Source organism: Pongo pygmaeus, chromosome 4, assembly GCF_028885625.2.
Source record: "Pongo pygmaeus isolate AG05252 chromosome 4, NHGRI_mPonPyg2-v2.0_pri, whole genome shotgun sequence".
Taxonomy (NCBI): Eukaryota; Metazoa; Chordata; class Mammalia; order Primates; family Hominidae; genus Pongo; species Pongo pygmaeus.
In genome coordinates, this window is record NC_072377.2 from 78,302,002 (window position 1) to 78,590,359 (window position 288,358).

Genomic DNA, 288,358 nt, shown 5'->3' on the forward strand with positions numbered 1-288,358 from the left:
CAAAGATGACCTCTTTCTTTTTCCTTTTTTTTGGGGGGGTGGGGAGGTGCGGAGTTTCGCCCTTGTTGCCCATGCTGGAATGCAATGGTGCGATCTCAGCTCACTGCAACCTCCGCCTCCCAAGCTCAAATGATTCTCCTGCCTCAGCCTCCTGAGTAGCTGGGAGTACAGGCACCCGCCACCACATCTGGCTAATTTTTGTATTTTTAGTAGAGACAGGGTTTTGCCATGTTGGTCAGGCTGGTCTCTATGTCCTAACCTCAGGTGATCCGCCCGCCTCGGCCTCCCAAAGTGCTGGGATTACAGGCATGAGCCACCGTGCCTGGCAAAAGATGACCTCTTTCTAATCACGTGCTGCCTGACTGCTCTTAGGCTTAAGACTTTAGATGCTTGCACAGTGGAGATTCATACCATGTTGAAATACAGTGGGCAAGCTAGGAGCAAAATGGAAAAGAATTAGTTTCTAAACAGAACCGTTGGGAGTCAAGGGTTTCAAAGTCAGGCAGAATTATGATTTGCAATCAGCAAAAATAGATCAATCTTATCCATTACATATAGATCAAGGGGAAAGAAATTAGTGAATTATCTGTGAAAGTAAATACATTTAAGAAAGACCCAGATAGAGAAATAACCTACACTTCTAACGTTTAAAAGATGGATTACTTAAAAATGGAATACTGGGTCCGGGCGTGGGGGCTCACGCCTGTAATTCCAACATCTTGGGAGGCTGAGACAGGAGGATTGCTTGAGCCCAGGATTTCAAGACCAGCCTGGGCAACATAGTGAGATCCTGTATCTACAAAAAACTTTAGGCCAGGTGTGGTGGCACACACCTCTTATCCCAGCACTTTGGGAGGCTGAGGCAGGTGGGTCACCTGAGGTCAGGAGTTTGTGACCAGGCTGACTAACATGGAGAAATCCCGTCTCTACTAAATAAAAAAAAAAAATTAGCTGGGTGTGGTGGCACATGCCTGTAATCCGAGCTACTTGGGAGGCTGAGACAGGAGAATGGCTTGTACCTGGGAGGCGGAGGTTGCAGTGAGCCAAGATTGTGCCATTGCATTCCAGCCTGGGCAACAAGAGTGAAACTCCATCTCAAAAAAAAAAAAAAATTTAAAAACTAGCCAGGTGTGGTGGTGCACCCCTGTAGTCCCAGCTGCTCAGTACACAGTCTGAGGTGGGAGGATCACTCGAGCCCAGGAGATGAAGGTCGAAGCAGCTATGATCGTGCCATTGCACTCCAGCCTGGGCAATAGAGCAAGATTCTATCTCTAAAAAAAAAAAAAAAAAAGAGAGAGAGAGGAAGAGAATACTGAATAAATGGTGCTGTTAACCATTTAAAAAAGAATAAATTACATTCTCCCATTTCACGTAGTATGCCAAAATCAGTTCTGGAGAGATTTACGTTAAATATAAAAATGAACTATAAAAAAACAAATTTAAGAAAAGTGGAAATCGATAAGCTGAGAAAGCTTAAAAACTGAAAAGGACTCCATAAAGGAAAGGGTTGCAGAGAGAAGTTTAAGACTTCTGAAGAGTGTCAGAAGGAGAGAGGGAAAAAAATCTGGCAAAACAAATAAAATTTTCCAGCTCATCGTCCAAGTTAAGAGGCAAGTATCAAGCTAAGGAGACAATGGCAATTAATAGGGCAGGAAGAGGATGAATATCTTTACTATGGAACTGTTCCTAATGAGAGGACCTAGCACCTGCAGGAAAACAGGATGCTCACACTCTCGTTGTGGGAGGGCACGACATATCCCATTACACTCTCGGAGAAGCACATTTGGGACAGTGCATACTAAAACAGACTCAAAAATAAGAGATCATGCCCTTTGATCCAGTAATTCTACTTTTAAGAATAAATCAGAGGTCTACAAAAAGATTTTCACATAAAGGTATTTATCACAGACTATGGTAGTGAAAATGTCTGAAAATTTTAAATGTCCCCAAATAAGAAAGTGGTTCAATAAAAATTAATCCATCCAGATTCATACCTTAAGGGAATATTTTATAAAAGGAAAAAGGTTTCTGGTATTTGAAGTGATAAAAGCAAGTGACAAAGCAATATAGGAAGCATGGCTAAAATTCTATAAAATGAAAAGTACATAAGTAAACAGTGGTTATAACTGAATAGAATTCCATAGGATTTTTAAAATTTTCTTTTTTGTACTTTTTTCCTAACTTTCTAAAAATATATATGGATATCTATATATGTCCTCATGCCCACGCACAATTTTCTCTCTCTCTCTCTGTGTGTGTGTGTGTGTGTGTGTGTGTGTGTGTGTGTAGGAGGAGGAGAGTTGTGCAATAGTAGCCCCATGGACAGTGTTCTAGGCATCTCCCATGCCCCTGCTTTCCTACACACACATGTTAAAAACATCTTGTTGGAAACCTACAAAGGACTATAAAAATAGAGACTACACAGGTGGGTTACCAGCTAAGCTTTCTTAATGAGAAACTGGGAAGAAGTGAATAGCAAGTTTGATTAAATCATATCTTCAGAAAGCTATAAATATTACAGAAGACAGATAAGAACATAAACAACGGCAAGATCAAAGACTCTGTGGAATAAATTCACTAGGAGAGAAGGGAAAATTTATATAACGAATTCTTTTTTTTTAAGCCAGTTCCCTGTGAGTGTCCAGTTTAATGACTGTTTAAATTATATCTGCAATTTTCTGAGTGGTTCCCTTACTTTTCAAGTTTATAAACCAACACATCAACAATTCTCAGTCAATGGAAGAGTGTTTCTCTGGGGAGCTATGAAAATATACCTTGCATTTTAAATGCAATAAAAAGCATGGCTAAACATGCCTCTGTTCTTTATAACACAGAAGTACCACATCTGGTCATTAAAAAAATGCATTATACAGAGTTGTACGGATGCCAGATACTTATTACAGAGAACTGTTTTATCCATTTAGCCCAATTTTCCAGATGTTTTATTACTTGGAGACAGGAGAATTGTTGAAACTGATGATTGAAGCCCATGTATTTCAAGGGGCTCGACTGCAAACCATAGAAAGCATTTGAGGAACAAGTAATTTATGACAGGCCACAAGGCAATGCTTGAGGAAGGCTGTCATCTTCAATGGGTCACAAATAATACCAACAAAGGACAAAACACCCTATTTTAGTAACCCCAGGCTTCATTTACAAAAATTGCCTCTTAGGCAAGCACTTAGTTGTCATTTCACATGCAAATGTGTATGCACGTAATTGGAACAATTTTCATAATAGTAGGTCAAGTTGGCAGTGACATTGAAAATGGCCCAGGTTGGCTCTGATTGGAGGCCTGGTTGTCATTGTCTGCAAGCTGGCAAAATTCTCACCTGGATCAGTTGGAAGTCTTGTCCTCATAAAGCAACAGGATCAGGTTCAGCAGGGGCAGGTGCCGCTTCCCCACCCCTTCCCAAACTCCCGCACTCCCTGCTACCCCCAAAGTCACAGCCCTAAGGGGCCCTGCCTGCACTGCAGAGCAGCAGCCTTGGGGCATTAGCAGAGCTGGCCTTGGCAGCCACAGTCATTGCTGCTAATTAGAAGGCACCTCACCATGGTCAATTCTCTCCCTCTGTCAGTCAACCTGCTCAGAGCAGAAATAGGGACTAGAAAGGGGAGCAGAATCTTTTTTAGCTTCACTCGTCTGAAGTTAGCATCTCTGTGTTTGCTTCATACACACACACACACACATATATATATAGGGAAAAGCTCTCAGGACATAATGGAGACGTGTTCTTAGGCCACACTGAAAACTCATCTAAGTCAATGTGTCTAGCAGCAAGTGTTGGGGAATTTAGTTTTTCTATGTTGTTATTTTTGTAAATGCTGGTAGCCCCTGGCATTAGAGACAGTAGGGTCTATAGATCCTCTCCCTGACAACCTTGCTACCAGGTTGCGTATATTACAGTGAAAGGGAATCTGACACCACATTCTGCCAATATTTATTAACAAGCAGGTATTAATTTAAAAATTATCGGCCGGGCACGGTGGCTCACGTCTGTAATCCCAGCACTTTGGGAGGCTGAGGCAGGCAGATCACCTGAGGTCGGGAGTTCGAGACCAGCCTGACCAACATGGAGAAACCCTGCTCTACTGAAATTACAAAAAAAAATTATCCAGGCATGGTGGTACATGCCTGTAACCCCAGCTATTCAGGAGGCTGAGGCAGGAGAATCACTTGAACCCGGGAGGCAGAGGTTGTGGTAAGCCGAAATCACGCCATTGCACTCCAGCCTGGATGAGAAGAGCAAAACTCTCCCCCCAAAAAAAAAAAAAAAAAAAAAATACCATGCCGTCCATTCTTGTGAGTTTGGGAAAGGTCTCATCTCTCTTCAGGCATTACAACAATTCTTTGCCTGAGAGCTTCACTCCAAGGAGGAACAAAATACTCTAATCACAGTATTAGTCAGTTTTCAAGTTCAGTCAGGAGACAGAGTCCGCAGGGAAGTGGGAGAAGACAGGGTCAAGTGAGTGTCCAGAAGTCAAGTGCTGCTGCAAAGGTTCGGGCTGGACTTGCTGGGTTTGCTTGTGTGAGGGCAGCAGGGCTGGTACAGTCTTTGTAGTCAGCCACAGATTTCAACTTGCATTTCACTAACTGATCCAATCATTCCCTAACCCCGTGTCGTTAGATTTCAACAACAGTATTCAAATCTGTACTTCTGGAGTGCGTCTTCTTGATTAGGGCACTTCAGAGTCACTAATCATCCCTAAGTGTGGATTCCTGATTAAGGGGTCCTCAAATACTAGCCGCCGTCGCCCCATCACACTGTCTATAATAGATTAGTATTAACATAAATTACCACACAGGTTATATAACATCCACTGTCCACAAGGGGTAAGACTGGGAAGAGATAAATCGTTCTCAGGGGACAGACAACCTGTCCTATTGCTCCATAAAGTGGTAGAGCCTGGCTCTTCAATATCCAGCCATAAAATGCCTTAATTGTGATCCATTTGGAGACTGGATTATCTGATGGGGACAAGAAGCATTTACCTGGGAGAGGGCTTCAGGAGAGTTGCAGCCATACGCCTCTTCCAGCAGCTAGGTTTTTTATTTTGTTTTGTTTTTTTGTTTTTGTTTTGTTTTTTGTGTGTGTGTGTGTGTGCATGTGTGTGTGTTTCTCAGCACCTTTGTTCTTTGATTTTGAATTCTGCTTTTCTCTTTTCAGTTCTGTTTTTTTATAACTTGTTCATATATCTTCAGGACTGACAGTGGAGGGGGAAAGAGCAGTGCAGATTCAGGCTGCAACAGCAGAAGCTAACTTTTTCTTTGCTATGTAAGAGAATTTCAGAGAGGTAGCCTGGCCCCCATGGCAAGAGAATAGGATGTGTAGTTAGGCCAAGTGGAGTTCAAATCCTGACTCTCAGACTTCTAGTAGTGCCTCTCTGAGCCTCATGTTCCTCATGTGTGAAACAAGACCAGTCCTATGTACCCTGCAGGGTTGTTATAAGGGTTTGAGATACTGTGTGTAAAGAATCTGCTATATAGCAAGGCTGTAAAAATAGTGGCTTTTATTAGCCCCCAGGGACCTCCTGCTATAAGCAGAGGACACATCAAGATACAAAGAAACACAAGTCATGATCAAGAATAGGTAACTATAGTGTAATTCATTAAATGTTCTGATGGTCTCCAATCTTGAGTGATTTAGTCTATGAAGGATTGTGTCTCCTTTTTTAAACTGTACGCATATTCAAGTGCAGAAACTGAGACTAAACATTCATCTCTATGTTCATTAAACAATTGCATTTCCTTATTTGGATGCAAGTCCTCTGTCCATTTTTCTACAGAATGTTTATTGGTTTGTGCGGGCATTTTTTTTTTCTTTTCCTTTTTCTGAGACAGAGTTTCGCTCTTGTTGCCCAGGCTGGAGTGCAATGGCGCAATCTCGGCTCACCACAATCTCTGCCTCCCAGGTTCAAGCAAGTCTCCTCCCTAGTAGCTGGGATTACAGGAGTGCACCACCACGCCCTATTAATTTTTTGTATTTTTAGTAGAAATGGGATTTCACCATGTTAGCCAGGCTGGTTCCAAAGTGTGAGCACTTTATATGGTAAATATACTGTGCCATTACTAGCTGTGTTTGCCATGGTATTTTTTAAAGTTCAAAGAGTACCTTTAAATTTAGGTTACTTTTTTGACATACAAAATTTAATTTAACTATTGATTTTTTTCAGTTATAAGCATTATTCAAATCTAAGCTAAAAGGGAGAGAGTCCTCCTTCTACCACAGATTTGATAAATATGCACTTTCAATTTCTTCTAGGTTTTAAGTAACTTACCTCATCAATAAATCTGGAATTAATTTTGGGAGGACTGAGATAATTATCTAAATTGATTTTTCCCTAAGGAACTCATCAATTCTTCCTTTGCTATTTATTGAAAATCCTTCTCTTTCTCCCTGATCTGTCATGTCTCCTCCAGCATAAATTAAATTTTTACACGGAATAGGATCTATATCAGGATATCAATCCTACATCATCGATCTGTTTGCCTCTACAGTCAGCACCATGCTGACTATAGAATGTTGATAAGCAGAGCTGGGGATACAGGGTGCCAAGTGGCTGGCAGAGGAGAGAGGGAGGATTTCCAGGGAAGACAGTGTGGTCTTGGCATAAAGACAGCAAAGGGGAAGTTCAGGGCCTCATAAGACAGTGAAAAGTCATATCTCAATTTGGCTGAACACTGGGGGAAATAAGTAAGAGACTGGGGAGAAAAAGAACTGGAAGGTAGTGGGCGATGCAGGGACAGGCCAGGAGCCCCAGGTTAACAAGAACTTCCGGAGGAGCCAAGATGGCTGAATAGGAACAGCTCCCGTCTACAGCTCCCAGCGCGAGCGACGCAGAAGATGGGTGATTTCTGCATTTCCATCTGAGGTACCGTGTTCATCTCACTAGGGAGTGCCAGACAGTGGGCGCAGGTCAGTGGGTGAGTGCACCGTGCGCCAACCGAAGCAGGGGCGAGGCATTGCCTCACTCGGGAAGTGCAAGGGGTCAGGGAGTTCCCTTTCCAGGGGTGACAGACGGCACCTGGAAAATCGGGCTACTCCCACCCGAATACTGTGCTTTTCCGACGGGCTTAGGAAACGGTGCCCCAGGAGAGTATAGCCCGCACCTGGCTCAGAGGGTCCTACGCCCACGGAGTCTCACTGATTGCTAGCACAGCAGTCTGAGATCAAACAGCAAGTCGGCAGCGAGGCTGGGGGAGGGGCGCCCGCCATTGCCCAGGCTCCCTTAGGTAAACAAAGCAGCCTGGAAGCTTGAACTGGGTGGAGCCCACCACAGCTCAAGGAGGCCTGCCTGCCTCTGTAGGCTCTACCTCTGGGGGCAGGGCACAGACAAACAAAAAGACAGCAGTAACCTCTGCAGACTTAAATGTCCCTGTCTGACAGCTTTGAGGAGAGCAGTGGTTCTCCCAGCACGCAGCTGGAGATCTGAGAACGGGCTGACTGCCTCCTCAAGTGGGTCCCTGACCCCTGACCCCCAAGCAGCCTAACTGGGAGGCACCCCCCAGCAGGGGCAGACTGACACCTCACACGGCCGGCCAGGTACTCCAACAGACCTGCAGCTGAGGGTCCTGTCTGTTAGAAGGAAAACTAACAGAAAGGACATCCACACCAAAAACCCATCTGTACATCACCATCATCAAAGACCAAAAGTAGATAAAACCACAAAGATGGGGAAAAAACAGAGCAGAAAAACTGGAAACTCTAAAAAGCAGAGTACCTCTCCTCCTCCAAAGGAACGCAGTTCCTCACCAGCAACGGAACAAAGCTGGACGGAGAATGACTTTGACGAGCTAAGAGAAGAAGGCTTCAGACGATCAAATTACTCCGAGCTATGGGAGGATATTCAAACCAAAGGCAAAGAAGTTGAAAACTTTGAAAAAAATTTAGAAGAATGTATAACTAGAATAACCAATACAGAGAAGTGCTTAAAGGAGCTGATGGAGCTGAAAACCAAGGCTCGAGAATTACGTGAAGAATGCAGAAGCCTCAGGAGCCGATGCGATCAAATGGAAGAAAGGATATCAGCCCTGGAAGATGAAATGAATGAAATGAAGCGAGAAGGGAAGTTTAGAGAAAAAAGAATAAAAAGAAACGAGCAAAGCCTCCAAGAAATGTGGGACTATGTGAAAAGACCAAATCTACGTCTGATTGGTGTACCTGAAAGTGACGGGGAGAATGGAACCAAGTTGGAAAACACTCTGCAGGATATTATCCAGGAGAACTTCCCCAATCTAGCAAGGCAGGCCAACATTCAGATTCAGGAAATACAGAGAACGCCACAAAGATACTCCTCGAGAAGAGCAACTCCAAGACACATAATTGTCAGATTCACCAAAGTTGAAATGAAGGAAAAAATGTTAAGGGCAGCCAGAGAGAAAGGTCGGGTTACCATCAAAGGGAAGCCCATCAGACTAACAGCGGATCTCTCGGCAGAAACCCTACAAGCCAGAAGAGAGTGGGGGCCAATATTCAACATTCTTAAAGAAAAGAATTTTCAACCCAGAATTTCATATCCTGCCAAACTAAGCTTCATAAGTGAAGGAGAAATAAAATACTTTACAGACAAGCAAATGCTGAGATTTTGTCACCACCAGGCCTGCCCTAAAAGAGCTCCTGAAGGAAGCGCTAAACATGGAAAGGCACAACCGGTACCAGCCACTGCAAAATCATACCGAAATGTAAAGACCATCGAGACTAGGAAGAGACTGCATCAACTAACGAGCAAAATAACCAGCTAACATCATAATGACAGGATCAGATTCACACATAACAATATTAACTTTAAATGTAAATGGACTAAATGCTCCAATTAAAAGACACAGACTGGCAAATTGGATAAAGACTCAAGACCCATCAGTGTGCTGTATTCAGGAAACCCATCTCATGTGCAGAGACACACATAGGCTCAGAATAAAAGGATGGAGGAAGATCTACCAAGCAAATGGAAAACAAAAAAAGGCAGGGGTTGCAATCCTAGTCTCTGATAAAACAGACTTTAAACCAACAAAGATCAAAAGAGACAAAGAAGGCCATTACATAATGGTAAAGAGATTAATTCAACAAGAAGAGCTAACTATCCTAAGTATATATGCACCCAATACAGGAGCACCCAGATTCATAAAGCAAGTCCTGAGTGACCTACAAAGAGACTTAGACTCCCACACATTAATAATGGGAGACTTTAACACCCCACTGTCAACATTAGACAGATCAACGAGACAGAAAGTCAACAAGGATACCCAGGAATTGAACTCAGCTCTGCACCAAGCAGACCTAATAGACATCTACAGAACTCTCCACCCCAAATCAACAGAATATACATTTTTTTCAGCACCACACCACACCTATTCCAAAATTGACCATATACTTGGAAGTAAAGCTCTCCTCAATAAATGTAAAAGAACAGAAATTATAACAAACTATCTCTCAGATCACAGTGCAATCAAGTTGGAACTCAGGATTAAGAATCTCACTCAAAACCGCTCAACTACGTGGAAACTGAACAACCTGCTCCTGAATGACTACTGGGTACATCACGAAATGAAGGCAGAAATAAAGATGTTCTTTGAAACCAACGAGAACCAAGACACAACATACCAGAATCTCTGGGATGCATTCAAAGCAGTGTGTAGAGGGAAATTTATAGCACTAAATGCCCACAAGAGAAAGCAGGAAAGATCCAAAATTGACACCCTAACATCACAATTAAAAGAACTAGAAAAGCAAGAGCAAACACATTCAAAAGCTAGCAGAAGGCAAGAAATAACTAAAATCAGAGCAGAACTGAAGGAAATAGAGACACAAAAAACCCTTCAAAAAATAAATGAATCCAGGAGCTGGTTTTTTGAAAGGATCAACAAAATTGATAGACCGCTAGCAAGATTAATAAAGAAAAAAAGAGAGAAGAATCAAATAGATGCAATAAAAAATGATAAAGGGGATATCACCACCAATCCTACAGAAATACAAACTACCATCAGAGAATATTACAAACACCTCTACGCAAATAAACTAGAAAATCTAGAAGAAATGGATAAATTCCTCAACACATACACCCTCCCAAGACTAAACCAGGAAGAAGTTGAATCTCTGAATAGACCAATAACAGGAGCTGAAATTGTGGCAATAATCAATAGCTTACCAACCAAAAAAAGTCCAGGACCAGATGGGTTCACAGCCGAATTCTACCAGAGGTACAAGGAGGAGCTGGTACCATTCCTTCTGAAACTATTCCAATCAATAGAAAAAGAGGGAGTCCTCCCTAACTCATTTTATGAGGCCAGCATCATCCTGATACCAAAGCCTGGCAGAGACACAACAAAAAAAGAGAATTTTAGACCAATATCCTTGATGAACATTGATGCAAAAATCCTCAATAAAATACTGGCAAACAGAATCCAGCAGCACATCAAAAAGCTTATCCACCATGATCAAGTGGGCTTCATCCCTGGGATGCAAGGCTGGTTCAATATACGCAAATCAATAAATGTAATCCAGCATATAAACAGAACCAAAGACAAAAACCACATGATTATCTCAATAGATGCAGAAAAGGCCTTTGACAAAATTCAACAACCCATCATGCTAAAAACTCTCAATAAATTAGGTATTGATGGGACGTATCTCAAAATAATACGAGCTATTTATGACAAACCCACAGCCAATATCATACTGAATGGGCAAAAACTGGAAGCATTCCCTTTGAAAACTGGCACAAGACAGGGATGCCCTCTCTCACCACTTCTATTCAACATAGTGTTGGAAGTTCTGGCCAGGGCAATTAGGCAAGAGAAGGAAATCAAGGGTATTCAGTTAGGAAAAGAGGAAGTCAAATTGTCCCTGTTTGCAGATGACATGATAGTATATCTAGAAAACCCCATTGTCTCAGCCCAAAATCTCCTTAAGCTGATAAGCAACTTCAGCAAAGTCTCAGGATACAAAATCAATGTACAAAAATCACAAGCATTCTTATACATCAATAACAGACAAACAGAGAGCCAAATCATGAGTGAACTCCCATTCACAATTGCTTCAAAGAGAATAAAATACCTAGGAATCCAACTTACTAGGGATGTGAAGGACCTCTTCAAGGAGAACTACAAACCACTGCTCAAGGAAATAAAAGAGGATACAAACAAATGGAAGAACATTCCATGCTCATGGGTAGGAAGAATCAATATCATGAAAATGGCCATCCTTCCCAAGGTAATTTACAGATTCAATGCCATCCCCATCAAGTTACCAATGACTTTCTTCACAGAATTGGAAAAAACTACTTTAAAGTTCATATGGAACCAAAAAAGAGCCCGCATCGCCAAGTCAATCCTAAGCCAAAAGAACAAAGCTGGAGGCATCACGCTACCTGACTTCAAACTATACTACAAGGCTACAGTAACCAAAACAGCATGGTACTGGTACCAAAACAGAGATACAGATCAATGGAACAGAACAGAGCCCTCAGAAATAATGCCACATATCTACAACTATCTGATCTTTGACAAACCTGACAAAAACAAGAAATGGGGAAAGGATTCCCTATTTAATAAATGGTGCTGGGAAAACTGGCTAGCCATATGTAGAAAGCTGAAACTGGATCCCTTCCTTACACCTTATACAAAAATCAATTCACGATGGATTAAGGACTTAAATGTTAGACCTAAAACCATAAAAACCCTAGAAGAAAACCTAGGCATTACCATTCAGGACATAGGCATGGGCAAGGACTTCATGTCGAAAACACCAAAAGCAATGGCAACAAAAGCCAAAATTGACAAATGGGATCTAATTAAACTAAAGAGCTTCTGCACAGCAAAGGAAACTACCATCAGAGTGAACAGGCAACCTACAAAATGGGAGAACATTTTTGCAACCTACTCATCTGACAAAGGGCTAATATCCAGAATCTACAATGAACTCCAACAAATCTACAAGAAAAAAACAAACAACCCCATCAAAAAGTGGGCAAAGGACATGAACAGACACTTCTCAAAAGAAGACATTTATGCAGCCAAAAAACACATGAAAAAATGCTCACCATCACTGGCCATCAGAGAAATGCAAATCAAAACCACAATGAGATACCATCTCACACCAGTTAGAATGGCAATCATTAAAAAGTCAGGAAACAACAGGTGCTGGAGAGGATGTGGAGAAATAGGAACACTTTTACACTGTTGGTGGGACTGTAAACTAGTTCAACCCTTGTGGAAGTCAGTGTGGCGATTCCTCAGGGATCTAGAACTAGAAATTCCATTTGACCCAGCCATCCCATTACTGGGTATATACCCAAAGGACTATAAATCATGCTGCTATAAAGACACATGCACACGTATGTTTATTGCAGCATTATTCACAATAGCAAAGACTTGGAACCAACCCAAATGTCCAACAATGATAGACTGGATTAAGAAAATGTGGCACATATACACCATGGAATACTATGCAGCCATAAAAAATGATGAGTTCATGTCCTTTGTAGGGACATGGATGAAATTGGAAATCATCATTCTCAGTAAACTATCGCAAGAACAAAAAACCAAACACCGCATATTCTCACTCATAGGTGGGAATTGAACAATGAGAACACATGGACACAGGAAGGGGAACATCACACTTCGGGGACTGTTGTGGGGTGGGGGGAGGGGGGAGGGATAGCATTGGGAGATATACCTAATGCTAGATGACAAGTTGGTGGGTGCAGCGCACCAGCATGGCACATGTATACATATGTAACTTACCTGCACATTGCGCACATGTACCATAGAGCCTAAAGTATAATAATAATAATAATAATAATAATAATAATAAAGAAAAAAAAAAAAACCAAGAACTTCCCATGTGCAATATCATAAGTGATATAAAACTGTGGAATACATGTTGATAGCAGCAGGAGGCAGACCAATCCTAGGCAGACAGGGGCGGGTCCCCAATGAAACCCGACCTTCAAACCAAAGAGAGTTTGAAGCCTGAAAGCCAAGCTACTAGTCTTGGATAAATCCACAGACTGATTGAGAACCTCTCTTCCTGTTTGGTGCACTTTCCTTTGATTGATCCCCACCCTTCACCTATTTTACATATACCTACCCTTCCCTAATTGGTTTTTCTTTTACACTCTCATGCCCACCTGTGAGTGGTGCCTTTGTTTTAGCCTCTATTTTTTTTTTTCTTTTGCCTACTCACAAACCAGTCAGTACACACTCCTTATTCTGAGCCCATAAAAGCCCTGGACTCAGCCATGCTGAGAGAAACCATCAACTTCAGGTGGGGGACCACCTTCACGTCCCCTCTCCGCTGAGAGCTGTTTTATTGCTCAATAAAATTATTCTCCACCCTCCTCACCCTTCAATTGTCAGCCCAATTTCATTCTTCTCAGAGGCAGAACAAGAACTCAAGACCCACCAAATGCGAATACACAGAAGGCTGCACTACCGTGGCCCTCTGCCCTCTGCTAGTGAAGGGCAGCTGCCTCATGCAACAGGAAGCAGCAGCAGGGCCAAGCCAGCCCCTAGAGCTGCCAGCCAGGGTGGGGCAAGATGCTAGCAGAACTGTTAACATGCTGTCAGTCAGGCTGTGGATGGCAAGACTAAAAGAGCTAATTAGCACTCTGTAACACCCCCTCTGGGACTTTGGGGTCATGGGTGCACCTGCCTGGGTGCCACTGCGTTCCTCTTGTTTAGATGCTGGAGTCCACTGTGGGAGTGGCTTGCAACACGCCTGGTCCAGCCACAAGACCCACACAGAGCCTGCTCCTGTGCTGCTTGGAACAATTGGCTGGACCCCGCACTTGCTCGCTCACACACCCCCTCCAACCAGGGGCCAAGCACATAGTCATGGTGGCTGCAGGATCTGAGCTGGAGTACAGGTCAGGTGCAGCACAGGGGGCCAAGTGGACAGAGCATCTCTGTAGCAATCCCAGGTCCCAGCAAGGCTGGCAGGAAGTCTCCTGACAGGAAGTCTCCAGCCAGCAAAGTGACCGAGAAAATCCTATATCAATATTATTGTTATCCTCAAGGGATAGGGTGGTACACAGAAAGACTGACGGTAAAAAAAACAACTACAGTAAGGGACAACAATGCCACAAGAGTACTAGCAACAAAGTGTTCCAAGACCCATAAAAATAATAATCGTCTCCTCATTAATCTTATATATTCATCAGACCTTACGTCCACTGAACCCTGGAGTACTGGAAACAACCCAAATGTCCATCAGCTAGTAAATGGATAAACAAATTCCACACGCTGAGTACTACTCAGCAATAATAGGAATAAACTGTGGATACACACTACAACCTGGATGAATCTCAAAATAATTATGCTGAGTAAAAGAAACCAGACAAAAAAAAAAGCCATATGATACATTTGTATACAATTCTAGAAAACGCAAACTAACCTGTAGTGACAGAAAGCAGATCAGTACTTGTCTGGATAGAAGCTAGGGCTGGGGGCAGGAAGGGGAGAGAAGGGTGAAGCAGAGAGATTGCAAAAGGGCCTGAAGAAACAATGGGAGTGATGGGTATGTCCAACATCTGACTGTGGCAATGGTTCCACTGCCATGTATCTAAAACTTACCAAATTGTATACTTTAAATATATGCAATTTATTGTATGTCAATCACACTCAATAAAACTGTAAAAATAAATTTTATCTTGTACTTGCTGATTCTTTTCTAATAGATCTGGGCCAGAACTCAAGCACTGATATTTTTTCAAAGCTCTCAAGATGAGCCTGATGCACAGTGAGGTTAAAAATCCCAGGTCCCATGATACCTGAGATGCTTCCTGGGTGTCCGATTCTGTCTGACTGCAATGGGAGGACTCCTTGGTGAGTGCTAGGAAGGTATTCTCCTCAAATGGAGACTGGCGCCTTGGTGAGAATAGGCGGTGGCCACTCCTTTGCTGTTGGTTATTCCTGCTTCTGTGCCTCACACTGGAATTTGGGCTGATGAGGTTTGTGTGGTTTTTTCCTGCAAAGCTTGCAGTCTGATCCAGGCTTCTGCTATCCCAATATATGTGATGCTTGTTCTCAGGCAATATCCCCCACCCTGACCCCTCTCTAGCATCATGACATTGTGAACTGTCCAAGTGGTCACCACATGCCCCTCATCCATCTCCCTGCCTGTGGTACACATGGTGAGCCCTTCAGGGAATGTACTCCTTGCTCCGACAGGGCAGCCCTCCAGGGAAGCCCACTGTCCCCTCAGCTAACCAGTATATCTTCAACAAAAAAGCAGTTATTTTTCCACTTGCTTCTGGAGGCTTCCAGCTGAGCTTTCTGGTCCTTTGCACACTGCACAGCTCTTCATGCCAATGTTGCCCAGAGCACTTCCACCAGTGCCAGCTGCCTGCCTGTAAGTCCTGGTGAGAAGTGAGCCCTCACTCCATGCCCCAGAGTCAGGTCCACAGCCTCTGAAGCTATAGACCACACTGAATGCCTCTAACAGAGAGCAGAACCAAATTCCAATCCCTAGCCCCCAAGAACATTCTCTCTCACAAAGACAAACTCCCCACGTCTCTCTAGACTTCTTTAAAAGGGAGGAGAGGGCAGGCTGACATGCCAACTGATAGCAATGCTCTCTTAGCAAACCCTGCACTGGGTAGCTAGTGCCATTTCTGCTTCCCTGAGAGATGTCCTGTCACACCTGCTCGTTCATATCCACACGTCAAATTAAGTCCCTTGTTTATTACATTTCCCAGTCCCCTCCTGGTTCAGCTTCCTCCATCATCTCATACACAAGACAAATTGTGGAGGGTGAAAGGAAGGTTAAGAAGGAATATTTTTAAGAGGGGTAGGAGACATGCAGTTGCCAACATGAACTTTGCCCCCAATCTGGAGACTTTGGATTTAGAAACCTTAGAAGGTTCGCTTCTTGTGGCATCAGAGCAGCCTTTGGTCACCAAAATGTTTCCAGATGGATTCAGATTTTTTTTCTTAGCATCTTGGTACTTGGTCTGCATTAACAGATCAAATGAATACCCAAATTATATAAATAGTATTCATTAATAGAAAAGATAGAGAATTAGGGAACAAGATAGAGTGTGGATTCCCACCAGATGGCACTGTTTAATAGATAAGGAAGAGAAAGTTGTTTTTGTGGCTAATTTTAGCAAAGCAGGAAGAAATGCTTGCCAGTTGCCAGAGCAGATTTAACTGCAAGCCCTCTTCTTGCCCTTCTGGACAGGCCAGTTTAGCTCCCCCTTGCCAAATGGCACTCAACCTCAGTTTTCATAATTGCAGTGACAGAATTCACAAATATTTCGGGTTGCTTATGGATATGTCATGAGAGTAGAAAAATGTGATCATCTAATTTCAGGAGCTCCGTCCCTGCCACAGAATGTTCCCACTTCTTCAGGAGTTAGGCAGCTTTGCTTGCTTGTCTGCCCAGGTCCTAGGCTGTCCACCCACCTCAACAAATTGTATCACTGTCCATGGGGATGCTGAAGTGGCTCACTAGGCATCCATCCATCTCCCCTCCTCCCAGTGTGTCCTCCTGAAGAACAGAGGCTGGCAACTACACTTCCCAGACTCCCTTGCTGCTGGGGTTCCATGTTCTTTAGTTTCTGCTCATTAGATGTGATTGCATGAGCCTTGAACTCAGAAGTGAGTTAGGTGGAGACTGAGACAGGGCATGAGGTATCCCTTTGCTGTGTAGACTGGAGCTGAAATGGTGTAATTCTAGAGTTAGCACCTATAGCAGAGGCTTCTCCATCCGGCATGCAGCTTCCTGGTCATGACAAGAGCAGTTACTTGAGGAATTTCAGCCAAGAGCCAAGTTCTTCAGCTCTCACAAGGATTCTGTGAGCCACTTGATACTCTGTAGTTAGTTAATTCCTCCGAAAGCTAGCTGGAGTGGATTCTGTTCTGTCAATCTAAAATAATCAAAAGGGTCAGAATTTAGTTACACTCAAAGTGTGAGGATGAACCACCCAGAAACACCAACTCCAAAGGAATGGAGTTGGCATTCAGAAGTAGGGAAGTAAATATTTCATTTGTGTGGGTGGGAACAGAGGAATTTTTAGCAGAATTACAACATTATTATTCATATGAGTCTGGCACATTCTTATAGCAATTTAATTGGCTACAGGCCATGTTTCTTTTTGAGAAGGGTACATTTGACATTTTTTAACAGAGGGTGTAATCATCATTGGTTGTTTGTCATTTGGTCTAAACAAACTAGAACAAAGGGGAAGTTAAATCTATAACAAGAGTCCAAGGTCATCAATTAAGAAGAAAGGAGGTTTTCATCCAGGCGTGGTGGCTCAAGCCTGTAATCCCAGCACTTTGGGAGGCCGAGGCAGGCAGATCACGAGGTCAGGAGATCGAGACCATCCTGGCTAACATGGGGAAACCCCGTCTCTACTAAAAATACGAAAAAAATTAGCCAGGTGTGGTGGTGGGCGCCTGTAGTCCCAGCTGCTCAGGAGGCTGAGGCAGGAGAATGGCGTGAACCAGGGAGTCAGAGCTTGCAGTGAGCCGAGATCATGCCACTGCACTCCAGTCTGGGAGACAGAGCAAGACTCCATCTCAGAAAAAAAAAAAAAAAAAAAAAAAAGAAGAAGAAGAAAGGAGGTTTTTATCTCAGATGCCATTTATTTATCTCTAGTCATTATACAGAATGAGAAAAATAAGAAAGCAAGCTAATCTATAATCTGAGAAAAGAAGTTGTAAGCATATGTGATGCAGATCACAGTCACATCTCTGTCAAGGCTTAAGGCATTTTTGGAGGTTCCAAAAACTTCTAAATTTTATTTATTTTCTCAGTTCTCTGTAACTAAGCATTGAATGACTGATAGATTATCTACCTATAAGTCTGAACTAGAAATCTGATAAATTTCCTAAATTCCTCTTTTCCTCATTTCCCATAGCTAGCTGATCCACAGATATTGTGAGGCTATTATCTAAATAAGTTGTATTAAAGAAAAAATCATTTGGACACTTGTTAAAATGATAAGGAAGCCTTTATTCAGGACTATTCCAATAGGTGTCAAGAGTATTGCAACATGGGAGTCAGATCAGGCTGAACTCTGAATATTGCAAAGACAGCTGGAGATTTATAAGCAACCAGCAGAGTGAGGGGGTCAGTGGATGGAAATTTGTTAAAAGGAACCATCAAAGGTAAGAGGATTCTTGCTGAAGGCAGGCCGGGGTGATCAGACATCAAGGATGGGGATGAGAAATTTAATCAGGTTTTGAGAGCAATTAAATATCAAGGGTGGGGGATTCTTACTAAACTAATTATCTGGATTCTTGCTATAACTGGACTATGGAGGCCCAGGGAGAATGGGGGCCAAAGTCGAAGTCTAGTCCAGAAGAGGCTTAGTCAGGTCTCAGAGCCTGACTAAAGTTTGGTCAAGAGAGGGTCTTTGTCAGTTGATATATAAAAAAGTGCTCAGCACAGAGCAACAACAGGCTCCGCTAGTTCTCTTTCTCCTCCTCATTTTGCTATTATGTGAGGCCATTCTGTGAGGGAGGAGAAAGCTCAGTGGATTTAAGTAAATGAAGGTCACTGCCCCTGGAGCACACAATTAAGGGTGCAAGTGATGTGGTCAGAGAGGTGGCAGATGCCAAATTCTGCCACACTGTGCAGGCCATATTAAGGATCCCGTATTTTATTCTAAAGACAATGGGGAACGAGCCATTGAAATGTTTTAAGCAAGGAAGTGATATGACTGACTTTACATTTTACAAAGATGATTTTGTTAGCTGTGTTTCCACAGCTGACTGGGGTCAGGGAGTGAGGTGGTGGTATAAGCAGAAAGATCTCTCCAGGCCAACACCTAAAGTTCTACTTCATTCTTGTATAATATCTCGGAGGAAATTGAGTGGGGAGGGAATCTTATGAATAGCAGCAACAAAAAGAATGAAGCATGCCTAACAGGAAATGTGAAAGACCTATGTAGAATATAAGACTTTGGTGACAAGCATAAAATAACTTTATAAATTAACAGAAAGTATTTCTAAGTGGAAAGCCCCAATATGGCAAAGATGTCAGTTTTCTCTGAATTGATCTATAATGTGAATGCAATTCCTACCAATAGCAGTTTTTGTTTTTTGTTTTGGATCTTGTCAATCAAGTCTTTAATTTCATATGTAAGGAAAAAATTATTATTGTTATTATTATTATTAATACAAGTAGAGGAGTTTATTTGGGCCCAGCTTGAGGAGTGCAACCCAGGAGCATAGATTCAAATTGCCCTGAATATACACTCTGATTACCAACAGTTACAAGTGCACTTATTTTTTGTAAAGACAGTGTCTCACTATGTTGCCCAGGCTGGTCTCAAACTCCTGGCCTCAAGCAATTGATCTTCCCACCTCAGCCTCTGGACTGAAGTCTCAGTCCAAAGTGCTGGGACTTTAGGCATGAGCCACCATGCCCACGTGCGAATTTTTAAAGGGCAAGAAGGGGCTGAGTGCAGTGGCTCACTCCTGTAATCCCAGCACTTTGGGAGCTAAAGTGGGCGGATCACTTCAGCCAGGAGTTCAAGACCAGCCTGGCCAACATTGTGAAACCCTGACTGTAGTAAAAATACAAAAATTAGCTGGGTGTGGTGGCACACGCCTGTGATTTCAGCTACTCGGGAGGCTGAGGCAGGGGTAGTGCCTGAACCTGGGAGGCGGAGGTTGCAGTGAGCTGAGATTGCATCACTGCACTCCAGCCTTCATGACAGATGAGATTCTCTCAAAAAAAAAGGGGAGCAGTGCAGGAAGGTGGAAGAAGGGGCAGTTCCTAGTTGTTTATCCAGAATTTACATTAAAATAACATAAGCTATTGATTGGCTATACATTGTTCTCTGGTTTTTTGTGTTTTGTTTTGTTTGAGACAGAGTCTCACTCTCTTGCCCAGGCTGGAGTGCAGTGGCGGGATCTTGGCTCACTGCAAGCTCCACCTCCTGGGTTCATGCCATTCTCCTGCCTCAGCCTCCCGAGTAACTGGGATTACAGGTGCCTGCGACCACACTCGGTTAATTTTTGTATTTTTAGTAGAGACGGGGTTTCACCATGTTGGCCAGGATGGTCTTGATCTCCTGACCTCGTGATGTACCCGCCTCAGCCTCCCAAAGTGCTGGGATTACGTGAGCCACTGCGCCCGGCATACGTTGTTCTTTGCACCACAAATTCCAGAAACGTGAAGACAATGAAAGAAGCAGCTAGAAAAAAACAAAATAACTTTAAACAATTGCCCCCAAGCGTAAAGGGAGGCCAGTTACACATTTGCATGACTAAGTTCCAAACTCTTGCCTCTCTGGGCCTGCAGATTTCACATAGGTCAGACTGCTCTGAGATATTTTCATTTTCTTTGGTGGTAAAGGAGAGATATGGTAAATATCAATTTTACTTTCAGATTCTATTGGGGCAGGACAGCTGTATTGCATTCTATTAAACTGTTTGCATTTATTTTTTTCTTTTTTTTTTTTTTTTTTGGTACTACTCTCAGAGGTCCCTGCCAAATTCAGCTCTCTTTGCCAACACCAGCAATTCAACAGTGCACCTTCATAACAGGTCTTTATTTAATCTTCTTCCTTTCCTGTCTCGCTCTCCCCACTGTCACTGCTTCTTTTTGGAATTATTTTCCAAAGAAAATACCTCAAATTAAGTCTTTTTTTAATTATTATTTTTTATGCTTTATTCCAGTAGCTTTTGGGGTACACGTGGTTTTTTTGTTAAAAGGATTAATTATATAGCAGTGAATTCTGAGATTTTAGTGCACTGGTCACCTGAGTAGTGCACAATGTACCTAATGTGTAGTTTTTTTAGTTCCTTTCCCACCCTCCCCTTTCTGAGTCTCCACAGTCCATTATATTGCTCTGTATGTGGAAGGAAAAATTATTTAAAATAGGAAGAAATTTTAGAAATAAAACAATGTTTGTGCATGCTCTTCAAGATATCAAAGCATAACTCAAAATTATAATGATTTAAATAGTGCAGCCAGGAACATGGCTCACACCTGTAATCCCAGCACTTTGGGAGGCGAAGGCGGGTGGATCACCTGAGGTCAGGAGTTTGAGACCAGCCTGGCCAACACGGTGAAACCCCATCTCTACTAAAAATACAAAAAATTAGCTGGGCATGGTGGCAGACACCTGTAATCCCAGCTCCTTGGGAGGCTGAGGGCAGGAGAATCACTTGAACCTGGAAGGCGGACGTTGCAGGGAGCTGAGATCGCGCCATTGCACTCCAGCCTGGGCAACAAGAGTGAAACTCCATCTCATAAATAAATAAGTAAATAAATAAATAAATACCATGCAATATTGACTGCATAGCAAGTGGCCCAGAAAGAAATATGCAGACCAACAGAACAGAATAAAGAGCCTCATCAGAACTATACAGCTTTATGAAAATTTAGAAGAAACTATACAACATGTTTTAAATCAGTGAGGAATAACCTATTCAATATATGACATTTTCATGATTGGCTAGCCATTGGGAAAAAAAAGTTAGAGCCTTACCTTAACTATGTACAAAAATAAACATCAGCTAGAGTAAAGCATACAATTCAAAAAAAAAAAAAACTATAAAAGCCTTGGGGGAAAAAAGGGAATTTTTATCATCGTTGAATGATCATGAATCCTAATCAGGACAAATCCCAAAACCATAAAAGGAAGATTGACAAACTTGATCTAAAAAAAGTTAAAAGCTACCATAAGACAACATACCACATAAATAAAGGTAAAAGAAAATTAAAAGAAAGGGAGAAAATATTTGTAATATACAGCACAGATTGATACTCAATTTAAAAATCACCCATACAAATCACTAGAGAAAAGAAAACAACACAAAGGACATAAAAAGGTTCTTAGTAGAAGTTATAAAATGGTTATTTTATGCAATTTCACAAGTAATCAAAGAAGTGCAAATTAAAACAACTTACAAAATTGAAAAAGATTAACAATGTGGAATGAAGTTGTAGAGAAATGGATACTCATACACTGTTACCGGTTTTGGAGGAAAATTTGGCACTATCTATTAACATCGAATTGTACATATCTTAAGCTTTGGTAATTTGCTACACAGCAATAGATAAATAAGCCTTGGGATATATAAACTGATACTTGGAAGTAGGATGATGCAGCCATAACAAGCACCTAAAATATGGGAGTGATTTTGGAATCAGGCAGCGGACAGAAACTGGAATGATATTGAAGATAGGGTTAGTGAAAGCATGAGGTACCTTGAAAAGACTTTTAGTAGAGGTATAGGCTTGAAGAGACTCACTTTAAAGGAGTGAGGACAATATTATTGGAAACTGGAGAAATAGATCCTTGTGATGCCATGGCAGAAAGATTAGCAACACAGTAGCCAGCAGTAATGTGGAAAGTAGATGTGTCCACCTAAGCGAATTTGTTATCTAATTAAGGAGATTGCCAGCTAGAGTTCAGAGTGACTTCTAGCATGTGAGCGGTGCAAAATAAGCTAAAGGGAGGACTGTTGGACAGGCGCAGTGGCTCATGCCTATAATTCCAGCACTTCGGGAGGCCGAGGTGGTGGATCACTTGGTGTCAGGAGTTTGAGACCAGCCTGGCCAACATGGTGAAGCCCTGTCTCTACTAAAAGTACAAAAATTAGCCGGGAGTGGTGTCCCACACCTGTAATCCTAGCTATCTGGGAGGCTGAGGCAGAAGAATCACTTGAACCTGGGAGGCGGAGGTTGCAGTGAGCTGAGATTGCACTACTGCACTCCAGCCTGGCAACAGCGCGAGACTCCGTCTCAAAAAAAAAAAAAAAAAGTATGGCTTTCAGGCAGAAATCAAGTCCAGGCAACCCCAGGAAAACATGGTCTAAATAGGAAACCCAAGTTGTAATTATAAAATCCCTTAAGACCTCAGAAAGATCTATTGTGGTGTCTTAGAGTACCTTTCAATCAGGCAAAAGGTCCTCTAAATATTTTAACAGCATGACTGACAAATCCTCTCAAACAATGGAGCGTATCTTGAAGAGATGTGTGGATGTGGCTTTTGTCTAATGGCATGAACTTCAGTAAGATTCACAGGGAACCGACGTAGTCTTTAACAGCAGAAACACTGCCAGCATGAACTGAAAGGGATACTATCTTTCATGAAAAAGGAAGGATGACTCGCAAATCAGAACTGCTCACAAGGTGACATCAAGAGCCATAGGGAATTATTTTCAGTCTTTGAATCCGGCCGGATCAAGGAACTTCAACATTTGCCTGGCTGGATTTTGGAATTGCTACAGACTCGTTGTTGCCTCTCATTTTTCCCTTTTTGAACAGGCATGTTTACAGTGGTTATTTTATGTCTGTCCACCACTGTAATTTTGTGTCGGGGAGGAGTGGGACGCAGATAACTTGCCTTTAGTTCACAGGTCTTCACACTGAGAGGAACTGTACTTGAAGAACTTTAAGGAACCGCATCCAAGGAATCTCATCCACACCTGGATGTAATTTATATGCTAACATTCTGGATTTCAAGCTGCTTTTCTAAAGGGATGAGACTTTTGGGGTTCTTGGGAGAAAGGGAATGTGTTTTGCATAGAAGAAATAGAAATAATTTGTGTTCAGAAAGTATACTCCTCCCTTCAAAAGGTGGAAGCTAATTCCCCTCCCCTTGAATGTGGGAAAAATAAAAGCAAGGGAAAAATAACAGCAGGTACACATGTTAGGATTCCATTTTGGGGATATTTAGCACACAGTGCACCCAGGTGGAGAAACTTGATTCAGATTCTGATTAGACTAGTAGGTTGATGGTCTTTAATTAAAGGTTTGATTTTACCCTATAGAAAGTAAAAATCCAGTGATGCATTTTAAGCAATGGTGTTACATGTTTAGAAAGGTCCTCAGGGAAACCAGATACCATACAGATGAATTCAGTGGTAACACATTTGCCGTAAATCCATAGTGGTCCACTTTTTCATATTTCAGTCATCTGGGGAAACTTCGTTTCGGCTCCATGTTGTTTCAATTCCTTGTGTTAGCTTTAATTAGCTGTGGTATCGTGAGCGAATCGTTTAGTTCTTCGGGGCCCTGGAGCCTCAACATAGTCCTCTAAAATGGGGACAATAAAACCTATCTCTTAAGTTGTTTGGGGATAAAATAAGAGGATGATAATAATATGTCTGGCACCTTGTTGATGAATAAGTTGTAGTGATTATTGCTTAGACTAATGGTGCTCAACAAGGTGATATTTGGCAGTATCTGGAGACATTTATGTTTTTTACCACTGAGGCTCGGGGGCTGGGGGTGGTGCTACTGATGACTACTGAGTAGAGCCCAGATGCTACTAAACATCATATAATGCACAGGACAGCTCCCCAGAACAAAAAACTATCTAGCCAAAAATGTCACTAGTGCTGAGGTTGAGGAACCCTGATTTAAAATACAACCCAAGCTGGGTGTAGTGGTATAGGCCTGTAGTCCTAACTATTCGGGAGGCCGAGACATGATTGCTTGAGCCCAAGCCCAAGTCCACCCTGAGTAACATAGTGAGACCCCATTTCTAAAAAATAAAATATAACCCAACCATGAGTATGTTAATATTGTTCCCGTGTTATAGCACCCTTTTAAATAATGAGTCAGAGTTAATAATGGGGTGCAATAAAAAAGAGATCTGATACTTTCACAAGATCTCAGGGCTTGGTGAATATAACTCCAAATCTTCCTGAAACCACCCTCCATCACCCTAATTCCTAAATGCCCACAGTCATTCCCACCGATAATTTATCTCTTCCTAGTCTTCTAGCCTTCAATTTCCTTGCATCTGAGATCCACTCTTAAACTCTTCGGTGACTTACTTCTAAGGAATATAATGTGGTGGCAGTGATGCATGTCACTTACAAGATTACACTATATAAAGGCATTGTGGCTTCCTCTTCGCTGTCTTTCTCAGATCATTTGGTCGGGAGAAGCCAGCTGCTATACTGTGGGTATGGCAAGTAACTCAGGCTTTCAGCCAGTAGCCAGCAAGAAACTGAGATCTGTTGCCAACAGCCATGTAAGTTAACTTAGTAGATCCTCCGGGGCCGGGTGTGGTGGCTCACACCTGTAATCCTAGCACTTTGGGAGGCCGAGACGGGCAGATCACGAGGTCAGGAGATCGAGACCATCCTGGCTAACACGGTGAAACCCCGTCTCTACTAAAAATACAAAAAAATTAGCCGGGCATGGTGGCGGGCGCCTGTAGTCCGAGCTACTCCGGAGGCTGAGGCAGGAGAATGGCGTGAACCCGGGAGGTGGAGCTTGCAGTGAGCCGAGATGGCGCCACTGCACTCCAGCCTGGGCGATAGAGCGAGACTCTGTCTCAAAAAAAACAAAACAAAACAAAAAAAAGAAGTAGATCCTCCGGCACTAGCCAAGCCTAAAGAAAAAAACCTTCAGACAACTGCAACTTCATGAGATAATCTAACCCAGAATCACCCAGCTAAGACTCCTAAATTCCTGAACCACAAGAACTGTGAGATATTTATCTTATTAGTTATCTGTTGTTGTTTTAAGCTCCTAAATCTTGGAGTAATTTGTGACACAGCAATAGATAGCTGGTATGCAATGTGAAGTTGTAATTAAGTATATAGTAATTGCAACAACATAAATTGAAGATTGAATCTTGGAAACATTATGCCGTGCTTCCATTGACAGTAAAAAGTGGCAGTAAAGATGGATACTGCAAATTATATTTGTCTTAATTATAAAAATAGGGGAGAATAGTGTGCCACTGAAGTTTTCTTTTATGGAAGAATTTTAAACATGCACCATGTAGGGGTGGAAAGGTGTGATACCTTTCCTCATCCATCATGAGTTATGGCTGACACTCTTATAACAAAAGAGCAGATTAACACAAGGAAAGCATAACAGATTTATTTAATCAGTTTTACATGACATGGGAGCCTTCAGAATGAAGGCTCAAAGACCCAGGAAAAGCTGCCTATTTTGATGTTTAGGTTTGATGCAGAGCAGACAGCCAGGCAGAAATGCGATTGGGCAAAAAGGATATGACCACCCTAATGGTAATAGAGAGGAGAAACCTGGCAAGACGTGTCTGTTCAAATTCTTCTTGGCCTCTCTGCGTGGTATTCCTTCCTCCAGGATATGGTGCAGGGCCACTCCGGAACAAAAGTCTTGAGAGCCACTATCCGACAAGGTAGGTCAGAGAACCTCTTTATGGCCGGCTCCTACAGAAAGGCACTGCAAGATTAGAGTAATATTTCTAGATTTTATGACTGGCTTTGGGGGGAAAAGGGGCTCTGGTTTCTTTTTTCTTTCTTTTTTTTTTCCTTTCTGAGACAGAGTCTTGCTCTGTGGCTCAGGCTGGAGTGCAGTGGTGTGATCTCAGCTCACTGCAACCTCTGCCTCCCAGGTTCAAGTGATTCTTGTGCCTCAGCCACCCAAGTAGCTGGGATTGCGGGCATGTGCCACCACATCCAGCTAATTTTTGTATTTTTAGTAGAGATGAGGTTTCACCATGTTGGCCAGGCTGGTCTCGAACTCCTGGCCTTAAGTGATCCACCTGTCTTGGCCTCCCAAAGTGCTGGGATTACAGGCGTGAGACACAGTGCCCAGCAGTGGCTCTAGTTTCTCTGACCCATTTTGAAAAAGAGGAATTCTAGTTTCTATGGCTTGTTTTGGGGAAGAAAGGGGAACAGGAGAAAGAAAGGCAGGAGAAGGTCAGAAAGATCTTCTGACCCTCTTTTCTTCAGTTCCAAGTATTCAACATGCCAAAGTGCCACACTTTGGGGTCTCATTTTCTGGGGCCCAATAATCATTACTTTTTTTTTTTTTTTTTTAGATGGAGTCTTCCTCTTGTCGCCCAGGCTGGAGTGCAGTGGCTTGATCTCGGCTCACTGAAACCTCCAGCTTCCGGTTTCAAGCGATTCTCCTGCCTCAGGCTCCTGAATAGCTGGGATTACAGGCGCCCGCCACCACGCCCGGCTAATTTTTGTATTTTTAATAGAGACGGGGTTTCACCATGTTGGCCAGGCTGGTCTCGAACTCCTGAACTTGTGATCCACCCGCCTTCGCCTCCCAAAGTGCTGGGATTTCAGGCGTGAGCCGCCGCGCCCCGCCTAATCATTACATTACTTTGAAGTCTTTCCTTGAAGCTCTTCCACCCTCATTTTCAGAATACTCACTATAGCAGATCTGTGGTTTTGGTCTGCCTTGCTGTTTTTCCTTCTGGTAAGAGAACACCTCTTCTCCATTTGGCATCTCCAGTCCGTGTTGGTCCACTCGTGTTGGCCTCCCAGGTTCAAGAGATTATCCTGCCTCAGCCTCCAGAGTAGCTGGGACTATAGGCACCCGCCATCATGCTCGGCTAATTTTTGTATTTTTGTAGAGTCAGGGTTTCACCATGTTGGCCAGGCTGGTCTTGAACTCCTGACCTCAGGTGATCCGCCCGCCTCGGCCTCCCAAAGTGCTGGGGCTACAGGCGTGAGCTACCACGTATGGCCAGCACCGGGCATTTTCACTGGCTCTTCCTTAGGGATGGGTTATGAAATCAAACTTGTCAGTTGGGATCCTTTATCGGAACCGACACAGATGAGCCAAGACGTTCTCGCTCAGGATTTCTTGGGCAGGCTCTGCCCCAGGGAGTTCTGATAGGAAGGCTTTATTGACTGCAGCTGAAGTGCCGTTACAGAAAAGCCTGGACTTAGGAGCAAATAAACTCAGCTCTCGTCTCGCTTATCTGGTGGGTGGGCTGAGAGGAGAAAGGTGCTCCCCAAGCTTGGCTTCTCCAGCTTCCCCGAAGCCAGGGACCCAAAGGAGAGCGCCAGCGTTGCCAGCGTGAGCGGCGACCCGGTGCCGGCCTGGCGTCCCAAGCCTGTGCACTGGGCTCTTTTCTTTTTTTTTTTTTTTGAGACGGAGTCTTGCTCTGTCACCCAGGCTGGAGTGCAGTGGCGCGATCTCGGCTCACTGCAACCTCCGCCTCCCGGGTTCAAGAGATTATCCTGCCTCAGCCTCCAGAGTAGCTGGGACTACAGGCACCCGCCATCATGCTCGGCTAATTTTTGTATTTTTGTAGAGTCGGGGTTTCACCATGTTGGCCAGGCTGGTCTTGAACTCCTGACCTCAGGTGATCCGCCCGCCTCGGCCTCCCAAAGTGCTGGGGCTACAGGCGTGAGCCACCACGTACGGCCAGCACCGGGCATTTTTCTTACTTTAGCCATCCCGTGATTGAGGTTGCTGTCTGGGCTCTGCTCCTACCCTAGGGCACCCCTGGAGGAAATTCTCGAGGTGGCCTGGACAGGGCGGGCTGGGCGAGGGCGCGCCCGGGGCCTGGAGGCGGAGTCTGGGGCGGGGCGCGCAGTCATCTGACTCGGTGACTCACTCGCCGCCGCTCTTCCTCCGACCCGGGCCGGGCGGGAAGTCGGGTCCCGAGGCTCCGGCTCGGCAGACCGGGCGCTGCTGTTGGCGACACTGCTGGCGGCGATGTTGGCGCTGCTGACTCAGGTGGCTCTGGTGGTGCAGGTGGCGGAGGCGGCTCGGGCCCCGGGCGTCTGGGCCAAGCCGAGGCCGGCGCTGTGGCCCCAGCCGCTCTCGGTGAAGATGACCCCGAACCTGCTGCATCTCTCCCCGGAGAACTTCTACATCAGCCACAGCCCCAATTCCACGGCGGGCCCCTCCTGCACCCTGCTGGAGGAAGCGTTTCGGAGGTGAGCGCTCCGGGCTCGGCCGGGAGGTGTCCTGGGGGAGGGGAGAGGCGGACCACCCCGGGGAGCTGTGCAGACGAGGAAACCGCCCCGGAGCGGGCAGGCGATCTGCCCAGCGCCACATGGACTGAACCCAGGTTCTTGCCCCCACCCTCCTACTGCTTCTTAAGGGACACCTTGGGTGCTCAGGAGCCCTGATTTGAGAGCCGGATACTAAGTGGAAGAGGGAGTTTGCTCTGAGGCCTTGTTGGGCAAATGACATGGATGGAGGGAACACCGGTTCCCCAGCTCCAGAGCTGGGGAGGAAAGTGACAGCTCCTTATTTGAAGGACGTTCAAATGGGATAAGTTACCCGAAGGGCTTAGACAAGCTCTCTTGAGGGACCAGGAATTCCCCAAAGCTGACTGTCATTTATAGGCCAGTTTCGCCCCCTTACCTCTCCTCACATCTCCTGGTAACAGCTCAAATGGCAGAAGTCCTCAGTTTCGAGCACTGCCTAAAACTCCCCTCTCTCCTAAAATCTCTTCCATATAAAATGTGACATGTTTGCATCTAACTACGTTTCTGCGGTCAGTGGTTAGGCAGTATCCAACTTTGTTTCTCAACACCAATCATGTGCCTGCTCTCCCTGCTTCCTCTTTTACAGACCCCTAGATAGCGCCTCTGTCTCTGTCACCCTTTGGCTGCAGACAGGGTGAGTTTTGTCATGGGAGTCAGCCAATCACACCATAGACAAGGCAGGTTCTCCTGGGGAGATGTTTGAAGAAGCCACACACTGTCCCCTCAGTATGAGACCTGTGTAGGTGGGACTGTCCTGAAGGCATATCGTGCCCTGCAGAATTGTAATTTGGTGCTGACTGTACTGCCTCCGGGCATTCCCCAAGCCTGTCGCTGTACCCAGCGGGTACTATAGAGCTTAAGTGTGTTTACAGGACACTGAACAGGTGGGGAGGGAATGCAAAACTAACTGAATAATGTGTTCTGACCCCAGATAGGACAGGTGCCTAGGCTCAAGCTGCAGAGGCCCAAGATGCTGATGGCAGAAATGGTTCATTCTCTACAATCAGAAGGCTCATGGTTTCCTTCTGTTTTGTACAACTAAATGGGTATTGTCAGTCTCTATTTTAGACACACACACTAAAGAGACTTTGGTATCCAGTCTGCTAAGGCCAGAGTGGGGTTAAGATGTAGAACCAAAGTGTTTGGTTGCATTGGGATATTCAGAAAGATTGCATGGAAAGTACATGAAGGTTGTCTCAGAAGATCATGACTAGGGTTGGAAATCTTTTAAAAACAAACACCCTTATTATGTTTGCCTTGGAGTTCAGCTTGTAGAATTGGATTTTCCTTCTGTGTCATACTGCTAAGTAAAACAAGGACTTGGTAATATGCTGAACTGACTGTGACAAGAAAGCATGGGTGATGTAAGTTAACAATAGGTAGATAACCAGGACTTGAATCAGCTGAGATGGTTTGAAGGCAGGGCTTGGTATTTCAAGGCAGGTGCAGGTGATTACCTGAAGAGTTTGTCTAATTCATGGCCTCTGAGTGAAGCAGCCATTAATTATGCCTGGCATTATTGGGAAGCAGGTCATAAAATGTGTTGGCCCTTATGGCTAAGACTTGAAGGCATGCATGCGAGCATTCTAGGAACTCAGGAGGGGCAGCAGGTATCTCAGAGTAAAAGCACAGTGGAGTTGGAAAGATTTGGAAATATCGGAGTGTTCAGAAAGTGCGACATGGTCAGGAACACACAGTCTAGGCCCCAGATTGTTCAGAATCACATAGCCCCTGTCTCTGAAGAGCCCAGGTTGTATCACAAACCGTGCTTTGAAACAGTATGCTTTTTGCAGGCAGAGTTTGGCTGTTAGATGCATAGCTGCTTCTTTAGCTTCTAGAACAGCGTTCATCACATGCTAGTCACTCATTTTTAAAAATAAACAAATAGCTTCACTCCTTCATTTCCTGGAAGGCTAAACTAACCCACATACCTTTGACATACTGCCTCACAGCCCTTTGAGTTTTCTGTTAGAATTTTACTACCTAGGGTCAAGGTTCTAAGCCAGCTTCCAACTCTGATCTCAAAGCTGCCGGCAGCTTTAATTTCTTTTTTAAAAAAATTTTAATTATGGAAAAAATACACATAACATAAAATTTACCATCTTAACCTTTTGTAAGTATGTATTTCGGTGGTCTTAATTTCCTTTCTAATCTGTCAAGGTTTTCCTATGAGAAGGGCCCTCAACACCTACATCCATTCCATTCTCTCATTGGTTAACTTCCATACACTTCCAAACATGTCAGAATTTTCCGACCTCTTCTGCGAAAAAGCATAAAACGTTCTTACACATAAGTAGCATGTATAACCTTCTGGCTTACCAAAATCTGTAAAATATTATTTAAACAATTGCCCTGAAGCCTATCTGATCTTTTTTATTAAGTGCCTTTACATTTTTATTTAATATTCTGATTTTTGGATACCAAAAACAGTTGCTCTGAAGCCTATCTGATCTTTTTTATTTAATGCCTTTACATTTTTATTTAATATTCTCTGATTTTTGGATACCAACAAAAGGTACTTTTTTTTTTTTTTTTTTTTTTTGAGATGGAGTCTCATTCTGTCACCCAGGCTGGAGTGCAGTGGTGTGATCTTGGCTCACTGCTGCAACCTCCGCCTCCTGGGTTCAAGCGATTCTCCTGCCTCAGCCTCCTGAGTAGCTGGGATTACAGGTGCCTGCCACCATACCCAGCTGATTGTTTGTATTTTTAGTAGAGACTGTGTATTTTTAGTTTCACTATGTTGGCTGGGCTGGTCTTGAACTCCTGACCTCATGATCCTCCCGCCTCGGCCTCCCAAAGTGCTGGGATTACAGGCATGAGCCACTGCGCCTGGCCAACAAAAAGTAAATTTTAAAGGCTCTGGTGAGAATTCTGGACCTTCTTTTGGGGCTTTATATGTAAGCTAGGATACTTTTGTAGGAAGGTAACAGGAACCCTGACTCGATCTGGCTCAAACAATAGGAAAACTTATTTCACATATTAGGATGTCCAAAAGTAGGGATGAATTTAGGGCAAGTTGACTAAGTGGCTCAACAGTGTTACCAGGGATCCATATTCTTTCCGTCTCTGCTCTGTCCACTTTAGTGTAGTGGCAACTAGTCCAGCTCTCACATACAGAGAAACAAAGTTTTCTTGTGATTTGCTCAGAACTCCCCCTAACCCCCACATCCTGTCACTGGTCAGAATTGGTTTTTCATTCCCAAGAGTGATGGATTACCATGATGGTTTCATTATTGGTTCTTAACAGGGGCTTCATATGTCACGTCAGAGTGTGGGGAAGCCTTTAAAATTCCCGTGCCTGAATCCCATTCTCATAGATTCTGATTCTGAAGACATGGACGTTGGGATTTTCAAAAAAACTTCCCAAGTGATTCTAATGTACAGCTTGGGGTGAGAATCTCTAGTTGGACTTACAATGGGCAGCATGGATTTGAGGAGTTAACTACAATGTTACTAGCACATCTGTTTTAAAAATTTGGCTAAAATACTTTTAAAATGTGTTTATATTTATTTGTCAAACAGATATCATGGCTATATTTTTGGTTTCTACAAGTGGCATCATGAACCTGCTGAATTCCAGGCTAGAACCCAGCTTCAGCAACTTCTTGTCTCAATCACCCTTCAGTCAGAGTGTGATGCTTTCCCCAACATATCTTCAGATGAGTCTTGTAAGTACCTATGCAATGTGAGTGTATTATATCCCGGGTGCTCGCTGACGGACTTAAGTGCCAAAAACTGCCTCCATGCTAGGAACCACTGTGAGTTCTCAACCAGTGAGTTTATGATTCCTATTTTTAAAATAACCTTTAAAGTCTGATTATAAAAGTAGTACATAGTCTTTGTGGAAAATTTGTAAGTACAGTAAGTGCAGAAGAAGAAATAAATCACTCACAATCCCAGCAGACAGAATTAATCACTGTCATTTTAGGTGTATTTTTTTGCAGAGTAAAACATGTAAACATTTTACATAGACATAAATACAAACATGATAAGTATTGACATGAAAATAGCAGTAATTCTGTACATGTGCTTCTTGTATTTTTGTTGTATTTTTATATCATGCTTTTTTGCAAAATACATTATAAATTAAACATGAATTTCACTAGTTTTCTGTGATATCATTTTCAATGGCTGAATAATGTTCTGTCACTATATGGATGAGCTGACTTGGCTAATCTCTTTTGGACATCTAGGTAATTTCTTAACTTTTGTGTTTGAAAACATCTGGATCCATGATCTCTATTTATAATCTAATTTTACACAAAGATAATGCAGAGCTGGGGGAGAGGGTGGGTACAGCAGTTCATTTGATTGACAATATAATCAACATTTAACTGTATGATTTTGTCCTCGTTGTTGCCTAAAATGTTATTCTCTAGGGCTTTTCCCAAATTGTTTTAGAACAAATAAGTGGACATGCCTTTTGTATAGGGTATACTGCCTGAGAATAATGTGGAATTGCACCAAGGAATCAAAGAAGGGCAGTATAAGGACATGTGTAATATAAGATTCGTGCAAGAAAGAGCAGACAGGGGAACTGAGTGTAAAGATAGAGGCTGGATGCTGTAGCTCACACCTGTAATCCCAGCACTTTGGGAGGCCGAGGTGGGTGGATCACTTGAGGCCAGGAGTTCAAGACCAGCCTGGCCAATATGGTGAAACGGCATCTCTACTAAAAAATACAAAAAGTTAGCCAAGCGCGTTGGTGCGTACCTGTAATCCCAGCTACTCGGGAGGCTGAGGCAGGAGAATCAGTTGAACCCAGGAGGCAGAGGTTGCAGTGAGCTGGGATCATGCCGCTGCACTCCAGCCTGGGGGACAGAGTAAGACTGTCTCAAAAAAAAAAAAAAAAAGATGCCACAAATTTAGAGAAAAGAGCAACTCCATTACCCCCAGACTGCCTCACAGTTAAGTACATGTCTTCATCCTGCTGGTTTAGATGAGATTTCTCAATAATACATCTCTTTGAAAGAAAACTTGCTTTCTCTTCAATTCTGTAGCTGTTCTTAGAAGAGAAATAGGAAAATTCACCAACACCAGGTATCATTTCAATTGATACTCAGCACTCAGACACCATGTGAAGCAGGTTTTGCAACCTGAATTGAGTTGGAAATGGTCATTACGTTGCCAAGGAATCTTTGCTGTCCATTGGCAATACAGATAACAGATTGTAAATTCCGCAAAATGAAATGTATCGAGACTAGAGAGTCATAGCTTATCTTTCAGTCAGTTCTACAAACCCTTTTTATTCTGAAAGGGAAGTTTCTTGAGACAAGGTGATTGTGAAATTTTCAGCTGAAGAATAAACTAGTTTTTAGTCTTTAAACTAGATGATGATGATGATAAAAATGACACATATGAATGGAAATAACAAGATATCAAATGTCCAGAGTGGGAGGACATGTTGAAAGAGGTGACACATGTTAAAGCATTACTATTTATTAAAAATAAAAATACGCATGCCCTGAGAAGTGGACTAGTTTTTACTGCAGATAAATGGACACATAAATCAAGGATGTTTGATGCAATTTGCCTGTAATGTGAAGAATTGTCAATAAAACTCAATGTCCATCAATAAAGGAATGGCTAAATACATCTTGTCAATCTATACTAAACAGTATGATCACAACAGTTAAGAATAAAGAAGCAGTATTACTGAGAACACACATGGAGAACTGACAAGATAAACTGCTGAGTTGAACAAAGGAAGCTCTATAATTATGTGTAGAGGTGGACCCTGTTTATATGTCAACACACATGCAGGAACACACGCGTAAAGCAATACTGTATTTTCTCCTTCCATGTACATCTATGTTAAGCCTAAGAAAATGCCCGATAAGTGTTTCCTCTGAGGAAGGTAGAGGGAGTTGGGTGAGTATCTCAAAGGAGATTTTAGCCTTATCTATATTGTACTGCTTTTAAACAGAATATATAGATATGTCATTTGTATATTCACCCTCCAAAAGTATTTATGGTGCAAAAAGATACAGAATGGGCTAACTGAAAAGTCAATGATATAATTCCTTTCACACTTCAGGGAAGTGATCATTGTTAACACTAATAACTTGGTTGTGAAGTAAAAATGGAAATTCTGTAGCTATGTGTCCATATATTTAGAAAACCAAATTTCTAATTGTTATATGTATTTTCCACTGAGTTGAATTACAGTCCTTTTTAATATCAGCCAGTTGTCAGCTATTAGAAAATAATTGGTATCAAGTAGATGCAATATATTAATGTTTTTTAGGTGACTCTGTGCTATTTCTGGAAGATCTCAAAACTAGAATGTGGCAAAAAAAATGTTTTTAAACAGTGACCAATGGAGCAGTGAGCTCTAGGTAGCTGATTAAGAATTTGATACAGGCTGGGTACAGTAGCTGACACCTGTAATCCCAACACTTTGGGAGGCTGAGGCCGGTAGATGGCTTGAGCCCAGGAGTTCAAGACCAGCCTGGGCAACATGGCAACACCCTGTCTCTACAAAAAAAAAAAAAAAGGAAAGAAAAATTAGCCAGGCGTGGTGGCACATGCCTATAGTCCCAGCTACTTGGGAGCTCGAGGCTGCAGTGAACCATGATCATGCCACTCCACTCCAGCCTGGGCAGCACAGTGAGACTCTGTCTCAACAACAACACAAGAATTTGCTATAGATGTAGAGGAAACATAATTAGACTATGCTCATAAATAGCAATATGGTTCTTAGCCTGGCATTGGCTAACTCATCTAATGGAATGTGGTTATCTAATGGAAAAGGCTATCTTGTCAGAAGACTATCACCTGAGATGCTCACACTACTGATAGAGCACTTTTGCCTACCTGCAGCTAACTATTCTGTGAGCACCTGAATTGTGGTGGTGGTAGAAGGTGATAAATCACCCAGAGGACACAGTATTAAACCATTAACCTCCAGCCCGTCAGTGTCTTTGCTGTGGCAAAGTCCAAAGCTGTTACACCCTTTAGCTTTCAATCTCTTTACCATCTGTGGGTTTACTATGTGGTTGATTCCACTCCAGACCTCTCTAAAAGACTAAATGACTATTGGGCCAACCTTAGAGTATGCTTCAAAGATTCAAAGATTAGTCTCTCACCAGAAGCAGCTAACTGGAGTCTCATTCTGGATAATGTGAACTTTTAATTGAGTGGGACAAAGCTGAATTATTTTTATTGAGTGGGACAAAGCTGAACTAAGCTAAAGGGATTTGGAGAGTAAGTCTTAAGGCAGATTTGGATGATACTGAAGAAAGGTGGGTACAGGGCAAGTAGAAAATTCTGAAGGCAAAAGAGTGTAGATACTCGCTGGCCTTAAGGGGAATAGATTTGACTGACACCTAGGGCGTTACCAAGGATTAGTAGGAACTGAGGAATGTTTGCACTTTCAACTAAACTCTTAGCTTAACTAGGACCCTACTTTGTTGAGGAGAAGTTGGAGAGACTAACTCTTGGGCAAATGAGGAAACATGGAGATGACACCCAAATTCCCGTTCTGAGTGACTCAAGTGACTGGATGGTGGTGCTGTGACTCACTGAAATGAGGAACACAGAAGACCAGCAGGTTGAGGTGTGCAGAGGAGGGAGGGAAGAGTTCTGTTGGGGCATGTGGAGTCGAAGGAATCTGCAGGACATCCAAATGGAGATGTAGAGGAGGCAGTTAGAGAAATAGGTCATGTGCTTAGGAGAAAATAATAGTCCAGAAATATCAATGACATGTTTAGGAAACTTATTGTGTGTCATTGAGGGATTAACAAAAGTATGTGTGTGATTTTAAATCCTCAATACAGATACTTTACTTGTGAAAGAACCAGTGGCTGTCCTTAAGGCCAACAGAGTTTGGGGAGCATTACGAGGTAAGTTCCATGCAGTTTCATTGTTACTTTCCAGTAAAGGAAAATTTTCAGTTGGTGCTTTGTGACATCAAGCACAGCAAAACTTTGCCGCCTTGGATCCTTTACAGAATGCTTTGTTATGTAGTTCCAAAATTATTTCCATTGAACATGTACTACATAAAGCATGGGAGAGGTCAGCACAGTGGCTCATGCCTGTAATCCCAGCACTTCGAGAGGCTGAGGTAGGTGATGATTGCCTGAGCTCAGAAGTCTGAGACCAGCCTGGGCAACATGATGCAACTCCATCTCTACAAAAAGTACACAGATTAGCCAGGCATAGTGGCATGGACCTATAGTCCCAGCTACTCTGAAGGCTGAGGTGGGAGGATTGCTTGAGTCCAGGACGTTGAGGCTGCAGGGAGCCTAGATCACACCACTGCATTCCAGGCTGGGCAACAGAGCAAGACCCCTGTCTCAAAAAAATACAAATAAATAAATACAGCATGGGAGAAAACTCATTTGACCTCTCAAAAAATGTTTGAAGGTTATTACATTCCTACAGTGCTGTAATTCATTGATGCTCTTGGGTCTGTAATGTTTATAGCACGACACATGGCCACAACCTGTCCTGATTAGGGAATTTTGTTTCAGCTATCGCTTCTGTTCACTTCAGAAGCAAACATCTCTCTTCCCTAATTTTAAATTCCTGTGGATTTAGAAACATAACTAAGTTTGTATAAGGAACAGTATCAAAAGGCAAATATGCTATAGAGTTGGTTAGAGGCAGTGGGCAGGGAGTAACTTGAAAAGCTTTTCCTGAGAATTTCAGGGTTTGAACTTCAACGTTTGACATCAGGACATTTGCTGTTCAAAAGTTTCTTTTACCTTTCTTTCTAGGCAGATAAGATACTGTACTGACTTCCAAACAGCAGAGTTTTTAGAAAGGGAATTTAAAAAAATACGAACTAACCAAATTTAGTCATTAAAATAAAGGCTTGGGGTTGGTCATAGTCACTCACACCTGTAATCCCACCACTTTGGGAGGTCGAGGCAGGCAGATCACTTGAGGTCAGGAGTTAGAGACCAGACTGGCCAACATGGTGAAACCCCATCTCTACTAAAAATACAAAAAAAAAAAAAAAAAAAAAAATTAGCCAGGCATGGTGGTGCATGCCTGTAATCCCAACTACTTGGGAGGGTGAGGCAGGAGAATTGCTTGAACCTTGGAGAGGGAGGTTGCAGTGAGCTGAGCTGGCACCACTGCATTCCAGCCTGGGCGACAGAGCAAGACTCCATCCCAAAAAACAAAATAAATAAAGATTTGGAATTTGTCTCAGATAGAGTGTTACCTAAAATAATTATTGTTATGCTATATATTTTTATACCATAAGATTATAATGTTATTCAAAATAGAATATGAAAATATCTAGATATTGACTACAAATGTAATTTTATTTATGTATAATATTAGTGATTTTAAGCTTTTATTAGTCCAATCTGCCTGTCTCGTCTGCGTCTGCTAAGGAGAAGAGACGCTATTTTATTTTTATTTTTTTTTTGAGACAGAGTCTTGCTGTGTTGCCCAGGCTGGAGTGCAGTGGTGAAATCTCAGCTCACTGCAAGCTCCGCCTCCCGGGTTCATGCCATTTTCCTGCCTCAGCCTCCCGAGTAGCTGGTACTACAGGCGCCTGCCACCACGCTTGGCTGATTTTTTGTACTTTTAGTAGAGACAGGGTTTCACCGTGTTAGCCAGGATGGTCTCAATCTCATGACCTCGTGATCCGCCTGCCTCAGCCTCCCAAAGTGCTGGGATTACAGGCGTGAGCCACCGCACCCAGCCAAGAGATGCTTATTGATGTTTGTTCTGATCCATACCAAAATAAAGAACTCTAGCAAGGCTGGGCACGGTGGCTCACGCCTCTAATCCCAGCACTTTGGGAGGCTGAGGCGGGTGGATCACTTGAGGTCAGGAGTTGGAGACCAGCCTGGTCAACACAGTGAAACCCCATCTCTACTAAAAATACAAAAATTAGCCAGGCATGGTGGTGCATGCTTGTAGTCCCAGCTACTTGGGAGGCTGAGGCAGGAGAAGTACTTGAACCCGGGAGGCGGAGGTTACAATGAGCCGAGATCACGCCACTGCACTCCATCCTGGGTGACAGAGCAAGACTCAGTCTCAAAAAAAAAAAAAGAAAGAAAAAAGAAAAAAGCCACTCTTGCAAGTATGCGGTGACTAGATTTCTAGTCCAAGAAGTCCGTATTTTCTGTTTACCATCAGACTTTCAGAGTAATGTACTCTAAACTGATCATTATTGAATGTAATGTCACTTAACAGAAACTTTCAGTTATTCTTCCCAGCATGAACCTGTACTTGACGAGGTTGGGGAGAGAGGAAGGTGTAGCAAAGATGACTGAACTGTTCTTAGGTTAAAAATTCCCTGGCTATATAGCTGTCAGCTAGAATGAGGAATCTGAATAAAGTCAAGGCCGATTGGAAGAATTAGCCTGTCAACTAGTATATTAAGGGAATAATCCACTTGAGTAAAAAAGTCAGAAGGTAGTCTTTGCAGCTATAAGTAAAATGCTGTATATTGTAAATTGGCCTTTATTTATAGTTTCATGGTTTTTCCAGCCATTTTTCTCTGTTACGTTTAGGTACCTTCTAAAAGTGACTGTATTTGATTATGAAAATTCTTTCTCATGATGCTATAAATTTATTAAGGAACTGGTATTTTATTAAATTACTATTCTTCTTTTGTGTATATTGAAACAACCCCCAGGGTATGGGCACAATGAAGTAAAGCACTTTTATTAGATGAGTAGAGATGTGCAATGGATTTTTTTTTTTATTTGGCTTTGATTTTAGAAATTATGGTAGAGGGTGTAGGTATAACAATATATTTTAGAGGATAGAGGTATAACACTATATTCAATTATATTTGCCTTACCTGGTTATGAGTCCGTTTGAATAATATAACTTTTATCATCTCAATTTGTTGATTTATAAATTAATGCAATAAATTTTACTTTCCTCAGGTTTAGAGACCTTTAGCCAGTTAGTTTATCAAGATTCTTATGGAACTGTAAGTATGATTATTATATGTTACTAACAATTGTTAGACAAATTACTAATAGAAAAAAATGTAACCTGTTTAGCTATTGCTTCCTGAAGGTTTCATTTCCCCAGATATTTATCTTAGCCGGTAAATGTAAATTTCATACATTTTTGTTGTTCTAAATTAATATTTTATGAAATGCTTGTATAAATAGATGTAGTCTTCATTGAGTTCAAGACAACAGAAAATTCTAAAACTAAATCAAAATTTTATTTTGTCGTAGTTCACCATCAATGAATCCACCATTATTGATTCTCCAAGGTTTCCTCACAGAGGAATTTTGATTGATACATCCAGACATTATCTGCCAGTTAAGATTATTCTTAAAACTCTGGTAAGTAATTACTTCATTCTAATCCATTGTCTATTCTGAAGATGTCTCCTTTATGTTGTAACTTTATGTTGGTTACTATTGTGTAGGTTGGAACAGGGGAATCTGTATAAGCACTGGGCATTCTTTCCTCAGTCCCTAGAGAAGTGTATTTCCTCAGCTGTGACGTGGAGGTCCCCTTGAGAATCACCCTCCTGTTTTCAGTGCGAGAGCCACGTATAACATGTATATAGCCAAGACTGTTAAGAGAAGGACAGTTTAAACACTGCCCATTGGCCCTTTACATACACTCCCATTTGTCAAATCATGTGTCTAGACTTTTGGTTAGGAATAATACATGGCCACCCGGGTGCGGTGGCTTACACTTGTAATCCCAACACTTTGGGAGGCCGAGGCAGGTGGATCACCTGAGGTCAGGAGTTCGAGACCAGCCTGGCCAACATGGCCAAACCCCGTCTCTACTAAAAATACAAAAATTAGCCAGGCGTGGTAGCGTGCGCCTGTAATCCCAGCTACTAGAGAGGCTGAGACAGGAGAATTGCTTGAAACCTCTCCGGGTGGAGGTTGCAGTGAGCTGAGTTCGCACCGCTGCACTCCAGCCTGGGCGACAGAGCAAGACTCCGTCTCAAAAATAAAACAAAACAAGACAAAACAAAACGAATACATGGCCACCACACCATACTTCTAGTTAGTGCCCTTTAAATTTTGTGACCTCCTCTTACTTTTTTTATAAGTGGCATTAGAAAGGAGTCCGGGAGCTCCTTTATACCCAGGGAACTATTCCAAAGGAATATGGAACCTCAGGGGTGGTATGGGTTAGGAAGAAGGTTGACAATAACTGTTTTCTCCTATGAGCTTTTTTTAAATTGGTTAATCCCCACCATCACCTGCCAATTTGTAGGGGTGGGGAGGTTTCCTCCCATGTTTTTTTGCACCTTCACTTGATCATTATGATGACACTATGCTATTTAAAAATTATTATTATTATTTTTTTTTTTTTTTTTTTGAAACGGAGTTTCGCTCTTGTTGCCCAGGCTGGAGTGCAATGGCGCAATCTCGGCTCACCGCAACCTCCGCCTCCCAGGTTCAAGCAATTCTCCTGCCTCAGCCCCCCGAGTAGCTGGGATTACAGGCATGCACCACCACGCCCGGCTAATTTTGCATTTTTAGTAGAGATGGGGTTTCTCCATGTTGAGGCTGGTCTTGAACTCCTGACCTCAGGTGATCTGCCTTCCTCGGCCTCCCAAAGTGCTGGGATTACAGGTGTGAGCCACCGCGCCCAGCCAAAAATTATTATTATTATTATTATTATTATTATTTTTAGTTGAAGTCTTGCTCTGTCACCAGGCTGGAGGGCAGTGGGGCAATCTTGGCTGACTGCAACCTCTGCCTCCCAGATTCAAGCAATTCTCCTGCCTTGGCCTCCCGAGTAGCTGGGATTACAGGTGCACACCACCACATCCAGCTAATTTTTGTATTTTTAGTAGAGACAGGGTTTCACCATGTTGGTCAGGATGTTCTCGATCTCTTGACCTTGTGATCCGCCTGCCTCAGCCTCCCAAAGTGCTGGGATTACAGGCGTGAGCCACCACGCCTGGCCTAAAAATTATTTTTACATTTACATTAATACTCTGAATTTTTTCTCCAAAAGACACTCTTGTCACTTTTAAGAAATAGATGCTTAGTGTAAAAAGTTTAAACAATATAAATATGCATAAAATAGGCAGTCATCCCATAATTTCATTTGCCAAAGATTGACATACACTTTTATGTCCTACTTGTCTCATTTTAGACTTAAAAAATGAATATACTAGGCGGGTTACGGTGGCTCACGCCTGTAATCTCAGCACTTTGAGAGGTGGAGACAGGTGGATCATTCAAGGTCAGGAGTTCAAGACCAGCCTGACCACCATGGTGAAACCTGTCTCTACTGAAAATACAAAAAATTAGCCAGGCGTGGTGGTGCACGCCTGTAATTCCAGCTACTTGGGAGGCTGAGGCACAAAATCGCTTGAACCTGGGAGAGGGAGGTTGGAGTGAGCCAAGATTATGCCACTGCGCTCCAGCCTGGGCAACAGAGCGAGACTCCATCTCAAAACAAACAAAATGAATATATTAACATATACAATGTGACTTTTTAAAAAACTTAAATGAGACCGTACTTTTGCTACCCCCCACCCCTCCTTTTTTTTTGTGAGACGGAGTCTCGCTGTGTTACCCAGGCTGAAGTGCAGTTGGCACAATCTCAGCTCACTGCTACCTCCGCCTCCTGAGTTCAAGCAATTCTCTTGCCTCTGTCTCTTGAGTAGCTGGGATTACAGTTGCCCACCACCACACCCAGCTAATTTTTGTATTTTTAGTAGAGATGGAGTTTCACCATGTTGGTCAGGCTCATCTTGAACTCCTGACCTCAAGTGATTTGCCTTCCTTGGCCTCCCAAAATGATGGGATTACAGATGTGAGCCACCACACATGGCCTTTGCTACCCTTTTAACAGTTGAATATTTCATTTTATTTAGTCTCATGCTGATGGACATCTAAGTTAATTAACTATTATCATAAATACTACTGCAGTGTTCTTTGATACATATATATTTGTACACTTGATAAGATTATTTCTGGAGGATAAATTCTTAGAAGTGAATTTCTGGGCTTAAGATGTATATATTTTATTTTTTGATACATTTTAACTTTTGGTATATACTATCAGGCTGCCTTCTAGACAGGTTGGTCATAGCCACCTATGCTTGGCCAACAGTGTGGTACATCTTTGCCATGTTTGTTGCTGATCTAATGATAAAATATATCTCCTTGTTTTAATGTGCACTTCCTTGCTTTTTAGTGAATATAAGCCTTTTTTTTTTTTTTTTACATATTGGTTATTTGTATATTTTATATTATAAACTGTAAGTTTTTTTTTTTTTTTGAGACAGTTTTGCTCTGTCGCCCAGACTGGAGTGCAGTGGCATGATCTTGGCTCACTGTAATCTCTGCCTCCTGGGTTCAAGCGATTCTTGAACCTCAGCCTCTTGAGTAGCTGGGATTACAGGCATGCACCACCACACCCAGCTAATTTTTTGTATTTTTAGTACAGACAGGGTTTTGCCATGTTGCCCAGGCTGGTCTCAAACTCCTGAGCTCAAGCAATCTGCCCACCTCGGCCTCTCAAAGTGCTAGGATTACAGGCATGAGCCACTGCGCCCAGCTGTAAGTTTATTTTCTATGTTTATTTTGTCGTCTAGAATGTGAATACCTTCTTTATTGGTTTAATGTTTTAATGTTATATTTGTCTATAGATTGTGCCACTGATACTTTTATATTTGCTTATATGTATCTTATTTTTAAAATTTAATTAATTTAAATTTTTTATATTTTAAAAAAATTTGTGTAGAGATAGAGTCTCACCATAATGCCCAGGCTAGCCTCAAACTCCTGGTGTCAAGTGATCCTTCCAGCTTGGCCTCCCAAAGCGTTGGGATTATAGGCATGAGCCACCACACTCCACCTTATATTTATATTATATACTTACCCATCATATGTTGTTGTGAATTTTTTCTAAATTTCTAAATTTGTTTTAATAACTATAATGCCTGTAGACATTTACATTTTATTTATTTATTTATTTATTGAGACAGAGTTTTGCTCTTGTTGCACAGGTTGGAGTGCAATGGTGCGGTCTCAGCTCACTGCAACCTCTGCCTCTCGGATTCAAGTGATTCTCCTGCCTCAGCCTCCTAAGTAGCTGGGATTACAGGTGCCCGCCATCACGCCTGGCTAATTTTTATATTTTTAGTAGAGGCAGGATTTTACCATGTTGGCCAGGCTGATCTTAAACTCCTGACCTCAGGTGATCTAACTTCCTCAGCTTCCCGAAGTGCTGAGATTACAGGCATGAGCCCCATGCCTGGCAAAATTTTTTTATTTTTATTTTTTAGCAAAGAACCCTGCTAACATTTTTTTTTTTTTTTTTTAAAGAGATGGGGTTTTGCCACATTTCCCAGGTTGGTCTTAAACTCCTGAGCTCAGGCGATCCACCTGCCTTGGCCTCTCAAAGTGCTGGGATTACAGGCATGAGCCACCCATGCCCAGCCACAAGTTTTTTAAAGGAGTAGTATATTTCAATGTTATCCTTTCTATCATTTTTGGCTTTGGGAAGTATGCTGAGAATCCTTCTCTACAATAAGGATATAAATATAAAAATAACCTCTTAAATTTTATTTTAGTATTATACTTTTTCTTATTAAATTCTTGATTCTATTAGAATTTACTTTAGTGTATCAAACCTATTAGGCATTTTAATTTTACTTTCCAAATGGTTAGCCAGTAATCCCCTCATTTCTGAGCAATCTACAGTTCCCTATTGCTTTCAGTGACAATTACTAAATACTAAATTCAGTTATAATTATTAAATACCAAATTCCAGTAAATACGGAAGTTACTTTCTGAAGTCATAATCTTTACTAGTTTATCTTCTTGGGCCAGTACATGTGGTTTTAATTTCTATAGCTTTAGCAGTTTTTATTTTTGTTTTTGTTTGTATTTTGAAGTCTTAAACTTAGGGAAAAGTTGTAAATAGTGTGCAAAGAACTCCTATATACTCTTTACCCAGATACTCCAATTTAAAATTTTTATTGTATTTATTAAATATTAAATTTATTTAAGCTCTATATTTGCTTTATTCTCCCTCTCTAAAAATATGTTTTCTAAACCACATGGGCACATATGATGCATCAATACCCCTTTAATATTTCAGGATGAATTTCTTAAACAAAAGGACGTTTAGTAACTTCAGTACAACCATCAAAATCAGGAAATTGACACAATACTGCATCTAATACGCAGACCCCATTCAAATTTCGATTGTTCCAACAATGTTTTTTTATAGGTTCCATGTCCCATCCAAAATCAGGTGTTCCATTTACTTGTATGTCTCTTTGGCCACCATTAATCTGCAACTGACTATCTTTCCTTGTCTTTTAAGACCATGACATTTTTGAAGAGTATAGGCCAGTTGCTTTGTAGAGCATGCCTTAGCTTATCCATTTTCCAGAAGATAAGATTCAGTTATGCCTTTTTGGCAGGAATAAAGCAGAAATGATGCTGTGTTCTTCTCAGTGCTTATCAGGTGACACAATGTCTTATTTATTTCATTTCTGGTATTGTTCACTTATAACTTGCCTAAGATGTCATCTGCCAGGTTTCTCCACTGTGATGCTAATTAAAAAGCATTTTGTACTTAGCAAGTAATTAAGTATCTTGTGGGAAGAAATCTTGAGACCGTGTAAAATCCCATTCTTCACCCAGCGTTCACTCACTAGTTTTAGCATCCACAGATGGTTCTTGCCTAAATCAGTTATTACTAAGGTGGCTACCAAATGGTGATGCTTCTAATTCCATCATTCCTTCTATCGTTTATTACTAGGCATTTCAGTGTAAGGTAGAGCAATCCCTTCTCTTTTATTTAAGTATTCGTTATTTTTATCAGTGTGGACTCATGGGTTACTATGTTATTCAGGATTGTAATCTGTTACTTTCCCTGTTTGTTTGTTTGTTTGAGACGGAGTTTCGCTCTTGTTGCCCAGGCTGGGGTGCAATGGTGCGGTCTCAGCTCACTGCAACCTCTGCCTCCCAGGTTCAAGCGATTCTCCTGCCTCAGCCTCCTGAGTAGCTGTGATTACAGGCTTGTGCCACCACGCCCAGCTAATTTTTGTATTTTTAGTAGAGACGGGGTTTCGCCATGTTGGCAAGGCTGGTCCCAAGCTCCTAGCCTCAGGTGGTCCACCCGCCTTGGCCTCCCAAAGTGCTGGGATTACAGGCGTGAGCCACTGTGCCCAGCCACTTTTCTTGTTTAATAGTCAAATTATCCCAGCTTTGGTCACTGGAAGTCCTTAAGTTGCCTCTTACATCCCTTGCAGGTTCCCTTTAATTTTGGAGCACTTTCTTACTTTTTGGCACATGATGTTCCAGGCCCGTCTTCCCTGTCCCAGTCTTTTCTGTGTCCTCAGACTTTTCTTCAAGGAACCCTTTTAGTGGTGAACAACATTTTGAAACCAATATCTAGGCTCTAGGTGTGCTCATTGCTACTAGGATGTCATTGCTTATAGACCCTCTGAGCAGAGAGAGCTAGAAAACATGTGTGTACCTATGTATGTATACGTTTGTATGAATACACACACATCTCTCCCTATTTCTGTATCTGTTTATATCAGGAGTTGGCAAACTATACCCCAAAGGCCAAATCCAGTTCACCATCTGTTTTCACAAACATGGGGTTTTGGTCTCGCTGTCACCCCCAGGCTGGAGTGCAGAGGTATGAGCTCAGCTTACTGCAGTCTCAACCTCCCAGGCTCAAGCATTCCTCCCACCTCAGCCTCCAGAATGGGTGGGACTATAGGCATATGTCACGATGCCCAGCTAATTTCTTAAAAATTTTTTAGTAGAGATAGGGTCTCACTATGTCATGCAGGCTGGTCGCAAACTCCTGGGCCCAAGCGATCTTCCTGCCTCAGCCTCCCAAAGTACTGGGGTTACAGGTGTGAGCCATCATGTCTGGCCTCACAAATAAAGTTTACAGGAATATAGCCACATACGTTTGTTTACATATTGTCTCACTCTACAATTGCAGAGTGGAGTAGGTGTAACAGACTCTATGGCTTGCAAAGCCAAAATATCTACTGTCTAGCCCTTTATGTAAAACGTTTGCCAACTCCTGGTCTATGTTAAAAACCATGAGTTTGTATTAATAAGCTCAATTCCAATTAACACCTATATTTATGGCTCCCTTTTCTGAGAGTGAAAACCCTCCTTTTATCCTCAATATATTTATCTGCACAATCTTCTTGTATGTAAAAGATTTCCTAACTCCATCAGCCAAATCCCTTCAGCCTTGATGAAGAGGGAGTCTTTAAGTTTTGATGGTCTTGTTGGACAAATCTTCTCCCTTATTGTTTTTCATCTTTTAAAAATAGTGTTCATATTTTACATAAATATTGGTTATTCCTCTAGAGTATATATAAAATTAATAACTCAGTTTGCCCAAAAATTTCTCAGGGAGAATTGTATTGAGTTTGCAATGTAATTCTTGGTTGGGACTCAAATTTTAGAACTGTGGGAATTATAAGTCCTGGTACTTAAATGAATGCTCCATTTTTTCTTTGCTCTATTCCCAAACACAGTGGCAGCCAAGAACCATTTTGCATTCTTGGCAGACCACTACATATTGGGAATCTTGCTCTCCTCCCATAGAGCAAAGTTACAACTCACCGTCTAGAATAAATACAACATCTCCAGAGCCTTTTTGTATACTGACGTGTCATGTGAAGTATATATGATGAAGAATTTCTATTTCTTCTCATTCTTTCTTTGCTGAAAAATAAATTTTAGCCAGGTGTGGTGGCTCATGCCTGTAATCCCAGCACTTTGGGAGGCCGAGGCGGGTGGTTGGCTTGAGCCCAGGAGTTCCAGACCAGCCGGGGCAACATGGCAAAACCCTGTTTCGACAAAAAATACAAAAATTACCTGGGCATGGTGGTGGGCGCCTGTAGTCCCAGCTACTCATGAGGCTGAAGTGGAAGGATCACTTGAGACTGGGAGGTCAAGGCTGCAGTGAGCCAAGATCATGCCACTGTAGTCCAGCCTGGGCAATGGAGTGAGACCCTGTCTCAAAAGAAAAAAATTAGTTTTAAAGGAAGCAGACATATTGGAAGCAATTCCAAATATAGATAAGTAATATGGATTGTATATGATATTTGCAGTATATAATTTTTAAATATGTTTGCTTGCAGGATGCCATGGCTTTTAATAAGTTTAATGTTCTTCACTGGCACATAGTTGATGACCAGTCTTTCCCGTATCAGAGCATCGCTTTTCCTGAGTTAAGCAATAAAGTGAGTAAATTGTATTGTACTCTGTCTACAAAAACGTTGGGTATAGTTTCATTACAAGTTTGTAGCTTAAATGTTTGTTCTTATGGATAGAATCAAAGTGTAAAGATCAGATGTTTATGGTTTTTAATTTTTTTTGGCTGTGACTTAGCATTTTACATCCATAAAACTGTTTTTTGTTATTGTTATAACGGTTACTGTAATTGTTATTGTGAATATAAACAATCTCTGGGGAAGCATAAATCGAAATTTAACAAGGTAGAAGCCCTGAATAATTCTCAAATTACATATGGTTAAGATAATATATTTATCAAGTTGTCCAACAGTGTATTTGTTTTAAACATAATTGTTTGGAAATCCATAAATGACTATTTTTCTCTCTGAGAAACTATATGAAGTAGGGAATTTTAGAGGTGAGAGTGTTTTCTTAGGAAATAATGGTAGTCTCAGTTAACAGTGTTCAAATTGACTGTATCATGGACCAGTGGAGCTGGGAGGGACCCTCAGTGTCCCCTAGTTTAATACCCCTGTAATAATACAAAGAAGGTACCTGACATCCAGAGAAATGATGCACCTTGTGTAAAGTTGTGGTTAGGAAGGGACAGAGCCAGGACTCTAAATTCTGTCCTCCGGCCGTAATTCCAAAACTTTTTCCAATGTTAGGTATGTAGGCTAAAATGTGCTAATAGCACTTGTGTTTTTGTTTCCTTTTGTTTTACTTTTTATTATGGCAAATTTCAAATATATACAGATACAGAATAGTTTAATGAACTCCCATGTTCTCATCATGCAGGTTCAAACATGAATACATGGTCAACCTTGTATCACTTAAACTCCTGCAGACAAGCCCTGCCCCGTCCTGTTGCTTTGAATAAAATCCATCATTGTATCTCACTGTAAAAAGGCCTGTTCTTTGAGAAAAAGTAACCATAATACATGATTGCAGCTAAAAAATTACCAGTAATCTGGACAGCCAATCAATATTCACATTTCTCCAAGTGTCTTTTCCTCTTATTTAAAAAATTATTTTTAAAAATTTGCAGTGGGATACAAATAAGCCCCATAATTGTGGTGAGTTAATATGTCTAGTAATTCTCTTTTGATCTACAGGTCCCCTCTTCCCACCTTTTTCTCCTGTAATTGTTGTTGAAGAAACTGAGTCATGTGTCCTACAGTTGTTTCCCACAGGCTGGGTTTTGCTGATTGCACCCCATAGTGTCAATTAACATGTCCCTGTATTTACTATAAACTGGTAGTTAAATCTAGTGTTGATAGAAATTTGATTTGCAGTGCTGGGAGACAAGACTGCTTTTCCGCAATTGAGCACTTTTATAGGCCATAGTTTGAGAAATGTGCTAAGGAACAGCTCACAACTTTAGTTACAAACAGTATTGAGTTCTAATTTTTCAAGTGACCTATAAAGGGACTGAGGTAATCATTAAAAAAAGCCAAGTCACTATTCTATAGTCTGTATGGGAATTTTTCAAGCTGATAGTAATTCAAGCTGATAGTCCTTTGAAGGACAACAGCTATGCTTTGTAATAAGGTGTACATTTTGACTCTAAAATTGACAAGAGCAGTGTTTTCAGAAGTTTCACTTTGGAGACATTTGTTTTGTTGTATGCTTACATGGAAGTTGAAACAGCATGATAGTAGACACTCTTGAAACAGGAGGCACTGATGGAGACAGATATTTCTACCAGTAAATCTGGGGTTAGCTCAAAGTATACTGAGAATTTATTGCTAAAATATGGTAAACAAATGATTTGACAAAAGCCCCAAAATGGCTATCATCCTTTGAGTATGTGTGACTTAGTAGAAATTTTCTTTCTGAAATTTTCTACTCCTGAAACTATGGCACTATATTACTTTTAAATGAGTCATCTAATATCACATGAAACTAATACATTGTCATAGTGAAAAAATTAGCTGTCAAATATCAAATGCAAACACAATTGTTAACAATTTCCAGGATCAGATCTACGTTGTACATTTTAACTTGAATAAATATGGCTTTTACAGGGAAGCTATTCTTTGTCTCATGTTTATACACCAAATGATGTCCGTATGGTGATTGAATATGCCAGATTACGAGGAATTCGAGTCCTGCCAGAATTTGATACCCCTGGGCATACACTATCTTGGGGAAAAGGTAAGGAGTTGTATTTTATTTCATTTTATCTTATTTTTTATTTTTTGAGATGGAGTCTTGCTTTGTTACCCAGGCTGGAGTGCAGTGGTACAATCTCGGCTCACTGCAACCCACCTCCCAGGATCAAGCGATTCTCCTGCCTCAGCCTCCCGAGTAGCTGAGACTACAGGCATGCGCCACCATGCCCAGCTAATTTTTGTTTTTGTTTTGTTTTTTGAGATGGAGTCTCACTCCGTTGCCCAGGCTGGAGTGCAGTGGCATGATTTTGGCTCACTGCAACCTCTGCCTCCCAGGTTCAAGCGATTCTCCTGCCTCAGCCTACTGAGTGGGACTACAGGCGCCCACCACCACGCTAATATTTTGTATTTTTAGTAGAGATGGGGTTTCACCGTGTTAGCCAGGATGGTCTTGATCTCCCCTCCTCATGATCGGCCTGCCTCGGCCTCCCAAAGTGTTGGGATTATAGGTGTGAGCCACTGCGCCTGGCCAGGAGTTGTATTTTATAAGTTGCAAAAGTGAATATTTGAGGTATTGCATTTCTTATTTTATGACCTAGTGTTTGCTCATTTTGTTCTTAATTGTGATTGGCCTATCAGTAACACTATTGACAGATACAATTCAATAGCTACTCTGTGTCTATTGTGAGCAAGTCATTGTGATTAGGTACTGCCTAAAGTATAAAAAAGGGAATAAAAGAAAACAAAAAGTGATTACAAAAAGTAGAACATGATAAGTGAATTCAAGAAATGGTTTCATAGATGAGGTAGCACTTAAAATGCTTTTGAGTGATCACAGAATATATTCATGTTTCTGGTAGAGGAAATGGCATAAGGAAATGTGTGCAAAAAGTGTAAGATATGCTTGACAAGTATGTAGCTGGAGTAGAGCGTAGCAGAGTAGGAGGCATTATAGGGTGGTGATTAAGAACTTTGGCTTTGGAGCCAGACAGCTTGGGTTTGAATCTTGCTTCTGCCATTATAAACTAGGTGACCTTGGGCAAGTTACAATAGCCCATCTTCAGTTTCTCCATCTCTAAAATGAGAATTAGTAGTAGCTATCATGTAATTTTTTTTGAGAATTAAATAATGTAAAGCACATAGCACAGTACCAAGCATTTATAATTGCTCAATATTATTAGAGTAGACATGGGGAATAGTAAGAGGTAAATCTGGAAAAGCACATTAGCGGGCCTTTGGTGAGGAATGTGAACTTCATTAGGACACACTGGAAACCAGTGAAAATTTCTGAGCAGAGGAGTAACATGATGGGAACCACACTTTGGGAAAACCTTTGGGAAAGTGACAGATTGGAGTTCTGGACCAGGAGGGTGATAGTGGGAATGTAAAATAATGGACAGAACTGAGAGACATTCTGGAAATATCCATAGAATTTGGCAACTGATGGACTCCAGGAGAGAGGAGGTATATACTCTAGGATGATGATGGTACCCTTATTAGAATATGAAAATCAGGAGAAGCTAGAGAAGGGAGGTTAGGGACTGCAGATGTTGTTTTTTTGTTAGCTTATATTTGAAGTACAGCTAGGATATCCAGTTGTGTCCAGCAGGGAATTTGAAATACGAATTGAAGCTCAAGAAAAAGGGTTGAGGCAAGCTGAAGATTTGGGAGTTACTAACATTTGACATAGATAAAATCTCAGATATAATGGGAAACAAAGAGGCAAAGAGACAGGATTCAGGAAACAATTCCTTCTTATTTGGAAGAAATTACTAGCTCTTAGTAAACATGTTCATCTTTTGTGTATAAAATCTTGTAGCTTCAATAAAATGATGTAGTAAAATCATGTGGAAAACCAGATCTTTATAATGAGTACACTTCTTTTAAAAAGAATCTTAATATTTTCTTCTAGGTCAGAAAGACCTCCTGACTCCGTGTTACAGTAGACAAAACAAGTTGGACTCTTTTGGACCTATAAACCCTACTCTGAATACAACATACAGCTTCCTTACTAGATTTTTCAAAGAAATTAGTGAGGTGTTTCCAGATCAATTCATTCATTTGGGAGGAGATGAAGTGGAATTTAAATGTTGGTAAGATGATTCCTTAAAACCCCTTTAAAAAAAAAAAAAGAGAGGCTGGGTGTGGTGGCAGAGGCAGGCAGATCACCTGAAGTCAGGCCTGAAGCCTGGCCAACATGGTGAAACCCCATCTCTACTAAAAATACAAAATTTAGCTGGGCGTGGTAGCAGGTACCTGTAATCCCAGCTACTCGGGAGGCTTAGGCAGGAGAATCTCTTGAACCTGGGAGGAAGAGATTGCAGTGAGCTGAGATCATGCCACTGTACTCCAGACTGAGTGACAGTGTGAGACTCCATCTCAAAAAAAATATATATATATGGAATAAAAAACCTGTTGCATTGAAGTAGCTGTAGAGGGCTTCACACCATAAGGAAGACTTAAGAGTAACATGCCTGCTTGTAAGGGTTTAAACTGGGCAACATGACTCCTGAGATGGTAGATTTTTGTAGAATATACATTTTGGTATGGCAAAGTAAAGCTTGAGGAAAAACAAGATGCAGAAGAAAATGGAGATTCAAAAAAAGACTACTGTGAAATGAGAACACCTTTAGTGAAAGAGGGCAATCAATGATTAAATAGGAAAGATTTTTCAAATAAAAATTCTCTCTGCAAATAGCTTTAGATGGAGGAGAAAGGTGGTAAGGTAAAGAAAGCCATTTTTACAGGAAATCAGCTTCTTGAAAAAATTGTTTGCAATGGATAATTAAGATAACTTATAATTAAGTTTTTAGGCTTCTTTTTACTACCTACAAACTTTAATAGTTCTAAGTCTGCACAACTGATGTTAGGCATATATACTGCTCTAAATAATAAACTGAGCATATCAAACTTTAATGAAATTTTAATCACTTTTTGCTTTAGGGAATCAAATCCAAAAATTCAAGATTTCATGAGGCAAAAAGGCTTTGGCACAGATTTTAAAAAACTAGAATCTTTCTACATTCAAAAGTAAGTTGTTTGAAAGCCTATTTCTGTATTAATGCTTTTTGTAAAAGTTTATTTAGTAATGTGCTTTATTTTTACATTTTCTCTACATCCTTTGCCTAAGTGTAGATGTGAAAAATCACTAAAGGAAGCAATACCCACTGCTTGCTTTAAATCAGTAACATGGTGACTCCAAGTATTTTCCAATAGCTGTTGAAATATAGGAAGGCAGTCATCTGTTCTAAAAACTCAGCTTGGGCTGGGCATGGTGGCTCACGCCTGTAATCCCAGCACTTTGGGAGGCCGAGGCAGGTGGATGACCGGAGGCCAGGAGTTCGAGACCAGCCTAGCCAACATGGTGAAACCCCATCTCTACTAAAAATACAAAAATTAGCCAGGCGTGGTGGCAGGTGCCTGTAATCCCAGCTACTTGGGAGGCTGAGGGAGAATCTCCTGGGAGGTGGAGGTTGCAGTGAGCCAAGATCGCACCACTGCACTCCAGCCTAGGCAACAGAGTGAGACTGTCTCAATCAATCAATCAATCCATCAGTAAGTAAATAAATAAAACTAGCTTGAAGCCCTGGCTACCCTGTGATGTCTTCACTACCATCCAGCCCCTGGAATTCATTTCATTTTTTCAATTCCAGGAGCATTTATTTTACTATTATACCTGTGCTACCCAATACAGTAGCCATAGCCACAGGTGTCTGTCCATATGTAAATTAATTAAAATTAATGAAAGTTAAAAATTCAGCTACTCAGTTGCATTAGCCACATGTCAAGTGTTCAGTAGCCAGCTGAGGCTAGTGACTGCCTTACTGAAAAGTGCATATATATACACATTTCCATCCCAGGAAGTTCTACTAGACCGTGCTGCTCTAGAGGGATTGGCAAGCTTTCTCTGTTGAAGGGTCAGAGAGTAAAGATTTTAGGCTTCATGGGCCACATACAATTGCCCATGGGCCACACAATTTTTTTTTAACTTAAAAAAAACTCAAATTTTAAAACTTAAAAAAAAAATGCTTTACAAATATAAAAACCATTCTTAGCCCATGAGACATACAAAAACAGCTTGCAAGCTGTAGTTGCCAACCCTTATGCTGTACCATTTATTTGGCAAGCCCAGGTTCCAGCCTTTGCCTATTCAGCTTTTTGTGTGATGCATTTATTTATCTGCAGAGCACCTGGCATTGTGTAAATATCTGTAAATATTTGTGGACTGATTGTCAGTAACTGTTACATGTAATTTATGTGATATGACAGGCTAGATAATGGTCCCTACCATTTTAAGACAGCCATAAAATTATAAGATTGCTGTTTGTACAATTTCCTGAGTTGCCTACCAACTCAATTTGAGGCCACTTCTTCCTATCTTAGGGGCATGTTTAACTCATTCATTCAGCAAATGATTATTAAACCCCCATACTATGTTACGTTCTGTATCAAGTGCTAAAAAGGAGGAACTACTTGTGACACTTCCCAACTTGAGCTGCTTCTGCTATAAAGCTGTACTATACTAAAAGGCACCTCTCAAAACGCAAGAAATCCTTGGTAGAAAATGTACATGTTTTAAATATATTGTTAAGCTTGTGATCTAAAATAACTATAATTTTTTTGTAATACTAGAGTTTTGGATATTATTGCAACCATAAACAAGGGATCCATTGTCTGGCAGGAGGTTTTCGATGATAAAGCAAAGGTGAGCATTGTGAAGACTGCATCTGATCAATATAAGAGACTTAATTTTTCTTGGGGCAACTGGGAATTTGCAAGTCTAACTACTAGTATTACCTTTCCAGTGTGGTTAGTGACCACTTTGGACCTCATAATTCCAAGGTAAGTTTGGTAGAAATAAGACTAAAATGCAAGTCTCAGCCTTAGTTAACTGAACCTATGTGATATCCATATATAAGCAAAAGTTAAATATTCAAACCTAAGGTTGATGAAACTTTTAAGTCCCTAAAATGAGTATCACATGGCACTAACTCTGAAGAAAAGGGGAAAAAGAAAATGCAGATTTTTCTTAAGGATCTTAGAAAAATATGTTCCTAGTAATAATGCCTTAAACTTTCAATTTCATCTACTGTTCTAGGCCTAATAATATGTATTGCAATTTGTAACATTAATAGCTTGCGCCGGGCACAATAGTTGAAGTATGGAAAGACAGCGCGTATCCTGAGGAACTCAGTAGAGTCACGGCGTCTGGCTTCCCTGTAATCCTTTCTGCTCCTTGGTACTTAGATTTGATTAGTTATGGACAAGATTGGAGGAAATACTATAAAGTGGAACCTCTTGATTTTGGTGGTAAGTGAAGCAGCTGGTCCAAGTGTTGTGGGTTACTGTGAAGCTGATGGTAAGTGAAGCAACCATTGTTACCTTTGTTTTATGAGTTTTCTTCCCTAACCTCCCACCCCAGAAATCCTTACCTAGATATTACCTACCAACTATCTTTTATGTTTGATCCTTGATTTTATGTACTTTTTTTAAAGCTCAGTATCATTTTAAACTCTCAAGAAACCATACAGTTGCCTAAATTCAAGAACTTCAAAAGTATTATAGATCCCCTTAGATTTTGTGTCCATTTTCAATGATGGCTCCTCACTCTCTACATTCTAAAGCTATTTGATTGCATTAACCGCATATGCCCTCTTCTGAACTGCTTCTCCAATGTAAGACACTAAGCAAAGCTATAGTTTTAGTTCAGTGAATTTCAGGCTGTGTTGTCTTAGGATTCTGAGGAGCAGAATCCTGGGTGGATGGGACAGGAGGGGACATCTGAAGGGTGGAGCTTCAGGCTCTCAGATCCCCTTCATGTAAAACATTCTAGTTTGTCCAATTTTATACATTAGTCTTTAGTGCAAAATCATTGAAAAAGGATTTTGCTATTTAAAAAAGTTTCAAAACCATAGGTCTATTAAGAATTGATAATTTTATATACAATGCATTTTATGAGGACCAAAAAGCGATAATTACTGATTTTTAAAAAGCATTAAGTGGCTGGGCACAGTGGCTCACGCCTGTAATCCCAGCACTTTGGGAGGCTGAGGCAGGTGGATCATGAGGTCAGGAGTTCAAGACCAGCCTGGCCAAGATGGTGAAATTCTGTCTCTACTAAAAATACAAAAATTAACCGGACGTGGTGGTGGGTACCTGTAATCCCAGCTATTCGGGAGGCTGAGGCAGAGAACTGTTTGAACCCAGGAGGTGGAGGTTGCAGTGAGCCAAGATCACGCCACTGCATTTCAGCCTGGGTGACCAAGCAAGACTCCGTCTCAAAAAAAAAAAAAAAAAATTCAATTTCTGTTTTAAATGCCAAGAGGTAGAAATTAAGGCAGGCATGGTGGTCACAGTCCAGTAAAAAACTATTCCAACTTATATTCCCTGGCACACTACTAAGTAGGCAACCAGGGATTTGAAAAATGGTTTCTGGTGTCCAGATAAGTCTGCATATAACCAAAATAAAATTGTTTAATACTGGCCCACTACATTAATCTATGGTGCTAACACGTGCTGTGAACCGTGGGTCAGGGCTGGGGATAAAGTTTGCAACCATTTTTGGGGGGGCGGTGAAGAGAGGGGCCATCTTTTTTGTGCCACAAACCATTAGCATTTCCCAAGGTCCTGCTAACCACAGGCGAGAAATGTTGCCCTAGGATAAAGACCGAGGAAACAAATCTTGAAGTTAATATTGCCTCTGTGTACAAGCTTTGAACTTCTGAACTTATATCAATTCAGTGATTTTAATTTAGGTACTCAGGAACAGAAACAACTTTTCATTGGTGGAGAAGCTTGTCTATGGGGAGAATATGTGGATGCAACTAACCTCACTCCAAGATTATGGTATGGGATTTACATGATAACATTTAAGAATTAAGGTGCCTTAGCTTTCCTTCTCCGTCTAAACACAAAAGTACGAAACATAAATTTAAACTGCTTTGGGGGATGTGTGATTTAAATTTTAGGCCTCGGGCAAGTGCTGTTGGTGAGAGACTCTGGAGTTCCAAAGATGTCAGAGATATGGATGACGCCTATGAGAGACTGACAAGGCACCGGTGCAGGATGGTCGAGTAAGAAATACTTATTTCTCAAGCTAGGATACTATTAAGTCCAGTGTGATTTTTAACTTTCTTATTCAGTGTTAGTTTCTTTTGCTATAAACAGAAATGTATGTTACCTAACAAATAGTAGTTAGAAGAAACCAGGAATTATGTTTTTGTAAGTAATAATACCTGTAGGTAATAATACCTGTAAAGAAGATATATTCAGACTTGTGACTGTTTTATAGGTACAAAAAATTTTGGTGTAACTTAGAACTCCAATTTTCTTCTCTTATTTTCAGTAATGCTGTGATTTAGTGATTCTAATTTAAGTTTCTAAGATGACATGAATGATATCAATCATATCAATCTAAAATATCTTTATTCATGTTATCTACAGACGTGGAATAGCTGCACAACCTCTTTATGCTGGATATTGTAACCATGAGAACATGTAAAAAATGGAGGGGAAAAAGGCCACAGCAATCTGTACTACAATCAACTTTATTTTGAAATCATGTAAAATAAGATATTAGACTGTTTTTTAAATAAAATTTTTTATTGATTGAACCTTTGACCCTCTATCTTATTACATATAGAGGCCTGGCATCTTTCTCGTGAGACAAGCTTAAAGACACAAAAGAAACACGACTTCGTGATACCACTCTTCCGAAGGCTACTTATAGTAATAACTTCATAGATGAACAGCATGATTCAGGTACAGTGGCTTTAAACAACAAAGCACATTTCTCATTATATAAATTAAAACGGGTGGCTCCAGTGCCACTATCAAAGCTTAAGTTATATCTTTTATCTAGTTCTCTGAATGTACTGAAACAGTACTTTATTCGTCCAATAAATAAAGCAATAAAAATTGTTCTTACTGAAAATGAAGTAGCTAGGTGCTCCTGAATTTCTCTCCAAAAACTAAAACATTTAAGTCAAACCACTTCTCCGGTTGAGCAGTGTATTTTGATCTTGAGGATTCATGGCTTGATAAGTAGATAGTTCTAAGGCAAAAGTAGCTGAGCCTGATGTTAGCGTTCGAAGCACAGTTGAATAACCCTAATCAAAATAATTTAAGTCATTTATATTATCAAATTTAAGCCTCAAGTTTCTCTTCCTGCTGATTATCTTTTGACTGTTAGGGAAAAGTGATGTTGCCACCTTTGTGGCTTAGCCATATCACTTCCTTCAAACAGATCATTTAACATTTTTCAGGGTAAGGTGGATATAAAAATATTGAGGACAGAAAGCAGAGTAGTCCAAGTGCGCTACAGATGTATTTGTTAGATGGCTCTGCCCTTCCTACTACTGTGCTGGCAACCCAGGTGCCTGTCCTGTCCTGTCCTGGAGCAGAAGAGGCTGACTGACAGGGGAGAAGAATGATAACTTGCCTTAAAACTGGCAATGGTGGAAGTAAGATAAATGCTTGGCAGGGAAAAAATGGTCATATAGGCTGGTACCACATTTTGGGACTGTAAATACCCCCTTATAGTGCTATAATCCCTGGATTTTGCCAACAATTTAAATTCAACCACCATTCCTGCTGGTTGAAACTTAACATGTATTCTCTAAATCAAAGCCTTAATGTTTCTTTCAGGTTATTGATTGTCTATTCATTGGCATATTATATCCCCTGAATTAAGAAGAATATGTACTTTTCAGTTACAAAGTACCTACCATAATTTCTGCTAAGGGAACAAATCCAATAACAACTTTGTTGTCCTGGCGAGTCTGAATTTCCTGAATGTTTCCTCTTCTTTGTGCCAGATCTGCCAGGACAGGGCTGAGATAATCTCTAGCTACTGTAACCTCAAGATTCATCAGAGGCTCCAAAACTTGCTTATCAGCTTTCTTCAGAGCCTAAAGAAATTAAAGAATGTTAACTTATCTTTCATAAATAAAAACTTAAAATAAATACAGCCTAGAGCTCATACAAAAAGACATAAGCTTGCTTTAACTCTCTCTTTAAAGGTAACGTTTTATAAGATGTCAACAACTATAATATTTGCTTGTATAATAAGCATGATAACAGAATTTATAGATCTTTTGTATGGTATGATGCAAGGGGATGTTTATAAAAAATGCCTGTGAACATGTGGTCAGAGTCACAGAAAGTCCTTCCCTTTCAAAGATTCATTTGTTCTTATTTAAACCTCATGTTTTTGTTCCTGATGTCTATAATTACAGTCCATGCCATGCCACATGCCAGAGACAGCAATAAAGGGGAGAGCTTAAAAAAAAGGAAAAATTTAGTGCAATAAGGTAGTAGAAACATTATGTAAAATCTTTTCTTATTTAGAATCTTAGATTTCAAAGGCCAAGAAGAACATGCATATATAAAGAATGTGGAAACTGAAAATGTCTTTCAGAATAAAATAATGGAATTGAAAAGGATGTAAAAATTAAGAGAAAAAAATCCTAAAACAAAGAAAGATTGAATTCTGCATATCTAACTAGGGCATACCATGCTCACAGAACTGTTCTTAGTTCTCTTTTCACTATCTTTTCCTGTCAATATTACCTATCTGGAGGGCTTCAAAAACGCCTTCAACATGGCTTCCTCAAAAACTTTAAATCTTCTGCAGCCCATAGTTTGAGTGCTCCAGTCCTGTACTACATTGGCCTGCTTTGGGATAGTGTCTGAATATCAGGCAGCTCTCCAACATGTCCCACACTGAGCTCATCATTTTCTTTTCCACACACTTCTACGCACATCCCTTTTTCTGATGATGACATCAGTAGTCTTCAGTTCACCTTTGACTTCCTTTTCCCCAAGTAAGCTGTAAGATTTTTTTGTTTTTCCCATTCCTATTGCTGGTATCCTAGGTCAAACTTAGTCCATTTCCTGTCCTCTACTATCTCTTCCCTATTCAAATCCCTTCTGTACTTTGATACTTCTCTCTTCAAAACCTTTAAATTATGCTCCACCATTCTCAGAACAAAGTTCAAACTCTTTAATGTAGTTTTTGAAGTTTTCTCTACAGTCTGACACCATTTTACTTTTTCAACACACAACTCCCCTGCCTTCATCTGATACTACAGTTAAAAGGACTCTTATCTGTGTCTGGAATGTCCCCTACCATGCTCACGTCCTCCAAAATCATCTCAGCTCAAATATAAACCTTTCCAAGAATCCTCCCCAATTCCCTGCTTCCTACTTTCATGGCATTCACCCATTTTATCTAATACTTTGGCTATATTTAATTCCCTTATGAAATCACAAGCTCCTTTAGGTAGAGTAAAATATAATCCTATTTGTGTCCTTCTCAATGCCTGGTGAACTACAAGCACAACACAGATGACTCAATAAATACCTGAAGCACTTACAAGCAGAAAGAAGGAGATTCCCCATTAGAAGAAGCTTAACAAGGGCAGCAGTACTTCTATTAGTGTTTTGTTTGAAGTAATGAATTAAAACTAATGACTAAATGTAAGCCCCCATAAAGTTAATTCTTGTTCTCTGACATAATCTTATTAAAAAGGCAAATGAACATGGAAATGCAGACTTTATTTTTAGAAGGCATATTACATTTTGAAGGACAGGCCAATATATTGAGGGCTTGGGGTCAATTTAGAAACTGCATTATTTTTCAGATTACCTTAGTTTCAATATTAAAACCAATTTCCAGAGAAACTTTAAAAATTACTTGGGGATGGGCATGGTGGCTTACACCTGTAATCCTAGCACTTTGGGTTTGGGAGGCTGAGGTGGGCAGACTGCTTGAGCCCAGGAGTTCAAGACCAGCCTGGGCAACATAGTGAGACCTTGTCTCTTAAAAAAAAAAAAAAAAAAAATTAAAAATTACTTGAGAGTGAATTTTCTCAACAATATCGTCATAACTACTTTGCAGGTAACATTTCTAACATACTCTTAGGTGAACAATATTTAAACTTTTTTCAAAGCTTTGTTTTAATCAAAAAAGCTTTTTAAGAAGTATAAATTTAGACTCATGTCAAAGAGATATTAAGTTTGGCTTTCTTAGGTTAGGGGTTTGGAATACTTAAATTAACTTTGTAATTATGGATTCAAATAAAACTACAGAAAACTGGGTCTCAAACACAGTCCAAGTATTAAAAAATGGCTATAAAACCAAGTATAAATAATGCAAAAGCAATCACCTAAAAAATTAGGGTAGTTCAATGCTGAGAAGAATGCATGGAATCAGCATTCAGCATACCACATTCCTCGGAGTTAATCCAGTTCTGGTAGGTTAATGAGGCAGGAAGCAGAGGGTCCACGACACTTAAGGACAAACTCCCCAGATAACCACACCAAGAAGACCACATTGCTTGATGCTTTGAGAAGAGAAGGTGCTTAGCCTGAATCTGCTATTCACTGGGACTTAACTGGTTTCAATGGTCCTTGATTAAAGCAATCTTGTAATTTAATATAAATAGAGAAATATATGGAACTCTGCACGAATTTGCATGTCATCCTTGTGCAAGGCCATGCTAATCTTTTCTGTATCGTTCCAATTTTAGTGTATGTGCTGCTGAAGCAAGCACTAAAGCAATCTTATTTGAATAACAATCTCCAAAACTGGAACCAATATTGGATCTTCAATGTTCTTTAGATTACAGTCCATTTTGGGCCAAGCTAATCTCAAATCTGACTCAAACCTAGCATGCTTGCCTCTAATAGCTGTCTGTAAGGGATGGGGAAAGCAGAAATGTCGCTTAAGGAAGCTTGCCTCTTTATCAGAGTATATTCCAATAACAATCCATGTTACATAGTAATTTCTAAGATCCTCTTTGAAATAAAAACCTGGTGATTAAGAAATCAGAGATTCTCTATGATAAGAACTCTTGTTGACCACAAGGCTGAGGAGGCAAAGACACAAGATAAGGCTCTGTAAACACAGCTGTCTGCAAGATCAGTGGTACTATACTCAGAAGAGTCACCTTAAAGCCATAAGGATTAGAATAGTTCTATACCTTTTGCACGCATCTTGAGACACAGGCAGAAATCATAGTTGTGGAGGTGCCAGGATGAATTGTCAGGGAATGTAAAGTAATTGCTACATCCTGAATTGGGGATCCAAGCAATGGTCCTAGACAAGGGAAAAAAATTGTATCATACTATGCTACATGTGAAGTGAGAAGTAACTAAGAAGTGCAAAGGAATAGGGAGAAAACACTAACAAAGTTAGGAAAAAGACTGAAATAATCTGTAATATAAGGAGTGATTAAATGGTTGAGTGTGATACTAATGCTTACTCTCATTTGAGTGCCTTACCTTGGAGGCATGCGCTGTGAATTCCATTTTCAATGGCCTCTTGGGAGACCTTCAAAAGGCCTTCATGGATACTTTCAGCATACTCAATCACTGGCATAACAGATGTTGTTTCAATTGGCCTTGCTTCCACTTCTACAGTCACAAGATGCCTTTTGTCTCCTAAAGTTCTATCTAAGGTATCTGTAAACAAATTGAATATGGCACCTCAGAGATTAATTCTGGAAAGGTATCAAGGTACTATAAACAGCAAAATTATCATCAACAAGCTCAGGGTCTCATACAAGATAAAGTGGGAGAGAATATTAACAATGGCACTAAATACAGTATAAAAATCAGAGTAAAGAGCTCTACCAACAAAGCATCTGCTTCTATGTTGATCAATGTTAAAAACCTGCTCTGTATCACCTATTGTTTTAACATTAAGATATGTTGAGGCACATGTTACGAAGATTATACTTTTAAACTTTTCAAAATGTCTTGTAGGTGATTGAAATCCTTTTAGTTACAAACTTTTAAATTAAAAAAATATATATTAAATGATAAAACCTTTAGAAGTATAAATTATAGGTAAGCTAATAAAAATTAAACGACTTCAAAACCTGACAACCCACAAAATGTTTTATATTGCGTATTTTTCCAGCAATACTTTATGCACTTACTGTTTACTATTTCTTTCCCAAAAAACTAGTAAAATGTTTTTGGTAAGATTGATAACAGCATCTCTTATTTGCTAAAAACCAACAATCTCCAATATTTTACTGTGTCTGTTACCAATCTCCAATATTTTACTAAAACAAAACTGCCATATTTATGTGAGGGACCATGTAATGCAGTGACTCATGGCCCAAATTCAAAACTAAGAATTAATTATAGTCTATAATTCTTCATAATTCCTTTTTATGCTCAGGTTTATACTGTGAAACATTTTCTATTTAAAATTATACAGGCTGGGTGTGGTGGGCTCACACCTGTAATCCCACCCAGCACTTTGGGAAGCCAAAGTGGGAGGATTACTTGAGGCCAGGAATTTGAGACTAGCCTGGGCAATATAGCAAGACTCCGTCTCTGTAAAAAATAATAAAAATTAGCTGGTGTGGTAGTGCACACCTGTAGTCCTAGCTACTTGGGAGACTGAGGCGGGAGGATTGCTGGAGCCCAGGAGTTCAAGGCTACAGTCAGCTAAGATCTTGCCATTGTATGCCAGCCTGCTCAACAGAGCAAGACATTGTCTCAATATATACATGTTTATATATAAATATACATGTTTATGTATGAGTATACATATAAATATGTACAAGCTAAAAATGAGCATTCATGAAACCTAAAACTACTAAAGAAACAGAGTATTACCAATATCTAGATGCCTTCTGAAGCAACCACTATCATATATTATCCTCATTATTTTCTTTAGTGTTATATGACATATGCATGTATTCCTAAGCAATAGTTTACTTCTGCTTCATTTTGAATTTGTTATGCCATATGTATACGGCAACTTTTTTGTTCCATGTATTTGTGAGAGTCGTCTGCACTATTTTCCGACTCCAGCCCTACTCCCCAACATCTAACAGTCAGCACTTGGCATTCCACTATAAGGAAGACCCCTCCCTCTTCTTCCCTATTTACCTATGTATTATTGTAAGTATGAACTTAGAAATTATTTTTTCCCAATGGTCTATACTTGGTATTCAAATTAATCCAGATTTGGCCAGCAGAGTCTCTTCAAGCTGGTTCCTGTGTCCTTATATACCCCCTCACCATCTTTTGACCATTTCCTCTCTCACACATAGCATGATATTCCATTATCCTTTTTTATGTTTTATTTCATTTTTAATAAATAATTGTATATATTTATGGGGTATGTGATGTTTCAATACATGTATACATCGTGGAATGATAAAAATCAGGCAAATTAACATATCTATCATGTCAAAAAACTTATTTCTTTGTACTAAGATTTATAAATTATTAACTATAGTCACTGTGCTGTGTAACAGATCATGAGAACCTATTTCTCCTGTCCAACTGAAACTCCGTACCCCACTTCATCAACATCTCTCCTTTCCCCAGCTTTCTAATCCTCAGCCTCTGGTAGCCATCATTCTACTCTTCTACAAGTTTGACTTTTAAAAATTCCACATATGTGAGATCATGCCCATTGCACCTATTTTTGATAGTTTCTTGTTCCTTCCTAACACAAGTGGCCCTTGAATAATGTGGGGGCTAGGCGTGCTAAACCCCCATGCAGTAAAAAATCCATGCATAAATTTTGACTCCCCCGAAACTTAACTACTATAGAATACTGTTAACAGGAAGCCTTACCAACAAACAGTCAATTAACACATTATATGTATTTTATATTGTATTTTTACAATAAACTAGAAAAAAAAAACTTACCAAAAAAATCATAAGCGAAAATATAGTTACTATTTATTAAGTAAAAGTAGAATATCATAAAGGTCCTTATCCTCGTCATCTTTGCACTGAGTAGCCTGAGGAGTAAGAAAAGGAGGGGTTTGGCTTGCTGTCTGAGGGATGGCAGAGGCAGGACAATAATCCATGTATAAGTGGACTTGCATACATACTTTAAACCCTTGTTGTTCAAGGGTCAACTGTACTTTCTATCCCCTCTCTTATTTCTTCAAAGATAGTATTTTATATTCTACATCTCATAATTCCAATAACTGAAGCCTTTGCTGGTATGACTACCCATTGTTTCTATTGCCTTTTTGCTCATTGTACTTTTTCTCATGGTTTTGTGATTTAATTTTATTGTGAGTTAATATTCTTTTATGTGTGGAGTATTTTTTTGTTTGTTTGTTTGTTTGAGATGGAGTCTCACTCTGTTGGCTGGGTTGGAGTGCAATGGCACGATCTCAGCTCACTGCAACTTCACCTCCGGGATTCAAGCAGTTCTCCTGCCTCATCCTCCTGAGTAGCTGAGATTACAGGCACTCGCCACCATGCCCAGCTAGTTTTTGTATTTTTAGTAGAAATGGGGTCACCATATTGGCCAGGCTGGTCTCGAACTCCTGATCTGCCCACCTCAGCTTCCCAAAGTGCTGGGATTACAGGCGTGAGCCACCACACCTGGCCATTTGTGTGGCATTTCTTTGAGGCCTGGGTTGATTGACATCTTTGGAGAAGCCCTTTTTTCCAGGTTCCTTGGGATACTACCAAGCCATGAGCACTTTACACTAAAGAACTAAGTTCTTCTTGGTCTGGAGTTTTTCAGGACACACTGGTTCTATGAACTTAGACTAAAGACCTGTATCAGAAGCCTATGATTACAAATTCTCAGAAATCTTGTCCCCTTACCATACAGCCAGACAAGCAAGTTTCCTTGCCCTTTGCTTTTGTGGAAAGGACTTTTCCTAGTTAATTCTTTCCATAAGGATATGGCTCTCAAGCACTAGGTTAGAGACAATTACAGATTCTTCCAGAATAACTATAGCCTATAGTGCTGACTTACTTTCCCAGATTACTACTCCTGCTTCCTTTTTGACTTCTGGAAAATTCTATTACATTCTAGTCAGCTCAGACATTAAAAGTTGTTATTTAGAGTTCTCTAGCATTTTTAGTTTTTCCAGATAAACAGTCCAGAAAGAGAACTCCTCATGCTATTTGCTCCTGTATTCTGCTTAATTTTTCAAGTTTCAGTGAAATGTAACCATCAGTACTTTTCACAAACTAATGAGGAGCTTGAAAGTACCTGGTTATCCTAAACGTCTTTTTTTTTTTTAAAAAAAAAAAACAATTTCTCACAAACCTGTCCACATTTTCTTCTTGGGGGTGAGCAGCAATAATTGTTGTCATGTTTTTTGGCTTAAGGGAACCAAGTTAAAATCACATGTAGAAAAATTATGAGTTTTTACATTTGGGAATAGAAGTATAAAAACTATACTTTCTCAAGATTACTATCAGCATAGAATAATCATATTTATTAAGTACTGAAACTGACTTTCTACTTTTACTTTATAGAGTAAAAATAACACATCGACTTCAAATTCTTAGACTAGTTCTGATAGTGAGGGCTGGGACAAGCCATCGACTTCAATGGCTTACTCTATTCCATGACCACTGAAAAGGGCACTTGGTTGATGAGTGGTCATCCAGGAGATGTTATGGCTGATAATGAAATAGGGCTTTCTGTATTCAAAACAAAATCCTAAAAAACAAACCCCACATACATAAAAACTGTCTCCTCTGATAGAAGACATTAGTGACTGTGAACACTGCTTTCAGCAACTAAATAGAGAAAGAAAGACAGAAAGAGAGAAAAAGCAAATCCTAAATGTTTTACTTTTTACCTGTGGCACGAACTGAGTTTAGGATGGTCTCTCGATATGCCACCTGGAGAGGCCCGAGATAGGTCTCCAGTCCATATTCCCTCTTGATTCGATCATGAATAATCTCTATATGTAACTCCCCCATACCACACAGAACAGTCTGGTTACCAGAGGAATGAAATAAAAGATTAAGGGTAAATTATATTTATTGCAGAATACTATATAAAAGTATGATGTTAATACATATTTATTTTTCATTAATTACAGTTTACTTTGTAATTCTTTTTGGCTCGGGGCTCTTACATCAAAATATTGCTTTTGACTTTTCTGACTGGAATAATGAATCAATAAAAAGTGAATTACCTGGCCATTCTCTCCTTCTTTGACAGTTGAATTATCTGCTGGGCAAGTGGCATCTGGCTAAGACTAATGATGCCAACACTCAGCTAGATACCAACACTTCCCAACCACAAAGCCAAATTTCTGGCCAATGGAAGATGAATATAATTGATGTGGACAGCTTCTGGGTGGTGCCTATAAGAGGAGGGTAAAGCCCCTTTCTTAATGAAAATGTAGGCAACTGTCATGACACATCAGAATGAGGGCTATACCTTGTAAATGGGGGGAATAACCTTTCTCAAAAACCTTTCCCAACAACATGGGCATTTCCCAATCATCCAGGGCACTTTACAGCTTTGTAAGCAGTCAAAACCTTCAGACTAGCTTGAACCTTCAAATGAGGGAGAAACTGACTTTTATCTTTTTTGAACCAATGAAGACTAAAGGTATTAGCGTATTAGCTTGGATCTATGGAAGGGACTGGAGACTAAAGGTCAACTACATGGACAGTATGATCAAGCCCCAATAATAATTCTGGCCACCAAAGGCTCCGGTGAGCTTCCCTGGTTGGCAGTACTCTGCCAAGAGGGTAACATGTCCCTGAGGATAAAGGAAGCACTGCAAATGTTTAAAACCCTCCCAGACTTTGCTTTATGTGTCTCTTTGGCTGATCCTAATTTAAATCCTTTGGCTGTAATAAAACTGTAATCACAAATTGAAAAAAAAAAAAACACTTGGTATAGGACTGCTATACTTTAAGTTAAAAAGTGAACTATTTGGGGAAAATAGTTGTAAAATAATACAAATAAAATGACTTGTTTATAGGTATCTGTACATATATACTTGCAAAACTATATTATGCTGCATAACACAGCACAGAAGAAGAACATATGTTTGGTAAAAAGTGTGAAAGGCTATTCACCAAGTTTTCAGTGGTTATCCTGCAGAATGAGATGGAGGAACAGAGAAAGGGACTTAATTCTTGGTAGATTTGTGTATTATTTGCTTTTTTTTTTAATGTGCCAGTTTTTATTTTATTTCATTATTTTTATTTATTTTTTTCAAGACAGGGTCCCGCTCTGTCACCCAGACTAGAATGCAGTGGTATGATCACAGCTCACTGTGGCCTTAACCTCCTTGACCTCCCAGGTTTAAGCAACCTTCCCACCTCAGTATCCTGAGTCGCTAGGACCACAGGTGCATGCCATCACGCCTGGCTAATTTTTAATTTTTTTTTTTTTTTTTGTAGAGACAGGGTTTCCTTATGTTGCCCAGGCTGGTCTTGAACTCCTGGGCTCAAGCAATCCTCCCAAAGTGCTGGGATTACATTTCGATTATTTAAATAATAGTTTTTTTAAAATAAAACATTTCTGTTTTAATTACTGTTAATCATACTCTTCAGTATCAATTAAACTAAATTACTACCTCATTTGGCTGGCATTTTGGGAAAACAAAGTACTCCATGCTTTTCCAGGTTAACTAAATCAGTTTATCGTTTTTAAAGACAAATTTATAACCTTTTTAAGAAACTCCTTCTAAAATCTTGTATAAACATTACCCTGTCCTCCTAAAAAGAGGATGCAGAATATAATTTAATCTTTTCTTGATTAATCAAAACATCTGTTCTACTGTGCTATATTATACAGTACAGTTCTGCACCTACTTTAAAACTCCACTTCCTCTCACATTGTTACACTGTAGTCTATCACTTCTCTCCCATTTTAGGTGTTTTACTGTCTTCAAAAGCACCTTCCAATCCTCCTTCTAGTATGCTTCTTTTATAAGCCTTAGCATAAAAGGCTCAAGGCTTTGTCTTGATTAAACCTTATTTCAAAATTTCACAAAAAGCTGTCTTCGGGAAGGGCAAAAAATGTTGGGAAATAGTTTATAAATGTGAAGTGTAATTATATAGGGAATTAAGGAAAATTTGCTTATTTAGCTTGATAGTCAACATAAAAGCAGAAATTTGTATTATGAGAGAATTACAAAAGAAAGGTTTTTCTTTCAGGGCACAGACTTAATGTTTTAGACACGCACGCACGCACGCACACACACTCTTATAGAAAGGCTTCTGGAGTTAAGCAATAGTATACCTACTTGTCCAGAGTCAGGATCTAGCCTCACTTTCAAACTTGGATCTTCACGCTGAAGACATTTCAATGCATGTTCCAAATCTATGGGATAAACAACTGTTATCTTTACATTTCATTTTTTAAATAATTTATTATATGTTCTAGTGGGTAAAACAGATGGATAAGCAAACAAATTTTGAAAAAGAAATTTCGACCAGGTGTGGTGACTCATGTCTGTAATCCCAGCACTTTGGGAAGCCAAGACAGAAGCTTGAGCCTAGGAGTTCACGACCAGCCTGGGCAACATGGCGAAACCCCATCTTTACAGAAAAAGAAAAAAAAAAAAAAGACAATTTCAAACAGCCATACATACTGCAGAGACAAAAACAAGCTGATATAGTAATAATAATGGGAGGCTACTTGAGAATGAGTGGTCTAGGAAGGCCTCTCCAGGATGACTTAAGTAAAGACAGAAATGAAAAAACTATAAGCAAAATCCTGAAGAAAAGGAATCCCAGATAGAGGGAATGGCTATACAAGGAACAATCTGCTGTTGGGAAAAACAGCAAGAAGACTAGCAGCTAGAGATTAGTGGGCAAAAGGAAGAATAGCATCAGGTGAGGAAGGAGATGTGAGGCAGGGATCATATCATGTAAGGTCTTGCAGGCCATGGTGAAAAGTTTGGGTTTGCACTGCGAAGCCACTGAAAGGTTTTAAGAGGAACAGTAACATCATCTGATTTTATTTTCCAAATATCAATTTAGGAGCTGACAAAAAAGTAAAATGCCTTCAGAAAAACTGGCAATAATGAAGTGCCAAAAGGAGGCTAAAATTACATCATGAATAAACAGGTACTAGTATAACTCTATGATGAATTATCACAACTATTGAGAAAATAATGTATATTTTAGATGGCATTAAGTATGCCATCTACAGTGATATTTTAATACACTCAATTAACTGATAAGTATACTCTCCCTCTTTTTATAAAAGAAATATGTTAGAAGTTCCACAGACAAAGTATAGCTAAAGAAAAGAGCTGAGCACTGGATTAATGAGCTAACCTATCAGTCACACATTCAAAATATCTTAGGTATACAAACCAGGCCTTTTAGACCCACACTATCCAAATGGTAACCACTAGCCATTTGGGGGTATTAATGTTATGAACTGCCAGGTGCTGTAAATGTAAAATAAACACCAGGTTTCCAAGACTTACTGTGAAAAAAAGAATGTAAACTATCTCAGTAATATTAATAATTTTAATATTATAAATATTCATTTTAATATTATGTATTGAAATATTTCAATACATATTCAATATAATATTGATTATATATTGAAATAATATTTTGATATATTATGAAAATTTATTTCACCAGTTTGTTTGATGTGGCTATAAGAAAATTTTATATTACATATGTAGATCACATTATATTTCTACTGGACAATACTGTTCTAGACCCTTGACATCCCAAAGTGGGCTCCAAGGACCAGCAACACTGGTAACGCCTGGAGTCTGACAGAAATGCAGAATCTTAGGTTCTGGACCTACTGAGTCAGAGTCTACATTTTAACAAGAATCCCAAGAGATATGTATGCACATTCAAGGTTAAGAGGCATTATTGTAGATAATATTTTATTTTAAGCACATACAGATACTCAAGCAGAGTACATGCGTATGACACTAAGTGACTTTTGGAATAAAAATAACTTTTACTGTAAAATAAATTCATTTTAAAATATTTGCAGTGTTAGCATTGTAACAGATATCAAGGGTTATAACTGGACCATGGGGTAAGTACAATGAAAGCACAAAAAAGAAACATGTAGATCGGCTTGAAAGAAGTCTAAGTAAGGGAGCTTTGGTAAATCCCTTCCTCTTGGGGGCTTAGGACCCCTAAGCTAATGCCCATTAATGAGACTTTGGATACCAAACTTTTTCTCCTAAAGTAGTTAAAGGCTTGAGTTCTTAGATGCAAAACTGGCTGGTGCAATATAACTGCAAGCCCACAATTTGAATTTAGGTGCTCATGCTGCATCTGAAATATAAAATGACTCTCAAATATATTTCAAAGAATCCATGGGTTACTTTGTTTGGGCAGCCCCTGCTCTTAAGTGCCTGGCCACTCCTGATACAACCAGCTTGGTTAACTTTGATATACTTAGGCAGCCAGATTCATCATCACCTGATCCTTTTCCACTAGAATAAAAACTATATCTAACTGGCCTCAGGGCATTTAAAGTAACAGAAAAATTGCTGTTAGGCCCATTTTAACTTAAATGCTATTCCTTCAGCAACTGGACACAAAAAGATTCAGTTTCAGTTTCCTTCGGTACTGGGGGCTGTCTTACATGTATACTCAGATTTCTTTCATATGAACTCCATCTGGGGAGGTGAGCAACTATAACCTCTACTGGGCTACGGATCTTCCTTCTTTCTCCCCACAGGGTCCTCAGGAAGACAAGGGAAGGCAATAGAGATTGCTTTTGTTCTCCCATAATCTGTGAGTCCAACTTGTTTTCAAAGGAAAGAGGGCTTCTAATGCCACCTCTAGAACCAGAAGGTCTGTCCTTAAACAGTCTAATATAGGAATTCAGTGAGAGCCTCATAAAGTGTGATGCTTGAGGTGAGACCTAAAGAAAGGATAAACATTTTCCAGGCAGGTTAAGTTCATGGGCTACTATTATAATGCAAGAGAGAACAGAAGAAAAGAAATAGCGATGCAAAAAAGAGCACGGTACCTTCAGGAAATCACAATTATTTTACTGTGGGAGCATAAGGTGTGGCTAAGTACTATAGTTTTATTTTAATTTGGGTTAAAGAGGAGGGTCAAAATGAAGGCGGAAGTTTCAACAAATTAAGCCAGGCAAGAAGGCTGTGGCAGAGACTACTAGCAGCCTTCCACTCTACTCTGCTGCTGCCTACTTAAAAGTCTGCTTTTACCAGACTTCCTTGCAACAGGCTGCCATATGTCTCAGTGCTGGCCAATGACATAGAAGAAATCTTAAGAGAAAAGGGGTATGTTTTCTTCCTTCCCCTTACTCCTTTCTGTTGTCAGGAACTCCAAGGTGATGCCCGAGGCTCCAGGAGCTATGCACTCAGAGAGGCAGGACAAAAAGATTAGAGCCTGGATCCCCAATAACATTGTGGAGCCACTCTAATCCCTGACTACCAATTCAAGGCTTCTGTTATGAGATAGAGAGAAATAAATTTTTGTCCTATTAAAGCAATTGTTATTTGGGGGTTTTCTGCTATATGTAACCAAATCTAATTGGAAATTATAATTGGAATCATGGGTTTTACATACCACACTAAAGAGTTTGGATGTGTGCTAGAAGTAATGAGAAGCCACTGAAAAAAATCTGAGCTAAAATGCTAAAGAACAAAGTAACTAACAAAAGGTCAAACAAGATTATCCACAGTATATAAATATCTTCACTGAGTTCTAGAGGTTGAGGTAGAAAACAAGGTAAAACAGCATTTTTATACATGATGATGAGAAACTGAATCAGTTATGAATCAGTTACTGTCTAATCTAATATACTAGAAGGGCAGTTCTAAAGCCATTACTTAGAATCCCATAGATAGCACTACAAGAGTAAGGAAGAATATAATATGAGAAGAATGGCCAAGAAATAAGAGAAAAAAATGAAGGCATTTGTAAAAATCAAAACATCTTAAATAAAAAACAAGACCAACCACAAGAAATATTTACGAATATATTCAGATAAAATTTACCTCAATCACATAAGAAATCTCTTGAGGGTATATTTTAACTATTTTATATAAATTATCAGCACACTAATTAGTTGACACACTAAGACCATTTATACCTGGCTGCTTAGACACTGACGGGGGTTCTATGGTACAGAAGAAAACAGGTTCTGGAATCTCCACTCCAGCCAATACAAGTCTCTCTGCTTCACTGTTTTGTCTGTGCTTCTTTTCTCCCTCCCTTTCGGCTCTACGAGCTGCAGCTAATGCGCTGGACTTGGATGAGACAATGGTGTCTCCAGTGGCAGTCTGCAAGCAAACAAGATGTCTTGGAACAAAAGTGGCATTTAGCAAGCGCTCATCTTCCACCAAGAACCACAATATAAGAAAATTTTTTTGTGGCCCTTTCTTTTCATCAGAACTTAAAAGAGAAATAAAATTCAAAAAGCTCATTAATAACTTTGCATAAGTAAAGCTAATTTAACTTGCATAAGAATTCTATCCAAAATACTATTGTAATAAATTCTAACAAACAATAAAACACACACACATACACATCCAAAATCATTTGGCAAAACAAATGTACCTTCCTAAATTTTCAATCATGACAAGACAGGTTAGGGAGAAGTCCGTTAGAGTGTTGTACTATCCATAAGAATTTATTTTTTTTTTTACAGAAAATCTCCTATTAACTAAAATATATAATTAACCAGAATACCCTTAACTGTGCAGATTGCTGGCTTCCATGTAAAGCCCAGTTATCTTTTAAAAACTGTAATTTCACATTTAAACTTTTATATTGTGAAGTTCTGTGCCAGTTTCCTTCTCTGTAAAAACAATCCTACTGAAGCAATAGTCCCAATGTATTTGTAGAGCTTCTTCAAATACATACAAGGAGCTCCTGCCTTCAGGGAGACAGAGGGGACATTCCAATGCCAGAAGTCCAATAACAAACCTATAGGAATTTTCTACCGAAGGATCTTCAAAGTTGAAACTAATCATGAAGAGTTAAAATGTTTAAAATAACAATGTTTACTACATAAAGGTCAATGAGAAAATATTCTATTTAATCCATATAAATGAAATATCCTTAGTTTTAACCCATGAAAAATAAATACAGCATCAAGTATTTTCATCGATTCATCCTACAATTATCTATGGAGTGTCTACTATATGCAAGCACTGATCTATGGACTGTAGAGCAGTGAACAAAAAAGACAAAAAACCTTGCTCTCATGGAACCTTTACTAACAAAACATAACCTGATCAGTTATAAGTCTAGGTTAAATTATTTGCAATGCTCAAGATAGGAATAAACCCAATGGGAACAAAACAATATTTTATATAAACTTAAAACACACATATATGTATATACATATATATCCATAAACAGTATGTTATTTTACTTCGATTTGAACTATATGAATACAATCTGTCCTGTCTGTGGTTTTCTGTAATTTACTTTTCTTCCTAGTAAATGTATGAGATTCAGCCATGTTGATAAATATGCCACAATATTCTTTATTCTACTACTGATGGACATTTGGATTGTTTATGGGTTTTTGATATTACAAGTTGCTTACTTGTAATTAAACATTTAAGCTGTTATTTCCTAGAGAAATCATTTGGTCACTTACATGTTTAAGCCCAACGGTCAAAGCAATGTTACCAGCAGTCAATGAAGGGATTTCTACATGTTGGTCAGCAAACGGCAAAAGCAGACGACTTATTCTCTCCCTGTAAAATCACAATTTTATATTAGTAAAAGTATTTTTAAAGAAGTGAGTACAGTTTTATAAAATAACCTAAGCTTCTACTTACGTGCAGTTTCCATTAATATTATGAATGGCCAACTGGGGTTTTATTGTGCCTGAGTAAATGCGCATAAAAACCAGTGGTCCTCGCTGCTTGTCATGGAGAACTTTAAATGCCAATGCGCATAAGTCATCCTTATACCACTGCCTATAAAATAAGCATTCCAAAAAGGCCTATAAAATACACTTCCCATAACTGCAGAAACTTAACCTTAATGTCCCCAAAGATCTCTTTTATCTTCTAGTAGAGCTACTTAGAGCCACTAAATAATGTCTTTGTTACATAACTCTCTTCTTCCACTGACTAAATTACTCAATGGAGATCTTACCATTAATTCCTCAAAACTAAAAATAACGGATTCTCTTCCAAATATTACTTCTATTTGTGAATAATTTCATTGCCAAGAGCTCTCTCCATGAAGGCTATACCTGGGAATATCACACCACTTATCAAGAAATCTGCACAGGGTAAATAGGTACTTTCCAATTATTGCTTTTATGCTCTCCTTCCACTTTCTGTTCATTACATAATCATAAAAATCTATACTATAAACTTGAAATTGTTCACATAACCAACACTCTTAATAGAATGATGTTCTTAAACTGGTAATCACTGATAAGTTTTAGAATTGAGTTTTCCTGCAATTGCCAAATTTTGTGCATCTAAGGAGAGCTCCACATTTTCATTAGTTTCAAAGGAGTTCCTGACTTAAAGTAGTTTAAACACTTCTATGACAGAACTTCTCCAATCTTATTCCCATTCCCTCCAGTTTTTAACTTTACTGTTCTTTGTGCTTTACAAATCATTTAATTCTTATAAGAACACCATGAGATAGGTCCTATTCTTTGCATTTTATAGATAAGATGTTAAGCAACTTGGAAAAGCTAGGATTTAAATCCAATAGTACAAAGCCTGTGCTCTTCACCATCATGCCTCTCCAATTTAGAGATATGAAAAGTTATTAATGTCAGGATTAAGATAATTAAAGTCCATTTCTCTGCCATTTTACACATTGCTTACTCAGATTTTAAAGGACTTATTACTTAAGTACAAAGCTTTTAGTGACAATAGGAGTAAAACAATGACCTTTCTTTATAGCCACAAAATATTTTGAGCTTATGAAAAATCCTGAAATCTAGATGAATATAAATATAACTATAGAATATTTAACAAACATCCCCAGGATATCACTTTTCTAAGACTAAGATGGCAGGGTCAACACTTATACTTTTACACAGTGAAAAGACATACCTCTTAGCTCTATCTGTAAGACATCTCTTTTTACAAGAGATGAAAAATATTCCTTTCAAGCAAAAATTACTATGGTTCCTTAATACATCATTTGCAATAACACTCACCATTATTATTCAAAAATGGTGATTTAACTACTTTTCATAAAAGTATTTGCCTACTTGTTTCAACGCCATAGAATTTTAATATATGTGATTGCATACTTACAGAAATTCACAGTTACACTCTTCAGGTGAAGGCAAGTACATAGTAACAGCATCTAACAAGGGCTGTATCCCTTTGTTTTTCAGGGCACTTCCACAAAGCACAGGCACTGCTGTCTGAGCTAGCGTCACTCTATGTATTGCAGTCTGTAGCTACAAAGCAGAGATACAAATAAGCATTTATTTTGTGTACTGGTCTTGGCCAGAAGCTCAAAATTAGAGGTTTTCTCTAACCAGCCATATAAACAGCACTCCTCATCAAACCTTCATCATTTTGTTGGCTTAGTTTTTAACGCTAATCACTACCTGGATGTTAGATATTTATTAGTCTGTCTCCTATTCGCTAGAATGTAAAATCCATATGAGCATTACCCCTGGAAATACTGCTAAATTCCCAGCAACAAGAAAAGTGGTTAAAATAGGTGCTCAAAAATATTTCTTGAATAAATGAATATACTTGTGATTTAACCTTGATAGTCTAACAGAGGAACTGATCATAAATAAAATATGTAAATCTGAGTTACCATTTCTTCAAATAAATTAAATCCATATTAAACAAAATCCAAGGGAAAAATGAGAAATCCAAGTAGGAAAATTTTTAGAAAGATTTCAAAAAAACAAGAAAAGCTTGAGTGTGTTTGCAAGCTATTATTGGTGGGTCAATTCTACTTTAGATTGTGAGCTCTTTAAAAACATAAATCATGTTATGTGAAGATAGGGTACAATAAATATCACATTTAAACACTCAAAAATAAAGTTTCAAAATTGACATTTCATTCAAAAGAAAAAATCACTTTTTTTCATTCTAACTTATGAGTGGCTCAAAAATATGTTTCAGCTCCTGTGTTTTTAATTATTTTAATGAATACTAAGTGAATTTGCTAGGCTCATCTTTGGCTCATTTTACAGGTTATTACTTAGAAACACTTTGCTTGGCAACTCTTATGTTTCATAAAGAAAAATAAACAGTAAATTTGCCAAATTCATGGGGAAAGTCCCTGGCAGAACAAAACACAGTTTCCTTCAAGAAATCTGTCATAATTCAATTACTATCAATATTTTAATTGCCTCTTCTCTGGCTTACTGTATGTCAAAAGACAAAAACAAAGAACTGTAATGAGTTTCCATGAAAAATTTAAAAAGATTCAGAAAATAATGTTCTCAGAAAAATGGTAATTGTAGTAGCCTGAAACAACAGTAAATTTTAATGTAAACTTTCTGTGATTTCCCTGAACATCCTTAGAGGAATTATCAGGATGAAAAGACTGCAGAGAATGAGTAGTTAACTGATGCGGACTCAATAGAAGTTAAACAGATTCAATTTTTAATCTTGTAAAGTATGTATGAAAGTAATAAATCACTGCCATTAAGTATTGTATTAGTAGTGACTTTAACTTAATGTTCTCCTAACTTTAAATTTACCACTTTCTAATAATATGCACGGTTTAAAAAAAAATACACACACATCAAAGGCAGAGAAATCAAACTACATCCAATTAGTAAAATTTTGCCAAAGCTACCGAATAATAAAATTTACCTTTTCAGCTGGTAACAAATCAAAATTCTCACTAAATTCTTCTAAAACCAAGTCAGCAAATTCATCATCCAAATCTGCAACCTATAAAGAAAGGTTTTAGAGTTCTATAACTTGCATTTACTTTTATTAACTTGTCCAAACACCATAAACAGACAATATTCAAATATTTCAAGACAGCTACCTTACCTAGGCCAAGCAACTCTTCACTTCTGCTAAAGAGATAAAGAAAAATGTTTTTCTTTGAAAGGAAAAGAAATGGAAAACTAAAGATACTATTAGGAGTTTCCTAAATTCACAGAAAGCCAGAGTCTGATAAAGCATCTTAATTAAGTGCTGTCAGTGTGCTCAAAAGAAATCAAAGAAAATATGCAACTTACAATGATAGCACATACAATGGATTCGCCTTTCTTAGATAAATTTGGAGGTTTTAGTTTATAAAAAAGTTTCATCTGGTTTTCCTCTAATATTCTGAATGTTCACCAGATCTCCCAAGACAGTCAAACTAAGAGAATTAGTGTTGCTGTAATCCCGCACTGAAGAAATACATTTATGTTAGGGAAGGGAGGCGTAGGCAATATTTCAATAATATAAATGCAATTGTCTATTTCACATTCTTTTTATAACCATCCGCCTATACGAAATGGAATCATTCAGCTGACAAATTAATAAAACAGCTTCAAAAGCGTATAACAGTACAAGGGAGCAAAACATTCAAACTTGGTAAAAAAAAAAAACCACACTGTTAACAGGATTAAGTATAGCAGAAATGTACCTAACCATCTTTCTGGAAAGCATTATATGTGATGGTTAAGCTCAGCTTCTGGAATCAGACTACCTAGAAATGGTTCCACCACTTACCAGCTTGTTCAAATTTTGGTCAAGTTATTTCACCTCTCTGCCTTAGTAACTCACAGAGATGATAGTAGTATCTACTTCTTGAGGCTGTTATAAAGATTAAATAACCAATTCAAATTATGCTTTAAGAATATATGCTAGTGTATAATAAGTATTAGCTATTATTACTGTGCACCTTCAATATTGGAAGTTGATTCTATTCCACACTAATCTTATCCACTAATTTAAAGGAAAATTTTAAATTATGGCAAAATATACACAACATAAAATTTACCATTGTACTCTTTTTTTTTTGATACGGAGTCTGGCTCTCACCTAGGCTGGAGTGCAATGGTGCAATCTCGGCTCACTGCAACCTCTGCCTCCTGGGTTCAAGCGATTCTCCTGCTTCAGCCTCCTGAGTAGCTAGGATTACAGGCGCACGCCACCACGCCCAGCTAATTTTTTTGTATTTTTAGTAGACACAGAGTTTCACCATGTTGGTCAGGCTGGTCTTGAACTCCTGACCTCGTGATCTGCCCACCTCAGCCTCCCAAAGTGCTGGGATTACAGGCATGAGCCATCGCGCCCAGCCCACTGTACTCTTGTACAGTTCAGTAATGTTAAGTACTTTCACATTATTGCACAATAAATCTCCAGAACTCTTTTCAACTTGCAAAACAAACTCCATACACATTAATTAAACAACACTCTATTCTCTCTGCCCTTCCCCAGCCCATAGCAACTACCATTTTACTTTCTGTCTCTGAATCTGATTACTCTGGATCCATGGATTTGGGTTGCTTCTACCTTTTGGCTATTGTGAAGAATGCTGCTAAGAACATGTGTGTGCAAATATCTCTTTGAGACTCTGTTTTCAATTCTTTTGAGTTATATACCCAAAAAGTGGAACTGTTGGGTAATATAGTAACTCCATATTTAATTTTTTGAGGAATCGCCATATTGTTTTCCATAGTGGCTGCAACATTTACATTCCTACCAACAGTGTGCAAAGTTATAATTCTCCACACCTTTGCCAACACCTATTTTCTGTATTTGACAGTAGGCATCCTAATGGGTGTGAAGTAGTCTTATTCTGTAAATTTTATACATACTTATGTGTTTCTTATAATTAGCATATTATTAGCTACTGACAGTCTCAGATTCTTTCTAAGATTTCTGTCACATACTATCACATCCTAGAAGACCACAAGACATGGGCAAGTGTGTGTTGGCTCCTCAACTAGATTACAAGATCCTTCCTAAGTTTATTCTTATAGCTCTTCTGTATTAAAACAACACAAAAAAAACTCAAAGAGGAATGAATTATTAATAAACGTCAATTCCACTTTTATATCTTCTATGCTCCCCAAATTAAAAAAGCAGTATAACAAAGCGGGTAAGAGCTTTAGCTCTAAACTGAGATTAACCTGGGTTCAGATTCTAGCTCAGCCACTTTATTAGCTGTGTGACAACTTTTTTAAGCATTTGAGCTGCTGTTTCCCCATCTGTAAAATGGGGACAGTATAAGGTTCTTGTGAGGGTTTAATTAAAAAGTATACGTAAAGCACTTAACCTAGCACACAGTAGGCCCTCATTAACTCAATAACAAAAATAACAATTATTATGTTAATGATAAAGTTGCAATGATTACTACAGTCAGGCATCAGTTAGTGACAGGGATAAGTTCTGAGAAATGTGGTGTTAGGTGATTTCGTCATTCTACCAACATCATAGAGTGTACTTACATAAACCTAGATGGCATAGCCTGCTTTTACACCAAGGCTATGGCCTATTACTCCTAGGCTACAAATCCGTACAGCATGTTACTGTACTGAATACTGTAGGCAGTTGTAACACAATGGTAAGTATTTGTGTATCTCAACATAGAAAAGGTACAGGAAAAATATAGTATTATAATCTTATGGCACTGTCAACATTCATGTCGTCTGTTGTTGACTAAAATGTCATCATGAAGTACATGACTATACTTCAAAAAAAAAAAAAAAAAAACTACGTAAAAAAGATGGGTGAAAAAAAATTAATGCTGACAAAATTTATTTGGACCAATTCAATTTAGAAGTGAAAAACCAAGGGCTCTGATTCAAATGTTTTTCTCTACCAAAATATTCAAGAAATTAAGATATGTTTTACTTATTGCCGTTTATACTAACAATATAAAATTACAAATATTAATAATCTTGCTATTTTGAAGATTATAATTTTGAAGGTGGATGAGGCCCAGAGCTATATACCAACTATAAAACTGACGGTTTTAAAATTTTCTAAATAATTTGACATCTGGTGAAAGGTAAAGTAAAAGACATGCATATCCTTTGACCTAGCAATGCTACTCCTTAGTTTAATCCTAAAGAAACTACTGCCCATGTGCACAAGTAGATACAGAAATGTTCATAGCCACATTGTTTGTAACAGCAAAAAAGAGAAACAACCTCAAAGCCCATCCACAGGAGAATACCCAATAAAGTGTGGTAAAATCATATATTATAACAATATACAAGATTGAAATGAATAGACTATAACTACACATATTTGCAACATGGATAAAGTTCCAACAATGTTGAGCAATGTCATAAAATACAAACAATATCATTTCATTTATGTAAAGTTCAAAACATGTAAACCTAGGTTCTTTAAGGATTTATGGTAAACTAAAGAAAAGCAAATGAGGCCCAGCGCAGTGGTTCACGCTGGTAATCCTAGCACTTTGGGAGGCTGAGGTGGGCGGAACCCCTGACCACCTGAGGTCAGGGGTTCGAGACCAGCCTGGCCAACATGATGAAACCCCATCTCTACCAAAAAAAAAAAAAAAAATTAGCTTGGAGTGGTGGTGTGTGCCTGTAATCCCAGCTACCCAGGAGGCTGAGGCAGGAGAATCGCTGGAACCTGGGAGATAGAGGCTGCAGTGAGCTGAGATCGTGCCATTGCACTCCAGCCTAGGCCACAGAGCAAGACTCCGTCTCAACGAAAAGCAAATGAAAGAGAAATACTGAAATAGTAATTTGGGGGACAGGTAGATGATTCGTGGGACAAAAAGATGAACACAAAATGGCACATAGCGTTTACATTGTATTAGGTATTATAAGTAATTTAGAAATGATTTAAGTATAGAGGAAGACATGAATAGGTTATATGCAAATACTACATCATTTTATATCAGGGACTTGAGCATCTGCAGATTTTGGTATCCACAGGAGGTCCTGCAACCAATCCCCCAGAGATGCTGAAGTATGACTATATTCTATTTCTTAAGATGAGTGGTGCACACATTGGTGTTCATTTTATCATTCATTATACTTTACTTGTTCAATTAAGGCATTCCTTGCTTCAGTTGTTTCCTTCAGCAATTCAGGATCATTCATTTCCAAGAGGGGCTTTCTCTCAAAGTCTTTTCCATCATTTGAATTGCAATTCCAAAGAAGTTTTTCTTTCGTTACTACATCCACCACTCCTTTGAAAGTTTTGGCTTCACCAATTGGTAACTGTAAGTCAGAGTGAGATTAACATTATTAAATGATCACTCACTGAAAACTATATTGATGACAAGTCTTTTCTAATTGTACCATTTTCCCCAAAATGTCTATTATCACCATTACTATAATCTGTGGCTATTTCTATTTATACCCCAACTTCTTCAAAAATGATTTGAGACAGCTTTAGAAATGTATATATTGTCACAAAATAAATTAATGAGGAAACTGAGAAGAAGCTGATGCTATTAACCAATTTACCTGTAAAAGCAAAGGCTTTGCCTTTAACTTCTCTCTGATGCTTTCAACTGCATACTTAAAGCTGTAGAAAGCAAAATAATTATAGTTAAAAACATGGTTAAAAATTATTTACCAAAGGTATCAAAAGAGGAAAAAAAAACTCTTTCAGGTTTTAAGAACGTTTTCTAAAATTTTAACCTACTTTATTCTCCTTAACACTCACTATTTAACAGTTTTCCATAGGAAAATGTCTGGAATAAACTTTTATGTCAATTTCAGATATCAGTAATTACCCTAATCCAGCCACAGAGCTGTTTAGGGTATTATTATTGTGAGCTTCGCATAACTATACTTTGCAATTAATATTAAAGGAATTGATCAAGGTAACATGGATAATAAATTGCAGTTGGGATTCCAATGCAAGATTTGTGATAAGCCAAGGATTCTTTCCTCTACAACTAGGTTTGCTACCATACAAGGCTACCAGCTTTCCTCCAAAAGCCTGCCTAGTCTTTGGCATTCTTCATATCGTATGCTATGCTATTCATTTCTATGCTAACACTGCAGCTGGCTACCTATAGAACACATGCCATCTTTGGCACACAACCTGATTTATACATACATGCAGGTCATTCCAGTCCCATTGTTTTTTCAGAACCAGCCTATTTTCCAGTCATCTCCCTCCCCATTGCCAAAGGCACTGTCTGACAATAAATAAGTACACTTCCATCTACCACAAGGAACTCCAAGCAGAAAAGGGTCAGAACTTGAGGCTAGTACATTTTAAAGGTTGCTGGGCTATTACTAATCAAGACAAGGTTCTTTAAACAAACAACCTCAGAATTACTATAGAGAAGGAGATAAACACAAAGCATATTAATTACTGTGTAGTTTTAGGGGAGGTATAGTTTATGTTTCATTTTTGCCATTCTCCCATCACAGGCCACAATCTCTCCCTATCACATTTGTTCTAGAATTTTTAATATTCTTGATTCTCTCCCTTTCACATTCTCTCCAAATCTTTCAAATATTCTTGATTCTCTGAATTATGTTCTCAGAACAATGCATCCACCATTCTATAAGTCTCTGACCATGACCAATACATCTCAGCATTAACTCTCTTCTGCCCTACATGCAGGTCTTACAGCATCTACATTCTCCTCTTCCAGTTCTTTATTGACAGTATCTTACCCAGTAACTAAGAAAATCAGAGAATATGGAAGAACACCTTCAAATGCAGGAAACAATTCTCTATTCTCTATCTTTAGCGATGATGGGAAGCGCCATACCTTCAGCAATATAGGGACTATACCACAGTTCTAAAGAGAATCAGTGGAATCATCAAGAAGCCACTTTGATCCAGAAATATGATTCAGTCTCTCTATACTAGAAACAGGATGATTCACCATCTATCAGCTATTAGTCCCAAATTGTTATATAATCTATGGATTAGCTGCTTTGAATTTTTTTATGGGAATAAACTGGGATTCCATGGAATATTTATACCCTATAATACAATAGGAAAAAAAATAGCTATTTCTAAATTTAAGTTACAGTTCATTAAAAGCTCAAATTGTAGTTTCACCCTAATAAGCCAATGAAACACATTTCAAATACCTTGCTCCAGTTTTGTCCATCTTGTTTAAAAAACAGATTCGAGGTATATTGTGTTTATCAGCTTGCCTCCATACTGTGAGAGTCTGGGCCTAAAGCAAAGATGAGGGAAAAAATACATACTGAACAAAAGTAACTATGTTACTAGACCTGGAATGAAGAGATCCAAAAATCTACTGTCAGATAAATTGGGCCCTATTCTAGCAGAGAATTAGTACAACTGCACTTATATTTCTAGGGTCACTCTTTAGCTATCAAGTTAACACAGCCGGGAATGCGATGAAGTGTGAAGGGGAGTGTGCTTCAAACCACTTGAGAATACTCTGGGTGAACTAGGTGGCCACACAAAGAGAATTAACACCTAGGAGATACTGAGAATCATGGAAAGTGAACTTAACTGAGAATCAGGAGACCTACTTTTTGTTTGGCTTCACTTTTCCTAGTAAATGTCATATGACACTGAACTCATTTAATGTCAGGTTTCTGATCTATGAAATAAGAATTTTGCCTTAATTATTTCAGACACTTGTTTTGAGGTAAAAGAAATATAGGAGTGTACTATAAAGAAGCCAGTTTATTTTTTAGGTAAAATTTATATACAATAAAATACAGATATTAAGTGTATAGCTCAATGCGTTTTGATAAAAGTACGTTTGTGTAACTACTACCCCACTTAGGACATAGAACATTAAATTACTCCTGAAATTTTTCTCACCCCTGTCTCCTATAAGCAACCTGTCCTGATTTCTGTCACCATAGCTTCAGTGTCTTATTCTTGAACCTCATACAAAATAGCATGGCTTCTTTGGCTTAACATGTTTTTAACATTCATCCACATTGTTAGGTATATCAGTTCTTTTTAATTATATATACATACCAGTTGGTTTTCCTATCCACCTGTGGATGTGTACTTGGATTGTTTCTAGTTTGGAGCTCTTATGAATTTAGCTGCTATAAACATTCTGAACATGTCTTTGGTGGACAAATGTCTTCATTCTCTTGGATAAAGATATACGAGAACTGCTTGAGTATATTTAAACTTTATAAGAAAATTCCACCAGGTGCGGTGGCTCACGCCTGTAATCCCAGCACTGTGGGAGGCTGAGGCAGGTGGATCACTTGAGGTCAGAAGTTCAAGACCAGCCTGGCCAACATGGTGAAACTCTGTCTCTACTAAAAATACAAAACTTAGCCAGGTGTGGTGGTGCACACCTGTAGTCCCAGATACTCAGGAAGCTGAGGCACAAGAATCGCTTGAACCCGGGAGACAGAGGTTATAGTGAGCCAAGACTGCACCACTGCATTCCAGCCTGGGCAACAGAGTGAGACTCCTGTCTCAAAATAAATAAATAAAATAAAATAAAATAAAATAAAAAAACTTCCAAATAGTCTTCCAAAGTAGTTGCATTATTTTGCAGTCATTTTAATTTTTTTTGAGACAGGGTCTCACTCTGTTGCCCAGGCTGGAATGCAGTGGTGCGATCAAGGCTCACTGCAGCCCCAACCTCCCCGCTGGGCTCAAGCAATTCTCTCATCTCAGCCTCTGGAGTAGCTGGGACGACAAGTGCACGCCACCACACCCAGCTAATATTTTTTTGTATTTTATAAAGATGGGGTTTCGCCATGTTGCTCAGGCTGGTCTCTAACTCCTGGGCTCAAGCGAACCCACCTGCCTCAGCCTCCCAAAGTGATGGGATTACAGGTGTGAGCCACCATGCCTGGCCTCTATTTTGCAGTCTTATCAACAATGTGTAAGATTTCTAGTTGTTTCACATCCTCACCAACATTTGCTATCACTCTTTTTAATTATAAACATTCTTTTAGGTGTGAAATTGAATCTGTGATTTTAATTTGCATTTTCCTGAGGACTAATGAGATTATACATCTTTTCATGTGCTTACTAGTCATTCACATGTGTTCTTTTGTGAAGTGTCCATTCAAGTTTTTTGTCCATTTTTTTCTGGGTTATTACTGATTTATAGTTCTTCATATAGTCTGGATACAAATCCATGGTTATAGATATGTACTATAAATACTTCAGTATTTATTTCCCAAGAACAATCATATTCTCTTATATAACCAGTACTATTATTGCATTCAGGAAATTTAATATTTGTATAATATGTTTATCTAACATTACAAGTATTTTCTCATATTCCTTGTGTTTTTAATTTTTTTGTTTTAATGAACAGCTGTAATTTTGATAAAGTTCCAGGAATCAACTTTTGTTATTTATGTGTCATGTTTCTTATGTCCTCTAAGAAATTTTTACCTACCCCAAGGCTGTAAAGATATTTTTCTTCTAGAAGCTATGTATACATAACTTAACACTGTGATCCACTCCAAATTAATTTTTGTGTATGATGAGGTATGTGTGTGAGGCGTGGGGGGTGAATATCATAAATTTTCAAAGAACAAAAACATATTGCAAGTCAAAACAAAAAACTCCCACCATCCCACTTGCCAGCTAAAAGCCCATCCATTGTTTAAAACAAGTGCCTTCTCCTTCATGAATTCAGAAACTTCCTGTTCAAGCACATTTCAGTCTTGTAAGTAATGCAATCTGTTTGAATGATTAAGCGTCAAATTTATCTAAAGTTATAACAACAGAAAAATGGAACTATTAGGAAATAAAGTGACCCAGAAAGAAACAGAAATAACAGTGTATAATCAATCTCACACCACAGTGTCTTCTGCCAGAATCCATGAAACTATGGCAGGCTAACTTGCTAGCTCGAAAGTAAGGTAGAATCTCTGATCCCTCAAAGTTCTTGACACTAGCTTTCATATTTCTCCTTTTACTATGAAATATCTGAGATTACATATAGATTACATCTCAATATAAATTGATTTCCTTTTACCATTATTTGATTTATGTGAACTTACCAAATAGATGGTTACAGTTAACTAAATTTGATATATTCTACTTTTTAAAAAATCATGCTGTTCTAATTCCCTTTACTCTGGCAATATTATTTACCTCTACACCAGCAGAGGCATCAAATACAGCCACTGCACCATCCAACACTCTTAGGCACCGCTCAACCTCCAAGGTAAAGTCCACATGACCTAAGAAAAAGATAAGACGTATAATGCCTTCTTTTTAACAAAACCATCATATGAACCAGCAATCTCACATCTCACTCCTAGCGGGGGGGGTGTGTGTGTGTGTGTGTGTGTGTGTGTGTGTGTATCTAAAGGTATTGAAAGCAGAGTCTCAAAGAGCTATTTGCACACCCTCCATAGCAGCAACTGGTAGACAAAAGGTGGAAACAACCCAAATGTCCACTGATGTATGAATGGATGAACAAAATGTGATATATACAAACAATGGAATACTACACAGAATAAAAAAGAAAATATTGTAGCACATTGTCACATGCTACAATATGAGAAAATTTGAGGGCTTTATGCTAATGAGATAAGCCAATCACAAGAGGACAAATACTGTATGAGTCCACTTACATAAGGCATCTAAGCTAGTCAAATTCATAGGTATACAAAGTAGACAGTGGTTAGCAGGGGTGGAGGGAGGGGGCAAAAGGGAATTGTTGTCCAATGAATACAGTTTCATTTCTGCAAGATAAAAAAGTTCTGGACATCTGTTTCACAGCAATGTGATTATACTTAACACTATTAAACTGCACACTTAAAAATGGTTGAGATGGTAAATTTTGCAACACTTTTTTTACCACAATAAAAAGCAAAACAAAAACCCCATAAAAACAAAAAAACTCCAAATGACGCAGCATCTCTGTATTACTGGAATAGTACTATACCTGGTGTATCAATTAGATTGACTCTATAACCTTTCCAATCAAATGTAACAGCAGCTGATTGAATAGTAATGCCTCTTTCTCGCTCTTGGGCCATGAAATCTGTCACTGTGTCTCCATCATCAACATCTAGCCAGGAAAAAAGACGATACAGTTTAGTCTTAATAGCAAGTGTATTTTATTCGTGCTCAGTATCTACCTGACACAGTTTAATCTGCCTTAAGAAAAATCTTTCCTAAAATATTTGGTTTAATAGAGCCTTTACTCTTTCACTAAGTAAATCCTCATGGTAGAAAAAGTTTTTCAGCTAGATTAGTAATTTTGCCATAAAAGGAATTTTTCATCAAGACGAAAATCTTTTAAGTTTACTGAACCATATACTTCTTTTATTTCTTAATAGCTTAACTATCATTACCCCCTTTTTATCTGATGTCCCTCCCTCCTGATCCCTAACTCACCTAACACATAAAGACTCACATAAACTTAAGGTAAAGGGGGGAAAAAGATATTCCATGCTAATGGACACCAAAAGTGAGCAGGAATAACTGTTCTTATATCAGACAAAACAATCTTTAAAGAAGCAGCAGTTAAAAAACACAAAGAGGGATATTATACAATGATAAAAAGACTAGTCCAACAGGAAAATATTGCGATCCTAAATATATATGCACATAACATTGCAGCTCCCAAATTTATAAAATAATTACTACTAGACCTAAGAAATGAGATAGACAGCAACACAATAATAGTGGGGGACTTTAATACTCTACTGACAGCACTAGACAGGTCATCGAGACAAAAGGTCAACAAAGAAACAATGGACTGGCCAGACGCAGTGGCTCATGCATGTCATCCCAGCACTTTGGAAGGCTGAGGCAGGCGGATTACCTGAGGTCAGGAGTTCAAGACCAGCCAGGCCAACATAAAAATACAAAAATTAGCCAGGCATGACGGCGAGCACCTATAATCCCAGCTACTTGGGAGGCTGAGGTAGGGGAATCACTTGAACCCGGGAGGTGGAGTTTGCAATCAGCCAAGATCGTGCCATTTCACTCCAGGCTGGATGACACAGCCAGACTTCATCTCAAAAAAGAGACAATGGACTTAAACTATATCCTAGAACAAAAAGACTTAATAAATCTTTACAGAACATTCTTCCCAAAAACTGAAGAATATATATTCTATTCATCAGCATGTAGAACATTCTCCAAGACAAACCACATGACAGGCTACAAAACAAGTCTCAATAAAGTTAAGAAAATCAAAATTATATCAAGTACTCTCTCATATCATAGTGGAATAAAACTGGAAATCAACTCCAAAAGGAACCCTCAAAACCATGCAAATACATGGAAATTAAATAACCTGCTCCTGAATGATCATTGGGTCAACAATGAAATCAAGATGGAAATTTAAAAAGTGAAATGAAAAGCTGGTTCTTTGAAAAGATAAATAAAATTGATAGACCATTAGTAAGATTAACCAAGAACAGAAAATATCCAAATAAGCTCAATTGGAAACAAAACAGGAGATACTATAACTGATACCACAGAAATACAAAAGATCATTCAAAGCTACTATGAACACCTTTACACGCATAAACTAGAAAACCTAGAGGAGATGGATAAATTCCTGGAAATATACAATCCTCCTAGATTAAACCAGGAAGAAATAGAAACTGAACAGACCAATAACAGTGAGAAGGAAATGGTAATTAACAAGTTGCCAACAAAAAAAGTCTAGGACCAGATGGATTCACAGCTGAATTCTATCAGACATTCAAAGAATTGGCACCAATTCTATTGATGCTATTCCACAGATAGAGGGAATCCTCCCTAAATCATTCTATGAAGCCAGTATCACCGTAATACCAAAAGCAGGAAAAGACACAACAAAAAAAGGAAAACTACAGACCAATATCCCTGATAAACACAGAAGCAAAAATCCTCAACAGAATACTAGCTGAATCCAACAGCATACCAAAAATATAATCCACCATGATCAAGTAGGTTTCATACCAGGAATACAGGGATAGTTTAACATCTGCAAGTCAATAAATGTGATATATCACATAAACAAAATTTAAAACAAAAATCACATGATCATCTCAATAGACTCAGAAAAAGCATTTGACAAAATCCAGCATCCCTCTATGATTAAAACCCTCCTCAAAATTGGCATAGAAGGGACATACCTTAAAGTAATGAAAGCTAACTATGACAAACCCACAGCCAACATTATACATATATGTGTATACAAATATACATATATGTGTATATACATCTACACATACATACACACCACATTTTCTTTGAAAATGCATATCAAAAGCACAATGCAATACCACCTTACTCCTGCAAGAATGGCCACAATCAAAAAATAACAGATGTTGGAGTGGATGTGGAGTGGACATATACACCACATTTTGTTTATCCACTCATTGATTGGCATTTGAGCCGGTTCCATATTTTTGCGAATTGTGATGTTATAAACATGCGTGGTCAAGTATCTTTTTCGTATAATTATTTCTTTTCCTCTGGGTAGATACCAAATAGTGGGATTGCTGGATCAAATGGTAGTTCTACTTTTAGTTTTTAAAGGAATCTCCACACTGTTTTGCACAGTGGTTGTACTAGCTTACATTCCCACTAACAGTGTAAAGTCTATATATATATATACATACACACAAATATACACACCATGGAATACTACTCAGTCATAAAAAAGAACGAAATAATGGCATTCACAGCAACCTGGATGGAACTGGAGACCACTATTCTTGGATGGAATTGGAGGCCAGGATTCTAAGTGTAGTAACTCAGAAATGGAAAACTGACATCATTTGTTCTCACTCATAAGTGGGATCTAAGCTATGAGGATGCAAAGGCATTAGAACGATACAATGAACTTCGGGGACTCAGGGGAAAGGGCGGGAGGGGAGTGAGGGATAAAAGACTACACATTGGGTACAGTGTACACAACTTGAGTAATGGGTGCACCAAAATCTCAGAAACCACCCCTAAAGAACTTATGTAACCAACCACCTGTTCTCCAAAAGCCTATTGAAATAAAAAATAAAATAAAATAAGCCTTAGGGGAGAAAACGGTTAACCTAGTTGCTTTTTAGAATATAAAGTCTAAGATTATCTTTAATTATAAATATAATAAACGAGTTATGATAAAGACATAAAATTAAGGGCAATCACAGAGAAAATGTGTGTGTATATAAAACAGAAAGAACATTCTATGTGGGTTCTATTTTTATATATTCAGTTTCTTGGCATCATAAGATTGTGTACACGTCTAGTTTACCTTACTATGAGAGCAAGGTCTTGATATTCTCCTTTTTAACTGTAAATAAGTTATTGCCATGACTTTTGTAGATGATTTTTCAGCTTAGTGACTATAATTACTGTAAAGCTTGATTTCTTCTTGTTATAATAAACTGCATTAGTTTGAAATAAATAAATAAAAACACATGGAATATTATTCAGCCTTATAAAAGGAATCTTCACTAGAGGCCACTTTGAGACCAGCCTGAGCAACATACTGAGGCCCTGTCTCTACCAAAAATACAAAAGTTAGCCAAGTGTGGTGGCACCTGCCTGTAGTTCCAGCTACTCAGGAGGCTGAGGCAGGAGGATCTCTTGTGCCCAAGAGTTCAAGGCTGCAATGAGCTGTGACTGGGCCACTGCACTCCAGCCTGGGCAACAGAGCAAGATCCTATGTCTCTAAAAAAAAAAAAATTAAAAAATTAAAAAGGAATCTTGACACATGCTATAACATGGATGAACCTTGAGGACATTGTGCTATGTGAAATAAACCAGTCATAGAAAGACAAATACTTACGATTCCATTTATATGAGGTACCTAGAGTAGTCAAAGTCATGAAGAAAAAGTAGAAGGGTGGTTGCAAGGGACTGGGGAGAGGGGAAAATGGGAGTTGTTTAATGGGTATAGAATTTCAATTTTGTAAGATGAAAACGTTTTGAAGATTGGTTGCACAATAATGTGAATATACTTAACACTACTGAAATAGTTAACACTTAGAAATAGTTAAGATGGTAAATTTTATGTTTTCTTAACTACAATTTAAAAGACAAAAGATAACTTGGTTAAGGATTCACAAAATCCTCTTTGACATGAGAATTTAACTTCTGGTTACTTTTTTTGGTTCTTTTCTTCTAGAAGCCAGATTAACAGAGGTATGTCAACTACGTTCCTAGGCAATGTAACTTATGGAAAAAATAACTTCTGATTGGTAAACTAAATCTGAATTGCGAAGAACTATAAATGAATTATATAAGTACCTTATGGAGATACCGAACTCTGGGCTTCCCTGGGTAGCCAGGTGTACCTTAGGTGACACCTGGAAGCTATGCCTATGAAGTTATAACAAGAGATATTCATTCCTATGGGGCATGAATCTTCTAAGCTAGGGTGGCTCCTGTGAATCTTGTCACCTTGCATCTAATCTATTACTCTGGGGCAGCCAAAGAAGATAGCTCCCAGATAGCTATGGGAACTGCTATAAGAACTCTTCTAGAAAGAAACACTTAATGCTGGTCTGTTGGTAAGCTGTGGTTTCTGTCCTGTAGCATTCTGAGTAGACGAGTGTCCAATGGGGCCTATGATAGTCTTATAAGTCTGAATATTTAGTTGAATCTAAGAAGACCCTTTGGTGGGTACTGCAACTATCTTATCTTTAAATTGTGGTTTAGACATCAGTAGCTCTATGCCATATTCGAGGTGTGTAGGTTGACTTGTTAACCAAAATATTTTCCAATGATGCTTTTGCTAATGGCGGGTGGGAAGAGGAGGAATCCATTCTAACCTCCCAGTGATCTTGTATATCCAGAATAGTACAATATTCTTTCTGTGGTGGTAGTTTTGCCTGCATCAATATGAGCCATAATTCCAATATTACGGATTCTGTTTAAAAGGAAAAAATAAGATAAACTTTACTAAAATTGTAAAACCAAAGTATATATGCTATCCAAATTTCAAAGCTGGTATTTCTATAATTTATAAAACTGTGTAAAAACTAGAAAAATGGAAAACATTTAGAGTATATCCACATTACTCTGATAAGATAGCTAAGTAACAAAAGGGCTAACTACAACCTACAATTTTGAGACTATCTTATATTCATTCTATGAAGTGTGCTGTTGTTACATTAAAAATTTTTAGCATTAAATTGAGAAAAAATAGCTAAGATACATTATCAACATCTATTTAAAATTGGCTAGGACAGAAAGTCATAGAAATTACAGCATTCACTATTGTCCATCAGAGAAAACCTGTAAATTTTCGTGACAGTCTATGGAAAAGCATGATATAATGATAGTACTTACTTAGCTATGGGAGGATTGATGATGGAATGAAGGGATTTGATATCATTTCCTATTAAGCCTAATGAAAAGAAAGTTAAAATTGAACTGTTACATTTATGAAATTTTCCTTTAATTTATAAATGAAAGACTTTAAAATAACTTTAAGCAAATACTGTAATTCCAAATAAAGTAAAATTCAAGCTAAATAAATCTAAAATAAACTAAAATTTATTTCCTTGCAATGTATAAGGAAAGCTATGGATGACAATAAAACAAGGTAAAAGTTTTAAACATCAAGTTCTAGATCATATCCTCAGAAAAATACAGATTCACCCCAATCTGTGCCACCTACTTCACTTCCATTTACAAAATTGTGGAATTAGAATAAATGCTAATAATAATCTTAAGGCAATGATCCTGAATCAAAGAAAAATTTTTAAATGCACAGTCCTATAGACCTGCCTTTTCCAGGGTTTGAAGAGCTAAGAGTGATCCTCATGTCAGTTGATAATGAATCATTATACAATTTGGAACTTGCCTTCCTCAGCAATCCCAGGACACATACCTTTAAAGACAGCCCGGGAGGTTTCATTGAATAGAAGCTATAACAATTTAATACTTTTGAAAGGCCAAGCAGTATTTCTTAAATAAAAAAGTCCATATGGCTTATTCTATACTTAATATACAATTTACTAATATTAAGAAGTAATTTCTAAAGAAACAAGGCAGTTACATTTGTAAATTTAATTAAAACCTTCCTGTTATTTAAACCATTTCTCCCATGTTTCTATAATACAAAAAGGAGAATTTTATATTATTTTGAAACTTCATGGTGGTTTGAAGATCAAAAGATAATCTATACTACTACAGTTAAATTCACATTAGCAAAATTCAGAGACCTAGATACACACCAATAACGTAGCCCATTAAATTAATCTGCCCTTGTAAGTCAATAGCCAATCAGTATTTTTATTCTATTATTCTCACATGACAAACACAGTAATGAGAACAGCAACAGAATTAAACTAGTTTCATAGAGTCTACCATACACTTGCTTGTTTCAAACACAGAAAGGACACTCAGAAGTAAGTCAGCTCCTCCACCTTCCAGCTTCTGATGCCATGTATCTAACCTAAACAATCCCAAATACTTAACCAAACTACTTATAACAATCCTCAAAATAAATTATTCTAGTAAATCTCTCTTGACAGAAAACACTTGCATAAAAAACAGAAATAAACTAGAAAAAAAAATTCACAAGAGCAGTCTACAATTACACTCACATGTTAAACTTCCAAACTAGCTACTAAAGCCACCAACCTTTCCTTTGCTCAGTTCATCGGCATGTTCCTCAGATGAGGAGCACAACTCTACTAGTATTTCGTTCTGGCACCTATCTGAACACTCCCACCCCTAATAATCTCAAGGAAATAGCCAAGAAGTAAAAAATGGTTACAGAGCCCTAATAAGAGAGATTCTTGCAAACAAGAGAGAGAAAAGAGATAAAGCAAACAGCTTAGATAAAATTAGAAGACTCTAACATTTGTACCTGGTAGAGAACTGCAATTTCTTCCAAGTGGCACATGTGGCTTTAATCTTTTTAAACTTGCTCTTATTTTATAGCAGCATATATTCTAGTAAACAGAAAAAGAAACTTGACATTAATCTGATTTTAGCATCACTTATTACAGTGTTAATATTGTAATTATGCTTTGTCAGAAGATAAAATATTTCGTACAGCTTTAAAGTAGTCCTAATTTATTAACTCCAATTCTTTTAAAAAATGACAATCCAAATATATCCTAGGGGAAAGAATAAGGATAAAATTAATACTGATTTGCTATTTTGAGCTGACCTTAAAACAACGGTTTTCCTCAACCTGCAGCATTATAGCATGGGCTGAGGGCTTGTTTGAAACACATGCTTAGGCTCCACTCCAGACAAGAGAATCAGAAACTCTTGGGGATGGAGCCAAACAATCTGTTTAAACTAGCTCTCCAGGTGATTCTATTAGCTATAGATTGAGAACCACAACCCTAAAGTTCCGAAAGTCAGAAGCTGAGAGAGTCAGAAAGGTTAAATAAGGTATCTCACCCAGGATACACCTTGGTTTTCCTCTACATCTGCTGAAAGGTCAGTAGGGGGCAATGAACTCTAAAACCATTAGTTGTTTTCAGGATTTATTATGGTTACACATTAGAATCATCTGGAAAGCTTCTTGAAGACACGGGGGTGGGGAGAGAAAACGAGAACTGGAGGAACTGGGCAGTGGCATTTAAAAAAAATTCCCAGGGTGTCTCCAACGTAGCATTCAACTGAGACACTGAGTTAGAGCAGGTCTGCTTAAGGCCAAACCTATCTCCTCTACCTTAGCTGCTTACCTAACCTTCTCATGTTCTCATGTAAAGGCTGAATATTCTCCACCTCAGTTTATGCCCAGACCACTAGATACACATTTAATAGCTGCCAACGTAGTTGGAATTGTTAGTGTATGTAATGATTTAGGGCCACCACAATCTGCTTTTTGTTTCACGAACTGCATATCTGTGCGATCTATATTATTTCTACATTAGTTACGAAGTTTCTGGCAATAATATGCTACTATCCTCAGAAAATAATTCCACCGCATAATGACTAGGATAAGATCCAGTGTCTATCACAGCGTGCATAGTCTGAAAGTGTCAGCAATAAAAGCACTGAAGAAAAACTGGGTAACTCCTTGGGCCACTTAATGAGATCACAAATGGAATATAGAAATATATCTTCTTCAAAATGCTGCTCAGGTGATTTTTAAAGTAGCAACAAAAAAAAAATTGTAGATGAATGGTAAGGTTTCTTAAGGGTTACAGGTTCTCCCATACAGCAGTCATACCCTATCCACAGGGGTTACATTCCAAGACCCCCAGTGGATGCCTGAAACCTCAGATAGTAATGAACCTAATTACTGTCAATCAGAACATGTTTCTGTTCATGTCTTCTGCCCACAAATTGAAAACCTTTTCCATCTTAACTAAGCTCTTATCATGTTATGTGACCATAATTTTTGCAGTTTGAAGTGCAACAGTAAAACTAGCAAAAATGTCTTTTTCTTTCTTCACAATTTCATGGATAGAAGATTCATTCCTACCATAGATCTTAGCAACCTCAGCATACGATTTGTTTTTTTTCCTTATTAGGCCAAGAATTTTCACCTTTTCACTTAAAGGGAGCACTTTATGGCTTCTCTTTGGCACATCCAAATTGCCAGCATCACTACTCTTGTGCTCTGGGACCATGATTAAGTAAAATAAAGGTTACTTGAACACAAGCACTGCAGTAGCACAACAGTGAATCTGATAACCCAAATGGCTACTGACTCATGGGTGGGGAGTGTATACAGTGTGGACATGCTGGGCAAAGGGATGACTCACCTCCCAGGTGGGATTAAGTGGGATGGCATGCGATTTCATCACAGTACTCAGAATGGCACACAATTTAAAACTTATGAATTATTTCTGGAATTTCCAATTTTCAGACCACAGTTGACTCTGAGCAACTGAAACAGCTAACAGCAAAATCATGAATAAGGGGAAACTATTGTACTCCCTGTTAAGTCACTGAAGATAAAAAGAAACAACCCAAACAAGCTTTAAAGTAATCTCTCACTTAGCTATAGATAAAAAGGGTATTATTATGTTTGAGGTTTAATATCTTTAAGTATACTGAAGACGCGATAGTTTAGAAAATAATTTATAGTGTTTCGAAGAGGATTCAGGAGTCAGACCAGAGCTAAAGACTAAAACAATGTTCCTGAGACAAATATCAGACTGCCGAAGAAGTTGGCTTCCAACAGCTCTGCAGAAGACAGCCAAAAGTAGTTGTATCAACCATTGTATAATTATGTTGTACTTTGATATTAAGAGAAACTTTATTTCATAAGTCTCAATCCGTGGATACTTAACATTACAAAGCACATTATTTGTTAGTAGTTTAAAGATGTGCATTAAGTGATGACATTCTTAGATATAAACCCCTACCCCTCCTTCAAAAACAACTGGCATTTTAGTACTCCATGAGACCAGTATTTAGCTATAGCTGTTCTTTTACGTTTAAATTAAGGTAATTTCCTCTTATATTTCTTAATAAATTAAGGTAATTACTTTCAAATTAGTTTGGCTTGAAGATTTCCAAAGGTTATGACTCAACTAAGTTTGGAATCACAGCTGATGAGATATACTGGGCATTTTAGGCAGTAAAGTAGCTGAGGTTGTTAAAGGACATTTTATAAGAAATGCTTACATTAATACACACACTGGGTATTGTCTGATGACTCATTGCAAATATCCTCAAGTTGGTCAACATCTTGATCCTCCAAACTGTTACTGTCTGAAAAAATAAATATACAAAATTATAAAACTAAATTTATGTATTACATGTCAGCAAGGCATATGTAGGTTAGACATATGTAATATGTATGGTAAAATGTATTACTTTTAAAAAGTCAGAACAATATTTTTAGCTACCAAAAATTCAATGCATCATTCAGAAAATGAAAATTCTGATGAAATATGAGAAATATGGTTTTTAGGCTTAAAATGTCCCTTATTTGTGAATGTAACGTTTAAAGAAAGATATGGCGATACAGCAGAAATCAACTTATTGAAATTACAAAATATTGTATCAACCAAAATGCATTGTTATGTAAATGTATAGAATTAAGCATAAAATAAGCATCCACATATTAACTTGGTAATTTCTAATTGGCAGTAAAATTTATTGATTCATTTGTATACTCTGATTTTCCTACCATACCACGTAAAAACTAAATCATGTAAAAAATATATAAAAGCAAGTCCTCTTCCTCTCTGATTATAGAAACTAAGCATCTTTAGTTTAAAAACATTTGGTAAATATTCACTATGTTTCAAGTACAATATCAAAGCTATTAGAAATATAAGGACGCAGCTGAGACTGGGGATGCCGGGGAGACAAACAGACCATGTTAAACCAAGCTTGTCCAACCTGTGGCCTGCAGGCCACATGCAGCCCACGATAGCTTTATATGCAGCCCAACACAAATTCGTAAACTTTCTTAAAATATTATGAGTTGTTTTTTTTTTTTTTAGCTCATCAGCTATTGTTAGTTATCATCAGTGTATTTTATGTGTGGCCCAAGACAATTCTTCCAGTGTGGCCCAGGGAAACCAAAAGATTAGACACCCCTGTGTTAAACCATTGTGATCCATGTTAAGATATGTGAAACCTCATTACTACTCCTAAGTCTGTTCTTTTCTGGATCTTAGCTAAGAAACATTCACTACTCTTATTTATTAAGTCATCTAATACTTACATTTGATTTCCTAAATATATTTGAATCTGTTCCCTTTTTTTTTTTTTTTTTTTTTTTGAGACAGGGTCTTTCCCTGTCACCAAGGCTGGAGTGCAGTGGCTTGATCTCAGCTCCCTGAAACCTCTGCCTCCTGGGTTCAAGCGATTCTCCTGCCTCAGCCTCCCGAGTAGCTGAAACTACAGGCATGTGCCACCACGCCTGGCTAATTTTTGTATTTTTAGTAGAGATGGGGTTTCGCCATGTTGGACAGACTGGTTGTAAACTCCTGACCTCAAGTGATCTGCCCACCTCGGCCTCCCAAAGTGCTGGGATTACAGGCATGAGCCACCATGCCCCGCCTTGAATCCATTCCGTCTTCATTGGTAATGCCAAAGTTCTCAGGGCCTCATTCATAGTCTCTCCACAGTTATGACTGTAATAGACATTTAATAGACATTTTCCTCTTCTTACTTTAACTCAGTGGTTGCCAATAAAAAGATAATTTGCACAACCCAGCCCGCCCCCGCCCAAGCCTATTCGTTCCCATTTATTCAACAAGAATTTACTGTGTGTCTGCCTACCCACTGCTTTCTAGATATCGGCCTTAATGCAGTGAACAAAAGACAACAATCTCTGCCCTCATACTGCCTCTAGTCAGGGGATAGAGACAACAAACAAAAGTAACGAATACAATACATAGTCTCTCCTAAGATGATAGGGTGCTGTAGAGAGGAATTAAGCAGGAAAGAGGAATTGGGACAGTTAGAACTGTAAGTAAAGAGATCAAGGAAGGCCTCATTCAAACAGTGACATTTAAGCAAAGACCTTAAGTAGATAAAGGAGGAAATTCTGGGAATTGAGGGACTGCGGGGAGGGGTGCATTACAGGCAAAGAGATTATATAACGTACTGTACCTAAAATATACAAATGCTAGTTACTATTTCTGGTTTTAAAGAGAATGATGAGATCACCTTAGAAAATGGAGCCTTAAAAAACTGCTTCAAAGGCCGGGCTCCATGGCTCACGCCTGTAATTCCAGCACTTTGGGAGGCCGAGGCGGGTGGATCACCTGAAGTCAGGAGTTCGAAACCAGCCCGACCAACATGGTGAAACCCCGTCTCTACTAAAAATACAAAAATATTAGCCGGGTGTGGTGGCGAGCACCTATAATCTCAGCTACTTGGGAGGCTGAACCAGGAGAATCGCTTGAACCCAGGAGGCAGAGGTTGCAGTGAGACGAGATGGCACAATTGCACTCCAGCCTGGGCGACAAGCGACAAGGGCGAAACTCCGTCTCAAAACAAAACAAAAACTGCCTCAAAGCCGGGCGCTGTGGCTCAAGCCTGTCATCTCAACACTTCGGGAGGCCGAGGCGGGTGGATCGCTTGTACCCGGGAGTTCGAGACCAGCCTGGGCAACACGGTGAAACCTCATCTCTACAAAAAATACAAAAATTAGCCAGGCTTGGCGCGAGCCTGTAGCTCGCTACTTTTGAGGCTGAGGTCGGAGGATCGCTTGAGCCCGGGAGGTCGAGGCTGCGGTGAGCCGAGCTCGCGCCCCTGCACTCCAGCCTGGGCGACTGGGCGAGATGCCGTCTCAAAATATCCACAAAAACAAGAACAAAAGCAAAATTCTGCCTCAAATACAAGCACTAAGAATTAATGAAAGTATTCTTTTGGTACAGTTCTTTTTGTTCATCAACTGAATCACGCTGCAAGCTGTGAAGTAATTAAGGGAACTTCTACAACTGTGCAGTAAAAGGGTAAAACTGGCAGTGTATTTAAGTAGACGTACTTTCTTGTAGTGAATTACTTCTTGACACTAGGGGGCCACTAAATACAAGTCCACTCAGCATTTGATTCAGTGCACCAAAATGCCTCAGAAATTTCTGGAATCAGTCCTGTACCTCCAAAAAACCAGAATGTTATCTTCTTCTTTTCTAACAGCTGCAAAGGCCCAGTATTTCCATTTTTCTGTACACTAAGTTTTCATTCCTCAGTATCCTTCACAATCATGCACATATTACACAGAGTGACCGGAACAAAGATGAGTCGCCTTCGCCGAATGATAGAGAAAAACTTCCATACTGAGCGAACACCCAGGGGAGTCCGGAGGCCCTGTTCTCCTCCTTCGTGGCTGGCTGTGTCCGTCTCAGCCTGGAAGGTCAGCGGTACCCAGCGCGGGACAGGGTCACAGGCGCGCGATGTCTCACAGCTCGGAGCAGTACTCACCTGGCATTAGGCCGCGTGCCGCAGGCCAGCTAGTCACCGCTGGGCTGTTGAAGCGAGCCGCGCCAAAGTCTGCAACAGCCTCAAGTCTCGACGCCAGCCTAGGCAAAGGGCAATGTACCTAAACGAAAAGAAGATAGGCTGTCTCCGCTCTACCGCCTCAAGCAGCCACACCTCCACACTTCCGGCGGTGTACTGGCCAAATGCCGCCGGCCAGCAACTTCCGTCCTCCTAGCTAAAAGCAGAAAACAGAGGCTCGGAACCGCTGCGTGGTTCTTGCTCTTCACTCGGCCGTTTTAAAGGGTGACCCTTTCCTGTCCCGGCCTGCGTTGCGTGGGCTTGTGGGTCTTTGAGACCCGAAAATTGAGAGCGTTTTCGCACTCCAGGGGCTGCTGCTGGCGGCTCTGCGGCCGTCACCATGGTAAGGAGGATGCCTCGGACGCTCGCGACACACAGCGTCTGAGTTAGTGGGACCTGAAGGCTCTGGGGCGCTGGGGTAGGGGGTGAGCGGTGGTAGGCGGAAATGAGAACTGCCAAGAGAAAAGGATGGTAGACCTGTGGGGTGGGCTCTGAGGAGTGGAAACAACTTCACATTCGAGACACAGACGGTATTTGCCAGAACACAAGCTTTGGAGCAAGATTTTACTCTGTCCTGTTTTTTTTTTCTTTTTGATCCACCGCTAAGAGTCCTAAAAATTCCTGATTTCACCACAAGCGTGGTTATCAGCACCAGAGCCTAATGGGAATATGGTTGTGCCTTGTACAATCTTAGATGTTAATCCTGCCCCCTTCATTTTACTGCTGAGGAAACTGAAGGCGTCCTTGCCAAAGACCAGACAGCTAATGAATTGCGAAGCCGGGCTTAAAGGCCCAGATCTAACTGCCAGGTCCTTTCTCTTTCTGTTACGTCTCTATAATCTGCGTTTCTTTGCAAAATGGCATTCCATACACCCTTCATGTGATTGCTGCAAAGTTTATGTGATAGCAGTTGGTAGCAGCACACCTTGTTGGTTGTTACTTAACATTGTTCTCCGTGCTGGACTTGGCTTTATATCATTTTTATTTTTGCAGCCTTAAAATACGAATAGACTCACGCCTGGCCGCGTGTTTAAAATAAAACGTGTCTAAAATGCAAAAAGCATCCCATACATTGCTGGTGAAAAGAAAAATAATGCACTTTTGGAAAACGGTCTGGCAGTAAACACACGTCCACATGAAGACTTGCATGCAGTTGCTTATTGCAGATGTATTCGTAATCACCCAAAACTGGGAACAACCCTGATACCTATCATCTGGTCAATGGGTAAACAGTGGTGTATCCATACAATAGCATACTACTCAACAATAAAAAGGATTGAAGTACCTATACCTGCAGCAAATTGGGTGAATCCCAAAAGCAAGGAACCAGATTCAAAAGGCTATGTACTACTGTTGATCCCTGTTTCATTCTGGGAAAGGCAAAACTGTAGGGATAGGTATCAAACTGAGGGTTGGGAAAGAGGATTGACTTCAAAGTGACATAGGGAATTTTAGGGGGAAATGGAAATTCTCTGTATTTTGATTGTGGTGGTTACAGAACTGTGTAGTTAGGAAAAACTTAGAACTGTATACCTAAAAAGGACAGGTTTTACTGTGTGTAAATTATGCTTCAATAAAACTGACTTAAATTTTTTAAATGTGAAATGAAGATGTTACTAAAAAAGCAAATTATGTCAAGGAAAAAAGATACTGTATCAGTTCATCCCTTTTGTGGTCCAGTAGATTTTGGACCATTCCCTTATGAGATTATTAGAGATGTAAGCCCTGATGCCTCATATCATTCAAGACCAAAATTTAACTTACATCATGTGAGTAGACTTAATGGTGCAAGAATCATTTAAGTAAGTGAACATTTGGATGAAACAGGGTCTTTGTGCTGCGTAAAAGAAAGCATTTTAGAATAATTGTCAGTACTTTAAAAAAATAATATTTCTTCCATCATTATAGCCACAGAACGAATATATTGAATTACACCGTAAACGCTATGGATACCGTCTGGATTACCATGAGAAAAAGAGAAAGAAGGAAAGTCGAGAGGCTCATGAACGTTCAAAGAAGGCAAAGAAAATGATTGGTCTGAAGGCTAAGCTTTACCATAAACAGCGTCATGCTGAGAAAATACAAATGAAAAAGACGTAAGTGGTCTCATTTATTTGTCATAAGAAGTTCGCATCTTTTGAGTAATCATTATTAAAACAGATAATCTTGAATCTTTTTTCCTTCTTGGTAGTATCAAGATGCACGAAAAGAGAAACACCAAACAAAAGAATGATGAAAAGACTCCACAGGGAGCAGTACCTGCCTATCTGCTGGACAGAGAGGGACAATCTCGAGCTAAAGTACTTTCCAATATGATTAAACAGAAACGAAAAGAGAAGGCGGTAAGCAATAACAATTGAAGTCTTTGTTTTGTTTAGGAGAATTACTTAAATTCAAATTTGAGGTTCTTGTTTCTTGGTTTAATTTCAAACATGAAGTACAGCTATTATTCCCATTATTTAGATGTTGAAGTCTTTGTAAATTTAATAATAAAAAACTTGCTTTCTCATCATAAGGTTTTAAAATTTAAGTTTAAAAAAAATTTATTAGAATGCCATATGAAATTAAAAAGCTGGTAAGGAGTGAATTTCAAATTCAATATTTGTCTTCCTGTTTGAAAACCCACAATGCTATGCAGTCATAAAGAAAAATACAAATGCTTCTTATTTGTGCTGCCCTGTAGGGCCAAACTTGGTTAAAAAGTAGAATGGTGGAAAACTCCCTGAGTTGTCACAAAAAATGTGGCTTTTTAAAACACCTGTAAATAGATTAGCAGAAATCCAGATAAAAGAATATGCAGTATCTATATTTAAAGAATTATTTTTACAGCCTTACACTACTTAGTTTTTTCATAGAATTTGCACTCAAGGGAAGCATAAAACATCTGGTGAGGACTTTGTCTTACTAGTAATCTACAGACCCATCTCGGGAAGAAATACAGAGACATATTAAGAGGTGGAAACACTCTTCCAATGTTATGCTATTAAACATTAGTAAACACATATACTGCTTATAGAAGTCACCATCGGCTGGGCACGGTGGCTCACGCCTGTAATCCCAGCACTTTGGGAAGCCAAGGCAGGTGAATCACCTGAGGTCAGGAGTTCAAGACCAGCCTGACCAGTGTGGTGAAACCCCACCTCTACTAAAAATACAAAAATTAGCTGGGTGTGGTGGCGTGTGTCTGTAGTCCTAGCTACTCAGGAGGCTAAGACAGGAGAATTGCTTGTACCCAGGAGGCGGAGGCTGCAGTGAGCCAAGATTGTACCACTGCACTCCAGCCTGAGCAACAGAGCGAGACTCCGTCTAAAAAAAAAAAAAAATCACCACCACATTACAGGTGGTATTTTCTCACCCATAACACAGCATTAAGATTTTTAGCTTAAGCCAACCATTTATTTAACGTACCCATGATATATAAACTTGTTCTGTTTAATTTGCAGCTTATGAGGCAATATAGACCTCTAGAAAACAGTTGAGCCAAAAATGTGTTGATGGTTAAGCAAAAAAAATAGATCTACTGCTTTGTACAGCTAAAACATATTTGACTTATTCTCATTGTCCTTTAATAACAATATAAACTTTTAACTGTGGCATATTTTTAGGGAAAATGGGAAGTCCCTCTGCCTAAAGTACGTGCCCAGGGAGAAACAGAAGTATTAAAAGTTATTCGAACAGGAAAAAGAAAGAAGAAGGCATGGAAGAGGATGGTTACTAAAGTGTGCTTTGTTGGAGATGGCTTTACAAGAAAACCACCTAAATATGAAAGATTCATCAGGCCAATGGTAAGTCCTTGGAAAAGTGTAATGACTGAAATATTAGTTCACTTTGTTAAATCGGATAAAGAACATTATCATTTCCTGAAATTCTTTAAATTGATGTGGAACAGGTCGAAAGATATTTTTATGCTATTTTTGTTATTTTAAATTAGTGATAGAAGTTATTTAGTACTTTTTCCACTAGTCAAAAATCTTTAGCCCAGTGCGGTGGCTCACACCTGTAATCCCAGCACTTTGGGAGGTTGAGGTGGGTGGATCACCTGAAGTTAGGAGTTCAAGACCAGCCTGGCCAATGTAGTGAAACCCTATCTGTACTAAAAAATACAAAAAATAAGCTGGGCGTGGTGGCGGGCGCCTGTAATCCCAGCTACTAGGGAGGCTGAGGCAGGAGAATCGCTTGAACCTGGGAGGCAGAGGTTGCAGTGAGCCGAGGTCACGCCATCGTACTCCAGTCTGGGCAAGAAGAGCAAAAATCCGTCTCAAAAAAAAAAAAATCTTTTCAGCTTCGTGAGAGATTTGAAAAAGTAGTATCATAAGACATTGTCAGTGAATTCTGACTTTTAAACATGACATAGAATCTTCATTTTCCACAGTCATATTTTCCTCATTGAACTAGTAATCTACTGTATCCCTGATATTGTCTAGGTCTCAAAACACTTCTTGTTTTTGACAGCAGTTCGAAAACTTGAGTAGGACTGTTTTGTAAGAGTCAATTCCAGTTTGATAAGTATCTAAATGCTCTGAAAATCATTGAAAAGCCGGGCGCGGTGGCTCACGCCTGTAATCCCAGCACTTTGGGAGGCCGAGGCAGGCAGATCATGAGGTCATGAGATCGAGACCATCCTGGCTAACACTGTGAAACTCCATCTCTACTAAAAAAAAAAATATAAGAAATTAGCCGGGCATGGTGGCGGGCGCCTGTAGTCCCAGCTACCTGGGGAGGCTGAGGCAGGAGAATGGCGTGAACCTGGGAGGCAGAGCTTGCAGTGAGCGGAGATCATGCCACTGCACTCCAGCCTGGGGGACACAGCAAGATTCTGTCTCAAAAAAAAAAAAAAGAAAAAGAACATCTTTGAAAAAAGGAAGATAATATAGCTTAATTTCTGTTGAAGGCAGCAATAGTAATGTGACCCCAAACTTCCCCACCCCTGGGGAGAAACATAGTTGAAGATATATTTTTGCAAAATCCCTTCAAAGAGACTGAACTATTCTCCCAGTTAGATACACAGCCTCAAAAAAACAAGTATCAGAGAGAGGAAAGTTGCAACATGCCAAAATCCTAGTGTTCAACCTGAGTAATTTTTTTTTTTTTTTTTTTTTGAGACGGAGTCTCCCTCTGTAGCCCAGGCAGGAGTGCAGTGGCACGATCTGGGCTCACTGCAAGCTCCGCCTCCTGGGTTCTCGCCATTCTCCTGCCTCAGCCTCCCGAGTAGCTGAGACTACAGGCGCCCGCTACCATACCCGGCTAATTTTTTGTATTTTTTGTAGAGACGGGGTTTCACTGTGTTAGCCAGGATGGTCTCGATCTCTGTGATCCGCCCGCCTTAGCCTCCCAAAGTGTTGGAATTACAGGCATGAGCCACCGCGCCCAGCCAACGTGAGTAATTTTTAATAGATTAAAATATTGGCAAATAGCCTGTTTCTGTAAATAAAGTTTTAATGGAACACAGTCATGCCTGTTCATTTACATATTGCATAACCCCTACCCCCAGAATTGAGCAGTTGCAACAGAGGCCATATGGCCTGGCAAAGCCTAAAATGTTTACCTGTTGGGTTCTTTACACAAAATGTTTGCCCACCCCTGGATTATATCATGGACTCGACTTGTTTTGGTTTCATATTCATATTCTGAATATATTTTGATAGCCTTATCAGTTCTACAGGGAGAGAATATACAAGTCAGGCTATTCTAGGTTTTCTGTAGTTTCACAGATTTGTCATTATAAATTAATCAGATGGCATCCTGAATAGTGTCAGATTCTTACAAGCTTGATTAATGAGTCTGTTACTAAGAAACTGATTTAGTGTTGTTTTCCCCCTATCCCCATGCACACAAAAATCAAGACTGCAAAATGTTTTGACGTTTAAAGTACTACACCCTAAAAGACCTTATTAGGTGACTGGGTGACTCCATAACCAGTTTCTGTAACAAAGACTTCTCTGGGCCTTCTCCAGTCTCATATTACCATCAACCTAAAGAAAGCTGACAATCCACTTCTTTTTTCATCATGGAAGGTAGCTGAGGTATATAAAGACTTGGAATCAGGATATTTAGGTTTGAGTCTGTTTACCACTCACCATTTAATCTGGAAACAAGTCATTTAACCTGCTGATCCTTCTTACATCATTCGAAAACAGAGGAGAGGGGATGTGTTTGTTGTGAGGTTATTGTGTTTAAGTGAGCCAGTTGTGAGCTAGCATAGTGGCCTGGTATATATAAAGTCCTTAGTAAGTCTAAGTGTAGATGACTAGACAGTAAAAATCTGAGTATGTTGCTAGGTAGCTATTACAGGGTGAAAAAAAAACTTTTCAGAGGCTAGCTGTGGTGGCCTGTAATCCCAGCACTTTGGGAGGCTGAGGTGGGTGGATAGGTTGAGAGCCCAGGAGTCCAAGACCAGCCGGCAACATGGCAAAACCCCATCTCTACAAAAAAAAAAAAAAATTAGCTAGGCATGGTGGCACGTGCCTGTAGTCCCAGCTACTCGGGAGCCTGAGGTGGGAGGATGTCTTGAGTCCAAGAAGTCCAGGCTGCAGTAAGCCAAGATCACGCCACTGCACTCTGGCGTGGGCAACTGGGCAAGACCCTGTCTCAAAAGAAAAAGAAATTCTTAAGTATTTGTGTGGGTGTTTTCCCCACATATTTATAATGTAACCATCAGGTTTTTACTCTGTAGAACATATTTTGTTAACTGCTTTAAGATGACATTATTCAACCATAGTTTTTTGGAGATGGTTGAAAAAGATAAGCGAAAACGACCACTACTCATCACTGTTAACATTTTGGACGTAAATATTCTTATGTTGTGTTTGACTTACTAGGGCTTGCGTTTCAAGAAAGCCCACGTAACACATCCTGAACTGAAAGCCACCTTTTGCCTACCAATACTTGGTGTAAAGAAGAATCCCTCATCCCCACTGTATACAACTTTGGGTGTTATTACCAAAGGTACTGTCATTGAAGTAAATGTGAGCGAATTGGGCCTTGTGACGCAAGGAGGCAAAGTTATTTGGGGTAAGTGAATTTCTGAATACAGGGCTGCTGCTGTTCTGCAGTACTAATAGAAATACTCTTCAAGTTGATGTATTAATGAAATATACAGCAAATTTTTTTAATGCAGTAGAGCTAAAACAATGTAAATCAGATGTAAATATTTAGTAAAAAATACTTTATAGAAAAAGTAGTTATAAATACAATTGTTTTAAAATTTAGCTTACTGGTTTTAGTTACATAAGGTGTAATACATTCTGTTAGATTTATTTTGATCCTTTTTGGCCAGGCACAGCAGCTCACGCATGTAATCCTAGCACTTTGGGAGGCTGAGGCGGGTGGATCACCTGAAATCAGGAGTTTGAGACCAGCCTGGCCAACATGGCAAAACCCCATCTCTACTAAAAATACAAAAAAATCAGCCGGGTGTGGTGGCAAACACCTCTAATCCCAGCCACTTGGGAGGCTGAGGCAGGAGAATCACTTGAACTCAGGAGGCGGAGCTTGCACTGAGCTGAGATTGTGCCACTGCACTCCAGACTGGGAGATAGAGCAAGACTCCATCTCAAAAAAAAATTTTTTTAACCTTTTTAATAAAAATTATTATAAGGGAAGCAGATGCAAAGTTATAACTAAGAAATATTGTAAGAAAATAGAATAAATTAACCATGAGCAGAGGAAGGGAGGCATATATCAAACATGTTTTAAAAGTGAGGTCAGCTTACATGAAGTATTAGCCAATGACTAAAGATGTCTTCTGTAAGAAAAAATTTCTTTTGCCATAACTTTATATTATGTAAGTACTTCTGTTTACATGCTAACATTAAGAGAAAATACCTATTAAATTTAAAGAAATAAAACTATCTGTCCCACGTAGGTAAACTGATAACTAATCGAAACTGCCAGGAGCGGTGGCTCAGCCTGTAATCCCAGCACTTTGGGAGGCTGAGGCGGACAGATCATCTGCGGTCAGGAGTTCAAGACCAGCCTGGCCAACATGGTGAAACCCCATGTCTACTAAAAATACAAAAATTAGCCAGGTGTGGTGGCCCACGCCTGTAATCCCAGCTGCTCCAGTGGCTGAGGCAGGAGAATCGTTTGAACCTGGGAGGTGGAGCTTGCAGTGAGCCAAGATCGTGCCATTGCACTCCAGCCTGGATGACAGAGCGAGACTCCGTCTCAAAAAGTAATAATAATAATTGAAAGTGATTTAACACAGTTTAGTTCGTTCTGTTAATTCCCATTAACAGGTCTCAGAAATCATGTAGAAGCTTCCAGGCTTTAAAAAGCCCCCTTGCTATCCGGGCGCAGTGGCTGACACCTATAATCCCAGCACTTGGGGAGGCTGAGGCAGGTGGTTCACTTGAGACTGGAGTTGGAGACCAGCCTGGCCAACATGACAAAACCCCGTCTCTACTAAAAATACAAAAAAAAATTAGCCAGGTGTGGTTGCGGGTGCCTGTAATTCCAGCTACTCGGGAGGCTGAGGCAGGAGAATCACATGAACCTGGAGCTTGCAGTGAGCTGAGATCATGCCACTGCACTCCGGCCTGGGAGACAGAGCAAGCCTCCATCTCAAAAATAAGTAAAATAAAAATATTTTGATCCTTTTTAATAAAAATTCTTTATTACAAGGGAAGCAGATGCAAAGTTATAACTAAAAAAAATTGTAAAAAAAATAGAATAAATTAACCATGAGCAGAGGAAGGGAGGCATACAACAAACATATAATCATACTAGATCAGTAATAATTAAAACAGAAATGTGTCATGCAGTAATTTTAAACGCCCTCATTTGCTTAGTTTTCTACCTTTAGTACCCAGATCCAATTTCTTTGAAAGGGAAGAATACACGCTACAGCTTCTTCAGTCATTGGCTTATACTTCATGTCAGCTGACCTCAGTTTTAAAATATGTTGTTACTTTGACTTGGAACTCATTTGAAACTTGATACATTTTCCAGGAAGAATTATGTGAAAAAGTGACAATGCTCAGGTCAATCCACAAAAGCCTGTTAATGCAATGTACTAGTAACATGGAGCTGACCATTATTTGCAAAAACACTATTTGTATGAAAATTGTATTCAGAACTCAAATTTGTCCTTAAATGATTGAATTTTGTAAAATCTCATTTATCCTTTATGGTTCATTTCTTATTTATTAAAAGTGGTAATTAGAAATATTTTAGGCATGGCTGAGCGCAGTGGCTCACACCTATAATCACAGCACTTTGGGAGGCCAAGGCAGGCGGATCATTTGAGCTCAGGAGTTCGAGCCCAGCCTGGGCAACATGGCAAAACTGCATCTCTCCAAAATACAAGAACAAAAAAATTAGCCAGGCAGTGGCGTGTGCCTGTGGTCCCAGCTACTCGGAAGGCTGAGTCAGGAGAATCGCTTGAGTCCAGGAGGCAGAGGTTGCAGTGAGCCAAGATGACGCCACCACACTGCAGCCTGGGGAATAAGAGTGAAACCCTGTATTAAGACAAAAAGAAAAAAAAGGGCAAAAGTTATATTCTTTAAAATTAATTTTTATTAGCTAACAACCCTCTCTTTTCCCTTTTTTGGTTTTGTTTTCTTTAGGAAAATATGCTCAGGTTACCAACAATCCTGAAAATGATGGATGTATAAATGCAGTCTTACTGGTTTGACAGCAATTTCATATATAATTATTGAGGACTACACACCAATTGAAGAAACTGCCATTACTGTGATGTTTCTGAATACTACCAAACAGCCATACATGTCTGCAATGAAGAGATTTATTAAATTGTAAACATTAAAGTGGTCCAGTTTTATAAATGGTCTTTATTTTGAAATATGCTTTGACCCCCATGTTCATAAAACTGAATGATTGAAAAAAAGCAAATATACAAATATCCTACTTCATCAATATCTGCATTTGTGAGTGGGTATTCAATTTCCTGAAAAAACCACCAGTGTTCATTGAAAATGCCTTTCAAAAAGGTTAATACACAATTATGTGTCTGAGAATTTAACTGAAGTATCTTCTGCCTCGTTAATCAATCATTAATCCTAAAAAAGGTAGCATTAATACAGATGTTAGGTTTATAGTGTTTACACTAGAAGTATGTGAGAAGACACTAAAAGTTCAGAAATCTTAGAGAAATCTTTTTACCTGTGAAATCCAGTACAGCAAAGGTCTAGTGAATTCACATTCTATACGTTTTTTTCATCTCATTTACCATGTATAATAATAATACCTACTTGGCACTATTTTCTACTTGAATCATGAAAATGAAAAAAATATACTAAAGTCTTTGTACTTTCTTAGCATTTTCTGTATTCTAAACAATATATTTATACTTTCAGAATAGTATTAAGAATTAGTTTAAGTAACTCCAGCTAAGAAGTTTTAAAGGAAAAAGAAGACTGCACTGATTCCCTGAGGAGAAATTTATTTGCAGTTACTTAGATGATGATGTAAAAAGGTAAGTTTTTAGGGTTGTAACTTGGTGAAAGCACTTGTGATGTGTTTTATGTTGTGGCTTTAAGGACGGCAGTATATTACATTAATCTATAATCACATTGTTTTAAATTGTTTATTTTTTTTTTTAAGAAGTCTGTCTTCAGAGTACAACCAATGTGATTAATTGTGCCTTTAACAAAGTCATTCAATGTCTAAACAAATTCAGTATCTGAAACATCTTCATGAGGAAAACTGAAGGAAAAGAATTTAAAAACACAGACCAGGAAACAATCACAAAGTACAGGTTTAATTACTACTTTTAAACTTAAAAAAAAGAAAAACCAAGAAAACAAACATAAGTACTCCAGTAAGACTTGCTACTCTGAATAATGTAACATTTTTTCTAAGTTCTATAAATATACTGGAAGTTTTAGAACACATACAGACGCTTAGGAAAAGAAAGGCTAGTTCCTTGGAAATGATGATACAATCACTTGATGACAGAAGGTAAGCCTTTCTTACAATTAGATTTTAGCAGATAATTTTGCCACTAATATAAATAGGTGATGTGTGGATCACAAGTTCTAGAAGGCGAATAAAAATATTGACTCCAGGTAATTTCTGGATACTACAAAAATGAAGTTTGCTTGTTTTTTCAGAACCAAAAATACTATCTTGTAAGGTACAAAGAAAGCTTGATATTAAGTATGAAAACACAAGCATAACGTTTGTAACTAATCACACCCATGAAAGACTAGATGACACCTGAAACATTTTTCAAAATACTGTAACACAGATGAGTAATATTAGTATAAATTCTTTATTTACATTAAGATCTGTTTCAGTTTGCTGGTGTGACCAAACCTTAGAAGGTAATCGCAAGGGATAAAGCAGAACATAAGAGCAGATATTTAGATATTAGTACAGGCTCAATTTGATGCAATCATAAACCTTCAAGATTTCTAGTCACTGAAACCCCACTGTAGGTAGTGTTCTGGAGTCTGCTAAAAGTAAATCTTTAATGACTAGATGTTTTCCTTACCATCTACACTGAATGGAAATACCATGAATATAGACACATTTTAAGTAGAAGACTGACGTTCTAAATCATGCTGTTTGATTTTATAAAAAATCATAATAGACCCTCTCACCTTTAAAAGTTGTAGAGGAGCTTTATAATAAATTCTTAAATATACTAATTTCTGTGATGTCTAGCAATTGAATAATTTAAACTTGAAAGAACTAAAATACTGCTAATAACCATCTGCTTTATATTACACAAGGAAATATACACGTATGTACACAAAAAGTGAACTCCCTTCACAAGTTCACAAAGGACTATGTGTAATGTGACTGGACATTCAACAACTAGACTAGCCGGCTGAAATCACATTTTCAGTCCTCTGTAATTGTGAAATTTTTTCTAATGCTTTGCAAAAACTACAGATAACTGATTAAGTTCATGTAGGTTCCTTATTGAAGATAAACTGTGGTACAAATAATATACTCAAGTTACTGAACATGAGAGTTAGGTTTTTCCAAGTGATCTAACTTTTCCCTCTATAATCTATAAACCCCAAAATAATTTCTGTCAGAGATAATCTGTAACACAAGTGTTCGTGTGTGCTGAACAAAAAACTTCTAAATTGTTTACAATTCACTTACTATTTAACCCAAACAAGTTTAACAAGAATAAGTTTATACTGTTAGCCCCCAGTGGTCATATATGATTAAACATTTTTTGTAAACTTAACTATATTCACACATCAAGAGTTGAGCCAGTGAGCTCAATCTTTAAAAAACTACACTTGTCTAAAGAAAGTCTTTTAGTGCTCACTTCAGCAGCACATATACTAAAATTAGAACAATACAGGGAAAATTAGCATGGCCTCTGTGCAAGGATGACACAAATTCATGAAGCGTTTCCATGTTTAAAATAATTTGAAAAGAAAGTATTTTCAACAAACCCAAGTAAAAATAAAATATCTACAAGTGTTTTCAAGTCTAAGAAATGAAAAATGTAAAGGTTAAGAAATTACTGAATCTTAACAGAATATTTCCCTTTGTGATATTGACAGAAGTTTCTCATAAAATGTATAAAACAGCATAAATGTTTGGTAGATTCACTAATAGTAGTCATACTTTTTTTTTTTTTTTTACTTAGTATTAGCATTTGTTGAAAAAATAAATGGCCAAAGTGCTTTAATTTTCATTTAGAATGAAATAATCTGGCTTACCTCTGACTAATTAAAAATATAGGGTAATACAAGTGTTCAAAATCTAACACAAATAGGAGGGTTTACTATTTTTGTCTGCTTAAAGATTTTAACTTAACTAATTAGATCGAAAATACCAACATCCCCAAACAAAATTTACTGACCTGACATCAGCTTACTATAGACTGAATAAACTTTCAACATCAGTCCTTAGCTACCTCAAATAATGACACAAAGTCTTAATGTTTCTTTTGCATAAGGATCAAGATCAAGCTATTTTTAAAACAATCTAAATGGTCTCAAACCATTCTCCAACTTAAGTGCAAATTTGAGTACACATAATATTTCCAAAGAGTAGAATTGTTTTTAGATTATCTTTAGATTCTAATAACCATTTTGTCCATTTTTAAATAAATTACAAAAATTAACAGTTCAGTGTTTTTTTTTCTTCAAATTTTCCTAGGCCTTTGCTATGGCAACACAATATACACTTAACAGGCCAGCATGCAACCAGTACTCACAGTACAAATCAAAGGATGACTGAAGCCTCCAATATGATTGAAGCCCTTGTAACCATAGCTCCCCCAAAGGCAGTTTTACCCCTGCCATATAGGTCTAACATTGGGGGCAGTTTTACCCCTGCCATATAGGTCTAACATTGTGGGGTGCACCTCCAAACCTACCCAAAAATGGACATCAAGGGCATAAGCCTGCAGGCAGGAAGATCTGTTGGTTGGAGGATCACTCCATGAGTTAGAGAAGTAGATGAAAGCTGTGGGGGAATATAAATAAGACTACAGAATTAGGGAGGTGGCAAGATTTAAGGAGATGCCTTAGGAAGGAGCCTCATACTTCTGAAATATAGATGTTAACTGGGTTGGGATAAAAGTAAAATCTCCAGCTTAATTTATCTATCTGATCAGGACCAGAAGTCCAAATTAAACTATGTCTCTAAAGTATAGTTGTGATTTTTACCTGATTAAAGGTGAAAGTGAAGTCTAAACTTCTAGGCATCTGCACATATGCAGACAAAAAAAATTACAGCAAACTAATACTTCAAATGAAATTTTAAATAGTCCCCACATGCCACAGTTAAACCCCTGACAGTACTGTTAACATCAGATGATAGAATGAATCAGAAACAGATTTTATGTGTACCTTTCCATAGATAGTGAAGTCAAAGGAAAAAACTGCATCTATATCTAGGATTTAGAGGCCAAAACCAAAATATCTTCATGAACCTTTGACCGTAAGTTTCTGTTTTTGTGCTCTCATTTACTTGAAGTTATTTTTCTAATTTATTGATACTTATTTTTGTTTAGGCATGCCTACATTTTAAAAAATTGGTGATTAGTTTTGAAATTTAAAACTTCTAGAACCCTCACCAAGTTTTACTATTAAAACCCTTAGTATAAAAGATTTCTGTGATCCTTATAAGTAATGGAAATCCTACTACTTTCACAGTTTTTTAATTATATTTTTGAAACAATGGTCAGATGTACCACCTGATAAAGAAAATATAATATGATCTGGTTTCCCAAAATTGAAACATGGTTAATAAAAATAAAAAATTGCATTTACCAAAAATAGCCTGAAAAATTAAAAAGAATGGTGAATTCTACGTTCTAAAGGGAGGCAAAAAACTGCATAGTAAATACGTTCAAATTGAAATTTTGAAATTTTTGTCCTGTGCCCCATGCTGTTTATTAATTACCATATTTTAAAAACAACAACTATGTTACAAAGAAGAGGATTTATCATCCACTTTTCTTCTTCCTTCAAGTCAGCTTAGCTTTCTTCTTAGCAGGTCCTTTATGCCCTTTGGCCTTTCTTCTTAAATTCCGCCTGTCTACCACAGGCACTTCCACTTCTATTTCCTCTGAGCTGCTATCCACAGCTTTTTCTGCCGATTGTGTAAACTGATCCAGTTGCTCAGAAGATGCTTCAGACTGCTCCTCTGACTGATTCTTCTGTCCTGCATTCTGTGAAAATGGCACATCTTCAAGTTCAACCTCTATCAAAGAACTCTGAGGAAGAGCAGTAGATGTTTCCTGGGGCTCAGATACCCCCTCCTCACCCTGGTCTTCCAATGAGGAAGTAGTATTAGGAGACAAATTCTCAGAGACCGGTTCTTCAGAAAATTCAGCTATCACAGAGTTTGGAAAACCACCATCAGATCGTTCTTCATTTGACATAGTAGCAACATTGTCTGAACTCCCAAGATGTGCTTTCTTTCTTGGAAGTAGGGACAGTTTCTCTTCCGTGTGCCCCTTTTCATCAGATGTGCCTTCATCCATCAACATTTCTGAGTCAGGTATACGTGGGGTCTGAAAATTAAAAACCTGGTCAACAAATAAACTTGTACTACAGTTCTAAAAATAAATTCTCAGGCTCTAATATGCAGTCACACTGAACTACAATTTAATTCGGTATTCATTACTCAAAATTGTGTATTTTTTTTGAATTTCTGTTCTGCTAAATGTGTATATATTCTGAATACAACTCAATTTCTTCAAAATTGTGTCGCATGGTAATTTTAATGCACTAAGTTCTTTGAGGATATAATGAAATAATTATTTCATAATTAAGACACATTAAGCTTCATATCAAGATTCTTCAAAACCATGAATCAACTTCAGTTTTTTTAGTTTCCTGGTGTTACTGGAGCCAGAACCAAAAATACCTTGGGACTTCACTGTGCTACCACACTAAGTTTGACTACAATTTCATTAGATAAATTAGGGCAATGGAAGTTTTATTCTTTTACTTAGGTGAGACACTAATAATGCCATGCAACAGTTTTTTAGCCATAAACTTGTAATATTCAAAAGTAACAAAATTAAATTTCTTTTAAAATACTCCCACAAGTTTTTTTCCCCCACTAACCTAATCTGTCTGCCTAATTAAAACATAAATTACTGTTTTGGTCATAGTCTGTGTAACCAATGTAGGTACTCAAATATTTGGTAAATAATGCTTTATCCAATTTTCTAAGCATTTCCTAACTACAAAGTATTAAAAGTAATAAAACTCATTTTGTTATCACATATCAGATATGAATAAGGTTATAATTATTTGAATTTATAGAATATTACTGATTTTCTTATAATATCAAATCTAATATAAAAGTTAATCTTCCTAAAGCACTGTACATGTTAAGGTGGAAGCAAATATGTATACCATGCACTCTCCTTGCTAATGTCACCAACATTGGTACACTTTATTAAAAAATAGCTCATTGCCCCCTTACCTTATCTGGTGCATCTGCCTCAGGGGGTTTTGAAGATTCTACCACCAGTGGAACAAGATTTGTAGAGTCTTCACTGGAATTAAAAGGCTGCAATTTTAATTCTTCATCTAAAACTTCACTAGTGGAGTCTTCCTCTTCCGTTATAAGTGAGGTCTTAAGAGAGTCGTCCATTATCTCACCATTCATAGGCTCTAATTCAGATTCCTACACCATGAGGAGAGGGGGAAAAAGTAAGGACATGATTACAATCTAACTTATTTGTCATGCATGACGGGTCCCTTCTCAGTGCCTACCTATCCTACACCAAGACTCAAATTTACATTATAGGACATGGGTTAAAGAACAGTCTTACTGGGGGAAGGAGGAAACTCATAAGGCAGTATCAGCAAAATAAAATAATCCTGAGTATTCCATACTCCCACTGCTCTTAAGGAAAGATGGGGCAGGACCAGGATGCTCTGTGGACACACAGTGTGGGTCGGAGATTCAATGAAAAGACCCTACCCCCTTCTTGTTCTTCCTTCTTATAGGGCAATCATGGAAAGAACCTTTTCAGGAGAAAGGCACCAGACAGAGTATAGACTTGATGCTAGCTCTTTACGTAACACCAGCTGTTCAGCATTTGGAATCTTTGGGGCCTATGAGAAATTACAGTTTTCTGTGCCAAAGGTAGGAAGCACTACCAGTCTTATGGGAGGTTCAGTTTGGGTGCTGCTGCTTGCTGGGAGGAGAGAGCCCCAGTCTCAGTCAACACCAGGGTCATTTCTGAACAGTCCTGCTCCTTGCATATCATTAAAGTATGGAAATGCTATTTGATAACATGAACTCTCCAATTTCTAAAATTCTTCCAATGTTTATCCATTTACTTCTATTTAATATCAAGTATTTCTAATCCTGACATTCTAATAATTAAGGGGAATTTTATTACCATTATTAAAATTATAAAACTGATGCACTCAAGTGTTCACAAATAGATTTGACTTTGTGTAGGACCCCTAAAAGCATATCAAGGAAATTTTTCCAAAAGGGAAATCACGGATTTTAATTTTTCTATAGTAAAAAATTTATTAAATTGTTCTAAAATAAAAATTGTCTATAAAATATCTATTTTATTATACCAGATGATACACAGAATAGAGTTCACACAGAAGGTAATATAAAGCTCATAAAAATGACCAGAGTGGGAGAGAGAGAGAAATCTAGAGTTACTGGTCATTCCCATAGATAAAACAGTTGAAGTCATGAGATTGGATGTATTTTCAAAAAAGAGAAAATGAACCAAAGTTCAGAAAATCAAGGACGTTTTCCAGAGTGTCCACAATAAGGGGGAAAAGGCAAGTAGGAGGAGAGTCAAAAAATAAAAATAATACTTCAGAGACAGAAAAACCAAGAAACCAGCCTGGCCAATATGGTGAAACCCCCTCTCTACTAAAAATATAAAAATTAGCCAGGCATGGCGGCACTCGCCTGTAGTCCCAGCTACTTGGGAGGCTGAGGCAGAAGAATAGCTTGAACCCAGGATGCAGAGGTAGCAGTGAGCCAGAGAGATCGTGCCACTGCAGTCCAGCCAAGAGAGACAGAGCAAGACTCCATCTCAAAAACAAACAAACAAACAAAATAAGAAACCAAAGTGCAATAGTGTTATAAAGTCAGGAGACTAGAGAACTTCAGGAAGAGAGGGTAATCAACCCAGGTTAAAAAAAAAAAAAATTGGGCCAGGCCACGGTGGCTCACACCTGTAATCCCAGCACTTTGGGAGGCCGAGGCGAGCAGATCACAAGCTCAGGAGATCGAGACCATCCTGGCTAACACAGTGAAACCCCATCTCTACCAAAAAATACAAAAAATTAGCCGGGCGTGGTGGCGGGCACCTGTAGTCCCAGCTACTCGGGAGGCTGAGGCAGGAGAATGGCATGAACCCGGGAGGCGGAGCTTGCAGTGAGCCGAGATCACACCACTGCACTCCAGCCTGGGCAACAGAGCAAGACTCCATCTCAAAAAAAAAAAAAAAAAAAAAAAAAACAAAAATGAAAGTTGTCACTGTCACTGGTATATGTCTTATTGGATGAAACAGGTTACATGAAGTATGTACAATATAATCTTAACTTTTTCAAAGTGAAAAAAAGGCCAGGCACCGTGTCTCACGCCTGTAATCCCAGCACTTTGGAAGCCAAGGCAGGTGGATCATGAGGTCAGGAGTTCAAGACCAGCCTGGCCAAGATGGTGAAACCCCATCTCTACTAAAAATACAAAAATTAGCTGGGCATGGTGGCAGGCACCTGTAATCCCAGGTACTCGGGAGGCTGAAGCAGAGAATTGCTTGAACCTGGGAGGTGGAGGTTGCAGTTAAGCCAAGATTGCGCCACTGCATTCCACCCTGGGCAACAGAGCGAGACTCCGTCTCAAAAGAAAAAAAAGAAAAAAAACCCCACAAATACGTATTTCTGTAAACATCTAGATGCATACAAATCCTGTTTTTAAAAAATATGTGCTTTTCTTTAACTTCCTATATGTGCTTTTTTTCATTTTCCCAATTTTCTACAATAAAAGTACCATTTAAAAATATAGTTTCCAGCCAGGCGCAGTGGTTTATGCCTGTAATCCCAGCACATTGGGGGGCGGAGGGGAGAGGATCACTTGAGGTCCAGAGTTCAAGACCAGACTGGCTAACATTGGCAAAAACCCCGTCTCTACTGAAAATACAAAAATTAGCCTGGCATGGTGGCACATGCCTAATTCACGCTACTTGGGAGGCTAAGGCATGAGAATCGCTTAAACTCAGGAGGTGGAGTTTGTAGTGAGCTGAGATCGTGCCACTGTACTCCAGCCTGCGTGACAAGAGAATCTGTCTCAAGACACACACACACACGTATGTATATATATAGTTTCCTATCAAAAAGTGGGATAAGGACATGAATAGATAATTCTCAAAAGAAGATATACAAATGGCCAACAAACATGGAACAATGCTCAACATCACTAATTGTGATGGCTAATACTGTCAACTTGATTGGATTGAAGGATGCAAGGTATTGTTCCTGGGTGTGTCTATAAGGAGATAAACATTTGAGTCAGTGGACTGGGAGAGGCAGACCCACCCTCAATCCAGGTGGGCACCATCTAATCAGCTGCCAGCATGGCCAGAATAAAAAGCAGGCAGAAGAACGTGGAGAGATTAGACCAACTTAGCCTCCCAGCCTACATCTTTCTGCTGTGCTGGATGCTTCCTGCCCTCAAACATCAGACTCCAGGTTCTTCAGCTTCAGGACTCAGACTGGCTTCCTTGCTCCTCAGCTTGCAGACAGCCTATTGTGGGACCTTGTGATTGTGCAAGCTAATATTCCTTAATAAACTCCCCTTTATATATACATCTATCCTATTAGTTCCATCCCTCTAGAGAACCCTAACAGGCTTTGGTACCAGGAGTGGTTCTAGAGGAACAGAATATTAAGGATGGAGTTCTTTCGTAGGTTTTGGGGTTTCTGAAGTTGGCTCCTTAATATGATCAGACACCAAAATGCTAAGGACTCTACTTCTAACAGTATGGAGAACACTGATAGTCCTTGGCATGAACTGTTTAGAGTTATGCAAAATAAATGCATTTGACACTCCTGATTCACCGCTCATGAGAAGGAAGAAGTCTGGTGACTCTAAACATAATACCTTTGACCATATGGAGGACCAAGGAACATAATGAAGTTGGTTGGCTGCTCCTAAGTTCACTGGACAAAGTGATGAAAGACAATGATGAACTCAGGGATTCTAACTGCTTGCTTCAAAAGCAGATACTCGCTTTAAAAGCCCCGAGTGAGAGTCTTATCTCCTGTAGACAAAGAGCTGAAATTGTGGAAAATCAGACACAACCTCTTATCATGTGAGTGGCTGACCTGCAACAAAAGGTGCATGCACAGCCTCGCCAGGTGTCTACTGTTAAAGTGAGGGCCCTGACTGGAAAAGAATGGGACCCTGCAACTTGGAATGGGGACATGTGGGAGGACCCTGATGATGCTGGGGACACAGAGCTTGTAAACTCTGATAAGCCTTTTTGCCAGAAGAAACAGCTTCACCATCCCCAGTAGTGGTAACATCACCTCAGGAGAGGAAAACCAGCCCTGTTTGCTTCTAGACCTATAACTGGACTAAAGTCCCGGTGGCCTCCTAGAGGTGAAGTTGAGTGTGACCCACAAGGAGGTGTGCTACATTTGAAAAGAACTGCTTGAGTTTTCTAATTTATATAAGCAGGAATCTGGAGAACAGGTGTGGGAATGGATGTTAAGGGTGTGGGATGATGGTGGAAGGAACATAGAGTTGGATCAGGCTGAATTTATTGATTTGGGCCCACTAAGTAGGGACTCTGCATTTAATGTTGGTGCTCAGGGAGTTTAAAAAGGTTCTAATAGCTTGATTGCTTGGTTAGCTGAAATATGGATTAAAAGATGGCTCACTCTGAGCGAGCTGGAAATGCCTGATCTCCCTTGGTTTAATGTAGAGGAAGAGATCCAAAGGCTTAGGGAGATTGGGATGGTGGAGTGGATTAGTCACTTTAGACCTACTCATCCCAGCTGGGAGGGTCCAGAAGATATACCCTTGACCGATGCTTTGCGAAAGAGATTTGTGAGGGCAGCACGTGAATCTTCAAAGAGCTCTATGATTACTCTTCTCTGTATGCCAGATCTAACAGTGGGAACTGCAGTCACTCAACTACAAAATTTAAAAAGGGAATAATTGGATCCTGAGGTGGCAGAGGCCAAGTGGGAGCACTCAACCATCAAATGCAAGGTGGGCGAGCTACCACAATGGACCGCAGAGGCAAAGCAGCAATCAGAATAATCTGACTTGTGTACAGCTTTTGCACTGGCTAATTAATCACAGTGTTCCCAGAAGTGGAATTGATAGGAAGCCTACTGAATTCCTACTTAATTCATATAAGTGGAAAACTTCCAGGTCAAGTGGACAAAAGACTAATCTGAATTATAAAAAAAAAAAAAAAGAGAATCACAGCCCCTCAATTTCCAGACTTGAGCCACTTTATAGACCCAAAACCCCTTGAATGAAGCCCCTTGAGGAAGGACCCCACTACAGTAGCAACAATTTATGCTGTGAATCTTTCTCCCATCCTTACCCAAGGAGAACCTCTGGCCTTTTACCAGGGTAACTGTGCACTGGGGAAAGGGAAATGATCAGACATTTTGGGGACTACTGGACACTGGCTCTGAGCTGACGTTGATTCCGGGGGACCCAAAACGTCACTGTGGTCCTCCAGTTAAAGTAGGGACTTATGAAGATCAGGTAATCTAATGGAGTTTTAGCTCAGGTCTGACTTAAAGTGGGTCCAGTGGGTCCCCGGACTCCTCCTGTGGTCATTTCCCCAGTTCCAGAATGGATTAATTGGCAGAGACATACTTAGCAGCTGGCAGAGCCCCCAGAATGGCTCCCTGACTGGTGGGGTGAGGGCTATTATGGTGGGAAAGGCCAAATGGAAACCATTAGAGTTGCCTCTACCTAGAAAAATAGTCAATCAGACCAGGCATGGTGGCTCATGCCTGTAATCCCAGCACTTTGGGAGGCCGAGGCGGGCGGATCACCTGAGGTCGGGAGTTCGAGACCAGCCTGACCAACATGGAGAAACCCCGTCTCTACTAAAAATACAAAATTAGCCGGGCATGATGGCACATGCCTGTAATCCCAGCTACTAGGGAGGCTGAGACAGAAGAATCGCTTGAACCTGGGAGGCAGAGGTTGCGGTGAGCCGAGATCATGCCACTGCACTCCAGCCTGGGCAACAAGAGCGAAACTTCATCTCAAAAAAAAAAAAGAAAGAAAAATAGTCAATCAAACACAATATTGCATCCCTGGAGGCACTGCGGAGATTAGTGCCACCATCAAGGACGGTGCAGGGGTGGTGATTCCCATCACATCCCGGTTCAAACTCTCTCATTTGGTCTGTGCAGAAGACAGACGGATCTTGGAGAATTACAGTGGATTATCATAAACTTAACCAAGTGGTGACTCCAACTGCAGCTGCTGCACCAGATGTGGTTTCATTGCTTGAGCAAATTAACATATCTCCTGGTACCTGGTATGCAGCCACTGATTTGCCAAATGCCTTTTTCTCCATTCCTGTCCATAAGGCCCACCAGAAGCAATTTGCATTCGGCTGGCAAGGCCAGCAATACACCTTTAATGTCCTACCTCAGGGGTATATCAACTCTCCAGATTTGTGTCATAACCTTGTTCAAAGAGACCTTGATCGCTTTTCACTTCCACAAGTTATCACACTGGCCCATAACATTGATGACATTATGCTGATTGGATCCAGTGAGCAAGAAGTAGCAAACGCACTGGACTTATTGATGAGACATTTGCATGCCAGAGGATGGGAAATAAATCCGACTACAATTCAGGGAACTGCTACCTCAGTGAAGTTTCTAGGGGTCCAGTGGTGTGGGGCCTGTCGAGATATTCCTTCTAAGGTAAAGGATAGGATGCTGCATTTGGCCCCTACTACAACCAAGAAAGAGGCACAGCACAAGTTGGCCTATTTGGATTTTGGAGGCAACAAATTCCTCATTTGGTTGTGTTACTCCAGCCCATTTATCGAGTGACCTGAAAGGCTGCCAGTTTTGAGTGGGCTCCAGAACAGGAGAAGGCTCTGCGACAGGTCCAGGCTGCTGTGCAAGCTGCTCTGCCACTTGGGCCATATGATCCAGCAGATCCAATGGTGCTTGAGGTGTCAGTGGCAGGCAGGGATGCTGTGAGGAGCCTTTGGCAGGCCCCCATAGGTGAATCACAGTTGAGGCCTCTAGGATTTTGGAGCAAGGCCCTGCCGTCTTCTTCAGATAACTACTCTCCTTTTGAGAGACAAGTGCTGTTTGGAGCCTTTGGCAGTCCCCCATAGGTGAATCGCAGTGGAGGCCTCTAAGATTTTGGAGCAAGACCCTGCCATCTTCTGCAGATAACTGCTCTCCTTTTGAGAGACAGTTCTTGGCCTATTACTGGGCTTTGGTAGAAACTGAATGTTCGATTATGGGTCATCAAGTCACCATGTGACCTGAACTGCCTATCATGAACTGGGTGCTTTCTGACCCATCTAGTCATAAAGTGGGTCGTGCACTGCAGCATTCCATCATCAAATTGAAGTGGTATATATGTGATCGGGCTTGAGCAGGTCTTGAAGACACAAGTAAGTTACATGAGGAAGTGGCTCAAACGCCCATGGTCTCCACTGCTGCCACCCTGGCCTTCTTTTCCCTAGCCTGCACCAATGGCCTCATGGGGAGTTCCCTATGATCAGTTGACAGAGGAAGAGAAGACTACGGCCTGGTTCACAGATGGTTCTGCATGATATGCAGGCACCACCCAAAAGTGGACAGCTACAGCCCTATAACCCCTTTCCTGAAGGACACTGGTGAAGGAAAATCTTCCCAGTGGGCAGAACTTTGAGCAGTGCACCTGGTTGTGCACTTTCCAAGAAGGATAAATAGACAGATGTGTGATAATACTGATTCATGGACTGTAGCCAATGGTTTGGATGACGGTCAGGGACTTGAAAGAAGCATGATTGGAAAATTGGTGACAAATTTGGGGAAGAGGTATGTGGATGGACCTCTCTGAGTGGTGAAAAACTGAAGGTATTTGTATCCCATGTGAGTGCTCACCAAAGGGTGACCTCAGCAGAGGAGGATTTTAATAATCGAGTGGATAGGATGACTTGTTCTGTGGACACCACACAGCCTCCTTCCCCAGCCACCCATCATCACCCAATGGGTCCATCAACAAAGTGGCCATGGTGACAGGGATGGAGGTTACGCATGGGCTCAGCAACATGGACTTCCACTCACCAAGGCTGACCTGGCTAAGGCCACTGCTGAGTGCCCAACTTGCCAGCAGCACAGACCAACACTAAGCCCTTAATATGACACTAGTCCTTGGGGTGATCAGACAGCTAATTGGTGGCAGGCTGATTACACTGGACCTCTTCCATCATGGAAAGAGCAGAGGTTTGTCCTCACTGGAATAGACACCTACTCTGGATATGAGTTTGCCTCTCCTGCACGCAATGCTTCTGCCAAGACTACCATCCATGGACTCACGGAACACCTTATCCATCATCATGCTACTCCACACAGCATTGCCTCTGAACAAGGCACTCACTTTATGGCTAAAGCAGTGCGGCAGTGGGCTCATGCTCATGGAATCCACTATTCTTACCATGTTCCCCATCATCCTGAAGCAGTTGGATTGACAGAATGGTGGAATGTCCTTTAGAAGTCACAATTACAATGCCAACTAGGTGATATTACTTTGCAGGGCTGCGGCAAAGGTCTCCAGCAGGCTGTGTATGCTCTGAATAAGCATCCAGTATATGGTACTGTTTCTCCCATAGCCAGGATTCACAGGTCCAGGAATCCAGGGGTAAAAGTGGAAATGGCATCGCTCACCATCACCCCTAGTGATCCACTAGAAAAATTTTTGCTTCCTGTCCCCATGACATTACGTTCTGCTGGCCTAGTGGTATTAGTTCCAGAGAGACGAACGCTGCCACCAGGAGACACAACAACGATTCCATTAAACTGGAAGTTAAGATTGCCACTTGGACACTTTGGGCTCCTCCTACCTTTAAGTAAACAGGCTAAGGACAGAGTTACAGTGTTGGCTGGTGTGACTCACCCAGACTATCAAGATGAAATCAGTCTACTACTCCACAATGGAGGTAAGAAAGAGTATGCATGGAATATAGGAGATCCCTTGGGGTGTCTCTTAGTATTACAATGCCCTGTGATTAAGGTCAATGGGAAACTACAACAGCCCAATCCAGGCAAGACTACAAATGGCCCAGACCCTTCAGGAATGAAGGTTTGGTTTACTCCACTAGGAAAAAAAAACCATGACCTGCTAAGGTGCTTGCTGAAGGCAAAGGGAATACAGAATGGGTAGCAGAAGAAGGTAGTCATCAACACCAGCTTCGACCACGTGACCAGCTGCAGAAATGAGGACTGTAATTGTCATGAGTATTTCTTCCTTATTTTGTTAAGAACATGTTTGTGTATGTATACATTTGTACTAAGAAAATATCTTCATTTTATTTCCCTTTTTCTTTATCATGTGACATAAGATTTATTGACTTCATATCAGCAATTAAGTGTTTATGTAATATTATTTGGGTTGGGGGTTTCCACTTGTACGAATGACAGTTGCATTATGTTAGGCATAATTATTACCTTATTATTGTCTTTATTTGAAGATTATGTATGATCTCAGGAAGTGTGTATGGGTTCAAGCTGACAAGGGGTAGACTTGTAATGGTTAATACTGAGTGTCAACTTGATTGGAATGAAGGATGCAAAGTATTGATCCTGGGTGTGGCTGTAAGGGTGGTGTTATCAAAAGAAATTAACATTTGAGTCAGTGGACTGGAAGAGGCAAATCCACCCTCAATCCAGGTGGGCACCATCTAATCAGCTGCCAGCATGGCCAGAATAAAAAGCAGGCAGAAGAACATGGAGAGATTAGACTGGCTTAGCCTCCCAGCCTACATCTTTCTCCTGTGCTGGATGCTTCCTGCCCTCAAACATCAGACTCCAGGTTCTTTAGCTTTGGGACTCGGACTGGCTTCCTTGCTTCCTTGCTCCCCACCTTGCAGATGGCCTACTGTGGGACTCTGTGATCATGTGAGTTAATACTCCTTAATAAACTCCCCTTTATATACATCTATCCTATTAGTTCTGTCCCTCTAGAGAACCCTAATACACTAATTATCAAGGAAATGCAAATCAAAACCACAATTTGATACCACCTTACTCCTGTAAGTATGGCCACAATAAAAAATAGATGCTGGAGTGGATATGGTGAAAAGGGAACACTTTTACATGACTGGTGGGAACATAAACTAGTACAACCACTATGGAAAACAGTGTGGAGATTCCTTAAAGTACTAAAAGTAGAACTACCATTTGATCCAGCAATCCCACTATTGGCTATCTACCCAGAAAAAAAGAAGTCATATGAAAAAGACACTTGCACATGCATGTTTATAGCAGCACAATTTGCAACTGCAAAAAATATGGAACCAAGCTAAATGCCCATCAACCAATGAGTGGATAAAGAAAATGTGGTATATATAGGCCGGGCACGGTGGCTCACGCCTGTAATCCCAGCACTTTGGGAGGCCGAGGTGGGCAGATCATGAAGTCAGGAGATCAAGACCATCCTGGCCAACATGGTGAAACCCCATCTCTACTACAAATACAAAAATTAACTGGGTGTGGTGGCGTGCGCCTGTAATCCCAGCTACTCGGGAGGCTGAGGCAAGAGAATCACTTGAACCAGGGAGTTGGAGGTCACAGTAAGCTGAGATCGTGCCACTACACTCCAGCCTGGTGACAGACCAAGAGTCAAAAAAAAAAAAAGAAAAGTGGTATATATAGACCATAGAATACTACTCAGCCACAAAAATGAATGAAATAATGGCATTCACAGCAACTTGCATGGAGTTGGAGACCATTATTCTAAGTGGATTAACTCAGGAATGGAAAACCAAACATCGTATGTTCTCACTTATAAGTGGGAGCTAAGCTATGAAGATGCAAAGGCCTATGAGTGTTATCATGGACTCTGGGGACTTGGGGGAAAGGGTAGGAGGCGGGTGAGGGATAAAAGACTACACATTGGGTACAGTATACACTTCTTGGGTGATGGGTGCACCAAAATCTCAGAAATCACCACTAATGAATTTATCCATGTAAACAAACACCCATCTGCTGCCCAAAAACTACTGAAATATTACAAAAATAGGCTGGGCACAGTGGCTCAAGCCTATAATCCCAGCACTTTGGAAGGCCAAGGCGGGCGGATCACACGGTCAGGAGATCAAGACGATACTGGCTAATATGGTGAAACCCCGTCCCTACTAAAAACAGAAAAAATTAGCGGGGCGTGGTGGCGGGCGCCTGTAGTCCCAGCTACTCAGGAGGCTGAGGCAGGAGAATGGCGTGAACCCAGGAGGCAGAGCTTGCAGTGAGCCGAGATTGTGCCACTGCACTCCAGGCTGGGCGACAGAGCAAGATTCTGTCTCAAAAAAAAAAAAAAAGAAATATTACAAAAATAAACACAAAAATATCATTTCATGAGGCCGGGTACGGTGGGTCATGCCTGTAATCTCAGCACTTTGGGAGGCCAAGAGGAGTGGATCAGGAGTTCAAGACCATCCTGGCTAACACGGTGAAACCGCGTCTCTACAAAAAATACAAAAAAATTAGCCGGGCGTTATGGTGTGCGCCTGTAGTCCCAGCTACTTGGGAGGCTGAGGCAGGAGAATGGCGTGAACCCGGGAGGTAGAGCTTGTAGTGAGCCGAGATCGCGCCACTGCACTCCAGCCTGGGCGACAGAGCGAGACTCCGTCTCAAAAAAAAAAAAAAAAACAAACACAAAAATTAGCCGGGCATGTTGGTGTACCTGTAATCCTACCTACTCGGGAGGCAGAGGCAGGAGAATTGCTTAAACCCAGGAGGTGGAGGCTGCAGTGAGCTGACATAACATATGTCATTTCATGAAACAGAGGAAGCAGGAGCTAAATCAGAGTAACTTAAGAAAACAAAATTAGCTGGGCACGGTGGCTCACGCCTGTAATCCCGGCACTTTGGGAGGCTGAGGTGGGCAGATCACCTGAGGTAAGGAGTTTGAGACCAGCCTAGCCAAAGTGGTGAAACCCCGTCTCTATTAAAAATACAAAAATTAGCTGGGCGTGGTGGGGGGAACCTGTAATCCCAGCTACTTGGAACACTGAGTGAGGCAGGAGAATCACTTGAACCCAGGAAGCAGAGGTTGCAGTGAGCCAAGATCATGCCACTGCACTCCAGCCTGGGTGCAAAGAGCAAAACTCCGTCTCAAAAAGAAAAAGAAAACAAAATTGGTAATATAATTTCACTTATTCACCTGCCTGCTAGACTTGGCAAACAGCTGAAAGATTTTTTCAAGAAACTTATGAACATATGAAAGAAGAAATAGGGAATCTGTAGAAAGGAAAAGATTGAAGAAACTAAAGAGAAAAATGGAAATGGATAGAGGAAAGAAAAAAGAAGCTGGGGATAAATACTTTAAAGCTGCAGAAATCAACCCAGATGAAGTTTACTTAGTTACACCAAGAGTTTATATATTTTTTTCTAGTGTTTAAAAAACATGAGTTTAGCTATTTTTCCAGAACTTTGTGAGATCAATAGTCATCAAATATTTTTTTTCTGGATTAGTAATTCCTATCCCTCTAACTAAAATGGGGGTGCCACTGAAGGTTTATTGCACCTGAAAGCATTTTAACTGGTTCTATAAGGTAGATCTTATATCATTTGTGTATGTAAGTGTGTTTAATTCCACAAATTAACTTATATTTTAAATGCACCGAAAGATCTTACTAAACATCCCTATTTTATCTTCTATATAATTCAAACTTTTATAAGCTCAAACTTTTATAAACACAATCATACTTGTAATTTTATCCTCTCCCCAACTCTAGTACCTGACCTTGCTTTGTATGATTTTTAACACTAAACGCAATTTCTAACACTCTAAAATATATCACTATACTTTTCTAACAATATGTGATTAAGAAAGGTAAAATTTAGTTTACTTATTTTCATTTTACTGAATAAGTGATCTCACACCTTTTCACCATCTTGCTTCTCTTGCTGTGGCTGGGTTTCCAGTGCTGGCCGTGCATCTTTATCACTGCTTTCATCCTCAAATTCAATCCCTCTCTGTTCAGGTTCTTCTTCCAGGAATTCTTCTGAGCTCTCTGATGGGCGAGCAGTAGACTCCAATCTAAAAAACAAAAGAAAACCATTCTGACTTGTTTTATTAAGGATAAATATAAAATCTCAGAAGTCCTTTCTTAAAGTAACATTTTAGAGAATCAACTATGTTGTCAGCAACTTCAGATTTTACAAGTCTAAAACCAATCTCTTCATCCTCTTATAATATTACCATCTTCTCAATTATGTAAACTAGACCCTTCTTCTTTTCTTCTTTTATTCTATCCATATCTTAATGGATCTTTTTTTTTTTTTTTTTGAGACAAAGTCTCGCTCTGTTGCCCAGGCTGGAATGCAGTGGCGCAATCTCGGCTCACTGCAACCTCTACCACCTCCCAGGTTCAAGCGATTCTCCTGCCTCAGCCCCCGAGCAGCTGAGACTACAGGCACCCGCCACCACGCCCAGCTAATTTTTTGTATTTTTAGTAGAGACAGGGTTTCACCATGTTAGCCAGGATGGTCTCAACCTCGTGACCTCGTGATCCACCCGCCTCGGCCTCCCAAAGTGCTGGGATTACAGGCGTGAGCCACAGCGCCCAGCCTGAATCTTTTTTTTTTTTTTTAACCTCATTTATACTGAAGGACCATGGATCTTATTCTATTAGAATGAGCATATATCCCAGTTTACCTGGAGCAGTCCCAGTTTACAGACTTTTGTTCATAATTATGGATACTGGCATAATTATTAATAATGCTCCTTTCATTCTCAAAAATGTCACCTTGGACAACACATTATATGGTTTAGTTCTTACTCCAAAACTGCCTTTCAAATATATTCCTGACTTTCTATGCCCATTTTCACAGCTCTGCTTCAGGCCCCAGTTCTCTCTGGACCACTGTACTTCTTCCCAATTCAGCTTCAGACTTGCAGTACACTTCATCGAGGCTTTCAAAGAGCTGGCTTTCTAATGCACATTATCTACACCTGTGATAGCCCAGCTCAGAAATGTCTGGTGGTTCTCTATAAGCTCAGTGAATAAAGTGTACCTTCTTTGAAAGCCTAACATATTTGTTTGTTTTTGAGACAGGGTCTCCCTCTGTCACCTACACTGGAGTGCAGTGGCGTAATCTTGACTCACTGCAACCTCTGCCTCCTGGGTTCAAACGATTCTCTTGCCTCAGCCTCCTGAGTAGCTGGGATTACAGAAGTGTGCCACCACGCCCGGCTAATTTTTGTATTTTTAGTAGTGACAGGGTTTTGCCATGTTGTCCAGGCTGGTTTCGAACTCCTGACCTCAGGTGATCCACCCGCCTCGGCCTCCCAAAGTGCTGGGATTACAGGCATGAGCCACCGTGCCCAGCCTAGACCCTTATAATTTTATTTACCTTATTCATCAGTTATCCTTAGTAACATTCCTCCTAGCTTTGTGCCTTTGCTCATGTTAGTGCTTTAGTCGAAATCGGTAGATACAATAGCCACGAGACACACTTGACTATTTTACATTTAAATTAAAATTAAATGAAACAATTCAGTTAAGTTGCACTAGCCATACTTCAAGTGTTCAATGGGCACACTGGCTAATGGCTATCATACTGGGCAGTGTAAATACAAAATATTTCCATCACTGCAGAAAGTTCTATTTCCCAGCCTTGGTGTAGATAAGGGGTCAGCAAACCTTTCCTTTAGGCATCGTGGGCCATGTGGTCTCTGTTCCAACCACTCAACTCTGCCGTTCCAATGCAAACATAACTAAAAATATATAAGCTTAATAATATATAAAAATATATATGCTTAATAAACAATAAAAATATATAAACTTAATGAGCATGGGTGTCTTACAATAAAATTTTATTCACAAAAACAGGTGGCAGGCCAGATTTGGCCCACAGGCCATAGTCAGTGGACCTCTACACTAAAAAGTCTTCTCTCCCAGGTCTGCTTGTTGAGTTTCTACTTATCTTTGAAGCCCAGGCCCAAATGCCAAATCTCTCCATTCCCTCAATTAGAATCCAACACTCTTTCCTCTGTATCCACAGCATTCTGCACTTTCCATTATTTTTCTATCACAATCTACCTTACGGTGCTCTTAATTAACTGTGTACATATCTCTCTTTACCCCTAGGCAGTCAATCCTTTGAGGGCAAAGATGATGTTTTGTTCTTCATATGTTTCAGCAAACAGTCAAGCGTAAACTCCTACTGTTCTGTTTATGAAAAGCAAACAAAATTCCACAATAATTCTGGGAGGTTCAATTTAAAATATATTGTTACCCTTCTAAAAAGGGTACTATATCAAAATATTGCTCAGTGAGAAAACCAGTTTTCTAAACTCATATTTTAATTACTAGATTTAAATATTTCCTTATATCTATCTTTAACATTACAAATTTTCACCAAAACATTTACATACTTTATTACCCAAATTTAAAATTATTTGCATAAGGATTAGCACAGCTACAGAATTCTCTACTTGACTAAAATAATTTGACAGTTAAAATGGCAAAGTTATGAATTAACTAAATGGTTGAGTCAGGAACAGTTGGCAGAACTGTTAGGGTAGAAATCTTATTTTATTATAAAAGTTAGAGTCTTGCTTTAAGATTCAAAGAAAGAGGATAAAGCTGAGACTCAAGTGTTCTGTTGATTCAGTTGGCAACTAAATTCCTGAAGGAATTCACTGTACTATTTATGGTTATCACTAATTTATATCCAATAGCCCAGTAAAATGAATCAATAAAGTAAAATTGAGGGTATTTTAAAACTGACTAGAGCCTATTCACGTCGACTGCCCAGAGTCCGCAAATCCTCTGCTCTGAGACCATCTGGACTGCCCTGACCCCAGCTTTCTCTCCTTTGAAAACACTAAGAATAATGTCACTGCATCAGTTTTTACTAGAGCCAATCAACTGTCGTGCCTAAAACAGGGATCGTACCCAGATTGCCCTCAGTGTCAATAATCACGAAGTGCACATCTATAAGAAGAATGGGCGCCAGTGGGTGAAAGCTCATGAACTCAAGGAGCACAATGGACACATCACAGATATTGACTGGGCTCCCAAGAGCGACCACATCGTCACTTGTGGGGCAGACCACAATGCCTATGTCTGGAGTCAGAAAGATGGTGTCTGGAAGCCAACACTGATGATCCTGAGAATTAATCGCACAGCTACTTTTGTGAAGTGGTCCGCCCTAGAGAACAAATTTGCTGTGGGAAGTGAAGCACGACTCATTTCAGTTTGTTACTTTGAGTCTGAAAATGACTGGTGGGTGAGCAAGCACAGTAAAAAGCTGATTCGCTCCACCGTCCTCAATTTGGATTGGCATCCCAACAACGTTTTGCTGGCAGCAGGATCATGTGACTTCAAACACAGAGTGTTTTCTTTCTACTTTAAAGAAGTGGATGAAAAGCTAGCCAGCATGCCCTGAGACAGCAAGATGCTTTTTGGGCAGCTGATGTCAGAGTTTGGTGGCAGTGGCACTGGTGGCTGGGTCCACGGGGTCAGCTTCTCTGCCAGTGGGAGCCACCTGGCCTGGGCCAGCCACGACAGCACCGTGTCTGTTGCTGATGCCTCAAAAAGCGTGCATGTCTCAATCTGAAGACGGAGTTCCAGCTGCTCCTGAGTGTGTCATCTGTCCCAGACAACAGCACCGTGGCTGCTGGCCATGACTGATGACCAATGCTCTTTAACTACGATGACCGTGGCTGCCTGACCTTTGTCTCCAAGTTAGACGTTCCAAAACAGAGAGTATCCAACGCAACATGTCTGCCATGGAATGCTTCTGCAACATGGACAAGAGGGCCACGACTGAGGGCTGCAACATGGCTTTGAAGATGCTACACCAGAATAGCATCACTCAAGTCTCTATTTATGAGTGGGACAAGAAAGACTGTCACAAATATTGCAGTACTGGCATCGATGGAGAGCCATGACAATTTGGGATTTCAAGGATAATTTGAAGCTGAGTGAGCCTCCGCCATCCAGCATGACAAACTGTGGCTGACCACAACTGTGCCGTGGCACGATGGCTAGGAAGCCAGCCCCAAGGAAACACTGAAAACACATATCACGCCAATACCGTGTGGTTTTGTTTGAACATAAAATTGGTGAAAGTGTTGGTTTTTTAAAAGCAATGTTTTCTTTTTGTTTTTGTTTTTTTTGCAATTTCATTCCATTCTTGACCAAAGCTTCTCTTTAAGTAGTTTATTATGGAAAACTGTCACACTAACTTAAAACACAGGGAGATATGTAAACTGTCCACTAGAAAATTAAATAAAAGAATTGAATGTGGGGGGAAGAAAAAACTGACTAAATCTCAGCATTACTTAAAACCACACCATCAAATTCAGTGTGGTGATAATGACTAATTTGGGATAATATAATCACTAGAATAGTCTCTTGGATTTTCACACATGAAGTGAGTTTATGCCAGTCTCTTATTAGCAGTTTCTCCCAATAGCATTGTCAAGGTAACACTTAGCACTGATAAACAACTAATAATCTTGTACAATAATTCACATATAAATAATTCAAATACAAACTCCTACACCAAAGTCATCTGCTACATAAACAATGTAATCGCCTCTACCTTAAATGCTAAATACTAAAAGTATAATAAATATAAAATATAAAATATTATATTATATGTAAATTATTATTTATAATATAAAAGTATAAATAAACAAAAAATAAAAGTACAAATAAAAAATGAGAGTAAAATAAACAATTATTTACTTGTTTATTGAAGCTGTAAGTGAAGTCTGGGAGGTCTTTTCATCTTCACCTTGAGAACTGCTAAATTCAGAATCCTGAAACCGTTTTCCAATCTTTGGCCGCTTTAGATTACTACTTCGAGTACGAGTGGAAACAGATGTTTTATCATGACCTGAGGAGAAAAACAGCAAAACTGCACTTAATTGATTATATATTAAAAGGACTACCTATTAAAATACACAGAAATGCAAGAACTACACTAGTTTACACATATCCTCCACATTACACAGGTTCACCCTCCCCTCACTTATGTCAGGCTAAGAAAATTATTTTACAATTTACATCTTTTTCTAAATTACATAACTTTGTCAAGTTATATGAACTGTGTAAGTCATTCCTCACATTTCCATGTTACCTTGGGCTTTGCAAAGTGTTTTTGTATTTCACTTGCATTCTCTCCCGACAATCTTGGAAAATAAACAACGTAGACATTACCATCCCTATTTTATAGCTAAGGAAACAAGGAAGAGAGAGGTACAATAGCTTACTCAGTGTTCACATAGCAAAATCAGTGGCAGTGGTGGCATGAGAACCCAGATCTAGATTTTAGAGCTGGTTAAATCTTCACTTACTCAGGGTGACACCACACACACATGCATGCACAACACACACACACACAGCCCTAATTTGAAGTGTCTCAAATACTTACTATCTGTTGAATTTCTTACCTTCAGAAGTGCTTGCAAAGGCATCTTTTAGAGAATCAATCTAAAAAAGAGAGAGATTCAAACCCAAAGTTTTAGACTATTTTTTCTCCCTATGGATCTATTTCATTTATAGTTTCAAAGAAAAACTTGTAAAATGTTTTCCAAATAGCACTTTTTGTTAACAACATTTACTTTAAAAATAAAAAGGTTATATAGTTCAGCTTCAGTTTAAAAGACTGAGAACATATGCAAGTCATCTAATATGTCATAGTGTGTCCACTAGTGTCTCCTAGTTCTGTCCTCAGCCACCTTCTCTGCTCAGTCCACATGCTCTCCCTTCACTATGCTTACTTCAGTATCTGCTTATTGATGAATTCAAATATGCAACTTAAGCCTCCAAACTTTCTTCCTGATTTCCAAAGCTTTATTTCCAATGAAGTATCTCCCAGTGGATGTCCCATCCAATTTCACACTCAATCATTCCCAAAATGAACTTTATCTTTCCCCATTATTCCCTATCTTGCTTAATGACAATTCAGTCAGTCATTCTAGCCAGAAAACAGTGAGTCAGTAATGACTTCTTCCTAACTCACATTTAATCAATCACAAAGCCTTTCAATTTTAACTGAAGAATCTCTCAAAACTGTCCTGTCCTTTGTATTAACATTGCTTTAGTTTATGCCTTTAGTCTCTTGAACCAAGTATTCCAACAGCCTCCTCACTCATATCCCTCGTTCTAATCATATCCCATCTACACCCCTCCACCCTGATGACAAAGTGATACTTTCGAATCACAAATTGTACCATTTTTTTGCTTAAAAAAAAGAGGAAAAAACTTTTAATGGCCAACCACTGCTTAGAACACAAATTCTCAACCTATTCAATACCAAATACCTCTTTCATATCAAACATGCCATTTCCTTTACACCTCTGTAACTTTTTTACATGCTATCCTCTGGAATGCCCTAAGAAAATTCCCACCCACCCTTTAAAAGTCATCCTCTCCTATGTACCTCCAATTACTTGCTATAATAAAGCAATTATTATGCTATAGTATATTATATATTTCCAACAATGGACCATCTAATTCTCCCATGTCTAAGAACCATATCTTTATATGTCCAATGCTTGCCATAGTAACTACTTTATTCATCCATCCATTATATGCTTACTAAAACTCCACCATATAGTGGGCACACAGCCTTCAATTTATAGAACAAAACAAGGGAGCAATTGTGATAAATCATATGACAAAAATCTTGCTTCAAGAAACTTGTAGTCCAACAAGAAAAGGTTAAAATGTAGATAAAGATGAATAAATAAAAGGTGCAAAAAGTATGAGATAAATAATAGGAAAAAGCAGATAACAATACCATCATCGCCTAAAGAATAAATCATGTAGTTGAAATAAACTAAACTATTTGTGGCTACTAACAAAAAGAGATATAACATAAATAGTTTAATATGATAAACATTTCCTTCAACTATTTAAAACATTAAAGTAATATGAAGAATTTGAATTTCTACAATCTTAAATAGGTTAGATTCTAAAATCTAATTTATGCTGTCAACTATACGATACAGTACCCCTGTCATATATTCTCACTCAAATGACACATCTAAAATTATTTGGCTTAGTATTAAAGCAAATCATTGCTCTCGTTACATTTATAGGAAGAGTAGATTTTCTACTTTCCTTGATTTTATAACTGGCCAATACTAAATGAATCTGTGTATCTCTCAGGAATTTGGACTGCAATAGAACAGGAGCTTATTCTCAAGTCTGAATTTCCAAAAGTAGGAAAAAAAAATCCCAAGAATCTAACTCCTTACATATATTGTTATGCTTAAAAATGTTTACAAATTTTCCACTCAAATAGTCAACTCTCATGTTAATTAAGACAGAAAATAAGCACAAATAATTCCCTAAAGCAGTTGTTTCTAACACTCACCAAAAATAAACTTAGATACACACGTACAAAATATGTAGTGTTTCTAACACTCACCAAAAATAAACTTAGATACACACATACAAAAATATGACTGTAATAAAAGCCATCCCCCAAAACCCTAAACTTCTAGAGTCCCATCAATGGGCCTGTATTTAAAGCAATATCAAGTACCACTTTTGTGGTACTGATGTTTTCATCAGTTCTAGAAAAGGACCTGGTAAGTCCTGTGGAGTTTGGTAATGGGACCCGTCCTTCTACTTTCAGGATACCTAATATTTGCAAAGTGCATTACATTCTACAAAGACCTAGCATATACAGCCTCAAACTTTACAACATAACAACTTTATAGTCTTTCACCTACTAATTCCACTTCTGGAAATTTGTATGTTAAGATAAGTAATTACATATACACAAGGATTCATATATAAATGTGTTTGCTCCTGGGTCATTTAAAAATGTTAAAAATTTAAGGATCCTATGTTAAGGAAACAAATAATAATAGTTACATAAAATAGATAATAGAATAGTGTGCTGCTATTTAACAATCACATTTTAATGATTTAATGCCATAGAAAATGCTTCCAATATTACATTAATGGAGAACAGCAGTTAGAAGCAATCCAAGAGAATAAAAATAAAAATACAATATATACAGACACATGCTTTATAATATGCAATATTAAATACATATGCAAAAATTTTAACAGTGGCTATATCTGAATAGTGGGATTACAGATTTTTATTTTCTTCTATATTATGTTTATTCTAAATTACCTTTAATTAGCTCATACTTTTAACATCATTAAAATTATTTTTCAAAGAAAATTAAAGTCCTTAGTAATGTTAACAGAAGATGCCAGGAAAACTAACACAGTAGAAATTACATACTTTGTTGAATGAACTATGACATTTAAAACTCAAATATAAACAATCTATTTTTTAAAAACACAAAAATTATTATTTACAACAATAAACATATAGACAGTGTACCTACAGTTAGCTGCATCTCACTAGACTGATTGTCTTCAGTTCTTGCTTCATATTCTGGAACAGATGCAGGACCATATTCTCCAGACAAAGGTCTTTTAGGTTCATTTTGAGAAACTGCTGTGTATAGAAGAATTTTAAAAACTGTAACCGAATCAGTATTTGGTTTTAACTCTAACATTGTACTGATTTTCCTAAAAGCTCTGAAGAGCAGCCTGGACAGAAGGGTCACAAAAATCTAAGTGTGAGATGTTCTCCTCACCAATATCTTAAAATGCAACATTGCATTATATACAATGTTAAATAGTTATTTTAAGTATTCAGTAGCTTTGGGGAGAAGTGCATGAGATTAAGTACTTTGGACCCCCTGGTGCCTATTCTATGCCGTTTGAGTAATCTATGTTTATTTCTTACCCACCAATTCCTACTGGGCTGTTCTAGGTCTCCTTGTTACTAAGGACTCAAAAGTTAATACATCACGAAAATTCAAACCTTAGACAAGAGAATCTGTTACTAGAACAATCACATTATAATACACCACTACTCTGGACTCTAAGACACAACCATTATTAGCCTCTGCTTTTTAAACTGGACTTATGGGCCAGCAAGGACAGGCTACCAAAAATAAATAAACTGAACTTATGTTCAAACTGAAGACACTCTTACCTGGAATTTTAAGTGCTTCTCTTTGTAATGCTCTGGTGACTGGTATTCGCTGGTACCAGTGTCCAACACCTTCGACTTCCCAAAGGAGTTCATGGTCTCCTGGATACTTCTCAAAGTATTGCTTGCAAGCTGAAAAACACATTTAGAATTTTCTAGAAATCCCAAATATCCACTGTTTTGAAAAACAGGAGATGAAAAGTAAGCTTCCCAACTCACTTAATGGGGCTAGCATAACCTTGATACCAAAACACCACCAACACAACTCAAGTATACAGTAGTTTCATTTATAAATAAAAATTCTAAATAAAAATCCCAAATAAAACTTTTAACATGATTGAACAATAAAAATCCTTTAAAAATGTGCTTCGCTTTTTTTTTTTTTTTTTTTTTTTGGAGACGGAGTCTTGCTACGTCGCCCAGGCTGGAGTGCAGTGGTGCGATCTCGGCTCACTGCAACCTCCGCCTCCTAGGTTCAAGCAATTCTCCTGCCTCAGTCTCCCGAGTAGCTGGGATTACAGGCACCCACCACCATGCTGGCCAATTTTTGTAAAAAATGTGCTTTGCTTTTAAAGAAAAAAATGATTAAATGTTACGGAGGGACATAGAAAAACTGAATAAAAAGACTGTCAGACTCAATAGTATAAAAATACCAGTTCTCATCAAATTGATCTATAAATTCCATGCAATTCCAAACAAATCCCAACAGAACTTATTTTTTAATGAAACTTAACAATACTTGATCCCAAATTCAAAAATGAAAGAACAAAGGATAAGAAAATATTCAGTATGTACAACTATTATACATCGATTTAAAAGCTCCAAAAAAAAAAAAAAAAGAAATAATATTCAGGTCAATTCTGAAGAAGAAAAATAAGGATAGAGACTTGTCCAAGTAGATACCAAGTATTTGAAACAAGTACCAAGTATTTGAAACCAAGCATTTAAAACCATAGTAATTGAAACAACCGAGTACTGACAGAAGGATATATAAACGGACTGGGAGTGGGAGGGAGAAGGAGAAGAAAAATACCAAAAAACAAACAAACAAAAAATCCACAAATAAGTAACAAAGAAACTCCACTAGGAAAGAACCACACATACACTACAATTTGCCAAATGACAGAAAAGGCATTACATTTCAGCAAAGAATGGATAAACTACTAAAATAATGGTGCTGAAATAAAAATCCATATAAAAAAGCAATAAAGTCAGATCCTGACCTCACATCAACATAAATTCTAAACAAATTCTAAGACCTAATGTGAAAAACAAAATGTTTAAAAGAAAACATAGGAGAATAGCTCTAGGACATTAGGGTTCAGATGGATTCCTTACAAAAGACACAAAAATCACAGTCCATGATGAAAAATTATGATCTATTAAGATTTAAAACCTAGTATATCAGGACTGTGCAACAGAACTTTCTGTGATGATAGACATGTCCTATTACCAGCACTGTCCAATACAGTAGCCACTAGCCACATGTGACTACTGAGGAACTGAACTTAAACTTATATTTAAATTAGTGACTACTGTATTGAACTGCACCATTCTACATGAAAATGATACCAGGAAGACACAGATTAGGAGATATTTAGAGTAAAACAAATGATTAGTACTCAGAATATATAAAGAATTTCTGAAATTGAATTCAAAAGACAAAGTTATCCCAAAGAAAAACTGACAGAGACTATGAACAGGAATTTCACACCTAATGAAATCTGAGTGGTCAATAAACAAAGATAAAGATGATAAACCTCACTAGCTGCCAAGGAAATATGATTTTCACACCTGCAGGATAATGACAAGCACCAAGAAGAATAAGGGAAATGGAAACACACACTCTGCTGGTGGGATAATAATTTTGCAACAGTAAAGTTGAAGAGACTTTTATGATCCAATTCTACTTCTAGGTATAAACCCTAATTCCTTATACAGATGCTCCCTGACTTACACTGGGGTTATATACTGATAAACCCATCATAAATTGAAAATACCACTAAGTCAAATATGCATTCACTACACCTAACCTACCAAACATCATAGCTTAGCCTCACTTACTTTAAATGTGTTCTGAACACTTACAGTTCAGAACACAGCCTTCAGCCTACAGCCGGGCAAAATCATCTAACACAAAGCCTACTTTATGATAAATTGTTGAATATTTCACATACTTTATTGAATACAGTACTCTGTAGAGTATTGGTTGGTTGCCCTTGTGATCACCTGGCTGACTGGGAGCTGTGATTGGCAGCCACTGCCCAGCTTCATGAGAGAGTATCATACCACATATCATTAGCAAAGGAAAAGATCAAAATTCAAATGACTGTTTCTACTGAATGAGTATCACTTTTGTACCATCATAAAATCAAAAGCCAAACCATCATAAGTCGAGGGCCATCTGTACATATGCAAAAAACATTTATAACATTCATTACAGGACTACTTTTAAACTAGGATGACCGGACACAACCTAAGTGCCCAACAGTAGGGAAATATATGAATAAACTGTAATATGTATGTAATAAAAATACTGTGTAGTATTTAAAACAAATGAATTATGGCTACCTAAATCAACATTGATAACTCTTTTAAAAATGCTCAGTAAAAATGTGGGCCAGTAAATGAACAAAATGATGCCACGTATAAAAAGTTTAAAAACACACTAAACACGGCTAGGCACAGTGGCTCACGCCTGTAATCCCAGCATTTTGGGAGTCCAAGGTAGGCAGATCATGAGGTTAGGAGTTCAAGACCAGCCTGACCAACATGGTGAAACCCCATCTCCGTACACCAACGTTCACTGAAGCATTATTCACAATAGCCAAAAGGTAGAAACAACCTAAGTGTCCATCAATAGATGAATGGCAAAACAAAACACTGTATATTCAAACAAAAGAATACTATCCAGCCATAAAAAGGAATGGAATTTTGATACTATATATGCTACAACATGATGGACCTCAAAAACATTATGTTTAGTGAAGTAAGCCAGACACAGAAAAACAAATATTGTATGATTCCATTTAGATGAGGTAGCTAGCATGGGCAAATTCATAGGGACAGAAAGCAGAAAACAGGTTACCTACCAGAAGATGGGGGTAGGGGAAAAGGGGAGTTATTTGTTTAATGGGGAGAAAGTTGATGTTGCGGATGATTGAAAAGCTTTGGATACAGACAGTGGTGATGGGTACAAAACACTGTGCATAAGAGCCACTGAACTGTTCACCTACAAATAAGGTATTATGTATAATTTTTTACAACAAAAATGGTTTAGAAACTAAGAAAGCACACTAAATAATATTTTATAATGTTTACAGACATAAATATGAAACCATAAGTAGGAAAATAAATGCAAACTTCAGGAGTGCAATTATCTCTGGGGAGGAAAGGAGAAAGGAGAGTGGTATTAGGGAAGGGTTCAAAGAGAACATCAATTTTATCTTTTATTACAATCAATAAACATTGTATTTAGTTCTCTCTTAAACTAAAACGAATATGGCAAAATCTTCACATTTGTTCAATCTATACTTGGTACAGAAATTAGGACACTAGTCTATCATTTTTTTCCCTGTATATTTGAAAATATTTCTCATATGTTCTGGGTTTAGTTTCCAAAACTAAAAGGAAGGAAGAAGCTGGAGAAAACCAACACAACAGGCCACAAAACAAAACAAAAAGGCATGGCTAATAAACCAACTGTTGAGATAAAATAGAACACTGATAAATACTTCCAAAAGGAAAGAAAAAAGGAGAAAGAACAAATGGGACAAATAAAGAATAAATAGTAGGATGGGAGATGTAAACTAAATCATTTCAAAACTTACTTGCAAAAAATGCACATGGACTAAAGAAAATGAAAAGGCCATGAGAAAGAATTAACAATACACACATATAACAACTCATATCCAGGATATATAAAGAACTCATAACTCGGCCGGGTGTGGTGGCTCATGCCTGTAATCTCAGCACTTTGGGAGGCCGAGGCGGGCGGATCACAAGGTCAGGAGATCGAGACCATCCTGGCTAACACAGTGAAACCCCATCTCTACTAAAAAAATACAAAAAATTAGCCAGGCGTGGTGGCAGGCGCCTGTAGTCCGAAATACTTGGGAGGCTGAGACAGGAGAATGGCATGAACGTGGGAGGTGGAGCTTGCAGTGAGCCGAGATTGCGCCACTGCACTTCAGCCTGGGTGACAGAGCGAGACTCTGTCTCAAAAAGAAAAACAGAACTCATAATTCAATAAGAAGGCAAGCAATTCAATACAACATAAGCAAAAGATGTGAACAAACACCTTACTTGTTCCGCCCTTTTTTAGGGTAGATGATTATCCAGTAATTACATAAAGAGATACTCAAAAATCTTTAGTCTGCAGGAAAACGTAAATTGAAACCACATAATGGGTGGTTTCCACTTACTACTAGGAATGATTAAAATTAAAGAGACTGACAAAACCAAGTGTTGGTGAGTACACAGAGCAACCACAACTTCCACATACTTATACTAATGGGAATGCAAAATGACATAACTACTTAGAAAATAGTTTTCCAACTTCTCAAAGTTAAACACAATCATAAAACCCAGTAATGACACTCTTAGGTATTCGCTACAAAGAAATGAAAACAAATGTCCATCATACAAAGACATTTTCATGCAGCTTTATTCATAATAGCCAAGAAAGGAAAAAACCCAAATGTCTATCAACAGGCAAATAAATTGTGATATAATCAAAGGGAGGAATACTCAGCAAAATAATAAAAATTTAAAAAGGAATGAAGTACTGAGACATGCAACATCAATGAGCCTCAAAAATAAGATGCCAGACATAGAAGTATAGATACCATATATTTCCATTTTTCATGAAACTCTAGAAAAATCTAAGTGGTACTAACAGAAAGCATATCAGTGCTTGCCTGGAGTAAGAGTTTGGAAGGGAAGGAAGCTGGGGGACTGGTGCACAAAGGGAACTTTTGGAAACAAAATTATTATCTATCTAGATTGTGTCTACAGTAGCAAGGGTCCATATGTTTGTCAGAAGTCATCAAAAATGTACACTTAAAAACCAGTACAGTAGGCTGGGCGTGGTGGCTCACACTTGTAATCCTAGCACTTTGGGAGGCCGAGGCAGGAGGATCACGAGGTCAGGAGATCGAGACCATCCTGGCTAACACAGTGAAACCCTGTCTCTACTAAAAATACAAAAAAATTAGCCGGGCGTGGTGGCGGGCACCTGTAGTCCCAGCTACTTGGGAGGCTGAGGCAGGAGAATGGCGTGAACCCGGGAGGCAGAGCTTGCAGTGAGCCGAGTTTGCGCCACTGCACTCCAGAGCCTGGGCGACAGAGCGAGACTCCGTCTCAAAAAAAAAAAAAAAAAAAAGTACATGTTATTATATATAAATTATAACTTAATAGATATTTGCCTTTTTTTTTTTGAAACAGCATCTAGCTCTTTCCCTGAGTCTGGAGTGCAGTGGCTCACTGCAGCCTTGAACTCCTGTACTCAAGTGATCCTCCTGCCTCAGCCTCTCGAGTAACTGGGACTACAGGCGCACACCACTAGGCCTGGCTTTTTTTTTTTTCTTTTTTTTCTTGAGACAGAGTCTCACTCTGTCACCCAGGTTGAAGTGCAGTGGCACAATTTCGGCTCACCACAAATTCTGCCTCCCAGGCTCAAGCAAAATCTGGTGACTCAGCCTTCTGAGTAGCTGGGATTGCAGACATGTGCCACCATGCCCAGTTAGTTTTCGCATTTTTAATGGAGATGGAATTTCGCCATGTTGGCCAGGCTGGTCTTGAACTCCTGGCCTCAAGTGATCTGCTCTCCTTGGCCTCCCAAAATGCTAAGGCTTTATAGGAAGACAGAAATTAGCTGATAATCATCTGTAAATCATTTGGTATCCAATTTATTTATCATTAGAATCACAGAAGAGAGTACGTACTAAGGGATTCTACCTGCAGTGGATGTCTTTGCAACTCTCCTCAAATTCAGTAAAGCAGTAATTAGGGAGTAATGCATTTTAGGACTATCCAAGGGCACACAATGCCCATCCCACTCTCACGTATGGATTTAGAGAGAAAATATGATTCAAGATGGGCATCTAATTCCGGACTTGGTTCCTGTTTTCTGGATTGCTTTTGGTATTAAAGAAGGTGCAGAAGATTTGGAATACAAATATATTTTCAGTGGAAATAAATGTCTACTGTTAGACTGAAATCAACAGTAAATTATACTTTATAAGAGTTTCTAGGTTAATTACTATCCAGCATTAAATCGTACTTCATTGAGTAGTTGTATACCTTTACACAAATGCAAAAACAAACCCACTAATGGTTTTAAATCACCGCCAAGTGATATGTCCATAAAATGGAATACAGCATTGAAAATAAATGGAACTATACGAATCCACATGGATGAATCTCACAAATATAAAGATGAGTAAAGAAAGCAAACTGTAGAATTCATACAGTACGTATTTATAGTTTTTAAATATATAAAGCAACCTGATATATTGTTTGAGAATACACACGTATGTATTACAAGTCTAAGAAATGTATGAGAAAAATGAAGCCAAGTTACAGTACTCATCCTAGGGAAGGAGAGTGAGTCTAATTGGGTAGAAGCACATAGAAGGCTTCGACCATATTGGCAACAAGCCATTTCTCATGGATGGTACATGCTGACATAGTACATGAGTATTTGATATCTTATTTTTATTTCTTTTTATTTTTTTGAGGTAAGCTCTCAATTTGTCACCCAGGCTGAAGTGCAGTGGTGCAATCTCGGCTCACTGCAGCTTCGACCTCCTGGGCCCAAGCAATTCTCCCACTTCAGCCCCTCAAGTAACCAGGACTACAGGCACAACCCACCACATCCAGCTAATTTTTTGTAATTTTTGTAGGGATGGGGTTTTACCATGTTGTCCAGGCTGGTCTTGAATTCCTGAGCTCAAGTGATCCACCCACCTCGGGCTCCTAAAGTGCTAGGATTACAGGCGTAAGCCACTATGCCCAGCCAATGCCTTACTTTTTAAACTATTTTTTTTTTTAATTTAGGTGAGGTCTCACTATGTTGCCCAGACTGGTCTCAAACTCCTGGACTCAAGCAGTTCTCCCATCTCAGCTTTTGGAGTAACTGAGATAACAGGCATATGCCACCATTCCCAGCTTCTTTATTCCTTTTTGTATGTCTGAGATTTATTTTTTGTTAATTTTAAAAGCTACTATAAACAAATAACCCCCGCAAAATGGTCAAAGAATCTGAACAGATTTCTCCAAAGAAGATATACGAATGACCATTAAGCACATGAAAAGATCAAAGCAAAGCAAAACTATGAGATGCCCCTGCACATCCACTAGGATGCCTGTAATAAAATATACAGATAACAAATGTTGGTGAGGATGTGGAGGGCTGTAATAAAATACACAGATAATAACAAATGTTGGTGAGGATGAAGATGTGGAGAAATTGTAACCCTCATATAATATTGCTTATGGGAATGTAAAATGGAGCAATCACTTTAGAACAAGTTGTGGCACAGCCATACAATGGAATATTATTCAGTCATAAAAAGAAATGAAGTACTAATTTATGCTACAACATGAATGAACCTTAAAAAAAACATGCTAAGTGAAAGAAGCCAGACACAAAAAGCCACATGCTGTATGATTCCATTTATATGAAAAATGTCCAGAATGAGTAAATCTACAGAGACAGAAAACGGATTAGTGGTTGCTACAGGATGAAGGGGAAATGGACGGTGACTGTGAATTGGTACAGGGTTTCTTTTTGGAGTGATAAGAATGCTCTGGAACTGCTGGCTATGATTGAACAACTATGAATATACTAAAAACCACTAAATTGTACACTTTTAACAGGGCAAATATCATGGTATATGTTGTTTTTTTTGGTTTTGGATTTTTTTTTAGATGGAGTCCTGCTCTGTCACCCAGGCTGGAATGCAGTGACATGATCTTGGCTCACTGCAACCTCCGCCTCCCGGATTCAAGCAGTTCTCCTGCCTCAGCCTCCCGAGTAGCTGGGATCACAGGCACGTGCCACCACACCTGGCTAATTGTTTATTTTTAGTAAAGATGGAGTTTCATCATGTTGGCCAGGCTGGTCTCGAACTCCTGACCTCAGGTGATCCACCCGCCTCAGCCTCCCAAAGTGCTGGGATTACAAGTGTGAGCCACTGTGCCTGGCAATTGTATGGCATATGAATTACATTTAAAGTTTTTTAAGACTGCCAAGCCCCCAGAAAACAAATACATAAGGGCACATTTGCCAAAGTAAGTTCTAGAGAGCCTAAGGTTCCAAATTTATGTGATACTGATATATACACATTTACCGTATTCTGAAGAAACAAGTCGGAAGTGACATAAAGACAAGTTTATTATTTTTTAACTTAGTCCATTTACCTGTGTACATGAGAGAAGACAGTGGATACCGCAAGCCAAGTGCATCTTCTGTAAAGGAATCAACAAAGTCCTCCAGCATGTGAAGCCCAAAATCTTTACCTCTGTATTTCTTTCTTAGAAACATTGTATCAAGAACTGGCAATTGGTAACTTTGGGTAAGAAAAGAGGCACATATGCTTCCTGCAGTAACAAGAACAGAAACCCAATAATTTCTCACATTAAAAAATATATATACATTTAGTGACATGAGTTAACAGTCTTTCTAAAAAAAGTTTTTTTCCCATACCAAAAAATGTTAAATATATAAATGTTATAATATAAAGTGTTTTTCAGCTACTATTAGACATTATAATGTATAATGTGATAATGAAAGGAGCTATGTATTTTATGTTTGCTAGTAGTATCATCAAATATAGGACAAATAGCTCAGTACCATATTCTAAAATATATACTTCACTATATGTATTATATATACACCATCACTGTCTATAGATTTATGCAACTTTAAAACTCATCAACTATTAAAATTTCAAATTTGAAGAGTATTTGAAGACTATCATTCCAACCTTAGTACCTGAATATCCTTTTTCTTTCTTTGAGGATGTCTCTGATCTGTATTTTTTTAAACATTCATATTTTCCCTCTACATTTTTCCTAATGAGCACCATTTCATTTTTATCTACTTGATGATAGTAAAGAAGTGAATTAGTTCTCCAAATTTTTAAGGACTATAAATTGGGGCGAATTGGAAACATGTCTTAGACACGGATATAATTTCCTGTAGATACAATGCTAAATACATTTTGTATGTTTAAAGTTAAACAGGAGAAAAAAATTGTAGTGCCTATATATCTCTCTCCTTATTATACAGCTATGCTGATTTGTCTTTTAAGAACCCTGCTCTATATCTGGGTTTTGACCATTCCAATAGATGTATTAAGTCCTTTAATATATCAAGGTAGTTTACAAGTTGAGGGAACGCAGTGGTGTGTCATACTTCCTGTTAATTTTAGAATTCATAGTTATCAGTCATTATTCTATAATTTTTGCCTCAAATAAAATAATCTATTATTCTCAGATTATTCATATGATTTTGGATAACTCCAATAATGTAGTTCAAACAAGAAACAAAATGTCAAACATCTCACAAATTGTCTTACCAATCATATCATTTAATGAGTTGATCAATAGAACAACTTTTTTCAGTTCAACCAAGTAATATGAACTATTTATGACTGAATTGGATTACTTACATAACTTTCTCGAACAATCTCCAAGACTACCAACTAATTTAAATTTAGAATAGGTAATGCATATGGTAATATACTTAGATATTTTTATTTTTTTTCTTTTTTCTTTTTTTTTTTTTTTGAGATGGAATTTCACTCTTGTTGCCCAGGCTGGAGGGCAATGGCGCGATTTCAGCTCACTGCAACCTCCACCTCCTGAGTTCAAGCAATTCTCCTGCCTCAGCCTCCCAAGTAGCTGGGATTACAGGCACCCGCCACCACACCTGGCTAATTTTTGTATTTTTAGTAGAGACAGGGGTTTCACCACGTTGACTAGGCTGGTCTTGAACTCCTGACCTCAGGTGATCTGCCCCACCTCAGCCTCCCAAAGTGCTAGCGTGAGCCACTGCACCCAGCCAATATACTTAGATCTTAATTGCTGACATTTAGTTAGGCTATTTCTAAGGGTCTAGATTTCTTGTACAAATCTAACAAGTAATCTTGTCAGAGGCGTTTGAACTAGCACAACTCCATCTTAAATAGGAACTGGGTAAAATGAGGCTGAGACCTACTGGGTTGCATTCCCAGACAGTTAAGGCATTCTAAGTCACAGGATGAGACAGGAGGTTGGCACAAGATGCAGGTCATAAACACCCTGCTGATAAAACAGGTTGCAGTAAAGAAGCCGGGTAAAATCCACCAAAACCAAGATGGCAATGAGAGTGACCTCTGGTGGTCCTCACTGCTACACTCCCATTAGCACCATGACAGTTTACAAATGCCATGGCAACATCAGGAAGTTACCCAATATGGTCTGAAAAGGGGAGGCATGAATAATCCACCCCTTGTTTAGCATATCATCAAGAAATAATCATAAAAATGGGCAACCAGCAGCCCTTGGGGCTGCTCTGTCTGTGAAGTAGCCATTCTTTTATTCCTTTACTTTCCTAATAAACTTGCTTTCACTTTATAGACTCGCCCTGAATTCTTTCTTGTGCAAAACCCAAAAACCCTCTCTTGGACCCCTTTCCGGTAACAGTCTCATCAACAAGCTAACGCAACCATTATGTTTTTAATGCCTTGAAATTGAAGGGTTTTCGTAGTAATAACAGCAGTGATCATGAAATTAACACACATTACTTTATAAGCAGTGGTAGTCAAGTTTGAAGTACAAAGCAAAAATGAATGAGAAGAGAAAGCACTGTCTAGTTCTAGTTCTCAATACAAAGTCTGAGGAGCTATGGTTGTTCATTGCTCTGCGTGCTTCAGGCTCCTTACAAAAGAATACTACTTAAATGCAGAAAGTTTCTCATAAATTGATTTTTTTTTCTATTTTCACAGAAACATTCCTTCTAGTAGAGAAAAGGGAAATTCCAGCATCTCAGACTAGTGTTAAAATGGCCAGTTTATGGAACAAGCAGTGTGTTCACAACATTTAAATTTCTTCTACTATTTACTTGCCATGTACATGTTCCTTTCAGAAAATCAGAAAATCATGCTGGTTCTCTTCCTTCACCTACACTTTACATATTAATACTTCTGCTCTCCAGGGTCTGACTCATACAAATGTAATCAAATAAAGAGCAGAAAAACTTTCCATATTATCAGGGACTTTTAAGATCCACCAAAAGCTGTGGATTTACCTAGTAAAGCAAAAACTATAACCTGCTGTCTTAGGTAAAGTTTTCATTAAATTCACTAGCTCAGATTACATTTAATTTAGCATTGCACACGTTAGATTGTTTATATTCCTCAAAATTCCACATTTAGCCTTCTCTTTTCTATGTGCTCTGAGTATTGTTATTCACCCCCCAAGACTTCTGCCATTTATCCAAATGCTGATGACTACTAATGTCTATCTTTAACCTCTGTAAAGCATGAGACTTCAAAATCAAGAATGAAAGAGCTCATCTGAATGTAAATAAAACAAAAGCTACTTGATTATCTCAATAGCTGGAGAAAAAGCATTTGACAAAACCCAACCTTTCATGATAAAAATACTCAACTTCCTCAACCTAATACAGGGCATCTACAAAAAAGCCACAGTTAACATGATAATGGTGAACCACTGGATATTTCCTCCTAAGATCAGGAAAAAGACAAGGATATTTACTCTCACCACTGGCATTCAACATTGTACCAGACGATCTGGCTAGAATAATTAGGCAAGAAAAAGAAAGAAAAGGCATTCAAGATCAGGAAGCTAAATGCAAAACAGTCTCTATTTGCAGGTAACATAATTAGGCAAGAAAAAGAAAGAAAAGGCATTCAAGATCAGGAAGCTAAATGCAAAACAGTCTCTATTTGCAGGTAACATGATCTTACATATAGAAAATCCTAAGGAATCCACTTAAAAAACAAAACTATTAAATCTAATAAGTTCAGCAAGGTTGCAGGATACAAGATCAATATATAAAAATCATTTGTATTTCCATACATTAGCAATGAACAATCCAAAAAATGGAATTAAGAAAACAATTCATTCATAATAGCATAAAAAAATAAATTTAACAAAAGACATACAAAACTTGTACAATAGAGATTACAAACATTGTTAAAAGAAATTAGAGAACACCTAAAATAAATGGAAAGACATCTCATGTTCATGGATCTAAAAACTTAATATGCTAAGATGTCAGTATTTCCCAATACAACCTACAGACTCAAAATCCTAGCGAATTGTTTTGCAAAAATTGTCAAGTTCATCCCAAACACATAGGAAAATAAGGAGCCCAAATAGCCAAAATAATCTTGACAAAGAACTTGTCAAGACTGATTCACGCTTCCAAATTTCAACTTACTACAAAGTTAGAGTAATCAGGACAGTATGTTACCGGCATGGGAACACATACACAGATCAAAGAAATAGAACTGAGGGTCCAGAAATAAACTCTCGTATTTATGATCAATTGATTTTCAACAGGGTGCCAAGACAATTCTATGGGGGAAAATTATATATTTAACGAATGATGCTAGTACAACTAGATATCCAAATGCAAAATAATGATGTCAGGCACCTTCCTTGAACCATATACAAATTTTAACTACAAATGGATTCTAAACCTAAATATAAGATCTGAAACTACTCAAATTCTTAGAAGAAAACATAGGTGCAAGCCTTTGTCACCTTGGGTTAGGCAGAGCCTTCTTAGATATAACACCAAAAGTACAAGTGACAGAAGAAAAGGTAGATAAATCAGACCTCATCAAAATTAAGAACTTCTGGGCTTCAAAGAACACCATCAAGAAAGTAAGACAACTCACAAAATGGGAGAAAACATTTCCAAAGTATATATCTGACAAGGGTCTTGTATCTAACACATATGAAGAAGGGCTCTTACAACTCAAAAAGAAAAAGACAACCCAGGCTGAAACTAGATTAGTGGTTTCAAGGGACTGTGGGGTAAAGGAAATGGGAAGTGATTGCCAATTAGTACAGGGATTCTTTCTGAGGTGATGAAAATGTTCAGGAATTAGATAGTGGTGATAGCTGTATAAATATATGAATATACTAAAAGTTACTGACTTCTACACTGCAAAAAAGTTAATTCTATGGTCTATGAATTGTAACTGGATGAATCTCAAAATGTGCTGAAAGAACCCAGACCCTGCCCCCCAACCCAACTGCCAAAAAGAGTATATACTGTATGTCCTTATTTATATAAATCCTAGAAAAAGCAAACTCATCTACACTAACAGGCAGCAAAGTGTTTCCTCAGGAACAAACGGGAGGGAGGAACAGATTACGAAAGGGCAAAGACAAGATTACAGATATGTTTATTATCTTGATTGTGGTGACGGTTTCACAGCTATATATATATATATATATGTCAAAGCACAATTTTAAACTTTAAATATGGGCAGGTTTTCATATGTCAGTTATACCACAATAAGGCTGGGAAAAATGTTTTTAAAACAACCCAATTAAAAATGGCAAACGATGGCTAGGCGCGGAGGCTCACGCCTGTAATCTCAACACTTTGGGAGGCCAAGGTGGGTGGATCACCTGTGGTCAGGAGTTCAAGACCAGCCTGGCCAACATGGCAAAACCCACCTCCACCAAAAATACAACAATTAGCTGGGCGTGCTGGCGCGCACCTATAACCCCAGCTACTCAAGAGGCTGAGGCAGGAGAATCACTTGAACCCAGGAGGCAGAGGTTGCAGTGAGCTGACATTGCGCCACTGCACTCCAGCCTGGGTGACAGAGCAAGACTCGTCTCAAAGAAAAAAAAAAAAAAGGCAAATTATTTGAAATATTTCTGTTCAAAGAAGATACACAAATGGCCAATAAGCACGCGAAAAGATGCTCAACATTCTTAGCCACTAGGAAAATGCAAATCAAAATTACAATGGCACGGCTACTTCACATCTGCTGGGTGAACTATAATCAACACGACAAATAGCAAGAGTTGGCTAAGATGTGGAGAAACTGCAAACCTCACACATTGCTGGTGGGAATGTAACATGGTACAATCTCTATGGAAGACAGTTTGGCAGTTTCTCAAAAGGCGAAACAGAGTTACCATATGACCCGGCAATTCGACAACTACATACACACTCTAGGAGACTTGAAGACATGTCCAAACAACAACTTGTCTACAACTGTTCATATCAGCATTATTCAAAATAGCAACAATGACAAAAAAGAGAAACAACCCCAAACTGTTATTCATCAACTGATAACAGAACTGGTATATCTATACAAGGTAATACTATTTGGTCATAAAAAGGAATGAAGTGCTGATACATGCTACAATATGAATAAAACTTAAAAATGTTATGCTAAACAAAAGACGCCAGACACAAAAAGTCACATATTATTTATATAAAATAGATTAGTGGTTGTTGAGGGCGGGGGCATAGGAGTGAGGAGGAAATGGGGAGAGACTGCTAATGAATAGAGTTTCTTTAGCGGAGGGATGAAAATTATCTAAAATTAGCTGTGGTAACAGTTTCATAATTCTGTAAATGTATTTTTAAAAACTAAATTGTATCCTTTTTTTTTTTTTTTTTTTTTTTTTGAGGCAGAGTCTCATTCTGTTACCCAGGCTGGAGTGCAGTGGGCTGTCTTGGCTCAATGCAACCTCCGCCTCCTGGGTTCAAGCAACTCTCATGCCTCAGCCTCCCTAGTAGCTGGGATTACAGGTGTGCAGCACCACACACAGCTAATTTTTTTGTATTTTTAGTAGAGATGGGGTTTCACTGTGTTGGCCAGGCTGGCCTCAAACTCCTGACCTCAGGTGATCCACCCACCTCAGCCTCCCAAAGTGCTGGGATTACAGGCATTTGCCACCGCACCCAGCCTGAATTGTATACTTTAAATGGGTGAATTGTACGGTATATGAATATCTCAGTTGTTAAAAATGTAAAAACAAAATATCAACTTACAAGTGACTCCAATAAACCATTTATAATCAGATTTTGCAGACAGCCCCAAAACTTACTCCACCTAGTTTACCAATTTTTTAGTAAACCTCGCCCCCATTCACCCACTCTAGGAACTCATGTTTGACTCTTCCTTCACAGCCCACATACAATCCATCAGAAATCCTGCAGGAATAACTTCATAACTAATCTCAAACATGATCACTTCTTACCACCTCTACCCCACCTCCCTTGTCTAAACTACTGTCACCTCTCACCAGGGCTTCTACAACAGCCTCTTAGCTAGCTGAACTCAACTCTGCCATCTCTGCAGCACCCAGAACCCCTGCACCGAGTTTCCCACAGAGCAGCCAGAGGTGCCTTTTTAAAAGACAAACCAGATGTTACTCCTATACCCAAAACCCTTCAATAGTTTCCCATCACCTCCAGAAAAAAATTCAAATTCTTTCTTTGGCCTAAAAAACCTTTCAGGATACAGTCCCTGCCTCTCTCCTAACCCATATCAATCACTATACTCTGGCCACACTGCTCTTACTATTATCCCAAACTTGTTATCCCACTGCTCTTACAAGTATCCCAAACTTGTTTCTGCCTCAGGGCTTCTGCATTTTCAGCTCTTTGCCTGAAAATTTCTTCTCCTGATCTCATTATTCCATCACTTCATTCAGACAGACTTCCCCTAACTATTCCATTTAAAATAGTACCTGTTGTCCCACACGTTCTATTCTTTTAATTTACTTTGGTTGTCTTCACAGCATCTGACAGCATACCATCTACTTGTCCATTCATTGCTATGTCTCCTTCTAAAACCTAAGTTCTAAGAGGACAGAGCTTACAAAATATCTATGACTATCTCTCAATTTCTTCCTCTTGCTCTTTCTCACACTTCCCCCGCCTCTCTTTCCCTATCTATATGCCACTTAAGATCAACTTTTTAATAAATGAATAAATTTCTGCGACACCATTCAGGGTCTATGTATTGAATTCAAGAAGAGATATTCTGCCACAACTGAGTAGCTGCTGCTTCTCACAAAATTACCATTCATTCTTTGTCCACCCAGGAATATGCCTTCTCTCCCCTTAAAACTTAACACCTCAAGAAGCCATCAGTGTGTGACTGTCTCCATTGAAGACATACATAAAGTGAATTTCAGATTCAGATTATCAGATTCAGATTATTCAGAAATTCAGATTATCCTCAGATGAGCGACCCTGTCATATACCACTAGGTAGGTATTCTCATTACAGTCTTCATGCTCTATAAATTAGTTAAGGCAATGCTAGCTGCCGTAACAAACCAAACCTGGAATGTTTAACATAATAAAAGTTCCTTTTTTGCTCAAATTAACAGTTACACGTTCCTGGGAAGTGGATGGTTTCCTCCTCACAATCATGCAGGAACTGTTTCAGTTACCTACTGCTGCCTAAAAACCAGCCCAAAACATATTGGCTTAGAACTAAAATTTACTTCCTATTTATCACAACTCTCATATGGCATCAGCTAGGGCACTGGGATGGCAGAAGATCCAACAGCCTCACTCCTACAGTGGGACAGTCTGTACTGGCTGCAGGTGGAAGAACAGCTGGGCTTGTCAGCTAGAGCCTCAGTTCTCTTCAATGGAGCTGCTGGGGTCTCTTTATCTCAGAGTAGTCTCCAGGTCGTTCTATTTCTTACATGGTGACTAGCTTCTAAGAGTGCCAAAGTGGAACCTGCCAGCCTTCTTAAGGCTGAGCACAGTGTTATGCATTCTCCTGGTTAAAGCAAGTTATAGGGCCAGCCCAGATTCAAACAGGCTACACAAGGATGTAAATACTGGGAGTGTGGTCCACTAGGGCCACCAAGTTCCTTTTATCCTGTGGCTTCCTCATCCCTTACATCTTCAAAGTCCTCTGTATAGATGAGGAAAAGGAATGCATCTTAACCACCTTAACGCAAAGTCACATGCATCGTCTTTTTCATTATTTTGTACAGAACTAGTCACACAGCCCCATGTAGTTGTAACAGTGACTGGAAAATAGAATCCCTGACTGGGCAGCTCTGGCCAATGACTAGAATATAGAAAATGAACCACAAATATTCTATGGACAGCTAGCAGCCTCAGCTAACTTTCCTCTTATCTCTCAGCAGATCGACATTTCCTTGTTAACTCTCAGGTCATCAGTGGTCACATCTCAGGAGAGACTACCTTTTGCCAGGATACTACCTCCAGTAATGTTTGGTTACTTCAGGCTGTTTTCAGTGTCATTTCCTCATACCAATATTCACAAATACACTCACTTTATACAACAGTTTTGACTGATCTCATCCACGCTGTAAAATTACTTTAAGTATTCTGGGGCCCACATAAATATCCATACCTCTTCCATGTGCTCCAACTTACATTTCTAACTATGTTATGTCTACTTATATATGCCTTAGGGACACATATGCTCATGTCAAAATTGAACTAAAGTATTATCAAACTACTACTCTTCTATTCCCAATCTTAATTAACAGCCTCCCACCAATACCTAAGCACCCAAGCCAACGCCATTCAGATTCATCACTAGTTCCTCCACTCCCTCCCTACACACTATGGAGTTATCACACTCTGTCCACCTGAAACTCTCCCTCAGATGTTCCCTTCTCCACTCCCACTGGTGCTTTCCTAGTTCTGGTCCTTCATTCACCTCAACTACTAAAACAGCTCTTTTAATTGACTTCCCTGACTTTAAAATACAATTTTCCAAGTGCTCCAAATAATATGTCCCTAAAATATTTAATCATGTTACTTCTACATAAAATTATTTGATAGCTTTCTGGCCAATAAAATGCCACACTTCTTAGTAGGACATTTAAGATCCTTTGCAATGGGACCTCCATCTTCACTTCTCCTACTTGTTAGTCCCACCACCTTATTCAGGATGTAGTTCCAAATATGCCCTAAACTTTCATGACTCTGTGCCTTCTGCATATATTTATATTCCATTCATGTTTACCAAGAATGTTCTTTCCCTTCCCCCTTCTCTTACTGACAACCTACTTACCCTTCAAAGCTACTTTTAAATATCACTTTCCCAGTCACATCTTCCTCCAGGCAAAATTAACTACTCACTTTCAAAGACTGCTATTGTTGATACCTCAAATATATTACTTACGAAACTGAATTATGATTATGTAATAATATAGCTTATCAACTATGATGTTGTGGGTTTTACTGTCTCATCCACTAGATTTTTGGTGCTTTGAGAGCTGAACCCATGACAAATCATCTTTGTGTTTCCACTAAAGTCAACTCTATCTCTCGAATAAACAGAACCCTTATTGGCAAGCATGTGGTTTTTCAGATAGCTAGAACTTCACCTAAACAAAGCAGCCATCTCGTTTCCCAATGATACATTTCAGGTAGCCACAGAGTAGTACAGGACTCTCACATGCCTTTGCACATTTCCCAAAGACAAGAATCACACCTAGACAGACTCAAGTCCTTAAAATATAATCCCACTCTACCAACAAAAAATTCAGCTGGGTTTCACTTTTAGCTATACTATCAATCCTTATAATTTTACATCACAATGTTTGTTATTCCTTAAAATAACCTTAAAAGGCCCAGAAATCTGAATTTTAGTGAACAGGAAGTGAGTAATCTGTCCAAAAAGGTAGAGAAGATCATGGATATAGCCCCTAGTAAAAGGTCTGGAAGCCACAAGCAAAGCTGACTAGTAAATGTGGACAAGAAAAAATGCTTCCATTACAAATCATCTCAAATGAAGATTACAAAAACCAGAAATACACTTCCTGGTATTGGTCATAAATCCCTTCAGTAGTGAGCTAAACTGACTTATAGTAGTTGTTGACGAGATTGTTCTTCCCCAAAATATTAAGTCTTCAAATTGGATCAAGGCAATTGACAGTTGAAGCCAAATAACAATGAGTACTTCAAAAATAGCGGCTAATGATAGTGACCTCAATTGTGTTTTTTCTCTGAGCTTACCTACACTAAAATATGGTATGCTATTTACACAAATTTGCATCTTTATATACTTCTTGATATAGGCCAAAAGTCACAAAACTTCCACTGAATTAACCAGTGATTTGTTTTGTATTTAGTAACTGTATGAGACTTTTTCATTAATTTTCTAGTTAGCATAGCCCTTTAACAGATAGTCCTGATCATTCCAGGCTGAGAAGGATTTATAAAGTTCAGCTAGTTTTGTGGTAGATAGTGACTACACTTTGGACATGGCCTCATTTTTTTAAATGTATACTTCTCGTTTTTAATCAAAGTTATCCATAACATTGTTTAGAATACAATAGTCATATAAGACTTAAGAAAAAAAAAAAGCAGCTCTGTGACCACTTTCCTGATACACACACACACACACACACACACACAAACACACTTTCTACACCCCAAAAGCAACCATTTTGAAGTCATTTAGCTGATATTTTTGGTATTTACTTCTACTTCTCTAAGTAACTTACTATACTTCTTGATTTCTATTTCTTGATTTTTCCATTTTAGGCATAGATAGCTAGAACTTGGAAGGTGAGAATTTAGCTCTTAGATACATTCACACACTCCAATCTCAACTCCCACATAAACACACTTCCCATACAAAAAACCCCAACACCCCTAAATAGTAATTTGTAATTTGTTAGATCAATTTTCAGTATTTACATTATGACTATATAAATGCTTTTGACAACTGAGCCATATAGTATACCATGAGTTTATTTTTATCTTTATTCTTGCACTTTTTGATTTCCCTTAATAATATTTATTACTATCTCTCTTATCCTCCAAAGTCTCCAGTAACTATGTAAATCTTATCCCAATAAGTTCAAATACATCAGGTATTCCATGAACTCTATCTTCTTAAATCAACGTCCCAGAGCTTTGTGATCTGCTCCAATCTAGATCAGTCAATCTTTAGAAAAAGAAATGTCCAAAAGATCATTCTGCAATGATGGAAAAGTTCTGTATCTACTCTATCCAATGCAGTAGCCACTAGTCACGTGTAGCCATTGAGCTCTTAAAATGTGGCTAGCATGACTGAGAAACCGAATTTTAAAATTTAACTTCAACAGCCACAGTTTTAACAAAGGGCAGCTCCACAACTGACATAGCTGTGATGTTGGATCTCCTTTCTTTTCTGAGTTTCCTGATCCCATCTTTCCTTCTTGATTTTCTTTATCTTAGGAGAGCACAAACTCTACTCACTTCGGGAAAAGAGGTATATAAAAGGTAAATTGTTTAAAGACTGACAATCTAGAAATTTCCTTCTTTCACTCTCACTCTTGATTAATTTGACGGGGCACAGAATACATTGGAAATCACTTTACCCTTGGTATCTTAAAGGCATTATTCCACTTCTAGTATTCATGTTGCTGTTGAGAACTCTAGTAACGTTTTGATTCTTGATCTTTTGTCTAAATCATTCTCTCACTTTATGGAGGCTTTCAAAATCTTTTCTCTATTCCAGATGCTCTGAAATTTCACAATAATCTTGGTATGAGTGTATTTTAATTCACTGTGATGGATGCTCAATGGGCCCTTTTAATCTGGAAATGTGTGTTCTACAGTTCTGAGAAATGTTCGTGAATTATTTTATTGGTGATTTTTTCTCCTCCAACTTGTTCTCTCCTCCTGAAACATGTATTATTTAAAAAATCCCTCTAATTTTATCATCTCTTCCTATTACCATCATTTAGGTTTGTTTTTTGTTGTTTCTGCACTCCTTTCTGATCAACCTCCTCAACTCTATCTTCCTTGTATTGGATTTTTTTTTTCATTTCTAAGAGCTCTATGAACATTCTTGTTCTTATTTCATGAATGCAATGACTAACTTCTCCAAAAATTTTAAGGGCCACATTTTTTGCATTGTCTTCTCCTCCAAATCTCTTTTATTCTCTTTTGCTTTAATTGCCATTTTTCACATCAGTGGCCTTCCTTACCTATGACTATCTGTTCATAATTAAGAATGAGATATTAAAAAGCTAATTAGAAGCTCTGTATGTATGGTGGGGCTTGATGGCAACGGACCTCACAGCAGGATGATATTGCTGGAGCCTTTCCTAGGGGAACCATTTATATTGGTATTTTTAGTTTCTTTTTTCTTTTGGCCTAGTCAAACTCCTCAAAGGAGACATTTTTACTCATGTAGCCGTTAAAACAATTTTGAAATACCATATATTCACACATCCTTGTGATATCTAAAAATTTTCATCTAAGTGTCAACCAATAATTACAGAAGATGTGATTTCTGACATATTGTTGACTTTTAAAAAACTATTTTAAAAACAATTGTAGACTTATAGAAAAGTTGCAAAAACATTACAAAGAGCTCCCATATACCCTTCACCCTAATGTTAACATCCTACATAGCCAAAATACTATTATCGAAACCAGGAAATTAACATTGCTATAATACTGTTAGCTAAACTACAGACTTTATTCAAATTTCACACATTATTCCACTAATGTTCTTTTCTGTTTCAGAATCCAATCCAGAATTCCTTCCTGCATTTAGTTTAATATATCCCTAAACTCTGGTCTTTGATAATTCCTCCATCTCCCCTTGTCACTCATAACCTTGACACTATGGGAGATTATTAGTTACTTTATAGAATAACTCTCCTAATTTGGCTTTGTCTAATGTTTTCTCATGAATGAACTGAGATCATAAATTTTGGGCAAAAATGCTGCAGAATGACATTGTGTCCTTCTCAGTACATCATATATCATGGGGTACATGATGTTGATATGTCTTATCACTAGTGATGTTAACCATAATCTATTGGTTAACATGGTACCTACCAGGTTTCTCTGTGTAAATTTACCATTTTTCCCTTTGCAGTTAATAAATAACATTGACTTAAAGAAAAACAAAACTATTACATCCGTCTTTTATATGTATCAAATGGACTCTAGAAACCATAATCAATGTGACAACTGTTACCATCCATTGAACAAACTATTCCTTAACAGTTTTACACTGTTCCTTCTTCTCCTTGCACTAATATTTCTATGATATTTATTCCACAGAATGTTATCCTGATGTAATATTTTTATGCATGGAAGTTTATTGATTATCCAATCATTTTTCTCTATAAGAATATATCTGCATATAAATTCTAAAAATATCTTGTGATCCTAATGTTCTAAGTATTGATCCAAAAGAAATTTGGAATTACTATAATTATTATATTAGTATACAACAAATCGAACCACAAATATATATCAGGAAAACTAATTACTAAGCAAAAAAAAACCAAAATATTATTTTAAATACACCTGTTAATGAAATAGATGGAGCTTATCTTTTTTATTTTGAGATGGAGTCTCTGTCACCCAGGCTGGAGTGCAATGGTGCAATCTCGGTTCACTGCAACTTCCACCTCCCAGGTTGAAGCGATTCTCCCACCTCAGCCTCCTGAGTAGCTGGAATTACAGGAACCCGCCATCATGCCCAGCTAATTTTTGTATTTTTTTTTTTGTACAGATGGAGTTTCACCATGTTGTCCAGGCTCATCTTGAACTCCTGACCTCGGGTGATCTGCCCGCCTTGGCCTCCCAAACTGCTGGAATTACAGATGTAAGCCACCACGCCTGGCCTGGAGTGTATAATTTTTTAATTGGTTTATGAGTTCATGAATTACTTAATACCAGAATGAGACAAAGTTCAGCATTAATCCTATTCCTTTTTATTTTTATAGATATAAGTGCTTAAGAACCTTGTTCAAATAAGAAGGAACCAGAAAATCCTTCGTTATAGCAATGTAAGAGTCCTTAGTTATGTGCCACATTATCACACAGTGATCTATTATAAAAAATTATCTTTAATAATCTGGCATTATTAAACACAACTCAATTAAATCCTCTTTCATTTTTGTTGAAAACAAAGAAATAGAAACCACCTGACTTACAAAAGAATATCATCTAATTATATCCAGTCACTTTTACACTACTACAAAACTATTTAGAGCCCTCTCCCTGCCTTCTTTTTTCTTTTTTTAAAGTGGAACTTCCAGACCTTTTTACAACTCCAGATTAGAAGATAAAGGTTAGATGAAAGATACACTTTCATTTTGTAAAATGGGAGAAGGAAGATAATTTATTCCCTAACACAAATGTTGCCACCATACCTGAAAGTCTTCATGTGCCCCCAGGAGCATTCCTTTTCCCAGAGCAAGGCTGGGGCAACTGTCAAGCTGTGCTGCATTAGGGAAGGAACCTTCAGCCAATCCTTTTCTAAAGCTCCACCTCCCAGAAGTAGCTAGTGTTATAATGACTGAACCTTTTGAAGGTTCTAAAATATAAATGTGGTGCTTCTTGCCTTGGGCAATGGCATCTTAGGATTCAGTTACTACATAATCTACCCTTTTCCCAGATTATAAAGTTTTGTTGCTGTTACACTCCCCTCTTATTCACTTCACCATGTGGGATTTATGCTGTTTAAAAATGTCTTTGGTGTCATTCTGGTGGTGTTGCAAGAGAGTGTAGAGGCTGAGACACGTGTTCAACCCACCCTCTTTAACCAAAGCATTAGCACTATAGCCATACCCTGCCTACCACTAGCAATATAAACTCAACATGCCATCCAAATTTTCACTATAAAATTCTGAGAAAAGTTTGCAAGAGTACATGTATGACTTATGCAGACTTTGAATACAAAGTTCTATGCCTGAGGTCAATGAATTCTGAATGGTGTCCTGAATAAACTAAAAATATTACATAACACTTAGTATAGCAATTATTGTAAAACTCAGTACAGAACAATTTTTTCTTCTTTTATGCTCTCTTCTGTGTCATAAAAAGGCTTTCTCTGCAGTTTTCATCCTTTTATAAACTATTTTTGCAGGTAAGTTTTTGTTACATGTGACGTACTCATACGGAACGACTATAAAATATCTGATTTTGCAACCATGAACATTTTCTATTATCTTTCATCAAGTGCTTTCCTTTAAGTCTTTAGTGCCATGCCATAAGACAAAGGTATTTGTGGATTTAGCATCTATGGTTTCTTGCGAATGCAAGGCACCACGCAGGTCCAAGATAGGCAATAATTTGTCATTTTCCTATGACACAGATATAATCTCTATTTGTTGCTAAGCCTGTGTTTTAGGAATTAAGTTATATAAACACACGTACAAAGAAAAGTAATAGCAAGAGTTCCTTCCTTAAATAGAAAACTAAAATACTTGGGAGGCTGAGGCAGGTGGATCAATTGAGCCTAGGAGGTTGAGGATGTAGTGAGCCATGATTGCACAACTGCACTCCAGCCTGGGCAACAGAACAAGACTCTGGCTCAAAAAAATAATTAAACGACCCTCTAAAAGAAGCCCGGCAGGCGTGATGACTCACGCCTATAATCCCAGCACTTTGGGAGCCCAAGGCAGGCGGATCATCTGAGGTCAGGAGATCGAGACCAGCTTGACCAACATGGTGAAACCCCATCTCTATGAAAAATACAAAATTAGCCAGGCGTAATAGCACATGCCTGTAACCCCAGCTACTCAGAAGGCTGAGGCAAGAGAATAGTTTGAACCCAGGCGACAGAGGTTGAAGTTAGCCAAGATCGCACCACTGTACTCCAGCCAGCCTGGTGACAGAGTGAGACTCCATCTCAAAAAAAAAAAAAAGAAATATGGAGAATAAAATACAGATCATTTAATCATTTATTCCTTAAGGTGGTAGCATTTTGAATCTTCTACCAAAAGTAATTACTCTATCAACTTTGTTAATCTAATGTTCATTAGGAAAAAGTAAACAGCACAGTATTAGAAAAATTAAATAATTCCATTTACCTAGATAAGAATCCCCCTCACAGAACAATGTAAAAAGAGCGGAAAGAGAAGCCCTTGATGATGGGAAACTTGCAACTTGACTTTAAGATTACAGATTACTATAAAACTACCTATAATACAGGAAAAGAGAGAAGTAAACTATAACTCTTCAATGTCTAACATGATGTGCTCAATAAATACCTTTTATTACTAGTCATGATCTGTTGCTACAAGTCTAAAAAACTGACAAGGATAATGAAAACCAAACTTGATAAGTAGAGGGACTGTTAACTATGGATCCTGTGAAGATGTGCTCTAATCCCACTAAGCAATAATGACAACCACAGAAAAAAATACTAACTAACCCAATGGACTGTGGGGAAGGTGCCAATAGACACAGGAGATTATGAGAAATACAATGCAACAGGTGTTTATTATTAGGAACTATTATTAAATAATTCCTAGCCTTAGAAATGTTATTCAAAAAAACTGCATATATCCCAGTTCACTATAGACCATGTACCTGTCACCATGACTATATATCACATATCTATTTTTTTTGAAACAGGGAATACATAATTTTTACAGTCTGTATGTAAGGAATGACAAGAAGATAATGCCCAAATTTGAAACTATAATGTCTGAAAATTAACCTACTAAAAATAAATAATAAAAGCATTTGACCCAAAATATTAATATATAAATGAGTAGCTGAAGAGTTTTACATTTTAATAATTTTGCCTATTGAGAAATAATCTTTATTCCTATATAGCATAATGTCTCAGGGTCATACATTGGGGCTTTGATGACAAAACACTACCTGCATTTACTCTTATTGAACCTTCTCTTCTCAAGACTCCAAGAAATAAATCTTCCTTTACTACCTATCATAGTCTTTCAACTTAACAATCTTTCTCTTAAGTTCAACTTTTCTTTTGAAAGCCACACCTGAGACCAAGGATTTCTGCCCACAGACAGTCCCCACTTCTAACCACAGAATTCAGAAAACTTTAGAGCCAAAAGAAGTCTCTGTGGTCAAGCCTAATTCCCTTATTTAAAGGAGAAAAGTAAAAGCCAAAAAAAGACTGCTACACAACTTAAAAGTTAATGGCAATACTATAACAAAATCTAAAATCTCTTTGATACTAATATTTGATTTTGTCTTAAGATAATTTCTGAGTTGTACAGTAGACTAAATAGTGAAGTTTCTAAAGAATAGACTGACTTGTCTGAAAAAGCTGTCCCAATTATTTCATTAATAATTTCTTCAAACTCAAACTCATCAGCAGTCTTGAGGTATGCAAATGAAAAAGAATAGAGAGTAACTAAGGTACAGATTGAATAACCCTTACCCAAAATGCTGAGAGCCAGAAGTGACTGGATTTCAGATTTTGGGGGGAATTTTGGAATATTTGCATTTTCCTTACTTGTTGGGCAACCCTAATCCAAACATCCAAAATCTGAAATGCCCCAACAAGCATTTCCTTTGAGGGTCTTGTTGGCGCTCAAAATGTTTCAAATTTTGGAGCATTTTGGATTTCAAATTTTCAGATTAGAGATATTCAATCTGTGTATTTTCAAATTTCTTATGAATCCTTTCACTGTCCTCGATTTGTGAGGAGTGTGGTATATGTTAAGTTATAAATCATTTTGCTTCTCTTTGTTCTGCTTCCTCCCTAGAGCTTAAGCACAGATTTGAACCAGCCATCATAACCAAAAACATTATGAGACATGGACAGATCTCAAGAATTAACCATGACTTGAAAGCAGTGACAATACCTTCAATCTCACTCTATGTTCTTTTACAAAAATATTTGATGAAAGAATCAATTATGTTAAGTAAACAACCGTTGGTCAAGGAAGTAAAAACTTATTTTACCAATAAATTAAGATAAATTCAGGAATCACAAGCAACTATTTTCTGAAGCTTTCCTTCAACTGAAAAATAAACACTAATTTAAATTTTTTTTTACTTCATTTGAAAGACTAGGTTTGAAACATTTTGTGCTTTTGGAGAATCGTTTGAAAATATAAAACATCATATAAATAATGAGAAAAAATGAAATATACCTCAAAGGAATGAGCTCACTACATTAAAATAACAGTAGAAAAAACAACCAAAAAAACGCAAATATCTTTATAAGAAAACTATCTACCTAACCCAAAAAAACAAATAAACTGTAAGTGTCTCACAGTGATCTATTTCAGGCAAAGAAGAATTTATATAGTTTCTTGAATTTCATTGTACTGTAACAGAATTTGACCTCATAAACAAAGTCTCCTTTTTCTATCAAGGCTATTCTATGTCCTAATAGCCCCATAAACTTATTTGCTATTTTAAAAATCATAAATAATAAATGATTTCACAAGACTTTCATTCAACTACAAATCTTCTTAATAAAGATTTTATCTTTTTGCTACTGGTGTAGAAAAATGTATTATATATATATCAGTATATATATGAAATATATGTTTATATAAATACACACTTTGTATGTTTATATACTTTGTATATATAAATATAACACATACACACACACACACACACACACAACAGAAATACTTCCATCACAAGGTGTTTAGTATTTGTTCTGGACAATTTCTCTCAAATACTTAAATTATGTTTAGGTTTCCTTTGTAGAAAAAACACTTCCAGCCTGAATTAAATGGCTACTGATTCAAAGGCTAGTATAAGCCCACTTAACACTGTTATCTGGTACAACGGGGAAAGAACTAAAATAGCAAAGATGTAAGACAATTAGAGATATATGGAAGGTACTAAAAGTGGCAGATACACTAGCACCTGGAAACTCGATGCTATAAAATAGTTAACTACCAGAACAAGCAGAAATAGAGGCCAGGTGCCAGAGAAGGAGCCTCAACATGCATAATAAGAAGAGCACACTCCTGCAGTTAAATACTGATCAGAAATACTAAATAGGAAGGCTGTGCCTTTGTGTGTCTTTCATAGAAAGAAGCCCTCAATACAAAAGTATAAACTAGTTGTGCTCCAAATGTCTATCAGGTAGGAAACTCCCCTGGAGCCAGTACTAGAAACAAAAAGCCTCCAATTCCCACGGGAATTGCCTTATATGAAATAAAGCACAAAGCAATTAATTCACACCCCAAATGCAAACATTAAAACATTTAAAAACAACAAAGTGATGTCTTTTCTGCAATGCACACTAAATTTCCATTGAACACTCTTTCTCCTCATGTATAATCAGTATTTTTCTGAAGTTACAAAAGTTACTGGTTCTATTTCAAATTTATGTAAGAACAGAGACAATAAAGGGCACCCAAAGTATTTACCTAAAGAAAAACCATTTTAAACTGCACATCAGTTTTTTATTCTTGGGAAAAAATGACCTTCCTTTTATGGACTATACGCACTAATTCTCATCACAAATGTGTACTAATTATGTGATCAAGGTATCAGTCACAACTGTTCATTAGATTAGCAGTGAATTTGGTAGGATCTTTAGACTGGATGTGACCAGAAGAACTAAGTTTGGAAAATCTGAAATGGAAATAAAAAGAAACTAAGTGTATTCTCTGTGAAAGGTCTTTTGGTCAAGGTACAAAACAAGGCAGACTTTGTTCTTTGATGGTAACAAGGTGTGGGTTGTATGTGCACACAGAGTAAGTAGGTTAGAGCTTCCTGGCTCCAGCTGCTCTAGGGAGCTGAACGAATGGGAGTACAGGTAAAGCAGGTATAAGGTTGCACTATTTTTTAAGGATAGGGTATAGTTGGCTCTTACGATCAGAAACCCAAACTTTAGAGTAACAATTTCAAAGCTGTTTGTATTTACTAAATATATTAAAGCATTTTGTTTTTCTTGGTAATTGGCCAAGTTGCTCTTTCACATGTCAGGCTGAATGAGGTGTGCTACGCACAAACAGGCTATGCATTTGGGCCACAGGTAGACTGGGGTTTTAGAAGGAACCTGTAACAGTAACAGCAACAGGAATCAAAGTAAACAACAACTTTTGGAAATGTGAGGGCAAGAAGATAGACAAATATGAGGTTCAACGTACAACTGTGTCTCCATATATATGGAGAAATCTTCTTCGGGATCAAATGTTTATTTTTATTTTGTTTTTTCAAAACACTTTCCCAACATTCCTCACTGTCATAGGATGGTAGAATCAAAGTACTCCCAAGAAATACTAATTAAAATCACCTCAATTTGCATGCTAGAGATTAATTTAACAGAGATATTGATACAGTTGGAGGGGTCTAAAATGGAGATTTCCATAATACACAGTTTAAATAACTTTTAAAGACTCACCTGTAGGCTTAACTGAATAAAACCCAATGGCCTCTCCTTTCTTCCACAGAATCTTAGCATAATCAGTACTGCTATGACACAGGAATGGGATCTCATTTCTCTCCATTTCCTGTTTTCTATAAATAATTCGATTCAGAACATACAGAACCACTCTCTCCCCAAGAGTGCTCACCTACAAAGAGAGTCAAACACCAGGCACAGCAGTTATAATATGCATCAATCACAAGATGCTATTTACTTTGCTCCCTGCTCCCATACCTCATACTGGAATTCAAAGCACTTCAAATGCATTCAAAACAATTTGCAAAACATTTTATTACCACAGAGATGAGACTAATCATTCACATAGATTACAATCCATTTCCACACACACATATTATGCATAGAATACTGCCTTTCAACAAAATTCTAAATCGGGCAAAACAGGTCCCCAATGTACCAATCCCTAGCATGTCTTTCAGCACTCACCATCTTCTTTCTGCTTCCAGCTGCCCAGATCCAGGGTCTTACCAACCCTAATCACAGCCCTCACTATAGTAAACTATTTCAACTGCTTTTCAGTCGCCACATTTAAAAAAAAAAAAAAAAAAAAAAAGGCAGCCTTGTGTTATCCCCTGAACACTTTAAGAACAATTATATCATTTGGTGAGGGAAGCCATAATTACACTCTTGGGAAAGAAATGTGTCTCATCTTTTCTGGTAAAATGTTCATTTAATAGCCCTATCTTTGCTGTCAACAAAGACAGGGACACCAAAGAAGTCTAATAAAAACATACTTAGGGCAGTAATAGAACAGAAACGGAGCCTCACTTCCTACACACAGGGCTACATGGTCACAGGCACCCCACCAACACTCAGAACTTTCTGATATCAAATAGTGAGGTGTTCCTCATACACAGGCCAGTACAGGGACTCATGCCTGTAATCCCAGCACTTTGGGAAGCTGAGATGGGTGGATCGCTTGAGCTCAGGAGTTTGAGACCAGCCTGGGCAACATGGCAAAACCCACCCGTCTCTACAAAAAATACAAACATTAGCCGGGTATGGCTGAGCACACCTGTAGTCCCAGCTACTCGGGAGGCTAAAGGGGGAAGATCACTTGAGCGCAAGAGGTTGAGGTTGCAGTGAGCTGTGACTGCACCACTGCACTCCAGCCTGGGCGACAGAGTGAGACTGTGTCTCAATTAAAAAAAAAAAAAAATCTGTACATAAGCCTATTTTCCCCAGGTCTCTTAAAACAAGTTCAGGCTCTAATTAGTTTAGTGGATAGAGAAAAGATTGACCATATACATACACTACTCTCAAAAATACCCCTGGCAGGGGATCTCACATACCAAACATAGGAAATAGCAGCTGACTGGCAATAGCTTCCAAGGCAACCCATTCCTTCCTTGAACCCACAGTTCTGACCAATAACAATTCTTCCTTATTCAGAGCTGAAATCTATTTCTCAAAGACTATATTTTGATATTCTGCAGCCACACAGCCTATAAATATTTGAAGATAGAGCCATGATGTTCCCCTAAATTTCACAGCAACGTTAAACATGGTTATAAATGAAGGAAAAGGCTAATCTAACACAATCTGGGGTACTCTTGCCATTTCAGTCCTCTCTCTTGAAATTGCTCCAGATCCGTAACATCTCTCTTCACGTTTGGGATGTGGATTTCATGAAGATATTTTGAAGGTGCTGCTGAGACAATGGGGCTTTTCTATATAAACAAAGTTTTTATTAGCTTTTTTGCTTCTCTGGATTTTACTGCCAATTAACTAAAGCCCAATACTTTTTCATATGTACTGTTGTTTCGGTTTGGTGTTCATGGTGTACAGTTAATTTTTTGAACCTATAGGTATTACATTTCTCCCTATTTAATTTTATTATGTTAGATCTTTCTCTTTGTTTTTTAATTCTGCCCTTCACAGATTAGCTCCTCCATTCAGCACCGTGACATGCAGAATTGATAAGCATGCCTCTAAGTCACTGACAAAATGAAGGACACAATGGACAAAGTTTTGCAGCATACTATTGAGGACCTCCCGTCCATATAATTGAGCATCAGGTTCCAGGTACAGAGAGGTTTATAAAAATAAAGTCAACTTGCTCCAAGTCAAGTATTTGATAAGTACAAAAATGGTTACACCCTTCTGTAACTTTACCAACCAATTTTTCCTTACTGGCCAGGATTTGACTGGAATAGCAGTCCCCCTTCGCTGATTTCTCTATTTAAGAGGGAACGTAGGCCAGGAGTGGTGGCTCACACCTGTAATCCCAGCACTGTGGGAGGCCAAGGCGGGTGGACCACTTGTCAGGAGTTCGAAACCAGCCTGACCAACATGGCAAAACCGCATCTCTACTAAAAATACAACAATTAGCTGGGCAAGGTGGCACACGCCTGTAGTCCCAGCTACTCGGGAGGCTAAGGCAGGAGAATTGCTCGAACCTGGGAGGCAGAGGTTGCAGTGAGCCGAGATCACGCCACTACACTCCAGCCTGGGCGTCAGTAAGCCTGTGTCGAAAAAAAAAAAAGAGGGAATGTTGTCCCTAAGGTAACTAAGGCTGAAAGAGTCCAAATAGTTGTAGTCTTATTTTTGGTTTTGACTCCTCCTCTTTTCCCAGTCCATATCTGGAGGTTTCATAGTTTCTCCACTTGAACAGCAAAAGCTACAATATACCATCATATTAAGATTTTCCCTTCTCCTTCTCCATCCTTTAGCCTTCATATCTATAATGTGCCAAACCTCAGTCATGTTAAAACACATCAGAATGTTTATTTTCTTGACATACATACTTCCTTTCACTATCAGAACTGTTCCTGAGAACATATTATACTCCTTTATTGCTATCTACTCCACCAACTTTACAGCTTTATGCAGGGATTTAATTCCCTCCTCCCCTTCAGTTTTTGTTCAAAGTTTCTTATCAGACTGGCAGATAACCAGGTATTCTCCTAGCCTTCAGCGGATGGGCCTACCACTTTGGGAATCTTAAGGCACACTGAAGAATTAATGCAATATCCAAAAGTTACTAATACTTAATAATACTAAGTGCATTATTCTCATATCCTCCCATCTCTTTCAAAGTTCCCAACTCAAAGGGAAGAAATAAAAACACCCTAGTAACCTGCAAGTTTCTTCAGTTTCTTTTTTTCCTGCTGCCACTGCCCCTTTAAGCAAGCATCAAGTTTTGCTTTTCTGTGAACTGGAGCAACAGGATCAAAGTTTCTTGATATGCTTTCCTTGTTTCTTCTGACTGGTTCAACTGCCCACAAAAAAATGAACAGTAGCTGGCACCCTGCGAATCTGACAAGTTTTTACAGAGTTGGCCTATCCTAGAAGTGTTCTAAAGGAAGAATATCAAGACACATATATATTTCTATTAAATTCATTCTCCTGTTGGCTGGGCGTGGTGGCTCATGTCTGTAATCCCAGCACTTTGGGAGGCTGAGGCAGGTGGATCACTTGAAGTCGGGAGTTCGAGACCAGCCTGACCAACATGGAGAAACGCCATCACTACTAAAAATACAAAATTAGCCGGGCATGGTGGCACATGTCTGTAATCCCAGCTACTCAGGAGACAGAGGCAGGCGAATCGCTTGAACCCAGGAGGCGAAGGTTGTGGTGAGCAGAGATCGCACCCCACTCCAGCCTAGGCGACAAGAGCGAAACTCCATCCCCAAAAAAAAAAAAATCATGATCCTCATCAAGGGTCTCTTTTAGGATTAATTAACAAGAAACTCTATACTTAATTAATGAATAGTACTGCTTCTCCAAGAAGTCAGTATTCTTTTTAAGTAAGCAAAGTCTAATGCCCTTCTGCCAAGTCAGTTTCCTATTTCTCCAATAATTATTATAAATCTGACTCTTCCAGCCACCAAAGATTTCATCTTTTTTTTATTATGCCCTGCCTCCTCAAATATGTTACATCTTGGTTTCTACAGATTTTCCATATCCTGTCCTATTTATCCTCCAATAACTAGAGCACCAGAGATGTCTCTTAAACCCTTTCATCTCTAGCATGAAAACCAACTTCCTTCCTGCAACACTCTTCAGCTGGCTGCCTTCTACTATAACCCTGCCGAGGCTGGAAGCTTGCTCTCTCCTGAACCTGGTCATTCCACTGTTAGGAACACTATATAGACCACCTGAAGAGGCCCTACTAATAAACAAGTTTCCTGGTCAGTCTCTCCTAGAGACAGAAGCTAAACAATCACACAAAGGGAACTAGCTTTTCCTCTATCAAATAAGAAAATCAGAAGCTAAAGTGGTTAAAGGTAGCCAAAGCTCACCTAACCCATAGGTATTCATTCTTCCTCACCCAATCTCAGATACTTATAGAATCACATAAAAATGGAGGAAGCCCAACCTGAATGCTGGCTTCATCGTAAGAATGAAATTCTAGGGTTTAATATAACCTGATATTTTTTAAATGGGGAAGAGCTCAAAAACCATCACTGTTTACAGGAAACACTGTGAAATGGCCTCAAAAGAAACACTCAAAATTAAAGGATCTTGTTACCTGCATAAGCCCCTCTCTTGAAGGAACAGATGTTTTCACAATATCATCAATAGCCCACCACTGATCAGCAAGGTAAAGTGCCACAGCTAAAACAGAATAAATAATCATTAACACTTGAGTTTTAAAGTACACTTTTAGACTTAATAAGGCCATATCGTACTATAAAGTATCCATATACTTTACATTTCAGAGTATCTATATAAACCTTACCAAATAGTAATATTGTACTTTGTAGCCTCATTTATACCATTTTTATTTCATTGATATGGTTTGGCTGCATCCCCACCCAAATCTCATCTTGAACTGTAATCCCCACAATTCCTACATGTAGAGGGAGGGACCTGGTGGGAGGTGATTCGATCACGGGTCGGGGGGGGGGGGTCCCATTATCACAAGATCTGATGGTTTCACAATGTTTGACTGTTCCTCCTTCACACACGTGCGCACACAGTCTCTCTTGCCTGCAACCATGTAAGACGTGCCTGCTTCCCCTTCTGCCATGATTGCAAGTTTCCTGTGGCCTCCCAGCCATTTGGAACTGTGAGTCAATTTTTAATATTTTTTTTTTGGAGATGGAGTTTCACTCTTATTGCCCAGGCTAGAGTGCAATGGTGTCATCTCAGCTGACTACAACCTCCACCTCCTGGGTTCAAGCAATTCTCCTGCCTCAACCTCCAAAGTAGCTGGGATTACAGGCATGTGCCACCACGCCCAGCTAATTTTGTATTTTTAGTAGAGATGGGGTTTCACCATGTTGGTCAGGCTGTTCTCAAACTTCTGACCTCAGGTGATCCACCTGCCTCGACCTCCCAAAGTGCTAGGATTACAGGCATGAGCCACCGCGCCTGGCTCTGAGAGTCAATTAAATCTCTTTTTGTTATAAATTACCCAGTCTCAAGAAGTTCTTTATAGCAGTGTGATAACAGACATTCATCCATCAAACATGTAGCTATAAGCAATTAATAATTACATTTTCATAAAATTACAATTTGAAACACTTTTTAAAAAAAACAAATTCCTTCATGTAGCTACGTTTTAAATAAATTTCTAACAAATTTAAATAAATTTGGAGAAAAATTCCTTAATTTATAAAAATTAAGCAAAAAGAGACCTGTCAGTGAATCTTCAGGTGCAAAGAGAGCAAGAATTTTCTGGGTCTGATCTCCACCATAAAGAGGTACAAAGCCTACATTTGACAGGCTAATAGGAATCTGAAATGACAAATTAATAAAGATTAGTGAACAGTCTGTTAAGAAAATACATTAAAAAATCAATCTTTTATCAAAGTAGTAAACTTTTCCTATATTAATTTTAATTTATTTTATAGGAGACATTATTTCTAGTCTCTAAAAAAAGAGTAAATCAGATAGACTTCCCTTTTGGAATAATTTTATTGTCTTAGGGAAAATATGAAAAGTTGTTTCAATAAATATTATGTATCTAGCCACACATCTGAATAAAAACCAAAGCTATAATATGGCCCATAAAGTCATTAAAAAACAACTATAATTTATCATCTGTTATTTAGACTACTTGAGGTAGACATTCCATTATCTAGTTAAAAAAAAAAAAAAAGCAGGCCAGGCACAGTGGCTCATGCCTGTTATCCAGCACTCTGGGGAGGCCAAGGTGGGCAGATCACAAGGTCAGGAGATTGAGACCATCCTGGCTAACATAGTGAAACCCCATCTTTACTAAAAATATCAAAAATTAGCTGGGCATGGTGGTGGGCGCCTGTAGTCCTAGCTACTCGGGAGGCTGAGGCAGGAGAATGGCGTGAACCCAGGAGGCAGAGGTTGCAGTAAGCCAAGATCGCGCCACTGCACTCCAGCCTGGGCAACAGAGCGAGACTCCATCTCAAAAAAAAAAAAAAAGCAGTCAAGTAAATTAATTTTTCTGGGAAGATACATGCTACTAATATGCTTTAACATTTTTTTGCCTTCATTTAATCCAACACTTATTCCCTAATTAGAGATAGCATTACAATTCAGAGAATTATAAACATATTGGTGCTGGGGAAGACTTTAAAAAATTCTTTAAGTCATTTCCAGAAGAAAAATCCAAGGCCTAGAGAAGTTAAGGAATTTGTCCACCACAGTTCACAGTGAAACTCTAATGGTTCCAAGTCTAATGATGTTTCTATCACAAAATATTATAATTTACTGACTAGAAAATTTGATTTTACTTTTTCAGAAAAAGGAAGAAAAGATTCACAGCACAAAAAATATGTAATTTAGTGTTTTGCTGATTTTTTAATTAAAAAAATTTCTAAACTCACAAATCCCAAATCTAAAGTAAATCTGAAGCAGCTCAAATATAGTAAACAGTCTTAAGCAAAACTGGTGGTATTCTCACATATAATTTTAAAGACATAAAATCAAATAGCAATAACCTGTGGAGTTTGTCTTTTTAAAAACTGATCAACCAATATTTATCCATTTTACTGAATAGATTTCTGTAAAGATTTCAAAAATTAATGATTAACACTTAAAATGATTTTTTTTAAAAAAGGATATTTATTTCATGTATAAACTGGACTGAAAAGATTGATGACAATCACTGCAGAACACCTTACCGTAATATTGAGAAGAGAAAAACACTCTGGATTTTCAGGGTCCCCACACCTTAAATCTGACATGTAATCTTCAGCAGAATTTTCCAATTCCTCATGGCTGCAATTTTCCAGCATATCCACAGGGAATGCCATCCTCTTTAACAAACAACATGGAACAAACAATTCAGAATATGAAATGCCATCTTCCTTTACTCACAGAAAATAAATTTTACTACAATGTTGCCATATTTTGTTATAACAAGATTTTTCTGTTTCACTATGCCCACAGAATACAACTTGAACCTGCTGATTTAACCATGCATGTCAAAAAAGAAAACTTTCAAACATTATTCATTTGTATTAAAAACAGGCAATGAAATAAATTAACAGATACTTCCTTAAATAATAAATATGGTCACATACACATAAGACATTTATATGTACATACACACAAAAATACACATATAAATATACTCTCATAAACCACTCAACATAAAAGTCACTGTAAAAGGACACGAGAACTTTTTGGAATAATGAAAACGTTCTACAATTGGATTGTGATGATAGCTGCACAACCCTATAAATTTCAAAAAAAAAAAAAACTAAAAAAAATCACTGCGGGCGCAGTGGCTCACGCCTGTAATCCCAGCACTTTGGGGGGCCAAGGCAGGTGGATCATGAGGTCAGGAGTTCAAAACCAGCCTGGCCAAGATGGTGAAACCCCGTCTCTACTAAAAATACAAAAATTAGCCAGGCATGGTGACAGGTGCCTGTAATCCCAGCTACTGGGGAGGCTGAGGCAGAAGAATTGCTTGAACCCGGGAGGCAGAGGTTGCAGTGAGCCAAGATCGCACCACTGCGCTCCAGCCTGGGTGAAAGAGTGAGACTCTGTCACACACACACAAAAAGAAATCACTGAACTGTACAGCTGCAACAGATGAATATTATGGTATATTATAAATTATAATTCTCATATGTATAGCTTTTTTCTTTTTTTTTTTTTTGAGATAGGGTTTCGCTCTGTCACCCAGGCTTAAATGCATTGGTGCAATCGTTCTATGTAACCTTTAACTCTTGGGCTCAAGCAATTCTTTTACCTTGACCTCCCAAAGTGCTGGGATTACAGACACTAAGCCACTGTGCCAGGCCTATCTTGTGGGGTTTTTTGTTGTTGTTATTTGTTTTTTAAGCCAGATTTTAATGGGGAAACACTAAAAGTTTTAACACTAAAGATTAGAAAAACAAGGATTCCACTACTATATAACATTATGTAGGCAATGATCAATCCAATTAGACAAGAGAAAGCAATTAGAGGCATAATAACTGGGGTGGGAGTAGGGTAGAAGCGAAACCATTGCTATATCTATTATTTGCAAATAATATACTTAACTGAAAAATTCAAAAGAATCCATGAAAAAACTATTCCAAGCAACAAGAAAATTTAGTAAAATAGGACATAAAATTAGCATACAGAAAGACACCAGTCTTCACACATACAACAAAACAGTAAGAAATAAAGGGGGGGGGGGGGGCGGCAAAGTAAAAATAGAAAAAAAAGTATAAATAGAGATGAAGACCTCATTTACAACAGCAAAAATCAAAATAGGCTTAAATTCAACAACAGAAACAGTACAAAATCTATATAAGGAAAACTACAAAACATTCCTGAAAGTGAACAAGACAAAAGAAAAACCATGTTCTTGAAAAGAAAGCTTCAGCATCATAAAGGTACCGGATCTCCCTAAGATAATCTATTAATTTAATGCAATCCTAATGAAATACCTTTAAGGTTTTATTTTTTCCTGAGGCAAGAAAAGTTGATTATAAAATTAATTTGAAAGAACAGACAAGCAAAAATAGCTAGAAGAATGCACCCTGTCAGAGACAAACATCTTATAAAACTTCTATAATTAAAACAATGTGATACAGGCATGTGAATCAACAAATGGAACAAGATATAGAAATACACATAACTATGGAAATTGAGTATGTAATAATGGAGACATCTCATTTGGCGGGGAAAAGACTTTTTTAATAGGTAGTATTATTTCATTGGTCTTATTTTTAAATGAGACATTAATTTTGCTCATTTTGAACTTATATTTGAAATCATTCAGTATGCTCTTTACTGTGTTAACTCTTCACTCAACATTACTTCTGTGAGAAACATGAACGCTGTTGCATCTATCAGTTAATTTATTTACCCATTCTAATGCTGATGAACGTTTGGCTATTTCCAATATTTGCAATTATGAATAAAGCTGCTATAAGCACTCCTGCATGAGTTTTCTGGTAGACTTACGTGGTCATTGTTGTTAGGTCTATATACCCAGGCTAACCAATGTTACTAAAAGTGAGACAACCCTACTGCATCCTGATGTGATGCAACAAGAAAATCAGACCTAAATCTCACCAAGCCATTAGAGAAATATGTTAAGTGATGCCTTAAGTATGCAGTCAACCAAGTTTAGAATAACTCGGTTTCTTCCAAATATATGACATGGAGTTTATAGAAGAAAAGTAAGATGGAAAGAAAATATAAATTAAAAGTAACTTAAGAGACATGTCAGTGCACTGCGGAGAGTATCCTGATTTGTTTACTCTTGAAAATTTCCATGACAAGGCCGGGCACAGTGGCTCATGCCTGTAATCCCAGCACCTTGGGAGGCCAAGGAGGGTAGATGTAGATCACTTGAGTTCAGAAGATCGAGACCAGCCTGGGCCACACAGTGAGACCTTGGCTCTACAAAAATATGAAAATTAGCCGGGTATGGTGGTATGCACCTGTAGTCCCAGCTACTCAGGAGGCTGAGGTGAGAGAATTACCTGAGCCCAGGAGTTCAATGACGCAGTGAGGTATGATCGTGCCAGCCTGGGTGACACAGTGGGACCTTGTCTCAAAAAAAAAAAAAAAAAAAAGAAAGAAAGAAAGAAAAGAAAAATTTCCATGATAAAAAGTTAAAAAGTTAAACAAAAAATAAACTTACGGGCCAGGCGCGGTGGCTCACGCCTGTAATCCCGACACTTTGGGAGGCTGAGGCAGGCGGATCACAAGGTCAGGAGATGGAGACCATCCTGGCTAACACAGTGAAACCCCGTCTCTACTAAAAGTACAAAAAGTTAGCTGGCCGTGGTGGTACACGCCTATAGTCCCAGCTATTCGGGAGGCTGAGGCAGGAGAATCGCTTGAGGTGGAGTGTACGGTGAGCCAAGATCGCACCACTGTATTCCAGGCTGGGTGACAGAGTGAGACTCCATCTCAAAAAAATAAAAATAAAAAATAAACTTATGATCTAAATCAAATACTAAGCTATTAGTTCTTAAAGGAAGTATAAAGTTAGTATAGAATATCTTGTTTTAAAAGTTACCTAGTTTGCATTTACCCAATAACCTCTTCAATTTTTATTTAAAACAGTTTTATAAAGGGGAAGGCAGAAGATCAACTAAAAGTTACTTTCCTCTTTGAAATGACCTTCAAACTTATTTTATCACAAAAGTATTAGAAGGCAAGAAACTGAAAATCTAATGGAAATACCAGAGAAACACCAAAAAAAGAGATAAGATTGACATACACTGTAACAGTTAATAACTGAGTATGTTTTTCTGAATTTTCAAGATATGATGATGATAAGAGGAACTATTTTTACCCTAATCTGAAATTTAGGTCCTAAGGACTTTAAAACTTAATGTACATGCCGGGCGCGGTGGTTCACGCCTGTAATCCCAGCACTTTGGGAGGCTAAGGTGGTTGGATCACGAGGTCAGGAGATCGAGACCATCCTGGCTAACACAGTGAAACCCCATCTCTACTAAAAACACAAAAAATTAGCCGGGCGTGGTAGTGCGTGTCTGTAGTCCCAGCTACTCAGGAGGCTGAGGCAGGAGAATTGCTTGAACCTGTGAGGCGGAGGTTGCAGTGAGCTGAGATTGTGCCACTGCACTCCAGTCTGGGCGACAGAGCAAGACTCTGTCTCAAAAAATATAAATAAATAAATAAATAAAATAAAACTTGATGTACATATGGTTGGGAGCCTAATTTTATATAAATATGTACATTTCTAAATCAAACTGATTTTTAAAAATCAAAACTTAAAAACAGAAAGCACAAATTCATTTCAACTGTTAGTAAATGTAAACGTCTAAATTAAAGAGAAGGTAAGAAAAACTTGTGAAATGATTTGGGAATAATACCACAAGATTTGCAGCCAACTTTTCAAAAGCCTATGAATTTCAAGAGAGATCAACCAGGAGCTTATGCAAGTAAGATGTTATAGGTAGAAAAGGATCACAAAATAAAACAGTAGCTCTACTGTGAAGGAAGCTTCTTTGTTAGCTTGGGCAAATCTTTGTATTTCTATCAAATTCAATACGTAAAAGCAAACTAAGGAAATATTATGTTCTACAGTCAGATCTAACAATTTCAAAGAAGATTAAAATTGTAGATGAAATTATAAACACGAAACAAATGGTCAATAGTCGATAAAAGTAGTATGACTAGGAAAACAGAACATAATAACTGTTTTTCTTCTCTTATAGACAAGACCCCTAATATCAAATATCCAAATTGTATCAAAGACTCAAACATCCAAGTAAAGCACTAAGACATTTATTATACCATATCATTGACTAGATGAGGCTCAAGAGGATTAATGTTATAGTATTCTCCCTAAATCAATTCAAAAGATTCACTTGAATATTAGCTACCAAAACAAAGTATGGATGAAACACATTTAAATTTTCATTTACTAAGAGCAATTGTAATCTAAAGAATGAAATGCAAATTTGTATTTGAAGACTGCTGCCAGAAACTTTGTCTATAAAAGCATAATCACAACCACATAAAAATAATATGGCAGCATAAAGAATACAAAATGGATGTAAGAGTTTGATAGAACAGCAAGTTCAAGTTCACAAGTGATTTCTTTTTCACTTACTGTTACTATGATACTATGGTTCTTAGAAGATTTTAAATGCTAATTTCATATTTAAAATTCTAAATACGCATTTTATTTTAGCTTGATCACTGAAAAGGAGAAAATTCTATTAAATAAGCAAACTAGGTCATCTAAATAAAGAACCCAAAGTCATAACACAGAATCACAGAACTTTAGGGTAGCAACAGTCTTAGAAGTCTTGGCCTCAGCCTCCCAAGTAGCTAAGACCACAAGCACACACCATCACACCCAGCTAGTCTGTATTTTCTATGGAGATGAGGTCTCCCCAGGTTGCCCAGGCTGGTCTCAAACTCCGGGGTTCAAGCGATCCTTCCGCCTAAACCTCCAGTGTGATTACAGGTGTGAGCCACTGTGCATGGCCCTAAGAGGCTTTAGATAAGAGTGGTATACAGGCCCACCCTACTACGTCATGGCACGGGTGAGACTGGAACACAGGACAGGTGTCCCTAAGTCCACTGATCTTTCCTCTATCCCAGTGTTGTCCAAACCTCAGTAATTTGCATACCACCATCAACATTTTTCTGAGTGTCAAGTGCCTGTATCACTATCTAATATTTTTCTCAATTCACTTAAAAAAACAAAAAACCAAAACGCATTCTTCTCATCCCATCCCTGCTCCCCTTTTATAATTGTGATAAAATATACATAACAAAATTTACCGTTTTAACCATTTTTAAGTATACAGTTCAGTAGACTCACAATGTTGTGCAACCAGCACCACTATCCATTTCCAGAACTTTTTCATCACCCCAAACATGGTCTGTACCCATTAAACAATAACTGTCCATTCCTTCCTCCCACTACCCCCTGGTAACCTCTATTTTACTTCCTGTCTATGAATTGGACTATTCTAGGAACATTTTAAGTGAAATTATAGAATAACTGTCCTTTTGTGTCACATTTATGTCACTGTACATAATGGTCACAAAGTTCATCCACGTTGCAGCATGTATCAGAATCTCAACTCATTTTTTTAGAAACATTTTATTAACCCTAAACTATTAAGACTTGCCTGTGGGTACAACAATAAAGGGAAAAATATTAAGACCTATGAAACCACCAATTTGATATATTAGATTACACATTTTCCTAATCAGCATTAAATTTCCTATAATTTAAATGTTCACCTGAATATAATCTAAAAATATCTACCAAATCGCCAGTAGTATGTCAGCACATTAGAAAACACAGCACTATACAAAAACACACTACTACAGATCAAAGGCAAGTAGAACATCACTAAAGTGTGAAAACAAATTAGTGATTCTTCATTCTCTTTTTCAAGTAAGGTTTTTTAACAGAAAAAATAACTTCTGGGCTTACTTTTATTATTGTCAAAGATTTTTTTTCATATACAAATGTTACTTAAATACAAAACAACCCTGTGTCCCGGAGTCTGACAATTTAGATACCCTCAAATTTGCATACACAAGAGCACCAGGGGAGAAACCCCTTAGTTAGATGTTGTGATTTCTGAACACGGTTTAAAAACAACTGTATCCATCATAGCTTTTAATATGAAAAAAACTGGAAAATACTTCCCTAATTCCAAAGGCCCAGACACACACACAACTATACCTCTCTTCTAAAATATTTTTATGTTTGCAAATCTGTTCTTAAATCCATTACTTTTGTTTCCAGTCATTCTCAGTGCTAAATTTTATTCGAATTTAAAGGAAGATGAAAGAATTAGAAATTATTATTATAAATCAGTAACAGCAGCAGGTAACATTTACTGAGAAATATTCCTTTATCAGGCTTTAGAGAGACTGTCACATTTACTATATAACAAGGAACTCCTATCTGCCCCATTTGATAGATGAAGAAACAGTTTTGGAGTTCAAGAGACTTGACTAACATCATACCACTAGTAAGGCTACAGAAATACGAACCTAGGCAATCAGATATACTTTTAAATATAATTATTTTTATTAAATATGCAAAATCAAATATAGTATTTGTCATGGTTACATAACATTTTCTTTTGTAAAATATAATGATATTATTAAATATTCTATTCACATATTACACCAGAAAGAGCACTAGAATTGGAATTCTGTGACCTTGGCTCTGGGGTCGGCTCTGCCACTAACTAGCTTTATGACCATAGGCAAGTTACTTACCCTCTTTAGGCTTCTGTACTCTCATTGGTAACGTGATGCAACTGGACAGGATAATCCTAAAGACCTTTTCACCTCTAAATGCTTGGGATTGTTTTTTGTTTGTTTTTGAGTCTTGGTTAATTTAAGACTATGTAAATTGCTAGCCTAACAGTGGTTCTGCTACTACAGTTTAGAGAGGCAGCGGAAGGGTGGTAAAGTTCCAGAGAGAAATATAGGTTGCTATGATAAATCCCTTGCTTCTCTCTCTTTTTTGTTGTTTTTAAGCTTCTGTTCTATGTTACGTAACTGTAAAGCTGTCAGATCAAATTCTGTCAAGTACTTTACACTCTGTCCATGAGATAAACCAAAAGGCCTAACTAGATTCTACATGAATGAGAAAGCTTAATGTAGCCTTAAGTGAACTCATCAAAAAACTGACACAGAATGGACAGCGAAGTGTAAAAAGTGTCCAAACTAATTTACAAATTAAATGAATAGTATGCTCATTAATCCTGGGTAAGCTGTATAAAAACATAATACGAAGACCTCTTATATAAGAGATCTAAGATCATGAGCATCTACTATATTGTATCTACCTTTTAATAATTCCTTTTTCCAAAAAAAATTATGTATTTGACAGACTGAATAACCTTAAGAAAAGCATGAAAAGAGTTAGAAAACAAATTTATATTATTGTGATTTTTTTCCCTATTTATTGTTGATTACTGGATGCCAACTATATTCTGAAAAGAGGGGAACATATTCTACATGTTCAGCTCGTAAGTTATTTCATGATTCTTACAGGTTACTATTATTTGGGGACTTTGTGGGGAGAGGCAGATCCAAAAAGAAATATGTACACTATAGAGCTGAAAGAATTCTCAGGGAAAAAAATAATTATCTCAACCAATCCAATTCATGATCCTACCTCTCACAATTGTCTCTCCAACACCGAGAATAGGTTAGGTATCCAGGCAACATAATCAGCAATGCTCTCAACCTTATTTCTGAACCTTTTTATGATTCCTCTCTTGATTCCTCCCTTTTCTGTTTTCTAACATCATTTCCTTCCCTAATTAACTTGGGCCCTGTACTACATCAGCTCAACTAATCCCTTTACCTTACTTACTTTTTCTTCTATCGCTCCTGCCCTACACAAGGTCCTAAATGCTAGATTCCTCTAACCACTCACCTTTTTCTACTATGAGAGCCGAGTTTTTGAATATGACAAAATAACTGCTACAACTATCAAAATCTCAGATGAGCCTCAACACTGTTCAGCAATCCTTTTCTGTTTTCTGGGAAAGTAAAAACATTTAATTATGTATGGGTTAGGACTGCCTATAAATTAGGTAATGGAGCAGGAAGTTGAATGGGATTCATACCTGTTGGCTCTTCTTATTTCAAGTAGGAAGCAAAATCATCTTTTGAAGTTATAACCACTAATCCGATAGTGGACTATGTGCCAGGTTCTATTCTGAACACTTCACGTGTATTACCTGATATAACTTTTATCTAAAACCCATGAGGTGGGTGTTTTAATTCTCTTCACTTGGCCGAAAAGGAAACAAAGACACAAAGTGGCTGAGTAACTTGTTCAAGGCCACACTACTAGTAAGCAGCAGAGCTAGTATTTGAACCCGGCAGTCTGACTCCGATGTCTGTTTTTTCTATCACATTGGTATGTCTGAAAGCACAGCATCTCAGGCAGCCCTAATATGGTTAAAGATTGCTTAATATATGTCAGGGGAAGTGTTCCAAGTATTCTTTCCAACTCAAGGTTTAATTCTCTCTTTATGTACAGGAAAATGCTCCTAGATAAGAAATCATTTAAGCATGAAGGTACTGAGTATTTGGTATGTTTTAGGCCTTCAAAAGCAAAATCCAGCTATACTGCAAAGGATTTTGAGAGTGTGTGAAAGCTGGTATAAAATACTGGTTAAGGGAATGTGTTCTTGAGCCAAACTAACAGGATTACTAGCTGTGTAACCATGGGCAAATTACCTGAACATACAGAACACATAGAGGAAAATTCCTTCTGGTTGAGAAAGGAATAAACTGCTGCAACTAATAACTAGAAATCAATCAAAACTTTTGCATCTAAAAAGAAAAAACTCAGAGGCAAATTATAACCAGTATGACTTATACAATCTAATACCTTAATACAGACAAATAATGCAGTGTTTTTTTTTAAAGCTAAGATGCGAATAAATAAGCAAAGGGCATGAATAGAAAATTCATAAAACAGGAAAAACAAACATCACTTCTTTTTTTGAAAAAATGCCTACTTGCATTAGTTTTTTGCTTTGTTTTTGTTTGTTGTTAGAGAGAGAATCTCACTCTGTCACCCAGGCTGGAGTGCAGTGGCATGAACATAGCTCACTATAGCCTCAAACTTCTGGGCTCAACAATCCTCCTACATCAGCCTCCTGAATGGCTAAGTATACAGGCACATGCCACCACACCCAGCTAAGTTTTTTAAAAGATTAATATGTCTGTACAGCAAAGTCTGGAAGGATACATTATAGTGTTAACAGTAATTACTCCTGGTAAGGTGAAGGAAGGAGAGAGAGGGCCCCAAGGGAGGAAACACAAGAGAAGAAAGTCAATTCCCCTTAAGGCCTCCTTCCTCCAGTAGCTCACTTTGTAGTGCAGTCTCTCTTGGATACGTGTGATAGGCAAAATTTGGGTTACATGCCTCCATCCTAATTCCAAGGGAGACAGAATACCAATTTTTAGTGTTCTACCCTGGGGAGCCAAAGCAGGACTCATAAGGCTGAAATGAAACTCATAAAGATTATTTCAAAGGTGCTCAACAGTTGGAACACAAAATACATACTGAATTACCACACCCAGGAATGGATGATAAATCATTGTCTTACTATCTATATTCTATGAACAGGAAATAGAGAATGCTACTTACTTGCCTCGAAACATTTGCAAAAGCCTAAGAATAAATTAATAGATATTTAAGAGAGAAAGAAATAGAAATGGGCTTGTAATTGAAGCTTCCACATGATCCTACTACATACTGTAGTACAGTAAAGTAATACATTTGCCTGTGGAATGTGTCAGCAACTCTGGTACTTCACAACCCAGACTACTAAATACTCTTTATAAATCAGCAGTGTGCAAAGCTCAGGAAAGAAAAAATAAGTACTTAAATTAATAAATCATAAAACTGTATCCATTTCAACATTGACAATATAAAATTTCTTACATTATACCTGGCTTCTCTACCACGTATCTGACTATACAGGGACTTTATTAAAGTTAACAGGGATTGGACATAGTAAACCTCCAGGATACAACCAATTTTTAAAAACAGGAGTCTAACTATATGTTCACTGTTGTAGATATTTTTAACATAAAATATCACAGAGATTTCTCTCATTTAGAACAATGAAGACTGATGTTTTCATTTTAAAGGAAACATGTCTAACTCACAACAAAAGCAAAAAGAAACCAAAACCTGGCACTTAATTTTGGCACACCATTTGTGAAATATTCTGCTGAGTCACAATCCCCACCACTACCCGACCAAACTCCCTAGTATTTTCACTAGACAACTAAGAAATATAACCGTGGGCTGCCATTATATAGCAGAGTATCTCAGCAATTTGGAAAAATGGCAGCCCCTGAACCACAGGCTCTCCAATTCTGTGCTTTTGGGCCTCTCCAACTCTGCACTTGGAGCTATGGCCTCATTAACCTGCTCGTGCTACTCTCTTGCAAACTCAGGTGGGCTTATTTACCCAGATTCAGTACAATTCTTACCTCTCATTGGCAGCAGGCCCATGGGAAGAAGGGACAAGAGATAGTAGTCTTATCTAACTTCAAAGCGTATTTACTAAATAAATGAATGACTGAATAAAAGTTTATATAAATAAACCACACACTGGTGCTAGGAGGAAGAGCTGCCACAGATGAACAAGAACATGCTGCTAGATAAAAAGTAACAGATGTCCTTTCAACAGGCAGATAGTGGGGAAGACCCTCAAAAAGAATATGCTGAAGGGATGACTGAAAGTACACCGAGAATGGCAAGTAGTTGGATTTACCAAGAGAGTTAAGGTATATAAAGGCAAATGGTGGTGGAAGTACTAGGAAAATAAATTAAGGACAGAACATAGCAGGCCAAGAATCCCAGATTAAAGAATTTAGACTTCACTTGGTATACAAGCAGCAGGCCATTAAGGGACCTCGGGCAGGGAAGAGACATTCAAGGCTATTCTTTAAGACAAATTACCTGACAACAACCTACCAATAGGTTGGATTGGTAGGAAGAACTGAAGGGAGACAAGTTGAGGTATTGTTATGGTAAGTACCTTGTGCATAAATCTTTTAATATACTTATCACATAACAATACATAATACATAATAACGTTGTTCATTTTTCTTCATCTGTCTCTCCTATCAGGCTCAGACCTCCAGAGAGAAAGAATCTACTTTTTCAGCACATGTAAAAAGTGAGGATGAGCCAAATGATCACTGATAGCCCTTCTAATTAATAACATACAGGTCTACAATGGATTACTTTCCTTCCAAGCACTTATAGCTTACCTGGAGATGGAAGCTAGGAAGAAAGGTCTTAATTTACAAAAGGATAATAACCTCAAAATGTCATTTACAATCATTTTTTTAAACTCAGAATGTATTTTCTGATGGTAATAACAAGAACCACCATCTAGTGATTGCTTATCTTGCACCTTGCATTGTGCTGAAACACTCTACACATCTCATTCCTCAAAATGATCCTATGAATCAGGTATTCCTATACACACTTTCTGAATGAGGAGCCTCAGATGTGGAGAGGTTAAGTAAGCTGTCCAAGTTCACACAGCTAGAAGTGGCCAAGTCCAGCTCTGAGCCTAGGCAATCTGTCTCCAGAGGGGTTTAACCTGGTGGCCAGGTTTAAAGGTCAAGACAACAGGCCAACATAATCCATGATGTATCTAAGTGTAATAGAATTACAGAATATAACAACCAGATTATTCAGTCTCTGCTTAGGAGTTAAATGTTTTTAAACCTTGCAGTATAATTTCTTCGGACTTTCTATATCTAATCACTGTGACCCATCTTCTTCAGAATTTTTTTTTTTTTTTTGAGACAGAGTCTCGCTCTGCTGCCCAGGCTGGAGTTCAGTGGCGCCATCTCAGCTCACTGCAAGCTCCGCCACCCGGGTTCACGCCATTCTCCTGCCTCAGCCTCCCGAGTAGCTAGGACTACAGGCACCTGCCACCACACCCGGCTAATCTTCTTCAGAATTTTTAAATGGTTACTACACAATAAAAAACGAAGCCAAGTGTTTTAAAGCTGAAGTTAAAAAAAAAATAGGAAACATAAAAACTGACGAAGTAAAATGCCTACCCAACATATCTTTTATTTTTAATTTTTGTGGGTACATAGCAGTATATATATTTATGGGATACATGAGATATTTCAATCCAGGAAACAATGCATAATAATCACACCAGGGTAAATAATCATATATAGGTCAGGCGCACTGGCTCACACCTGTAATCCCAGCACTTTGGGAGGCCAAGATGGGCGGATCACCTGAGGTTAGGAGTTCAAAACCAGCTTGGCTAACATGGTGAAACCTCGTCTCTACTAAAAATACAAAAAATTAGCCAGGTATAGTGGCGGATGCCTGTAGTCTTAACTACTGAAGAGGCTGAGGCAGGAGAACTGCTTGAACCTGGGAGGCAGAGGTTGCAGTGAGCCAAGACTGCACCACTGCACTCCAGCCTGGGTGACACAGCAAGACTCCATCTCAAAAATAATAATAATAATCACATCCATCACCTGAAGCATTTATCCTTTGTGTTACAAACAATCCAATCACACTTTGTTATTTTTAAATGTAGAATAAATTGTTGCCTATCATCACACTGTTGAGCTATCAAGTGCTAGATCTTCTTCATTCAATCTAACTGTTTTTGTACCCACTGACCAGACTCACTTCCTCCCACCACCCACTACCCTTCCCAGCCTCTGGTGACCATCACTCTACTCTCTATCTCCATGAATTTAATTGTTTTAATTGTTTTAGCTCCCATAAATGAGAGCATGCAAAGTTCGTCTTTCTGTGCCTGGCTTATTTTACTTAACATAATGATCTCAAGTTCCATCCATGTTGTTGCAAATAATAGGATCTCATTCCTTTTTATGTCTGAATAGTACTCCATTGTGTATATATACCATACTTTCTTTATCCATTCATTCGATGATTGACAACTCAAGTTGCTTTCAACTCTTAGCTATTATGAATTGTGCTGCAATAAACATGGGAGTGCAGAAATCTCTTTGATATACTGATTTCTTTCTTTCTTTTGGGTATATACCAAGCAGTGGGATTGGTGGATTATATGGTAGCTCTATTTTTAAATTGTGAGGAACCTTTAAACTGTTCTCCATAGAGGTTATTACTAATTTACATTCCCACCAACAGTGTATGAGGGTTCCATTTTCTCCACATCCTCACCAGCATTCGTTACTGCCTGTCTTTTGGACGAAAGCCATTTTAACTGGGGTGAGATATCTGACTGTAGTTTGTTTTTGTTGGCTTTTGCTTTTGTTTTTGAGACAGGGTCTGCTCTGTTGTCCAGGCTGGAATGCGGTGGCATAATCCCAGCTCACTGCAGCCTCCACCTCCTAGGCTCAAGAGATCCTCCCACCTCAGCCTCCCCAGTAGCTGGGACCACAGGAATGCACCACCATGTTCAGCCAATTTTTTGGTATTTTTTGTAGAGATGGGGTTTCACCATGTTGCCCAGGCTGGTCTCGAATTCCTGAGCTCAAGCAATCTGCCCACCTTGGCCACACAAAGCGCTGGGATTATAGGCATGAGCCACCGTGCCTGGCCTTATTGTAGTTTTGATTTCCATTCTGCTGATGATCAATGATGTTGAGTACCTTTTCATATACCAGTTTGCCATTTGTATGTCTTTTTTTAGGAAATATCTACTCAAATCTTTGGCTCATTTTTTAATCAGATTATTACATGTTTTCAACTATTGAGTTGTCTGAGTTCCTTATATATTCTGGTTATTAATTCCTTGTCAGATAGACAGTTTGCAGATATTTTCTCCCATTCTGTGGGTTGTCTCTTCACTTTGTTGTTTCCTTTGCTATGCAGAAACTTTTTAACTTGACATGATCCCACTTATCCATTTCTGCTTTGATTGCCTGTCTTGTGGGGTATTGCTCATGCAATCTTTGCCCACGCCTATGCCCTGGAGAGTTTTCCCAATGTTTTATGTTAATAGTTTCATAGTTTGAGGTCTTAGATTTCAGTTTTTAATCCATTTTGATTTGGTTTTTGTATATGGCAAGAGATACGGGTCTAGTTTCATTCTTCTGCATATGGATATTCAGTATTCCCAGCACCATTTATTAAAGAGATTTTCCTTTCCCCAATGTATGTTCATGTTACCTTTGTCAAAAATGAGTTCACTGTAGATGCACAGATTTATTTCTGGGTTCTCTATGCTGGTCTATTGGTCTACATGTCTGTTTTTATGCTGGTACCATGCTGTTTTGATTATTACAGCTCTGTAGTGTAATCTGAGGTCAGATAATGTGATTTCTCCAGTTGTGTTCTTTTTACTCAGGATAGCTTTGGCTATTCTGGGGTCTTTTGTGGTTCCATATACATTTTAGGATTTTTTTTTTTTCTATTTCTGTGAAGAATGTCATTGGTATTTTAATAGAAATTGCACTGAATCTGTAGATTGCTTTAGGTAATATGAACATGTTGACAATATTGATTCTTCCAATATATGGACATGAAATATCTTTCCATTTTTTATGTCCTCTTCAATTTCTTGCATCAATGTTTTATAGTTTTCATTGTAGACATCTTTTACTTCCTTGGTTAAGTTTATTCCTAGGTATTTTATTTTATTTGTCCAAATATTTCTTTAATAAGTTACTCCAAAATACCGCTAGGAGAAAAATAAAATTCACTACATTGCACTATAGTTTTTTAATTATCCATTGCTGAAGGACAGAGACAAATAAGAAGACCTTGAGATTTAGATGATACTAGATTAAATATGAACCATAACCAAGTTTTTTTTTTAAGATTAAATAAATTTTCCACCTAGGGAGGGAAAAACATCCCTACATTTTTCATGGATCAGACAGTATGTGCAGTGTTTTATTCCCTTCCAAGGGGCACATTTTAAGAAAAAAAAAAAGGCCGGGCGCGGTGGCTCACGCCTATAATCCCAGCACTTTTGGAGGCCGAGGCGGGCGGATCACAGGGTCAGGAGATCGAGACCATCCTGACTAACACGGTGAAACCCCATCTCTACTAAAAATACAAAAAATCAGCCAGGTGTGGTGGTGGGCGCCTGTAGTCCCAGCTACTCGGGAGGCTGAGGCAGGAGAATGGTGTGAACCCTGGAGGCGGAGGTTGCAGTGAGCCGAGATAGTGCCACTGCACTCCAGCCTGGGCGATAGAGCAAGACTCCATCTCAAAAAAAAAAAATCACACTGCAAAACTGGAATGCCTCCAACAGAGAAGGCCAAGAGGACAAAGGATCTCGAAACCATGGTACACCAGATAAGGAACTGAAATTGGGAGAAATAATTCTCACTGGGGAAGGGAAGCAAGAAAGCTACCCTTGGCTGGGCATGGTGGCTCACACCTGTAATCCCAGCACTTTGGGAGGCCAAGGTGGGCAGAGCCAATGAACTCACAAGTTCAAGACCAGCCTAGGCAATGCGGCGAAACCTCATCTGTACAAAAAATACAAAAAATTACCAGCCGTGGTGGTACGCACCTGTAGTCCCAGCTACTCAGGGGGCTGAGGGAGAATGGCTTGAGTCCAGGAGGCAGAGGTTACAGGGAGGTAGAGGCTGCAGTGAGTCAAGACTAGACTGCACCACTGCACTCCAGCCTGGATGATAGAGCCAGACCTTGTCACACACACACACACACACACACACACACACACACAAAAACTACCCTTAAAATATTTGAAGAATCAATATGCCGATGAAAAGTTTAGACGTTTAGACTTATTCTGCATACCTTTAAAGGGTAAAAGAACTGAGACTTTCCAACAATAAATTCTACCCAAAAATGAATTAATTACAGTGCATGAAAACATGACCAGCCAACAAACTAGTCAAAGAATACTGTTAGTTACAGTTGGTATGTTTCTAACTAGAGACAGGAGAAACTTCTCTCTGCCCATTGTAAGTACTGCCACAGGCACAAGAACTTCCCTTAAGTCTATCCAAGCCAGTATGCCATTTTTTCCATCCACAGACGCTACTCAGATACAAAAAAATTAGTATTCTCCAAACAAAATTTATTCAGAATCACTTCTATTTCCTCTTTCATGGTTTGAAATTAATTTCAAGTATTTTTAGATACGTATTATATTCTAAAGCCAAATATCAAGATGTCTACAATGTGGGTACTTGATGGAATACTACACAGTCAAAAAAAAAAAAAAAAAAGAACAAGGCCAGGTGCGGTGGCTCACGCCTATCATCCCAGTACTTTGGGAGGCCAAGGCGGGCAGATCACAAGATCAGGAGTTTGAGACCAGCCTGACCAACATAGTGAAACTCCGTCTCTACTAAAAATACAAAAAAATTAGCTGGGCGTGGTGGTAGGTGCCTGTAATCTCAGCTACTTGGGAGGCTGAGGCAGGAGAATCGCTTGAAGCTGAGAGGCCGAGGTTGCAGTGAGCCCAGATCACGCCACTGCACTCCAGCCTGGGTGACAGTGCGAGACTCCGTCTCAAAAAAACAAACAAACAAACAAACAAAAACATCGTGTCCTTTGCAGCAACATGGATGCATGCAGATGGAGGCTATTATCCCAAAGGAATTAACAAAGTAAGAAAAACCGAATACCACATGTTCTCACTTATAAATGGGAGCTAAATGCTAAGTACACATGGACACATTGAGGGGAACAACAGACACCAGGGCTTACTTGAACGCAGAGGGTGGGAGGAGCGTAAGGGCCAAAAAGCTACCTATCAGATACTATGCACACTACCTCAGTGACTAAATCATTTGTACACCAAACCCCAGCAACACGCAATTCACCCATTTAACAAATCTGCACATGTCCTCCCGAACCTAAAATCAAAGTTGAAAAATTAAAAAGTAAAAAAAAAATTGGGTACTTTTTTGCTAAATTTAGCTATATTTTCCACTCATGAGTATAAATAATTAATACAGAACAACGCCATATCTAAAATTAGAAGACAGCCTCTTAGTTTGGGATCCATAAAAGCTATAGAGCGGGCTAACATTAATTATTTTCAATTTTTAAAAACAAAACAAGGCTGTGCATGGTGGCTCACACCTGTAATCCCAACACTTTGGGAGGCCAAAGCTTGTGGATCATCTGAGATCAGGAGTTCAAGATCGGCCTGGCCAACATGGCGAAACCCGTCTCTACTAAAAATATAAAAAATTAGCCAGGCATGGTAGCACATGCCTGTAGTCTCAGCTACTCAAGAGGCTGAGGTAGGAGAATTGCTTGAACCCGGGAGGCGAAGGGTGCAGTGAGGTGAGCCAGTGCCATTGCACTCCAGCCTGGGCGACAGAGTAAGACTCCATCTCAAAAAAACAAAAAACAAAAAACATACATTTCCCCTACATTAATACACAAACTAACAAAAAATGAAGATTTTCTGTTTTTTTTGAGACAGAGTCTGGCTCTGTCACCCAGGCTGGAGTGCCGTGGCACAATCTCAGCTGACTGCAACCTCCACCTCCCAGATTCAAGCAATTCTCCTGCCTCAGCCTCCTGAGTAGCTGGGATTACAGGCACATGCCACCAAGCCTGGCTAATTTTTGTATTTTTAGTAGAGACGGTGTTTCACCATGTTGGTCAGGCTGGTCTCAAACTCCTGACCTTGTGATCCACCCGCCTTGGCCTCCCATAGTGCTGGGATTACAGGCGTGAGCCACCACGCCCGGCAAAGGTTTTCTTATTTTTTAACATTTCTATCAACTCAACTTGTGGTTATACTATATCTCATGTAAATCAAAAGCTCTGATTGATGAGTGATAGATACATCACGATTTTTTTAAATAAGGAAGTAAATAACTGCTTTGAAATGTACCTCAGCTGAGCATGGTAGCTCATGCCTATAATCCCAGCACTTTGGGAGGCTCAGGTAGAAGGACTGCTTGAGGCCAGGAGATCAAGACCAGCCTGGGCAACAAAGCGAGACCCCATCGCTATTAGAAAAGAAAAGAAAAGAACGTCAACGAAGTGTCATACATGGTACATGGGCTGGGTGTAGAGAGATAATAAAAGGGAGAAAAGGTTAAGAAGATGAGGATCACTGAACTAGATACTAAAAGCTATACTAATTCCACTGATAATAATATTAGTAGCTCACCATTAATACATTATCACATTGAGGTAATTCTGTCAACAACATTTTGAGATAAATTCTGTAATAACTACTCTTTTACAGATGAGGAAACTGAGGCCAGGAGAGATTCAGTATCTTAATAAAAGTCAGGCAGCTAGAAACAGCAAAGTCAGGATTCAAACCTATGCCTATGGGCTTAAACTGTAGAACTGCACTGAGTAGTAACTACTGTTGATGGAAGTATCAGAATAAATTAATCAGGTATATCACAAGCCAATCCAAACTTGAAAACACTGGAATACATGTAATAAAAGCTTTTAGACTACAAAATTCTTTATTAATATGGTTTAGTACTTTATCTTTCATTGCATAACAATAAGTCAAACTCACTTTTTCTCCACTTCTATGAATTACTAAATTGGCTTCTGTCCTTATCACTATATTAATACTACTACTCATAAGATCTCCAATAACCCTCCAAGTCCCAAATTCAATTGATTATTTTCATTCTTACTCCTCTTGACCTTATGACAGACTAAACCAAACTGACCACCTTCTGTCACTTAAAAGTTTCTGTCTTTCCTTGACACTCAGGAAAATCTGACTTTCTGGAGAGGGATCTAGGCAGATAATACAGATTTGGGAGCTACCAGTGTATATATTTGGTAAATGGAGCCACTAGACAGGATAAGATTTCTAAGTAAGAGCAAGTGGAATAGCCAAGGCTTATAGTTAGGTGAAATATTCTTCTTCTCTCTTCTTCTTAGTTTCTTTCAGCAACTGCCTCTCCTCTGCACAATCCATAAATGCAGGGATCCCTCCAAATGCAATGTAGCACTAAAAAAAAAAAAAAAAAAAAAAAAAAATAGTCTAGGCCGGACGCAGTGGCTCATGCCTGTAATCCCAGAACTTTAGGAGGCCGAGGCAGGCGGATCACGAGGTCAGGAGTTTGAGACCAGCCTGCCCAACATGGTGAAACCCCGTATCTACTAAAAAGTACAAAAATTAGCCAGGCGTAGCGGCGTGCATCTGTAATCCCAGCTACTCAGGGGGCTGAGACAGGAGAATCCCTTGAACCCAGGAGGCGGAGGTTGCGGTGAGCTGAGATTGCACCACTCACTCCATCCTGGGTGACAAAGTGAGGCTCCTTTTCAAAAATAAAAAGTCTAATAAATGGATTTGTTTCCAATTCATATTTTCAAAAATTGTGTGCATTTAGACTTCAAGGAACCTTTTAACATTTTAATTCACAATATTTCACCTAACTATAAGCCTCGGTTATTCCACTTGCTCTTACTTAGAAATCTTACCCTGCCTACTGGCTCCATTTACCAAATACATACACTGGTAGCTCCCAAATCTCTATTATCTGCCTAGATCTCTGATTCATATTTGCAACAGTTCACGCAATACCTCTACCTGGATTCTCCCTCAGGAAACCCAAAACTAAATAAAGTATATACAAAGTTTACCAGACATAGTGGCTCCCAGCACTTTGGGAGACCAAGGCAGGCAGATCACTTGAGGTCAGGAGTGCGAGACCAACCTGGTAAAACCCCATTTCTACTAAAAATACAAAAATCAGCCAGGCTTGGTGATGGGCACCTGTAATCCCAGCTACTCGGGAAGCTGAGGAAGGAGAATCACTTGAACCTAGAAGGCAGAAGTTGCAGTGAGCCAAAAAAAAAGTTAACTTCTCTCCCTCTACAATCCTCTCTTCTTCCTCTCCTCACATTGTATGTTAACAAAGCAACCATCTACCCAGTTGTATGCTAAAACTTATTGAAGTCATCCTTTCCCTTAACACAACTCTTCATTGACATCATTAACAAAATTGGGTGATATTATCATTATGCACATGTCAGCCAATGAGCTTTATATACTACTTCTGGTCATTTCAATAAGCTTGCAAGGCATGTCTCATACTCATTTTACAGCTAAAGAGGCCAAGCCTAAGTAACTATCCCTCATTTACACAACCATGGCAACAGAGCCCTGGTGCCCTGACTTAAATCCAGTCTGTGTGACACCAAAGCACATCTCTTTCCACCTCAAATACTGCCTTTCTACTTCAGCAGATGTGTCTCAACTCTAGCCCCTCCTCTGTCACCTCCATAGCCACAGCTTTGCTTCAAGGCTTTGCCAAGATTATCACAAGGGCTCGTATCTTTTCTCCACTCCAATCCAGCGTTTAAACTGTTATTGGAATGCTCTTCCTAAAAAGAGAGAGAGAACCCCATTCTGTTCATTCCTTCCTTGGAAAACCCATTATTGGTTCCCCATCACCATGGAGCAAAACTCATACACATCCGTTCACAATCAGTCCCCAACCCACCATGGGACCTGGGCCAGATCAACTGACTTCCCTGTTTTCAGAACAGGACCGGTTATAACTCTATGCTTTAGCATTTGCTGGGACTGTCTCTTGTCATATTCCACATCCCCAAAAGCTTCTGACAAGTTCTCACTCATCCATTGTTCAAGACCAAGTTCAACTGTCACTGCCTCTGTAAAGCCCTTCCAGAGTCACTCAGAAAGAATGCAGCCCTCCTCTGCGTGCCCCATATCACTCTGTTCAGTTCACTCACAGGACAGAATTATCTGCTTAATGTTTGTCTCATCTTTAAGACTGAATTTCTAGATTACTTTGCACATTCATGTTTTTGTACCCAGCCAAACAGTACACATTACAAGGACTACTGGAATGAATTTTCCAAATTAAACTAATTCTACACCTGAGAAGTTACAAATGAAGTGTGACAACATGCAACTTGGCACTTTTTTAAAAATGCAATTTGCTAAATTTGTTCCCAACTCGTATTTTCAAAAATCTTTGTATAGTTAGACCTTAAGGAATTGTTAACATTGTAATCCACAATACTTCATTAAACTATAGACTCCGTGACAGTAGGGCCTGTTTGTGACCTACAACACACAACAGACACTCAATGTTTGTGGAATAAATGAAAGCTATCTTTGTTTAGTCTAAAACTAGCATCTTATTGGAACAGCTAGTAACCAAAACTGTATTCATTAAAAAAAAAAAAAAAAAAAAAAAGGCGGGGGTGGGAGGAATCTAGGTACGTCACAAACTTTCTAGCCTAAAAAATGGGTTAGCATAGATGAGTAGTCGCCTATACAGAGCATGTAAACGTTAAGGTATCATATACCAACTCTAAAACTCCATGAGTCTAATAAGTATTCTAGGATATCTCTGATAAATTATTAGTTTTTCCCTTAATATCTTTAAATCATCACACCTTTTCCTTAATAAATTCTACCTTGAGTGATTTTATTGTTATCATTGAAACAACTGTGAAATATTCCTACTACCACTGAGGCATACCAAATTTAGAACTTAAATTTCAGAGCTAAATATACAAAAAATAATGGCATGTGAAGAGACTATCGTCTTAAATACGATAATCACACAACTCCTTTTTTCACTCAGAATCATAAAATCTTAGAGGAAGGAACATACAAGTTTTGTTTAACTTCCTACCCAAACAACAATCCTTTATACAGAATCCTTGACAGATATTATGGGAATCACTACATTAATACTCAACTCTCTTATGTTGTACTTACCTTTAAAAAGTAAATCTTACTGAATTTTTAGGCAGATGACTGAACATAATACGCTTAAGGCTTAAAACGGAGTATTTAGGTAGGAGCTAATAGAGAAAAATATTCGGTTTTTCTTTTCAATTTCTCAACCATTGGTAAAATAATGCTCAAAATCTCAAACAACTTCAAAGACAAAAGCACACCAAGATCACTTCCAAACTAGAGTCAATTAAATACAATCTTACCAATTCAGTGAACTTCTCTGACTTGTATAATAACAGAAGTTAAGTTTAAGAGTTGTGTTTGACTCAGCACTGTTATTTGCTAGAAAAAAAAAAAAAACTCATTCCCCATAGGCCTAGGATAGGTCCAGACAGGTCACCTGCAATCTCTAGCAGGCAATCTTTGCTTAAATTCCCTAAACCAAGACTCATATCTAAATGTCCAAGGTTCTTCTCACCTCCATAATTCTCCCTATAGAATAAACATATCTTTAATGGGAAGCACGATATTTTTGCCAGGGATGGTACACGATATAGAATCACTTGTTTGAAGACAAAATTAGTGGGAGAGTCTTCAACAAAACAGAAAATAAAAAGTTTAATTTAATAAGGAGGATGGCATGGAAACTTTACCTCAAAAGCACTTAATTATTTCGTTTTCTCCAAATCAAAATCCTTTGTTGGATATCTATTCCATCTTGGTGTTTCACTGTTGTTGCCCAGGCTGCAGTGCAAGGACACGATCTCGGCTCACCGCAACCTCTGCCTCCTGGGTTCAAGTGATTCTCGTGCCTCAGCCTCCTCAGTTGCTGGGATTACAGGCATGTGCCACCACACCCGGCTAATTTTGTATTTTTAGTAGAGACGGGGTTTCACCATGTTGGCCAGGCTGGTCTTGAACTCCTGACCTCGTGATCCACCCGCTCTGGCCTCCCAAAGTGTTGGGATTACAGGTGTGAGCCACCGCACCGGGCCTATATCCCATTTTTATTACATAAATACCACTCGTAATGACATGAATACTATCTCAAAGGTCAGACTAATTTGAAGCCTTTTAGAACCTAAAATCCACAGGTAAAACACCTTAATTTATGGTCACTCATGTGGAAGGTCAATGTTGCTACTCACATAAGCTATTTCTAAGTTCCCCAAACGGATCCTCATCATTAACTTAGAGAAAAGTCCACTATAATAGCTACAAAATTTCTGTGAAAGACGATCATGTTTTATCTTTGTTTGCGCTTCAAGCGTTAGGACAAACGGACTTTTCCCAGGTGCCTCTCGCCATCTCATTCCTTGCCTTTCCTCCAAAACAAGCAAAACTAAAACACTAAAAATTTTAGTCTGGTCCATACTAGTCACTAAAAATCTTTCCTCTTGTAAACACTTTATAGTACGATAAGGGACGCAGTTTGCAAAGATCATCTGTACATCCTATGTAAAAAATAAAAACGCATGGCACACCAAACCCAGATCCACTTCGGTGAATTCCCTCCAGGGCCCAAATGTGTGCATTATGCAACAGCCAGCACTCCCGATTGTAATCCCTGTCTGTGATGCAATGACAAAATACAAATGGCTTGGGTATAATCTGCTCAGTTCGTAAGTAGTAATTCGCGAGGAGCCAACGAATTAAAAGAATTCCCAAATTCTCAGCAACCTTGAAAATGACAAATTGTGTCACAGTACTGTGAGAATCACAATGAAAACTTTCCCTTCCGGAAATTTTTTAGAAATATGTCCCTCCGGTCCCAATCCCCCAAAAAACCCGTACACACGTTTTAATTTACGTTAGGAACGGTTCTCCCAGTGGGGGAAGATGACCTGCATCAGGTGGTTATCTTCGAATCCACCCGATACGATACCCACGCCGCTTCCCAGACGCTGAAAAGCCAGGGAAATGCTTCATCTTTTCTCCCCAAGGACAGTCATGGGAGTCAGTGTAATCCAGACCCCCGAGCCATAAACCACCCAGGGTTCAAGGCTTCACCTCCCGAAGCATAGGCCTCTTGAAAAATGGCATAATGGAGAACTGAGAACACAATTAGGACAAAACTGCAACGACCTGCATTCTAGAGGAGGGAGAATCATACAATATCTATTCCAAAAGTAGTCACAGGTAAAGAAAGGCGGTCAGAGCATCTCTGGAGGCCACCTGGTCGGGTGAACCGAGTCTAAACGCTGAAGTTCCACACCTCCCCGAGTCCGCGTCTCCCCAAGCCAAAGCAATCAGCTCGCACGCCAAGCATCCAGGTGGGGAGAGGGCTAGGGGAGGGGGCGGCAAGTCGCAGCTGCGAACCGGCCCGCGGCGGAGGCGAGCGGAGAACGGCATTCCCTCACACAAAATGGTGGCGCCGAGGCGGAGGCCCGCGCACCTGGGGGCGCCACATGCCCCGCAGACCGCCGCCAGCTGGACGCGAGCCCCAGGTCCAGGCGGCCCGCACTGGTCTGCGCCAGGCCCAGCCCGCGGGGGCCGCCCACAGCCGGTGGCCCGCGTCGCCGCTCGGTGTCCGTGGGTCTGGTGCCGGCGGGGGCGCGGGGCGCGGGGCTCGGTGCGGCCGCCTCGGCCTCACCCCACGGTCCGCGCCGGGGATAGGGAGCGCACTCACCTCAGACGCGCCCCGGGAGCCGCTGGAAGAGTCCGGGAAAGGAGGCGGAGCCGCGCGAATGAATGGAGCCAGCGGCTGCTCGCTGGCGACCTCCGGCCGGTCCCGGGCCGCACAGCTCGCCGCTGCCAGGGCGGGTGCGGCCGCCTCCCGCTCGCAGCGGACGCCCGGCTCCTCGTCGCGGGTCGGCCGCGGCCCACCGTGCCCTCCGACGACGTGACGCACTAGCGCCGCAGCGCCTCCAGCCTTCGCTTCCGCTCAGCGCCCGCGCCCACCGCGAATCCCCCCGCCCGCCCGCCCGCCGGCGCGGAGCGGCCCCTCCTCGGAGCCTGGGACGCCGCCCTGCCTCCCTCCGGCCCCGGCTCTCAGGCGCCGGCCCGGCAGGTGCCGGCTTGGCCAGCCCGGGGGCGTCACGCGGCCCCCGCCTCGCCACCCGCGCCCCCTCTCTCCGCCCCGGCCGCCGTCACCCGGCAGCGCGACGCCCAGCTCAGGGCGATGGCTTGGTATTAAAGAGTGACCTTGGCTTAGATATAAAAATAGATGCGGTTAAGCCGCGGGGGCTACAACGCTGATTTTGCGTATTCCTTTAATGCCGACCTTCGCAGGATTCTGTTCGCAGAGCCCGGTGGAGTTCTCCAGCCACGCGTAGGCCCTCCTGAAATTTACCCAGAGTGGACGCGGCCATCCCGGCCTCGGGACAGGGGTGCAGAGGGCACGGGCGAGGACCGCCGGCCTCTGCCCCGCCACTTTCATCCTAAACCTACTGCCACTTAGGTGCATGCAAGGAAGAATCGTGGGCTGCTTTCACAGTCTAGAGAAGTCCTAGAGCCCGGACTTTCATCTGGAGATGTCAGGGAAATACCAAATTCCTGCGCTGACCTTTTCTCTTTCACCGTTTAACCGGTACAGACTAACCCTGACCCAGAAAGACAACAGGGTTCCATCCGGCTTTCCTCCCCTGCCTCTCCCAGCTCTATTCTACCGTCTTATGGCCTCTGGCGCCTTTGCTAATTACACACTCCTACTGAAAAAATTAGCCCTCCAGCATTTAAAACATGATAAATTGTCTTTAAGGTAATGCGTATTGTAGTCTAAATATATTTAATAAATGTATTGAGAAACAATATTGTATCTAAGTATTAACGTCAAGACTTTCTTTTACTCATCATCCAAGAACCATAGCATTATGTTCGGCTCATCCAGAAAAGTTGGAAATTGCGTCTTTCATTCCTGGGAAATATTTAGCAATCACAATACCAACTTTCACGAATTTACTAATGATTAGCAAAATTAGCAAGATCAAAAAATACTTCAAAGAATGTTTGTTGATATAGTTATATTTGACCCTGATTTAAAAAAAAAAAAGGCTTTCCTGCCATATAAGAATCTATTCTTTCATTTGTATAATATTTAATTAGCCAAAATCCTGACTATTACACATCATTTACCATTTTAATGAAACAATGAATTAGATTTAATAGAGCAGGAATTTTGGGTAGTTGGGTTCTACCTATAGCCAGTGATGAATGAAATTATATGACTTGTATTCACATTTCTAGAGCTATGTGTAAGTAGGAGTCCCCAGGGTAATCCCAAACAATTGCCATTTGGGGAAGCTTTGGCTACCAGACTATGCCCTACAGATGTTGAAGCCTCAGGCCTTAGTGTAAAGCTAACCAATACAACTTGTTGATAATATTTGAAATGCCTGGGTGTGATTGACTCTTAGCTATTGTTTAAGAAGTGTGCGGGTATTTGTGCCTGGGTCACGGACGCCTGGCTCCCAGATGTCTGGCTATTCTGGTAGGAGACAGAACTACATTCACCCAGACCTATAAAAGAAAAGGTCCAATTTTTTGTTGTTGTTGTTTGTTTTTGAGACAGGGTTTCACTCCCACAGCCTAGGCAGGCTGGAATGCAATGGCGCGATCTCGACTCACTGCAACCTCCGCCTCCCAAGCTCAAGCGATTCTCTGGCGTCAGCCTCCGGAGGAGCTGGGAGTGGAGGTGCACACCAACGCATCCCGCTAATTTTTGTAGAGACGGAGTTTCGCCATGCTGCCCAGGCTGGTCCTGAACTTCTGAGCTCAAGCGATCCGCCCGCCTCGGCCTCCCAAAGTGCTGGGATTACAGGCGTGAGCCACTGCGCCAGGCCTGATTCTGTTTCCCCTACTTGCAACATGACACTATTTTTGAGAGTTTTTGTTTTTTTCTTTTTAAATCACCATTGACTTCCCTCTTTGGCTGAGATAAATTTTGCTTATCTTAGTGGGCGAAGAACAACAACTGAAAAAATGAGCCTTTATCAGATTAGTATATGCTGAAAATTGTTACCACAATATTTTGAAATATGCTTTGAGGCTTTTTTCTGAACGGTTTTTAGAGTAAAAGGATTATTGCTTTGGTTTTTGTTGTTGCAATGCTTGCTTTAATTATTACTTTGTTATTAGCAAAGGAAACATGTTAAGAGTTCGTTCTGATTGTATTTTTCCTCTATGTTTAAAGGGGAGTGGAACCATCTTAAGTAAAAGAAGCTTGCGACAACCCTGGATTTTGGAGGTTACTAATACACATGACCCAGAAAAGAGCTCTTTAGTTGCACTGGGGAAGAGGAATTCTTAATAGCTAAAATCATAACTGATGTTTTTGACAGCTAACAAATTGCCAGGCACTCTACAGACTTCTTTATGGAAATTAATTCACTTAATCCTCTTGCCATCCTTCCAGGTATACACTGTTACCCCCAGTTTACCTAAGAGGAGTCTTGAGGCACACAGAGAAGCTAAGCAATTTGCCCATGGTCACACAGATAGTAATCCTAGCATGTTGGCTCAAGAGCACACTCCCTTAACCAGAATTCCATACTGCCTTAGATGTGCACAAAATCCTATACCATATGGATAGATTTTGCTTTTGAAGCCCTAAAACATACTAAATGTCCTATACTTTCAAGTTTAAATAATTTCTTAGATCTAGTATTTTCCCAGACAGGAAGGAAGAATTAAACCCTTAGTTAGAAAGAAAACTTGTAAAAACTTCCTCTGGTATATACTAAGCAAAATTTTATAATCTGTTAGTTTTTGAAAAGCACATTTTTCATTTTTACATCATTTAAGTATAATTGCTCTCCAAGTCCCGCCCCCCAGTTCCAGGGCATAATTACAAGTTTTCGTTCTGTTTATTTAGTGCATGGAAAAGACACATTTCCTCAGAAAGATTCATCATCATCTTTGACCCTCCAATAAGACATAAATGTGTTGGGAACAGGCCCCCCCAAAATCTCGCCATAAACTGGCCCCAAAACTGGCCATAAACAAAATCTTTGCACCACTGTGACATGTTCGTGATGGCCGTGACGCCCACGCTGGAAGGTTGTGGGTTTACCAGAATGGGGGCAAGGAACACCTGGCCCACCCAGGGCAGAAAACTGCTTAAAGGCGTTCTTAAACCACAAACGATAGCAGGAGTGACCTGTGCCTGTACATGCACCTCCTACAGATAACTAGCCAGAGCCCATCCCTTTATTTCGGCCCATCCCTTTGTTTCCTGTAAGGAATACTTTTAGTTAATCTAGAATATATAGAAACAATGCTTATCACTGGCTTGCTGTCAATAAATACGTGGGTAAATCTGTTTGAGGCTCTCAGCTCTGAAGGCTGTGAGACCCCTGATTTACCAATCCACACCTCTGTATTTCTGTGTGTGTGTCTTTAATTCCTCTAGTGCCCCTGGGCCAGGGTCTCCCCAACTGAGCTGGTCTCGGCATAAATGGATAGATTTAGAATCCATCATATGTTTTAAATACATTAAATCACAGGGAGAATTTTTTTTTTTTTTTTTTGAGATGGAGTCTCACTCTGTCACCCAGGCTGGAGTGCAGTGGCGTGATCTCTGCTCACTGCAATCTCCGCCTCTTAGGTTCAAGGAATTCTCCTGCCTAGGCCTCCTGACTAGCTGGGACTACAGACGCGTGCCACCACACCCAGCTAATTTTTTGTATTTTTAGTAGGAAATGGGATTTCACTATGTTAGCCAGGATGGTCTTGATCTCCTGACCTCGTGATCTCCCCGCCCCGGAATTCTCCTGCCTCAGCCTCCTGAGTAGCTGGGATTACAGGCATGCACCACTATGCCCGGCTAATTTTTTGTATTTTTAGTAAAGACGGTGTTTCACCATGTTGGTCAGGCTGGTCTCAAACTCCTGACCTTGTGATCCACCCACCTCGGCCTCCCAAAGTGCTGGGATTACAAGCATGAGCCACAGGAGAACATTTTAATAACTGAGGTAGCCCGGGGATTTCTAGATTGAAACTATTAGCCAATCAGCTAACTAGTTAGCTAATAACATCAGCCATGGCAATGTAGAAAGACAATCTTCCCTGCAGGCACTAAAAGACGAAAAGGGACACCTAACTTAGAATGCTTGATTTCTTCCTTTGGTATGTAAGAAAACACGTCACAGGAATGCTTTCAGAATTAAAAGCAGTGTTTTGACTGAGTTTTATTGGTCAAACACTACTATAACTGCAGATTTCAAATTCCTGAGTGATACTGTGCCCTGGGGGGGGAAAAAAGAACCTGAAGAAAAGAGAAATAAGTTTGAGAAGCCCAGTTGCATTTGTTTTGCTGCTTGATTTGCTTTAATATGTGGTAGAACGACAGAGAATTTGGTAAGTTTAGTTTGGGCTTAAAAGAAATAAAATGTACAATTTTTCATATTATTAATGAAAAATCACATACATATTTACATCCGTGGTAGGTACTGCTAGTTGCTTAATTAATATCCATTCTCTCCTTTCTTTAGGACAAACCCAATTTTGTTCATGGTGGCAATGTGCCCACTAAAACTGTTTTCCTCCCTCAGACTCCTCTAGTAGCTGGGATAGCCATATGGTCATTTTGGCCAACGAGTTGTAAGCAGAAATTATTAGATATGGCTTCCAAGAAAGCTTTTATTCTCTGATAAAAGAGGGCGGACTCAATCGGCATATACCTTTATCTTTTGTCAAACATTTGTACTTTTTCCTTCTTCCTGTTTGGAAGGAAGACTTAGGTCTGGGAGCAGAGCAGCCATCTTAGAACCATGAGCTGATGATGAGAATGAAATCCATGTATTAATATGCTAGAGCCAAGAAACGGGAACCTGGGACAATGGTGATGTTATATGGCTGCTACACCAATTCCAGGCTGCTCACCTCCAGTCTTCTCTGTTACTTACCAACAATCCTAACTAATTCTCAAAGTTAAACACTGTCACTTTTATATAGCTAAAAAAAAAGAATACTTCTAGAGTATGTTTACTATACCATATATATTTACCATCCTTTGGCCGGCCATGGTGACTCACGCCTGTAATCCCAGTACTTTGGGCGGCTGAGGCAGGCGGATCATTAGAGGTCAGGAGTTCGAGACCAGCCTGGCCAATATGTTGAAACCCTGTCTCTACTAAAAATACAAAAATTAACTGGGCGTGGTGGCAGGCACCTGTAATCCCAGCTCCTTGGGAGGCTGAGGGAGGATAATTGCTTGAACCTGGGAGGCGGAGGTTGCAGTGAGCCGAGACTGCACCACTGCACTCCAGCCTGGGTGATAGAGCAAGACTCAGTCTCAAAAAAAAAAGAAAAGAAAACCAAATACCATGTATTCTCACTTATAAGTGGAAGCTAACCATTAGGTACTCATGGACATAAAAATGGCAACAATAGAAACTGGGGACTTATGGGGAGAGAGAGAGAGGGAGCAAGGGTTGAAAAACTAACTATTGGGTACAATACTCAGTACCTGAGTGACAGAATCATTTGTACCCCATACTTCAGTATCATGCAATTTACCCATGTAATGAACCTGCACATATACCCTCTGAATCTAAAATAAAATTTGAAAAAGAAAAACAAATACACAGAAAAGTGTAATTAAATTTCGCATTTTTAGTTAAAACAAGTAGAAGAATCAGGATGTAGAGAGGGATTCTTTTTTTTTTTTTTTTTTTGAGACCGCGTTTCGCTCCTGTTGCCCAGGCTGGAATGCAATGGCACGATCTCTGCTCACCACAACCTCCGCCTCTCAGGTTCAAGTGATTCTCGTGCCTCAACCTCTCAAGTAGCTGGGATTACAGGCATGTACCACCACGCTCAGCTAATTTTGTATTTTTAGTAGAGACGGGGTTTCTCCATGTTGGTCAGTCTGATCTCGCACTCCTGACCTTAGGTGATCCGCCTGCCTCGGCTTCCCAAAGTGCTGGGATTACAGGTGTGAGCCACCGTGCCCCGCCCGTAGAGAGGGATTCTAAAATTAAAATATTTAGTCCGTGTTTTATAGGCAGGCAGCAACCTGGCATATATATCAAAAGTAATGAAAATATGGATATATTTCCCATAATACCACTCCTGGAAACTTATCCAGAGAAATACTTAAGAAAAAAAAGTTATGTGCATGTCACTGAATGATGTCACTGAGACTTTTTTTTTAAAAAAAGCCAAAATGTACAAATACAAAAATGTCTAGGCTCGGTGTGGTGGCTTACACCTGTAATCCCAGCACTTTAGGAGGCCAAGGAGGGCAGATCACTTGAGGTCAGGAGTTTGAGACCATCCTGGCCAACAGGGTGAAACCCCGCCTCTACTAAAAATACAAAAATTAGCTGGGTGTGGTGGCGGGCACCTGTAATCCCAGATACTCAGGAGGCTGAGGCAGGAGAATCACTTGTGCCCGGTAGGCAGAGGTTGCAGTGAGCCAAGATCACACCACTGCACTCCAGCCTGGTCAACAGAGTGAGACTCTCTCAAAAAAAAAAAAAGATATTTAATAATAGGTATATTGCTATTCATCAAAGAAATACAAAATTTTCACCTATATTATTGCAGACAACAGGGGGCATTTTATAAAATTACTAATAGCAACTTGCAAAGCATATTGGAATATCTATACACTGTAACAGTTTGGCAGAAAGTGGAACACCTGTCTGGATGCAATGTATCATGATCATCATTGTCATTGTTGCTGGATTTCATTTATCAAATGTTTATATGCTAGACATTGTACTAAATATCATACTTAAGTTATCTTATTTAATGCCCACAATATCTGCTTGATGTGGATACTATGATCCTCATTTAACACATGAGGAAACTGAAGCTTAGAGAAGTGAAGAAATTAATCCAAGGCTATGGAACAGGAATTGGACTCTTCTTCTGAAATACTCTAGATTTTGGAGACTAGACTCTAGACTTAACTATACTGTTTTTCAATCAGTATATATCTAGCTTCTAGAAAATATTTATATTAACAGTCTCTCACCCAATATTTATGCATTTATTAATTCAACACGTCCTTTGAAATGTCTGTTATGCCAGGCACCATACTAGATATACCCTGTGATGTGATCATGTAACAATAGAACAGGCAGAGCCAACAAGAAGTTGACCTATGAAACAATGGCTTGTAGCAGAGTGTTGGGTACCAAGAAATGAAGCTGCAGAAATAGGCAGGACCTGTTATTCTTAAAAAAATCCTGTTCAACCATGGTAAGGAGTATGGACCCAGGCCCAAAGGTAATGGGAATCCATTTGTATTAGTTTGTTTTCACACTGCCGATAAAGACATACCCAAGACCCGGCATTTTACAAAAGAAAGAAGTTTAATGGACTTACAGTTCCACGTGGCTGGGGAGGCCTCACAGTCATGGTAGAAGGCAAGGAGGAGCATGTCATGTCTTACATGGATGGCAGCAGGCAAAAAGAGAGCTTGTGCAGAGAAACTCCCCTTTTTAAAACCATCAGATCTCGTAAGACGCATTCACTATCACAAGAACAGCACAGGAAAGACCTGTGCTGTTAATCACTAATTTAATCACTTCTCACCTGGTTTCTCCCACAACATGTGGGAATTGTGGGAGTTACAATTCAAGATCAGATTTGGGTGGGGACACAGCGAAACCATATCACCATTTAAGGAGTTTAAATTTCAGAGTGACAGGACCATATTTGCATTAGCAAAGAGATGACAGTCTGATCTAGAGGTGACAGTGAGGATGAAGAGAAGTAAATAGATTCTAGAGCTCAAAGGTGGAAAGTAGAATCAACAGGGTCTGGCAAAACAAGTAATATAATTGAGAAGGCAAGCAAAACCATCAGGTTCCTGACTTGAGCCACTGGATAAATAATGGTGTTATTTACTCAAATAGCAATCACTGCAGATAAGGATTTGGGGAGTAAAATTATGAGTTCCATTTTGTCTATGTTGAGTTTTTATGTGCTTGTAAGACATCCAAGTGGGGACATCTAAAATAGTGAGATCTTCAGGACTTCAGGGGAAATATGTAGACTTAAGGTATACAGATCAGGAGATATCAGCATAGGCATGGTAATTGAAGCCTTGGAATGAGTGAGCTTGCTCAGAGAGAATGGCAGGGAAAAGCACAGGTCGAGTCAAAATCTTATAGGGACCACAGAAGATCCTGCAGGAGAAACAGCATGGTCAGAGAGACAAGGGAGAGTGTGATAGCACAGAAGCCAAGAGACAGAGGTGAGTCGTCAGTGGAGTTAAATGCTCCCTTCAGAATTCATCCAAAGAAATAACTAAGGATAAGCCCAAAGACTTGCCTACAAGACTATTTCAGTACTGTCTGTAATGAGAAAATATTGGTAGTGGGGAAAGGAAGGGGGAATCCAACAGTAAGATTGTTGTTAAATAAATATTGGTACATCCATGCAATGGAATGTTGTGTAATCTTTAAATCGCATTTCTGAAGAATATTTAATGACATGGGAAAATGTTAAGTAGAAAAAGCATCTGTTTAAAAATTATGATCCCACTTTTGCTTTTAAAATTATGCTTAATCATACAGATATATTCACAGAATATTTAGACCATAATGATATGCAATATATAAAAATGTTAACACCAAAAGTTGGAAATGGATTAGAAACAGGCAAGACTGGGTAGTGGAATTATTGGATGGATGGTTTGTATTTTGTTAATTATATTTTTCTCATTTTCCACGCTGAACATATAGTCCCTTTACACTAAGAAAAATCTTAATAGGTTTTTGGTTAAGAAACTTATAACACATAACACATAATATGCAGTGATTAAATTTTTGTTTTGTTTTGTTTTTTTGAGACAGGGTCTTACTCTGTCACCCAGGCTAGAGTACAGTGGCACGATCATAGCCCACTGCAGCCTTGACCTCCCGGGCTCAAGCTATCCTCCCACCTCAGCCTCCTGAGCAGCTGGGACCACAGGCATGCACCACCATGCCCGGCTAATTTTTTTTTATTTTTTGTAGAGACATGGTCTCCCTGTGCTGCCCAGGCTAGTCTGAAACTTCTAGGCTCAAGGGATCCTCCTACCTTGACATCCCAAAGTGCTGGGATTACAGGTGTGAGCCACCATGCCCAGCCCAGTGATCAAATATTATACTTGGAGAAACTAGGTACCAACATGGTACAATATGTGTGCTGTAACATTAAGTTATAGCAGGTTATATTACTTTATAGAAAGATGCAGGATAAGGACTTGGTAGAAGAACTGTCAAAGATAAAGCTGGGGCCGGGTGTGGTGGCTCACGCCTGTAATCCCAGAACTTTGGCCGGCCTAGGTGGGTGGATCACTGAGGTCAGGAATTCGAGACCAGCCTGGCCAACATGGTGAAACCCTGTCTCTACTAAAAATACAAAAAGTTAGCTGGGCATGGTGGCTCATGCCTATAATCCCAGCTACTCAGGAGGCTGAGGCAGGAGAATCACTTGAACCTGGGAGGCAGAGGTTGCAGTAAGCCGAGATTGCACCATTGCACTCCAGCCTGGGCAACAAGAGCAAAACTCCATCTTAAAAAAAAAAAAAGATAAAGCTGGACACTAGTTGAAGACAGCAAAGACAGATTTTATTCAGTAATTAACTGCGGTAGGGGAAACAGCTGAGTTCAACTGTGAGTTGCACAGAGGTGTCTTGGAAGATGGGGGAGTAGGGAAGAGGAGCGGGCCTGGCCCCTGTAGTGTCACAGAAGTAAAACATTACAAAAAGTGGGTAAGTGAGGTAGGGTCAATATCCATGTAATTAGGCCATCTGGTTCTGCCAACTGGCATTTATCCAAGTTAGGCTTCTACCCTCCCTCAGAGTCTGGGAGACAGAGGCCTTATCCTTCTTCATAACATTCAAAGGAATGGGTTTTCAGGGCCTTGACAGAGACACTCCTGAGCTGTAGAAGATACACATCCATCTCAAAGGGACAAAGGGAGTTTTTTCAAATAAATGCTCTGAGAAAGGGATGTGAAGGGCCCATGACTGGGTGTTGCTGGAACAAATGGTAAATTCTTTTGGCAACCTTGAACTTTGCTAGACTGGAACTCAAGGCGGGCCAGGTCATCCCAGGCACATGGCCTTAGGATGCTAAAGCAATGTCAGCGTTTGATCAAGTCTCTTAGAGCAGTGGTTTAGATGGAGATGTTTGTGCCAAATATGCAGTTCTCAAGAGTTAAGGTATCCGTGATCAAAGGGTGGGACAGATCCAAGACAGGCAGAGCAGGTCCTTTTCCTGCCCAGCTGGGTAAAGGCCTCTGCCCTGTTAATCATGGAATAAATGAGTCCCTGGACTTTAATGCTTACCCAGTGCCCCCCACAGAGTCAGTTCATGGATGAAGGGACATCCTGGGAACACATGCCATATTGTCCTTGTTCTGAGGCCTCCACACACAGCAGGGCCTCACACAACGTCACGCACACACCAGAGAGGGCACAAGAAAAGGCTGAAAACCTGCCCAGGTTCTGCATGCCAAGCCAAGTGCCCTAACTCTAGGCTTCATCACCCGGAGGAAGAGGTGCCATTTTCTAATCTGCCTGCCCAGAGGAAGTACCTTTCTTTTATATATATATATATAAAAGAAATATATACCTTTTCTTTTATATATATATTTTTTATTATACTTTAAGTTCTAGGGTACATGTATACAACGTGCAGGTTTGTTACATATGTATACATGTGCCATGTTGGTGTGCTGCACCCATTAACTCGTCATTCACATTAGGTATATCTCCTAATGCTGTCCCTCCCTGCTCCCCCTACCCCACAACAGGCCCCGGTGTGTGATGTTCCCCTCAGAGCAAGTACCTTTTCTAAGCAGAACAAAGCGTCCTTCTATGCTAATGTGACCCTAACTGCATTAGGTTTGACACCGGCAGGCAGATTCAAGATAATTTGGGATCATCTTTTATAGGGCCCTATAACAAGACATAATTCATTATAATTGAAAATTAATTTCAGTACATTATTTTGGTTTTTGGTGGCATAGTCTATACTTTGAGGACTTGTTATACACTCAGTTAGTCAAAACATACGTAGTATTTATACCTGTGTTTGCTAAAGGTAGAGAGCCATTATCATCCCACCTCCCTACCTCCATTCATCTTCCTGCCCCTCCCATTCCCCCACCCCTCTACCACCAGCTTCATTTACTAATTTAGAAAAATATTGCAAAGCAGAAAGCAACAATGTTACTGCTTGTCTTTCTTTATGTCAGTTTAGTTGCCCAATTGAGGAATTTGATTAACAGCTAAATTCTGTACTGTAGATAATGCTGGAACTAAAAATGCTTTCAAAGTAAAAATTTGCATATGGAAGCAATCGATGTTGTAATAAAAAAAATATAAAGCAAAGACTACTCCAACTTCAAAAATCAAAAATCAATCAAACAAACAAAACCTGTGAAACTGAATACTCCAACTTGACAAGGATGACTTAAGAAAAGATCAGGCAAAACATTTGAATTCTTTTATGTTGGAAAGGAGCCAAAATGAGAGACAGGAACAAAGATGAACTTTCAGCTCAAACAAAGACACAACCCACTGGGAAAGGCATGTTCTGCCAAGGCTTAGAGAAGGGACTCTCTTTTTCTTCCCCATATCAAGGCTGACACAATACACAAAGTCTCTCAATTTTTCATCCTGGCCTTGATCTGAAAATGCTACAGCAAAATGAATTAGTGCTGGGGTGGGGATGGAGTGGAACTAGGCCTTCAGTGTGGGGCAGGCTTCCTTGGGCTCTCCAGTTTGCCCTGGTTCTCAAGCTTCAGTATCAAAAATGCAGAGACCTGGGTCTTCTCTCTCACTGCCTGGGCAACACAGGGAGACCCTGTCTCTACAAAAAATAAAAAAAAAATTAGCCGGGCATGGTGGTGCATGCCTGTGGTCCCAGCTGCTCAGGAGGCCAAGGTGGGAGGTTAGCTTGAGCCTGGGAGGTCAAGCAAGGCTGCAGTGGGCTGTGATCGTGCCACTGCACTTCTAGCCTGGGTGACAGAGTAAGACTCTGTCTCAAAAAACAAACAAAACAAACCAAAACAAAAATGTATTCACTGCATATTATGTGGTATGTGTCATAAGTTTCTTAACCAAAAACCTATTAAGATTTTTCTTAGTGTAAAAGGACTATATGTTCAGCATGGAAAATGAGAAAAATATAATCAACAAAATATAAACCACCCATCCAATAATTCCACTACCCAGTCTTGCCTGTTTCTAATCCATTTCCAACTTTTGGTGTTAACATTTTTATATATTGCATATCATTATTGGTAGTGAGATTCCAATCCAGGAAATCAGGAATGGGACCAAAGAATTTTAAAATAAGCAATACAGGTCTATCTTTATCAAAACTCTTTATAGCTGGTGAGAAACTGAGACAACAAAATGTAGTATGTCTATGGTGTAGAGAGAAAATGTTGATTAAATTGTTCATCAACTCTCCTAGTTCGTTTGCAGATTTTTTAGAGTTTTCTATGTACAAGATCATGACACCTCAAATAGAAATTTACTTTCTCCTTTCCAATCTTGATTGCTTTATTTCTTTTGCTTGCCTAATTGTCCTGGCTAGAACATCCAGTACAATGTTGAATAGAAATGATGAGAGAAAACATCCTTGTTTTGTTCCTGATCTTAGAGGAAAAGCTTTCGGTCTTTAATCATTAAGTATGATGTTGGATGTGGGTTTTTCACAGATGCCCTTTATTGGTTTTTGTCAAATTTTTTTTCTGTGTCAATTAAGATTATCTTGTGATTTTCTTTTACTCTGTTAATTTGGTGCCTTCCATTGATTCACTTTATTTATTTATTTATTTATTTTTTGAGACCAAGTCTCACTCTGTTGCCCAGGCTGGGGTGCAGTGGCACAATCTCTGCCTCCCGGGTTCAAGCTATTCTCATGCCTTAGACTACCTAGTAGCTGGGACTACAGGCGTGAGGCACCATGCCCGGCTAATTTTTGGATTTTTAGTAGAGACAGTGTTTCACCATGTTTGCCAGGCTGGTCTCAAACTCCTGACCTCAGGTGATCCACCCTCCTTGGCCTCCCAAAGTGCTGGGATTACAAGTGTGAGCCACCATGCCCAGCCTGATTCACTTTCATATGATGAACAAACCTTGCATTTGTGGGATAAATTGATTGGTCATGGCATGTCATCCTTTTCATATGATGCTGGCTTTGATTTTCCAGTATTGAGGAATTTTGCACCCATGTTCATAACGGATACTGGTCTGTAGTTTTCTTTCCTTGTGATATCTTTGGCTTTGTTATCAGAGCAATACTGACCTCATAGAATAATTTAGGAAGTATCCCCTCTTCTATTTTTTGACAGCATTTAAGAAGTACTAGTGTTAATTCCTCTTTAAAGGTTTGGCAGAATCCAGCAGTAAAGCCATCTGTGCCTGGGCTTCCTTTGTGGGTAGTTTTGGATTACTAATTCTTTTTACTAGTTATAGGTCTACTTAGATTTATTTTCTTGAGCCCATTTTTACAGTTTGTGTATTTTTAGGAATTTATCTATTTCATCTCAGTTATCTAATTTGTTGGCATACTAATCATAGTATTCTCTTATATCCTTGCTATTTCTGTAAGATCAACAGTAATGTCTCCTCTTCCACTCCTGATTTGAGAAATGTGAGTCTTCTCTCTTTTTGTTTTATCAGTCTATCTAAAGACTTGTCATATTTTGTTGATCTTTTCAAAGAACGAATTTTTGGCTTAGTTGACCGTCTCTATTGTTTTTCTATTATCTATTTATTTCCATTCTTTTCTTTTTTTTTTTTTTGAGACGGAGTCTTGCTCTGTCACCCAGGCTGGAGTGCAGTGGCGCGATCTCAGCTCACTGCAAGCTCCTCCTCCCAGGTTCACGCCATTCTCCTGCCTCAGCCTCCCGAGCAGTTGGGACCACAGGCGCCTGCCACCACGCCCGGCTAATTTTTTGTATTTTTAGTAGAGACAGGGTTTCACTGTGTTAGCCAGGATGGTCTTGATCTCCTGACCTCGTGATCCGCCCGCCTCGGCCTCCCAAAGTGCTGGGATTACAGGCTTGAGCCACCACGCCCGGCCTTATTTCCATTCTTTATTTGCTTCCTTCTTCATGCTTTGGATTTAGTTGGCTCTTCTTTTTCTAGTTTCTTAAGGTAAAAGGTTAGGTTACTGATTTGAGATCTTTCTTCTTTTCCAATGAAGGTGTTTACAGGTATACATTTCCCTCTGGGCACTAGTTTTGCTGCATCCTGTAAGTTTTGGTATGTTGTGTGCTTGTTTTCATTCACTTCAAAGTATTTTTGAATTGCTGTTGGGATTTCTTCTTTGATCCACCATTTACTTAGGAGCATGTTGTTTAATTTTTACAAATTTGTTAATTTTTCAAATTTTCTTATGTTATTATTTCTAATTTCATTCCATTGACAAAGACATACCTTATATAATTTTCATTTTTTACAATTCATTGAGACTTGTTTTATGGCCTAAAATATGGTCTATCCTGGAGAGTGTTCCATGTGCCCTTGAGAGCAATGTGTATTTTGCTGCTTTGCAATGGAGTGTCCTATATATGTCTGTCAGGTCTGGTTGATAAATAGTATTGTTCAAGTCATCTATTTCCTCACTAATTTTCTGTCTAGTTGTTTCACTCATTATTGAAAGTGTGGTATTTAAGTTTGACTATCATTGAATTGTCCATTTCTACATTCAGTTCCGTCAGGTTTTGCTTCATGTATTTTGGGGCTCCGTTTTAGGTAATTATGTGTGTATAATTGTTATATCTTCCTGATGGATTGACCCTTCTATCATAAAAAATGCCCTATATCTAGTAATTTTTTTCATTAATGTCCATTTTGATCCTACTATAGCTACTGTAATTCTCTTTTGCTGTGTGCATGGTATCATTTTCCATCTTTTTAATTTCAACTTATTTCTTTGATGAATAACTTTTTATATGCTTATTGACCACTTGAATATCCTCTTTTGTAAAGTGCCTCTTCATGTCTTTGCCCGTTTTTTATTTTCATTTTTGTCTCTATCTTATTGATTTGTTGCAGTTCTTCACATGTTATAGATACAAGGCCTTTGTAGAATGTACTATTGCAAATGTTTTTTCTGCTTTGTAGAGTCTCTTTTCACTTTTTTTTTTATTTAAAGTTAATAATTTTTATTCAAGGAATTCCATGTTGTGATTTCTTCCACTGTCCATCAAGGTCACTTTAGATCCTCTAAAGAGCCGGAGTCAAAAGATTTATCTTCCAAGTTAGCCCTTTTTAATAAAACTGATGCTTATTTTAATCCAGTTGTCCTGTCAGCCCATAATTCTTTTATTTTGGCTTCTGTTATCTCCTTTTAATATGGATATACTGATGAAGACTTCAAAATTCACCAAGAATCTTTGGGATCTAATTTCTTCAACCAATTTACTTTAGGGTCCTTTTTACTGTAGGTGGTGGATCTGCCTGGTTCTCAATTTGACACCCCTCTATTAACATGAATGAGTTCAAATCATATTCATTCCTAAGTGATCACACTTAAGAATAGTACAGATGTGTGGAATATGCCAATACCTTTAACTCCAGACATCATCAAGATAAAAGCCTTTAAAACAAAAAGCCATCGTATGTATCAAGTCAATATGAAATTGGAATGCAAAATTAATACTGCTGAGGATTTCCCCATATCCCATGCTGTTTAACTGCCTCTTCTACAGTCCTAGAATCAATTTTTTTTATTAAGAGACAGGGTCTGGGCCGGGCGCGGTGGCTCACGCCTGTAATCCCAGCACTTTGGGAGGCCGAGGCGGGTGGATCATGAGGTCAGGAGATCGAAACCATCCTGGCTAACATGGTGAAACCCCCGTCTCTACTAAAAAATACAAAAAATTAGGCAGGCGTGGTGGTGGGCGCCTGTAGTCCCAGTTACTCAGGAGGCTGAGGCAGGAGAATGGCGTGACCCCAGGAGACGGAGCTTTCAGTGAGCCGAGATCGTGCCACTGCACTCCAGCCTGGGTAACAGAGCGAGACTCTGTCTCAAAAAAAAAAAAAAAAAAGAGACAGGGTCTGTCTTAATAAAACAAAGCCTGTTACCCAGGCTGGAGTACAGTGGTGCCATCAAAGCTCAGTGCAGCCTCCAACTCCCAGGCTCAATCCTCTTGCCTCAGCCACCCCTTCCTGAGTAGCTGCAACCACAGACACATGCCCCAATACTCAGCTAATTTTTAAATTTTTGTAGAGATGAGGTATTTGTTACTTTCTTGCCCAGGCTGGTCTTGAACTGCTGGCTTTAAGCAATACTCCCACCTCGCTGTGGGGATTGCAAGCTTGAGCCGCTGTGCCTGGCCTGGAACCAACCTTTATGGCTATCAATACTCCTATCAGTTAACTGTCTCAGGTATCATAATATCCCTTCTTATATGTATCAAAACTCATACTGAACAATGAGTTCTGGGTTGCAAAAGAGGATTTATTTTTGCACCTATCCATACGTCTTTGTCCACAAGTTAAACAAAAACATACATGTCACACACGTCCGTTTAAAGAGACCACCAAACAGGCTTTGTGTGTGCAACAAGGCTGTTTACTTCACCTGGGTGCAGGCGGGCTGAGTCGGAAAAGAAAGTCAGGGAAGGGAGATAGGGGTGGGGCCGTTTTATAGGATTTGGGTAGGTAGTGGAAAATTACAATCAAAGGGGGTTGTTCTCTGGCGGGCTGGGCTGGGCGGGGGGTCACAAGGTGCTCAGTGGGGGAGCATCTGAGCCAGGAGAAGGAATTTCACAAGGTAATGTCATCAGTTAAGGCAGGAACGGGCCATTTTCACTTCTTTTGTGATTCTTCAGTTACTTCAAGCCATCTGGATATACGTGCAGGTGACAGGGGATATGATGGCTTAGCTTGGGATCAGAGGCCTGACATTCCTGTCTTCTTATATTAATAAGAAAAATAAAACAAAAGTGTTGGGGTGGCGAAAATTTTTGGGGGGTGGTATGGAGAGACAATGGGTGATGTTTCTCAGGGCTGCTTCTAGTGGGATTAGGGGCGGCGTGGGAACCTAGAGTGGGAGAGATTAAGCTGAAGGAAGATTTTGTGGCAAGGGGCAATATTGTGGGGTTGTTAAAAGGAGCATTTGTCGAATAGAATGATTAGTGATGGCCTGGATGTGGTTTTGTATGAATTGAGAAACTAAACAGAAGACACAAGGTCTGAATTAAGAGAAAGAGAAAAACAGGTATTAAAGGACTAAGAATTGGGAGGACACAGGACATCAAATTAGAGAGTGCCCAAGGGGGTTCAGCGTAATTACTTGCTTCATTGGTGAGTTTTTGGGCTCTATCCTTGACAGAGTTTTTTTATGTTGTTATACACAAGGCCAGATTGATTTAGGTGAAAACAACACTCTTCATTTAAAAATATACAGAATCCTTTTTTTTTTTTTTTTTTTTTTAGCAGTGAGTAAGTCGAGGCCTCGGTGATTTTGGAGGAAAGAGAAATGCAAAGCCAGCAGTTGTTTGTTAAAGAAGGATTAGAAACAGCTAGGAAAGAGTGAGTGAGATTGATAGTGTGGTGGAGACAGCTGGGGGAGGTATTGAATTTTTAGTAGAAATAGGGTTTCACCATGTTGGCCAGGTAGGTCTCAAACTCCTGACCTCAAGTGATCTGCCCACCTCGGCCTCCCAAAGTGCTGGGATTACAGGCATGAGCCACCACGCCCCGCCAAATCTTTGCTTATTTGGGCTGTTTTTTTTTTTTTTTTTTTTTTTTTTAACATAGCATTATGGCAATGACTGACTAATACATTAGATATTGCCTACTTCTTTTCCAAAGTGGTTGTCCTAACTTTTACTCAAATCAGCACTATGTTAACATTCCCTTTGCTTTACATCCTCCTTTTGTCAGACTTTTAAACTTTTGAGTCAGATAGATGTACAGTATCTTCTTAGTGTGGTTTGAATGTGCATTTTCATAATTACAATAAAATTGAGAATATTTTCATGTTTATCGACCGTTTTAGTTTATGTTCCTATTTATTGACTGTTGATTTCTTATATATATTCTTCCGTACGTCTGAAAGATTCAAGAACAAGTTTAAGAAAGAAAGAAAAGCAAAATGCAGAATAATAGATATAAGGGCATACGTGTGTGTGTGTGCTCATGTATATTCAATACATATATATCAATATGTGTTTTTATATGAATAGTTTGTTTTTGTTTTTTAGGCAAAGTCTCACCCTGTCACCCAGGTTGGAGTGCAGGTAATATTTATTTTTTGAGACAGAGTCTCACTCTGTCGCCCAGGCTGGAGTGAAGTGGCATGATCTCGGCTCACTGCAACCTCCACCTCCTGGGTTCAAGCGATTCTCCTGCCTCAGCCTCCTCAGTTGCTGGGATTACAGGCACACATTACCACGCCCAGCTAATTTTTGTGTTTTTAGTAGAGATAGGGTTTCACCATGTTGGCCAGGCTGGTCTCGAACTCCTGACCTCAAGTGATCCACCCACCTCGGCCTCCCAAAGTGCTGAGATTACAGGCATGAGCCTGTATAGTGTGTGTGTGTATATATATATTTTTTGTTTTGTTTTGTTTTGTTTTTTGAGACAGAGTTTCGCTGTTGTTGCCCAGGCTGGAGTGCAATGGAGCGATCTCGGCTCATTGCAGCCTCCACCTCCTGGGTTCCTGCGATTCTCCTGCCTCAGCCTCCCAGGTAGCTGGTACAGGCATGTGCCATCACGCCCAGTTAATTTTGTATTTTTAGTAGAGATGAGGTTTCTCCATGTTGGTCAGGCTGGTCTCAAACTCCCGGCCTCAGGTGATCCGCCCGTCTCAGCCTCCCAAAGTGCTGGGATTACAGGCATGAGCCACCGTGCCCGGCCCATAGTATATATTTTTAAAATTAAACAATAAAGTTGAAGAATTATTAAAGGACATTTGTAGTAAACTGTAAAAGCAAACTGACAAAACTTGTAATTTGTTAAAAAAAAAAAAAAGGTAAAAAAGTAAAGTAAGGATAATGTTCCTGATGTGGGTGTGGGGAGATGCTTAACATTGCTAGAATTTTGGTGGAAATGAGTAGGAACCAGAGAGTCAGCCAGATGGCCAAGTGAGATTGGATCTCAAGTGAACTCCTGCAAAGTCTTTGATCTCCCTGTGGTAAAGGATTAATGGCCCATGAAGCATAAGTTAATGAACTAGATCAGTAAAACTTCAACCCTGCTGCATGCTAATATTACCTGAGAAACTTCTAAAGTAAGGATCTAGGGCAGGGTGCAGTTCTGCATGCCTGTAACCCCAACACTTTGGGAGGCCAAGGCAGAAAGATTGTTTGAGCCAAGGAGTTCGAGACCATCCTTGGCAACACAGTGAGACCTCCCGGTCTCCACCAGAAAGAAAAAAAAAAAAAAAATTATCCAGGTTTGGTGGCACGCGCCTGTAGTCCCAGCATTCAGGAGGCTGAGGCAGGAAGATGGCATGACCCCAAGACTTTGAGGCTGCAGTGAGCTATGATCGCACCACTGCACTCCAGTCTGGGTGACAGAGGGATACCCTATCTCAAATAAATAAATAAATAAATAAATAAATATCCTGGCCGGACGCCGTGCCTCACTCCTGTAATCCCAGCACTTTGGGAGGCTGAGGCAGGCATATCACCTGAGGTCGGGAGTTCAAGACCAGCCTGGTTAACATGGTGAAAGCCATCTCTACTAAAAATAAATAAAATTGGCCTGGTGCGGTGGCTCATGCCTGTAATCCTAGCACTTTGGGAGGCTGAAGCGGGTGGATCACCTTAGGTCAGGAGTTTGAGTGCAGCACGGCCAACACGGCGAAACCCTGTCTCTACCAAAAATACAAAAATTAGCCGAGCGTGGTGGTGGGCGCTTATAATCCCAGCTAGTCAGGAGGTTTAGCAGGAGAATCGCTTGAACCCGGTGTGGCAGGGCAGAGGTTGCAGTGAGCGGAGATCGCACCACTGCACTCCAGCCTGGGCGACAGATTGAGATTCCATCTCAAAAAAAAAATTAGCTGAGCGTGGTGGCAGGTGCCTATAATCTCAGCTACTCAGGAGGCTAAGTCAGGAGAATCACTTGAACCCCGGAGGCAGAGGTTGCAGTAAGCCAAGACCGTGCCATTGGCCGGGTGCGGTGGCTCACACCTGTAATCCCAGCACTTTGGGAGGCCGAGGCGGGCAGATCACCAGGTCAGGAGATCAAGACCATCTTGGCTAACATGGTGAAACCCTGTCTCTACTAAAAATACAAAAAATTAGCCGGGCATGGTGGCGGGCGCCTGTAGTCCCAGCTACTCCGGAGGCTGAGGCAGGAGAATGGTGTGAACCCGGGAGGCGGAGGTTGCAGTGAGCCGAGATGGTGCCGCTGCACTCCAGCCTGGGCGACAGAGTGAGACTCCGTCTCAAAGCAAAAAAAAGATCGCGCCATTGTACTCCAGCCTGGGCGATAAAAGTGAGACTCTGTTTCAGAAAAAAAGCCTAGGATGTACCTCAGAATAATTGATCCAAAAATCTTTCTTTCTTTTTTTTTTTTTTTTTTTTGAGACGGAGTTTCACTCTTGTTGCCCAGGCTGGAATGCAATGGCGCGATCTCGGCTCACTCTAACCTCCACCTCTCAGGTTGAAGCAATTCTCCTGCCTCAGCCCCCCGAGTAGCTGGGGTTACAGGCGTGTGCCACCATGCCCGGCTAATTTTTTTTTTCCCCCAAGATGGAGTCTTGCTCTGTCCCCCAGGCTGGAGTGCAGTGTTGAGATCTCAGCTCACTGCAACCTCTGCCTCCGGGTTCAAGCAATTCTCCTGCCTCAGCCTCCTGAGTAGCTGGGACTACAGACGCCCGCCACCATGCTCAGCTAATTTTTGTATTTTTAGTAGAGATGGGGTTTCACCATGTTGGCCAGGCTGGTCTTGAACTCTTGACCTTGTGATCCTCCCGCCTCGACCTCTCAAAGTGCTGGGATTACAGGCGTGAGCCCCCGCACTCAGCCCTAATTTTGTATTTTTAGTAGAGACAGGATTTCACCATGTTGGCCAGTCTGGTCTCAAACTCATGACCTTAGGTGATGCCTCGGCTTCCCAAAGAGCTGGGATTATAGGCGTGAGCCACCACACCCGGAGTGATCCAAAATCTTAATTGAGATTTTGCAGAAGTCGTGGCTCTGGGAACAGTATTTAAAAAAAAAATTGTCCAGGTGATTACTATGAGCAGACAAGGTTGAAATTCCACAATATAGATGCCAATATGTAAGACATCAAACAACACTGTTTGGGAAAATAAGATTTTTTTTGGCATGCAGTTATTATGAGGTTTTTAAACTTTAAGTGTAATGAAATTAGGACAAAGTTGTAGATTTCTGTTAGGTAACATCAACAGAGGGTAAAAGGAAATTATAACTTAAAAAATATTTCTATCTCAAAATAAAGTTTCTTTGAATGACTTTCATTCAATGATTATTTATTGAGAATCAATGACATGCAAAGCCTTTTGCTAGAGCTATGGGATTTTTTTTTAAATGGCTGAGAAATGGCTCTTACCCTCAAAGTAGTTTCATTCTAGTTAAGAGATACAAAGAGTTAGAGATAAAACAGGGCAGAAAGAAATGCCAAAGTGGAAGAAACGAAGTGTATGGGAACACTGAGGAGATTAACACTGGTGAAGAGGATGGGAATGGGGAGGCTTCATGGAGAAACCAGGATTTGAACGCAGTTTGAAGAATGAGCAGCATTTCAGAAGGTGGAGAAGTTGGGAAGGGGCAGAGTCCCAGTCTGGGGAACAGTAGGAGCCACTGTTGATACTTGGGGAGGTATCCATCCAATCTATCCATCTCTCTGTCTCTGTCTGTCTGTCTCTCTCTGTTCCTCTCTCTATATAGTGTGTATGTAAATTATATACATACATATATAATACATGTTACATATATGTATACATAAAATAAAATCTTGAGATCCCCAACTCACCATGCCAAAGGGAAAGTTAAGCTTGGGACCTGAGTCACACAAAAACTGCTTTCCTTTAGTTCACAGATAGCTGTAATTTCACATGCTTACTTTGTCTTATGTATACTGTAGATGTGAGCACAAGTCAAATGTGTAATTGCCTTTTCCCTGACTCCTTTTTTTCACATGTAAAATGTAGAGTCACTGGGCACTAAAAAAAAAAAGCCTCACAAGAATATGACCGCTTGCCTCATTACCTACCCTCTGCCGCTTCTTCCCCTTTCCTCCTTCCCTTCCTGTTCACTATTTCCCCTTTAAATATTGAAGTCCTCCAAACCCTCTTTTGAGGGTTTTCTCTTCTTTTCATATCCTTTGCCCATTTTTCTATTGGGTTATTTTTATTTATCGTTTTGCAAGACAAAGCACAGGACACAGATCCTACTGTGACTTGTGTTTCTTCTTCCTGGGTGTGTCCCCAACCTTGACAAAATAAACCTCTAAATCGATTATTTGCCTCAGTCACTTTTTGGTTTACACATATACGTATGGGTTATATACATATACATATGTAAATGTATATACACATCACATAGGAATAAACTAAGCAATTGTTTGGGTATATAATTACATATATATTTGATATACTTATGGAGGACCTATCTAATGTCTCTAATATACTGTGTCTATTTATTTATACATTCACGTATATGTTTGTGTGTTGGGGGGGTGTGGGGTATATTTACTCTTTTTTCCCCACTTTTTGAGACAGTCTCACTCTGTTATCCAGGCTGGAGTGCAGTGGCTCCATTGCAGCTCACTGCAGCCTCAACCTTCCCAAGTTCAGGTGATCCTCCTGCCTCAGCCTCCCAAGTTGCTGGGACTACAGGCGTGCACCACTACATCTGGCTAATTTTGCTATTTTTCTTCTTCTTCTTTTTTTTTTTTTTTTAGAGAGATGGGGTTTTGCCATATTGCCCAGCCTGGTCTCAAACTCCTGAGCTCAAGTGATCGTCTCCTCCCACCTCGGCCTCCCAAAGTGCTGAAATTACAAGCAAGAGCTGCACCCAGCCATGTTTACTCTCTAATGTGTGTTGTTTTTATTCAAAAACTGCAGTGCTCCCTTGCCTGAAACTTTTTGCAGACTTCCCATCACTTACCAGGTTAAGTGCAAGCTCTTTGCCTGTTGCGCCAAGCCTATGTGCTCAGGGCTCTGTTTGCCTCTGTCTCCAGCCTTCTCTTGAGCCACTCTGGCCACTTTTCAGAGGGATCTACAGTGGGGGAATGAAAGAAAGAATGCTCCTCCTGAGCACCTTCTTCCAAAGTGGAGTCCTTTCAGCAGTTGTTTTCAAGATTAATATGTCAACATGACTATTGTTACAGGGATAATGAAAAGACCTTAGGGGAAGCAGCCTGAAAGCAAGACTATGACCATGCAGAGAGGGAGCCAAAAGGCAATGCCTGCTTTATGGGCTCCCTCCCACACTACCCAGAGACAGAGCCACCTCCTCCCAGACTGACTTCCCCGTATTTGGACTTGGCTTTCATGCTGCTGTAGTCATACTGAGAACTTTAGAAACTGCCCCTAGGTCCTTGAACAAGCCCAGCTGTTTCACATCTCTGTGACTGTACTCATTTTCATCCCTCAAGCTTGAATGCCCTTACCTACCATGGTCTGCTAGGCAAACTCTAATCATCTTTCAAAACTCAGCTCATGCAACATTGTTTTTTTCCATGTGGAGACCACAGTGAGGTATTCCCCACCCAGTGATTTAGAAATAAGATTGCCACAAAATAACACAAGCAAACCACAAATATCATAAACGTGATTAGCCCTCTGGAGGAGAAAACCAAGCAATTGTGTATAAATATGTAAAGAATTTAGAAATTCTCTAATTTCAAAAAGAAAAAAATGAGAAAGTGGTGTTGGATACTCTCAAGGACAGAATATGGAAAGAACTCCAATGTAATAAACAGAAAACCATTAATTAATTGTATTTGCCTTGATTACAGCAATATCATGTGAAGAAAAGGGTCTGGTAAACCCAGGAAACACAGAGTTACGGTGGGGATGAGGGTAGATGGGTACACATCATTAATTTCCACTGCTATATATTAGCCTAGAATATGAAATCAATTATAATTTATCTTCTACTGGTAGAAATTAAGATGGTTTTCAATAGTTAGCCATAATAAACAATGCCCAATGAGCATTTCATTCATGTCTCCTTGTGCGCATGAGCTCATATTTTCTTTCTTGAGACGGAGTTTCACTGTTGTCACCCAGGCTGGAGTACAATGGCGCGATCTCGGCTCACTGCAACTTCCACCTCCCCGATTCAAGAGACTGTCCTATCTCAGCCTCCCAAGTAGCTGGGATTACAGGCGCGTCATCACACCCAGCTAAGTTTTGTATTTTTAGTAGGGACGGAGTTTCACCATATTGGCCAGGTTAGTCTCAAACTCCTGACCTCAGGTGATCCGTCTGCCTCAGCCTCCTAAAGTGCTGGGATTCGAGGCGTGAGCCACTGTGCCCAGCCTCATATTTTCTTTTTTTTTCTCTTATTTAAAATCAAGACAGGGTCTTGCTCTGTCTCTCAGGCTGAAGTACAGTGGGGTGATCATGGCTCACTGCAGCCTTAACCTCCTGGGCTCAGGTGATCTTCCCACCTTGGCCTCCCAAAGTGGAGATTATAAGCGTGGGATTATAAGTGTGAGCCACTGTGTCTGGCCTAGCTCATATTTTCCCAGGGTACGTGTTCAGGAGTGGGATTACTGAATAATAAAGTGTGAGCCTATTCATCTTTATTAGATAAGGTCAAATTGTTCTTTAAAGTGGTTGCACCAGTTTATGCCGCCACCAACAGTGTAATAGTGTTCTTGTTACAGAAATGAAAGATGTCTGAGGAAAATCTAAGCAGAGAGGCTTTTTGTGGTTGACCTAGAGTGATGCATGAAGTAGGTGTTCAGAGTAACATTTTGCATTATAGTGAGAAACAGTCTGAATTTTAGTAGTAAATTGTTTTACTAATTGTACATTTATGTAATAAATTAATAAAATGCTGTAAGTTTAAAAAACAAACAAAAACAACAACAACAAAAAAATAGCATTCTTGTTGTTCTGTATTCTTACCAACACTTGGTATTGTCAGACTTAAATGTTTGATAATTGGATGCAATGGAAATGCTATCTCATTATGGTTCTACTTTGCATTTCTTTGGTTAGTACTGAGATTTCACATCTTTTTATATGGCTATGGCCACTTGAATTTCCTCTTATTTTCATATCCTTTGCCCACTTTTGTACTGGGTTATTTTTATTCTATTTATTGTTTTGTGGGAATTCCATATGTCTATGTATTGTGAGTGTGTGTGTGTGTGTGTGTGTGTGTTGGGTTTATTCTCCTGGTTCATAGCTTGCTTATTCATTTAAAAAAAAACCTCTCTGTTCCTCAGTTTTCTCATCTGTAAATGTGTATGTAAATTATATACATTATTAAACAATATATGTAATGTCCTATAACAGTACCTAGCATATTAGAAAACACAATATAAACATTTGTTTGTATTATTATCAGCGTCTTTGGATGAAGTTTTAATTATTTTTAAAGTATCTTTTAATAAATAGACAAATTAAAATTTTAATGCCTACATTTATAAATATTTTCCTCTATAGCTTATGCTTTTTATATCTAACACTGGCTTTTTATATTTACTCTATGCTTTGCCCATTCTCTTTTTTTTTTTTTTTTGAGATGAAGTCTCGCTTTTTTTCCCCCAGGCTGGAGTGCAATGGCATGATCTCGGCTCACTGCAACCTCCGCCTCCCAGGTTCAAGCGATTCTCCTGCCTCAGCCTCCCGAGTAGCTGGGATTACAGACACCTGCCACCACGCCTGACTAATTTTTAGTAGAGACGGAGTTTCACCATGTTGGCCAGGCTGGTCTCAAACTCCTGACCTCAGGTGATCCGCTAGCCTCAACCTCCCAAAGTGCTGGGATTACAAGCATGAGCCACCACGCCTGGCCAATGCTTTGCACATTCACGAAGTGTTTTCACTAATTAAAAACTTTCCCATCAAACACTCTAGAACCTATTATAATTGGGAGAATATGGAGAATACCTAAATCATTTCCTAAGTGTTTTAAAGGATGATGATTGCTTTTCTAGATATCATCATGAATACCAAAGCCATGCTTTTGTTCACTGAGTTTAACTCCCTAAAACAAGGGTTTTTAAAATTATGATGTCTTGTTGAACACATACGGGTGGTTCTTGCATGGTATTCAAATTTTAAATTTCTATTTCTGTATGTGCTTTTTTTCTTAGAGACAGGGTCTTGCTCTGTCACCCAGACTGGAGTGCAGTGGTGCAGTTATAGCTCACAGCAGCCTCAAACTCTTTGGCTCAGGTAATCTCCCTGCCTTAGCCTTCTGCATAGGTAGGACTACAGGCACACACCATCACACTTGGCTAATTAAAAAAAAATGTTTTTATAGAGACAGGGTCTTGCTATGCTCCCCAGGCTGGGCTTGAACCCTTGGGCTCACGTGATACCCCCTGCCTTGACCTCCTGAGTAGCTGGGCCACCATGCCCCACCTTTTTGTTTCTGTTATTTTCTTCTCCCATTTTTTCCCAGCATTGCAAATGCCCCCATCTTTTCAAATGCTGATATTTTACATATATACCAGAATTATTCTTCTTTTACTCTTGTAAATCTTACTAGACTTCAACAAATATATAAATCCTTTAACAAAGACCACGTCTGTTCAGTGAGCTGAGTTGATTTGCTGTTCTGTGAAATAAAACCTTACACATGACATTAGCTATGTATTGTAGTCATCTTGCAATGTCACTGTTAGTGATGAAAATCACTTCCAGAACCCTCAGTGGTGGATTATTTCCTTCTGTTCTATTGAAGACATTATAATACTTGTTGGGAAAATTTCATGGCTACAAAAGTGGTAGCAGTCACTATTCAGTGGAATTGTTGGCAGATACAGAGCAACCCTGTTGAAACACAGAGAGATCAAGATGGGCTATAAGCCACAAAACTTCACAGGACGACTTTGATACCTGAAATAAATGCTGTGCAAGTTCCAAAGTTCCTTCCTGAAGAGAAGTCCTGCTTTGCCTAGATACCTCAGGGATTTGTCTCCAGAGCTCCAGTGGTTTCTGCTCAGCCATAAATGTTAAGAATTTTAGCTTTCATGATTAGTTGTCTACTTTGCCACCTTCTTGGGATTTACAAAGAAAAATGCTTGCATGCCAAACCCTCCTCAGAGAATATATATGGAATTTTCTGTCATTCAATTTATATCAGAAATCTAGCCCAAATAATTTATATTCCAGGAAGATTACTGTATTAGTCCATTCTCGCATTGCTATAAAGAAAATCTGAGACTGGGGAATTTATAAAGAAAAGAGGTTTAATTGGCTCATGGTTCTGCAGGCTGTGCAAGAAGCATGCAGTATCTACTTCTGGAGAGGCCTCAGGGAGCTTTTACTCCTGGCAGAAGGCAAAACAAGAGCAGGCGTCTTACATGGCAGAAGCAGAAGCAAGAGAGTAAAGGCGGAGGTGCTACACACTTTTAAACAACTACATCTCATAAGAACTCACTCACTGTTGCAAGGACAGTACCAAGGGAATGGTGCTAAGCTATTCATGCAAAACTCCCTCCCCATGATCCAATCACCTCCCAACAGGCCCCACCTCCAACATTGGGGATCACCTCTCCCACCAGGCCCCACCTCAGATATTGGGGATTACAATTTTTTTTTTTTTTTTGAGATGGAGTCTTGCTCTGTCATCCAGGCTGGAGTGCAGTGGTGCAATCCCAGCTCACTGCAACCTCCGCCTCCTGGGTTCAAGCAATTCTCCTGCCTCAGCCTCCCAAGTAGCTGGGATTACAGGCACCTGCCACCAAGCCCAGCTAATTTTTGTATTTTTAGTAGAGATAGGGTTTCACCATGCTGGCCAGGCTGGTCTTGAACTCCTGACCTCAGGTGATCCACCCACCTCAGCCTCCCAAAATGCTGGGATTACAGGTGTGAGCCACCACACCCAGCCAAGAATTCTTAGTCATCCTTAATCCTTCTCTTTTTCTCACGATCTGTGTCTGTCAGGATTTGCTAGGTTATGCTGCAGTAACAAACAGCCCCAATTCTCAATGGCTTAGCACAACAGAAGTTTATTTCTCATCCTAACTACTGAGTTAGAGCAGACGCTCTGCTCCACTCTCAAACCAACTCTAGGATCCAGGATGATGGAGCAGCCACAAACTACAACATTTTTGTTTACCACAAGAGTCAGAAAAGAGTTCCAAAGGGTTTCATGTTGGCAATTTGATGCTTAGCCTAGAAGTGACACAATTTACCTCTGCTAGAGCTGTTAATAACTGGCTCAACCACCCAACCACAGGAGGTCAGAAAGTATAACACTATCAGGTGCCCAACAGAAAAATTAATAAGCAGCATTATTGACTACTACACTCAGGATGGACTCTCCAGAAGCAGACCGTAAGATAAAGATTCGTGTGAGAGCAATTTATTAGGAAGTGTTTTGAGGAAAAAACGATAAGGAATCAAGGAAGAGAGACAGGGAAGGAAGGAAGCCAAGCAAGTGTTCAATAGCAAACAAAATCCCATAGAGGGTAAGGTAGGCTGAATCCCACAGAGCAATTCTGGAGACAGTCATACCTCAGAGCAGTCTGGATTGGGGCAAGGAAGCTGGAGACTTTAAACTTCTGTACCAGGAGTCATTTGTAGGGCCCTTGCCAGGGAGATGTAAACCCTAGGCATTTCTGGATCTCCTTGCAGATATTGGCCGTTGGAAGTGAAAACATGGCATGAAATTGGTAAAGGGATCCAAAAGCATAAAAGTGGAGCATTAATACACTTCTGTTACACAAACCCCAATCCTATAAATCACATTATCCTACTAGCTCTATATCCCATACATTTCCTAAATCATCCATTTTTCTCTATTCTCTAATTGTCCCTCCCTCAAGTACCCCTTGAGCCCGTCATCCTTGGTCTTCTGCCCTATTGCAACCAGGATACTGAACTGCACTTTTGATATCTCTAATCTACTCTTCACACTGTAGTCAGATTGTTCTTTCTGATCCAAGTGGCTTTTCCCTGGTGATATCTCAAATTCATCATGCCTGCTTTCTACTCAGTATACAATCCCCATTATGTAGATGAGAAAACTGAGGCACAGAGAAGTTAAGTAACTTGCCAATAGTCATTCAGTTAGTAACTGGCAGAGCCAGACTATGAATCTAGTATCCATTAACCCCAAAGCCTTTCCTATTGTATTTCACTGATCCTGGGTTGTGATTAATTTGCCCACTGTGTCCTGATTACTGCCAGTTCTATAAGCTTCACATACAATTTGTTTAAAACCAAATTTATCATCTTACTTACCTCCCTCACCAAATGCCTCTGCTCCTGAGATCCCAATGTCAATAATGTCCCTGCCATCCTTTGGTGTTACACTTGACTCTTCCTTCTTCTTTCTCTATTGTTTGAAGTTTTTTCCACAGTTATTGCACTTTTGACTCCTAATGCCCATTGCTGCAGGTAGGGCTGGCTTTATATGCCCTAAGCTGTGGTATACAGAGTACCCGACAAGTACCTATATGTGGGAGGTCCTGGAGCTGTTCCCAAAGAGGGCTCATTAGCAGTAGATAGCATTCCAACAATACTCTGCGCCAAGAAATGAGATCAGAATCCAGGGAGTGAAGCCAAACTTGGCTAGTCAGTTGCCAAGCTGGAAGTTCTTGGACACAGTTATAAGCAAAGGGAAAGAAGCCAGTAGAGAGGGAGAGATTGACTGATGATGAAACTGAAAGAAGCAGTAACGGGTGGGGCAGGCTCCTGGGGGAGGCGATCGAAAGGATCACCATATGTCTCCTTGGGAGAGGGCTGGTTCTGATGATTGGGGTCTTGGGGAGAGGGAGTTATATGCATGGCATATACTAGGTGCTCAAAATAGTACTGAGAGGCCTTAATGAAAATATCTGTCCTCGAAGATTCAGACCGTCCTGGCCAACATGTTGAAACTCTGTCTCTACTAAAAATACAAAAAATAGCTGGATGTGGTGATGGGCGCCTGTAATCCCAGCTACTCGGGAGTCAGAGCCAGGAGAATGGCTTGAACCCAGGAGGCAGAGGTTACGGTGAGCCAAGATCATGCCACTGCACTTCAGCCTGGTGACAGAGGAAGACTGTCTCAAAAAAAAAAAAGAAAGAAAAAGAAATATCTGTCTTCTATTCCTGGAGGCAACTATTTTGAACTAACTTAGCTTAAAAACAAAACAAAACAAAACAAAACAAAAAACCCTGACATTTACTTTCATATTTCTAGGTAGTATACTTATATTATTTCTTGACTTATCAACTTGAAACTACTAATTTCCTATTAGGTGGATGGATCACTTTGTCTGTTATATTACTACCCTCTACTTCTCCTCCTCTTTTCCCACAGTTTAAAAAAATCTTGGATAAATCAGTAGTCCGTGTAATATGTAAATATGTAATGTTAGTGTAACTATGGTTTGGTGATGATCCTATTCGTTGTATATTTTATCTTGTACAAATTTTTATTTTTTCTGGAATTAATAGTTTAAGACATTATGTATTCCGTGTACCTATCTTTAATATTTCCTGAAGTGGTCCATCTGCTCTGTCAATTTTTGAGGGTTTTTTTTCCCCCACCATGCTGAAGTATATTAGGTAATTGATCGTTTCCATATTTTCTTGGAGTCCTCCCTCCCACAATGCCTTTCCCACTGCTGCAGCCTGGACGGGGTCCTGCAAAGCCCTAGTGCACAAACTGTCACCCTGAGATCTCCTTCTCTACCACACTGTTTCTCTTCTGTTGGGGCTCCTTTTTCTAGATCCAGTGAATTCTTTTCCTTGGTTTGGTCCACCCACATACTTGATTCATGGTTTGGCTGGGTAATTTTAAGGGGAGTACTCCACTATCTTCCACTACCCAGTTGTGTTGAGAAGTCTGATGGCACTCTGCTTCTCGTTATTTTGTTATTTTAGAGGTGAGAGCGCTTTCTTAGAAAATAATGGTAGTCTCTCTGGTCACGGTGACTCACGCCTGTAATCCCAGCACTTTGGGAGGCCGAGGTGGGTGATCACGAGGTCAGGAGATCGAGACTATCCTGGCTAACACGATGAAACCCCGTCTCTACTAAAAACACAAAAAATTAGCCGGGCGTGGTCACGGGCGCCTGTAGTCCCAGCTACTCCAGAGGCTGAGGCAAGAGAACGGCGTGAACCCGGGAGGCACAGCTTGCAGTCAGCTAAGATCGCGCCACTGCACTCCAGCCTGGGTGACAGAGCGAAACTCCGTCTCAAAAAAAAAAAAAAAAGAAAAAGAAAAGAAAATAATGGTAGTTTCAGTTGACAGTGTTCAAATTGACTGTATTATGGACCAGTGGAGCTGGGAGGGACCCTCAGTGTCCCCTAGTTTAATAACCCTGTAATACGAAGAAGGTACCTGACATCCAGAGAAATGATGTGCCTTGTGTAAAGTTGTGGTTAGGAAGGGACAGAGCCCAGACTGTAAATTCTGTCCTCCGGCCATAATTCCAAAACTTTCTCCAATGTTATGTATGTAGGCTAAAATGCTAAAAAAAAGCATTTGTGTTTTTGTTTCCTTTTGTTTTATTTTTTATTATGACAAATTTCAAACATAAACAGATACAGAATAGTTTAACGAATTCCCATGTTCTCATCACACAGGTTCAAACATGAATACGTGGCCAATTTTGTATCAAACGCTTGCAGACAAGTCCTGCCCCATCCTGTTGTTTTGAATAAAATCCATCATGATATCTCACTGTAAAAAGGCCTGTTCTTTGTGAAAAAATAACCATAATATGACTGGTGGCTCTGCAGAGTTTTACAATTGCCTTTTTATTCCTGATGTCCTGAAATATTCACGATGTTAGACACTTAGAAGGGCCTTTCAATGTGGAGAGTCTGCATCCTTCTGGGAAATTTTCTTGTATTTTGCCTTGAAAATATTTCTGTCCTTCCTTTTTTTCTTTTCTCTTTCTATAATTCTTGATCTTCTGGATTGATCCTCTACATCCATCTCCTTTCTGTTCTGTTTTTTATTTTTTATTCTTTGGATACAGAGTCTTGCTCTGTCGCCCAGGCCAGAGTGCAGTGGCATGCTCTCAGCTTACTGCAACCTCCGCCTCCCAGGTTCAAGTGATTCTCCTGCCTCAGCTTACCGAGTAGCTGGGATTACATATGTGTGCAACCACGCCCAGCTAATTTTTGGATTTTTAGTAGAGACGGGGCTTCACCATGCTGGCCAGGCTGGTCTCGAACTCTTGAACCCAAGCGATCTGCCCATCTTGGCCTCCCAAAGTGCTGGGATTACAGGCATGAGCCACTGCGCCCAGCCCTGTTCTGTTTCTTTATCTCTATTTTTTCCCCATTTACTGGAAGATAAATGGCTTCCCAGCTCTTTGACTAAAATGTTCAATTTCAGCTTCCCTAAGTTTAAATTTCCAAGTGTTCTTTCTTGGCTTTATTTTCTTTTTAATTTTTAGACTGAGTCTCACTCTGTTGCCCAGGCTGGAGTGCAGTGGTGTGATCTCAGGTCACTGCAACCTCTGCCTCCTGCGTTCAAGTGATTCTCCTGCCTTAGACTCCTGAGTAGCTGGGACTACAGGCACCCGCCACTATGCCCAGCTAATTTTTGTATTTTCAGTAGAGACAGGGTTTCACCATGATGGCCAGACTGCTCTCGAACTCCTGACCTCAGGTGATCTGCCCCCCTCGGCCTCCTAAAGTTCTGGGATTACAGGCATGAGGCACCATATCCTTGGTTTATGTATGCAAAAACTTCTGTTATTTTCCCAATGGTATTATTTGCTTATAGGTTTTGTGTTCTTTTGTTCTTATTTGCTTCCATCAAATTAATTTTTCTGCTTGTTTTGTTCTCTCTCTTCGTGTTGGGATTTTATCAATTTTTTTTTTGTTTCTAATATGCAATATGCAGCATCCAGATGCCATTTAAATATCAATATGAATTGTGACGTAAAAAATAGGAAGAAAAAAAGAAAAGATACTGAATGATCAAGTTTAAAGAGGTGTAATAAGAATAATATACATGTGGGAAGAATCCTATGCAATATCATTAAAATAACTTTTGAGCCACGCAGAAAGACAATTACAATATCTTAAGAAAGCCACAAAGGTAACATCTAAACAAGGAGCAAATAATAAGTTATAACCTATGTGAAGTAAAGTTAAGATGAAATAGCAGATTCAAATCAGACAGAAGAAGAGCTAATGTGTGACTTCAATCCAGAGAATGTGTAAGCCCACGACCAGCCCTTTTAAGGCAGAAAGCCCTATTTATAGGGCTCATAATGTCTCAGTAGTGATTTACGAAAAAATCAAATTCTGAGTCTCAGCTAAAAAAATCTCTCTGGTTGATGTATAACTTCAGTAGGCTGAGATAAGGACCTCAATGTGCTTAGTATAATTGTGTTTTTTTATTTTTTTAATTAAAAAAATTTATTATTATTATTTGAGATGGACTCTCACTCTGTCACCCATGCTGGAGTGCAGTGGCGTGATCTTGGCTCACTGCAAACTCCGCTTCCCAGATTCAAGCCATTCTCCTGTCTCAGCCTCCTGAGTAGCTGGGACTACCAGCATGTGCCTCCATGCCTGGCTAATTTTTGTATTTTTAGTAGAGACAGGGTTTTGCCATATTGGTCAGACTGGTCTTGAACTCCTGACTTCAGGTGATCCACCTATCTCAGCCTCCCAAACTGCCAGGATTACAGGCATGAGCTACTGTGCCCGGCCAGGTATAATTGTTTTATGGATATCATTTGACTCTGGAAAAATTAGAATTTAGCACTAAAAATAAAGTATATGGCCAGGCATGGTGGCTCATACCTGTAATCCCAGCACTTTGGGAGGCTGAGGCGGGCGGATCACCTGAAGTCAGGAGTTCAAGACCAGTCTGACCAATATGGCGAAACCCTGTCTTTACTGAATATACAAAAATTAGCCAGGCGTGGTGGCACATGCTGGTAGTCCCAGCTACTCAGGAGGCTGAGACAGGAGAATGGCTTGAATCTGGGAAGCGGAGTTTGCAGTGAGCCAAGATCATGCCACTGCACTCCAGCATGGGTGACAGAGTGAGAGTCCATCTCAAATACAAAAATACAAAAATTAGCCGGGTATGGTGGCACATGCCTGTAATCCCAGCTACTTGGGAGGCTAAGGCAGGAGAATAGCTTGAACCTGAGAGGCAGAGATTGCAGTGAGCCAAGATCCTGCCACTGCACTCCAGCCTGGGACAGAGCTAGACTTCGCCTCAAAAAAAAAAAGTATATTACATCTATAATATTAATATTCTTATGTTAAGATTAAAAATACATTATTAGGCTGGGCGCAGTGACTCATGCCTGTAATCCCAGCACTTTTGGAGGCCGAGGCGGGCGGATCTTGAGGTCAGGAGATCGAGACCATCCTGGTTAACACAGTAAAACCCTGTCTCTATTAAAAATACAAAAATTAGCCACACGTGGTGGCGGGAGCCTGTAGTCCCAGCTACTCCAGAGTCTGAGGCAGGAGAATGGCACGAACCTGGGAGGCGGAGCATGCAGTGAGCTGAGATTGCGCCACTGCACTCCAGCCTGGGTGACAGGGTGAAACTCTGTCTCAAAAAAACAAAAAACAAAAACAAAAACATTAGTTTTTTATTGTTGTATAACTAATTACCACAAACCCAGTGGCGTAAGTGTATTATTGCATAGTTTCTGTGGATGAGGAGTCTAGTCTGGGTCTTCTGCTCAGGCCCTTATAAAGCTGTGCTCCAGTTACTGGTTGTATTTTGATCTAGAGGTTCAACTGAGGGAAAATCCACTTCCCAGCTCATTCAGATTGTTAGCAGAAATCAATTCCTTGCTGTTTTGCAGCTGAGGACCCTGGCTTTTTGCTGGCTGTTGGCTGGAGGCCTGTATCAGGTTGTAGAGGCATTCACAAGTTCCTAGAAGAGTCCACAGTTCCTTACCACACGGGCTTCTGCAACATGCCTGCTTATTCTATCAGGCCCACAAGGAGCATTTCACTTCTGTCTGCTGAAACAGAGTCTCATATGACATAACATAACATAACATAACATAACATAACATAACATAATCACAGGAGTGACATCCCATCATCTTTTCCATATAATACAACCTGATCAAGGGACTGACATCCCATCACCAGTCCTGCCAACACTCAAGGGCAGGGAGTGTGGCAAAGCATGAATACCAAGAGATGAGGAATCACGGGCACTTACCTTACAGTCTGTCTGCTAAAAAGAATGATCTGTATATGTTTGGTACTTAAAGTCCCTGTAGTGTTTAAGAAAATTTGGCAAATTGGAGAATCTAAGAGACCAGCTTTGTGGTTCCAATTTAGAATGAATGAGTAATTGATTTAGATTTGGAATTTTGAGTTGAGTTGTAAGAGAGTTTTAATAAGTTTAGAAGTTATATTGGACCATTTAAAACAACTTAACATCCACCATACTTATATGTTTACTGTCTTACAAATATTAGAATTTCTAGGTACTTGAAAGGGTAGCAGCAGCCAGTCTCCAAAGACGGCCACCATCAATGCATGTTCTTCGTGTATGTGCATTCTGCTCCTGATAACAAGAAGAGGAGTTTCCTTCTCCTCTCTCCTCTGGGCTGACCTTGTAACTGGCCCTGATCGAGAGAATGTGGCAGAAGGGACATTCTGGTCATTAAGCCCAGGCCCTGCAAGGACTGATAGCTTCTACTTTCTGCCTCTTACAATGCTCTTTCTTGGAACCTAGCTGTTATGCCATGAGAAAATAAATGATACACCTGATTGCAGAATATATAATGAACTCTTTTTATTTATTTATTTATTTTTTTTGAGACAGAGTCTTGCTCTGTCACCCAAGCTGGAGTGCAGTGGTGTGATCTTGGGCTCCCCGCAACCGCTGCCTCCCAGGTTCAAGTGACTCTCCTGCCTCCGCCTCGCCAGTAGCAGGAACTACAGGCCCACGCCAGAATGCCTGGCTAATTTTTGTGCTTTTAGTAGAGACAGGGTTTCACCATGTTGGCCAGACTGGTCTTGAACTCCTAACCTCAAGTAATCTGCCCGCCTTCACCTCTTAAGTGTTGGGATTATAGGCGTGAGCCACCACACTCGGCCATATAATGAATTCTTAAAACTCAATAACAAGAAGACAAACAAGCTGGTTAAAATAAATGGGCAAATTTTTCAACAGACACTACTAAAGAAGATATAGGAATGGATAAAAAGCATATGAAAAGATGCTTGGCCAGGCATGGTGGTGCACGTCTGTAAACCCAGCTACTCAGGAGGCTGAGGCAGAATTGCTTGAACCCAGGAGATCGCAGTGAGCTAAGATCGCACTGCTGCACTCCAGCCTGGGCAACAGAGTGAGACTTCATCTAAAAAAAAAAAAAAAAGAAGAAAAGAAAAGATGCTTAACATCATCAGTTATTAGGGAAATGCAAATTTGCAAATTAAAACCACAATGAGCTACCTACCACTTCACACCTACTAGAATGGCTTTAGTTGAAAAGACAGACAATAACTAGTGTTCGTGAAGATGTAGAGAAAATGGAACCTTCCTTCACGGCTGAGACAAAGTAAAATGTTGTAGCTACTTTGGATAACAGTTTGCCAGTTTCTTAAAAAGTTAAACATGTGTACTAAGCATGGCTTTTTATTCTGATGTTTTGACATCAGGGGCCTTACAGATCCTGTGGAGACTGCAACTCCCAGGGCTAGCCAACACCTAGAAATAGCAAACAACTCATCTTCCACGTGCAAACCAACAAATCCTAAGCCTATTTCCTAATTACCTCCTCAGTTGAGCTCTCACACATCTTGCCACTATTCCCCTGCCCTAATCACCTCAGGGCTGGGTGCCAGATAATTACAAATATTCTCTATGCCCCAGAGTTCAGTTCAAATTGGCCAATCCTAAACCTGCTTACCTGGCCTCACCTGTTCCTTGGGAAACCAGAATAAGGGCTCTTGCTCCCGCTGTCCCGACTGACCCTGCTGCTCCCCCATGTGGCCTGGCATGGTGGAACACACACTCTCCTGTCCTGGGAACTGTCTCAGTCTGTCTTTTCAAGAGCAGTCATCTCCTGATCTGTCGGCCTCTCCATACCTGGATAAAAATAAAATCAACATTTTAAAGCAATATGTTTACCATATGATCCAGCAATTTCATTCTTAGGTATTTACCCCAGTGAAATAAAAACATTTCTATACAAAAATCTGTACATGAATGTTCATAGCAGCATTATATGTAATAACTACAAAGTGGAAACCACCCACATATCCATCCAATGATGAATAGAGAAACGAAATGTGTTCTATCCATACAATGGAATACTTATTCAGAAATGAAAGGACTGAACTATATATAAATGCTAAAACATAGATGAACCTGAAAATAATTATGAGTGAAAGGAACCAGGCACAAAAGACCACACACTGTATGATCACTTTTATAGAAATGTTCACAAAAGACAAATCTATGGAGAAAAAAGAGTACATTTGTGATGGCCTTGGAGCTGCAGTGGGAACAGGGGTTGACTGCTAACGGGCATGATGGTTTTCTTTAGGATTATACAAATATTCATAAATATTCTAAAACTGGATTGCAGTGATGAACAGTCTGTAAGTTTGTTAACCATCATTGAATTGTACACTTAAAACAGGTGAGTTTCTTTTTTTTTTTAATTTTCTTTTTAATTATACTTTAAGTTCTGGGGTACATGTGCAGAATGTGCAGGTTTGTTACATAGCTATATGTGTGCCATGGTGGTTTGCTGCACCCATCAACCTGTAATCTTTTTTTTTTTTTTGAGATGGAGTCTCACTCTGTTGCCCAGGCTGGAGTGCAGTGGCACAACCTCGGCTCCCTGCAACCTCCGCCTCCTGGGTTCAAGTGATTCTCCTGCCTCGGCCTCCCAAGTAGCTGGGATTACAGGCACGCACCACCACACCCAGCTAATTTTTGTATTTTTAGTAGAGATGGTGTTTCACCATATTGGTCAGGCTGGTCTTCAACTCCTGACCTCATGATTTGCCCGCCTCGGCCTTCCAAAGTGCTGGGATTACAGGCATGAGCCACCACGCCTGGCCAACCTGTAATCTACATTAGGCATTTCTCCTAACGCTATCCACCCCTAGCCTCCCACCCCCCAGCAGGCCCTGGTGTGTGATGCCCACCCCTGTGTCCATGTGTTCTCATTGTTCAACTCCCACTTATGACTGAAAACCTGTGGTGTTTGGTTTTCTGTTCCTGTTAGTTTGCTGAGAATGATGGTTTCTACCTTCATCCATGTCCCTGCAAAGGACATGAACTCATCCTTTTTTATGGCTGCATAGTATTCCATGGTGTATATGTGCCACATTTTCTTTATCCAGTCTATCATTGATAGGCATTTGAGTTGATTCCAAGTCTTTGCTATTGTGAACAGTGCCACAATAAACATATGTGTGCATGTGTCTTTATAGTAGAACAATTTATAATCCTTTGGGTATATACCCAGTAATGGGATGGCTGGGTCAAATGGTATTTCTAGTTCTAGATCCTTGAGTAATCACCACACTGTCTTCCACAATGGTTGAACTGATTTATACTCCCACCAACAGTGTAAAAGCATTCCTATTTCTCCACATCCTCTCCAGCATCTGTTGTTTCCTGACTTTTTAATGATTGCCATTCTAATTGGAGTGAGATGGTATCTCATTGTGGTTTTGATTTGCATTTCTCTAATGACCAGTGATGATGAGGTTTTTTCATGTTTGTTGGCTGCATAAATGTCTTCTTTAGAGAAGTGTCTGTACATATCCTTCGCTCACTTTTTGATGGTGTTGTTTGTTTTCTTCTTGTAAATTTGTTTAAGTTACTTGTAGATTCTGGATATTAGCCCTTTGTCAGATGGATAGATTGTAAAAATTTTCTCCCATTCTGTAGGTTGCCTGTTCCCTCTGATGATAGTTTCTTTTGCTGTGCAGAAGCTCTTAAATTAGATCCCCTTTGTCAATTTTGGCTTTTGTTGCTATTGCTTTTGGTGTTTTAGCCATGAAGTCTTTGCCCATGCCTATGTCCTGAATGGTATTGCCCAGGTTTTCTTCTAGGATTTTCTTTTTTTTTTTTCGGAGACCGAGTTTCGCTCTGTTGCCCAGGCTGGAGTGCAATGGCATGATCTTGGCTCACTGCAACCTCCACCTCCGGGGTTGAAGTGATTCTCCTGCCTCAGCCTCCTGCCTCCTGAGTAGCTGGGATTACAGGCATGTGCCACCATGCCTGGCTAATTTTTTTGTATTTTTAGTAGAGACAGCGTTTCTCCATGTTGGTCAGGCTGATCTCGAACTCCTGACCTCAGGTGATCCGCCTGCCTTGGCCTCCCAAAGTGCTGGGATTATAGGCATGAGCCACTGTGCCCAGCCCCTCTTCTGGGGTTTTCATGGTTTTAGGCCTTACGCTTAAGTCTTTAATCCATCTTGAGTTAATTTTTGTATAAGATGTAAGGAAGGGATTCAGTTTCAGATTTCTGCATATGGCTAGCCAGTTTTCCCAACACCATTTATTAAATAGGGAATCCTTTCCCTATTGGTTGTTCCTGTCAGGTTTGTGAAAGATCAGATGGTTGTAGATGTGTGATGCTTTCTCTGAGGCCTCTGTTCTATTCCATTGGTCTATATATCTGTTTTGGTACCAGTACCATGCTATTTTTGTTACTGTAGCCATTTTTTTTTTTTTTTTTTTTTGAGACAGAGTCTTGCTCTGTCGCCCAGGCTGGAGTGCAGTGGCACGATCTCGGCTCACTGCAAGCTCCACCTCCTGGGTTCACACCATTCTCCTGCCTCAGCCTCCGGAGTAGCTGGGACTACAGGCGCCCGCCACCATGCCCTGCTAATTTTTTTGTATTTTTAGTAGAGACAGGGTTTTACCGTGTTAGCCAGGATGGTCTTGATCTTCTGACCTCGTTATCCGCCCACCTTGGCCTCCCAAAGTGCTGGGATTACAGGTTTGAGCCACCGCACCCGGCCTTACTGTAGCCTTCTAGTATAGTTTGAAGTCAGGTAGCATGATGCCTCCAGCTTTGTTCGTTTTGCTTAGGATTTTCTTGGCTATGCAGGCTCTTTTTTGGTTCTATATGAAATTTAAAGTAGTTTTCTCTAATTCTGTGAAGAAAGTCAGTGGTAGCTTGATGGGGATGGCATTGAATCTATAAATTACTTTGGGCAGTATGGCCATTTTCATGATATTGATTCTTCCTATCCATGAGCATGGAATGTTTTTCCATTTGTTTGTGTCCTCTCTTATTTCCTTGAGGAGTGGTTTGTAATTCTCCTTGAAGAGTTCCTTCACATCTTACAAGGGAAGAGTTACATCCTTTGTAAGTTGTATTCCTAGGTATTTTATTCTCTTTGTAGCAATTGTGAATGGGAGTTCACTCATAATTTGGCTCTCTGTTTGTCTGTTATTGGGGTATAGGAATTCTTGTGGTTTTTGCACATTGATTTTGTATCCTGAGACTTTGCTGAATTTGCTTATCAGCTTAAGGAGATTTTGGGCTGAGATGATGGGGTTTCCTAAATATACAATCATGTCATCCGCAAACAGAGACAATTTGACTTCCTCTTTCCTAATTGAATCCCCTTTATTTCTTTCTCTTGCCTGATTGCCCTGGCCAGAACTTCCAACACTATGTTGAATAGGAGTGGTGAGAGAGGGCATCCCTGTCTTGTGCCAGTTTTCAAAGGGAATGCTTCCAGCTTTTGCCCATTCAGTATGATATTGGCTGTGGGTTTGTCATAAATAGCTCTTACTATTTTGAGATACATTCCATCAATACCTAGTTTATTGAGAGTTTTTAGCATGAAGGGCTGTTGAATTTTGTCAAAGGCCTTTTCTGCATCTATTGAGATAATCACGTGGTTTTTGTCATTGGTTCTGTTTATGTGATGGATTACATTTATTGATTTGTGTATGTTGAACCAGGCTTGCATCCCAGGGATGAAGCCCACTTGATCATGGTGGATAAGCTTTTTGATGTGCTGCTGGATTTGGTTTGCTAGTGTTTTTTTTTTGTAAATTTTTGCGTCGATGTTCATCAGGGATATTGGCCTGAAATTTTCTTTTTTTGTTATGTCTCTGCCAGGTTTCGGTATCAGGATGATGCTGGCCTCATAAAATGAGTTCAGGAGGATTCCCTCTTTTTGTATTGTTTGGAATAGTCTCAAAAGGAATGGTACCAGCTCCTCTTTGTATCTCTGATAGAATTCGCACTGTGAATCTGTCTTGTCCTGGACTTTTTTTGGTTGGTAGGCTATTAATTACTGCCTCAATTTCAGAACTTGTTATTAGTGTATTCAGGGATTCGATTTCTTCCTGGTTCAGATTTGGGAGGGTGTATGTGTCCAGGAATGTATCTATTTTTTCCTAGATTTTCTAGTTTATTTGCATAGAGGTGTTTATAGTATTCTCTGATGGTAGTTTGTATTTCTGTGGGATCAGTGGTAATATCCCCTTTATCATTTTTTATTGCATCTATTTGATTCTTCTCTCTTTTCTTCTTTATTAGTCTGACTGCCGAGACCAGCTCAGTCAGGGAGACCCTAACCCCACGGCGCTAGAGGAATTAAAGACACACACACAGAAATATAGAGGTGTGAAGTGGGAAATCAGGGGTCTCACAGCCTTCAGAGCTGACAGCCCCGAACAGAGATTTACCCACGTATTTATTAACAGCAAGCCAGTCATTAGCATTGTTTCTATAGATCTTAAATTAACTAAAAGTATCCCTTACGGGAAACGGAGGGATGGCCAAATTAAAGGAATAGGTTGGGCTGGGTAACTGCAGCAGGAGCATGTCCTTAAAGCACAGATCGCTCATGCTATTGTTTGTGGCTTAAGAATGCCTTTAAGCGGTTTTCCGCCCTGGGTGGGCCAAGTGTTCCTTGCCCTCATTCCAGTAAACCCACAACTTTACAGCGTAGGCATTATGGCCATCATGAACATGTTACAGTGCTGCAGAGATTTTGTTTATGGCCAGTTTTGGGGCCAGTTTATGGCCAGATTTTGGGGGCTTGTTCCCAACATCTGACTAGTGATCTATCTATTTTGTTGATCTTTTTGAAAAACCAGCTCCTGGATTCATTGATTTTTTGAAGGATTTTTCATGTCTCTATCTCCTTCAGTTCTGCTCTGATCTTAGTTATTTCTTGCCTTCTGCTAGTTTTTGAATGTGTTTGCTCTTGCTTCTCTAGTTCTTTTAATTGCAATGTTAGGGTGTCAATTTTAGATGTTTCCTGCTTTCTCTTGTGGGCATTTAGTGTTATAAATTTCCTTCTACACACTGCTTCAAATGTGTCCCAGAGATTCTGGTAAATGTGTCCCAGAGATTCTGGTATGTTGTGTCTTTGTTCTCATTGATTTCAAGAACATCTTTATTTCTGCTTTAATTTCATTACTTACCCAGTAGTCATTCAGGAGCAGGTTGTTCAATTTGCATGTAGTTGTGTGGTTTTGAGTGAGTTTCCTAATCCTGAGTTCTAATTTGATTGCACTGTGGTCTGAGAGACAGTTTGTTATGATTTCCTTTCTTTTGCATTTGCTGAGGAGTGTTTTACTTCCAGTTATGTGGTTAATTTTAGAATAAGTGTGATGTGTTGCTGAGAAGAATGTATATTCTGTTGATATGGGGTGGAGAGTTCTGTAGATGTCTATTAGGTCTGCTTGGTCCAGAGCTGAGTTCAAGTCCTGGAAATCTTTGTTAATTTTCTGTCTCACTGATCTGTCTAATATTGATAGTGGGGTGTTAAAATCTCCCACTATTACTGTGTGGGAGTCCAAGTCTCTTTGTACATCTCTAAGAACTTGCTTTATGAATCTGGGTGCTCCTGCATTGGGTACGTATATATTTAGGATAGTTAGCTCTTCTTGTTGAATTGATCCCTTTACCATTATGTAATGCCCTTCTTTGTCTCTTTTGATCTTTGTTGGTTTAAAGTCTGTTTTATCAGAGACTAGGATTGTAATCCCTGCCTTTTTTGCTTTCCATTTGCTTGGTAAATATTCCTCCATCCCTTTATTTTGAGCCATGTGTGTCTTTGCATGTGAGATGAGTCTCCTGAATACAGCACACCGATGGGTCTTGACTCTTTATCCAATTTGCCAGTCTGTGTCTTTTAATTGGGGCATTTAGCCCATTTACATTTAAGGTTAATATTGTTATGTGTGAATTTGATCCTGCCATTATGATGCTAACTGGTTATTTTGCCCGTTAGTTGATGAAGTTTCTTCATAGCATCGATGATCTTTACAATTTGGTATGTTTTTGCAGTGGCTGGTACCGGTTGTGCCTTTCCATGTTTAGTGCTTCCTTCAGGAGCTCTTGTGAGGCAGGCCTGGTGGTGACAAAATCCCTCAGCATTTGCTTGTCTGTAAAGGATTTTATTTCTCCTTTGCTTATGAAGGTTAGTTTGGCTGGTTGAAAATTCTTCTCTTTAAGAATGTTGAATATTGGCCCCCACTCTCTTCTGGCTTTGTAGGGTTTCTGCTGACAGATCCACTGTTAGTCTGACGGGCTTTCCTTTCTGGGTAACATGACCCTTATCTCTGGCTGCCCTTAACATTTTTTCCTTCATTTCAACCTCAGTGAATCTGATGATTATTTGTCTTGGGGTTGCTCTTCTCGAGGAGTATCTTTGTGGTGTTTTCTGTATTTCCTGAATTTGAATGTTGGCCTGCCTTGCTAGGTTGGGGAAGTTCTTCTGGATAATATCCTGAAGCATGTTTTCCAACTTGTTTCCATTCTCCTTGTCACTTTCAGGTACACCAATCAAATGTAGATTTGGTCTTTTCACATAGTCCCATATTTCTTGGAGGCTTTGTGTGTTTCTTTTCACTCTTTCTTCTCTAATCTTGTCTTCTTGCTTTATTTCATTGAGTTGATCTTCAATATCTGATATCCTTTCTTCCACTTGATCGATTTGGCTATTGATACTTGTGTATGCTTCACGAAGTTCTTGTGCTGTGTTTTTCAGCTCTATCAGGTCATTTATGTTCTTCTCTAAACTGGTTATTGTAGTTAGCAATTCCTCTAACCTTTTTTCAAGGTTCTTAACTTCCTTGCATTGGGTTAGAACATGCTCCTTTAGCTTGGAGGAGTTTGTTATTACCCACCTTCTGAAGCCTACTTCTGTCAATTCGTCAGATTCATTCTCCATCCAGTTTTGTTCCCTTGCTACAAGGAGTTGTGATTCTTTGGAGGAGAAGAGGTGTTCTGGTTTTTGGAATTTTCACCTTTTTGTGCTGGTTTCTCCTCATCTTCGTGGATTTATCTACCTTTGGTCTTTGATGTTGGTGACCTTCAGATGGGGTCTCTGAGTGGATGTTCTTTTTGTTGATGTTGATACTATTCCTTTTGTTAGTTTTCCTTCTAACAGTCAGGCCTCTCTGCTTCAGGTCTGCTGGAGTTTGCTGGAGGTCCTCTTCAGACCCTGTTTGCCTTGGTATCACCATCAGAGGCTGCAGAACAGCAAAGATTGCTGCCTGCTCTTTCCTCTGGAAGCTTCGTCCCAGAGGGGCACCTGCCAGATGCCAGCCAGAGCTCTCCTGTATGAGGTGTCTGTAGGCCCCTACTGGGAGGTGATTCCAAGTCAGGATACATGGGGGTCAGGGACCCACTTGAGGAGGAAGTCTGTCCCTTATCAGAGCTCAAACGCTGTGCTGGGAGATCTGCTGCTCTCTTCAGAGCTGTCAGGCAGGGATGTTTAAGTCTGCTGAAGCTGTGCCCACAGCTGCTCCTTCCCCCAGGTGCTCTGTCCGAGGGAGTTGGGAGTTTTATCTATAAGCCCCTGACTGGGGCTGCTGCCTTTTTTTCAGAGATGCCCTGCCCAGAGAGGAGGAATCTAGAGAGGCAGCCTGGCTGCAGCAGGCTTGCTGAGCTGTGGTGGGCTCCACCCAGTTCAAACTTCCCAGTGGCTTTGTTTACACTGTGAGGGTAAAGCCACCCACTCAATTCTCAGCAATGGTGGACGCCCCTCCCCCAGCCAAACTCAAGTGTCCCAGGTCGACCTCAGACTGCTGTGCTAGCAGCAAGAATTTCAAGCCAGTGGATCTTAGCTTGCTGGGCTCCGTTGGGGTGAAACCCGCCATGCCAGACCACTTGGCTCTCTGGCTTCTGCCCCCTTTCCAGGGGAGTGAATGGTTCTGTCTCACTGGCATTCCAGGTTGCACTAGGGTATGAAAAAAAAACAACTCCTGTAGCTAGCTTGGTGTCTGCCCAAATGGCCACCCAGTTTTGTGCTTGTAACCCAGGGCCTTGGTGGCGTAGGCACCAGAGGGAATCTCCTGGTCTGCCAGTTGCGATGACCATGGGAAAAGCGCATTATCTGGGCCGGAGTGCACCATTCCTCCCAGTACAGTCTCTCACGGCTTCCCTTGGCTGGGGGAGGGAAATCCTCCGACCCCTTGCACTTCCCAGGTAAGGCGATGCCCCACCCTGCTTCAGCTCGCCCTCTCTGGGCTGCACCCACTGTCCAACCAGTCCCAGTGAGATGAACTGGGTACCTCAGTTGGAAATGCAGAAATCACCTGCCTTCTGTGTCGATCTCACTGGGAGATGCAGACTGGAGCTGTTCCTATTCAGTCATCTTGCCAGCAAATCAAAACAAGTGAGTTTTATGGTATGTAAATTATACCCCCAGCAAAGCTGTTTAAAAAAATAAATAAGTCCAGAACAAAGAAGTTAGTGCCTTGCTGCTGCCCAGGGAGTAAATACAATGCTCTAGCAGAAATGTCAGGGCACTGTTCAATTTTCCTACGTCTATCAGATCATAACAGATAGAAGTTCTGAGGGACGCCCAAGAAACCATCCTGATTAGACTACACAAAGTCTGTGCAGACACAGTGAATTCTCCTTACCTTGGGGCCATCCAGCCTTAATGCTTTGTTTTACGTATGTGTAGAGGAAGACGTGTGCTTCAGTGGCAAATTATAGCATACTTTTCTACATGGCAGATTCTAATTCCTTGGGAGTTATTGTACAACACTGTATCTTATAGGTAGCAGATACAAATGCAAAATGGTTTTTGTCTATAGACATGCAAATTCTGTCCTGTCCGGCAGAAGTGCAACTGACTTCTTTCACCCACTGTGGAGGAAGTGAGTGTTGCCTGTATTTACACATTCATTGCAATATTCTGGCTAAATAAATGTGTCTGCTCTTTGACTTTTCCTCTTTTTAAGTTTATTTTTTATTTATTTTTTTAAGACAGAGTCTCACTCTGTTGCCCAGGCTGGAGTGTAGTGGTGCAATCTTGGCTTACTGCAACCTCCACCTCCCAGGTTCAAGCGATTCTCCCTCCTCAGCCTCCCGAGTAGCTAGCTGGGACTACAGGCATCCGCCACCATGCCTGGCTAATTTTTGTATTTTTAATAGAGATGGGGGTTTCACCATATTGGCCAGGCTGGTCTCAAACTCCTGACCTTGTGATCTGCCCACTCAGCCTCCTAAAGTGCTGGGATTACAGGTGCGAGCCACTGTGCCTGGCCTTTTTATTTTTTATTAGAAGAGATAGGGTCTCACTATGTTGCCCAGGCTGGACTCAAACTGCTGGCCTCAAGTGATTCTCCTACTGCTGCATCCTAAAGTGCTGGGTCTACAGGTGTGAGCCACAGCACCCAGCCTGACTTCTCCTTTGAACCGATTTTAATTTTAGTATATGTGCTGCTGAAGTGAGTACATGAACCAGTTTTAATACTAGACTGATTCCCGAATTCTGAGTAAAGCAAAATCTTTAACATGTTCATTTTTTTTCTGAATAAGAGTAATGATTTTACCTTTTTATGTAAATTATTTTTAACACATTGGTTTTTAATTTTTTTTTAAAGAGCAGTTTTAGGTTCACAGCAAAATTGAGCAAAAAAGACAAAGAGCCCCTATAACCCCCTGCAACCCCTCTTCAGCTATCCCTACTACTGACATCTGGCACCAGAGTTTTACAATTTGTTATAATTTATTAGAATTGATGTGCTTACACTGACACATCATTATTACCCAAAGTCCATTTGATGTTTTTAAATATCAATAAGTTTTTTGTCATCTTCATAAAATCTCAAGGTAACCTTTCTAGGAATCATTCTATCTATCTGTGGTCTAGAGTAAGTCCCCTAAATAAGCAAATTCAGGCTCTGCCCTTTCAGAATTCTGCCTTGACAGTTTATTTCTGCCTGGGTGTGCTGCATGTTATAATAGAATGGCAATTTCCATCCACAGAGAAGCCAGTGGGAATCCTTAGAGAGCCAGAGGGGAATGTACCTCTTTCAACTCTTTGTATCAAGCATGGACATATTCTTGTGCTTTATTTCATAAAAGAATTAAAATGAATTGAACTGAATCTAATTTCACAGTTCACCTGGTTGCTTGCACCAGAAGCCTGTAACCATTTTAGACTCTCTCTTTGCCTTCTCTTATTTTTTCGTATTCAAAAAATCTCCATCAGGGACTTACTGCCCAGGTACCTAACCTGGGCAGTAAAGTCTGCACTACCAGACCCTGGAGAGAAAATAATGCATGCAGTCCTACTCATGTGGAGCTTATGATAGATAGATAGGGGATACAACAATCACATAATCACACAAAGATATCATGAAAACATACTGTGGAAGATGCCCATAGATCCAGTTTGGTGGTTCATGCCTGTAATCCTAACACATTGGGAGGCCAAGGCGGGTGGATTGCTTGAGCCCAGGAGTTTGAGATCAGCCTAGGCATCAAGGCAAAACCCCTTTACAAAAAATACAAAAATTAGCCAGGCATGGTGGTGTGTGCCTATAGTCCCAGCTACTTGGGAGGCTGAGGTGGGAGGATTGCTTGAGCCCAGGAGGTTGAGGTTGCATTGAGCTGTGATTGTGTTGTTGTACTCCAGCCTGGGCAACAAAGTGAGACCCTGACTCAAAAAAAAAAAAAAGAAAGAAAGAAAAAGAAACCCGTGACTTAAAGCACGGTCCCTGATTTAGGGGAGTAGGGTGGGGGGGTCAGGGAAGGCTTCTCTGAAGAAATGACATTTGGGCTGGAACCTGAAGAATGAATGAAGGTGGCCAAGGTGTGTGTGTGTGTGTTTGGGGGGTATATGCACAGAAGGGGTGTGGCAGTTAAGTAGATCTGACCAGAGGGCAGCTAGGGGAAGTTCTGTGAGGAGGGAAAGAGCATTCCGGTTGCTGCAAGGTCACCATGGCTGGAGTTGGGGCAGAGAATAGAGAAGTGAGGCTGGCGAACTAGACAGAGGTCAGTCACTGGAGGACATGTTAAGCACTTTGGTCTATGTTTTCTTTTTTTGTTTTTTGTTTTTAAGACAGAGTCTTGCTCTGTCTCCCAGGCTGGAGTGCAATGGCACAATCTCAGCTCACTGCAACCTCCACCTCCTGGGTTCAAGTGATTCTCCTGCCTCAGCCTCATGAGTAGCTGGAACTACAGGCATATGCCACCACGCCTGGCTAATTTTTGTATTTTTTAGTACAGATAGGGTTTTGCCATGTTGGCCAGGCTGGTCTTGAACTCCTGACCACAGGTGATCCACCTGCCTTGGCCTCCCAAAGTGCTGGGATTACAGGCATGAGCCACACTTTGGTCTATTTTAAGAGCAAAATGAGGCCATTAAAATATTTGTATACTTTATAAAATGCTCCAAATTTGAAAAGATCATTTTATGAAGTATGGTTGGGTGATTGTGGCAGTGGAGTTTGAAAGAAATGGAGGGACACAGGAGATATTCAGAGAATAAAATAGAAGGGAGTAGGTGATGGGCTAAATGTGGGAGGAAATACTGGAGGGGGGAGAGTGTAGGTGAGTCCTAGGTTAGCAGCTTGAACCACCGGGTGGGGCCTCTCACTGAAGCTGGGAACACCAGAGGAGGCTACATTCCCTCATTCCCTGTTTTAGTCTCAGCAAATCCCTCTAGCTTCTCTCATTGTGTTTGGTTCCTTGCTTGAAGGCAGTGAGTGGTCAGTCTCCTGTCCCTAGAAAATGACCAGCATGCTCCCAAAACAAATAAAGATTTTTCAAAATAAAAGCCAGGAGAGGGGGCTGTCTTGTGCAATATCTCTTTTAGGTCCAACTACACAAATACCCCTGAACAAAGACACATTAAATACTGGCCAGCTTCTTGAAATGGGGAATGGAAAATGCTGGGAGAAAGAAAAAACATTGAGTTGGAAAAAATAAGTAAGAGGACAGTGGAATTTGTAGTTCAGGAACTTAGAAGGCAAGAAAAGTCATCTCTTGACGATAATTCCCAATAGGTCACATCCAATTAATCACCAAATCCTATTGATTCTGCTTTCTTAATAATCTGTGAGTTTCTTAATAATTTGTGAATTGACCCTGTCACCTCTAGTTTCACTGCATGAAGTTATACAGACAAGACAGGAAGTTTCCTGACTTCTAGCTGTGAAGACTTCATTTCCAGAGTGGGTGATCACATTCTCACAGCTTCTTTACCTGAATTTCTGTAAAACCAGTCATATCAGGATTGTGTTTGGCTGCAGGTAACAGAAAAACCCAAACACAGTAGCTTAACCAAAGAGAAATGAACAGTACAGAGCAGGAGGCAGCAGCCTGAAGAAGTTACCAAGGATCCAGGTACACCCCCAAAGCTGCATTCCAGGTAGGAAGATAAAGTGAGAAGGGAAGATGGTTTCTGATCAGGAAAGTAGAACATTCCTAGAAATTCCCAGTAGACTTGCACTTTTGCCAGAACTGTTGTCACAGCTACCTTAACAGCAAGGGAACACAGGGAATATAAATACTAAGCAGTGGATTTTTTTTCCAGTGGTTGTTTTGTTTTTTACTATAAGGAAGATGGGGAGAATGAATAAGGGCTAGGTCAATGATAATATCTACACACAAGGCCCTTCAGGATTTGGCCCCTGACTCTTTCTAAAACTATTCCCCTTCTCTCTCCTTCAGGCCCCATTGCTCCAGGCATACCTGCAAGTCTCTAAATTTATCATGCTGTCACAAGTCCACACAGCTCTGCACATGTTTGTTTGTTTGTTTTTTCCTGGATTGCTGTTTTTCTTTCCTTCCAAACTAGATCCTAGTTTTCTTTCAGACTTCAATAGCAGTGTAATTTCTTCTCACAAGTCTTTCTGGTCTCCTCTTCTCTTCTCCTGTAGTTTCTCCAGTTTATCTCTATCTTAGGTGGCACTTCTCATGCCACACTCTGATAATTGGTTTGCTGGGTCACGAGCTGCTCAAGAGTAGAGACTACATTTCACTCAATGCTACTCACAACAGTGTGAGTCATTAGGAAATGTTTTCTGAACGAATAAATCCAGCCCTGTGTTCACTTTCCTTAGCGGCTGCTGTGATAGGAATGTGTCCCGCAAAGTCCATGTGTTGAGAACATAATCTCTAATGCAACGGTGTTGGGAGGTGGGCCTTCCTAAGGGGTGGTTAGATCTTGAGGCCTTCTGGCCTCATGGATGGATTAATGTCACCATCTCAGGAGTGGGTGAGTCATGATGAGAGGGGGTTCATTATATAAGCGAGTTCAGCTCTCTTGTTTGCTTGCTCTCTCTAGCACATGCTCTCTTGCCCTTCCACTTCCTGCCAATCGGATGATGCAGTATGAAGGCCCTCACCAAATGCAGCCCCTTGATCTTGGACTTCCTAGCCCTTAGGATCATGAACCAAATAAAGTTCTACTGTTTATAAACTATGCAGTTTGTGGTATTCTGTCACAGCAAAAATGGACTAAGACAGTGACCTAGTCACATCCATCTTTCTCACCTTTACTTTCACTCACTGCAAATTAGACATGAAGTTACACAGATGAGAAAGGAAGGTTTTTGACTCCACACTATGGCTTGGTGCATTGGTTTTCTAGAGCTGCCATAACAAAGTACCACAGACTGGGTGGCCTAAACAACAGAAATTCATTTTCTCATAGTTCTGGAGACTGGAAGTCCGATGTCAAAGTGTCAGCAGGGTTGGTTTCTTCTGTCTCTCTCCTTGGCTTGCAGATGACTGCCTTCTTGCTGTGTTCTCATGTGGCCTTTCCTCTGAATGCACACATCCTTGGTGTCTCCTTGCGTGTCCAGATGTCCTCTTCTTATAAGGACACACGCACTTTGGATTAGGGCCCACCCATATGACCGCATCCTAACTTAATCACCTTGTTTTAATTTAATCATCATATCTTCAGTACAGTCCTATCCTGAGACAATGTGAGTTCAGACTCTAACACGATATTTTTGGGGGAGGGGCACAATTCAGTCCATAAAACTTAGTCTTCTCCATTGTGCTGATTCCACAAAGGACCCAGTGAGTGACAGCCTCCATTGGGAAACTCATTCTAAGTCCTGGCCTTGCCCTAAAGTACGGGAATTTGGAATTATTGCTCCTTTCTAGAGTAAATCAGTGTAAAGAGGGGCCCATGATATGTACTGAACAACCCCAACCCTTGTGGGAAGCCCCAGAGGACAGCCAGGACACTGGAGAAGGAGACATGGCAAATGCTTCACCTTTATCTTTTAAGGATCTTTGGAGTAGCTGAGAGCATCAACCTCCTTTTCTAGAGAATATTTTCCAAACCGAGAGGAAAGTAAAATTTTCTTGATTCTCCCTTCCTTTCCTAACCTTGTCTATCTGGCACTGGTGGAAACTGCGAAAGATAATAAGGTAAACAAAACACAAAGAGGCAGAAATATAGTTTGCACCATGGACTCTTGCATAAGTGAGAAGCGGGCAAAGATTGTGCCTTGTTCATTTGCAGAGACTTTGCAGCCTGTTATGAACTGAATGTTTGTGTCCCCCTACCCCCAAATTCATATATTGAAGCCCTAACCTTCAGGATTTAGAGTAAGAAAGTAATTTAGGTTAAATGAGGTCTTAAGGGAGGGCTCTGATTCAATAGGATTAGTGTCTTTATAAAAAGAGACACTAAGAAGAGCTTTTTCTCTGGCTCTCTCCATTCACATACTGAGGAAAGGCCGTATGAGGACATAGTGAGAAGGTGGCAGAAAGAGACCCATCACCAGAAACCAAATTGACCAGAATCTTGATCTTGGACTTCTAGCCGCAGAATGATGAGAAAATAACCTGCTACTGTTTTAGCCACCCAGCCTATGATTTTTGTTATTGGCAACCTAAGTAAAATAAAACACAGCTTTGGGATATGCCTTCTACATAGTGAGTAGTCAACACATGTCAAATGTGTAGATATATAATGATTTGTTTATAAAAAAGAGTTCTGTTAAAAATAACTATCTCTGAAGATTGTGACTATGGGTGATTTTCACTTGGTTACTTTTCCATATAATCTGAACTCTTTACAGGGTAGGTATATTACACTGTAAAGTTTTTTAGAAAGCAATTTTAAAAGCCTTATATCATCCATAGCTAGATGGCTTAATACTCACGACACAGTAGGATGTAGTCGTGGGACACAGAGACAATGTTCTGGATCTTAGAGCAGCAGACACATCACTTGTGGGCTGCGCATGATGTCTCCTAACAAGACAAAGCCATCTGTTAGGGTGAATTTTCTGAAAGTCTGCTTATATATGCCAGGATGGATGTCACAGGTGTGAGCTCTGCAAGGCTGGGGACAGTGTCTGGTTTTGCTCACCATTATATTCTCAGTACCTAGGACAGTGGCACATAGCAGCTAATTTTTTCTGTTAAAAGAAAATAAAAACCATCATTCAATGATTAACTATGCAGAGTAATAAACATTCAATGAACAATCAAATGAATGACTGAAGGGTATCCCAGACATGAAGTGATTATTTCTTTTGAAATGTCAGAGTGAATATATCCGAGAAGAATCAAGTTGCAGGAGGTCGTGGTGGGGAAATGAACGAGGGCCCGGGTGGCGTGCAGAGGAATAAACCACTGCTTGAACCTCACTTTCTGAACTGCTGAGCTACTGTCCCTTGTTCCCTTCAGTACACTGTTGCCAATTGTTGGGAGCCCCTAAAATTCGGAATTAATGAACCTATCCGGTTACGGAGATCATGGCTTGTTGGGAATTAAGTTCAAGAAGGCTTAAGATTTCAATATAATTTGTGTGCTAGGGGACCTCTTGTGGTAACTCCGTGTACTTTATCTTTCAGCACCTAGAAATAGACACTCATGCGTGCGCACGCACACACACTACACACACACACACACACAAACTTCAAAGTGAAAGAATTATTATTATTTGGAAATATTTTTAACATGTTATTTTTAACATATTAAATGTTAAAAATGTAAAAATACAAATATTCAATAAGTGTCTAAAATTTTTCAATATCTCTTGTAAAGAGATTTAGGCGGGGCATGATGGCTGTAATCCCAGTACTTAGGGAGGCCAAAGCAGGAAGATCAAGACCAGGAATTTAACACCAGCCTGGGCAACAAAGTGAGACGCTGTCTGTACAAACAAACAAATGAACAAAACACAAAACAAACCTGGTGTGGTGGTGGTGGCATGCATCTGCGGTCTCAGCTACTTTGGAGGATGAGGCAGGAGGACTGCTCAAGCCCAGGAGTTTGAGGCTGCAGTGAGCTATGATCATGCCACTGTACTCCAGCCTGGGCATAGGGGCAATACCTCATCTCTCTCTAAAAGAAAAATTAATTTAAATTAAAGGGTGTGTTTGTGTTAAAGAATTTTAAGGAGGACTAGTCCCAGTGTCAAGATGAAGAAAACAGGCATTCCTGTATGTTTGGTAGGAGTGTATATGGACACAACAATTAGTACAACCACTTTTCGGGAAAAAAATTAGGCCTTACAGTTTCCTTAAAATGTTCACATTTCCTGACCCAGTAATTCCACTTCTAGGAAATTTTCCAGTAGGAAAGATAGAAAATACAGATAGGTTTCGCATATTAGGATTTTCATCAAGTTATATAGTAGAAAAAACAAGCCAAAAAAAGCAGATAGTTCAGTAAATTATATATTAATATAAAGTGATATTACTTACTTAAAATTGTGGTTTCAATTAATATTTATTGACATGGAAGAATACTTTTTTTTGAGATGGAGATTCACTCTTGTCGCCATGGCTGGAGTGCAACAGAGCCATCTTGGCTCACTGCAACCTCCGCCTCTCGGGTTCAAGTGATTCTCTGCCTCAGCCTCCCGAGTAGCTGGAATTACAGGTGCCCGCCACCATGCCTGGCTAATTTTTTGTATTTTTAGTAGAGACGGGGTTTCACTATGTTGGCCAGTCTGGTCTCGAACTCCTGACCTCTTGATCTGCCCGCCTTGGCCTCTCAAAGTGCTGGAATTACAGGAGTAAGCCACCGTGCCTGGCCGACATGGCAGAATACTTATATGTGAAGGGAGTAAAGCAGAACATAGATCAATTACAACTGTAATTTATATATATACATGACAGATGGAAGAAAGGAAAGAAAGAGAAGGAAGCAAGGTTGGAAGGCAGAGAGGGAAGGAAGGAGGAAAGATATGAAAGAAGAAAGAAAGATGAAGCTGGAATGCTAACAGGTATTATTTTTGTGGGGAAGTGTATTGAGCCATTTTCTATTTCCTTTCTTAAACTTCTCTGCATTTACCAAAATTTAGACAATAAACATTCCATCAAAAAAATTAAACAAGTAATATATAGTCTTATTATAAAACATTAGTTTGGATTTTACATTTTTAAACTTAGAGCCATATTATTTAAAGATATTGTTCTAAAACTAGTTTTTCTCATTGTATCTTTTGGAGATAGTTCTATCTCAGGCTTTACAGTTCAGACTCACTCAAATAAATATATATTTTTTTATTCTGAGAAACTTTTAGTTGTTTTTGTTTTGTTTTAAGACAGGGTCTCACTCTGTTGCCCAGGCTGGAATGCAGTGGAAGAATCTGGGCTCACTGCAACCTCCAGCCTCCTGGGCTCAAGCAAACCTCCCGCCTCAGTCTCCTGAGTAGCTGGAACTACAGGCTCGAGCCACCAATGCCTGGCTAATTTTTTTATTTTTATTTTTGTAGAGACTGGGTTTTGCCATGTTGCCCAGGCTGGTCTCCAACTCCTGAGTTCAAAGCAATACACCCGCCTTGGCCTCCCAAAATGCTGAGATTACAGGCATAAGCCACCATGCCTGGCATATTAATTTTTATTTAGAAAAAAAGATCATTATTTTAAACTGAAAATGTATTTGTTGCTATCAGTTTACTTTCGGATACATCCTTTCAGGGGAAATATCTTATTTCCACCAAAGAGGATAAGAGAAGTGTGATGAGGTCAGCCATTTCCTCTCTCACAAGAATACAAGCTTATCTCTTAGAAAAAGCTGCCCTGCTGAGGGAGAAATGGAGATGAAGGCCTGCAGTGCAGGGTGCTCATGGCCACCTTTGCCCATGATTTGGTAACCCTCGTTCAGGCTCACCTCCCTGAGGATTGCGGGTAAGAATTCAGCAGGTAAGTGAGTTCCTTAAAGGAGAAAGTTGTATAAACCTAAAGCAGCATGGTTGTAACAAAATGTACATTTTTGTTGTAACTTGTAACAACAACATGGTTGTAACAAAATGTACATTTTTTCTCTTTTTCAAAAGCAATCTCAAAAGCTCACATAAAATGTACACTATTTAATGTATTTTCTTTTTTCTTTTTTTTTTTTTTTTGAGACAGAGTCTTGCTCTGTTGCCCAGGCTGGAGTGCAGTGGCGTGATCTCGGCTCACTGCAAACTCCACCTCCGGGGTTCACGCCATTCTCCTGCCTCAGCCTCCCGAGTAGCTGGGACTACAGGCGCCTGCCACCACACCCGGCTAATATTTTGTATTTAATGTATTTTCTGTGGAAAACTGGAAGTTGGAGTCCCTTTCAAAAAATTAGTTTTTTTTTTTTTTTGAGACAGTCTCACTCTGTTGCCTAGGCTGGAGTGCAATGGCGTGATCTCTGCTTACTGCAACCTGTGCCTCCTGGTTTCAAGTGATTCACCTGCCTCAGCCTCCTGAGTAGCTTAGCAGAGGCTCACCACCATGCCCAGCTAATTTTTGTATTTTTAGTAGAGCTGGAGTTTCACCATGTTGGTCAGGCTGGTCTCGAACTCCTGACCTCAGGTGATCCGCCCAGCTCAGCCTCCCAAAGTTCTGGGATTACAGGCGTGAGCCACTGCGCCTGGCCAAAATTAATCAGTTTTTTTTTAAGTGAAAACTACACACACACACGCACATACACACACATACACACACACACACGGTAAAATATGAAAGCAGTCCAAAAACCACTGTTCCTCTTACATCAGATCCCTAGGTCTCTTTTCTCTCTCTCCAGAAGAAACTGTTAGCAGTTACAGATGTACTCCACTAGCATATTATTTGCGTAAAAATAGTGAGTCCAAATCCATCTCTGACCCCCTTTACTAAAACACAAGTGGGAATGTGCCATATACATACTCTCCAATGCCATGGGATTTTAACAAAATATAACAGTATATCTAGTAGACTTTTAAAAAACACATAATGGGACTTCAGAAGAATTTAAAAAATAAGTTGGGAATATTTACATTTCTGGCAATATGATAAATATTTTGAAAACTATTTCTGCTATAAAAATATAAATGCTACATAAAATACAATTTTTAAAAACATATGTGGCTGAGTTAGTAAAAAGTGAGGGACCAGCTCTTTGGGAGGCGGAGGCGGGCTCATCACGAGGTCAGGAGATGGAGACCATCCTGGCTAACACGGTGAAACCCCGTCTCCACTAGAAATACAAAAAATTAGCCGGGCGCAGTGGCAGGCGCCTGTAGTCCCACGTACTCGGGAGGCTGAGGCAGGAGAATGGTGTGAACCCGGGAGGCAGAGCTTGCAGTGAGCCGAGATCACGCCACTGCACTCCAGCCTGGGCGACAGAGCGAGACTCTGTCTCAAAAAAAAAAAAAAAAAAGAAAAAAAAAGTGAGGGAAATGAATCAAGGGTAGGAGCCCAGAGAACTGTGGAGGGCTGAAGATGTCAGCTCTCCCGAGGGCATCAGCTCCTCCCTGAGCCATCTTGAGTTCCTGCTGTCTTGTTAAAATTGTGGTAAATTGGCTGGGCCCGATGGTTCACACCTGTAATCCCAGCGCTTTGGGAAGCCGAGGCAGGAGGATTAGGAGGTCAGGAGTTTGAGACCAGACTGACCAACATGGTGAAACCTCGTTTCTACTAAAAATACAAAAATTAACCGGGCGGGATGGCATGCACCTGTAATCCCAGCTACTCGGGAGGCTGAGGCAGGAGAATCGCCTGAATCCGGGAGGCGGAGGTTGCCGTGAGCGGAGATCAAGCTACTGCACTCCAGCCTGGGTGACAGGGCGAGACTCCGTCTAAAAATGAATAAATAAATAAATAAATAATATTAAAAAATAAAAAAAAATTGTGGTAAATTATACAGAACATGAGGCTTACCATTTTAACCATTTTTAAGTGTCCAATTCAGTGGCATTAAGTACATTCACCATGTTGTGTAACTATCACCACTATTTCTGAAACTTTATTTCCTGAAACAGAAACTCTGTCACCATTAAGCAATAATCCCCATCTCCCTGTCCCCACCCCGCCCCTGGAAACTACTATTCTATTTTCTTTTTCTATGAATTCACTTGTTCTAGATACCTTACAGAAGTGGAATCGTACAATCCTTGCCATTTTGTCTGGCTTACTATACTTAACATAATGTTTTCTTTTCTTTTTTTTTTTTTTTTGAGACGGAGTCTCGCTCTTTCGCCCAAGCTGGAGTGCAGTGGCGCGATCTCGGCTGATTGCAACCTCTGCCTCCCGGGTTCTCGCCATTCTCCTGCCTCAGCCTCCCGAGTAGCTGGGACTACAGGCGCCCGCCACCTCGCCCGGCTAATTTTTTTTGTATTTTTAGTAGAGACGGGGTTTCACCGTGGTCTCGATTTCCTGACCTCATGATCCGCCCGCCTCGGCCTCCCAAAGTGCTGGGATTACAGGCATGAGCCACCGTGCCCGGTTTAACATAATGTTTTCAAGGTTCATCCATGTTGTAGTGTGTATCACAACGTCAATCTCGATACGGCTAAACAATATTTTATTGTATGAATATACCACATGTTGCTTATCTGTTCATCTGTCTATGGATACTTTTGTTATTACTTAATTTTAGAGATGAACCTTGCTCTGTCACCCAGGCTGGAGTGCAGATCATAGCACACTGCAACCTTAAACTCCTAGGCTCAAGTGATCCCCCTGTCTCAGCCTCCCAAGTGGCTGGCGCTATAGGCATGAGCCACTGTGCCTGGCTCAGTAATTACTTTAATAGATTAAACATGCCAATTAAAAGACATAGATTGGCTGAATGGATTTTTTTTAAAGGGTGGATAAAAATACCCCATGGGAATTGGCAAGTTTTTGTTGTAAAGTCTATTTAGTCTGATTTAATTATGGTTACCCTACTCTCTTTAGGTTCTTGTTTGCATGAAATATCATTTTTCACCCTTTCACTTTCAGCCTATGTGTGCCCCTTAGGTCCAAAACGATTCTGTTGTAGACAGCACACAGTTAGATCTTGTACAAAATAACTTGGAGAATGCATATATAGGTTATAATTAAAGCCCTACAATGGCTGGGTGCAGTGGCTCACGCCTGTAATCCCAGCACTTTGGGAGGCTGAGGGGGGTGGATCACCTGAGGTCAGGAGTTTGAGACCAGCCTGGCCAACATGGTGAAACCCCATCTCTACTAAAAATACAATAAAATTAGCTGGGCATGGTGGTGGGCCCTGTAATCCCAGTTACTTGGGAGGCTGAGGCAGGAGAATCACTTGAACACAGGAGGTGGAGGTTGCAGTGAGCCAAGATTGTGCCATTGCACTCCAGCCTGGGCGACAAGAGCGAGACTCCATCTCAAAAAAACAAACCAACAAAAAAACTCCTACAGTGAAAACTTTACCTGCAATAAGGGTGCTTGCTTAGACAAGGATGTTCAAACACATATACACAAGAATGCTCAAAATGGCTCAATTCTTTCAGAGTGAGCCAAAATAATTTAGGGGAAAAATTATTTTGACTAAAAATTACATAATAAAATAATGACTAATAATGACAGAAGCATTACAATCTAAGCACCATGAGGACCATGCTAGATTTTTTTTTTTTTTTTTTTTTTTGAGACAGGCTCTCACTTTGTTGCCCAGGCTGGAGTGCAGTGGTGTGATCATGGCTCACTGCAAACTTGAACTTGTGGGCACAGGCAGTTCTCCTATCTCAGCCTCCCAAGTGGCTAGGATTACAGGAGTGTGCCACCATGCTCAGCTAATTTTGTAATTTTTGTACAGGTGAGGTCTTTCTGTTAGCCAGGCTAGTCTCCAGCTCCTGGCCTCGGCAATCCTCCCACCTCAGCCTCCCAAAGTGCTGCTGGGATTCTAGGCATGAGCCACCACTCCCAGCCAAAAAATCCTTCTAATCAGAAGTTCATTTTGAGGTATTTACGTTGATGGTAGTGTTTTGTTGTCACTGAGCGCAACTTTGTCCCCAACCCTTTTTAACAGACACAAAGTAGAGGTCAAGTGGCTAAGGTGGTATACTGAATTTCTACTCTTCTAAGATTTTAAAAAATAATCAAATATTTGTAAGACAGCTAGCAATCTCATGAGCAAAAAAAAAAAAAAAAAAAGAAAGCTCTGAAAGCTTTGTAGGATAAATTCAGATTTCTTTTTTTCACCTCTAGATGGTGCAAGCTAAAAGTAATTTCTGTTTGTCAGGGTTTAGCTATGATAGATGAGTCCTAATACCTTTAGGTTTACTTTTCCTGTGTAACTATATAAAAGGCATTCCTGGCCTCATTTATCACAGTTTGCTTAGTTTATTTCTGAATACACTTACTTATGACTTATAGAAGTCTTAATAAATATGGAAGATCAATTTTACTAAATGCTCCTAATTGTCACCTTTTTTTTTTTGTGAGATGGAGTGGGGCTCTCGCCCAGGCTGGAGGGCAGTAGTGCAATCTCGGCTCACTGCAGCCTGTGCAGTAGAGACAGGGTTTCACCATGTTGGTCAGACTGATCTTGAGCTCCTAACCTGGTGATCCGCCTGCCTCGGCCTCTCAAAGTGCTGGGATTATAGGCGTTGAACCACCGCACCTGGCCCAGTCTCAAGCATTTCTAACAATGCAAGAATGGCCTAACGCAGCCAGTACCTCTCATCCATGGAGTAGTCGCTGCTTTCCTGAGGGCAATGTTTGTCCTTCAGTGGCAACTTAATAACTGCTGACTGAGCTTGAACTCTCTCTCAGAGCATACGGAATGCCATCAGTTTATCTTCTACATAATTCAGAGTAGTACTTCTAAATGTGAAGAAGTAATGGGCCATATTTTGCACTTTGAGCATATGTTGTAAAATGATGAGATAGCTCAGAGTTTGAAATCTTAACTAACTAATGCCTACTATAAGCATTTCCCTAGGAAATTTATATCTGTATAACACTGGTCTGTAGGACAAAAATTAAGGAGCAATTGATGTGATTTTGACAAGAAGCTGTTCCACAAATTCTATTTTTTAGTTGTCAGCCAACTGAAATAAGGTCTTAAAAACAATATTCTGGGGACAAGCCCTAAAGACCCTCAAAGTACATTGGGATCATATTGTCTGGGCCAACCAAGACAATAATATCTATGCCATCCCAACTGAGTAAGTTTATATATGTGAACCACAGACCTGACTGAAGACAATTCCAAGAGGTTGAGCATTTTACAAAATATTTTATCTCTCTGGAATCAGAAGGTTTCAACATTTAAAAAATTTCATGTTAGATACTCATATATGCCAGTAAATTTGCATTTGTATATGATTTGAACTATGAGGTTTTGAACAGATTATTTCAACAAAGCAATGTACTTGTTCTGAAACTATTCTGATTTTAAATATCATTTGCATTTCTGTAAATGGAAAATTATATAACAAATTCTAGCTCTTTTGACTATCATTAGTATTTGACTAACACTGACTCCCCAAAGCCCTAAAAGAAAATAGCAGGAGTTAAAATTTCAGTTGCATTGGAGAAAATATGTACTTTGTTCCCTTAGAAATAAAGGAGAGCATGTTAGATGACCAGCCATGAAGAAGCTTGTCTCAATATGTTTTCTTTTGAAGCTCTAAGATAAAATAAGAGCTGTGCATATTACTGGGGATGAAAACCATCATGAATAAAAATCCAACACTGAGTGTTGCTGAAATGATACCAGTGTTGGTACAGAATTATATGGACAGGATAGGGGGCATTCATTATCCCAGATACTTCACTTTCCATGCTCAGCAGTGTGAACATGTAAGTAAATTGTAACTTATTACTTGCAGGTCAATTGATTTCCCACTGGCACATCTCTGGATTCATTTCTATTGGGTCTCCTCTTAGCCAGTTTTTACAGAGCCTCAAAATGCGTATAGCCTGGAGGAGGCCATCAGTGTCTTAATTCACAACCTGGCGTGTGTGTGTGTGTGTGTGTGTGTGTGTGTGTGTGTGTGTAGAGAGAGAGAGAGAAAAAAAAAGAGGAGGAGGAGAGAGAGAGAGACAGAGAAAGGGATGGAGAGGAAATTGTTCTCTTTCTCCTACTCCCTCAGAAGAGGGGGCATGGGGCTGTGGGAAAGGTGGGGCCCTCCAGTAGGCTAGAACCGTGCACCACCTGAAAGAGTCAGGAGGGCCCAAGTGTCTCATCTCCTGAGGGTGTGTGTGTGTACACTACCATTGTGTGTCCAGGAGGAGATTCCTGTCCTAGAAGGCATTTCTCCTCCAACATTCTTTCTCCCTTGGGTAACCAAGTGAGGTGCTGAAACCCATCCTCTTAATTAACAGAGGTGCTCTGGGAGGCCTGAAGTCTCTTCAGACTGCTGGCTCAAACAGACCTGAGAGTGGCTGCATTTGTTTTCTTTTTTATTATACTTTAGGTTTTAGGGTACATGTGCGCAATGTGCAGGTTAGTTACATATGTATACATGTGCCATGCTGGTGCACTGCACCCACTAACTTGTCATCTAGCATTAGGTATATCTCCCAATGCCATCCCTCCCCCCTCCCCCCACCCCACAACAGTCCCCAGAGTGTGATGTTCCCCTTCCTGTGTCCATGTGTTCTCATTGTTCAATTCCCACCTATGAGTGAGAATATGCGGTGTTTGGTTTTTTGTTCTTGGGATAGTTTACTGAGAATGATGATTTGTCATGGATGAAATTGGAAATCATCATTCTCTGCATTTGTTTTTATAAAGCCCTACATGTGATCAGAGCTGCTCTGGGCAGCCCCAGACTATAGGCCTAAATAGAAAAATATCCTCTCTGTGAGCCAGGATCCACTTGCGAAATGAGCAAGGGTTTTGTTTTTTCCTCTGGTGAAGGGAGGAACTCATCAAGTAGTTAATATGCACTACTTGACTTGATGCAGGGAAATACAGGAAACCATGAAATTTACATTTATATGACTTTATGAGAAAAGGCAGATAAACACTGCACTCGCATCCACTGAAATGGTTGGCGCACTGGAAGGTCTAACTCGTGGAAATTACCTCTCCAACTGTCATTCCTAACATTGTGAGGCTTGAGAATTCATAAACAAAATGTGATGGCATCTTCCTGAACCACAGTACCCAAGTTGTTTTGCTGTGCATACAAATTCTGGAGGAATTAGATGAAATACAGTGTAGCTTTTGCTAAAGAAGCTAGAGCATGCTTCTATATGAAGCAACATAACTTTTCCAAGTTTTGAAAGATAGACTTGTGACATCCCAGATTGGTTGTTATTATTGGTTCTACAGCAATTGTCTTCCTTCTTTGGTAGAAACATGTGGAAGATGAGATCATGTATTTAAGCCATTTGTTGATGTTTTCCAGTCTAATCACCCTTTGTTTGCTTGACAGCATTGTTGGTATGTTGGTAATATGGCAATATATAAACTCCATCTGCAGCTATCAAAGCTTTAGTACCTCATCCTCCCATCTGAGCTAATGGATGACATTCTTACTAACCAACAATGGCACTTTGTGGCTGGCTCAAAGTCAGATCGTTTTCCAAAGATGATGTTAGGAACATTTGTTTAGCATGTAGCATATAATCAGGAGCTATTTTTCTTAACTGTCTATTTTCTCTTGTTTGTTTTCTTTCCTTTCTGGATATTCTGTTTTGTCTTTGCCTATTTCTCTCATTCACAAAGGGTCCCTTCAGTTATAATGTTAGGAGGCCTTCAGAGTTGTGGCTTCTTTTTCTCCTTCTTCCCCTTCTCCTCCTCCTCTTTTTCTTTCTTTCATTCTCTTCCTCCTTTCCTTCTTCATTTTTCCTTCCTTCCTTCCTTTCCTTCCTCCCTCCCTCCCTTTCTCCCTCCCTTCCCTTTTCTTTTTCTTTCTCTTCTCTTCTCTTCCTCTTCCTCTTCTCTTCTTTCTTGATAGGGTCTAGCTCTGTCTCCCAGGTTAGAGTGCAGTGGTGCAATCATGGCTCACTGCAGCCTTGACCTCCTGGGCTCATATGATCCTCCCACCTCAGCCTCCCCAGTAGCTGGGACTACAGGTGCATGCTACCACATCAGGCTAATTTCTTTTTTTTTTTTTTTTTTTTTTTTAGATTTGGGATTTTGCCATGTAGCACAGGCTGATCTCAAACTTCTGGGCTCAAGCAATCCTCCTGTCTCCGTCTCCCAAAGTGCTGGGATTACAGACATGAGCCATCTCACTGAGCCCAGCATCTTTCTTGATGCCAGGTTCATTGTCATTGCTGTTTGTTTTTTGTTTCAGGGTTTAGACCTTCAACATTATATGGACATTTGCTATCAGTTTTCTTGAAGATGATGGGTTAACTGCCCAAACAACTGACACACAAAAACCCAAATAATAAGAATCAGCATAATTTATTATTATTATTTCTACTCTTTGAGTTTTCACCTTTAGGATTTAAGGTACTACGGTCCTACAGGAGTCAGAGCTTATTCTAAATTCCTCACTTTCAGTCTGGGTGCGGTGGCTCACGCCTGTAATCCCAGCACTTTTGGAGGCCAAGGTGGGCAGATCGCTTGAGGTCAGGAGATCAAGATCAGCCTGGCCAACATGGCAAAACCCCAACTCTCTACTAAAAACGCAAAAATTAGCTGGCCATGATGGCACATGCCCGTAGTCTCAGCTACTCGAGAGGTCGAGGCACAAGAATCGCTTACGGTGGAGGTTGCAGTGAGTAGAGATCACACCACTGCACTCCAGCCTGGGCGACAGAGTGAGACTCCGTCTCAAAAAAAAAAAAAAAAAAAAAATTCCTCACTTTCTTCATTAAAAATATAAAGCATGTAAAGATTAAAGTTAAATTGGATCAGGAAGTGGATCCCATGGAGTGAAGGTCAGACCGCGGTGGATTGACTTCTAAAGACTCTTGGTATGCAAGGAAGAAACCTGGAAGAGGAAGAGGAAAGCAAAGGGGTCAGGGATGGCTCTTCCTCAGGGTCTATTGACATTCAGGGACGTGGCCATAGAATTCTCTCTGGAGAAGTGGAAATGCCTGAACCCTGCCCAGAGGACTTTATACAGAGACATGATGTTGGAGAATTAGAGGAACCTGATCTCCCCGGATATCTCTTCCAAATGCATGATGAAGAAGTTGTCATCAACAGGGCAAGGCAATACAGAAGTGTTCCACATAGGCACATTGTAAAGACATGCAAGTCATCACATTGGAGATTTTTGCTTCCAGGAAATTGAGAAAGATATTCATGACTTTGTGTTTCAGTGGCAAGAAGATGAAAGAAATGGCCATGAAGCACCCATGACAGAAATCAAACAGTTGATGGGTAGTACAGACCAATATGATCAAAGGCATGCTGGAAACAAGCCTATTAAAGATCAGCTTGGATCAAGCTTTCATTCGCATCTGACTGAAATGCACACATTTCAGCCTGAAAGGAAAATTGGTAATCAAGTTGAGAAGTCTATCAATGATGCTTTCTCAGTTTCAGCATCCCAAAGAATTTCTTGTAGGCCCCAAACCCATATTTCTAATAAATATGGGAATAATTTCCTCCATTCTTCATTACTCACACAAAAACGGGAAGTACACATGAGAGAAAAATCTTTCCAATGTAAAGAGAGTGGCAAAGCCTTTAATTGTAGCTCACTCTTTTTTTTTTTTTTTTTGAGACAGAGTCTCACTCTGTCACCCAGGCTGGAGTGCAGTGGCGCGATCTTGGCTCACTGCAAGCTCTGCCTCCCGGGTTCATGCCATTCTCCTGCCTCAGCCTCCCAAGTAGCTGGGACTAGAGGCGCTCTCCCACCATGCTTGGCTAATTTTTTGTATTTTAGTAGAGACAGGGTTTCACCGTGTTAGCCAGGATGGTCTCGATCTCCTGACCTTGTGATCTGCCTGCCTTGGCCTCCCAAAGTGCTGGGATTACAGGTGTGAGCCACTGCGCTCGGCCAATTATAGCTCACTCTGAAAAAAAATCAGCAAATCCATTTAGGAGAGAAACAATATAAATATGATGTATGTGGCAAGGTCTTTAATCAGAAGCGATACCTTGCATGCCATAGATGTCACACTGGTGAGAAACCTTACAAGTGTAATGAGTGTGGCAACACCTTCGGTCACAATTCAGCCCTCTTAGTTCACAAGGCAATTCATACTGGAGAGAAACCTTACAAGTGTAATGAATGTGGCAAGGTTTTTAATCAACAAACAAACCTTGCACGTCATCATAGACTTCATACTGGAGAGAAACCTTACAAATGTGAAGAAAGTGACAAAGTTTTCATTCACAAATCACATCTTGGAAGACATAGGAGAATTCATACTGGAGAGAAACCATACAAATGTAAGGTTTGTGACAAGGCTTATTGGATGTGATTCACACTTGGCACAACATACTGTAATTCACACTGGAGAGGAACCTTACAAGTGTAATGAGTATGACAAGACCTTCGTTCAAAATTCATCTCTTGTAATGCATAAGGCCATTCATACTGGAAAGAAACGTTACAAGTGTAATGAATGTGGCGAGGTTTTTAATCACAAAATTAGCTGGGCATGGTGGCACATGCCTGCAGGGCCAGCCATTGTGGAGTCTGCAGTGGGAGGATGGCTTGAGCCTGGGAGATCGAGGCTGCAGTGAGCTGTGATCATGCCACTGCACTCCAGTATGGGTGATGGAGCAAGATACTGTCTCAGAAAAAGAATACTTATGGTAAAGTTTGGGTAGAGGAATAATGAAATCTTTGATTAATCACAAATCAAACCTTGCATGTCATCGTAGACTTCATACTGGAGAGCAATCTTACAAGTGTAATGAACGTGGCAAGGTTTTTAATCGAAAATCAAACCTTGAATATCATCATAGACTTCATACTGGAGAGAAACCTTACAAATGTGGCAAGGTTTTTGGCAAATGTGGCAAGGTTTTTGGCAACAATCAAACCTTGCATGTCATCATAGACTTATACTGGAGAGAAACCTTACAAATGTGAAGAATGTGACAAAGTTTTCAATTTCAAATCACCCCCTTGAAATACACAGGAGAGTTCATGCTGGAGAGGAACCATAGAAATGTAAGGTTTGTGACAAGGATTTTGGGTGTGATTCATACCTGGCACAATGTACTGGAATTCACACTGGAGAGGAACTGTACAAGTGTAATAAGCGTGACAAAGCCTTTAGTGGGCAGTCAACACTTACTCACCATCAAGCAATCCATGGTACAGGGAAACTTTACTAATGATTGTCACAAAGTCTTCAGTAACACTACAACCATTGCAAAACACTGGAGAATCCATAATGAAGAGAGGTCTTACAAGTGTAATAAATGTGGCAGATTTTTCAGACATCGTTCATACGTTGCAGTTCATTGGTGATCTCACACAGGAGAGAAACCTTACAAATGCGATGATTGTGGCAAGGTCTTCAGTGAAGCTTCATCTTAAGCAAAACATAGGAGAATTCATACAAGAGAGAAATCTTACAAATGTGATGATTGTGGCAAAGCCTTTACTTCGCGTTCACACCACATTAGCTATCAGAGAATCCATAATGGACAGAAATCTTACAAATGTCATAGGTGTGGCAAGGTCTTCAGTCTGAAGTCACTCCTTGCAGAATATCAGAGAATTCATTTTTGAGGTAATAGTTCCAAATGCAATGAGTATAGCAAACCATCAAGGATTAATTGACATTAGAGTCAATTCAGCATTGACTTGAGTTTGAGTTGACTTAAAACATTGAGTTCAAGCATTAATTGACAATAAAGTGTTTATGTTAAGAGAATTGGGCCAGGCGCAGTGGCTCACGCCTGTAATCCCAGCACTTTGGGAGGCCAAGGTGGGTAGACCACTTGAGGTCAGGACTTTGAGACCAGCCCGGCTAACAGACGTGAGCCACTTTTCCCAGCCTGTTTTATGTTTCTTTAACAAAAACTGATAGGGATTTTTATGGGGATTGTGTTGAATCTAAATCACATTGGGTTATATAATCATTTAACAATATTAATTTTTCCAAACCATCAATATGGGTTGTATTTCTATATATGTTTTTAATCATTTTGATCAACGTTTGTAGATTTCAAGGTAGGAAATTCTCAGGTAGGCATAAATTTTACGTTTATGCCTAAGTATTTCTTTAAGTTCTCTAGCAAATGGAAGTGTTTTTAAATTTTTGTTTAAAATTGTTTATTGTTAATATATGGAAATTCAACTAATTTTTGGTGCTGATAATTTATTCTGCAAACACACTGAATGTGTTTATTAGTTCCAGTAGTATTTTGGCTGTTATTTTCTACATAGAATATCATGTCATCTACAAACAACTATAATTTTACTTCTTTCTTTCTGATTTGGATGAGTTTTATTTCTTTTGCTATTTAATTACTCTCGCTAGGACAGCCAGTACTTATTGAATAGAAAGGGTGAAAGCATTGTTGCATCATGTGAGATCCTACAGGAAAAGCGTTCCATTTTCCCTGTTTGGTTATTTCTATTGTTGAGGTAAATTTCCTTCTCTATCTATTTTGTTTAGGATTTCTATGATGACTGTAAGTTGAATTTTGTGAAATGCTTCTTCTCCATCTATTGAGATGATTTGTTTTCATCTTCCATTCTCTTCAAGTGGTATATCACATTGATTTGCTTGAATATGTTGAATCATCCTTGCATCCCAGAAGTAAGTGGCACTTGCATATCTACAATCCTTTTATATATCCTTTTGAATACTGTTTTCTAGTACAAGGGGTCTTCAAGAAGCTCATGGAAAAATACATATTATGAGAAAATTGTGCATGAATTCCACCCTTTTTGCACCAAAATAAACTGGTACAAATCTGTTATAACATGTCTCAACAGGCTCTAGTTTGAGGCACTCAGAAGGATAAGACATGAGTTTGAAAAGAGACTCTATCAAAGCAATATAAATTCTGCTAAAATTGAAACAAGAGGAAACGTCAAATTTACAATGAGACCAGATGCAGTGTCTCAGGCCTGTAATCCCACCACTTTCTTTTCTTTTCTTTGTTTTTTTTTTTTGAGACGGAGTCTGGCTCTGTCACCCAGGCTGGAGTGCAGTGGCGCAATCTCGGCTCACTGCAAGCTCCACCTCCCGGGTTCACGCCATTCTCCTGCCTCAGCCTCCTGAGTAGCTGGGACTACAGGCGCCTGCCACTACGCCCGGCTAATTTTTTGTATTTTTAGTAGAGACTGGGTTTCACCGTGTTAGCCAGGATGGTCTCAATCTCCTGGCCTCGTGATCCGCCCGCCTCGGCCTCCCAAAGTGCTGGGATTATAGGCGTGAGCCATCGTGCCTGGCATCCCAGCACTTTCAGAGGCCGAGGCAGTTGGGTCACGTGAGCCCAAGTATTCAAGATCAGCCTGGGCAACGTGGTGAAACCCCTTTCTCTATAAAGAATACAAAAATTAGCTGAGCATGGTGGCACATGCCTGTAGGGCCGGCTATTATGGAGTCTGCAGTGGGAGGATGGCTTGAGCCTGGGAGGTAGAGGCTGCAGTGAGCTGTGATCATGCCACTGCACTCCAGTATGGGTGACGGAGCAAGATACTGTCTCAAAAAAGGAACGCTTATGGTAAGGTTTGGGTAGAGGAATAATGAAATCATTGATGTTTTATGAAAAGGTTATGGAGATGATGCCCAAAAGAAATCAACAGTTTGTAAATGAAGAACTCATTTTGAGTTGGGACAAGACAGTGTTGAAAGTGATGCACGGAGCAGCAGGCAGACCATCCATATCAGTCTCACACACAAAAAAAAATCTTGTTCATACCACAATGAAGAGGACTGATAGCTAATAGCAGAAACAATAGTCAGGAGTTTGAGAACAGGCTGGTTAACACGGTGAAATCTCGTCTTTACCAAAAATACAAAACTTAGCTGGGTTTGGTGGCGGGCACCTGTAATCCCAGCTCTTTGGAAGTCTGAGGCCGGAGAATTGCTTGAATCCAGGAGGCACAGGTTGCAGTGAACCGAGATGGCGCCATTGCACTCCAGCCTGGGCAACAAGAGCAAAACTTTGTCTCAAAAGAAAAAAAAAAAGGTGTCAAGCCCCTTCTCTTTTTTTCTCCGCCATCGTGGTGAGTACTTGACTGTGCTTCTCACCAGATCTTCTCATAAGACTTTCAGGATTAAGTGATTCATGGCCAAGAAACAAAAGCAAAATAGTTCCATTCCCCAGTGGATTAGGATGAAAACTGGTAATAAAATTAGGTACAACTCCAAAAGGAGACACTGGAGAAGAACTAAGCTGGGTCTATTAGTAATTGCACATGAGATGGCACACATATTTATGTTGTCTGAGCATCACAATCACATTACCATATCAAGCTGAAAATGTCACCATTATCTGGAGAGTTGGACACGTTTTATTGGGCATACATTTTTTTCTCTCTGAATCTGTTATGAATGCATTGGTTGCCTGGGTTCAGTAATAAATATGTGAGACTTTTCATTAAAAAAAATTAAATTGCCATGCTATTAATGGAGAAAAGGAGCATTTTAACAAAAACAGTTTCCCCCCACCCCATTTCCATTTGATGCCAATCAAAACATACCACTGGCCATTCAGTAAAAATAATTTAATAAACCCGAGAACAAAAGCAGTGTACTTGTACACAGACATATAAATTAAAGAAAATGAAAGAATAAAGAAAGCTAAACTCTACTTGTTAGGGTATCCTGGAACCAAATTGTAGTTTTCTAATTGAGAATGTGTCTTTGTCTGTAGAACACAGTTCTGGGTTCAAGTAGCAGGTACTCTTTTTTTTGTTTGAGATGGAGTTTTGTTCCTGTTGCCCAGGCTGGAGTGCAATGGCACGATCTCAGCTCACTGCAATCTCTACCTCCTGGGTTCAAGTGATTCTCCTGCCTCAGCCTCCCGAGTAGGTGGGATTACAGGATGCGCCACCATGCCTGGCTAGCAAGTACTCTTTTTTTAATAGATGCCTCCTTTTTTGCTGCCCAACACATCAATTATATCTTCTCCCTCCACTTTCAGCTGTGCAGGTATCTACTTCATTGATTTGCTGCTTGTCAAATGCAGATCTGATCTGCCTGACAAACCCCGTCCCTCACAATAGGCTCTGGCATTTGAAGGCTTGGCTGGGACTAGGATCTGTTTCCAAAGTGGCTCACACATATGACTGGCAAGCTAGTGCTGGTTGTTAGCAGGAGGCTGCAATTCCTTACTACAAGGACCTTTCCATAGGGTTTCTTGAGAATCTCATGACATGGCAGCTGGCTTCCCCCATTGTGAGTGATCCTGGACTCAGGTTTTGATAGAAAGGAATTCATGCTATCATAACTTTCCTAGCCTATTCCATCACCTCCACACATTCTTGCCCTTGGGAGGAAGGGGAGTTTCTGGTTGGTAAATTTAGTGGAAGGAATTAAGTATGGTCAGTTAGCTTCCTTGGGCTTATTTTAGAGCAGGTTAATCCTCAGGAGGCAGACATTCTACTCTAATCTACTTTTTTTTTTTTTTTTTTTTTTTTTTTGCCAGACGAAAGGCCCCACTCTTTAGGGGAGTCTTTGACTTGTCCAGCTATGCCAGGAACTGAGTGGGCTGGGTTGAAGGTAAGCCCATGTGGCTGTAGATCTAAAGTCATGACCTCCCATCGGCATTGCCAGTGACATTTTGAGCTCCGCCAATATGATTCTATATCAGTTAGTTCTCAACAGTGGAAGAACAGATGGGACCTCTTCCAACCTGAAAATTTGATGGAAGGGAATAAAATTAGATTAATTCAGCAAATAATTTGAAGAATGAAATTGTTTCCCACTGGGTAAATCTGAACATCTTCAAGGCTGAGGATATTACTGTGTTCAATTCTTTTCCTTACAGCCTAAGAAGGTACTATCAAGACTTCTTCCAGAGGAGTGTTTGGATAGGGAGAGCACAGGAAATCGGGAGTGGAAGTATAGAGAGAGAGAGTCATTTTTGTTTATCATCCTTGCCCTCACGTTTTCTCACCTGCTTTGGTCAAATGCCTAGTGGCGGTACTAATGTGAGAAATATCAACCAGTTAAAATTTCCCTGGCAGACTTCTGACTCCAATCTCTACTTCCTGTTGTAACAACAGATCCTCAACAATGATGACGACTACTACTATAATAATAGTACTTACTATTTTTGAGCACCTACCATAAGCCCAACAGCATCCTTTCAACTTTACATACATTGTTTCTGATATAAATATCAGATACCTAAGAGGTAGATATTATTTTCATTTTACAGGTGAGGACAATAAGGCCCACAGAGATTAAGAAACATGCTGCAGGTCACACAGAGATTGGAACGCCTTTCTGTCTGACTCCAAAGCTGGTGCTCTTTTCATTCTGTCACATCTCAACTTTTCAGGGTGGAGAGGGCAGTTAAAGAAGAGGGTGTTCTTGCTTTTTGAGGCTCCTTGACTTCTCCTAGGAGGGTTTTCCAGATAACCCAGAAACTCAGGGCACATTAAGGCAGAGGATTCAATTCAGAGACCATCTTACCCTTCCAACAGCCCCATCTCTTGCCCACTTGCTTCCCAGCCATGAAACTGTTATCACATCTAACTCGGAACTGTGCTAAGAGGCCATCTGTTCAGCCAGGAGGTGCCATTATCTTTTATGGTCCTTTAAAATGGCCGTTGCCTGAGTAATTGAAACTGCATTTGACAATGGAAGATGAGATTCTGTGTCTCTGAGGGACCATATCTACATTGCTATTTTGTCTTCCCATGGCGAAAGGAACTTGAAAGAACTTGAACATTGAGAGGGAAGAACAGCAATTACCTTAATAGATGTGGTAGGCAGAATGATGGCTTTCCACAGCTGTCCATGTTTTTTTCCCTGGGACCTGGGAATATGGTTCCTTACATGGCAAAAGGGACTTTGCAGATGTGATTAAATTAACAGATTTGCATTGGAGGAGATTATTTTGGATTATCTGGTGGGCCCAATATTATCACAAGGGTCCTTAGGAGGGAAGGAAGGAGGCAGGAGAGTCAGAGAAGATGTGACTACAGCAGCAGAGGATTGCTAACTGGGGGTCATAAGCCCAGGAATGCAGGAAGCCTCTAGAAGCTGGAAAAGGCAAGGAAACAGATGTCCCCTAGACCCCTAGAAGCAACACAGCCATGCTGACACCTTTTAGTCCGGTGAGACCCAGTCAGATTTCTGACTTCTAGAACCGTATGTTAATTTGTATTGCTTTAAGGCACTAAATTTGTGGTAATTTGTTACAATGACAGCAGGAAATGAATACACTAAGATACTCTCTACTCTTCCTCACTTAATTATTTATACAATTGGCCATTAAAAATCCTGGCCAGAACCTCTGTGTCTGCTAGGGACCTTGCCATCTAGTCTTTTCTCGCAAAGCAAGAGGCATCGGCATATCACATCTGGCGTACCATGTTGTTATTGCCTCTTTTCATAATGGCCTTTTGGAGCAATGAGCTTACACAATATTGTTTCATACTGATAAGTAAAGAAACTTTGACAGATCAACACCATTTCTGTGGAGTCAAACACTAGAGGGCTCTGCATAGCCTGTTTCTTACTCTGAGATGTAATAAATACAAATCAGCAATAGTACAACTAGTAGATGGCATATGTCCATTTGCGGCTTGTGCTTCTGGAAAACAAGGCATGGCTATCACCACTAGGCAGCTCCCCGGGTTTCCTGAGTCAGCTATTACCAACGGAACTGCTTCAGTCAATGACTCCCAGTCAAGCTCCAAAGGAAATGGCACAGCTAATGTAAGTTCCTCTGAAGCTGACCCGGTATCTGTCGGTGTTGACAGTTAATGACCCTGGTTGGGGCCCCATTAGAGAGTGGGGTTAAGAGCATCTTTGTTTTCAGCTGAACACTTCAGAAACTGCCTTGTGGATTAAAGGCGTCCACTGACTAAATGCCAGCCAGCAGGGTAATGATTTAGTTAACCCTCCTGCTGAAGCTGGTGGAAACCCAGAGCAGTCATTTCCTGGTAGAAACTCTTACCACAAAACAAATTCAATTGATTTCTGCCCACTCCTCTCATCCTCTGTGGAAATCAGAAAGAGCAAAACAGTTCGAGCTGGTTAAACCTAAGATGCCTTCCGGAGGGCTTCAATTTGCCAACACTGCAGGGAGCCGGGATGAACTGGGGTCCAATAAATCCCATGCGGCTTTGGTGCAGTGTCAGGTCACTTCTAGATTCTTACACTCCTCTGTGCTCTGGGCTGTCTCCTCTATGCACTCTCAGGGGAAAGTTCCCCTCATTGATTAAATGCTGCATTACCCCTTAATGAGTGTTTATGCACTGGTCATATTACTGCTAAAGCAGAAATAAGGTATTACTGCCTTAAGCATTGGAAATCATCCCAGTAACTGGCTAACGCTAAGCTTGTCAAGATACCAGAATCTAACATCGAATTAGTCAATCAAATTACCAGAAGGAGATAAAGTGACATTTTGGCATTTCCATTTTACTGACAGGGTTAGAAATCTATGTCCCTTACAACGTATTCCCTGAGCACCTCTGATGTGCTGGCACACTTAGAAAAAGCTAACTAATCCTGTGTTAATGTGTACAATCAGGACCCGAGACCTAAATCTAGGTAGTGTCTCAGATCATTCACTGTTTGGGATTATTTGCATTTCTATTATTTTGTCGCTAGGAAGATGGCAAGAAGAACTTATACAAAATTTAATTCTTTTTTTTAATTATTATTATTATACTTTAGGTTTTATGGTACATGTGCGCAATGTGCAGGTAATTTACATATGTATACATGTGCCATGCTGGTGCGCTGCACCCACTAACTCGTCATCTAGCATTAGGTATATCTCCCAATGCTATCCCTCCCTCCTCCCCCCACCCCACAACAGTCCCCGAAGTGTGATGTTCCCCTTCCTGTGTCCATGTGTTCTCATTGTTCAATTCCCACCTATGAGTGAGAATATGCGGTGTTTGGTTTTTTGTTCTTGCGATAGTTTACTGAGAATGATGATTTCCAATTTCATCCATGTCCCTACAAAGGACATGAACTCATCATTTTTTATGGCTGCATAGTATTCCATGGTATATATGTGCCACATTTGCTTAATCCAGTCTATCGTTGTTGGACATTTGGGTTGGTTCCAAGTCTTTGCTATTGTGAATAATGCCGCAACAAACATATGTGTGCATGTGTCTTTATAGCAGCATGATTTATAGTCCTTTCGGTATATACCCAGTAATGGAATGGCTGGGTCAAATGGAATTTCTAGTTCTAGATCCCTGAGGAATTGCCACACTGACTTCCACAAGGGTTGAACTAGTTTACAGTCCCACCAACAGTGTAAAAGTGTTTCTATTTCTCCACATCCTCTCCAGCACCTGTTGTTTCCTGACTTTTTAATGATTGCCATTCTAACTGGTGTGAGATGGTATCTCATTGTGGTTTTGATTTGCATTTCTCTGATGGCCAGTGATGGTGAGCATTTTTTCATGTGTTTTTTGGCTGCATAAATGTCTTCTTTTGAGAAGTGTCTGTTCATGTCCTTCGCCCACTTTTTGATGGGGTTGTTTGTTTTTTTCTTGTAAATTTGTTGGAGTTTATTGTAGATTCTGGATATTAGCCCTTTGTCAGATGAGTAGGTTGCGAAAATTTTCTCCCATTTTGTAGGTTGCCTGTTCACTCTGATGGTAGTTTCTTTTGCTGTGCAGAAGCTCTTTAGTTTAATTAGATCCCATTTGTCAATTTTGGCTTTTGTGGCCATTGCTTTTGGTGTTTTCGACATGAAGTCCTTGCCCATGCCTATGTCCTGAATGGTAATGCCTAGGTTTTCTTCTAGGGTTTTTATGGTTTTAGGTCTAACGTTTAAGTCTTTAATCCATCTTGAATTAATTTTTGTATAAGGTGTAAGGAAGGGATCCAGTTTCAGCTTTCTACATATGGCTAGCCAGTTTTCCCAGCACCGTTTATTAAATAGGGAATCCTTTCCCCATTGCTTGTTTTTCTCAGGTTTGTCAAAGATCAGATAGTTGTAGACATGCAGCGTTATTTCTGAGGGCTCTGTTCTGTTCCATTGGTCTATATCTCTGTTTTGGTACCAGTACCATGCTGTTTTGGTTACTGTAGCCTTGTAGTATAGTTTGAAGTCAGGTAGCATCATGCCTCCAGCTTTGTTCTTTTGGCTTAGGATTGACTTGGCGATGCGGGCTCTTTTTTGGTTCCATATGAACTTTAAAGTAGTTTTTTCCAATTCTGTGAAGAAAGTCATTGGTAGCTTGATGGGGATGGCATTGAATCTATAAATTACATTGGGCAGTATGGCCATTTTCACGATACTGATTCTTCCTACCCATGAGCATGGAATGTTCTTCCATTTGTTTGTATCCTCTTTTAGTTCATTGAGCAGTGGTTTGTTGTTCTCCTTGAAGAGGTCCTTCACGTCCCTTGTAAGTTGGATTCCTAGGTATTTTATTCTCTTTGAAGCAATTGTGAATGGGAGTTCACTCATGATTTGGCTCTCTGTTTGTCTGTTATTGGTGTATAAGAATGCTTGTGATTTTTGTACATTGATTTTGTATCCTGAGACTTTGCTGAAGTTGCTTATCAGCTTAAGGAGATTTTGGGCTGAGACAATGGGGTTTTCTAGATATACAGTCATGTCATCTGCAAACAGGGACAATTTGACTTCCTCTTTTCCTAATTGAATACCCTTTATTTCCTTCTCCTGCCTAATTGCCCTGGCCAGAACTTCCAACACTATGTTGAATAGGAGTGGTGAGAGAGGGCATCCCTGTCTTGTGCCAGTTTTCAAAGGGAATGCTTCCAGTTTTTGCCCATTCAGTTGATATTGGCTGTGGGTTTGTCATAGATAGCTCTTATTATTTTGAGATACGTCCCATCAATATCTAATTTATTGAGAGTTTTTAGCATGAAGGTTGTTGAATTTTGTCAAAGGCCTTTTCTGCATCTATTGAGATAATCATGTGGTTTTTGTCTTTGGTTCTGTTTATATGCTGGGTTACATTTATTGATTTGCGTATATTGAACCAGCCTTCCATCCCAGGGATGAAGCCCACTTGATCATGGTGGATAAGCTTTTTGATGTGCTGCTGGATTTGGTTTGCCAGTATTTTATTGAGGATTTTTGCATCAATGTTCATCAGGGATATTGGTCTAAAATTCTCTTTTTTGGTTGTGTCGCTGCCTGGCTTTGGTATCAGGATGATGCTGGCCTCATAAAATGAGTTAGGGAGGATTCCCTCTTTTTCTATTGATTGGAATAGTTTCAGAAGGAATGGTACCAGCTCCTCCTTATACCTCTGGTAGAATTCGGCTGTGAATCCATCTGGTCCTGGACTCTTTTTGGTTGGTAAGCTATTGATTATTGCCACAATTTCAGAGCCTATTATTGGTCTATTCAGAGATTCAACTTCTTCCTGGTTTAGTCTTGGGAGAGTGTATGTGTCAAGGAATTTATCCATTTCTTCTAGATTTTCTAGTTTATTTGCGTAGAGGTGTTTGTAGTATTCTCTGATGGTAGTTTGTATTTCTGTGGGATTGGTGGTGATATCCCCTTTATCATTTTTTATTGCATCTATTTGATTCTTCTCTTTTTTTCTTCATTAGTCTTGCTAGTGGTCTATCAATTTTGTTGATCTTTTCAAAAAACCAGCTCCTGGATTCATTAATTTTTTGAAGGGTTTTTTCTGTCTCTATTTCCTTCAGTTCTGCTCTGATTTTAGTTATTTCTTGCCTTCTGCTAGCTTTTGAATGTGTTTGCTCTTGCTTTTCTAGTTCTTTTAATTGTGATGTTAGGGTGTCAATTTTGGATCTTTCCTGCTTTCTCTTGTGGGCATTTAGTGCTATAAATTTCCCTCTACACACTGCTTTGAATGTGTCCCAGAGATTCTGGTATGTTGTGTCTTTGTTCTCGTTGGTTTCAAAGAACATCTTTATTTCTGCCTTCATTTTGTTATGTACCCAGTAGTCATTCAGGAGCAGGTTGTTCAGTTTCCATGTAGTTGAGTGGTTTTGAGTGAGTTTCTTAATCCTGAGTTCTAGTTTGATTGCACTGTGGTCTGAGAGACAGTTTGTTATAATTTCTGATCTTTTACATTTGCTGAGGAGAGCTTTACTTCCAACTATGTGGTCAATTTTGGAATAGGTGTGGTGTGGTGCTGAAAAAAATGTATATTCTGTTGATTTGGGGTGGAGAGTTCTGTAGATGTCTATTATGTCCACTTGGTGCACAGCTGAGTTCAATTCCTGGGTATCCTTGTTAACTTTCTGTCTCATTGATCTGTCTAATGTTGATAGTGGGGTGTTAAAATCTCCCATTATTATTGTGTGGGAGTCTAAGTCTCTTTGTAGGTCACTAAGGACTTGCTTTATGAATCTGGGTGCTCCTGTATTGGGTGCATATATATTTAGGATAGTTAGCTCTTCTTGTTGAATTGATCCCTTTACCATTATGTAATGGCCTTCTTTGTCTCTTTTGATCTTTGTTGGTTTAAAGTCTGTTTTATCAGAGACTAGGATTGCAACCCCTGCCTTTTTTTGTTTTCCATTTGCTTGGTAGATCTTCCTCCATCCTTTCATTTTGAGCCTATGTGTGTCTCTGCATGTGAGATGGGTTTCCTGAATACAGCACACTGATGGGTCTTGAATCTTTATCCAATTTGCCAGTCTGTGTCTTTTAATTGGAGCATTTAGTCCATTTATATTTAAAGTTAATATGATTATGTGTGAATTTGATCCTGTCATTATGATGTTAGCTGGTTATTTTGCTCGTCAGTTGATGCAGTTTCTTCCTAGTCTCAATGGTCTTTACATTTTGGCATGATTTTGCAGCAGCTGGTACTGGTTGTGCCTTTCCATGTTTAGTGCTTCCTTCAGGAGCTCTTTTAGGGCAGGCCTGGTGGTGACAAAATCTCTCAGCATTTGCTTGTCTGTAAAGGATTTTATTTCTCCTTCACTTATGAAGCTTAGTTTGGCTGGATATGAAATTCTGGGTTGAAAATTCTTTTCTTTAAGAATGTTGAATATTGGCCCCCACTCTCTTCTGGCTTGTAGGGTTTCTGCCGAGAGATCCGCTGTTAGTCTGATGGGCTTCCCTTTGATGGTAACCCGACCTTTCTCTCTGGCTGCCCTTAACATTTTTTCCTTCATTTCAACTTTGGTGAATCTGACAATTATGTTTCTTGGAGTTGCTCTTCTCGAGGAGTATCTTTGTGGTGTTCTCTGTATTTCCTGAATCTGAATGTTGGCCTGCCTTGCTAGATTGGGGAAGTTCTCCTGGATAATATCCTGCAGAGTGTTTTCCAACTTGGTTCCATTCTCCTCGTCACTTTCAGGTACACCAATCAGACGTAGATTTGGTCTTTTCACATAGTCCCATATTTCTTGGAGGCTTTGTTTGTTTCTTTTTATTCTTTTTTCTCTAAACTTCCCTTCTCACTTCATTTCATTCATTTCATCTTCCATCACTGATACCCTTTCTTCCAGTTGGTCGCATTGGCTCCTGAGGCTTCTACATTCTTCACGTAGTTCTCGAGCCTTGGCTTTCAGCTCTGTCAGCTCCTTTAAGTACTTCTCTGTATTGGTTATTCTAGTTACACATTCGTCTAAAGTTTTTCAAAGTTTTCAGCTTCTTTGCCTTTGGTTTGAATTTCCTTCTGTAGCTCAGAGTAGTTTGATTGTCTGAAGCCTTCTTCTCTCAACTTGTCAAAGTCATTCTCTGTCCAGCTTTGTTCCGTTGCTGGTGAGGAACTGCATTCCTTTGGAGGAGGAGAGGCGCTCTGCTTTTTAGAGTTTCCAGTTTTTCTGCTCTGTTTTTTCCCCATCTTTGTGGTTTTAACTACTTTTGGTCTTTGATGATGGTGTTGTACAGATGGGTTTTTGGTGTGGATGTCCTTTCTGTTTGTTAGTTCTCCTTCTAACAGACAGGACCCTCAGCTGCAGGTCTGTTGGAGTTTGCTAGAGGTCCACTCCAGACCCTGTTTGCCTGGGTATCAGCAGTGGTGGCTGCAGAACAGTGGATATTGGTGAACCGCAAATGCTGCTGCCTGATCATTCCTCTGGAAGTTTTGTCTCAGAGGAGTACCCGGCTGTGTGAGGTGTCAGTCTGCCCCTGCTGGGGGGTGCCTCCCAGTTAGGCTGCTCGGGGGTCAGGGGTCAGGGACCCACTTGAGGAGGCAGTCTGCCCGTTCTCAGATCTCCAGCTGCGTGCTGGGAGAACCACTGCTCTCCTCAAAGCTGTCAGACAGGGACATTTAAGTCTGCAGAGGTTACTGCTGTCTTTTTGTTTGCCTGTGCCCTGCCCCCAGAGGTGGAGCCTACAGAGGCAGGCAGGCCTCCTTGAGCTGTGGTGGGCTCCACCCAGTTCAAGCTTCCAGGCTGCTTTGTTTACCTAAGCGAGCCTGGGCAATGGCGGGCGCCCCTCCCCCAGCCTCGCTGCAGACTTGCTGTTTGATCTCAGACTGCTGTGCTAGCAATCAGCGAGACTCCGTGGGCATAGGACCCTCTGAGCCAGGTTTGGGCTATAATCTCCTGGGGCACCGTTTCCTAAGCCTGTCGGAAAAGCACAGTATTCGGGTGGGAGTGGTCCGATTTTCCAGGTGCCGTCTGTCACTCCTGGAAAGGGAACTCCCTGACCCCTTGCGCTTCCCGAGTGAGGCAATGCCTTGCCCCTGCTTCGGCTGGAGCACGGTGCACTCACCCACTGACCTGCGCCCACTGTCTGGCACTCCCTAGTGAGATGAACACGGTACCTCAGATGGAAATGCAGAAATCACCCGTCTTCTGCGTCACTCACGCTGGGAGCTGTAGACCGGAGCTGTTCCTATTTGGCCATCTTGGCTCCTCCCCCACAAAATTTAATTCTTGGGTGGGCACTCTGCCAGATGTATCATTTAATCTACAGACTAACTTGGTGTCAGTTTGGGTCTTCCAATAAGCAAATGCTGAGATAGAGTCAGGGTTATCGGGGAATAACACTAGTGTCTCTATTTCATTTACTTCGGCTCTGATCTTTGTGATTTCTTTTCTACTGGCAAATTTGGGTTTGGTTTGTTGTTGTTTTTCTGGTTCCTTGAGATGCAACATGAAGTTGTTAATTTTTGATCTTTCTATTTTTTTGATGTAGGCATTTAATGCTATAAAATTCCCTCTTAGCATTGTTTTTGCTGTACCCCAGAGGTTTTGGTATGTTGTGTTTCTGTTTTAATTCATTTCAAAAAAGTTTTAAATTTACATCTTAATTTATTCATTGACCCAGTGATCATTCAGGAACATGTTGTTTAATTTCCATGTATTTGTATAGTTTCAAAAATTCCTCTTGTTATTGATTTATAGTTTTATTCTGCTGTAGTTTGAGAAGATACTTGATATGATTTTGATTTTTAAAAATTTGTTGAGACTTGTTTTGTGGTCTAAAATATGGTCTGTCTTGGAGAATGTTCCACGTGCTGATAAGAACATATATTCTACAGTTGGTGTGCAGATTAGTCTATAACATTCTAAGTCCATTTGGTCAAAAGAACAATTAAGTCCTTTTTTTTGTTATTTTTCAGTCTCGATGACCTGTCTAGTGCTATAACTGTGGTATTGAAGTCCCCCCTACTCTATTGCTGTCTATCTCTTTCTGTGGGTCTGCTAATATTTGTTTTATGACCCTGGGTGCTTTGGTGTTGAGTGCATATATATTTAGGATTGTTATATCCTCTTGATGAATTCATTCCTTTATCGTTATATAATGACCTTCTTTGTGTATTTTTATTAAATTGTTTTTGATTTAAAGTGTGTGTGTGTGTGTGTTGTTTTGTTTTGTTTTGAGATACAGTCTTGCTCCGTCACCCAGGCTGGAGTGCAGTGGTGCAATCTTGGCTCACTGCAACCTCCGCCTTCTAGGTTTAAGTGATTCTCCTGCCTCAGCTTCCCGAGGAGCTGGGATTACAGGTGCCTGCCACCATGCCCAGCTAATTTTTTATATGTTTAATAGAGACAGGGTTTCACCAGGTTGGCCAGGCTGGTCTTGAACTCCTGACCTCACGTGATCCACCTGCCTTGGCCTCCCAAAGTGCTGGGATTACAAGTGTGAGCCACCACGCCTGGCCCTAAAGTCTGTTTTTTTTTGTTTTTGTTTTTGTTTTTTTTTAGACGGAGTCTCACTCTGTTGCCCAGGCTAGAGTGCAGTGGCATGATCTCAGCTCACTGCAAATTCCACCTCCCGGGTTCACGCCATTCTTCTGCCTCAGCCTCCCTAGTAGCTGGGACTACAGGCGCCCACCACCAAGCCCGGCTAATTTTTTTTGTACTTTTAGTAGAGATGGGGTTTTACTGTGTTAGCTAGGATGGTCTTGATCTCCTGATCTCGTGATCCACCTGCCTCGGCCTCCCAAAGTGCTGGGATTACAGGTGTGAGCCACTGCGCCCAGCTAAAGTCTGTTTTATGTGATGTAAGTATAGCTATTCCTGCTTGCTTTTGGTGTTTTTTTTTTTTTTTTTTTTTGACTGAGTCTCGCTCTGTCACCCAGGCTGGAGTGCTCACTGCAACCTCTGTCTCCCAGGTTCAAGCAATTCTCCTGCCTTTGCCTCCTGAGTAGCAGGGATTACAGGCGCATGCCACCACTCCCAGCTAATTTTTGTAATTTAGTAGAGATGGAGTTTCACCATGTTGGTCAGGCTGGTCTCGAACTTCTGACCTCTTGATCTGCCTGCCTCAGCCTGGGATTACAGGCTGGGATTACAGGCGTGAGCCACTGTGCTCAGCCTCTGCTTGCTTTTGGTTTTAAAAAAATCTAAGAGGAAATTTTTCCTAACTCATTCTATGAGTCAAATACCAGAACTAGACAAGGTCACAAGAAAAAAAAAAACAAAAAAACTAAAGACCAATATCTCTGGTAAATATAGATGCAAAAATCCCCAACAAAATACTAGCAAACTAAATCCAACAGCACATCAAAAAGATAATATACCATGATCAAGTGGTTTTGTACTAGGGAGGCAAGGTTGTTTCAACATATGCACATCAATAAATGTGACTCATCACATAAAAAGAAGGACAAAAACCACACATGATCATCTCAATAGATGCAGAAAAAGCATTTGCTGAAATTCCTTCATGATAAAAGCCTTCAAACTAAGCACAGAAGGAACATACCTCAAAATAATAGAGGCTGTATATGACAAACCCACAGCCAACATCATACTGAATGGGAAAAAGTTGAATGCATTCCCTCTAAGAGCTGGAACAAGAAAATAATGCCCACTTTCACCATTCCTGTATTCAACATACTACTCAAAGCCAGAGAAATCAGGCAAGAGAAAAAAATAAAAGTCATACAAGTTAGAAAATAGGAAGTCAAATTATTCCTGTTCATTGATGATATGATCTTATTTCTAGAAAACCCCAAAGACTCCACCAAAAAACTCTTAGATTTTATAAATAAATTCAGTGAAGTTTTATGATACAAAATCAACCTGCAAAAATCAGTAGCATTTCTATATACCAGTAATGATCAAGCTGATAACCAAATCAAGAAGGCAATGCATTTTACAATAGCTAAAACAAAACAAAACAAACAAAACAAACAACAACAGCAAAAAAAACCACCCTAGGAATGTATTTAACCAAGGAGGTGAAATACCTCTACAAAAAAACCCAAAAAACACTGAGGAAAGAAATTTTAGATGACACAAACAAATGGAAAAACCTCCCATGTTCATGGATTGGAAGAATTAATATCATTAAAATGAGTATACAGCCCAAAGCAATCTATAGATTCAATGTAATTCCAATCAAAATACTGTCATTTTTCATAAAATTAAAAAAATCCTGATTCATAATGAATAATTAAAAAAAAAAAAGAGCCCAAATAACCAGAGCAATCCTAAGTAAAAAGAACAAAGCTGGAGGCTCACATTACCTGACCTCAAGTTATATTGCAAGGCTCAGTAACCAAACCAGCATGGTACTGGTATAAAAATAGACACATAGATCAATGGAACAAAATAGAACTAAGAAATAAAGCCATATATCTAAAGCCAAGTGATCTTTGACAAAGTTTGACGAAAGAATACCCTTGGGAAAGGGCAACCTTTTCAAAAAATGTTGTTGGGAAAACTGGATAGCCATATACAGAAGAATGAAATGGGATCCCTATCTCTCACTATATTAAAAAGTCAATTCCAGATGGCTTAAAGGCTCATGTAAGACCTAAAACTATAAAAATGCTAGAAGAAAACCTAGGGAAAATTCTTCTGGGCATTGATCTAGGCAAAGAATTCATGACTAAGATTTCAAAAGCACAAGCAACAAAACCAAAAATAGACAAATGGGACTTAAACAAAAAACTTGTGCACAGCAAAAGAAATAATCAACAGAATGAACATACAACCTGCAGAATGAGATAAAATATTTTCAAACTATGCATCCAACAAAGGACGAATGTCCAGAATTTACAAGGTACTCAACTCAACAACAATGACCACAAAACAAATAGCCTTATTAAAAAGTGGACAAAGGACATGAAAGGACATTTTTCAAAAGAAGATATACAAATGGCTAATAACATATGAAAAAATGCTCAATATCACTCATATAATTAGAGACATGCAAATTAAAACCACAATGAGATACCATGTTGCATCAGTCAGAATGTCTATTAATAAAGACAAAAACAACTATGTTGGTGAGGATGGGGAGAAAAGGGAACACTTATACACTGTTGGTAGAAATCCAAATTATTACAACCTCTACGGAAAACAATATGGAAATTTCTCAAAGAACTAAAAATAGAACTATTCAATCCAGCAATCCCACTACTGGGTATCTACACAAAAGAAAAGAAATCATTCTATCAAAAAGATACCTGCACTCATATGTTTATTGCAGCACTACTCACAATACCAGAGATATAGAAGCAACCTAAATGTCCATCGACAGATGATTGGATAAAGAAAATGTGGTATCTATACCCAGTGGAATACTATTCAGCTATTTAAAAAGAATGAAATAATATATTTTGTTGTAATATGGATGGAACTGAAGACCATTTTCTTAAGTGAAACAAGTCAGACAAAGACAAATGTTGCATGTTCTCACAAGTGGGAGCTAAATAATGTGTACACATGGACATAAAGTATGAAATGATAGACACTGGAGACTTGGAAGAGTGGAAGGCTGGGAGGGGGGTGGATGATGAGGAATTAGTTAATGGGTATGATGTACATTAATGGGTATGATGTACACTAAAAGCCCAGACTTCACCACTATGCAATATATTCATGTAGCAAAATTACACTTGTACCCCTTAAATTTATACAAATAAAAAAATTAAATTAAAAATGATGCAGTAATCCAGGCAAGAAATGATGAAGACTTGGATTAGGGAGGGCATGGCGGTGGAGATAATCATACTTAGGACATATATTTTGAAGGCAGAATTGATGGTACTTGCTGGTAGACCCAATCCAAGGTGTGGGAGAAGAAAAACATCAGAATGACACCAAGGTGGTTGGCCTATGCAGTGAGAGGTATGGTGTTGCTGCTAGCTAAGAAACAGAAGACTGCAGGAGCAGCTGGTTCAGAGGGCTATTAGAAGCTCATGCAGCTGTGGTAAATTTGAGATATGTAGGCAATAGACAGAGAGGTCTGGAGTTCAAAGTAGAGTTCTGGGCTGGAAATATAAACATTAAGAACCATTCACTTATAGCTGAAAAATTAAATTTAAAGCAGTGAGTGCAGCTGACATTACCAAGGGAGGGAGTGGACATAGCTAAGAGAGGACCAAGGTCTGAACCCTGGGCTCTCCAACCTTCAGACACCAAGAGAGATAAGAAGAAATTAGCAAAAGAGATTGAGAAGAAGAATAGGAAGAAAAACAGGTAAAAGAAGCAATTATTTCAAGTGATCAACTGTGTTAAATGCTGGTGATGGGGCATGTAAAGTGAAAACTGTGAAATAACCATTGGATTAAGAATGTAGAGAGATCGTTGGAGACTTTGAAAAAAGTAGCTTCAGTGAGATAGTGGGGGTGAAACCTGATTGAAGTGGGTTCTAAAGAATTTGGAAACAGTGTATATGTTCTTCTTTTTTTTCTTCACTCTTAGAATTGAAATATATATATATATATATATTCTAAGGAACTTGCTTGTAAGGAGAAGGAGAAAATTAGGGCAATGTTTGGAGGGAGAAGTAAGATCAAGAGAGGGTTTTAGAATATGGGAAATATGACAGCCTGTTTGTATATTGGTGAAAATTTTTCAGTCAAGAGGAAAAAATTGATAGTACAGGAGAGAGAAGGGAGAATTTCTAGTGTGAGGTCTTGAGTAAGAGGGGTGAGAAGGGATCTAGTGCATGTGTGGAAAGGCTGATAAGGTGTGAAGATTCAAGATGTGGAATGATTTGGAGGAATTAGGAAATGAACAGAAAAGAATCCTTCAGAATTTGCCAGTCACTATAACCCTTTTCTTGATTATTTTGGGCCCACGTACTTGCCTCATACAAGCCAACTTTGATTGTCAGGCCTCCTCCAAAGTCATAATTTAGTTGGGAGTTGGGCCATGTAGCATTAGTAATCTGTGCACAGCGAGGGCAGCCATATGACCCAAGCATGGTATTCTTTTTTTTTTTTTTTTTTGGAGACGGAGTTTCGCTCTTGTTGCCCAGGCTGGAGTGCAACAGCGCCATCTCAGCTCAGCTCACGGCAACCTCCACCTCCTGGGTTCAAGCGATTCTCCTGCCTCAGCCCCCTGAGTAGCTGGGATTACAGGTATGTGCCACCATGCTGAGCTAATTTTTGTATTTTTAGTAGAGATGGGGTTTCTCCACGTTGATCAGGCTGGTCTTGAACTCTCGACCTCAGGTGATCCGCCCATCTTGGCCTCCCAAAGTGCTGGGATTACAGGCGTGAGCCACCATGCCCAGCAAAGCATGGTATACTTCTTCAGAACTTCTATAGCTGCCATTTCACACTCTTGGCTCCTAAGTGTATGGTCAACTCAGATCTCAAGATCACCTTCACATACATTTAACTCTGAGAGAATAGAAATGGAACAGTTAAACATGCAGGAAGAGGGAGACAGCCCTGAAAGCTTCAGAATTAGACAAGAATACAGAGGTGAGGCACAGGAAACAGCACGATGGTGCTGAGTGCCCAGCCACAGAAAGGAGTCGCACTGGAGGGAGCTCTGGGGTAGGGGTTCTAATAAGTGGAGAGATCTGCCTATTAAAAAAATTCTGTTGGGGGAGATATTCATTCACATTCTGTTTCTATTACTAAATTTCATTCAACATTTCAACCAATAAATTCAGCGGTTGGCAAAGGTAGAGCATAAGATAATTTTCACTGACTGGCTCTCTGCAGGCTCAATTAACTGCCTTCTACACCAGATGTGCGTATGGAGAGCTTCGGATGCTTACAAGGTAACAATAGAGTGCTCAGCATTATAAGGGAGTGAGTGAAGGAAGACTTGGCACACAATGAAAGGTACCACTCTATGCCTTTGCCTATTCCTTTCTTAGGTCCACATACTTCCTCCCTTAGGAAATCTTCAAGGCAGGGTCACAAATTACATAAAGAGGATATATTTGAAGGTTGAAAAATTAACTTGATCTAGTAATAATCCACAGGTTGTAGTCCATGCCTTTATTTATTTATTTATTTATTTAGAAACAGAGTCTCACTCTGTCACACAGGCTAGAGGGCAGTGGCGCGATCTCGGCTCACCGCAACCTCTACCTCCTGGGTTCGAGCAATTCTCATGCCTCAGCCTCCCGAGCAGCTGGGATTACAGGCATGTGCCACCTTGACTGGCTAATTTTTTTATTTTTAGGAGAGATGGGGTTTCAACGTTTTGGCCAGGCTGGTTTCGAACTCCTGGCCTCAAGGGATCCGCCTGCCTCGGCCTCCCAAAGTGCTGGGATTACAGGCGTGAGCCGCTGCACCTGGCTGATGCCTTTATTTTGACAGAATAATAAAGAAATATACACACAATAACCAAACGTTATCTAAAAATTGAAATGGGTAACAGTTAAGTGGAACACAAAGTCCAAATAGATTATATTTAATAAAAAATTTTACTGCCAATGTACAACTAAAAATCAGCCAATTAGTCTAGATATGACAAAGAATAAACACAAACTCAATGTATGCCTTTGAGGCTTGACAACTTTGCTGAATTATGAATCCCCCAGGGAAGACAGACATAATTTGGTACCTAAATATAAGAACTACGAGCAACAGTTTCCTATCACTTGTTGGCCAGTTGATGAATTGATTCTTGATGATTGACACTAAAAAACTGATTACATATGTGTGTATACACACCTTAAGGGAATGGAAAGATAGCTGTGAGAGGAGAAGAAAAGGATGGTAAAAGAAAAAAAAAAAACACTACACAACAGTGATGTCTTTCAAAGGCAGATAACTGAGTTCTATCTGTAAACTTCTTTTGCTTGTGAATTCATTTGTAAACACTAGTCCATATCTAGTTCACGCAATTTGAGAATATTTAATAAGAAAAACTTAATTAATTAAATCACACTCGTTTTATTTTTTGGAAAAGGAAAAGATAAATGTAATTATAAACCCACAGTAACAAACCATAGAAAAAGTTAAGTATCTTTCTCAAAGAATGAGAATAACTTAGGAGAAGAAACTAAAACGTTAGTAGGACTCTGAGAAAGTATTTCCCAGCATTTTTACTAGCTCTAGCAGCCTCTGTAGGGGTGAAAAGGTACTACCCATCGCCAGGGTCATGGCAGATACTCCTAAAAAAAAGGCAGGTGAGCAAGAGAGAAGCACAGCACGTTTGCTTAACAAAGTTTTATGTGACATGGGAGCTTTTTGAAATGAAGACCCAAAGATGCAAGGAAAACTGTGTAGTTTTATGTTTTTCTTTGACGGAGAATGGACAAGCATGTAGAAATGTGATTGGACAAACGATTGAATGAGAACGAACTGACAGGGAACCCACTAAGACCTGTTTGTGCAGATTCTTCCTGGCCAATCTGTGACATTTCTTCCTTTGGGGGTCGAGGGCAAAACATCTGTCATTTGGCAGCCTTTAGGGGAAAAGGGAGAAGGTCAGACAGTAATATTTCTTGCTTTGAGGGAGAGGAGTTCTACTTTCTATGGCTTACTTCAGGAGAGAAATGAGAGAAAGTGAAGGAAGATGGGAGAAGGTCAGAGGGAATTTTTTGCTCTTCTAGGGATGGAAAAATTCCACTTCCACCCTCTTAGGGTCTTGGCTGGGTCTGAGAATTAAATTAACATAATATAGATTAACAGGTGAAAAACATACAAATTTATTTAATACAAGTTTTACATGGCAGGGGAGCCCTCATACATAAATGAAGACCCAAAGAAGCAGTTAGAGTGAGTTACTTATATACTGAATTAGACAAGGAATTATAAGTTGTGAAGAAGTAACTAACTTGTGTGGAGAGGCTTTAAAAGATGAGAGTTATTCTATCAAAGTCTACAGTATTCTCTTGGTTTTAACTTTTCATCCTTGAAGATAAGGATGCTGTCTTTCCTCCTAGTACAGGGAGAGTGTCTTCCACACTGGAATTGCATCTTCTGCTCTTAAGAAACAGCATGAAGGTCAAAGTGATCTTCTGGCATCTGCTGTTTTTCAGGTGTTTTTAACTTAAACAGTCAACATGCCAGAATATCATATTTTGACACCTTAACTTCTGAGGCCCTTCCAGCCTCCTTCAGTCCAAAGTACTCAGTATGCCAAAGTACCAAACTTCAGGGTATCATGCTCCGAGCTCTAATACCTCTTAATTAAATATAGTGATGGTCATTTTAAAACATATTATTTTTATACAAAAATATGTAGGTATTAGAAAGTATATACTTTAAAAAATTACTTGCAATTCTACTTTCCAGAAAGG

General features: G+C 39.8%; 5 protein-coding genes, 3 non-coding genes and 3 pseudogenes across 16 annotated transcripts; 7 read left to right on the forward strand and 4 right to left on the reverse strand.

Annotated features, from left to right (window-relative positions):
* Positions 1-28,230: 28,230 nt before the first annotated feature.
* Positions 28,231-57,535, forward strand: HEXB (hexosaminidase subunit beta). The gene is made up of 14 exons (XM_054486998.2): positions 28,231-28,603; positions 32,183-32,328; positions 36,439-36,504; positions 39,520-39,566; positions 39,823-39,933; positions 47,715-47,816; positions 49,836-49,965; positions 51,835-52,015; positions 52,866-52,952; positions 54,555-54,627; positions 55,058-55,232; positions 56,678-56,768; positions 56,891-56,995; positions 57,366-57,535. The coding sequence occupies exons 1-14, from the start codon at positions 28,380-28,382 to the stop codon at positions 57,421-57,423; spliced, it is 1,596 nt and encodes a 531-aa protein (XP_054342973.1). The 5' UTR covers positions 28,231-28,379; the 3' UTR covers positions 57,424-57,535.
* GFM2 (GTP dependent ribosome recycling factor mitochondrial 2) lies at positions 57,452-100,456 on the reverse strand. Of its 2 annotated transcripts, XM_054486989.2 has the most exons (21): positions 100,259-100,456; positions 96,998-97,084; positions 94,269-94,353; positions 92,741-92,798; positions 92,221-92,318; positions 87,390-87,515; positions 86,591-86,679; positions 83,614-83,702; positions 82,018-82,078; positions 81,589-81,768; positions 77,432-77,512; positions 75,899-76,047; positions 74,447-74,587; positions 74,263-74,362; positions 72,745-72,934; positions 68,933-69,009; positions 66,518-66,656; positions 62,208-62,387; positions 61,907-62,022; positions 58,649-58,831; positions 57,452-58,030 (listed from the first exon to the last, which is right to left on the reverse strand). In XM_054486989.2, the coding sequence occupies exons 2-21, from the start codon at positions 97,058-97,060 to the stop codon at positions 57,902-57,904; spliced, it is 2,334 nt and encodes a 777-aa protein (XP_054342964.1). In that variant the 5' UTR covers positions 97,061-97,084; positions 100,259-100,456; the 3' UTR covers positions 57,452-57,901. The 2 variants fall into 2 exon arrangements, with proteins under 2 accessions (XP_054342964.1, XP_054342966.1); XM_054486991.2 differs by lacking the exon at positions 74,447-74,587 and having other exon boundaries at positions 100,259-100,397.
* LOC129037618 (U6 spliceosomal RNA) lies at positions 61,372-61,477 on the reverse strand. Its single transcript, XR_008502862.1, has one exon. It is a non-coding gene; the product is annotated as a U6 spliceosomal RNA (small nuclear RNA).
* NSA2 (NSA2 ribosome biogenesis factor) lies at positions 100,431-110,104 on the forward strand. The gene is made up of 6 exons (XM_054487000.2): positions 100,431-100,676; positions 102,242-102,429; positions 102,525-102,675; positions 103,939-104,118; positions 107,152-107,344; positions 109,900-110,104. Exons 1-6 carry the CDS (start codon positions 100,674-100,676, stop codon positions 109,965-109,967), a joined length of 783 nt encoding a protein of 260 aa, XP_054342975.1. The 5' UTR covers positions 100,431-100,673; the 3' UTR covers positions 109,968-110,104.
* A 928-nt stretch (positions 110,105-111,032) lies between these two features.
* FAM169A (family with sequence similarity 169 member A) lies at positions 111,033-199,854 on the reverse strand. Of its 8 annotated transcripts, none has more exons than XM_054486992.1 (13): positions 199,340-199,854; positions 174,169-174,303; positions 172,705-172,804; positions 171,594-171,679; positions 167,078-167,249; positions 146,401-146,580; positions 137,980-138,108; positions 137,321-137,430; positions 134,396-134,435; positions 133,689-133,839; positions 128,869-129,025; positions 116,213-116,416; positions 111,033-115,289 (listed from the first exon to the last, which is right to left on the reverse strand). In XM_054486992.1, exons 1-13 carry the CDS (start codon positions 199,520-199,522, stop codon positions 114,741-114,743), a joined length of 2,196 nt encoding a protein of 731 aa, XP_054342967.1. In that variant the 5' UTR covers positions 199,523-199,854; the 3' UTR covers positions 111,033-114,740. The 8 variants fall into 8 exon arrangements, with proteins under 8 accessions (XP_054342967.1, XP_054342968.1, XP_063520968.1 ...); XM_054486993.2 differs by having other exon boundaries at positions 137,321-137,433; XM_063664898.1 differs by having other exon boundaries at positions 137,321-137,457.
* Positions 112,576-112,680, forward strand: LOC129037640 (U6 spliceosomal RNA). The gene has a single exon (XR_008502882.1). It is a non-coding gene; the product is annotated as a U6 spliceosomal RNA (small nuclear RNA).
* On the forward strand, positions 131,476-132,957 carry LOC129037081 (actin-related protein 2/3 complex subunit 1A-like; annotated as a pseudogene).
* Positions 197,955-199,866, forward strand: LOC134739591 (fibroin heavy chain-like). Its single transcript, XM_063664903.1, has one exon. It carries the CDS (start codon positions 198,525-198,527, stop codon positions 198,960-198,962), a length of 438 nt encoding a protein of 145 aa, XP_063520973.1. The 5' UTR covers positions 197,955-198,524; the 3' UTR covers positions 198,963-199,866.
* Positions 199,867-215,421: 15,555 nt separating this feature from the next.
* LOC129037717 (small nucleolar RNA SNORA40) lies at positions 215,422-215,546 on the reverse strand. The gene has a single exon (XR_008502944.1). It is a non-coding gene; the product is annotated as a small nucleolar RNA SNORA40 (small nucleolar RNA).
* Positions 215,547-263,413: 47,867 nt separating this feature from the next.
* Positions 263,414-266,114, forward strand: LOC129036192 (zinc finger protein 701-like; annotated as a pseudogene).
* Positions 266,115-268,060: 1,946 nt separating this feature from the next.
* On the forward strand, positions 268,061-270,626 carry LOC129036193 (large ribosomal subunit protein eL39-like; annotated as a pseudogene).
* The last annotated feature ends 17,732 nt before the right edge of the window (positions 270,627-288,358 follow it).

What these genes read in the sequence shown, in the direction of transcription:
- GFM2 (XM_054486989.2), bottom strand. Translation starts at nt 97,060, where the DNA reads ATGTTGACCAACTTGAGGATATTTGCAATGAGTCATCAGACAATACCC. An exon ending in ATGGACAAAACTGGAGCAAG is followed by an intron (nt 82,079 to 83,613) that starts GTATTTGAAATG and finishes TGCTTTCTACAG; the next exon opens with CTTTAAGTATGCAGTTGAAA. An exon ending in TTCCCTTAGCAGAAATTATG is followed by an intron (nt 58,031 to 58,648) that starts GTAGGTACTTTG and finishes TATTTTGATTAG; the next exon opens with GGTTATTCAACTGTGCTTCG.
- FAM169A (XM_063664898.1), bottom strand. Translation starts at nt 199,522, where the DNA reads ATGCACCTAAGTGGCAGTAGGTTTAGGATGAAAGTGGCGGGGCAGAGG. An exon ending in ACCTGAAGATTCACTGACAG is followed by an intron (nt 171,680 to 172,704) that starts GTCTCTTTTTGC and finishes ATTCTGTTTTAG; the next exon opens with CTGTGGCACTTTACCTTGCT. An exon ending in GTCTTCTCTCATGTACACAG is followed by an intron (nt 138,109 to 146,400) that starts GTAAATGGACTA and finishes TGTGTTTTTCAG; the next exon opens with CTTGCAAGCAATACTTTGAG.
- HEXB (XM_054486998.2), top strand. Translation starts at nt 28,380, where the DNA reads ATGTTGGCGCTGCTGACTCAGGTGGCTCTGGTGGTGCAGGTGGCGGAG. An exon ending in CTGGAGGAAGCGTTTCGGAG is followed by an intron (nt 28,604 to 32,182) that starts GTGAGCGCTCCG and finishes TTTGTCAAACAG; the next exon opens with ATATCATGGCTATATTTTTG. An exon ending in TTCCTGAGTTAAGCAATAAA is followed by an intron (nt 47,817 to 49,835) that starts GTGAGTAAATTG and finishes TGGCTTTTACAG; the next exon opens with GGAAGCTATTCTTTGTCTCA.
- LOC134739591 (XM_063664903.1), top strand. Translation starts at nt 198,525, where the DNA reads ATGCCCCGCAGACCGCCGCCAGCTGGACGCGAGCCCCAGGTCCAGGCG.
- NSA2 (XM_054487000.2), top strand. An exon ending in AGAAACGAAAAGAGAAGGCG is followed by an intron (nt 102,676 to 103,938) that starts GTAAGCAATAAC and finishes GCATATTTTTAG; the next exon opens with GGAAAATGGGAAGTCCCTCT. An exon ending in AAAGATTCATCAGGCCAATG is followed by an intron (nt 104,119 to 107,151) that starts GTAAGTCCTTGG and finishes TTGACTTACTAG; the next exon opens with GGCTTGCGTTTCAAGAAAGC.